At 38.3% G+C, this 210,245-nt stretch overlaps 1 protein-coding gene, 1 long non-coding RNA gene, 1 other non-coding gene and 1 pseudogene across 4 annotated transcripts; 3 read left to right on the top strand and 1 right to left on the bottom strand.

Moving 5' to 3' along the window:
• The first annotated feature begins 19,717 nt into the window (after positions 1-19,717).
• Positions 19,718-151,437, top strand: DEPDC1B (DEP domain containing 1B). Of its 2 annotated transcripts, none has more exons than XM_064376000.1 (11): positions 19,718-19,800; positions 64,287-64,552; positions 88,943-89,078; positions 93,836-93,963; positions 94,589-94,719; positions 96,607-96,654; positions 100,643-100,783; positions 142,537-142,703; positions 144,798-144,974; positions 149,282-149,467; positions 150,631-151,437. In XM_064376000.1, exons 2-11 carry the CDS (start codon positions 64,320-64,322, stop codon positions 150,790-150,792), a joined length of 1,509 nt encoding a protein of 502 aa, XP_064232070.1. In that variant the 5' UTR covers positions 19,718-19,800; positions 64,287-64,319; the 3' UTR covers positions 150,793-151,437. The 2 variants fall into 2 exon arrangements, with proteins under 2 accessions (XP_064232070.1, XP_064232069.1); XM_064375999.1 differs by lacking the exon at positions 19,718-19,800 and adding an exon at positions 53,043-53,163.
• LOC105720617 (sequestosome-1-like) lies at positions 21,786-22,836 on the top strand (annotated as a pseudogene).
• On the top strand, positions 82,944-83,050 carry LOC135274925 (U6 spliceosomal RNA). The gene has a single exon (XR_010342669.1). It is a non-coding gene; the product is annotated as a U6 spliceosomal RNA (small nuclear RNA).
• Positions 151,438-200,469: 49,032 nt separating the features above from the next.
• Positions 200,470-206,176, bottom strand: LOC105720643 (uncharacterized). The gene is made up of 2 exons (XR_010342590.1): positions 205,986-206,176; positions 200,470-204,449 (listed from the first exon to the last, which is right to left on the bottom strand). It is a non-coding gene; the product is annotated as an uncharacterized LOC105720643 (long non-coding RNA).
• Between the last annotated feature and the right edge of the window lie 4,069 nt (positions 206,177-210,245).

Below are 210,245 nucleotides of genomic sequence, written 5' to 3'. Positions count from 1 at the left end.
TCTATCAGTTAGTATACTGTTTGTGTAGCCTTTGTTATCTTTATGTAAATAGCATTGTTTCTCAAGCTGTTACAGTTTATCTATTATTGACTAATAAATCACCCCTAAATTTGATGACTTAAAGCTACATCAAAGCTACATTTCTCACCACTTTGAAGGATCAGTGATTTGAGAAGAAGAGTCGTTCTTGTTTGGGATTCCTGGTGCAGTTGCAGTCAGACTGTGGCTTAATGAGGAACCAGAAGGTTGAGGCAGTAGGGGATACCTGGAGATCTCCATGTAGTCTCAAGTCCTCTCCATGTGGTCTTTCCCCTTGGGCTACTTTGAGCTTCCTCACGGCATGGCAGTCTCAGGGGAGTCAGACTGAAGGCTTCAGGAGTAAGCATTCCAGTGAACAAAGTGGAAGCTGTATTGCCTTTTATACCTAGCCATAGAAGTCAAGGAATATCACTTACCATGTGCAAAAGCCCACCCATTTTCAAGGGGAGAGGACACAGACCATGTCCCTCAGTGGGAGGAATGTAAAAGCTACTTCGTAAGAACATGTAGAATGGGAGAAATATTGTACTTGAAAAATACAGTCTGCCACACAGAGTATTACCTAAAGTAGATAAGAATACTTATTTTTCTCTTTAGAAGAATTAAAGCCTATCTAATTCATACGGTTCTGGTTTGTAGTGACTAATTGTATAGATGAAAGTAAGTGCCGTTTTGTTTTATTTTTTCACCAAGACAGTGGCCCTTTGCACAGAGAAATAGACTCAGATTTGAGAGTGGAATTGAAGGTGGGTCCCTAGATTAAATGAGACCAAGTGTTACGGTTCTCTTCACTTCAGGCAGCATGAGGTACATGCTGATTGGGGAGGGGGTGAGGACAGAAATTTCTCTAGATGTTTCTAGCAGATACAATGACAATGTAACAGGCCATACAACATATCTTTTATAACAGGCTGCCCCAGAGAGAGGGCCAAAGGGCTCTTACTTTCCTGGGGCTGGCTGGGCATGTTCCTACCTTTTATTGACAGCCAGTATCAGGTCAGGCTGTACATGTACTTATAACCCGACAAAGTTACAAACTGTAACACTCTTCCTATCTAATATGAACATTTTTGCCTATGTTCAAACCACAGCATTATTAAAACATTGCTGCACCTTGTTTGTATTCTAGGACCTACAGGATTCAATTAGTTTGGGATACACTCTGGTTACTAAAGGGAGAAAGCTTGGTATGAGGTAGTATCTCTAAGTGCCCAGGCCACACAAAAGGACACTCTGTATATAGTCCTTACAACTTAGGCATCTGAGTATTTGAATGTGACGATGTAAACTCAGAGCTACTATCTTCTTTTTTTTTTAAACACACAGTCTTGATCTGTTGCCCCGGGTGAAGCATATTAGCACCTTCATAGCTCACAGTAGCCTTACACAGCTGGGCTCAAGTAATCTTCCTTCCTCAGCTTCCTGAGTAGCAACTTGCCTGGATAATTCTTTTAAATCTTTTGTAGAGATGAGGTCTTGTTATGTAGCCCAGACTAGTCTTGAACTCTTAGCGTCAGACAGTTCTCCCACTGCAGCCTCCCAAAGCACTGGGATTATGGACAGGAGCCACCTTGCCTGGCCTTCTATCTTAAAACTTGCACAAATTCTGGTCAGTGTGTCTTTTGCCTATTTTGGGTTATCTTGTACATGAATTTATACCTTTCTTTTTATTCTTGTGGCAACCCTCCTTGTTCAGACCTGAATTTTGCCTAGATTATAATATTATACTAGATTATAATATTATTTACCTAGATTATAATATTATATTATCTCAGTATAAAAGCCTTTTATCCTGCTAGATGCTGTCATGGGGAGGAAGCATGGCACACTGGTTGGGAGCACAGGCTCTGGAGCCAGCCTGCCTGGTCAAACCCTGACTCTTTTTCTTACTAGCTGTGTAACCTGGACAGCTTCTCTGTCTCTTAGTGTGCCAACTGAAAATGGAAGCAATACTTCTTTGTCTGGTTTTTGTGGGATATTAGATGAGTTAAAACGGAAAACTTTTAGAGCAGTGCTTTCTTTCCAGTTATTCAGGCTAAAAACCTCAGAGTCATCCTCAGGTCCTTTCTCACTCAACGTCAAATCCAACAAGAAATCCTGCTGGCTTCCCCTCAAAGTATAACCAGAATCTGACCAATCCTAGGCTGCTATAATCTCATACCTGGATTCCTGGAATAGCTTCTTATCTGACTCTCTGCTTCTGCCTTTGCTTCTATAACTTCTTGTCCAAATAGCAGCCAAAGTCATCTCTTAATATAAATCAGATCATGTAACTCTTTTGTTCTGAACCCTCCAATGCTTTCTGGCTTCATTGAGCATAAAAACTCTGTCATTGCTTTTCTGTCCTCACTGCCTGCCAATCCCCACTTTGCTCCCTTTGCTCCAACCACACTGGCCTCATTGCTCTTCACTAGACCATGGTAAGCACATTTCCATCTTAGGGTTCTTTATTTTTCTCTGCCTAAGGAGCTGTTCCCCAAATAACTGCTTGGCTAAACCCTTAAATTCCCTCCTTTGTTCAGATCTTACTCTTTCAGTACTGCATCCTGCATGCTGATCTTTCTTTCTTCCATACAGCACATATTACCTTCTAACACGCTATACATGCACTTAGTTCATATTGTTGATTGACTGTCTTCCTCATGAGAAAGTAACCTCTTCAAGGGTAGATGATTTTGTCTGTTTTGCTCACTGCAAGTGCCTAGAACAATGGCTGGCATATTATAGGAGTTCAGTAACAGTATTGAGTGAATGAATGAATGAATGAATGAATGAAGCACTGAATAAGTGTGTGCTATTGTTATAGGTTCTCTTCCTCTGCTTATTCTTTTAGTGGTTTAGTCAATCAGTCAACAATTTGTTAAACTCCTACTATATGCCAGCCACTGTGCTAAAATATATATTTTTAAAAATTCAAATAATACGTATCCTCACAGAGATTTTCACTCGGATAGAGGGCAACAAACATGCAAACAAGTCAAGTCAAATATTCTGCTGTTAAGCAGGTAGTTTTTGTTTGTTTGTTTGTCTGTTTTGAGATGGAGTATCGCTCTGTCGCCCAGGCTGGAGTGCAGAGGTGCAGTCTCAGCTCACTGCATCCTCCGCCTCCCTGGTACAAGCAATTCTCCTGCCTTAACCTCCTGAGTAGCTGGGATTATAGGCACCCACCACCACACCTGGCTAATTTTTATATTTTTAGTAGAGACAGTAGAAACTGGACCCCTTCCTTACACCACAATCGATGGATTAAATACTTAAATGTATAACCCCAAACTATAAAAACCCTAAAGGACAACCTAGGTAATACCATTCTGAACATGGGAACAAGCAAAGATTGCATGACAAAGACACCAAACACAATTGCAATCACACCAAAAATTGACAAATGGTATATAATTAAACTAAAGAGCTTCTGCACGGGAAAAGAAACTGTCAAGAGTGTAAAGAGTTTACACAATGAGAAAATTTTTGCAAACTATGCATCTAACAAAGGTCTGATACCCAGCATCTATAAGGAGCTTAAACAAATTTATAAGGAAAAAAACGTTAAAAAGTGGGCAAAGGACATGAACGCTTTTCAGAAGAAGACATACATCTGGGCAGCAAGCACATGAGAAAAAGCTTAACATCACTGATCATTAGAGAAATGCAAATCAAAATCACAATAACTTATCATGTCACACCAGTTAGAATAACTATTATTAAAAAGTCAAAAAAATAAAACAGATGCTGGCAAGGTTGCTGAGAAAAATAATGCTTATACACTGTTGGTGGGAGTGTAAATTAGTTCAACCACTGTAGAAAGCAATGTGGTGATTCCTCAAAGAGCTATAAAAACAGAAATACCATTTGACCCAGCAATTTCACTACAGGGTATATACCCAAAAGAATATAAATCATTCTATCATAAAGACATGTATGTTCACTCCAGCACTATTCACAATAGTAAAGACATGGAATCAACCTAAATGCCCACCAGTGGTAGACGGGATAAGGAAAATGTAGTACAGATACATCGTGGAATACATGCAGTCATCACAAAGAACAAGATCATGTCCTTTGCAGGAACCTGGATGGAGCTGGAGGCTATTATCCTTAGCAAACTAACACAGAAACAGAAAACCAAATACCACATGTTCTCATTTACAAGTGGAAGCTAAATGTTGAGAGCACATGGAAACATAAAGGGGAACAACAGATACCAGGGCCTGAGGGTAAACGGTGGGAGGAGGGAGAGGATCAGGAAGAATAACAAAAGGGTACTAGGCTTAATACCTGAGTGATGAAACAATCTGTGCACCACACCCCCATGCACAAGTTTACCTATATAACAAACGTGCACATATACCCCTGAATTTAAAATATAAATAAATAAATAAAAAGTGGTAGTTTTTAGCTTGTACAATGTACGGACAGAAAGGAGAAATAGTTCTATCTAGGGGGTGGGTAGGACTTAAGTAGAGACTTGAAAGGGGAGGTAGTATCAGCTGCCTCATGAAAAACAAGGGGATGTTTGCCAGACAGAAAATGAGGGAGAAGAGTATGCCCAACAGTAATTCCACGTGAGAAAAGGAAAGAAACACCCTGGCCTGAGCTTGAGGGAAATGTGAAAGGCGAGCCTAGTGTTTCGGCTTCAAGAGTGCAGGACCAGGAGCAGGATTGATTGGGATGGGGTTGGCGGGGTGAATGGTGAGTTGTTCGGGGGAATGTTGAGCTGAGAGACATCCCTCCATCAAGTCTTCTTTCTCAGGCAGTAGTGATGACTGCTTTTTCAAACAGCTGGGTTGAGAAGGATAGTAGATAGAATGGAGTGTGGGATTGAGAGGAGAAATTCTTTTCCTTTAAAGTAGCAGAAACACTCTGGGGAAGGTTTGAGGAGGAAACTGAAAACATTGTATAAATGCAGTGGAGAAGAGACATGCCTAGTGACAGACAAATTTCAAATACTTCCCAGCCTCAGGTAGGGCCCCACCGCTGAGACTGGAGACTATACATTTGTAGTGGTCCCAGTTTGCACGATTGTGATAGCAGTAGCATGGACCTGGAGGAAACCTTACAGGGATCAAGGTGGAAATCTGTAAGGAAGATGCAGCAGGCCAAGGAAGGGAAGGTCCTGAGAATGCCAGCAAAAGCAATGAAATGCTGCATCAAGGAACCCAGAGTAAGGCACTCCCAGGAGATTGGTGCTTATTAAGCTTTTTATATGTTTCATGTAGTCTAATTCTCATAATGAGGGAGACACAAATGAGGAAATTGACACTTATAGCATTTAGGTGAATTGCCTAAAATCAGGCAGTTATTAAGTGCTAGAGCTGGGTGTCAAAGCACATCTGTGTGATTCTAAAGCTCTCGCCCTTCACCATTGTACTATACTGCCAAATAGGGGTTGATGGAATAAGGATGTGAATTGAGATTTGTAAGTTCAACTAGGAAGGATAAAAACACAAAGTAACAGTTACTTAAGCAAAATAGAAGTTCTTTCTCATGTAAAGTTATAGAGACATGCCATTAACATTGGTGTGGTTGTGCTATGGTATCAGAAACCCAGGATTTTTCTATCTTCTAGTTCTACTGTGTACAGCTTCCATTCCCACAGTCATCTCATCATCCAAATAGATGTTGGAACTCCAGCCATTACATTCACATTTCACACAGCCCAAAAGAGGAAGGGATAAGTAGGATCTTATCTCTCCATTTAAGGACACATACACCAAAAAACGACACACTGACCAGAATTAGCCATTTGGGTCACAGCAGAAGGAAATCTAGAAAGTGCAGTCTTTATCCTAGGTGACTCCACATCAAGCTTAAATTAGGGATTTTTATGCCATACATACATTCCTACTATGTACCCACAAAATTTTTTTAAATAATAAATTTAAAAATATTAAGGATTCTGTGGAAGATGGAGGTGAATGGGGATGCTGGGCTGTGGTCAGAAATCCAAATTGGGGAGGTAGCATTGTGTGGCTCTGAGTATAGAAAATATGGTGGTGATTGGAGTTGACTAGATGGAGAAATTGTTAGGAATGATGTTGAATGAGTTGTCCATATGAGTATTGAAGAGCTTGAAGATTATGCTGAGCCTTGGAGTAAAGAGTAGCCTGATGACAAAGGGCTCTGAATAAGACTGACATTATGACCCACAAGACAGTAGATGACAGCAACGAGAGAAGTAAGTTACCCCAGCCTTAGAACCTGGGATTGTGCATGAATCCGATTATTAAAAATAAACTTTAGATTAATTTTAGATTTACAGAAAAATTATGAAGATAGTAGTGAAAATTCCCATATACCTAACACCTGGCTTTCCCTGTGATAAACCTATTAATATGGTACATTTGTTGCAATTAATGCACCAATAGGGATACATTATTATCAACTAAAGTTCATGCTTTATTCACATTTTCTTAGTTTTAAACTAATGTCCTTTTCTTTCTACAATTCCCATCAAGGATACCACATGACATTTAGTGTTCATGACCGTATAGGCTCCTCTTGGTTTGATACTTTCTCAGACTATCCTTATTTTTGATAACCTTGTGTGGAGACAAAAGTGATTCCATCTTGGATGCTAATCCAAAGATAAATCCTTTGCACAGTTCTCCTACCCATTATAAGAGTAGGCACGGTGGCTCACGCCTGTAATCTCAGCACTTTGGGAGACCGAGGCGGGTGTATCACAAGATCAGTATTTCAAGACCAGCCTGGCCAAGATGCCGAAACCCCATCTCTACTAAAAATACAAAAATTAGCTGGGCTTGGTGGTGGGCGCCTGTAATCCCAGCTACTTAAGAGACTGAGGCAGGGAATTTCTTGAACCCGTGAGGTGAAGGATGGAGTGAGCCAAGATCGCACCACTACACTCCAGCCTAGGAGACAGAGTGAGACTCCATCTCAAAAAAAAAAAAAAAAAAAAGAGTAATCACAGCTGCCAAGAGAGAAGGCTTATGACTGTGATTTTAAAAATACAAATCAGTTTTATACCTGTAGGCAAAGTAGCCTACCATAGCCATTCCTCATTTAAAACACATTTCCTTTATTATTATTTACTTCTTTTACTGGAGAGCAGTGTTGCATTAAACTGAGTATATATATATATATATATTTTTAATCAAGCAAAGGGTTAAGTTAAAGGAGGAGTGTCTAATTCCCTGTCCCTGGCTAGGCAGGGAAAGGGACAGTGGTTCAGCACTCAGCACTCAGCATCTGTTGCTGCTATGATGGTGATGGTGGGAGTGACATAGTATAGTTGTTTTTCATGTCCTTCTTCCCACTTCCGTGTGTCCGCTGCTTTTTTCTGCGCTACTACTGACTACTAAGGTCTGATTATGCACTCTTCTTGGTCTCCTCTCCTCAGGTGGACCTCATAAATCCTCAAACTGAATATAATTACTACTTTTAGAATCTTTTGTTATCTGTGAATCACAATCACAATGACATTTTGTATAGAAGTCTTTGTGGTCTAACCACAAAATAAGTGACAGAAAAAAAGAAGTCTTCGTTGTTATTCCTTAATAGGCAATAACGTTTTCTATTGAAACCTGCACTTTGATTAACTTTATTTTTGCCTAATTCATTATTGGATGCTTGCATGATTTTTATGCAAAATGAAAATGAATTTTCATTCATTTCAGAATGAAAAAATTGAAGGAAACAATGTTTGTTAGTAAATACAGTATCTCTTCTATTTCGTTATTATCATTGTATTTAATCCAATTTGTATTATTGAGTTCTAATTCTTTAAAAACTAACTTTTGGAAGGAAGTGGATTCCCTTTAACATCATATGATAATAGTCTATCTAATAGGGTTTTTTTTTTTTTTTTTTCCGTTGACAGGTGCAATACATGGACATCCACTTTCCTTCCACTCAAAAAGAACAAAAATATTTACATATTATGTTATTAAATAAACAATGTAACTACATTTAAATACTTCTAGTTACTTTGCTCTGAATTTTTAGTAAAAAATCATGTCTCTAACACACAGGGATTATAACACTGAAGAATAAAACTGCTGGTATAAAACAGTAACACCATACTATACAGAATGTTCCTTGATTTGTTACTTTGTATCCATATATCCTTGTAGGGGATACATTTTTTTAAATTTGTAATTTTTGAAGGTACATAGTAGGGTGTACACATTTATGGCGCATATGAGATATTGTGATACAGGCATACAGTGCGTAATAATCACATTAAATGGAGTATCCATCACCTTAAGCATTTATCCTTTGTGTTACAAGCAATCAAATTATATTCTTTTAGCTATTTTTAAATGCACAATTAGAGCACTATTGACTATAGTCACTCTGTTGTGTTATCAAATACTAGATCTTTATTCTTTGTTTTTTTGTACTCATTAATCATTTTCACTTACTCCCCCTCACCTCCCACTACACTTCCCAGCCTTTGGTAACCATCATTCTACTCTCTATCTCCTGAGTCCAGTTGTTTTAATTTTTAGTTCTCATAAATAAGTGAGAGCATGTAAAGTTTGTTTTTCAGTGCCTGGCTTATTTCACTTACCATAATGACCTCTGGTTTTATCCATGTTGTTGCAAATGATATAATTTCATTCTTTATTGTGGCTGAATGGTACTCCATTATGTATATATAACCACATTTTTTTTATCCATTCGTCTGTTAGATGGACTATTACGTTGCTTCTAAATATTAGCTATTGTAAACAGTGCTGCAATAAACATAGAAGTGCAAATACCTCTTCAATATCCTGATTCTTTTATGGTATACATCTAGCAATGAGATTTCTGGATCATGTGGTAGCTCTATTTTTAGTTTTTAAAGGAAACTCCAAACTATTCTTCATAGTGGTTCTACTAATTTACATCCTGGCCAACAATGTATGAGGGGTCCCTTTTCTCCACATCCTCACCAGCATTTGTTATTGCCTGCCTTTTAGATGTCTCATTGTCATTTTGATTTGCATTTTTCTGATGATCAGTGATGTTGAACACCTTTTCATGCTGTTTGCCATTTGTATGTCTTCTTTTGAGAAATGTCCATTCAGGTATTTTGCCTGTTTTTTTTTTTGTTTGTTTTTGTTTTTGTTTTTGTTTTGAGACAAGTCTCACTCTGTCACCCAGGCTGGAGTGCAATGGTACAATCTCGGCTCATTGCAACCCCTGCCTCCTGGGTTCAAGTGATTCTCCTGCCTCAGCCTGTCAAGTAGCTGAGATTACAGGTGCCCACCACCACACCCAGATATTTTCTGTATTTTTAGTAGAGACAGGGTTTCACCATGTTGGCCAGGCTGGTCTTGAATTGCTCACGTCAGGCAGTCTGCTCACCTCGGCCTCCCAAACTGCTGGGATTACAGGTGTGAGCCACTCCTCCTGGCTGCCTATTTTTTAAATGGGGTTATTAGTTTTTTTCCTATAGAGCTGTCTGAGCTCCTCATTCTGGTTATTAATCCTTTGTCAGATGGATAGTTTGCAAATATTTTCTCCCATTCTGTCTCTTCATTTTATTGATTGTTTCCTTTGCTATACAGAATCATTTTAACTTGATGTGATTGTATTTGTCCATTTTTGCTTTGGATGCCTGTGCTTGTATGATATTACTCAAGAAATCTTTGCCCAGTTGAATGTTCTGTGGAGTTTCGCCAATGTTTTCTTTTAGTAGTTTCATAGTTTGAGGTCTTAGATTTAAGTTATTTGATCCAATTTGATTTAATTTTTTAATACAGTGAGAGATAGGATATTAGTTTCATTCTCCTGCATATGGATTTCCAGTTTTCCCAGAAACATTTATTAAAGAGACGATTCTTTCCCACACTGTATATTTATGTTCTTGGCACCTTTGTCAAAAATGAGTTCACTGTATTCTAACAAAGAATGTAAAGGACCTCTTCAAGGAGAACTACAAACCACTGCTCAACGAAATAAGAGAGGACACAAACAGATGGAGAAACATTCTATGCTCATGGTTAGGAAGAATCAATATCATGAAAATGGCCATACTGCCCAAAGTAATTTATAGATTCAATGCTATCCCCATCAAGCTACCAATGACCTTCTTCACAGAACTGGAAAAAAACACCTTAAACTTCATATGGAACCAAAAGAGAGCCCGCATAGCCAAATCAATTCTAAGCAAAAAGAACAAAGCTGGAGGCATCACACTACCGGACTTCAAACTGTACTACAAGGTTACAGTAATCAAAACAGCATGGTACTGGTACCCAAACAGAGATATAGACCAATGGAACAACAGACCAGAGGCCTCAGAGGCAACACCACACATCTACAACCATCTGATCTGTGACAAACCTGACAAAAACAAGCAATGGGGAAAAGATTCGCTGTTTAATAAAAGGTTTTGGGAAAACTGGCTAGCCATGTGCAGAAAGCAGAAACTGGACCCCTTCCTGTCACCTTACACTAAAATTAACTCCAGATGGAGTAAAGACTTAAACGTAAGACCTAAAACCATAAAAACCCTAGAAGAAAACCTAGGCAAAACCATTCAGGATATAGGCGTAGTCAAGGACTTCATGACTAAAACACCAAAAGCAGTGGCAACAAAAGCCAAAATAGACAAATGGGACCTAATTAAACTCCAGAGCTTCTGCACAGCAAAAGAAACCATCATTAGAATGAACTGGCAACCAACAGAATGCGAAAAAATTTTTTCAATCTACCCATCTGACAAAGGGCTAACATCCAGAATCTACAAAGAACTAAAACAGATTTACAAGCAAAAAACAAGCCCATTCAAAGTTAGAGGGAATTTTGTGTTTCCTTTTGTGTTTAAAATTTGTTTTTAGTAGAGACGGGGTTTCACCATGTTGACCAGGATGGTCTCGATCTCTTGACCTCGTGATCCACCCGCCTCGGCCTCCCAAAGTCATGGGATTACAGGCGTGAGCTATTTTATTTTCTTTAGTACTCACACTGACAAGATGACTTGCCACCTCATTTTCCCAACAAATGTCAAGATTCCAATATTCAGTTAATGGTTTTTAAAAACAGTGACTATTTAACTGTATCCTTGTAGTTTCCCCAAATTCCTTATAGTTTGTCCTCATTTAGTTAGGCCTATAATATTTCTCAATTAGGATAAAAATTTCTATTCCTTTTTAATTACTGATGTATATAATATGCATCTAGTCTTTTGCTAACTATAAACAATGCTGCAGTGAACATCTTTCTCTACCTGTGTACCTACGTGGTACAAATTCTTAGAAGTAGGGATCCTGGATCAAAATGTGCATTTTAGATTTTGATAGACATGCCAAATTTCCTTCATTGGTTACAACAAAATATGAATGGCATTGTACTACCTGGACACTAGAGACATGTTCCCCCTACCCTTATAGTGCCCCACTGGGTCTTGCATCATCAGAAAGCTCCTCATGCTGCATCTTGACACAGTAGTCTCATTCTCCTGCTTCTCCTTCCCAGTCCTTTACTTCCTGAAAGAATAAAGACCGGCTTTGTCCACACTCAGTAGTTTCCCAAGACAGGAACCCATCTGACAAGGCTTTGGATGTTAAATAGTTCAGACTTGGAGTCAGAAAGACTTAGGTGAACCCACTGGGCACTGGGGAAATCTCTCGAGGCTTCAAAGACAATCAAGACCTATTCCGATTCTAGAATACAGACATTTTAGGATTCTGGAATTCAGATACCCTAATTCTAGAATTTAGATGTTTTATGATTCTAGAATTCAGACATACCAGGATTCCAGAATTCAGGCATCTTATGATACTGTAATTCAGCCATGTTTAAGATTCTAGAATTCAAGCACCTAGATTCTAGAATTCAGACATTCTATGATTCTAGAATTCAGACATTTGACGATTCTATGTTTCAGACGTACATGGATTCCAATATTCTCACTTCTTACCATTCCAGAATTCAGACATTCTAGAATTCTAGAATTCAGACGTCTACTCCCTCTCAAAAGTACTCTTTTATTTTGAATATACTCACTGTCAAACTACTCTTTTATGAAAAATATACTCACTCTCAAAGTACTCTTTTATTTTGAATATATTCAGTGTCAAAGTACTTTTTTATAAAAAATATACTTAGTCTAAAAGTACTCTTTTATAATAAATATACTCACAAAGTAGTCTTTTATTTATAATATACTCACTCTGAAATTACTCTTTCATAAAAAATATACTCACTCTAAAATTGCTCTTTTATTTAGAATATACTCACTCTTAAAGTACTCTTTTATAAAAATATACTCACTCTCAAAGTACTCTTTTAGTGAAGCTTGAATTTAATATGAAATTTCACTGATACGGTACAGCTTCTTATTCTCATGGCCAAAAAGTATTTTTTTTATTACCTTCAATATTGAAAGGGAACTAAGTTTAAAAAAGAAAGCATTTTGGGGGTCCAGTGCTAAGATACTGACCACATCATTGATGTATCAGAAAACCTAAATTTTTTTTTTTTTTTGAGGCGGAGTTTCGCTCTTGTTACCCAGGCTGGAGTGCAATGGCGCGATCTCGGCTCACCATAACCTCCGCCTCCTGGGTTCAGGCAATTCTCCTGCCTCAATCTCCTGAGTAGCTGGGATTATAGGCACGTGCCACTGTGCCCAGCTAATTTTTTTGTACAATCAGGATCGTACAAAGTTTTGTACAATCACTTCATGGTGCAAGTGCTTTCTCATGAATATGGGGATGTATAAACATCTTTTGAAACAAGTGTATTTTTGTGCATTTCTAGTGAATTTCTTTTAGGAAATTCTTGGGCATTATATTCCGTCTTTCCTGATGAAGCTGCGTTAGTGATCAAAAGAACAAACCACCAATCCTTCCCCTTGTCTTTTTTCTTTTTCCCTTTCAAAGGCTGGGAGCCACCATTTAGTTTACCAAGTCATTTGATGTTGCCCAGCCACTGTTGCCTTAAGGCAAATTTTAAAATAGTAGCTGGGATTATAGGCACGTGCCACCATGCCCAGCTAATTTTTTTGTAATTAATTAATTGCCCAAAAGTGGGCAAAGGATATGAACAGACATTTTACAAAAGAAGACAAATATGAGGCCAACAAACATATGAAAAAATGCTCATCATCACTGTTCCTTAGAGAAATGCAAATCAAAACTACATTGAGATACCATCTCATGCTAGTTAGAATGGCAATCATTAAAAAATATGGAGACAACAGATGCTGGAGAGGATGTGGAGGAATAGGAACACTTTTACATTGTTGGTGGGAGTGTAAATTAGTTCAACCATTGTGGAAGACAGTGTGGCGATTCCTCAAGGACCTAGAAATAGAAATTCCATTTGACCCATCAATGGGTATATGTCCAAAGGATTATAAATCATTCTGTTATAAGGACACATGTATGCAAATGTTCATTGTGGCACTGTTTACAAAGACTTGGAACCAACCCAAATGCCCATCAATGATAAGACTGGACAGGGAAAATGTGGCACATATACACCATGGAATACTGTGCAGTCATAAAAAGCAATGAGTTTGTGCCCTTTGTAGAGACATGGATAAACCTGGAAACCATCATTCTCAGCAAACTGACACAAAAACAGAAAATCAAACACCTCATGTTCTCACTCATAGGCGGGTGTTGAACAATGAGAACACATGGACACAGGGAGGGGTGCATCACATACTGGGGTCTGTGGGGAGCAACTAGTGGAGGGACAGGGGGGGTGGGGAGTTGGGGAGGGATAACATGGGGAGAGATGCCAGATAGAGGTGATGGGGAGGAAGGCAGCAAACCACATTGCCATGTATGTACCTATGCAACAATCTGGCATGTTCTTCACATGCACCCCAAAACCTAGAATGCAATAAAATCTATTTTTTTTTGAAAAAATGAGTTCACTCTAGATGTATGGCTTTATTTCTGGGTTCTCTGTTCTGTTCACCACTCTGTGTCTGTTTTAATGCTAGTACCATGTTGTTTTGGTTACTATGTCTTTGTAGTATAATTTGAAGTCAGGTAATGTGACTCCTCTGGTTTTGTTCTTTTTGCTTAGGATAGCTTTGGCTATTCTGGGTCTTTTGTGGTTCCATACAAATTTTAGAATTGTCTTTTCTGTTTATGTAAATAATTTGTTTTGGATATTATGGACATTTAAACTGCATTCATTCTTCCAATCCATGAGCATGGCATATCTTTTCATTTTCTTGTGTCCTCTTCAATTTCTTGCATCAATGTTTTATAGTTTTGAGGTAAAAGATCTTTTGCTTCTTTTGTTAATTCCTAGGTATTTTATTTTATTTGTGGTGATTATAAATGGGATAGTTCTTTATTTCTTTTTCAGATTGTTTGCTGTTGGCATATAGAAATGCTACTGACTTTTGTATGTTGATTTTGTATCCTGCAACTTTACTGAATTTGCTTATCAGTTCAAACAGTTTTTTGGTGCTATCTTGAGGTTTTTCCAACTATTAGATTATAACATCTGCAAACAAGTATAATTTGACTTCTTCCTAATTTGGTTGCCTTGTGTTTCTTTCTGTTTTCTGATTGCTTTAGCTAGGACTTCTAGTACTATGTTGAATTAACAGTGGTAAAAGTAGGCGTCCTTCTGTTCCAGATCATAGAAGAAGAGCTTTCAGTTTTTCCCCATTCAGTATGATACTAGCTATAGGTCTGTTGTATATGAGCTTTACTATGATAAGGTATATTCCTTCTATAACTATTTTTCTTTTGGTGAAAGTTTTTATTGTGAAGGGATGTTGAATTTTATCAAATGCTTTTTCAGCATCAATCGAAATCATCATATGGTTTTGTCTTTATTCTGTTGATATGACCTATCACATTAATTGATTTGCATATGTCAAGCTATCCTTGCATCTCTGGATCATCCCACTTGTTCATGATGAATGATCTTTTTAATATGTTGTTGATTTTGGTTTGCTAGAATTTTGTTGAGGATGTTTGTATCAATGTTAATCAGTGACATTGGCCTATAGTTTTCCTTTTTTTATGTGTCTTTGATTTTGCTAAAAGGGTAATACTGGCCTTATAGAATGAGTTTGGAAGTATTCCCTCTTCCTCTATTATTCAGAATAGTTTGAGGAGAATTGGTATTGGTCTTCTTTAAATGTTTGGTAGAATTCAGTAGTGAAGCCATTGGGTCCCAGACTTTTCTCTGCTGGGAGACATTTTTTAATGGCTTTGATCTTATTTCTTGCTATTATTCTGTTGAGGCTTTGGACTTCTTCATGGCTCAGGCTTGGTAAATTGTGTATGTCTACAAACTTACCCATTTCTTCCAGATTTTCCAATTTTTTTGGCATAGAGTTCCTCATAGTAGCCACTAATAATTCTTTGAATTTCTTCAGTGTCCATTGTAATGTCTCTTTTTAAATCTCTGATTTTATTGGTTTGGGTCATCTCTTTTTTTTTTTTTCTTACTTAGGCTAAAGGTTTGTCAATTTTGTTTATCTTTTCAAAAAACCAACTTTTTGTTTCATTGATCTTTTGTATTGTTTTCTTCATTTCAATTTCATCTATCTCTGCTTTGATATTTATGATTTTTTCTAATTTTAGATTTGGTTTGCTCTTGCTTTTCTAGTTCTTTAAGATCATCATGAGGTTGTTTATTTGAAGTTTTTCTTCTTTTTTGATGTAGGCATTCATAGCTATAAACTTCCCTGTTAGTACTACTTTCACAATATCACATAGGTTTTGATATGCCATGTTTCCATTATCATTTATTTCAAGAAATTTTTAAATTTATTTCTTAATTTCTTCATTTATCCATTTATCATTTAGGAATATATTCTTTAATAACCATGTATTTATATAGTTTCCAAATTTCCTCTTGTTATTTATTTCTAGTTTTATTTCATTGTAGTCAGAGAAGATGCTTGATGTTATTTGTTTTCCTAAATATTTTAAGATTTATTTTAGGATATAACATATGGTCTATTCTTGAGAATGATCCATGTGCTAAGGAAAATAATGTGTATTTTGCAGTCGTTGGATGAAATGTTCTGTAAATATCTGTTAGGTCCCTTTGCTCTTTAGGGCAGATTAAGTCCAACATTTATTCATTGATCTTCTGTTTGGAAGATCTGTCCAATCCTGAAAGTGGAAGTGTATTATATTGGTGTCTAAAGTGAAAGTGTATTATATTGGAGTCTATCTCTTTCTTTGGCTCTCATAATACTTGATTCATACATCTGGGTGCTCCAGTGTTGAGTGCACATATATTTACAATTGGGGTGTCCTTTTGCTGAATTGACCCCTTTATCATTCTATAATGACCTCCTTTGTATGTTCTTATAGATTTTGTCTTGAAATCTATTTTGTCTAATTATAGCGACTACTGCTCTTTTTTGGTTTTCCTTTGCATGGATTGTTATTTTCTCATCCCTTTATTTTCAATCTATATGTGTCATTACAGGCAAAATGTATTTCTTGTGGGCAGCAGATCATTGGATCTAATTTTTCTTATTCATTTAGTGACTCTAGGTCTTTTAATTGGAAAGTTTACTCCATTCACATTCAGTGTTATTACTGATAATTAAGGAGTTTCTTCTGTCATCTTGTTATTTGCTTTCTAATTGTTTTGTAGTCTTCTTTTCCTTCTTTTCTTCCTTCCTGACTTCCTATTAGTGCAAGTTATTTTCTGAGGTATCTTAATTTCTTTCATTTTATTTTTTATTATTAAATATATTGCATATTTTTATATTTGAGATTACCATGAAGCTTGCAAATACTATCTTATAACCCATTATTTTAAACTGATGATAGCACTGATTTCATAAGCAAACAAAGTAACAAGCAAAAAGAAAACTAATAAAAACTCTACTCCTAACTTCATCTACTCACTTTTTAACTTTTTGTTGTTTCCATTTATATCTTATTACACTGTCTCTGTCTTGAAAAGTTATTGTAGTTATTATTTTTGATTGGCTCATCTTTTCATCTTTCTACTTAAGATATGAGTAGTTTACATTTCACAATTACAGTGTTATAATATTCTGTGTTTTTTTCTGTAGTTACTATTACCAGTGAGTTTTGTGCCTTCAGGTGACTTATTGTTGCTCATTAACATCCTCTTCTTGAAGACTGATGAACTCCCTTTAGCATTTATTGTAGGACAGGTCTGGTATTGGTGAAATCCCATAGCTTTTGTTTTTCTGGGAAAGTCTTTGTATCTCCTTCATGCCTGAAGAATGTTTTTGCTGGATATAAAGCACTTTAAATATGTCATGTCACTGTCTCGTAGCCTGTAAGGTTTCTACTGAGGCATCGGCTGCCAGATATTTTGGAGCTCTATTGTATATTGTTTCTTTTCTTTTGTTGCTTTTAGAGTCCTTTCTTTATTCTTCACCTTTGGGAGTTTGATTATTCAATGACTTGAGGTACTCTTCTTTGGGTTCCATCTTTTTGTACTTGAATATTAGTATCTTTCTCCAGGTTTGGGAAGTTTTCTGTTATTATTCCTTTGACTAAATTTTCTACTCCTCTCTCTCTCTCTACCTCCTCTTTAATGCCAATGACTCTTAAATTTGTCCTATTGATGCTATTTTACATATCTTATAGGTGTGCTTTATTCATTTCTATCCTCTTTTCTTCTGTCTCCTGTGAATGTGTGTTTTCAAACAGCTTGTCATCAAGCTCAGTAATTATTTTTTCTGTTTGATCAGTTATATTAAGAGATTCTGATGCATTCTTCAGTGTGTCTATTATGTTTTTCAACTCCAGTATTTTTGCTTGATTCTTTTAAATTATTTCAATCTCTTTGTTAAATTTATCTGATAAGATTATGAATTCCTCTTCTGTGTTATCTTCAATTTCTTTGAGTTGCCTAAAAGAGCTATTTTGAATTATCTGTCTAAAGATCACATGTCTCTATCTCTCCAGGATTGGGCTCCAGTGTATTATTCAGTTTATTTGGTGAGGTGATGTTTTCCTGGATGGTTTTTTGATGTTTGTAGATGTTTGTCAGTGTCTGGGCATTGAAGAGTTCAGTATTTATTGTAGTCTTCACAGACTGGGCTTGTTTGTTCTCATTTTTTGGGGGGGAAGGCTTTCCAGGTATTTGAAAGGACTTGGGTGTTGTAATCTAAGTTTTTGGTCACTGCATCTGTGGTTCTTGCAGCCTCATAGAGATACTACCTTGGTGGTCTTGGATAAGATCTGGAAGAATTTTCTGAATTATGAAGCAGACACTCTTGTTTTCTTCCCTTACTTTCTCCCAAATGAATGGAGTTTCTCTTTCTGTGCTCAGCTGCCTGCAGCTGGGAAAGAGGTGACACATGCACTCCTGTGGCCACTATGGCTGGGACTGCACTAGGCCATATCTGAAAGCAACACAGCCCTAGGTCTTGCACAAGACCCACTGTAACTACTACCTGGCTACTACCTATGTTTGCTCAAGACTCTAGGGCTCTATAGTCAGAAAGGGTGAAGCCAGCCAGGCTTGTGTCCTTCCCTTCAGGGCAGCTAGTTCCCCTGGGTCCCAAGCAGGTCCTGAGATGCTATCTAAAAGCCAGGCCCTGGAGTCAGAAATCTTAGAACTTAACCTACTGCTCTATTCTACTGTGGCTAAGGTGGCACCAAAACCACAAGACAAAGTCCTTCCCACTCTTCCCTCCCCTTTCCATAAGCAGAGGCATCTCTCCCTGTGTCCCCCACCACCACAGACCCACAGGGAGTACTGCCAGGTTATCAACGATGTTCACTTAAAGCCCAAGGACTCTTCAGTTAGCTTGTGGTGAATGCTGCCAGGTCTGGGACTCATCCTTCAGGGCAATGGCCTCCCCTGTGACCCAGGGTAGGTCCAGAAATGCTGTACAAGAGCCAAGACCCGACATCAGGGACCCCACAGGCCTGCTTGATGCTCTACTTGAGGGATGCCAAGCTAGTACCTAAACTGCAAGACAAAGTCCCCTTTGCAGGAGTTTCTCCTTATGGCCATCACAGCTGGCAATATGCTGGGTCACATGTAAAGCTCACACATGTAAGTCTCATCCAAGGCCCGTTGCATGTACTACCAGGTTACTGATGCTGACTACTCAGGGCCCACCCTTCAGTCAGCAGGTTATGAATCCTGCCAGGACTGGGTTTTTTCCTTCAAGGCAGCAGGCTCTTTTCTGGCCCAGGATTTGTCTAGATATGTCATCTGGGATCTAAGGCCTGGAATAGGGTCCTTAAAACTCTGCCTGGTGCCCTACTGGACTACGGCTGAGCTGGAAGTTGCAAGACAAAATCATCTTTACTTTCCCCTCTCCTTAAGCACAAGGAAGTGTTTTTTGTTTTTGTTTTTGTTTTTGTTTTTTTTTAATTTTTTTTTAGAGTTGTAAGCTATGGTGCCTGGGTTTGTGAGAGGGATGGTACAAGCACTTCCTTAACTGCCCTGGCTGGTGTCTTACTGGGTTGCATGCTCCCCAAGTCCACTGGCCCTGAGCCCACCCAGCACAGCACTCAGAGTTGCCTGTGAGTTGCAGTCCTTGTGGCCTAGACTGCCTTTCAAGTTTATTTAGTTCCCTAGAGCACTGTAACCTGCAGTGGTGAGGCTTGCTGAAACTCATGTTCTGACTGCTGGCATGGGTGATTCCCCTCTAGCTAGGGCTGGTCTGAATGCTCCTGCTGTGGGCATTGGCTGAGTTCTGCTTGATGTTGACAGCACTGAGTTCCTATGCAAAGTTTCACAATCGCTGTGTTCTCCCTCCCTAAAGTACACAGATTCTCTGTCTGTACCACATATCTGCTGCTGGGGAATGGTGGAGGGGTGGTGTTGGTGATTCAAGACTGTCTTTTCTACCTTCTTCAGGGCCAGGTACTGTGATCACACACCTGATTTTTGGTTCTTATGAAGGTGCTTTTTTGTGTAGATAGTTGTAAAATTTGGTGTTCATGTTGGGAGGACGATGGCTTCTGTTCCACTGTCTTGCTCTGCCTCTTCAGGATATGTTTTTATGGCTGAAAAGGGCCAAGTAGCAAACATAGACACTCTTTTGTGATCAAGACAATATGAGCTAAGATGGAAAAAGAACTTAGATGCCTAGATAAATAACTTATACTGTGATACATGAAGTAAAAAAAATGGGGCAGTATTATCATGGTTTTAAAATAGGCAAATGGGTGGGATTCTTCACTATTATGAGAGCTACATTTCAATATTTTCCCTGTAGTTGATGATTGAATAATATATTGAATCTTCACAGTCTCTCTTTTTCTTATTTTTACAATTAACAAAATGTTTTTAAAATAAGAAATGTGTGGTTTGTGTGTTTAAAGAGGGTCAAGATGAGGTCTTGCTATACTGTCAAGGATGGTCTTGAACTCTTGGCCTCAAGGGTTCTCCTGCCTCACCCTCCCAGAGCATTGGGATTACAGGCATCAGCCACTGTGCCTAGCCTAGACTAGAATTTTGTGTGTGTGTGTGTGTGTGTGTGTGTGTGTGTGTGTGTGTGTTAAGGCCAAATAGTACCATATATAAATACTACTTTTTTTTTTTTTGAGACAAGGTCTTGCTCTGCCACCAAGGCTGGAGTGCAATGGCACAATCTTGGCTCACTGCAACCTTTGCCTCCCAGGTTCAAGTGATTCTCCTGCCTCAGCCTCCCGAGTAACTGGGATACAGGCACATGCCACCACACCTGGCTAATTTTTGTATTTTTAGTAGAAATGGGGTTTTGCCATGTTGGCCAGGCTGGTCTTGAACTCCTGACCTCAGGTGATCCACCCGCTTCAGCCTGTCAGAGTGCTGGGATTACAGGTGTGAGCCACCAGAGGTGGCCATAAATACTACATTTTAAAATCCATTTGACATTAGGGATCATGGCAAATGGGTGGCAGGACTAGATTACAGCTTTGACTCTGGCAGACAGAGCAGCATGTTGAGGCTCGCATTATGAATTTTTGCTCCAGAACAACTGCAGGAATAAATCAGGAAACTCAAGAGGACCCACAGACCCTATGAAGGAAGTGGATTGTTCCTGTAAGACCCAGGAGAGACCCCAAATACTGTTCTGGTATCCACAACTGAGAGACCCACAGACAATTCACATCACAGGACTCTGCACACAACCCCAGTACCAGCCCAGAGCCTGGTAGACTTGCTGGGTGGCTAGCTCCAGAAGAGAGATAAAAATGACTACAGCCACATCCATAGGAAAAGGGGGAGGGTACTACATCAAGGGAATAGTGGGACAAAAGAATTCGAACAACAGCCTTCAGCCCTAGATTTTTCCTCTGACAGAAACTATCCAAATAAGAAGGAACCAGAAAACCAACTCTGGTAATATGACAAAACGAGATTGTTTAACATCCCCCAAAAGCATACTAGCTCATCAGCAATGGATCCAAACCAAGAAGAAATCCCTGATTTACCTGAAAAAAAAAAAAAAAAAAAATCAGGAGGTTAGTTATTAACCTAATTAGGGAGGCACCCGAGAAAGGTGAAGCCCAATGTAAGGAAATTAAAAAAAAAATGATACAAGAAGTGAAGGGAGAAATATTCGATGAAATAAATAGCATTTAAAAATCAAAATTTCAGGAAATGAAAAATGCTCTGGAGTGTCTCGGCAACAGAATCAAAGAAGTAGTAGAAAAAATATTCAGAACTCGAAGACAAGATCTTCAAATTAACTCAATCCAACAAAGACAAGGAAAAAAGAATAAGAAAATATGAACAAATCCTCCAAGAAGTCTGGGATTATGTTAAATGACCAAACCTAAGAATAATCAACATTCCCGAGGAAGAAGATAAATCTAAAAGTTTGGAAAACATATTTGTTTTAACACACCGGTGTGTTTTAAATACACCGTGCCCTGTGTGCTCAGAAGGCTCCCACCAACATGGTGCACCCCATTGTGATCTGTGATGGCTGCAATGGGCCCATGATAGGAACCCGCTACAAGTGCAATGTCTGCCCAGACTACACCTATGTAACGTCTTCTAGGGAAAGGGCTTACACGGGAGCACACCAAGCTCGCCTTCCCCAGACCCTTCAGGCACCTGTCTGAGGGCTTCTTGCATAGCTGCTGGCTTTGGAAGCTTAAACACGGGCACTTTGGGTGGCCAGGCTGAGAGATGGGCTCACCAGAAAACTGGAGCCTACGTCCTCCTCGTGGAAGGGATGCCCACCCTGGCCCCACTGCAGAATCAGCTTCTGGTCCATCGGAGGATCAGAATGTGAATTTCCTGAAGAACGTAGGGGAGAGCTGCCCTCAGCCCTCTGGGCATGGAAGGAAAATAAGCCGCCTGACCCCTGTCTCTCCAGAGAGTTCCAGCACAGAGGAGAAGGGCAGCTTGCAGCCAAGCAACTGCTGCTCTGACCTGAGCAAGGTAAGTGGGAACATGGAGGGCGCCACACAGTCTCTGGTGAGGTGCTTGAGAAAGATTACCTTGGAGCCCGAGGGGCGCCCTGAGGAACAGATGGAGTCTGATAACTGTTCAGGAGGAGACGATGACTGGACCCACTGTCTTCAAAAGAAGTGGACCCGTCCACAGGTGAACTCCAGTCCCTACAAATGCCAGAATCCGAAGGGCCAAGCTCTCTGGGCCCCTCCCAGGAGGGACCCACAGGGCTGAAAGAAGCTGGCTTGTCCCCACATCTCCCACCAGAGTCTGACCTGTGGCTGATTGAGTCCGTCTCCCAGAGGCTGTCCATGGGCTTCTCTGACGAAGGTGGCTGGGGCTCATCAGGGTCCTGCAGACCAAGAATTATGACAACGGGGTGGCTCTGAACACCATCCAGTATTCAAAGCATCCGCCGCCGTTGTGACTGCTTTTGCCCACCTCTTCTGTGTCCCCCTCTTCTGTCTCATAGTTGTGTTAAGCTAGTGTAGAATTGCAGGCCTCTATATGGACCAGTTTCTCTGCCTTCTTCTTTCAGGATCAGGGGTTGGGGTGCAAGAAGCCATTTAGGGCAGCAAAACAAGTGACATGAGGGGAGAATCCCCGTGTGTGTGTGTGTGCTGATGTCTGAGAAACAAGACTGGCCTCCTGGGTGCCCTGGCTCCATGCAGCAGGGCTCGGCCTGTGAGACTGAGGTTGATTGCAGCACTCCTGACCCCTCCCTGCAGGGGCTACATTAGCAGCCCAGCACATAGCTTGCCTAATGGCCTTTTTTACTTCTCTCTTCTCTTCTCTTCTCTTTTCTCTTCCTTCTCTCTCTTCTCTCTTTCTTTTTTCTTTTCTTTTCTTATGACTCATAGGTCCCTGACATTTAGTTGATTTCCTGCTAGAGACCTGGTACACTCTGATTTTAGATAAAGTAATCCTAGGTGTTGTCAGGGGGTAAGCAGAGGAGGGGCTGTGTTGGCACAGGCAGTGGGAGGCTGGAGCGATGGGTGTTGTAGGCTTCCTGCTGAGTCTGAGAAGGCTCATGAATGGTGTCGCAATGTTGGTTTCACTGAGAGCTGCCTCTTGGTCTCTTCACTACTGTAGTTTTCTCATTTCGAAACCATCAGCTGCTTTTAAAGTAAGATCTCTTTGTAGCCATCCTGTTATAGTTGCAAACAATCTAATTAAATGATATCAGCACTTAAAACAAAGAAGGAAAGAATTCACCAACCAACCATCTGCTGCCTTCAACAGACCTAACACACAAGGACTCACATAAACTAAGGTAATGGGCTGGAAAAAGATATTTCATGCAAATGGACACCAAAAGCGAGCAGGTGTAGCTGTTCTCATATCAGACAAAACAAACTTTAAAGCAGCAGTAGTTAAAAAAAACAAAGAGGGACATTATATAATGATAAAAGGCTTTGTCCAACAGGAAAATATCACAGTCCTAAACATACATGCACCTAACACTGGAGCTCTCAAATTTATAAAACAATTACTAACAGATCTAAGAAATGAGATAAACAGCAACATTATAATGGTGGGGGACTTCGATACTCCACTGACAGCACTAGATAGCTCATTAAGACAAAGTCAACAAAGAAACAATGGATTTAAACTATACCCTGGAACAAACGGACTTAACAGATATATACAGAACATTCCATCCAACAACGACAGAACATACATTCTATTCAACAGCACATGGAACTTTCTTTGAGATAGACCATATGATAGCCCACAAAACAAGCCTCAATAAATTTAAGAAAAGTGAAATTATATCAGTCACTCTCTCAGACCACAGTGGAAAAAAACTGGAAATCGACTCCAAAAGGAACCTTCAAAACCATGCAAATACATGGAAATTAAATAACCTGCTCCTGAATGATCATTGAGTAAAAAGTGAAATCAAGCTGGAAATTAAAAAATTCTTTGATCATTGGGCAAAAAATTAAATCAAGATGGAAATTTAAAAGTTCTTGAACCTGAATGACAATAGTGACACAGCCTATCAAAACCACTGGGATACAGCAATGGCAGTGCTAAGAGGAAAGTTCATAGCCCTAAATACCTACATCAAAAAGCCTGAAAGAGCACAAACAGACAATCTAAGGTCACACCTCAAGGAACTAGAGAAACAAGAACAAACCAAACCCAAACCCAGCGGAAGAAAAGAAATAAGATCAGAGCAGAACTAAATGAAATTGAAACAAATAAACAAAAACAATACAAAAGATAAATCAAACAAAAAGCTGTTTCTTTGAAAAGATAAATAAAACTGATAGACCATTAGCAAGATTAATCAATAAAAGAAGAGAGAAAATCCAAATAAGCTCAATAAGCTCAGGACAGAGCATATGTGGCTCATCTCTACTCTTTGATATGTTGAGCCTCAGTTGGGAAGACTTGAAAGGCTGGGAGTGTTTTAAAAGACTGAGACCTGGATTCCTCTGATGGCTGCTTGATTTACATCTGGTACTTGGGCTGAGATGACCTGAAGGCTGGGCTCTGCTGAAATAGTCATTGGGGCACCAGTTGCTGGCCTTTCCACAGCTTGGCTTCTCACAGCATGATGGCTTGGTTCCAAGGGTGAGGAACTTCTGAACAGAGAGTGGTCCAAGAAAATTAGGGGAAACTGCCTGGCTTTGTAGGACTTAACTGGAAATCACATGTCATCACTTCTGTCATACATTTTTGACTGAGTCACAGGCTCATCTAGATTCACAGGAGGAGACATAGAGCCCACCTCTTAATGGGAGGTATATCAAAATGTTCTGAGGCCATGTTTTCAAACCACTGCAGTTTTAGATTTCATGTATCACTACTGCACCTTCAGAACTCCCCAGGTGATGTGCTGCATTATTAGCTTGATAAGTGACGTGTGTGCAGGGAACTTCAGTCTGAACAGAGTCCTTTAATATCCTTGTTTTTCCCCCAAATAGCCCAAGTATTCTTTCTCTGAAACAAAAATGTGTAGTTCAGCCATCTCACACATGTTGGTAGAGCTTTTTAAGGACTTGATTCTTTTCCATGTCTTCCCTGGAGCATTCCCAATATATTGTTTTTGTCATCAGCAAAGGAAATATTTCCTCTGGCTGTCTGGCCTCAATTTTCTTGTATTAAACAGATCAACCAATTGGAGTTATAGTACCTGCAGAACTGAACAAAAGTGCCCTTGACACCTCCCTGCTGCAGTAGGGGCATGAGACCTCTTCACTCTCATGAGTACCTTAGAAGCAATCAGAGAGCTAGAGAGGCTTCCAGCCCTGGCTCCCTATCACCTAATACCGGCTCTTTCATATATTTCTTAGCTTCTCCTATTTCATCCCTGGCATTCTTCCTTTGCTTGTTGTTTGCTCAATTTTCTATTAAAGTTTTTGTATTTTTTTAAATAATATCTCTTTTTATATTTACATAGCAAGTTTTGCTTTTATTATTTTAAAATATAACATTTAAAAACGTTTAAAAACACTTGTTTTTACTTTTTTATTTTATTTATTTTTTTGAGACAGAGTCTCACTTTGTCATCCAGACTGGAGTGCAGTGGCGTGATCTCAGCTCACTGCAATGTTCACCTCCCAAGTTCAAGCAATTCTCCTGCCTCAGCCTCCTGAGTAGCTGGGATTACAGGCGTGTGCCACTACCACTAGGCTAATTTTTGTATTTTTAGGTACAGATGGGGTTTCACCATGTTGGCCAGGTTGGTCTTGAACACCTGACCTCAGGTGATCCACCTGCTTCAACCTCCTAAAGTGCTGGGATTACAGGCGTGAGCCACCATGCCTGGCCTATTTTTACTATATCTTGAATTTCCACATGAACAAAATGAACATCTTTTCATAGTTAAAATTATATAGACACACATCCATTAGGATGGCTACTATTTTTTTTTTTTTTTTTGAGACAGAGTCTTACTCTGTTGCCTAGGCTGGAATGCAGTGGCATGATGTCAGCTCACTACAGTCTCTGCCTCTGGGTTCAAGTGATTCTCCTGCCTCAGCCTCCCAAGTAACTGGGACTACAGGCACGCACCACCATTCCCAGCTAATTTTTCTATTTTTAGTAGAGATAGGGTTTCGCCATGTTGTCCAGGCTAGTCTTGAACTCCTGACCTCAGGTGATCCCCTGCCTCGGCCTCCCAAAGTGCTGGGATTACAGGCGTGAACCACCACACCTGACCAGCATGCCTACTATTAAACAAACAAACGAAAAACCCCAGAAAATAACAAGTGTTGGAGAGGATGTGGAGAAACTGAAACCCTTGTGCACTGTTGGTGGGATTATAAAATGGTTCAGCTGCTATGAAAAACATATGGTTGTCCCTCAAAAAATTAAAAATAGAATTACCATTTGATCTGGCAGTTCCACTTTGGGTATATACCCAAAAGAACTGAGCAGGGTCTTGAAGAGATATTTGTACACAATAATGGTTCATAGCACTATTATTCACAATAACCAAAAGGTGGAAGCAATAAATTCAAAGATAAATGGATAAACAAAATATGGTATAGGCATACAATATCATACTATTCAGCCTCAATAAGGAACACAATTCTGGACCAGGCACAGTGGCTCATTCCTGTAATCCCATCACTTCGGGAGGCTGAAGTGGGAGGATTACCTAAGGTCAGGAGATTGAGACCAGCCTGGCCAACATGGTGAAACCCCGTCTCTACCAAAAATACAAAAAAAAAAAAAATTAGCCAGTCATTGTAGTGGGCACCTGTAATCCCAGCTATTTAGGAGGCTGAGGCAGGAGAATTGCTTGAACCCGGAAGGCAGAGGTTGTAGTGAGCCAAGATCACGCCATTGCACTCCAGCCTGGGTAACAAGAGCAAGACTGTCTAAAAAAAATAATAAAATAAAAAAATTTAAAAAAAAGTCTGACACATGCTATAATATGGATTAACCTTGAAGACATTATGCTAAATGAAATAAGCCAGTTACAAAAAGACAAATGCTATGCGATTCCACTTACATGAGGTACCTAGTATATTCAAATTCACAGAGACAGGAAGTAGAATGGTGGTTGTCAGGGGCTGGGGAAGGCGGAGTGGGGAGTTGTTCCATGGGTACAGAGTTCCAGAGTTCCAACATTGCAAATTGAAAAGAGTTCCAGAAATTGGTTGCACAATAATGTGAATGCACTTCATACTATCGAACTGTTCACTTTAAAAATAGTTAATCTCATAACTTTTATATGTTATCTCTTCCCCTTTGCATTTACTATGACTATCAGATTTGATGTCAGAGTTACGCTCGCATTGTAAAAGATGTTGGAAAACATTTGCGTTTTTAAAAATATTGTAGAACATTTTCACATAGCATAAGAATTTTACTTAATTTTGAAGAATCATTTCATTTACTCTCTGGCTCCCCTCCCAGCTATCACTCCTGAAATTCATGACCTTCCTCAATATCCTTTTGGTGGTGACCCTTAACCATTACCACTGTTCTCAATTTCAAACTATTTCCAGTGCTGGGATGAGCAGCTTTTTAATGGTGCCACAACTTATGGTGGAAAAGGAGCAGATCCTTTAGGGTAAGAGGGGAATGAAAGTAAGCCCTCTGCTAGGCACTTCCTTCCTTTACCCTCTTATCTACCCTCTCCTTCTCCCCTCCAAAGATCCAAGTAAATTGCCAGCTCCTGTTCCATTTCTGTTCCTTTCCTCAGAGACCCCCCACACTACTTTTCAAGACTTTTGGGGTCTATTTGTTTACTGGCTGTGTGTTCCTACAGTCTCATCATCAATTCAATTCCAGTCTCACTTTTGTATTTCCCTACTAGTCATAAAAGAAAAATGGGGAACAGAGAGAGTAGGGGTGGACAGAAAGTTTAGGAAGAAGCCCATTAACTAGATTTCCCATTGTCTGTAGAAATGCTTAGAGGGACCCCACTCCCCAAAAAAAGTGTATGTGGTTGTTCAGTGGCAGGAAGTGACAGTGATATTTCATGGCTACCACTCTAGAACACATCACTTGTCAGCTCTCTCTGCACTATTGCGAAAAGCCTTCCAACTGGAATGCTAAAATCCTGTCTTGCTCCAGCTAATATTTTTTGTATTAGACCATATTTGTTTTAAAATACAGATCTAGTTATGCCTCTATCTTGCTTAAGCCATTTCATAGCTTTCTATTACGCTGAGAATAAAGACTAAAACCCTTGGCTGGGTGCAGTAGAGCACCCTGTAATCCCAGCACTTTGGCAGGCCTAGGTGAGTGGATCACCTGAGGTCAGGAGTTCGAGACCAGCCTGACTAACACAGTGAAACCTTGTCTCTACTAAAAAAAAAAAAAAAATTAGCCAGGCGTGGTGGCCTGTGCCTGTAGTCCCAGCTACTTAGGAGGCTGAGGCAGGAGAATCGCTTGAACCCGGGAGGCAGAGGTTGCAGTGAGCCGAGATCGAACCATTGCACTCCAGCCTGGGCAAAAAGAGCGAAACTCCACCTCAAAAAAAAGAAAGAAAAAGATGAAAACCCTCAACTTACCCTCAAAGCTTTATGGAGTCAGCATCTGCCCAGCCTTTTAGCTATAGCTGCTGTATAAAGATCTAAATATTCTTTTGGTTTCTCCAATGTTCAAGTTTTAGTGGCTGACACCTGTAATCTCAGCAATACCCTGGCAGTCTCTAAGAAAAAAAAAAAATCCAAGTTTATTTGCCTGTGTCTGCAACCTGCTCGCTTGACTGCCTTCCTCCAGGCTCTATCTCCCCAGTAACAAATACATAAACCCTCACCCTTGGCCTTGGTAACTTCTACCCATTTTTCAGACATTAGATCTCAGTTTATATTTTTAGGGAAGCCTCTTCCTCACTACCCAGGATATATCAGATTCCTCGTTACATGCCTAGAACTCAGTTGATTTTTGGAGCACTTACCCTATTTTTAGTTAAATCAAAAATTTGATCAAAATTTGATTAAAAAAAAATCAAATTATGGTCACCTGATTCACATTTGTCCTTCCCATTAAAATTGTAAGCTCCATGAAGACCAGAATTTTCTGTGTCTCATTTACAATTCTATCTCCTTTGCTTAACATAACGCTGCGTAGTGTAAAAATTTAAAAAATATTTGTTGGATCAGTACAGAAATATAAGAGAAAAGTTGTGAATCAATTCATGCCTTATTTTAAAAGGTGTGAATCAATAATGCTTTATTTTTTCTCTGCCTGAGTTTGCAATTAACTTAGAGATAGATGCAGGACCCAGGCAGATACCGATAAGAACTTCATTGTCACTAATGAAGAGAAAGAAACACCATTTCCTGTTAAAAAGAATGAAGAGTTTCTTAGAGAAATGTTTAATTCCAAGTCTGGAGCAGGTAATATACAAGATGAGCTTGAAACATCTTGTAGCAAAAATAAAAGCACTATTCAAAGATGAATGGGGATATATCAAAATGACACAAGAGCTTGCTTGAAAAAGAAAAATGACAATAATGGATTATAATTCATTAAATAAACAGAATTCCTAAGTCTATAATTATACTCAAAACAGGCAGTGAGAGAGAAAAACTCTTTTTTTTTTTTTTCTAACTTTTAGGTTCAGGGGTACATGCACAGGTTTGTTATATAGGTAGATTGTGTGTCTCAAGGTTTGATGTACAGATTATTTCATCATCCAGGTAGTAAGTCTAGTACCTGATAGATCATTTTTCAATCCCCACCCTCCACCCACCCTCTACCCTCAAGTAGGCCCCAGTGTTTATTGTTCCCTTCATTGGGTCCACATGTACTCAATGTTTAGCTACCACTTGTAAGTGAGAACATGTGGTATTGGTTTTCTGTTTCTGTGCTAGTTCACTTAGGATAATGGCCTCAACCTCCATCTATGTTGCTGCAAGGGACGTGATCTCATTCTATTTTATGGCTGCATAGTATTCCATGGTGTATATGTATCATATTTTCTTTATCTAGTCTACCATTGATGGGCATTTATGTTCCATGTCTTTGCTATTGGGAACAGTGCTGTGATGAACATATGCATGAATGTATGTGTTTTTATGGCAGAGTGATTTATATTCCTTTGAGTATATACCCACTAATGGGATTGCTGGGTTGAATTGTAGTTCTGTTTTAAGTTCTCTGAGAAATCACCAAACTTCTTTCCACAGTGGCTGCACTAATTTACACTCCCACCAGTTGTGTTGTGTATAAGCATTCCCTTTACTCTGCAACCTCTTCACTATCTCTTACGTTTTTGACTTTTTAGTAATAGCCATTCTGACTGGTGAGATGGTGTCTCTGTGATTTTGATGTGCATTTCTCTAATGAATGGTGATGTGGAGCATTTTTTCATATGCTTGTTAGTTATGCATATGTCTTCTTTAGAAAAGTGTTCATGTCCCTTGCCCACTTTTTAATGGGGTTGTTTTTTGCTTGTTGATTTGTTTAAGTTATTTATGGATTCTGGATATTTGACCTTTGTTGGTTGTGTAGTTTGCAAATATTTTCTCCCATTCTGTAGGTTGTCTGTTTACTCTGTGGGTAGTCTTCCTTCCTTCCTTCCTTCCTTCCTCCCTCCCTCCCTTCCTCCCTCCCTGCCTCCCTCTTTCTCTCTCTCCTTCTTTCCTCCTTTTCCTTTCCTTTCCAGTGCTCTTTAGTTTAATTATATCCCACTTGTCAATTTTTCTTTTTGTTGCAATTGCTTTTGGCATCTTCGTCATAAAATCTTTGCCAGGGCCTATGTCCAGAATGGTATTTTCTAGGTTTTCTTCTAGGGTTTTTATAGTTTTAGGTTTTACATTTAAATTGTTAATCCATCTTGAGTTGATTTTTGTATATAGTGAAAGGAAGGGGTCCAGTTTCAATCTTCTGCATATGGCTGGACAGTTATCCCAGCACCATTTATTGAAGAAGTCCTTTCCCTGTGGCTTGTATTTGTTGACTTTGTCGACAAAACCATCAAAGATCACATGGTTATAGGTGTGTGGCTTTGTTTCTGGGCTCTCTATTCTGTTCCATCCGTCTGCACATCTGTTTTTGTACCAGTATCATGCTATTTTGGTTACTGTAGCCTGTTAGTAAAGTTTGAGGTTGGGAAGTGCTTTGTTCTTTTTGTTTAGGATTGCATTGGTGATTCAAGCCCTTTTTTGGTTTCATGTGGATTGTGGAATAGTTTTTCTAATTTTATGAAAATGTCATTGATAGTTTGATAAGAATAGCATTGAATCTATAAATTGCTTTGGGCAGTATGATCATTTTAACAATGTTGATTCTTCCTATCCATGAGCATGGAATGTTTTTCCATTTGTGCATCTCTGATTTTTTTCAATGATATTTCATAATTCTCATTGTAGAGATTATTCACCTCCCTGGTGAGCTATATTCTTAGATATTTTATTTTTTTTGGCTATTGTAAAATACATTGTGTTCTTAATGTGGCTCTCAGTTTGGAAGTTGTTGGTGTATAGAAATGCTACTAATTTTTTACATTGATTTTGTATCTTGAAACTTAGAAGAAGTTTATCAGATATAGGAGGTTTTGGGCAAAGACTATGGAGTTTCTATTATATTCTATGGTCTGCAAACAGATAGTTTAACATTCTATATTCCTGTTTGGATCCCTTTCATATCTTTCTCTTGCCTGATTGCTCTGGCTAGGAGTTCCAGTACTATGTTAAATAGATGCAGTGAGAGTGGGTATCCTTGTCTTGTTGTGCTTCTCAAGGAGAATGCTCCCAGCTTGTGCCCATCCAGTATAATGTTGACTGTGGGTTTGCCATAGATGGCTTTTATTATTTTGAGGTATATTCCTTCAATGTCTAGTTTGTTCATATTTTTAAGATGAAGGGGTGTTGAATTTTATTGAAAGCCTTTTCTACATCTACTGAGATGATCATGTGGTTTTGTTTTCAGTTCTGTCTATGTGATTCACATTTATTAATTTGACTATGTTAAACCAACCTTGTATCCCAGGGTTAAAGACTACTTGATCATAGTAGATTAGCTTTTTGATGTGCTGCTGGATTCAGTTTGCTAGTATTTTGTTGAAGATTTTTGTATCTATGTTTATCAAGGATATTGGCCTGAATTTTTTCTTTCTTTCTTTTTCTTTTTTTTTTTTTTTTGCTGTGTCTCTGCCAGGTTTTGGTATTAGAATGATGCTGGCCTTATAGAATGAGTCAGGGAGGAGCCCCTCCTCCTCAATTTTTTGGAATAGTTTCAGTAACAATGGTACTAGCTCTTCTCTGTACATCTGGTAGAATTTGGTTGTGAGTCTATATGGTCCAGGGATTTTTCTGATTGTAGACTTTTTATTTCTGATTCAATTTCAGAACTTATTATTGGTCTGTTCAGGGTTTCAGTTTCTTCCTGATTCAGTCTTGGGAGGCTGTATGTTTTCAGCAATCTATTTATTTCTTATAGGTTTTCTAGTTTGTGTGCATAGAGTTATTTCTAATAATCTCTGGAGGTTTTTGTTATTTCTGTGAGGTCAGTGGTAATATTCCCTTTGTCATTTCTAATCATGAGAAAAACTTTTCTTAACAGAAGAATACCAGTTAAAAATGTAGGAGGAATGGTAGAATTAGAAAATCACTATTTGAAACCACCAATGTGCTAACTTATACATGTGAGGATTGTCTTTAAAAAAAAAATTGAGTGAAAGTTTGTTGGGGAATAGGGTATTTGTATGGTCTCACAATATCACCCCACATATTACTTATTAAGTATAAAGGAAAAAGCTATCTTTACAATGGGGACATCTGGTGGGCACTATCCTATCCAAGTGATTAAATTTAGCATCAGATAATGGGACAAACTGACACCACATTGTTCCGGATGTGTGCAATTGGAAGTGCATAAAATCATCAATATACTGTCTTGCTCAATGTTCAACATGAATTGAATCATAAGGAGCAATCATTGTAGGGCATTCTGTGATACAAGTGGTCTGGACTTTTCAAATGTGTCAATGTATAGTAAAAAGGAGAGAGATTATTCTACATTATGGAGAGTAAGGAAACAAACCAAATGCAGTATGTCGTCTTTAAAATAGGTATAAAGAAATTTTTGAGGTAAATTGGAGAAATTTAAATATGAACCGTATATTAGATAATATTATTTTATCAATGTTAAACTGTAAAAGTGGTATTGTGGTTAAGTAGAAGATTCCCTTGTTCTTAGGAGATACCTGTAGAGATATATAGTTCACCCTTGAACAATATGGGGGTTAGGAGTGCTAATCCCCTGTGCAGTCAAAAATCCACATATAACATTTGACTCTCCAGAAACTCAATAATAGCTTTCTGAGTAAAAAAAATAAATAAAATATATTGAGTAAATATATTTGAGAAAAAAAAAAAAATAAAACCACTGATAGCTTTTATATTTTGTATTTTATATGTATTATATATTGTGTTCTTATGATGAATTAAGCTAGAGAAATGTTATCAAGAAAATCATAAGGAAGAGGAAATATATTTACTATTTATTAAGTAGAAATGGATCATGATAAAGGTCTTCATTATCATTGTTTTCACATTGAATAGGCTGAAGAGGAGGAGGAAGAGGATAAGTTGGTTTTGCTGTCTCTGATGGCAGAGGTGAAAGAGTTGGAGAAGGTGGAAGGGGAGGCAGGAAAGGCAGGCACAATTGGTATAACTTTTATTGAAAAATTTCACGAAAATGGACCTACATAGTTCAAACCCATGTCATTCAAGTGTCAGTTGTGTATGTTCAGAAAAAAAAAAAACACCACAGAGGGAGCATGGGAGCATGAGTAAGATAGAGAGAGTTGGCAGCTGGAACAAAATGTTAACAATTTATGAATCCAGGTGGAGAGTACATAGGTGTCATTGGATTATTTGAGCTTTTCTGTGCCTTTGAATTTTTTTTCAGATTAAAAAGTTGGGTAGGTAAGTGGTTAGATGGCTTTACATCTATGACTAAACAAACTTGCTGATATTTCCTCATGCCTAAGTTAGACATAATTATCTTGTCATAGTCACTCCTGGGCAAGAATAGACTTCTCCCACTTACTGCTCCCTCTGCCCCTTGCCTAAAGTCTTTTCTTATAAAATTGATGGCTCAGAATGTCAGTACAGAATTAGTAGACTTTACACGTAGGCAGATCCTGCAGATAACCCAGAAGTGTCTGAAACATGCTTCCCAATTTTACCTTGTAAACTCCCTGTTCAGACAAGTTACAAGGCCAGAAATGCTCCTCAAGGGCAATGGTTCTTAAGCTAGATTACACATTTGAATCGCTTGGGAATCCTATGCCCCCAACCCCAGAACCATTAAATTACAATCCATGGAGGTCTAACACAGGCATCAGTGGTTTTGAAATTCTCCAGATGATTGTAATGTGAAGACAAGTTTGCAAACCACTGCTCTAAGGAAGTCTCTCCATGTGGTAATATGACTAACAGCAGAATAGGTATTCATTCTCAACGTTAGTTAAGAAAGAAAAGAAACCCACCTGGGGCTCCCAAGTTGAGATAGAATGCAGATTTAGAAAGAAAAATGCTCCTATAGACTCTTACAATAGAGAGCCTGTGTTAGTCCATTCTCACACTGCTCTAAAGACCTACCTGAAACTGAAACTGGGTAATTTACAAACAAAAGAGGTTTAATTGACTCATGGTTCTGTGGGCTATCCAGGCTTCTGCTTCTGGGGAGGCCTCAGGAAACTTACAATCATGGCAGAAGGCAAAGGGAAAGCAGGCACATTGTCACATAGCAAGCAGGAGAGAGAGCAAAGGGGGACATGCTACACACTTTCAAACAACCAGATCTTATGCGAACTCACTCACTATCACAAGAACAACAAGGGGAAAATCTACCCCCATGATCCAGTCACCACCCACCAGGTCCCTCCCCCAACATTGAGGATTAAAATTCAACATGAGATTTTGGTGGGGACACGGAGCCAAACCATGTCAGAGCCATTACCCTACAATCATCCAGCCCTACCCTGCTATAGTTTCTATACCCACAATCATCCAGCCCTACCCTGCTATAGTTTCTATACCCACAATCATCCAGCCCTACCCTGCTATAGTTTCTATACCCCTACAATCATCCAGCCCTACCCTGCTATAGTTTCTATACCCCTACAATCATCCAGCCCTACCCTGCTATAGTTTCTATACCCCTACAATCATCCAGCCCTACCCTGCTATGGTTTCTATACCCTTACAATCATCCAGCCCTACCCTGCTATAGTTTCTATCCTTAGCTACAGGGATGATGCCAGTGGTACAAAGTGGAATTCCTCCTCCAATCTCCTAGCAGGTGGGCTTTATGAAGGAGATACAGAGCTTGCCAGTTAGACCAAGAATGGGAGAATTTGTTAACATATTTAAGTGTAGTGGTGACATTCAATGGTAATACTAGTAGAACAGTAAATTTGGGGTATTGTAAGCTCAATAGGCTTTTGTTGGGAGTGTTGGCAATCTGTCTATAATGTATAATATTTCCAGTTTATATAGCATATATGTGTTTTAAGTTCAAGGAAGTTATTTACAAATAAATGTTGGGAGTATAATACTTTGATATCTGGACTCTTTTAGTTTCCATTAGTCTATTTGTCTATCTTTATACCAGTGCCACACAGTCTCTTGATTACTGTGGTTTGAAATCAGATAGTGTTAGTCCTCCAAATTTGTTCTTCATTTTCAAGTGGCTATTCTAGGTCCTTTGCATTTCCTTACAAATTTTGATATTAGCTTGCTGTTTTGAGATTGCATGAAATCTGTAAGTCAGTTTTTGGAGACAAGACATCTTTGTTATATGAGTTTTCTGATCCATGGACATTATGTATCTCCCTATTAATTTGTGTCTTTAATGTTTCAAGTGTTTTACAGTTTCAGTGTGTGAGTCTTACGCATCTTTAATAAGGTTTATCTCTAGATATTTAACCCTATGGATTTTTGGTGCTATTATAAATAGCATTTTTAAAAATTCAAATTTTCAATTGTTCATTGATAGCATATAGAAGTGCAACTGATTTCTGTTTATTGATTTTATATTCTAAAATCTTGCAAAGCTTTCTTATTAATTCTAGTAACTATTTTGTAGACTTCATAAGATTTTCTACATAGACTATAACGTTTTCTGCAAATAAAGACAATTTGACTTATTCTTTTCAACCTGAAGAAGTGTTCTTTCTTTTCTTGTCTCACTGCACTAGCTAGAACCTCTAATACAACATTGAATAAAAATAATGAGGGCAAATAATTGGAGCAAGATGGCCAAATAGGAACAGCTCTTGTTTGCAGCTCCCGGTGAGACCAAAACAGAAGGTGGGGGATTTCTGCATTTCCAACTGAGGTGCCTGGCTCGTCTCATTAAGACTAGTTAGACAGTGGGTACAACCCACAGAGGGCGAGCAGAAGCAGGGTGGGGCATCATCTCACCCTGGAAGTGCAAGGGGTTAGGGAACTCTCTCCCCTAGCCAAGGTAAGCTGTGAGGGACTATACCATGAGGGACAGAGCTATCTGGCCAGATACTATGCTTTTCACATGGTCTTTGCAACCCACTGACCAGGAGATTCCCTCAGGTGCCTACACCACAAGGGTCCAGGGTTTCAAGTACAAAACTAGGCAGCCATTTGGTCAGACACTAAGTTAAATGTAGTAGTTTTTTTCATACCCCAGTGGTTCCTGGAATGGCAGTGAGACAGACCCATTTACTCCTCTGGAAAGGGGGCTGAAACCAGGGAGCAAAGTGGTCTTGCTCAGCAGATCCCACCCTGACAGAGCCCAGCAAGCTAAAATTCACTGGCTTGAAATTCTCCCTGCCAGTACAGCAGTCTGAAGTCAATCTGGGACACTTCAGCTTGGTAGGGGGATAGGCATCTGACTTTAATGAGGCTTGAATAGGTGGTTTTCCCCTAACAAAGCCACTAGGAAGTTCAAACTGGGTGGAGGCCACCAAAGCACCACAAAGCCGCTGTAGCCAGACTGCCTCTCTAGATTCCTTCTCTCTGGGCAGGCCATCTCTGAAAGAAAGGCAGCAGTCCCAGTAAGGGGCTGATAGATAAAAACTCTCATCTCCCTGGGACAGAGCACCTTGGGAAAGTGGCATCTGTGGGGACAGCTACAGCAGACTTAAACATTCATGCCTGCCGGCTCTGAAGAGAGCAGCGGATCTCCCAGCACAGCACTTGAGCTCTGCTAAGGGACAGACTGCCTCCTCAAGTGGGCCCCTAACTCCCATGCCTCCTGATGGGGAGACACCTCCCAGCAGGGGTTGACAAACACCTCATAGAGGAGAGCTCTGGCTGGCATCTGGCAGGTGCCCTCTGGGATGAAGCTTCCAGAGGAAGGAGCAGGCAGCAATCTTTACTGTTGTGCAGCCTCTGCTAGTGATACCCAGGCAAACAGGGGCTGGAGTAGACCCCCAGCAAACTCATGCAGACCTGTAGCAGAGGGGCCTGACTGTTAGAAGGAAAACTAACAAATGGAAAGGAATAGCATCAACATCAACAAAAAGGATGTCCACACAGAAACACCATCCGAAGGTCACCAACATCAAAGACTAAATGTAGATAAATACACAAAGATGAGGAAGAAACAACACAAAGAGGCTGAAAATTATAAAAACCAGAATGCCTCTTCTCCTCCAAAAAATCACAACTCCTCACCAGCAAGGGAACAAAACTGGATGAAGAATGAGTTTGACAATTGACAGAAGTAGGCTTCAGAAGGTGGGTAATAACAAACTCCTCCAAGCTAAAGAAGTGTGTTCTAACCCAATGCAAGGAAGCTAAGAACCTTGATAAAAGGTTAGAGGAATTGCTAACTAGAATCACCAGTTTAGAGAAGAACATAAATGACCTGATGGAGTTGAAAAACACAGCCCGAGAATTTCATGAAACATTACATAAGTATCACTAGCTGAATCAATCAAGTGGAAGAAAGGATATCAGAGACTGAAGATCAACTTAATGGAATAAAGTGTGAAGACAAGACTAGAGAAAAAAGAATGAAAAGGAATGAACAAAACCTCCATGAAATATGGAACTATGTGAAAAGAGCAAACCTATGTTTGATTAGTGTACCTGAACATGACAGGGAGAATGGAACCAAATTGGAAAACATATTTTAGGATATTATCCTGGAGAACTTCCCCAGCCTATCAGACAGGCCAACATTCAAATTCAGGAAATACAGAGAATACCACAAATATACTCCTCGAGAAGAGCAACTCCAAAACGCATAATTGTCAGATTCACCAAGGTTAAAATGAAGGAAAAAAATGTGAAGGGCAGCCAGAGAGAAAGGTTGGGTTACCCAAAAAGGGAAGCCCATTAGACTAACAGCAGATCTCTCTGCAGAAACTCTACAAGCTAGAAGAGAGTGGGAGTCAATCTACAACATTCTTAAAGAAAATAATTTTCAATCCAGAATTTAATATCCAGCCAAACTAAGCTTCATAAGTGAAAAAGAAATAAAATCCTTTATAGACAAGCAAATGCTGAGGAATTTTGTCACCACCAGGCCTGCCTTACAAGAGCATTGAAGGAAGCACTAAAAATGGAAAGGAAAAACAGGTACCAGACACTTCAAGAACAAAGCAAAATGTAAAGACCAACGACACAATGAAGCAATTGCATCAACTAATGGGGAAAATAACCAGCTAGCATCATAATGACAGGATCAGATTCACACATAGAAATATGAACCTCCAATGCACATGGGCTAAATGCCCCAATTAAAAGACACAGACTGGCAAATTGGACAAAGACCGAAGACCCATCAGTGTGCTGTATTCAGGAGACCCATCTCACATGCAGAGGCACACATAGGCTTAAAATAAAGGGATGGAGAAAGATTTACCAGGCAAATAGAAAGCAAAAAAAAAAAAAAAAAAAAAAAAAAAGCAGGGGTTGCAATCCTAGTCTCTAGTAAAACAGATTTAAACCAACAAAAGGTATTCAAATAGGAAGAGAGGAAGTCAAATTGTCTCTGTCTTCAGATGACATGATTGTATATTTTGAAAACCCCATCATCTCACCCCAAAATCTCCTTCCTTAAGCTGATAAGCAACTTCAGCAAAGTCTCAGGATACAAAATCAATGTGCAAAAATCACAAGCATTCCTATACACCAATAATAGACAAACAGAGAGCCAAATCATGAGTGAACTCCTATTCACAATTGCTACAAAGAGAATAAAATACCTAGGAATACAACTTACCAGAGATGTGAAGAGACTCTTCAAGGAGAACTACAAACTACTGCTCAATGAAATAAGAGAGGACACAAATAAATGGAAAAACATTCCATGCTCATGGATAGGAAGAATCAATATCATGAAAATGGCCATACTCCCAAAAGTAATTTATAGATTCAACGCTATCACCATCAAGCTACCATTGACTTTCTTCACAGAATTAGAAAAAACTACTTTAAATTTCATATGGATCCAAGAAACAGCCTGTATAGCCAAGACAATCCTAAGCAAAAAGAACAAATCTGGAGGCATCACGCTACCTGACTTTGAACTATACTACAAGGCTACAGTAACCAAAACAGCATGGTACTGCTACCAAAACAGATATATAGACCAATGGAACAGAACAGAGGCCTCAGAAATAACATCACACATCTACAACCATTCAATATTTGACAAACCTGACAAAAACAAGCAATGGGGATAGGATTTCCTATTTAATAAATGGTGTTGGGAAAAATGGCTAGCCATACGCAGGAAGCTGAAACTGGATCTCTTCCTTACACTTTATACAAAAATGAACTCAAGATGGATTAAAGTCTTAAACATAAGACTAAAACCATAAAAATCCTAGAAGAAAACCTAGGCAATACCAGTTAGGACATAGGCATGGGTAAAGACTTCATGACTAAGACACCAAAAGCAAGGGCAACAAAAGCCAGAATTGACAGATGGGATCTAATTAAACTAAAGAACTTCTATACAGCAAAAGAAACTCATCAGAGTGAACAGGAAATCTACAGAATGAGAGAAAACTTTTGTAATCTATCCATCTGACAAACGGCTAGTATCCAGAATCTACAAGGAACTTAAAAAAATTTGGAAGAAAAAAACAAACTACCCTATCAGAAAGTGGGCAAATGATATGAACAGACACTTCTCAAAAGAAGACGTTTATGCAGCCAACAAACATATTTTAAAAAGCTCATCATCACTAGTCATCAGAGAAACGCAAATCAAAACCACAATGAGATACCATCTCATGCCAGTTAGAATGGTGATCATTAAAATGTCAGGAAACAACAGATGCTAGAGAGGATGTGAAGAAATAGGAACACTTTTACACTGTTGGCAGGAGTGTAAATTAGTTCAACCATTGTGGAAGACAGTGTGTTGATTCCTCAAGGATCTAGAACCAGAAGACCATTTGACCCTGCAATCCCATTTCTGGGTATATACCCCCAAAATTATAAATCATTCTACTATAAAGACACATGCACAGTATGTTTACTGCAGCACTACTCACAATAGCAAAGACTTGGAACCAACCAAAATCCCCATCAATGATAGACTGGATAAAGAAAATGTGGCACATACACACTATGGAATACTATGCAGTCATAAAAAAGAATGAGTTAATGTCTTTTGCAGGGACATGGGTGAAGCTGGAAGCCATCATTCTCAGCAGACTAACACAGGAACAGAAAACCAAACACCATATGTTCTCACTCATAAATGGGAATTGAACAATGAAAACATATGTGCACAGGAAGGGGATCACCACACACCAGGGCCTCTGATTGTATCTCCTCTGTTTCCATCTCCTTGGGTTCTGTACTCCTTGGGGCTCGGGGAGGGATAGCATTAGGAGAAATACCTAATGTAGATGACGTGTTGGTAGGTGCAGTAAACCACCATGGCACTTGTATACCTATGTAACAAACCTGCATGTTCTGCACATGTATCCCAGAACTTAAAGTATAATAAAATTAAATGGAAAAAAAGACAATACGGAAAGTTACATGGATACACTAAAAAAAATATAATAATGAAGGCTGACATCCTTGCCTTGTTGCTGGTGTTAGGGAGAAAGCATTCAGTCTTTCAGTGTTAATTGTAATGTTAGCTGTAGGATTTTCATAGATTCTTTTTATCAGGTTGAGGAAGTTCCTGTCTATTCCTTAGTTTGTTGAGAGGTTTTTTTGGTACTAAGCATCCATGGTTGGTTTTTAAAATCATGAATGGATGTTGAATTTTGTCAAATGCTTTATTGATTTTTGTGTTTTTTTTCTTAATAAAACTTTTTAAAACAGAAATTTCAAACATAATAAAAGTAGACAGAATAGTAACAATAGTTTCTTATACACCCATCATCTTCCAGCTCAAGCAATGATCAATTACAAGCAATCTTGTCTGTCTCTACCCGTGCCCATTCCTCCATATGATTTTTAGGCACATCTTAGGCACATGTATCCTTTAATCATGCATATCTCAAAATATAAATCTAAAACAATTATAAAAATAATTGCTTAAAAAAAATTAAAAAGCTAAAAAGCATGTGGCCTCCAGACTTGCAACATCACAATCTACTGGAAAGTTTTTGGAAATGGAAATTCTTAGGTGCCAGCAATGTCCTACCGAATCAGAATCTCTTGGGGGTAGGGCTTAATCATCCGTGTTTTAATAAGTCCTCCTGGTGATTCTGATGCCTGCTCCAGGTCCCAAACTACTACCCTAAAAGATTAAGGAGTTTAAAATATATATATATCCACAGCACAATGATCATGCTTAAAATTTAAACTATAATTTCTGATTATCCTCAAATAGCGATTCAGTATTCCAACTTCCAATTATCTCATAATTGCATTTAAATTTTTTTGTTTTCATTATTTTTACAGTTGATTGAATAATGATCTAAATATTGTCAACATACTTTAATTAATTAATTTGTCTTAAATAGCTTATGGGTTCTCCCTCCAACAGGCACATTCCCTCTTCCTGCAATTGCAAACATCTGGTCATGTATAGAATTTCCCACATTTATAGAATTTTGCTCATTGCACCCCCACCCCCTTTTCTTCTATCCTCTGCATTCCTGTAAATTGGTAATTGGATCATAATGATGAAGTATGGGCAGCTTTAGGTTCAAATTTTGGGGTAAGAACTCTCAGTAGATGGAGTTGTGGTCCTTAACTCTTTAAAGGTTGCTGGTCAAAACTTGGCTCTGGCTATTTGCACTGCAGCTTACAGTTACTCCAGGCTCTGCATCAACATCCTCTCTGATTGTACCTCCTCTATTTCCATCTCCTTAGGTTCTTTACTTTTCCTGGCTTGAAGACTTGACTTGAATCTCCTTGTGACCTTTATCTAATATTGCTTTAAGATGCTGCTTCTGATAACTTGAGCTTCAAGCACAGAAGAACAGCAAGAGCTATTGTCTCCTAGGATTCTGCTGAGGTTCTCAAGATACTTAATAGCAAGGCCTGCAGAACCCCACCTTCAGCTCTCAGCTAACTTGCAGGAGGAGATCAGATAATAATGGCATTTCTGGCTGGAGAGAGTGGTTCATGCCTGTAATCCAAGTACTGAGGTGAGAGGATTGTCTGAGATGAAGAGATAAAGACCAGCCTGGACAACATAGCAAGACCCCATCTCTACAAAAAAGAAAACAAATTAGCCAGGCATGGTAGTCCTAACTACTCAGGAGGCTGGGGCAGGAGGATCACTTGAGCTTAGGAGTTTGAGGTTACAGTGAGCTATGATTACATCACTGCACTCCAGTGATGTTGCTGGGTGATGGTGAGACTCTGTCTTTAAAAAAAAAACAAACAAACCTGGGCATGGTGGCTCATGTCTGTAATCCCAGCACTTTGGGAGACCAAGGCGGGCAGATCTCTTGAGCCCAGTAGTCCAAGACCAGCCTGGGCAACATGGCAAAACCCCATCTCTACAAAAAAATACAAAAATTAGCTGGGCATGGTGGCATGTGCCTGTGGTCCTAGCTACTTGGGAGGCTGAGATGGGAGAATTGCTTGAGCCTGGGAAGCAAAGGTTTCAGTGAGACAAGAGCTCACACTACTGCACTCCAGTTTGGGCAACAGAGTGAGGCCCTGTCTTAAAAAAAAAAGACATTCTGTGGTAACTCTTCTGATCTCTCTCTCCTAAAAGCAGCTAGTTTCAAGAGCTCTGAAGTCAGGCCTTGGCAACTCTTTTAAAAATACTCTCCAGGGTTCTGGTTTGTTGATAGATTTGGGGACAACTTCATAGTGAATTCTGCAGAGCCACTCTCTCTACTAATCCCTCATTGGAACTGGAATAAAACCACTGCCCCGTGAATTAATTCCAGGAGCAAACCAGAGGCTTTTCAGAGAAAGCTAGAGAAGAAAATGCAGTCAAACAGGTTTCTATGTCTAGAAAGTCACTCTAGTTTTAATTGAAAGGGGAAAATTCACAAATGGTAGATCCAGTCAAGACTGAAACTGGATACTATAAGAGTTTCTATTAAATAAACTCCTTCTATCATTTTCCCAGTTTTCAAAATTGGTTTTTGGGATATAATGTAGATGGACTAAATGCCTGGCAACCTGTGACTCAGTGTCTGCTGTATAGTCTTTCTTGCTTCTCTTTCTTCTTACACAGTAAAATATCTGTGTCAGTTACCGTTAGCAAGTAGAGATTGGCAGTGGCATGAGAGGGTTTTCTCAGGTGCTGGTCATGCTTGTTTCTTGAACTTGAACAGCTGGATTCAGAATCCAGTGTTTTCACCATTACACTGTGGAATTGCTGCAGGAGGGCCAGTCTTCATACATTGTTTCTTGATCTGGGTGCTGGTTACAGGATGTGTTTAGGTTGTGAAATTCACCAAACAATATAAAGAAGATTTGTGCACTTTTCTTCATATGTGTGTATTAATTAGTCCATTTTTTGCATTGCTATAAAGAAGTACCTGGGATAATAAGTCATAAAGTAGAGGTTCAATTGGTTCACAGTTCCACAAGCTGTACAGGAAGCATGATGCTGGCCATCTGCTCAGCTTCTGGGGAGGCCTCAGGAAAGGTACATTCATGGCAGAAGGTGAAGGGGAAGCAGGCTTGTCTTTGGTGGGAGCAGGAAGACGAGAGAAAGCAGGGAGGTGCTATAAACTTTAAAATAACCAGATCTTGTGAGAAGTCGATCAGGAGAATAGCACTAGGAGGATGATGCTAAGCCATTAAAAACCACCCCCTTGATCCAGTCACCTCCAACCAGGTCCCACCTCCAACACTGGGGATTACAGTTTCACATAATATTTTGGAAGGGACTTAGATCGCTACTATATCAATGTATTGTAATCTAGTAAAAAGTTAAAACATCAGTTGCAACAAATGCACCACTGTAGTGGAGGATGTTGATAATGAGAGAAGCTATGCACATGTGAGTAAAAGGGTATATGAGAAACCTTTGTATCTTCCTCTTTATTTTGCTGTAAGCCTAAAACTACTCCAAGAGTCTTTTAATAAAATGTAGATTTTTTTCTACCACAGATGATTTATCAGATTCAAAACATTTAATATAATTAAATAAGCCTATATTTGATCTATCATTAAAACCTTTGAAAATGAAAGAAAGAAAAAAGAAAAAGGAAAAAGAAAAAATCTGTATTGCAAATAAAAGCAAAATATAAAAAATGTAATCATCGTCAGTAAGGACAAAAGTTTAAAATGATTTTGTTTTTTACATTTTTATATCCTAGCAAGTTGCAGTTGCTTGGCTCTGCAAGAAAATAAGAGCAGCAGTGTTGCAGGCGAACACAATCACCATTGTTGCCTCTGTTAGCCCTTCAAGATAGCCCAACACATACAGACACCCTGCCCCAACCCCAGCTCACAGACCTTCCTTGTTCCCCAACTGCTTTTGCTTACAGTCTCAATTTCATCCTGTTTCTGGCTTAGTGACGCCGACCACTGTCCATTTTTTAAAATTTATTCTTTATTTTTTAGAGATAGGATCTCACTCTGTTGCTCAGGCTGAAGTTCAGCCTCAAACTTCTGCACTTAATCTTCCCACCTCAGCCTCCTCAATAACTAGGACTACAGGTATGTGCCACCAAGCCTGGCTAATTAAATTTTTTTTTTTGGTAGTGACAAGGGTCTCACTATTTTGCCGTGACGGTCTCACACTCTTGGCCTCAAGCAGTTCTCCAGAGTCGCTGGGATTGCACACTTGGCTATTCTCTACTTCTGATTCTGGGTTCTTGCATGTGCGTGTGGCCCATGGGCCTAGGCTTCCAGGATGCTCTGCTGTTGATTCCAGGTGTAGGAAATTTCCTGTTAAATATCTTGCCCTGCAGGAAGCAACCTCTGCCTTGAGCACTTTACTTCTTTTAAGTGTCTGGCTGTAGGACCTGGTAGCGTTTACCAAAAGTTCTGTATATTCCCCACCCTTCCACCCTGACTTCTTTTTTAAATTTTAAATTGAGGGTTTTTTTTCCCAACTAAATTAAGTACACTTGCTATTTCAGGGACCATTTGTGATGAATCTTTAAAAAATACCAATAATTTTATCTTACTTCTTTGATTTCTTTTACGACTGAGCTTAGGTGCCATGGGCCAGAAAACTGATCTACTAATACTGGATATCAAAAAATATATTGTTTGACTATTTGTCCGCTACTCCAAAGTTCAGTAATATGTAATGATTTGTAATTCTGCTGAGGCAGAAAATTGAATCTTGTGCCTTTAAAAGTGAAATAGAGGAGAAGGTCTTTGATGAATGTCCAGAGCTTTAGCCTCCAGGAATGGAACCAAGAGTGGGACAAGCCCCTATCATAAGATCTATCATGGGCCCAGGGAAGGCTGAGAGGCTGTGGTAAGTAAAGTGCCAGATATAGGCAGACAAGTCTAGACACAAGTATGAAGTAGTAGGATGAGGGTCAGAGAAACAGGTCAGTCAAGGCATTAAACCAAATGGGACATTGGAAAGGTCCTCTGTTCCTCTCTCTAGTCTTCCTCCCTCCAACTTCTCCGACTGTACCCAACCTCTTAATCTAGTATTTTCAAGTATGGGTTATTTCTCTTTGAATGTTTCATTCTCATTCAAATACTGCATGTCCAACTCCCAGCGTCTTTTGGCCTTTGGCATGCCTAAGGTATAAGTCCAGTGACTTGTGTGAATTCTCCAATACCAGTATAACAAAATATTTTTCCTGCAACCTACATTGGCATGAAAAGTAGAGATTAACTCTACTTTTCTCTCTTAGAAAAGTAGAAAGCCATATTGAGCTGAGGATCCCAGGTGGTTGTACGGGCTTAATTACAAGCTAGATGATATTCTCTTACACTCCAGTCCCCAAGGTGAGGATTTCAAGTTTTTGAATTGTCAAGATTAGAAATTTGTGCATGTCCTGGATCTTTGGAGCTACTAGCAAATAGTGAAACAATAAATTAACTATGGAATCTAGGTACTTCTAGGTACCTCTGTGGGTGGAATCCATAAAGTTGAGTTTTAAACACTTTACCATGCATAAGAACCTTGACAATTCTTATGCACAGGAAAGTCTGAGACCCCTTCTCCATGTTCCTTCTTGTTTACGCAGCAACTCTTCTTTCTTTATGGTTAATGACACATTTTTTTTTCCCCCGGAAGATATTTGGAGCCATCATCGATGTTTTCTTCTCCCTCACCCCTTGTAGCTAATCATTCATTAAATATTGACCTTTTTTTCCCACTCCTACTCTTGCCATGTAGTAGCTAGAACAAGTATTTGAAAATTTTGTGTGTAAAATGTATATCAGGTTTCTGTTGTTACCTAAGAAATTACTACAGATGTACTGGATTTTAAACAACACCTATTTATTAGTTCACAGTTCAGTAGGTCAGAAATCTGGCACAGTGTGGCTGCTCTCTGCTTAGTGTATCAGGTATTGGGAGGCTAAAATCAAGGCATCAGCCAACTGAGTTCTCCTGTAGAGGCTTTAGGGGAAAATCTGCTTCGAAGCTCGTTCAGGTTGGTGGAATTTAGTCCTGGCTTCCCTTGTACAACTAGTTGGAGAAAATTCTCTCCTTTTAAGGAGCTAATATGATTAAGCAGGCCCACCTAGGCCAGGCGCAGTGGCTCACGCCTGTAATCCCAGCACTTTGGGAGGCCAAGGCTGATGGATCACAAGGTCAAGAGTTTGAGACCATCCTGGCCAACATGGTAAAACCTTGTCTCTACTAAAAATACAAAAATTAGCTGGGTGTGGTGGTGCGCACCTGTAGTCCTGGCTACTTGGGAGGCTGAGGCAGGAGAATTGCTTGAACCCAGGAGGCAGAGGTTGCAGTGAGCTGAGATCGGGCCACTGCCCTCTAGCCTGGTGACAGAGCGAGAATTCATCTCAAAAAAAAAGTAGGCCCACCTAGATATTTGTCCTACCTCCTCAAGATCAGCAACCTTAATTACATGTGTAAAATTCCATTATAGCAGTACCTAGATTAGTGTTTGGTTGAATAATGGGAAGAAGGTTTATGTATATCAGGGGCTGTGAGTCTCAGGGACTATAATGGTTAATTTTATGTGCAAGTTGACTGGGCCACAGGGTGCCCAGATATTTGATCAAACATTATTCTGAGTGTTTCTTGAGGGTGTTTTTGTTAGTTTAACATGTAAGTCAATAGACTAAAGTAGACTGATCTCTCTAATATAGCTAGACCTCATCCAATCAGTGGAAGACTTGAATAAAACAAAAGACTGTTTCTCTCTTGAATAAGAAGGAATTTCTTCTGCCTGACTGCCTTCAGGCTGGAACATTCTTTTTTTCTTGACTTTAAACTCAAACTGAAACATCAGTTCTTCCTGGGCTTAAGCCTACTAGACTTTAAACTGGAGCTATGCCACTGGCCCTGGTTCTCAGATCTTTGAACTTGGACTGCAAATATACCAACCACCATCTCTCCCAGGTTTTCAGCTTGCCAACTACAGATCTTAGGATTAATCAGGCTCCATAATCATGTGAACCAGTTCCTTTTAATAAATCTGTGTCTGTCTTTGTCTCTTTCTCTCTGTACATTTATGTATATGTCTTCTATTAGTTCTCTTTTGGGCCTTCTTAGAATTCTGCCTACCATACAAGGGAAACAAAGTTCTAAGAGCTTTGTATATATTTCCTCAGTTATGTCTTTCAACATGCTATGAAGCAGGTACTATTATTATTTCTATTTTACTGACGAGGAAACTGATAATCAGATAAATTGAGTCTTGCTCAAGATTATATGGGTATTTTCTCATAACACTCTATTACTCATGGAATTCCATATCCATATTCCTCCAGCTGTCTCCAAATGGCTTTCCTATCTTCAGAATCTTTCTGCTTTAATTCATCCTATATCTCATGGCCAGATCAATGTTAGTTAAAATTTTTTTCATTATGTCTCTTTCCAAGGTGTAAAGAATTATGCTTCAACATATATACTATATGGCATAGCTGTCATGTTTCAGAAATTGAGCTTATACTCAAATATGAAAATCCACTTAGCTATATTCCTTGGCACAGGTTTTATTATGCTAACTTTGTACTGTAATGTAAGTGTGAGGCAGCAGGAGGTGAACGGGTAATTATAACACAAGTCATGGAGTGTGTATAGATTGTATTTTCCCAAACTCAAAAGGGAAAAGCAAGCTCAGAGGACTTTAATGATAAAAAGTAAGAGTTTTGAAAGCAAATCTAATAGACTAAAATAAAAATATAAAAGCTAGCTATTATTTTGTTGCATATATTCATATAATAAATGGCAAACAGAATGAATGAATCAAATTGATCTTTAAGAAATGAATAATTTCTAAGGCTTAGTTTCATTTGCTCACTCATTTACTCACTCAGTAAATAGTTGTTGAATGTCACTATGTGCCAAGCACTATACCAAGCAAATAGGTTTACTTTCACCTGCTGAGGTATTGTAGCAGCTTCCTCAACTGGCTTTCCTGCCTCCTCTTTCATCCTCGATGCCTACCCCAGTCCAGTATCCACACAATGGCCAGAGTGATTTGGCCAAAATGATTGGCCAAAGATTAGCAAAATGATTGTGATCTGTTTTGATCACTCTGCTGATCAAAATTTTCTAATACATTTTCATTAATTCAGAATAAGATCCAAATCCCATGGCCCATAATCTGGCCTGAAAGCCCCACTCCACTCTGTATTCAACTCCATCTCCTCCACTGCCCCTTTTACTCCCTCACTCTAGTCAGCACCAGCCTCCTTCCCATGTCTCCTGGATATAGAAAGCATGTGCACACCTCAAGTTTCTCATGGGCTGCTCATTCTTTTGGCTTAGAAGCTCTTCCCCAGACAACTACCCTATTCAGATGTCACTTCATCAACGATGCCTTCCTTGAATGACCACCTGAACCAAAACAGCAACTTCCCCTTACCACCCTCTCTGCTTTAGTCTTTTACTTTTCTTCCCAGTACTCAACCGCCACCTGATATGTGATACATATTTGAATGTATTTTAGATGGCTTATCATCCCTTCCTCTACTTAGGAGTTAGCTCCTAGAAGCTACATTTTATCTATTGCATGATTCCAGTGACTGGAATTGTAGCTGGCACACAGTAGTGTATTCATACATACTTGCCGAATAAGTGAATGAACAAATGTAAGACCTTGATGTATTTGAGGCATTTGTTTATTTATTTAGAGATAGGGTCTCACTCTGGCTGGAGTGTAGTGGGGCTATCTTGGCCTACTGCAACTTCTACCTCCTGGGTTCAAGTGATTCTCCCACCTCAGCCTCCTGAGTAGCTGGGACTACAGGAGCATGCCACTATGGCCAGCTAATTTTTGTATTTCTAGTAGAGACAGGGTTTTGCCATGTTGCCCAGGCTGGTCTCGAAGTCCTGGGTTCAAGTGATCCACCTGCCTTGGTCTCCTAAAGTACTGGGATTATAGGTGTGAGGCATTGCTGGATGACAACATTTTATTGACCCTTTTATAGAGAAAGCATGTGCATGTTTGTGTTGTATGGGTACAGAAGTCTGGCACAATGTTGCCCAGCATTGGGGAGACACCCCTGGCCCCTGCAATGACCCTTTGTGACTTCTGATATGTAAATCTTTGGAAGTATACCTTTCTAGTAACAGCCATCTTATTTATGGCTAATAACAGGGTCTTGGGAAATGCTCAAGAAGCTGGCATGATTTTTTTTTTAAATAGTTCTTTTTATTACTGCTGTATGCTGGGCACTGTAAATATATGCTGGGTACTATATTTAGCACTTTACATACATCCTTACAACTCTGCAAGATAATCATTAATATTCCCAGTTTACCAGTGAGAAGATGGAAATTAAATAATTAAGTCACTCTGGTGGTAAGTAGTACCAGTCATTACTGAAATCCATATCTATGGAATTTCATGGTCTGTGATACTTACAGAACTAGAAAGCTGCATAATGCTGGCCAGGATGTTTTGTATCAGATTCCAGTTTCACCACCATGATAGGTGGTGGCAGGTCTCAGACAGACAAGGCTCTAAAATTCCCTTTCTCCTGTTTCTTGTGTCAAGGACACAAGTATCCTTTTGTATTCATTGCCAAGGACAAGAAGATTTCTTCCATGGAGCTTAGAGGTAAAAAAAAAAAAGTTCTTATAAGGATTCACTTACTGGAAGTAAGAAAAACAGTTTTAATTGCTTTTTCCAATTACAAAAGCTATATATATAATTTCAGGACTTTTCTTGGGCTTTCTAAATAAAAACCTACAGCAGAAAATGGGTGTTAGTAGTGGTGTGGTTTTGAGGATGACAAAAGGTGGGAATCCAATCCCTGACATAGCTCTTTCTTATTATGACATAGGGGAGCCAGAGATCACCTCCAACCTCCCTTTTACCTCTTAATGAGCTCTCCAGTTGTATCTAGAAACTACACTGACTCCAGAAAGATTACCAAGAGAAATGTATACACATTTTATTAGTTTTACATGCACATGGGGATCTTCACAAGAGAGTGAAGTCTAAAGAAATGGTCAAAGTAAGATGCTTTTAACTTATTTATTTTTAGACAAAGAAAGATAAATTTGAGAAGAAAAGCCATGACAAAGAAAATCTGGCTCCAGTAAATAGCTAATCAGGCATGAGCAGGGCAGGAGAGGGCTCCCCCTCATATACACACACACATCAGGAATGTCAGGCAACCCTCAAGTGATGGTCAGGCAGTTGTTAACTGTCTCTCTAAAATAATAGTTGGTCACAGCCCGCACCAGGGAAAGGCAGTTTCCTAATAGAGAACTCTTGGTAATCAGCGGCTTCCTGATAACATCTTAGGAGCTGGGCAAGTGGGCTCAAGCATGCGCATGTGGACAGCCTACCCCAAGGGAAGAATCAGGAGAGAAGTAATGCAAGGCCCAAAAAGGAGGACCCCAGAAGTATGCGAACGTATAAAACCCCAGGTCAAAATGTCAAACCACGCACTAGATCTCATCAAGTCACCAGCTTGGCCCTCTTTCAAGTGTACTTCCTTACATTCCTGCTCTAAAGCTTTTTAATACTTTCACTCCTGCTCTAAAACTTTTTTTGGTCTCTCCTGCCTTCTGCCCCTCCGTCAAATTCTTTCTTCTGAGGAGGCAAGAATTGAGGTTGTTGCAGATCTGTAGGGATTTGCTGCCCGTAACTTACTTTTGAGCCGGTGTCTGAGATATGGGCAACTGCTAACATATTTTGGTGCCCTATGACTCGAGTAACTTCCACGACTCACAAAGGCAGTAACATTTTCTAGGGAGTCACTAGAAGATATATATTAAAAATCTCCTATATCTCCTAGTGGAAGATAAGGTTACTTTGTTAAGAATGTTTATTCAGGTCCACCGAAGCCTTCAAATCCAAGCCTTTGGTGATAAGGGCTATTTTCTCACTGTGGTAGGGAGAGGATGCCCCTTCCAGAGAAATCTTTATGGCTTGCTGCATAGGAAGAGGCAGGTCAGCTTGCCCTTTCTGAAACTACAATTTCTCCAATGTTTTCGACTCGAAATAATCAATATACCAGTTAGGCATATTTTAGAATGGCACATCTTCACTCCTTCAGCGTCTTGTCCTGGGTACTTAACCGAGATGACCAAATTTGAACAGGCGTACAGGTTCGTAGGTATATGGAGTTACTTTATTCATCCCTCTGAAAGATTGCAAATAGGACTAGCAATTCCCAGAGGGAAATTTCTAAGCAGCCAAAGAAGGACTCACAACCCTATTGCCGAGGACTAAAAATTTTAGTCCAATACAAAACATAGAACTCAAATTGAAGGAGAAAAGACTATCAAGAGAACAAACAGAAGATGAATCGGGGCTTCCTTCCCGCTCTTTATTGCCCGTACACACTGTCTACACTCCTTTTGGCCATGTGCTCTTTATACCGTTTTTAAATGTCCCTCCACTGGTAAAAGCTGTCGCCTCGCTTCATTTCACTACCCGCTTCTCCCAGGGTTAGCAGCACCTCCAGGCTCATAGTGCACTTGGTAGGGAGGACAGGGTTTTATCCACGCGGCCTTAGAGCTGGGTCTCGGTTGCTGGATAACACCCTTTTATTGACCCTTTTGTGGAGGAAGCGTATTGAGCAGATGCAGAAATCTGCGAAGGACGCTGCACAGCGTCGTCCAGCGCGGGGGACACGCTCCCGGCACCTCACTTGCACCCACCCAGGTGCGCTAGCAGGTGGGACCAGGGTGGGCAACAGATTTCGCTCCCGACAATTTGGCACCCAGAGCTCCCTCCGCTGCGGGTCCCCGAGGAGACGCCGGTTTCCCCGCCCATATCGCGTAGTTCCGGTCACGTGCCGCCGCGCCGCCCAATCAGCGCCCGGAGCCCGAGGGCTCGCGATTCAAACTGTTGCTCCGCCGGCTGGCGGGGATCCGCGCTGGCGCGGCTGCGGCCGCTGCTGCCTACGCGCCATGGAGCACCGCATCGTGGGGCCCGGGCCTTACCGGGCTACTAGGCTGGTGAGTGAGTGTACGGGGGCCTGGGCGGGGCCGCCGGTGCCGCGAGCCCCGGGTGTGCGCGCGGACAGAGTGCTTGTCAGTCTTCGCTTCTGCAGGCCAAAGGGGCCCAGGTGTGGGGCATTTCGACTGGAACTGCTGGAGTTACCGTTTAGTGGACGAGGCTCAAAGTAGGGCTGACGAGGCTCAAAGTAGGGCTGACGGGGCCCAGAGCTCAGCCGTCCGGGAGTGAGTGCAGCTTTGTCCCCGAGATGTTGACTGGGTTCTCGGCAGTAGATGGCGCCTCTCTATTTAAAGGCCCCAAGACCAGGCAGCTCCCTGCCTTTTGTCCTCTGGAATCTAACGGACCTGGTCGGTTACCTGAGAGCCACTACGTACCCTGTAACGCTCAGCTTTCGCGGCAGTCTAGGCAGGGCGTGTCTCCTTTCTGAGTAACACCTAATGACACTGACAATGTATTCGAACGAACGGTGGTGCCCAGAACAGAGGAGCATCGCCCTGGCCACATTTCCGGCCCCTGGCGTTTCTGTTTCTGTCAGCACCGATGTAAATGAGGATCTGACCCGGACAGATTGTTTAGAAGAGTCTTTGCTGACCCTTAGGGTCCTGGGTGCTGTTTATTTTTTTATTTTTCTCTCTGGGATTCAAGCTTTGGTATTGAGGTGTATTTGGTTTGCTTTATGACCTGGAGCAAGTAACTTTAGTGATTTCTACCTCAAAGGCTTACCATAACGCAATAAAGGGTAAATTTGGTAATGCCTGTGACAAGTTTTTAGAGGACTTTCTATGGAAGTGTAATGGTAATTTAGGAGGATGGTAACTTGCTCCTTGGTCTGCCAACCTCTGGCCACATTTAACGTAGGAATTACTCTCATCGCTCCATGCATCATAATGAATACACAGGAAAAGGTGGGAACTAAGATCCAAACTCTTACTCAGCTAGACTCATGAAGAGGTGAGGATGCTGGGATACAAATAATGTAAATAGGGTTTCCTTTTCTTTCCAAAGCCAGCCACACACTGTGGCCAGTGGGTCAAGCCAGAGCTGAGAAGGCCAGCGCTGGAAGAGAAATCGTAGTTGGAACTGGTGAGCTCATAGATCAGCCCGTAGATCACTTAGGCTCATGAATCACTGAGAATCTGATGAAGATTAAGGATCCTCTTCACAGAAAACTGCACATGCCACATACTCCTTAAATTTTATATGATTTAAGGTGACTTGGAGCCAGGCACCATGGCTTATTCCTGTAATCCCAGCACTTTGGGAGGCAGAGGTGGGCAGATTACCTGAGGTCGGAAGTTTGAAACCAGCCTGGCCAACACGGTGAAACCCTGTCTCTACAAAATATACAAAAATTAGCTGGCATGGTGGTGCACATCTGTGATCTCAGCTACTCGGGAGGCTGAGGCAGGAGAATCGCTTGAACCCGGGAGGCAGAAGTTGCAGTGAGCCAACATCAGGCCATTGCACTCGAGCCTGGGCAAAAAGAGCGAAACTCTATCTAAAAAAAAAACCCTCCATATTAAAATAATAATAATAAGGAAGCTTGGGAGAGTCTGCAACATTGTTTTATTTGGCATAAAGAAAAGAATTTTATTTGCTCATCCTTTGGGTCAATTCTGGGCTAGACTCATGTCAATGGTTTTTTTTGTGGAGGTCACTCGTGCACAAGTAATGTGACTTGGATGGTCTGGATGATGGAAGATGGCTGCTTGACTTGGTTCTGGCTATTACCTGGGCCAAATATCTTTAACAGGTTATCTGAGGCATATTCGCTTAGTGGTCTCATGGTTCCAGCATAGCTAAAAGGAAGTTTGAGCTTGAGACTTTTTGTTCAAATCTCATTGGTCAAAGCAAGTTAAACAGCTAAGACCAGATTCTAGAAATTCAATCCCACTTCTTGATGGGCAGAGTGGCAAAACCACAGAGGTGCATGTGGAGATGATGGGAGGATTTATTGCACTCATCTTTGCACACAGTTTATACAGACACCAGAATGATCTGGGGTCAGGGCTATTGGTAGGTCTAACTTTAGGGATAAGGGTTGTACCTTATCGGGGACTTTCAAAAATGTTTGCTCTCTTTTAGGAATGGAAAAAAAATTCCCTCACCAATTTCTTTACAGCACTCACACAAGGAAATCATAGCGAGGCTTTGGTTCTTGGTGTGACTGGTCTTCATTCTTTCTGCCTTAGTCTAAAAAAAAAATTACTTTATAATTGGAATTGTATTTTAGTCTCATATCCACAGAATTGTATGAAGTACCTCTTTTCATGGATGCAGAGGACCCATACTGCTGGATTCTTGAGTCATATTAAAATATTATCAAAGGAATTTATTTAATTAAAAAAAGATGCTCTCTGTTCTCTAGAAGTCTTCAGTCCCTAACAAATGCTATTCAGGCTAAATTTAGGGTAAGAAGATAAATAACATGGATAATTAATGAAACAAATACCTCAGTTTTGTCAGAATTTCCCAGGTAATCAATTCAGTTTTCAACTTTATAGTGTTTGAGGAACATAATATTAAACTGAGATTTGGAAAACACAGAAAAGAGTAGCCAATTTTTTTTCCAAAAGTGAGTATTCCTGCTGTCAGTGATTGCAGCCAACATTTAAGATGCTTTTTTGCATTGTAAAATCTATAATCTGTACACTGAATCCCCAGTGTAATTCAGCTATGCCTTAATAAAGCTTTTGCTAGGTAAATCATGTATTTAATATTTGAGGCTAGTTCTCTCTTTACTTATTGGACCTAGCTGGCCTTTCCTCCCTTCATCTGCGGCATACAATTTCCCCTTTTTTTCCATCGTACTCACTCAAGTCTTTCTTCAGAGAAAGGTTTGTAAAAGTCTTTTGGGATACAAAAACTAGGTCTCTTTTCATAGTCACTTTACTTTCTCAAAGCATGTACAGCTCCATTTTCTAAAGGACCAAAGTCTTATTTGAAAATAACATTTTATGGACTAGGTAAAATGTTATGGCAAAAGTCAAGTGACAGCCCCAACTCATGATAAATATGAAGCTAATTAGCCATTTATACATTTTCGTTGAAATCACTTTCATATAAATATGAAGCTAATTAACCATTTATATTTTTTCATTGAAATCACTTTCATTTTTGTAAACCTTGTATAGTTTATTCCAGTAAAGAGAAAGAATTTTTTTTCTAGAAATTGCTAAAATCTTATCTTTGAACTTATTCTGAGTTATATATATGGTCTGATGTAACTGATAAACTTTAAAAGACATATAGCTGTCATTGAATCTGAGAGTTAGAATGGCAAGATCACATAGTGAGGATGTGGCAAGTATAGGTGGATCTAGGATTGGTTGTCACTAAACTCCCAGACCAGTCAGTCCTCTTTATAGCACTGCTATCATAATATTTTTGGTACTAAGAGGAAAGGAAATGGAATATCCTGAAAAAAAGAACAGGAAGCACAGCACTAGGTGTGTGTCTTATAGTTTGCCTCATCATGTTAAACGAAAACAATTGTATGATTTTTTTTTTTTTCCCTGAGAAACTAGGGGACTGAAATTAATAAGTAAAGCAAAACAAAAAATGTTTTAAAATCATAAAATAAATCTGCTTTGTTCCATTTGCTATAAAGATTCTCTTCAAATATAATGTCATGAAAAAAATTCAAGCTCTTCTTGTTCTTTGCTGACATAGGATATTTTGTTTCCAATGTGACTGAGAATGGTATATTGCTAGATTATTTAAAGATAATTCTTTTTCTTTCTGAGCAGAGTAGTCAGATAAGCCCTTAGTTATATTTGGAAATAAGTAGGAACAGAGACCAAGGTGACCTCAGTAGGTTTTGAAAAGTCTAAAGTATCTCATATATTAAGAAAATATAACCCAGAATGACAAATGCCATTCAAAATCAAAATAAGTGGTCAACAGTCTATTTATATCTTCTCTTTTAAAGAGGGGCAGTGAGACTTTGATAAAGATGTCTTATTAGACACTTTCTAGTATAAAATAAAAGTCAGTAGCAATAGAGCCGTTAAAAATCCATTCTGAATCCTAATGGATTTTTTTTTTCCTGTCTGGGAGAATGCAATGAATTGACAGCTCATGCTGAAGAGTAAAAGTATGAGAATTGAAAAAAGTCTTCCCTCACAAAGAGAAATGAACTTCACAGAAAAAAGTTTTCACATTTCTTCACAAAGAAGACAGGGACCTTGTCCTACCAGAGATTTATACTTGGTGTTAATTGACCGTAACGACAACTGTATAGTATTACACAGGAACAGATAGTTGCTCAATGGGATAGGAACAATGAAGAAAGGTGATAGAAAAGCATGGCATAATTGCCTCTTGATATAGTTTGGATGTTTGTCCCCTCAAAATCTCATGTTGAAATGTAATCCACAATGTTGGAGGTGGGACCTAGTGGGAGGTGTTTGGGTCATTGGGGCAGATCACTCGTGAATGTCCTGTTGCTGTCCTCATGATAATGAGTGAGTTTTCACTCTGAGTTCATGTGAAATCTGATTGTTTAAAAGTGTGGCACCTCTTTCCTTGCTTTTTTGCTCCCCTTCTTGCTGTGTCACATGCCTCCTTCTGCCTGCTTCCGCTTAACCTTTTGCCTTGAATAAAAGCTTCCTGAGTCCTCACCAGAACCTGAGCAGATGCTAGCACCATGTTTCTCGTATAGTCTGCAGAACCGTGAGCCAATTAAACCTCTATTCTTTATAAATTACCCGGTCTCAGGTATTTCTTTATAGAAATGCAAGAATGGACTAAGATAAGTACAACTCTCCATCCAGAAAAAAATAGAGATCTCCTCTCTCCCACCATAAAAAATTCAGTTAAAGCTTTAAATATTAAAACAGATACCATCTAAAATATTAAAAGAAAATTTTGATAAATATTTTAATACCTCAGGATGAGGAAGCTTTCTTAAGAGAATAAACCCTGAAGTGATAACGAGAATGGATATTTATTTCCTTATAAAAACATCAACATCTACAACAAAATCATTGTATAGCTAGAGACTTTGTAAATAAATTGATAGGCTAAGAGAAAACATTCTTAACTTTTAAGAAAAGGTTTAATATTTTATATTTAATCATCAGTACATATTAAATATGTATAGTACATGTCAGACACTTTTTTGTGAGGGTATTGAACTGAACAAACTTGATTAACTTTGCTGACTTCTGTGCCCTTAACCATTAACAGATAACCAGTACTTAAAATTGATTTTAAAAAAGAGACAACCCAGTAGAAAAATGGCAGGTTTCAGAAGAAGAAATGAATATGACTAAAGGTAAAGATACAAAAATACAAACAAAATATGAATATATCACTTCTTTTACATAGATTGGCAGAAATGAAAGGAATGATAACATTGAGGGTAGGCTAAATTGTAAGGCTTTAAGCTCCCACGTTGTTGGTGGAAGTGTGAATTGCTATAGCTGATTTAAATAGGCTGATACTTTTTAGAAATCTATCAAAAATAAATAAAAGCTTTGTTAGTTTAGGTTATATAAACAAGTATATACTTGTAACACATTTGTAAAAATTGAACTGGGCACAGCTTGGATGACGATTAGTTAGAGAATGGCAGAAGAAATTAATGAACATTCTTAAGAATGGGCTAGATGTGCAGATATGACACAGAGAGATATCTATGTTAGGTGCAAGAGCAAGTTGTAGGATACAACATGACTGATCTCATTTCTTAAAGTGGTGGCAAATAACACATATACAAAGGAAAAATTCTATGTGTCTGTATGTGATAGGTATGGAGTAAGACATGCAGACTCTTTTGTGTATACTTCTGTATTTAATTTGTTTCACTGAGTGTTATTACTTCTGTAATTAAAAGAACAAACAGAAGAACTGCTAACCAGACTGGGTCAATTAATGGATATATCTAGTGATAGTTGCAAATATTGGGTCACAGAGAGCCATGACTTCATTATGTTTGTGTAATGCATGAAGTGTTATACATTAAGTAATTTTAGTTCATGATTATGATTGTTCAACCAACATAAAATAAAAATATTTTTTATTCCCCTCCCACCAGGCCCCACATACTTGATTATGCCTTTTTGGTGCAAAAATGCCAATGATAAATGAAAGCTAGGTGTCAGAGCATTTATTTAAAAAATCAATAATCAATGATTTAAAATATGTGAAAATTGTTTAAAGGTGTGATAATGTCCGTAGGTACTTAGTATAGTGAAATGACAACTTGAAGAAAAGTTCGTAGCCCAGGAATCCAGATCTTATTTGCAGACTAAGTACCTGAATGACATTTGCCAAGTTGTGTATCCTGCTAAAGTCTTGATTTTGTCCCAAGGATTTTTTCCAGCTCTAGAATAGATTGAACCTTAAAATTTAAGATATGGCCGGGCGCGGTGGCTCACGCCTGTAATCCCAGCACTTTGGGAGGCCGAGGAGGGTGGATCACGAAGTCAAGAGATCGAGACCATCCTGGTCAACATAGTGAAACCCCGTCTCTACTAAAAATACAAAAAATTAGCTGGGCATGGTGGCGCGTGCCTGTAATCCCAGCTACTCGGGAGGCTGAGGCAGGAGAATTGCCTGAACCCAGGAGGCGGAGGTTGCGGTGAGCCGAGATCGTGCCATTGCACTCCAGCCTGGGTAACAAGAGCGAAACTCCGTCTCAAAAAAAAAAAAAAAAAATTAAGATATATCCTGGACATTTTATATATTATCCTTATATTTGAGGAACACTTTTTAAACAAAGGACTTTTATAGTCATGATCTAATTTGATCTTAGAATAATCTTGTGAAGTGGGTGGATAGGTAGAGAAGTTAAATCAGTGTTCTTGGACTCTATGGGCTCCCTTTCTACTATTCATTATTTAGCCTTTGCTCTGCTTTTCCTGTTTACGTACATTCCCTCCTTCATCCATTCACTTCGTTTCTTCACCTCCAACCTCCCTACTATCTTCCATATCATGAAGACATGATTGTGAGTTAGTGGGATTAAATTTTGTGGGTTTGAAAAGCTGGTTTAAAAAAGTAGAAAAAGTGCTGGGCATGGTGGCTCATGCCTGTAATCCCAGCACTTTTGGGAGGCTGAGGTGGGTGAATTACCTGAGATCAGGAGTTCAAGACCAGCCTGACCAACATGGTGAAACCACGTCTCTACTAAAAATATAAAAATTAGCTGCATGTGGCACATGCCTGTAATCCCAGATGCTTGGGAGGCTGAGGCAGGAGAATCGCTTGAAACCGGGAGGCGGAGGTTGCCTTGAGCCAAAATCTTGCCATTGCACTCCTGCCTGGGCGACAGAACAAGACTCCGTGTCAAAAAAAAAAAAAAAAGTAGAAAAAGTGAAAGACCGATTAAGTACTTGCTTGTTGAATACGTAGAGTGGGTTACACACTGTGCTACACATCCGGGGTGCATGCATACCCAAACCCACTTCTGCCCGTCAAGCACCTGCTGTTGTATACTCAGGAATTACTAGTGTGGCTGAGAAGGTTGGCCATCAAAGATAAAAGAGAAATAGGACAATAGTTTCTCAGGTGGTTGGGCAGCAGAGAATATGAAGAGAAATCTGAAATAAAAGGTATGATTATAAGGGAAAATATGACCCAGGTTTGGTCAAAATTAAAAAAAAACAACCTCAGATCAGAAATATAGTTTAAAGAAAAATGTGAAGTTAGAAAATCTGATTTAAATAGGAACAGAGGTGAGAAATAAAAGATTCAGAGTTTGTAAAGTGTCAGACTTGACAGAGAAGAGTAAGAGAAAATGAGACTGGCAGGGAGGACTGGCAGGAAGCCTAGGTTTCTAAAAAGATGTTGAAGTATTTATATAGGAAGAAATTAGAAATATGTTATACAATAAAAGTTGCCCTATATTGCTTTTTCAAAATAGATGACTTTTCCTTTTTTAAAACAGTTTGTTGTATATTCATTTAGCTTTTCACATGCATATACTAAAACAGATAGGATCAGATTATATGTAGTGTTTTGTACATTTTTCTTCTACTTAGTTATAATTGTGATATCTATTTCTATCTAGAACTATTGATAGTATTTTGTTTTATGGCTCTTCCATGCTTCAGTCAGTTTTATTCAAATTAGTTCTAGTTTTTGTCTGATTATAAAACAACAAATTAGTTCTAATTTTTCTCTCATTGTAAAATTTATAAATATATAAGTATATAAAAATACTTATAAATGCTTTCTCTGAAAAAACACTCAGGTTTATTAAATATGCTTCAACATGTTTAAATAAAATTTAAGTTGTAAAAACTTTTATTTTTCTTTGAGACAGGGTCTCATTCTGTCACCCAGGCTGGAGGGCAGTGGTGCAATCATGGCTCACTGCAGCCATGACCTCCCAGGCTCAAGTGATCTTCCTACTTCAGCCTCCTACCTGAGTCTCCCGAGTAGCTGCAGCTACGGGCGCACATCACTACACCTGGCTAATTTTTAAAATTTTGTAGAAATGAGGTTTTTCCATGTTGCCCAGACTGAACTCAAACTCCTGTTCAAGCAATCTGCCCATCTCATCCTCCCAAAGTGCTAGGATTAGAGGTGTGAGCCACTGCACCTGGCCTGTAAATGCTTTTTAATCTCTTGTATTTCTGCTTCTATATGGTGAATCCCTAAAAGTAAAGTGGCTGAATAAAAAGGGATCACATTTTATGTAAGCATTTATTAAACAAGTACTTATTAGAGTCTTTTCTGGAGCTAGCTTTAAAACAACATGGAGATGAGACTGTTATTTCCCTTTAGCATTTTTGTATTTTCAGCAGACTGTAGGTTGAACATAGATTTTTTAATTAAGTTATATATTTGAATATAAAGATTGGTTCTACCTCTTATGAGGTGGGTAGTTTTGAGTAAATTTCTTAATTCCTTCTGAAAGATGGTTATTATGAGGATTACATATATACAAAGACACGATAGGGAGACAAGTTTGTAATATATTATAGTCTAGCGGGAACAAAAAAGTCATTTATTTGCTTCTTGATTTCCTGCTTATTGTTGTAACTTCACAGATAAAAGGATAAAGAAGCTGAGTTGTCATGAAGTTATTTGAAAGTAACATTTAAGAGAGATACCTGGTTTTTGTCTTCAAGGTTGCTATGAGACTTAGCAGTTCACGTACCCCCTATTGGCATCTTGCAGTGGAAGGAAACTGGATTTTTTTCAGTTCTTAACCATGTGCCAGGCCCTGTGCAACCAGTATATGGCAGAACTGGGATATGAACTCAGGTCTGACTGCATACTTCATGTTTTCTCCATTCCACAGTCATTGATTCTGTTATCCTGAAGTAGTCCAGTGTTTCTTAACTTAAATGTTAGAGTTATTATGTGGTGAGCTTTGCCAGCAGTGTATTACAGTGAGTTAGTAGGCACTTGATCTGACAAAGCAAGGTTCCTGAATAAAGTGGAAGCGATGGGATATATATTCCCTGGATTTAACTGATGTGGATCCAATCAGTGTGTGGTGTGCTGTTTCTTAGCAGACCTCTCATTTTAATTTCCATGACTTTTTTACTCCCCAAATCTGAAATTTTCTGAGCTTCTGGGGCCATGTTTTTATTTAGTACAAATTTCTGGAGAAAAGTGTTAACTGCACCAAAGCCACATAGTTATTGGCAGAGGCTGGACTAACGGCTGATGGAGACTCCATTCTGGGGTCTTTCTGGTGTACTCACTCAGCTCTGACAGCCACACCCACCCTGATAATATTAATAAATACCACAGCAATGATGCTATAATGGCTAACATTTATTAAGCACTTCCTTCGTGACAGGCACTGTGATAGGCTTCACCAACATTATCTCATCAAGTCTTTGTAACAACCCTATCATGTGGGTACTGTATTATATCTGGAGAAATGGAGGCTTGACTAGCAATGAGTCAAAGGTTGCCCTGCTGGTCAGTTGTAGAACAGGCCTCCCAACCCAGCAGTGTTTGACTTCAGAGTCTGAGCTTTCTCTGCCTTATCTACTTTTCAATGTGGTATCTGAAGATGTCATGCACACTTAAACTTCTAGGTCCTTTCCAAAGAAACATGAGGTAGTTTTAAACTAATATGTATTATTTGAAGTATCTAGTAGCTATTCTTTCAAAAAGCTTTGTTTTGCCTGTAAGCAAAAACCAGATCTTCACTTTTCAAAGGTTTGTCTTTGTGGCCCTGAGCTGTTTGATATCAGGTACTGTATTATCTTTTTCATCTCTTTTCCTCTCCTGCTATAATACCTTTCACATAATAAGCAATTTAGAAATATTTGCTGAATGAAAGTGAAGTCATATTAAACAGGGGGTTCCAAAAACCCAAGTTTGCATAGTGGCCTTAGTTTTAATCATTATTTACTGTATGTTTTTCATTTATGTAAAAATCCATTAATAGGGAAACTTGATGGCAATCTCCTCAAAAAATATTTCTTGAATGAATAAATGATGAACTACCCTTGAAATGTTGCATTTTCTTTAGAGTTTTTTTTCCATCAGTAGTTTATATTTTTGAGGCCAGGTGTCATGGTTCACTCCTGTAATCCCAGTACTTTGGGAGGCTAAGGTGGGAGGATCACTTCAGCTCAACAGTTCAAGACCAGCCTGACCAACATGGAGAAACTCCATCTCTACTAAAAATACAAAAATTAGCTGGGTGTGGTGGTGAGTGTCTATAATCCCAGCTACTCAGGAGACTGAGGCAGGAGAATTGCTTGAACCTGGGAGGCAGAGATTGCAGTGAGCCGAGATTGTGCCACTGCACTCCAGCCTGGGCAACAAAGCTAGACTCCACCAAAAAAAAAAAGTTTCTATTTTTGTTTTAATTGTGGTAAAATATATGTAATATAAAACTATTTTAACTGTTTTTAAAAAATCCTTTTTCTTTCCCCCAAAATTGGATGTCATATTTTAGCTGTTTTTTAAGAGTATAGTTCTATGGCACTAAGTACTTTTACAATGTTGTACAGACATTACTATCATCCATTCTCCCAAACTTTTCTTTTGAGTTTGAAGCCTGTAAATAAAACATTTTCAAGACTCTACCTGTTATTCAAGCAGTTTAAGTGGAAATATCGCGTTCATTGCTTTATTTGGGATGTAGTAACCTTAAAAAAATCAGTTGATTACTAAATGGCATTCTCTTTCTTTCCCCTAGTGGAATGAGACCGTGGAGCTTTTTCGTGCTAAGATGCCGTTACGGAAACATCGCTGTCGTTTCAAGAGCTATGAGCATTGTTTCACAGCAGCTGAAGCTGTGGATTGGCTGCATGATCTGCTGAGGTGCAATCAAAACTTCGGCCCTGAAGTGACTCGCAAACAAACGATCCAGCTGCTAAAAAAATTCCTCAAGAATCACGTTATTGAAGACATTAAGGGAAAATGGGGTCAGGAAGATTTTGAAGACAATCGTCACTTATACAGGTAATGGCAACATTTAACCTGGAAGGTGAGGGATCATGGGGGATGAGTGAATCTGCTCCAAGTCTGTTGAAGCTTCCTGATGTGTAAGAATTTACCTTGTTCACTGAACAGTGGGTCTAGTTGTGATTTGTTGAGTGGAGAACAGAATGTGTTGCTACCATAAAACCAATTGCAATTTTTCTTGGCCTCTTAGAGCACCCCAGAGCTGTGTTTTGTTGCAGTGCTTTTTCAGTAAGGAAATTTTTTCATGCCTTTTGCTTACCTGGGAAGATGGCGACCATACTTAGTCCTTCTCCTGGAGAATCTGAAATGGGTGAAACAGTAGCTCTGGGTTCAGCTTTTCTAAGCAATGAGGTTTGGTATATTCAGGAGGTTAGTAGCAGAGTGTGTGTGATCTTTAAACAGCTCAGGGCCCATGTGAACAATTATGCTAGAATTCCCTGATGTCTCAGATTAAGCCTGCCAATGTGAGTCTGCTTTTCTGCAAATATTTTTGCCCATGTTTCAGTGCTATTTTATGATGTGGACACTTACCACCAGATAATCCAAGGGAAAATGAAGATTGCTCGTCTTGCACTTCCCTTCTCAATGCATGCTTGGCAGTTTTATTGCTAGAGGTGGAGGGGACCAACCTAAGATTCACATATGGGAGAAGACCAAAGAGGAATGAAGTTACACAGGTCTATAAAGGAATTGTTGGATTATCTACAAAGATTAAGAGAAGGAATGGAAAATATGGACCCTTAATATGTGCTTTCTTTTAGTCTAGCTAAAAAATAAGGAGTGTGATTACAGTATGTTCAGTGAGGGCATTCCACTGGGACACATGGCTTTGCACAGGGAAAACCTGGCTCTTTCATACCGGAACCATTTCTTTGTCTCCCTCTTGGCCTACCTGCTGAGAAAGGCAGAGCAGGGTGAGGGTGTCTTTCCTGAGTGCACAGGGTGAAGAACAGACATGCCGTACATTAGAATCTAACTTCCTCATGGAGTTTCATCGGCAGTCTCTTGCGCCCAGGTAATCAGTACTGTCATCTAGGCAATTAGTCATCTCTCCATTTGGCGGTTAGTTTGACTTTGCTGATCCCACTTTTAATTAGGATATGGTGTAATCTTGACCTATTCTGAGACCTTAGTACTTAATAGCATCAGACAGTGGAAATTTTAGCCTTGATTCTATATGCCACACTTTATTGAGAATTCTTAAATGATTATTTCTCTTGGGAAACTCTAATTGTTTCCCAATTAATTGTTTGTACCCCATCAAGCTAGAACGCTTCTGAAAGATTCTCCGGATGAGTAACTTCCAGTCTGTTCTATTGTGCCCTTAAATTGGGTACCTCCCATCGAGTCTTAGGAGGCTTTATGAGTCCTCAGCAGAGTAAAATAGGAGCCAACCACCCAGCACTAACTGCCAGAACGTGTTTCACTTCAATATTAAGACTTAACCATGTATTATCCCTTTTTAAAAAACAGTGTACACGACAGATTAAATTAATATATTAAATAATGATTTTTTTATCCAGTTTCTCTCCTAGAATGCTTGTAAGTCATAAATGGAACAGTATTTTTTGTTTCACCATTTACTACCTGAAAGTTCATTCTGGCTTTCCATTTTCTTGATTGGAAGTTGTGTAAGTTAACCACTGACTTTTGCCAATTACCTAGATTAATCTGGGATGAAATCTATTTAGACATGTAAATCATTTGTTAAGGTGCCCGTGCCTTGAATTGAGAGTGAGCTAATGAGTGTACAGGCAGCTGTTGCATACATGCAGGCTTCTCTTACATGCCAGTACTCCAGGAAAGAGCATTTGCTGTCCTACCTGCTGTATCTCAACTGCTTTTCTTGGGCGAAGAATACTACTGCCATTTTATGAAAACAGAGGAGGGTAGTTTGAATGAGAGGCAGGTTAGATTTGAAAATAGATGGAGAAGCCTGGGTTCAGGGGCTCACGCCTGTAACGCTAGCACTTTGGGAGGCCAAGGTGAGCTGATCACCTGAGGTCAGGAGTTTGAGAACAGCCTGACCAATGAGAGAAAACCCCTGTCTCTACTAAAAATACAAAATTAACTGGGTGTGGTGGCACATGCCTGTAATCCCAGCTACTCAGGAGACTAAGGCAGGAGAATCCCTAGAACCTGGGAGATGGAGGTTGTGGTGTGCTGAGATCACGCCATTGCACTCTAGCCTGGGCAACAAGAGCAAAACTCTGTCTCAAAAAAAAAAAAATAGATGGAGAGTCAATGAAATGTCAAAATCCAGGAACATCCTTGGGATTATCAAGCTTTGTCGAAAGGAGCTTTAAAAATTTATTTATTTAAATTAAATTTCATTAATTTTAAATTTATTTAAATTTTAGTTTAATTTATTTAACTTTTATTACCGTATAATAATGGTGCATATTTAGGGAGTACTGAGTGATATATTGATCCAAGTATCCAATGTGTAATGATCAAATCAGGGTAATCAGAATATTTATCACCTCAAACATTTTTCATTTCTTTGTGTTGGGAATATTCAAAAATTCCTTGTAGAATGAGTTAGGAAGAATTCTCTTAAATTTTTTGGAATAATTTGAGAAGAATTGAAATTAATTTTTCTTCAAAGGTGTGGTATAAATTATTAGTAGAGCTGTCCAGTCCTGGACTTTTCTTCATTAGGAGATGTTTTATTATGATTCAGTCTTGTTACTTGTTATTGATCTATTCAGATTTTCTATTTATTTCTGGTTCAATCATGGTAAGTTGTATGTGTCCATGAATATATCCATTTCCTTTAGGGTTTCCAATTTGTTACTTGTATTTATTCATGAAATAAGTTTTCTGTGCCTTTTCCCATCTCTTCACTTTCTGAAATGCTCAAGATACAGTTGTTTATTTGCTTAATGGTATCCCGTATGTTTTGTAGGCTCTATTTTCTTTATTCCTTTTTCTTTATTTTTATCAGATGGGGTTATTTCAAAAGACCTGTCTTCAAGTTAAGAAAGTTTTTCTTCTGCTTGATCTAGCCTATTGAAATGTTGGTTGCATGTTTTTTGTTTCATTCATTGAATCTTAATTTCCAGGATTTCTGTTTGATTCTTTTTAATTGTACCTATCTTTTTATTAAATTTCTCATTCAGAGCTGGGTGTGGTGGTGTGTACCTGTAGTCCCAGCTACCCAGAAGGTGAGAGTATTGCTTGCATATGGGAGTTTGAGTCCAGCTAGGGCAACATAGTGAGACCTTGTCTCTTTAAAAATATATATATTATTCAGATCACAAGTTATTTTCCTCATTTCTTTGTATTGTCTGTGTTATTTTGTATCTGACTGAGCTTCCTTGAGATCATTGTTTCAAATTCTTTTTCAGACGTTTCATTGATTTCCTTTTCTTTCAGATCTGTTAATGGAGAATGATTGTGTCCTTTTGGAGGTTTCATGTTTCCTTGCATTTTCATGTTTTTTATGTCTCAATGTCGATATCTGTGTATCTGGTGGAACAGTTGGTTATTCCAGTTTTATGGATTGGCTTTTGTAGGTAAAGACGTTTTTCCTGTAAATCTGTCTAAGTGTTGGCTGGTTAGGGTGCTTTCCCTTTGATTTTGGATATGTGCAGTAATTTAGTTTCTGTATTATTTCTTTGGCTGTAATCAATGCCAGTGGTGTCTGTGAGTTCCTCAGTGGCTTAGGTTGTTAGCAGAGGCTGTGGCAAGGCTTTTCTGGTGATGTGGATGCCAGGCAGGCTGATCCCGCAGCCCGTGGGTGGTATGTGTGTGCCCTTGGGTGGTGTTAGTGGGCAGGGTGTGATGGTCGTCAGGTCCCTGGGTAGTATATGCAGGAGCTGGCATTGATGGTGGGGTGCCTGGGTGGGTTGGTCTGAAGGGAATTGTTTTATAAGTAGTACTGAGAATACGGGAATAGACATTGAAGAGTTCTTGCTGGAAAGGAAGTAACTAATATCCTAGAGCTTCTGTGATATTCCAGCCTCATCACATAATTCATTATCTAACTCAACACCTGGAGATGGAAGTGGTAGTATCCTAGTTGTAAAGATTAGGAAATTAATAAGGCCAAAGTAACTAACTTGTCCAAAGTAATCCAAGTAGTAGTGGGAGAGTCAGGATTCAAAATGAGATCTTCATCTCTGAAGCCTATGCTCTTGTGGTATACCAGGCTGCCTCCATTTTCACAACATGAGGTTGACTTAGTTTATCAAATATATTAGTAAATGAAAGAATAACCACACAGAATAAGCAAGAAACATTTGGCCTAGTCAACAAGTTTATATTCACAGAGTTCTTGTAATGCATTATTATGTAATACATATTAAATGATGAACTGTCCTCTTCAAGAAGTTCTTCTCAAATAAAGGAGGTAAGGGAAACATAATCAACCAAAATACTTATATAAATATAGCAAAAGGGAGGTGGTTTCCTTGGTCTATGAATTAGAGAAAGCTACCTGAAATATAGGGGTTCTTTTTGTATATTTTAAAGAGAGGGAATTTGCATATGTATGTTAGAGAATTTTATTAAAAAGATGATGAATAAAACCCTTATTTTGAAATGTGTCAAAATGATTTCCAGATTTAAAAAATGCATGTCATATTTGTTTTGTGAATGCATTTAAATTTGTTAGATTTTTTTTTAAGACTCAAAATGTTCAGTATAGAAAATAGAAAGGAGGAGTGAATTTTAGTGTATAAGAAAGGAAAGCAAGTTTGTAATATCTGAATGCCTATAATAATAATGAGGTGTTGCAGAGATGTACCCCAGCACTATACTTCTTTACTATTAACCAACAGCAATTACTAGAAAGAGTTCTGGATTTGCTGCTGGTGAAAACAATTTTAGATTTCACTAAGTGGTGCTCATAGTTGAACCAGATGCTGTTGTCTGTATCTTAAAGCTTTATGACCTTAAACTTCTAATGGATAAGAAGAATGAATTACACTGCTTTATATGTTTATAAGAAATTTTGGTTTATGAAGCATTTCTACTCCTGTGATCTCATTTAATCTTTATGATTTCCTCTGATCTTTGCGATAATCCTATGAGGTGGACAGGTTACATATTTAATCCTCAGGGGATCAGACACTTTCCCCTTTAAAATGTCTAAACAAAACTCTAAGAATTTTCTGGTTAATAAATTCCATACTTACTGCTTCTGCCCATCTGTGTATGTGAACAATTATGTAATATTATTTAAACCTAATTTAATAGGTTCTATACAGATAAAAATAGATATTATGGTAATTGTTTGTTTTGGATTATTTAATGAAAAAAGTGTTTGTCCTGTTGTAGCTCTTTAGTAGGAAAGGGTTCTCTGGCATGGAGCCTGTACGTGGCCCCTGACTTGCTCTCATTACTGGTGCTAGCTCTGGTGGGTGGTTGAACTGAGAAGGTTTTCATGGCTTACAGGTAGAAATTCACTGGCTCAGATGGTAGGGGTTGAGATCTAACATGTAGGAACCATTTTCTTTTTATTCCCCTGCCTGTCTCATTTCTTTTTTTCTTTTCTCCTCTTTTTTCTTTTTTGTTTCTACCTCTATGTGTGTTATTCTCATGTTTCAACTTCTCTTTTTCTTCCTCTTTCTCTCTTTCTATTACTTTTCCCTCATACTTTCTTGTTTTTCTGGCCCATTTCCAAAATACTGATTATAATTTGAAACTAAAGTTCGTTATGTAGCTTTTGCCAGATATATTGAATAATGTTACTTTCACAGTTCTTAATGTAAAAAGCAGAGGAATCATACTACCCAGCTGGCTTAGTATATAAAGCCACAGAAGTTAACACTATGGTGTTGATGAAGTGATAGACATATAAATCAGTGGTACAGAATACAGAGTCCAGAAACGGATACATATAAATATGCCAATAGATTTTTTACAAAGATGTAAATTCAATTTAGTGGAAAATGATTAGTCTTTTCAGAAAATTATGTTGGAATAATTGGGCATCCATCCATATATATGCAAGAAAAAAAAGAAACTCACATAACCCTTATACTTCATAAAAAAATTAGTTCAAAGTGGATCACAGATTTGAATGTAAAACTATAGAACTTTTAGGAAAACAGGGGAAAAATCTTTGTTTTGGTATTAGGCAAAGAGTTTTTAGACATGACACTAAAAGCACCAAACATAAAGGAAAAAATATGATAAATTGGATTTCATCAAAATAACAATTTTTACTCTGTGAAAGACATTGGATGAGAGGATGAGAGGACAAGCTACAGATGGGGAAAATATTTGCAAACCACATATGTGACAGTCAGTGGCATCAAGAATATATAAAGAACTCATCAACTCAACAGTAAGTAAACAAGCAGCAATCCAATTAAAAAATGTGCAAGACTTGAAAAGACATATCACCAAAAGTATGCAGTTAGCAGATGAGCATTTAAAAAGATGTTTAATGTAGTATACGTTAGAGAGATGCAAATTAAAGCCCTAAGGAGATCCAACTATATATCCGTTAGTATGTTTAAAATAAAAATACTAATGATATCTAGTGCTAGTGAGGATGCAGAGTCACTGGAAATCTTATACACTGCTAGTGGACACCTAGATTGTTAGTCCCTTTAGAAAAGTTTGTTAGTTTCTTCTAAAGTTAGTAAGTACATTGACTATATGATTCAGCGTTCCTACTCCTGGGTATTTACCCTAGAGAAACAAAGACAATGTTTACACAAAAACTTGTAAGTACATGTTTATAGATTGCCAATAAGTGGAAATAACCTAAACATTCTTCCATGGGTGAATGGATAACTATTATACATCCATACAGTGTAGTATTGTTGGGTGGGAGAAGGGTGTGACTGCAAAGGGAGAGCAGGAAGGAATGCTTTTGAGAGTAATGGATTGTTCTGTGTCTTGATTTTGGTGGTAGATACACAAAAGGATACCTGTGTTAAACTTGATAGAGGATGATACACCAAAAACATTTTTTTTTAACCATATGGTAATAACTTTCTTAAGCTGGAGATTTGCAAAACCTGTATTTGTACCTCCAGTGAAAGAAACTCAAATTTAAGTTGTTTGAGGGAGGTGGCCCTTAAGTCATTTTCTGTGGCCCTGGGAAAAATTCTTTCATCACTACCCAATAGGTCTTTTGGACCAGTTTTAGATACCTCACCTTTAAATTAATGGACTACTTCCTCCCTCTAGTGGACATCTTTTGCTTTTCTAGGAAAGCACAAAATGTGTGAATGTGATTTTATTTTTCTTTTACTCATTTCATCATCATGGGTTGTTGTCCTGTGATTAGTTGGATAAGTTCTTAGCCTTACTGGGCATCAGTTTTCCCATACAGGAAATGACAGGGCAACAAAGTGATACCCTGTCTTTACAAAAAGTTGAAAAGTTAGCTAGGTGAAGTGGTGGTGTATACCATAGTCCTAGCTACTCCAGAGGCTGAGTGGGGCAGATTCCTTGAGCCCCGGAGTTCAAGGGTGCAGTGAGCCATGATGATGCCATTGTACTTCAGCCTGGGTGACAGTCAGAGACCTTGTCTCATTGAAAAAAGAAAAAAGAAAAAGAAAAAAGAAAAAAATGACAGGGAGGACTAGAACTTTAGTACTTTTTAGTACTAAACTTTCATGTTTCCAGATATGGAGTACCTATCACATGTTTTCCAATCTATGGCAGTGAAGGATCTAAAAAAGAAATATAACATGATTCTTTATCTCCCTAACTTTGTAATCTCTTTTGAGAGATTGTGTGTGTTTGTGTCTGTGTGTGTGTGTGTGTGTGTGTGTGTATGAAAAAGATAAGTAACAGAATCAAGACAGTATTTAATTACCTAAAATAACCCATAACAAACAATCAGTTACACTGGCAGTCATTGGGTTGACATATCTATTTTGTTTGACTTGCTTAGTGTGGTTTATTAAGTTTTTTTCTATCTCCTTTTTATTTTTAAATTTTGTGTATTTTGTAAAGATAATACATTTTTGTGGTTCAAAATTTACAAAGTGAGAAAGGGTATATGCAATGAAAAGCCTTCCTCACATATCTCTCCCCCAGCCACCCAGTTCTCTTCCTTATAGGTACCTGACATCATTAGCTTCTAGCACAGTATCTTAATACATTATGAACCTGAAAGTCTTTAGATGGGGCAAACTCACTTCAGTGGCCACATTCCCCACCATTTCTCTATAATATTATACCAGACTATATCACGATTATGTTTTCTACCTGGCCATTGTAGGAATTGTGTCTGTGATCCAGTTGGTGTGGACTGGAGTGTTTGGAACCTCATGGAACAGGAGGAGGAAGGGGAGGAGAAGGGGAAGGAGGGAGAGGAGGAGCAACCCTTCAGCCTGGGTCTGGAGAACAAGGTAGGATCTGGATAATAAGAAGGGATGGGAAGGAAAAGGATATTTCAGGTGTCAAAGATGGCAAGATCAAGGCTGTCAGAAACACACAAGTAAGCTTCCTGGGAGAAGAGGGAAGGAGGATGACCAGGCTGGAGCAGAAATCTTAGGTCAGGAAGTCGTGAGGGATACATTTGGTGGAATTTCTTACAGTTCTGACTATGGAGTAGGCTTTTATTTTAAAAGGAGAAGTTATTAAAGCCAGGCATAGTGGCATGTGCCTGTAGTCTTAGCTACTTAGGAGGCTGAAGCCAGAGGTTTACTTAAGCCCAGGATTTTAAGGCCAGCCTAGGCAACGTAGTGGGACCTGTCTCTTAAAAAAAAATAAAGAAAGAAAAAGAAAAAAACAGAGAAGGCAGCTACTGTAGTGTTTTGAGCAGTGATGGAGTCTTTGTTCTAGAATAGAGTTAATTGAATAATAGGAACAGAATAGATTGTAAGGCAGAGAAGCTGGTGAAGTGTTTAAGGTAACTGGTGAAAGTGATATTGCCTGGATGAGAATGCTAGCTGTGGGGCTGAAAAGGAAGGAAGGGCCTGTGTTTTATAGCCAAATTTCAGGCTAGACCCTGTAACTGCTCTGTATGTAGTAAATAAGCTTTGTTTGAAGTGTGATTTTTTTAAAACAAAATTTTAAACATATTGTTCATTAATCTGAAATTACTATTTTCATTTAGAATCTTTATTAATGTTTAGCATCTGCTTACAGAAGTTTGGAATGTAACTCTAACCCTTTTCAAGCCAATGACAATCCATAATACCTTGTAGCTCTTCAAACACACCTGCAGTGTTTAGTGGGTGTCTAAGTCTTTGTGATGGCTTTGTTCTTAGGTAATGTCTCAAGGGTTTTGGAGTCTCTGGAGCTGGGTGACTGTATCAGAGTTTCTACCCACATCCACCATAAGGTTCAAGAATGAATGTCCAGGTTGTTTTGGGGTAATGATGAAAAAAATATATAGGGGACACCTTTGTTGCTGCCAGGCATTTTTTTTCTATTTCTATTTCTTGCCAAACTCCTTTTCTATTTTGAGGGAATCCCCATTTGTGTGGGCCTTGGTGGGAGGCAGGGCCCTGTGCCCTACAGTGGAAGCTGAGGAGGGTGAGACACTCCTGCTTCCTACCCCTGGCAGTGAGGGCTCAGGCTTGTCTTCTCCTTGGCCATTGGTATGTTTCTCCTTAGGACTTTGAATCTTGGATGAGGCATGAAAAGGAGAAGGGACAGCTTAGAATCTCCTGTGACAGAAGTGGTGGCCTGCAGGAGCAAGGACAGAAGTACACAGAGGCATCCAGAGGTACTGGCAGTGGCTTTAGGACCAGATTGTTCCTGGGGTGTGAACTGACTCATGCTTTTTTTTTTTTTTTCTGTGTGTGCTGGGTGGCCTCCTGTTCCCCCTTGGTTTTGTCTCCCACCTCCACCCTGTTTCTCCAGCTCTCCAATTGATTTTGTGTCCTACTTGATATCTCCGAATTCCTTTATGGTTAAATCAGTCAGAATTGGTTTCTGTTCCATACAGCTGCAGCTAAGAACCCAGATTGATATAACAGGCAATGGCTGTAGAGTGAGCAAGACTGGGGCAGCTTTTTAGGCCAAGGAAATAGCACAATGATTATTTTGTGTATGTGACTGCAACAGATTATTACGTGTATGTGAAAGCAAAGCAACAGATCAGATTGGTCTGTAGCAATCAGAGATATGGGGGATGGATTTGAGTTCAGGAACCTTTGTAGGCACCGAGGCACAGGAGCAGAGTCTACCAAGTATCAGTAGTAGGCCAATTACATGTGAACCCAAGTTTCAAAGTAATATATTAAGCTGTTAAGTCAAACTGATTCTGGGGTTATATTATCACTGCCATCTTTGCAAAAGAGCCAGCACATGTAGGTAGGTGTGTTAAATAGAATGTTGAAATATACTGTCCTGAGTCATAAAAGATAATTCTTGGTGATTGATAGACTTTTGTTTTATAAAGTCCTTTTTTAAGGCTTTTTGGTGACTGACTCATGATAATTTCAAATCCACGGTTTATCCTTCTATCCTGATCCTTCATTTGGGGTCATAGTTCCTGCTGATTTCTTTATTCCTTCCCTTTATATTTATTTGTTTTAAACACTTGATCTTACCAACTGGCATTGATTTTTTTTTTTCCTTACCCAGGTTTCTCTGCTGAGAATTCATGATGCCTAGTTATTGTCCATGAGTGTCCTTAACCTATTTATGCCTGAGGTTGCAATTTTTTGCATTTTTGCAATCAGACCTTGGCGATGACCTTGAGCAGTAGGATATAAATAACTCCCACATGCTTAGTGTTCCAATAATGGAACACTAGGCATAATGAGTTTAAATAGGGAATGGAACAAAGGATTCTAGAAATATTAAAGGAGCATGGCTTACTGAAAGCTCCCACTTTAGACAGAAGAGGACACTCTTTTGGAGAGAACATGGATTAAACAAGAGTAATTCTCAGGTATTATTGACCTAGAAACAAAATAATAAATATCATATAGGTATTAATCAGTTCTAACTTTAACTTGCTGAGAAGAGTGGGAACTTGCCTTGAGATGTCAGTTGTAAGACTGGATTTATAAAAGTTGTTGAAAACTGGGGTATACTATTTCCAATTTGTGGAATTGACGAGCTCTCAACTAGGAATGGGAGAGGCCCAACAAATGTTTCCTGTGAACATGAGGAAGCACAGTCGGCTTAAGCATTTTATGTAGCTAGTGCCCTGTCAGCATTTCCCCAGTCACTTGATTAACACTTCTTTTCCGGCTTCTTAGCTCAGTTTTGTGTTTTTGGGTCTCTTAATTAGATCCTCACATATGCTACTTCTCTCAGTCCCCGCCTTTCCTCCTCCTTTGCTTTCTCAGGCATTATGGAGTTCCTGTTGTATGCCAGGCATGGTGCTAAACACTTTTGATGCATGTCCCTATCTATAGTTTAGTTAGAAAGACAAACAGATAAATTCGAATTTGTTTCAAATGTTCTAATAGGATGTGAATTCATTATAATAGGAGGGCTGAGGAATTTGCTTGAATCAGTCAGAGAATAGTTTGCTATAGAGGTGACACTTGAGTCTTGATGCATAAACAGGTGTTTGTCAGGGAAGGAAGGGAGAGAGGTTGATCAGGGTGATCAAGGTGGAGGGCACACAGTAAATAAGTTAAGTATTACTACACAGGCAGCTGTGGGAGATAAGGGTGTGAAAGAATTTGCGTTTTATCTCTGTGTCCTGAACACCCAGCTAATGCTTAGTATTTATTGACAAAGAAGTTCAAAGGTTAGTTAGTGAGTTCCCTTTCTTACTGTAAAGGAGTTAAACAATAATCACCCTACCTCTGTTCCTCAGTCAAGGTCGCTCAGTCCTCCCCATATCAGATGAACTGCAGTTAAGTATAATGTGAGCTCAGTATGGAAGGACTGTAACAAACACAGGTTTAGAATGAGGCAGGCCTAGGGTCTAATCCCAGCTCTCTGTTACTGCCATTCATATGATCTTATGCAAAATGTTGACACTCTTTGAATCTCTGTGACCTCATCTACAGAGTAAGACTGCTAACATTTCAGTCTTTAGGATATACTAGTCACTAAGAATAGATGTAGGCATGATGTGGTTGGGCTTGTGTCCCCACCCAAATCTCATGTTGAATTGTAATCCCCACATGTCAGGGGTGGGACCTGGCAGGAGGTGACTGGATCATAGGGGAGGATTTCCCCCTTGCTGTTCTGGTGATAGTGAGTTATCACAAGATCTGATGGTTTAAAAATGTGGCACTTTCCCCTTTGTGCTCTCTTTTTCTCTCCTGCCACTTTGTGAAGAAAGTGCTCGCTTCTCCTTTGCCTTATGCCAAGATTGTAAGTTTCCTGAGGCCTCTCCAGCCATGTGGAACTGTGAGTCAATTAAATCTCTTTTCTTTATAAATTACTCAGTCTCAAGTAGTTCTTCATAGTAGTGTGAAACCGGACTAATACAAGATATTTACCAAGTTTACTTCAACTTGTGCTCAAATTGAATGAGCCAATTGTTGGAGATACAGTGGGAACATGACAGACTGACTTCTTACCCTGGTGGAGCCTATACAACAAACAAGTAAGTATTCTTTTATCTCTGTATCCCCTGGGCCCGGGTCAGCAAACTTATTCTGAAAAGGGCCAAATAGTGAATATTTCCAGGTCATTTAACCTCTGTCAGAATTGCCTAACTGCAGTTGTAGGAAGAAAGCAGCTATACGCAGTGTGCCAACGAATGGGAATGGCTGTATTCCACCAGTAAGACTTTACATATAATAAAGCTAGTTGTGGGATTTGGCCCACAGAACCTAGCTGCTAGACTCTAAGTAAGTTTCCTGAGGGCAAAGACTGTTGTTTATTCTTATATCTCTGTTACCTAGTGGTGTCTGATATGTGGCAGGTACTTACATTGTTTGCATTGATTTGAATTCATTACACATAGATAAGTACAAACTAATAGGAGATTCAGTTATTTCAGGTCCTCTGAGAAGAGTAGCAGATGCCAACAGGGAACTAGATGTTCAAGAGATTAAATGCCAGGGGTTGGGATGGGGCACCAGGAAAGGATAGATGGGGAAGGGAACAGGAGGCGATGGAGTGAGCCTGCAGGCTGTAATGAAGGCCTGAACTTAAGGAAAGCAGAGGGGAAAGAACTGGGTAGGAAGAGCCCAAGACCACATGGCGCAGTTCTGAAAAAGTTCCCCAGGCTGATGGGGAGTTCCTAAGCAAAGGTTGCTGTTAGAGGAGTCTTAGGTCTTCTGGAAGGATTATCTTGGCTCATTGTCTTGCTGTGCTCCTTGGTGGGCTGGACGCAGCCTGGAGAAATGTGAAAGGTGTGGTAGAGCAGCTGGGGAGCTGTTAGCTTCTTGGAGGGAGATGTGAGCTGTGCACTTCTGTGGCCAGCATAGTCCATTTCTTATGCTTCACAGATCTACTTGCCTACACATGTTGGTGCTTTCTTCCTGAGTTGAAACCTAGAAGATGGAAATTACTAGGAAGACTATAGCCCCTATTGTTGCAGTTGGTCTCATGGCTGCAGCTGATACTCATTCTCTCCCTCCTTGACTCTTCATCCTCAGTCCCTTACTGTCAGTCATCACCTTGGCAGGACTTGGGTGCTTTACCTGGTAGTGTGACCCAAAATTTCATTCCAGAAGATCTGGACCCTTTGTAATCATTCACTTTTTGAGCTGATGTTTCTGTACAAACCCATACCCAGTTACAAGAGGTTGTACTATTGTAAGTGGTTGGGACAAGGAAGTACCATGCAGATGTCCTGGGTGCCACATGTATTTCTCCCTGACCCTATGGTGTAAATGCAACTTTCTTGCCTGCTGATCAGGATCCATGACCTCTGCCAAGATAGTGATTCCTCTTCTCACCTGCGGCTCCCTGGCCACAAGGAGTCCAGAGTACCCTTACTATGTCCGCTGGCAAGAATATTTCCCTTTGGGAGACAAGACTGCTAATTGCAGAGCCCAGAGTTGTGAGATGGGAAGCACAGGGAGGGATGGTAAGTAGGGTCACTCCTGCTTCCATCCTCAGGTTCCTAGTACATGTATTCTTCCTAGGGGGATACAATGCCATATAGATTCCTCTGACTTAATTCATATACCATTCCATTCTATATGTGTAGCTTGTCTCCAGTGAAATCAGGTAATATGAGTCATCCAACTTTGTTCTTTTCAAAATTGTTTGGGTTATTCTAGTTCTTTTTTATATGCATTTTAGAATCAACGTGTTTATTCCTGTAAAAATTCTTGCTGCGAGTGAAATCTTGTGGAATAAGTAATCACTTTGGGGAAAGTTAGCAGCTTAACAAAATTGAGTCTTCCAAATCATTAACACAGTACTTTTCTCTCTATATTTAGGTGCTTAATCTCTAAGCATTTTTTTTGTAGCTTTGAGTATATGGATTATGAACATATTTTGTTATATTTATACCTAAGTAGTTCATGCTGTTTGGTGCAATAATCACCCCACCTATTTATGGGGTTGTGCTATTGTAAGTGGTTGTAGTTTTTCTTGTAAATCTTGTAGATTTCTTTTATTTATTTATTTATTTATTTATTTTGAGACGAAGTTTCGCTCTTGTTACCCAGGCTGGAGTGCAATGGCACGATCTCGGCTTACTGCAACCTCCGCCTCCTGGGTTCAGGCAATTCTCCTGCCTCAGCCTCCTGAGTAGCTGGGATTACAGGAATGCGCCACCATGCCCAGCTAATTTTTTGTATTTTTAGTAGAGACGGGGTTTCACCATGTTAACCAGGATGGTCTCGATCTCTTGACCTCATGATCCAACCGCCTCGGCCTCTCAAAGTGCTGGGATTACAGGCGTGAGCCACCACGCCCGGCCCTCTTTTTTATTTTTTAAGTCATAGGTATTTTACAGATTTTTTTTTTCTGTTACAAATTGAATTTATTTTCTAAATAACTATTGTTAATCTAAGGTAGAAGTGTCTTTCAGATAAGCTCACATCTCTCCTTAAAAATGCTCACTTGATCCTTCACTTACAGTGGAATCTTTATTCATGTGGAATAAGAAAAGATTTCTGAGTTTGGATTTTAAAGCCTTCCTTAGTTTGGTTTCCAGCTCCATCTCCCATTCTCCTTGCCTCAAACATTTTATGTTCCTGACACACTTTTGGAAAGTATTGTTAAAGTAATCATTAGCAGTTTTTCAGCATTTATATACCACTAATGGGCTAAAAAAAATATCTTGAATGGGTTTACAGAGCATAGCAAAACCCTACAAGTTGCTATGGTTTTGCATAACTCATGGATTTCTGGGAAATAGTAGTCTCAGAAAGACCAGCCCATATAATAATCAATATCTGGCTGTGTTTTTTTTGTATTGTTGTTTGTTCTTTGTTTTGTGGTACAAAGTATGTAAGTTACTAAGGCAAGGAGGCAGGCTGGTCAAAACTGTTGATGTTGCAGATTTCTGTTGATGCTTCCACAATATACTGTTTAACCCTTAAAAAGGCTTTAAATCATTGAGAGATCTGTCATTTATCAGTCAAGTTTATTAAGATTTATAATTGTGTTTCTTTGTGGTTTAATTGCCTTAGAATAATTTTATTGATTTATTAGGTAATAAATCCTATTCTTTTTTCAAGTAAATTCACCAAAGGATAGTTCTGGTATGGATTATTTTAAATTGCTTTTCTCCAGCCAATATTTGTCAGTGGTGGTGGCATTAGGATACCTGGATTGTTTGGTCGGATGATTGGCTGTGGCCAGTAACTTTTCTGGCCTTAATTTCTTCAGTGTACAAATGTGCAGTTTGTTCTAGATGATTTCTAAGGGACTTTATAATTCTGAAATCCATGATCACGTTAGGATTAAATTTACAGTTTTAAAAGCAAAATGGAATATAGCCCACTAGAGGGAGCTCTGCTCTTTTTAAATGTTCTCAATTTTATTGAGAAACACATCTTTCATACAAGAGTATATGCTAATTTTTATTTCAGTAGCAGAAAATATTTGATATTGACTTAAACTTTTGCCAATTTGATGTGTGTGAAATTCTGTTTCATGATGTTATTTTGAATTTCCTTGATTATTGATGAGGTTGAGTATATTTTTATGTTTATTCACCATTCCTGATTCCACATCTGGAAATGTCTGGTTCATATGTTTTGCCTTTTTCCACAGAACTTTTTTCTTATAGATTTATTATAGTTTAAAAAAGCATATTCTGGGCCAGGCGCAGTGGCTCGCACCTGTAATCCCAGCACTTTGAGAGACTGAGACAGGCAGATTACCTGAGGATCAGGAGTTTGAGACAAGCCTGGCCAACATAGTGAAACCCCGTCTCTACTAGAAATACAAAAATTAGCCTGATGTGGTGGCATGCGCCTGTAGTCCTAGCTACTGGGGAGGCTGAGGCAGGATAATTGCTTGAACCTGGGAGGCAGATGTTGCAGTGAGCCAAGATTGTGCCACTGCACTTCAGCCTGGGCGACGGAGTAAGACTCCATCTTAAACATATATATATATATTCTATATATATTCTGGATATTAACCCTTTATCAGTTATATGGGTTACAAAGATCTTTTGCTTTTTCACTTTATTTATGGTGACTTGATGAACAGAAAAGTTCTTAATTTTAATGTAGTTGAATCTATCAGTCTTTTTCTTTATGTTGTATGGTTTTAGTATCTTTCTTAAAAGGAGTCCCTTCATTACTCAAAGTCAGAGAGATATATTTTCTTTGACCTTAGAATAAGAGATTATTGTGCCTTACATTTAACGGTTTTGCCCATGATTTTTTATTCATGGTGTGAGTTAGGAATTGTTTTGATTCTGTATTGCTGAGAAACAATGTACCCCAAACTTTAATGGCTTAAAGTAACCATTTTATTTTGCTCCTGGGTTTTGTGGGAAGCATTTAGAAAGAGCTCACCTGATAGTTTTTTTCTTCCAACAAAGGTGGCATCAGTTGAGCTAGAAAATTTACTTCTAAGGTGGCTTCTTTTTCTGCTCACAAATGTGATGTCTTTGTGCTTCTTGGCCCCTCTTTTTATATGAGGCTTCATCCTATAGGTCATTTCCATGTGGGTTGTACTTCTTGTAGCATGATGGTCTTAGGGTAGTCAGTGCCACCTCTGGGCTGCAGGCCAACCAACACAAAACCAGTGCATTAAACAAAACTGCAACCAAGAACCCTCACAGAGTCCACTTCACTCCCCTGCTACCTTCACCTGAGCACATGCTGGTATCCACGGCTAAGGGAACTGAAGACAGATCACATCACAGAAGTCTTTGCAGACACTTCCCAGTACCAGTCCAGAGCCCACTATGCACAGATTGGCCACACACAGAAGAGAAATAACAGTCACTGCAATTTGGCTCTCAGGAAGCCCATCCTTAGGGGAAAGGGGAGAGCACCACATCAAGGGATTACCCCATGGGACAAAACAATCAATCTGAACAAAGCCCTTGATCCCCAGATCTTCCCTTTGACATAATCTACCCAAATGAAAAGGAAGCAGAAAAAAATTCTGGTAATATAACAAAACAGTGTTCTTTAACACTCTCAGAAGATTACAGTAGCTCACCAGCAATGGATCCAAACCAAGAAGAAATCTCTGAAATGCCAGAAGAAGCATTGAGAAGGTTGATTATTAAGCTTCTCATGTAGGCACCAGAGAAAGGTGAAATCTAACTTAAAGAAAAAAAAATAATACAGGATATGGGTGGAATAATCTCCAGAGAACCAGATAACATAAATAAAAAACAATTACAACTTCTGGAAATAAAGGAAAAACTTAGAGAAATGCAAAATGCACTGGAAAGTCTCAGTGATAGAGTCAAACAAGTAGAAGAAAGAACTTCAGAGCTTGAAGACAAAGCTTTTGAATTATCCCAATCCAACAAAGACAAAGAAAAAAGAATTTAAAAAATGAACAAAGCCTCGAAGAAGTTTGAGATTATGCTAAATGACCAAACCTAAGAATAACTGCTGTTCCTGAGGAAGAAGAGAAATCTAAAAGTTTGGAAAACATATTTGAAAGAATAAATGAGGAAAATTCCCTGGCCTTGCTAGACATCTAGACATCCAAATACAAGAAGCTCAAAGAATACCTGGGAAATTCATCACAAAAAGATCGTCACCTAGACACATAGTCATCAGATTATCTAAAGTCAAGATGAAGGAAGGAATCTTAAGAACTGTGAGGCAAAAGCCCCAGGTAACTTATAAAGGAAAACCTATTGGATTAACAGGAGATTTCTTAGCAGAAATCCTGCAAGCTAGAAGGGATTGGGGTTCTATCTTTAGCCTCGTTAAACAAAACAATTATCTGCCAAGAATTTTGTATCCAGCCAAACTAAGCTTCATAAGTGAAGCAAAGATAGTCTTTTTAAGACAAATGCTGAGAGAATTTGCTGCTACCAAGCTACCGTAAGAACTGCTAAAAGGAACTCTAACTCCTGAAACAAATGCGTGTAACACACCAAAATAGAACCTCTTTAAAGCATGAATCTCACAGGACCTATAACACAATGAAAAAAAAAAAAGTGCTCACTTCGGCAGCACATATACTAAAATTGGAACGATACAGAGAAGATTAGCATGGCCCCTGTGCAAGGATGACATGCAAATTCGTGAAGTGTTCCATATTTTTAGCAATCAGGCAAGAAAAAGAAATAAAGGGTATTCAATTAGGAAAGGAGGAAGTCAAATTGTCTCTCTTTGCAGACGACATGATTGTATATCTAGAAGACCCCATCGTCTCAGCCCAAAATCTCCTGAAACTGATAAGCAACTTCTGCAAAGTCTCAGGATACAAAATCAATGTGCAAAAATCACAAGCATTCCTATACACCAATAACAGACTTAAAGAGAACCAAATCAAGAATGAACTGCCATTCACAATTGCTACAACGAGAATAAAATACCTAGGAATACAACTAACAAGGAACGTAAAGGACCTCTTCAAGGAGAACTACAAACTGCTGCTCAACGAAATAAGAGAGGACACAAACAGATGGAGAAACATTCCATGTTCATGGTTAGGAAGAATCAATATCATGAAAATGGCTATACTGCCCAAAGTAATTTACAGATTCAATGCCATCCCCATCAAGCTACCAATGACCTTCTTCACAGAACTGGAAAAAACCACCTTAAATTTCATATGGAACCAAAAGAGAGCCCGCATAGCCAAGTCAATTCTAAGCAAAAAGAACAAAGCGGGAGGCATCACACTACTGGACATCAAACTATAATACAAGGCTACAGTAATCAAAACAGCATGGTACTGGTACCAAAACAGAGATATAGACCAATGGAACAGAACAGAGGCCTTGGAGGCAATGCAACATATCTACAACCATCCGATCTTTAACAAACCTGACAAAAACAAGCAATGGGGAAAGGATTCCCTGTTTAATAAGTGGTGTTGGGAAAACTGGCTAGCCATATGCAGAAAGCAGAAACTGGACCCCTTCCTGACACCTTACACTAAAATTAACTCCAGATGGATTAAAGACTTAAAACATAAGACCTAACACCATAAAAACCATAGAAGAAAACCTAGGCAAAACCATTCAGGACATAGGCGTAGGCAAGGACTTCATGACCAAAACACCAAAAGCATTGGCAACAAAAGCCAAAATTGACAAATGGGACCTAATCAAACTCCACAGCTTCTGCACGGCAAAAGAAACAGTCATTAGAGTGAATTGGCAACCAACAGAATGGGAAAAAATTTTTGCAGCTTACCCATCTGACAAAGGGCTGATACCCAGAATTTACAACGAACTAAAACAGTTTTACAAGAAAACAAACAAGCCCATTCAAAAATGGGCGAGGGATATGAAGAGATACTTTACAAAAGAAGACATACATGAGGCCAACAAACATATGAAAAAATGCTCATCATCACTGGTCATTAGAGAAATGCAAATCAAAACTACATTGAGATACCATCTCACGCCAGTTAGAATGGCAATCATTAAAAAATCTGGAGACAACAGATGCTGGAGAGGATGTGGAGAAATAGGAACACTTTTACACTGTTGGTGGGAGTGTAAATTAGTTCAACCATTGTGGAAGACAGTGTGGCGATTCCTCAAGGACCTAGAAATAGAAATTCCATTTGACCCAGCAATCCCATTACTGGGTATATATCCAAAGGATTATAAATCGTTCTACTATAAGGACACATGCACTTGAATGTTCATAGCAGCACAATTTACAATAGCAAAGACCTGGAACCAACCCAAATGCCCATCGATGATAGAGTAGACAAGGAAAATGTGGCACATATACACCATAGAATATTATGCAGCCAGCAAAAACGATGAGTTCGCGTGCTTTGTAGGGACATGGATGCACCTGGAAACCATCATTCTCAGCAAACTGACACAAGAACACAAAATCAAACACCGCATGTTCTCACTCATAGGTGAGTGTTGAACAACGAGAACACATGGACACAGGGAGGGGAGCACTATACACTGGGGTCTGTTGGGGGGAAATAGGGGAGGGACAGCGGGGGGTGGGGAGTTGGGGAGAGATAGCATGGGGAGAAATACCACATATAGGTGAAGGGGAGGAAGGCAGCAAATCACACTGCCACATATGCACCTATGCCACAATCTTGCATGTTCTTCACATGTACCCCAAAACCTAAAATGCAAAAAAAAAAAAAAAAAAAAAACCACACACAACAAGGTATTCAGGCAACAATTAGCACAATGAATAGATTATTACCTTACTTCTCAATACTAAAATTGAACATAAACGGCCTGAATGCTCCACTTAAAAGATACAGAAAGTGGCAGAATGGATAAAAATTCACCAACCAAGTATCTGCTATCTTCAAGAGACTCACCTAACACATAAGGACTCACATAAACTAAAGGCAAAGGGGTGGAGAAAGGTATTCCATACAAAAGGATACCAAAAGCAAGCAGGAGTACCTGTTTTTATATCAGACAAAACAGACTTTAAAGCAACAATAGTTAAAAAAGACAAAGAGGGACATTATATAATGATAAAAGGACTGGTCCAACAGAAAAATATCACATTCCTAAATATATATATTATACATATATGTACCTAATACTGGAACTTTCAAATTTATAAAACTATTACTACTAGACCTAAGAAATGAGATAGACAGCAACACAGTGTCAACCAATAGTAGGTGACACGGTTTGGCTTGGTGTTCCCACCTAAATCTCATCTAGAGTTGACATCCCTACAATCCCCATGTGTCAAGGGAGGAACCAGGTGGGAGGTGATTGGATCCTGAGGGCAGTTTTCCTCATGCTGTTTTCGCAATAGTGAGTTCTCACGAGATCTGATGGTTTTATAAGGCAGTTTTCCCTGCTCTTGCTTGCTTTTTCTCTCCTGCCACCTTGTGAAGAAGAACTTGTTTGCTTCCCCTTCTGCCCTGATTGCAAGTTTCCTGAGACCTCTCCAGCAATGCAGAACTATGAGTCAATGAAATCTCTTTTCTTTATAAATTACCTGGTCTCTGGCAGTTTTTATAGCACTGTGAAAACAGACTAATACAGTGGGGGACTTTAGTACTCAACTGGCAGCACTAAACAAATCATCAAGACAGAAAGTCAGCAAAGAAACAATGAACTTAAACTATACTCTAGGACAAATGGACTTAACAGATATTTATAGAACTTTCTACCTAATAAGTGCACAATATACATTCTATTCATCAGCACATGGAACATTCTCCAAGATAGACCATATGATAGGCCACAAAGCAAGTCTCAATTAAGCAAATGGAAATTATATCAAGTACTGTCTTAGACCACAGGGGAATAAAATTGGAAATCAACTCCAAAAGGAACCCTCAAAGCCATGCAAAGACATGGAAATTAAATAATCTGCTTCTGGATGATTGTTGGGTCAGTAACGAAATCAAGATGGAAATTAAATTCTTTGAACTGAGCTATGATAGTGACACAACCTATCAAAACTTCTGGAATACCGCAAAAGCAGTACTAAGAGGAAAGTTCATAGCATTGAATGCCTACATAAAAACATCTGAAAGAGCACAAATAGACAACCTAAGGTGACACCTCAAGAACAAGCCCAAGCCTAGCATATGAAAAGAAATAACAAAGATCAGAGCAGAACTAAATGAAATTGAAACAAAAAAATACGAATGATAAAGGAAACAAAAAGCTGGTCCTTTGAAAAGATAAACAAAATCAATAGACCATTAGTGAGATTAACCAAGAAAAGAGAGAGGATCCACATAAGCTCAATTAGCAACAAAAGGGAAGATATTACAGCTGATGCCACAGAAATACGAAAGATCATTCAAGGCTACTAGAAACACCTTAATGTGCACAACCTAGAAACCTAGAGGAGGAGTATAAATTTCTGTTTTAATTCAAGAGACCAAACCAGGAAGAAATAGAAACTCTGAACAGACCGATAACAAGCAGTGAGATTGAAATGGTAAGAAAAAAATCGCCAGCAACAAGTCCAGGACCAGGTGGATTCACAGCTGAATTCTATCAGACATTCAAAGAAGAATTGGTACCAATCCTATTGACACTATTTCAAAATACATGGAAAGAGGAAATCTTCCTTAAATCATTCTTGTAAATCTGTTTTAGTTCTTCGTAGATTTTGGATATAAGTCCTTTGTCAGGTGGGTAGATTGCAAAAATTTTTTCCCATTCTGTTGGTTGCCAGTTCACTCTAATGATTGTTTCTTTTGCTGTGCAGAAGCTCTAGAGTTTAATTAGGTCCCGTTTGTCTATTTTGGCTTTTGTTACTAATGCTTTTGGTGTTTTAGTCATGAAGTCCTTGCCTATGCCTATGTCCTGGATGGTTTTGTCTAGGTTTTCTTCTAGGGTTTTTATGGTATTAGATCTTATGTTTAAGTCTTTAATCCAACTGGAGTTAATTTTAGTGTAAGGTGTCAAGTAGGGGTCCAGTTTCTGCTTTCTGCACATGGCTAGCGAGTTTTCTCAACACCATTTATTAAACAGGGAATCCTTTCCCCATTGACAAGCAAGTTTGTTAATGTGTGCAGTGCACATCTTGTGGGATAAAAGTAACTAGAAGCAGTGACTTAGAGTCCTGGCTTATATAAGGTCTTCAACAAAGAGCAATAAATTTTAGAGAAGCATCAGGACACATGAAAGCAGATTAAGGCTTCCAAAGTAGGGAAGGTGTGGGAAGGTAAATTTATGGGGAAACTAATAAAGTCTGCTCAGATGCCTCTGGTGCAGTCTCTAAGCTGATAAAGGTTGTAAAGGAGAATTTACATACTGTTTTGAGGCAGTAAAGAGGGAAAGATAGAAAGACCTTTTTGTCTTTGTATTAAGAATTGTCCTGCTTTTAAGAAAGCAGAGGAAAGACAGAGTACTTTTCTGTATTTGCTTCAAATGGTCTTTAGCTCCAAATAATTATGTCAAAGAGGAGTATTTTGAGGTGACACACTCTGTTTCCTTCAATACTCTTGTTTGTGATTCTCAAACTTCCCTTGAACATTATAGACATTTTAAAATTCTTTATTTTTACATTTGCTTTGAGATAACGTATTTAGTTATTTGGATAATTTTTTTTCTATGGATAACATGGACAAGATTTTTAAGCTGTTATTTTGGCTTAAGTAAATAAAAAGTCAGAATAAAAGTCAACAACCTATTGCCTTTTATATCAACATTAAAAACTAGAATTCTTACTTTTACAGTACAATGTAATGCATTGTATCCTTTTCTGACAAACCTACAGAAAAAGATGATCTGTAAAAAATATGTATTCAATTACCTTTCTGTTCTTTATCAGGTATGGTGTAGAGCATTTAAAAAAATTAAAATTTATGCAGACTTTTAGGTATTAATCCAAGGAATGATGCTGTTGATATACAGGAAGGCTAGAAACAGCAGAGAGTATAGAAGTGCAGAATAAGGACTCTGCCACTTTCTAGCTCCTTCCAGGATGGGTTTCTAGACTGAAGCTCCAATCTCAGTGTGAAGTGCTATTCAATGGAAAAAAAGATTAATCTTTATTAGAAATAGTAATAAAAGTGAATATTAGGCCAAATGATTTTGGTGTTAATATATTTCTTCCTTAGCAAGTATTACTGAGGATTTCTCTATAAATAATTTCTACATACAGCTTACCATGTATAAATTTTGGCTGGAGTTAGGAGGCAGTAAGGATTTTAGCTGAGTGAAAGAAATGGCTTAGCCTAGCATATCATTAAGAACATCTTTGATCATGGACATCACATGAAAAGAGAACAGGGTTTGTTTATTTATTTAAAAATTTATCACATATTCAGTTCCTGTTTTTCTCCATACATGTTATTTGATGGGCATAATGAATGAATATTATAAAGAAAGCCATGTTATTGTTGGGTACAATTAACCACGTGTAATAATTTGATTAAGTATGAGCTCATTTATTATCTGAATTTGTAACTGTTGTATAAATTTTCAGGGACACAAAAGTGGAGACCATCATTAAAATATCTGTGTCTCCCACTGACTGCAGTAATAGAGAATTTCTTCTTGGGTTTTAGATTTCCTCCTTCTTCACCCCTGAAGCCATATCCAAAGAAGCCCCTATACCAAAAGGATGTTATTAAATTTCCAGAATGGAATGATCCCCCACCAGGCACTTCACAAGAGAACATCCCAGTGAGGCCAGTTGTGATGGTAAGTGCCATGACTGAAAGACCCGAGGGACTGGCAGCAGGGAGATTCATACGTGTACTCCTAGGCTTTGTCTGTCTTTTTGTGGTCCTTTATGAACAATAGTTTGAAGGTAGTTTAAAACAAAATTATACCTGCGAACAGCTGAGAGACCAGTAACAAAGAAAGACTGGCTCTTGCAGTTTTTCACTCTTGCATGTAAATTGTTATTGTACTGTATTGTTTAGGGCAGCAGTCCCCAACCTTTTTGGCACCAGGGATGGGTTTCGTGGAAGACAGTTTTTCCACGGACCAGGGCTGGTGGGATGGGGTGGGAGTGGTTTCGGGATGATTCAAGTGCATTACATTTATTGTGTATTTTATTACTATTATGGTTACATTGTAACATATAATGAGATTATTATACAACTCACCATAATGTAGAATCAGTGGGAGCCCTGAGCTTGTTTTCCTGCAACTAAATGGTCCCATCTGGGGATGATGAGAGACAGTGACAGATCATCAGGCATTAGATTCTCATAAGGAGCCCACAACTTAGATTCCCTACATGCACAGTTCACAAAAGGGTTCACACTCCTATGAGAATCTAAAGCTGCAGCTGATCTGACAGGAGGTGGAACTCAGGCATTATGTAAACAACAGAGAATAGCTGTAAATACAGATGAAGCTTCACTCACTTGCCAGATGCTCACCTCCTGCTTTGCGGTCTAGTTCCTTATAAGCTATGGACCGATACCATCCGTGGACTGTGGGTTGGGGACCCTTGGTTCAGGGAATAACGACAAGAAAAAAAGTCTACATGTTCAGTAGAGATGCACCCATCCATTTTTTCCCCCTGAATTTTTTATTTTTATATATTTTTTAAATATTGTACTTTAGGTTCTGGGGTACATGTGCAGATCATGTAGGATTGTTGCAGAGGTACACACATGGCAATGTGGTTTGCTACCTCCATCCCCCTGTCACCCACATTTGGCATTTCTCCCTGTGTTATCCCTCCCCAAGCTACCCACACCCCTGCTGTCCCTCCCTTGACCCCCGACAACAGACCCCAGTGTGTGATGCTCCCCTCCCTGTGTCCATGTGTTCTCATTGTTCAACACCTACCTATGAGTAAGAACATGCGGGTTTGATTTTCTGTTCGTGGGTCAGTTTGCTGAGAATGATGGTTTCCAGATTCATCCATGTGCCTACAAAGGACACAAATTCATCATTTTCTATGGCTGCATAGTATTCCATGGTGTGTATGTGCCACATTTTCCTTGTCCAGTCTATTGTCGGTGGGCATTTGGGTTGGTTCCAGGTCTTTGCTATTGTAAACAGTGCTGCTATGAATATATGTGTGCATGTGTCTTTATAATAGAATGATTTATAATCCTTTGGATATATATCTGGTAATGGGATTGCTGGGTCAAATGAAATTTCTATTTCTGGGTCCTTGAGGAATCGCCACACTCTCTTCCACAATGGTTGAACTAATTTACACTCCCACCAACAGTGTAAAAGTGTTCCTATTTCTTCACATCCTCTCCAGCATCTGTTGTCTCCAGATTTTTTAATGATTGCCATTCTAACTGGCATAAGGTGGTATCTCAATGTGGTTTTGATTTGCATTTCTCTAATGACCAGTGATGATGAGCATTTTTTTCATATGTTTCTTGGCCCCATATGTCTTCTTTTGAAAAGTGTCTGTTCATATCCTTCACCCACTATTGGATTTATTTATTTTTTTCTTATAAATCTGTTTTAGTTCTTTGTAGATTCTTGATATTAGCCCTTTGTCAGATGGGTAGATTGCAAAAATATTTTCCCATTCTGTTGGTTGCCAGTTCACTCTAATAATTGTTTCTTTGGCTGTACAGAAGGTATAGAGTTTAATTAAGTCCCATTTGTCAATTTTGGCTTTTGTTGCCAATGCTTTTGGTGTTTTAGTCATGAAGTCCTTGCCTATGCATATGTCCTGAATGGTTTTGCCTAGGTTTTCTTCTAGGATTTTTATGGTGTTAGGGCTTCTGTTTAAGTCTTTAATCCATCTGGAGTTAATGTTATTGTAACGTGTCAGGAAGGGGTCCAGTTTCTGCTTTCTGCACACTGCTAGCCAGTCTTCCCAATACCATTTATTAAACAGGGGATCTTTTCCCCATTGCTTGTTTTCGTTGGGTTTGTCAAAGAACAGGTGGTTGTAGATGTGTGGCGTTGCCTCCAGGGCCTCTGTTCTGTTCCATTGGTCTGTATCTCTGTTTTGGTACCAGTACCATGCTGTTTTGATTACTGTAGCCTTGTAGTATAGTTTGAAATCAGGTAGCATGATGCCTCTGGCTTTGTTCTTTTTGCTTAGCATTGTCTTGGCTATGCGGGCTCTCTTTTGGTTCCATATGAAGTCTAAGGTGGTTTTTTCCAGTTCTGCAAAGAAGGTCATTGGAAGCTTAATGTGGATAGCGTTGAATCTATAAATTACTTTGGGCAGTATGGCCATTTTCACAATATTGATTCTTCCTAACCATGAGCATGGAATGTTTTTCCATCTGTTTGTGTCCTCTCTTATTTCCTTGAGCAGTGGTTTGTAGTTCTCCTTGAAGAGGTCCTTTACATCCTTTGTTAGTTGTATTCTAGATATTTTATTCTCTTTGTAGCAATTGTGAATGGGAGTTTGCTCATGATTTGGCTCTTTGTTAGTCTGTTATTGGTGTATAGAAATGCTTATGATTTCTGCATATTGATTTTGTATCATGAGACTTTGCTGAAGTTGCTTATCAGTTTAAGGAAATTTTGGGCTGAGATGATAGGGTCTTCTAAATATACAATCATGTCATCTGCAAATAGAGACAATTTGACTTCCTCTTTTCCTAATTGAATACCCTTCTTTTTTTTTTTTTTCTAATTTCTCTGGTTAGAACTTCCTATGCTATATTGAATTTGAGTGGTGAGAGAGGGCATCCTTGTCTAGTGCTGGATTTCAAAGGGAATGTTTCCAGGTTTTGCCCATTCAGTATGATATTGGCTGTAGGTTTGTCATAAATAGCTTTTATTGTTTTGAGATATGTTCCTTTGATACCTAGTTTATTGAGAGTTTTTAGCATAAAGGGCTGTTGAATTTTTGTTGAAGGCCTTCTCTGCATCTATTGAGATAATCATGTGGTTTTTGTCTTTGGTTCTGTTTATGTGGTGGATTACGTTTATAGACTTGTGTCTGTTGAACCAGCCTTGCATCCCTGGAATGAAGCCTACTTGTTCGTGATGGCTAAGCTTTTTGATGTGCTGTTGCAATTGATTTGCCAGTATTTTATTGAAGATTTTTGCATCTATGTTCATCATGGATATTGACCTGAAGTTTTCTTTTTTTGTTGAGTCTCTGCCTGGTTTTGGTGTCAGGATGATGTTGGTTTCATAAAATGATTTGGGAAGGATTCCCTCTTTTTGGATTATTTGGAAGAGTTTCAGAAGGAATGGTACCAGCTCCTCTTTGTACATCTAGTAGAATTCAGCTGTGAACCTATCTGGACCTGGACTTTTTTTGGTTGGTAGGCTAATTGCTGCCTCAACTTCAGACTTTGTTTTTCGTGTATTCAAGGTTTCAACTTCTTCCTGGTTTAGGCTTGGGAGGGTGCAAGTGTCCAGGAATTTATCCATTTCTTCCAGGTTTACTGGTTTATGTGCATAGAGTTGTTTGTAGTTATCTCTGATTGTAGTTTGTGTTTCTGTGTTATCAGTGGTGATATCCCCTTTATCATTTTTTATTGCATCTATTTGATGCTTCTCCCTTTTCTTTTTTTTTTAATCTGGCCCCTGGAAGATTTTCAGTCTGTGGTTGGTTGAATCCACAGTTGCAGAACCCACAGATATAAAGGTAAAGGGTCAATTGCGTATGGCAGCTGTTTTTGTATGTTCAGACTGAGCAGATTTCTGTCAAAATTCCCTTGTAATTCCTTTTCTCATATGTTCTATAATTTATTACCCTTCTTCTTTGTCTCTGCCTCCTAAACTTTGTTATTATTGCCAGTTGAGGGTAAGAAGGTTAGGGCATGGAATATTGTAGAATAGCTCCTGACCAAATATATGAACAAAGGTAGATTATTCTAGTTTTGGAAAACAGAAGCTCATTGTAGAATTGACTGCCTCTTTTTTTTCACATTTTTTCCTTAAAAAATATCCCCAGTAGAAGACTACCAAGATTGAGATAATGCTTAAAAAACAAACAAACAAAAAAACAACAAAACAACCTTCTCTTCTTTTTGCCATCTTCAGCTGTCCTTGTGGAGCCTCTTGCAGATGACTAAGATTTGGGGGCTGCTTTTGAACATTACACTTACTTGATATTTTCTGACAAAAAAAGACAATTTTCAAAAGTAATACTTTTTAATTTTATTTTCAACAATCACTCAATCTGTATAGTGTGTGAATTTACATATGTATTCCTTAATTTTGAATTAATAAAATTTAATTTCACTGCTATTTCGCTGATTAGTTGAAATGTCCACAGGAACAATTAGCTAGTTAATGCCATACTTATTGCCATAGCGCTTTTATAATTCATGAATATTCATTTATAATGTGACCTAGTCTTAAGAATCATTCTTTACTTCTCTGAGATCTATGCAAAGAAAGTTAATTTATATTTCTAATTATTATTTTAAATCAAATTACAAGTAACCAAATCAAAGACATTTCTCGTAAAATCACACCACTTTATATTGAAATATTTATTCTCTCTCTTTCTACCCTTTTTACCTTCCCTCCCTCTTGCATCCCCCCTCCGTTAGAATTCTGAGATGTGGTACAAGCGTCACAGTATTGCTATTGGAGAGGTACCAGCTTGTCGTCTTGTTCACCGCAGACAGCTAACGGAGGCCAATGTGGAAGAGATATGGAAGTCTATGACGTTGTCATAGTATGTACATTTGATATTGATAAATTTTAGAGATATTGTTTCCTATTTTGCTACTTCCTCACTCTCTGCATACTTTATTTTCTGAAATTATGTATAAAAATCTCAACTTTGCAGTATTTGCAGTTGTGCTTAGCAAACATAATTTACTGAATTCTGGAGATTATCTCTTTCTATTTATTTAATAGTTAAATAAGGAGTTTAAAAGTTCTTATGCTTTCTAGTAACACTAACATCTTAAGTGTAATAAAACACAAAATAGAAAATGTGGTCTCTTGGGTATTGATGTACTATATGTATAAAGTTAACAGTCATACAGCAAAATTTTGTTTCTCATGAAGATATACTAATAGTAGTTTCTTAGTGGATAAGTTAGTTTTTGTATTGTAGTATTTTTACTTACAAAATTACTTTCTTGTCATTTGGTGTGTTACTAAGTCTGTGAAGCAAAATGTTAGTAGCAAAAGGATATTTTTTTACATTTGTTTTATTTTACTATTTCTACCCTTTTTGTCCCACAAAGATTGGATGAAATTCATGAAAATAAAGCATTCTAAAGATGGATCTTTTGTAGTACCAGTTTTTTGAGTAAATGTAATCTTAATTAACATAATTACTTATCTTTTAGTTTACAGAAAATTCTTGGCCTGGATTCCTTAGAAGAAGTTTTAGACATCAAACTTGTCAATTCGAAGTTCATCATCCATAATGTATATAGTGTTAGCAAGCAGGGAGTTGTTATTCTTGATGACAAGTCAAGTAAGTGCATAAGTATCATTTTGTTTCTTATTGGCATAATATATTGGCTGCATAGGTCCGTCAGCTCGTATTTGACCTTTCCCTAAACCCTGAATAAGTTTGTTCCTTCATTATATATATTCTTTCTAATACCTTTTAACACATTGTTTGGATTAAGGGAATGTCATAGAATGAATATATAGGAATGAAAGCCTCAGCAAAATCCATCTGGAAGCTAGTGCATTGTTAGCCACCTTGGGCATTAAGTGGTTCCGGGAAAAATCCCTGAAAAGTGAGTACATTCAAGATATAACTAAGAGCTTGAGTCAGTTTTCAGGTGGGTCCTAGGGTCTGATTGCACATAGAGTTCTCACTTATGTTTTTGTTTTGTTGTCTCTGTGTTAGATTCTCTGGAATAGTCTTGGTTCTTTTTAATAAGATAGTTTTTTAAATGTTGATGTTGCTTTAATTTTTTATATTTCCTACCCTAGGCCAGTTTACAAATCAGAGAAAAAAAAAAAAAAAAAACCCAGGAAAAAAAAAGAACCATATAACAGCTACTTAACCTGGTTTTTGATTTGTAAAAATGTGGTTAGGGCATCTATAGTGGGTCACAGTCCCCACACTAATTTTAAATCTTCCTGTGGATTTAAGGATTAGACCAGATTTGGATGGGCTCATTGATTTGTTCTTCCTTTAGTGCAAACCCTTGATGCTGGGAATTGGCTTGAACTTGATGACCTTTGGATGTGGGAAGATGGCATAATACTTTTTGGATTTTTAAAAATATGATTAAATTTAGGACTAGAGGCTCTTGGGAAGCAGAGAGAATGTAGCAGAATAGCCTGAGCAGTGGTGAGAGGGGAAGAGGTTTTTCTAGGCCACGTTTCCTGACAGGAGCAGAACCTATCTTCAAACCTGAAACACTTCTCCTTTTATAGTCCCTGTATGAGGAATGGAGAACAATGAAAGACAAATAAGTTTGTGGTGACTTTATGAATTGTTAGGTTAATATCAACATATAAAATTAAGTTCCATAGAATCAGAGGGAGAGTGTAGCCTTTGAAATACATCTAAAATTCTTCCACATTCTCTGAGTGCAGCAAATTAATACTTCTAGTTATCAGTTAGGTGACCAATCATCTTTCATTTTATTAAGTAAGATCTTAAGAAAGAAGAGAACATTTAACAAGACTCTGGTTCATTAGAGCTGACACTATTCAACAAGTATCTTTGCAGTTTTAGAGAAGTAGAGAAGATGAAGTGGAAGCCTGAGTGCTGGCCCACCTCATCAGATGTCTGTGGCAGGGACTGGAGGGAAGAGATTCTGTACCAAATGGTTTAGCTGGGATTTTTTTTGTAGCAATGTTAGGTATCTATTATTTAAAGATTGTCCTAATTCTAATAACCTAACATTAATATGTCATTTGAATTTTCTTGGCCTAAAGCATTCTGTAAATGGAAACATGTAAAATAATACTTATACTGGACCTACAGAATTACCCTTTTTAGGAGGCTGGTGGTAGTTGATGAACTTGTTTCACAAATGTGTTTGATGACTAATATTTTTTCTTTCTGTAATTCTTAAAATAATTGGTTTGTCTTTTGGTTTGTTTGGAGGAAACTATACATTTTTTTCTTTTTTACTATAGCTTTAAAAGGTGCATTGTGTTCTTAGAGAAATTTGTGGGCATGATTTATGTAAGTGCATGTTGTAACACTGCTGCCAAGGAAAGATTTTCATCTTTTAAATGTCCTAATTACATAAATTGATGATTTGTGATTAGCAGATATGGTTCATATTACCTGGGCAAGTAATACATTCTAATGATACCAAGTATATATATTATTTCTTGAGCTATATAGAATTGAATTAAAATCTTCTTTTTATTTTTATTTTTCCTGCAGAAGAACTTCCTCATTGGGTGCTGTCAGCTATGAAGTGTTTGGCAAATTGTAAGTACTAATTATCTGCCAGTTTTGTGAAATTAACAGAAATTAGTTCCCTAAATTAGAAAATATTTCTGCTCAATGGCCTGAACATTGATTTGACACCTGTGAGACTGGCAGTTAATTATTTTGGGACTACTGTGCTTTTAGTGATAAATTTGTGACTTAGTGAAAGGACTGAATTCTAGAACAGTTCTGAAGGAATTTAGTACTTCTACTTTCTAGTAGATTTACTCACACTATAGATAACATCCACACTAGTTCTAATTGCTTCATCACAGGATGAAGGATGGTTTGGAAAGAGAACAACCTGCATGCAGAGAAACGAGAAAGACTGTTGCAGTAATTTGGATGTTAGATGAGAAGGCTTGGATTAGGGTGGACCCTGTGAGGATTTTTATAGGTATGTGAAATCCATTTCATAGGCACGTGATTTCCATATCATTGAATATCATAGGCACTGTGAAGGCCTATGGATATCAATGTTGTTATAATATCTCAGAAACACTGCCGTTCTTCCGGGAATTTTCAGAAGGCTTAATCCAAAGAAGGGATTCTAATGATTAATGGTTTAACCCAAACAAGTAATTTTGATGGAAAGAGTTCTAATTATTTTGGCTGACTGATAACAGTGATATTTGATCTAGAGGGCCTTTTGAGTCTCACAGATACCACAAGGTAATAGTAGTTTATTTTCTTTTCTTTTGCACAGGATTAGCATTACAGATATAGGTGTAAATTCCCTTTAAATTTGTGAATTTGTAGACCGTAAAATATGGGTTTAAATGGAATCAGTTTTGTTTGATTATAGAATGAAACTAAAATAACTATTCAGCTTAATGTGGGGAATCTTAGTGGTAATATATGGAACATGATCCTATGATTTTGAATAGCCTTTTGAAGATGAATGCTATTCATTCATTCTGTACTGTCCTTCTGTATATGAATAGTAACATTAGTTTATGTGAAGCCCAAGGTTCTCTGGATTTAATTGTTAAGATTTTCACTGGTTTTTGGTTAAAATTTTGGAACCTCTGTGATGCAGAATACTATGATCTTAGCTTGGGGAAGTGCTCTTTATTTTTCCTGCTCAGGCATTTGAAGTAAATGAAATTTGAGTTACATCTTTGTCTAGGGTTGGCAATGATGTGATAGTGTAAATGGGAAGTTAAATTTCCCGTTTCTAAACTGGTAAACCAAGGATTTAGAAGTTGATCAGCTAGGAATGAACATTAGGAAGCTAGTATAACCAATCTAGCCTGCAATATGTTGTAAAGTATATAGTAATTTGTTTATGATGTTGAAGTTTCAATGATGACTGCAATGTAGTAAAGAGCATAATTTTCCCTCAAGCAATATGTGCACCTTAAGCCAAAAACCTTCTGCAGAAAGATTAGAATAACTGGAATTTCTTATCAATGGAGAGGAAAAATGTGAGGGATAAATTACTAAAGATCTTCATGTATGTGAGGTGGCATGATACTAGGTAGCAAGTGCTGGGAAGAAGGAACGTGTCTTACGTGTATCAAGCACAATGCTTTATGAGTGGTTGGCATATCTGTAAAGATGTTTATTTATGTGTCAAACAAATAAAGTTGGCCAAAGGGCAAGATTAACCTTTTGAATAACTTATAAAGTTATTATGTTTTCTGAAATTGCTCTTGATCCTCAAAATATACTTTGAGTTCACCAAAGTCAGACCTGTTTCTTGTCCTTCCTATCCTTAATAAGTCCAGATTCCTGTTACAGTCATCTAAAAGGGAACAGAAAGGGTAGGTTGATTGTATGGTATTTTGAAGACCTATTGCCTCCTATTTTGTTCATGTGCTGCTCACCTCTTTCCTTTCAGGACCATTTGTGTTTATTGTCACACCTGTGTGCACGTGGGCCTGTTTACGTTCATTGTTGGTCAGCCTCAATGTTGGTTACATAAATGTAAAACCAGGTTAACTGTGTTTTTCTTTTTTGTGCATGTTCAGGATTCAATAAAAAATAGATTCAAAAAAGTCAAAGGATTTATTTTACAGAATCTGTCAGGAATAACATTTATTTAAAAAAATTAAAAATATTCTTAAAATATTCTTAAAGTTCAAGATGACTGAGAAAGAAAAGATCATAAAAATATGGCTTCCTCTCATAGGGTTCACTGTGCACTGTTTTTAAAAAAAATTTTTTTAAAATTTTACGTATTTTTAAGAAGGATGATGAGATGCTCACAAAAGGGTACAACTGCTTAGAATGAACCACCTACTTATCCTGGCAGGGAGTAATTCTAGGCAATGTGTATTACTTGTTGAGACATATCAACCTAATTATTTTAATTTATTAAGCTTGGGATATGTCAGAGGAGGAGGCAAGCAAAATGGCAGCTACCTTTGCTGTTGGATTTGTATGGTACCACGTGCTTTTCACAGTTTTCATTATTTTAACCAATCAACTTATTTTATAAGAAGAGACCAGAATTTTGAAAGGTAAGAGAGTCTTTAAGGAGGCCAAAAAAGCCATTTGATCATGTTGCAGTAACCTCGAAATGTAGGCCCCAAATGCTTTACTGTCCTTTTTAGCTTGATCCTCTTTCTTTAGTTACAGAGATTCTGTAAGAAAAATTTGTTTCAATTTATCTTGGCTACTGCTTTTGCTCCTCTGGGGATAGAGGTCTATTTGGGTTCAGTTTTTTAGTCTTCTGCTGGACCAGAACTAGCCAATGCAGATGTGGTCCTTTCTTCCACGCTGTAATGGAAATAGAGAAGGCTGGCTACATTGTTCCTCATGGGACCACTTGCTATTTTCCTCGAGGTGCAAGCAGCTCCAGTTCATCTCTCAACTTGGCAGGTGTAAATCTGTGGTCTGTGGATGGATTGCCGGGGCAGTCGTTGCCAACTCTGTAGAGAGCATTTCTTGTTCCTCTTTGGGCCAGACACAAGTGGATGTTTTTTTTTGCTTGTTGCTGGAGTAGGATATGGTTGGGACCAGGCTGTTTCAGGGTTTCAGTGATTGCTTCAACTTTGCAGTATGACTTTGCTTGATAAACAGTCTTTTGATGGTTGGTCAGAGATCAAATAGAGTGTTTATTATCAGAATGAATTTAGACAAAATATAAAATCCCCTTTTAAGAATTTCTTTTTTAAAGTTTAAATATTTGTTAATCTGAAGTACAGGCAGAAATTGATTATTTCACTCAACTCTATGACTGTAAGATTTTATAATATAGCAATGATGAAATAATTAAAAGCTTTAAAAATTGCTTTGTAACTTGTCTGTTACATATGTGAGCTAATTGTAATCTTAGTCAATTATATTAAGACTAGGATAATATTGAATATTTCAAAGAAAATTATCATTGTTTACATTTAATAAAAATGCCTTTCAGAAGAATGTTTTTTTTTTTTTTTTTTTTTTTTTTTTTTTTTTTTTGAGACGTAGTCTCGCTCTTGTTACCCAGGCTGGAGTGCAATGGCACGATCTCGGCTCACCGCAACCTCCACCTCCTGGGTTCAGGCAATTCTCCTGCCTCAGCCTCCTGAGTAGCTGGGATTACAGGCACGCGCCACCGTGCCCAGCTAATTTTTTTGTATTAATAGAGACGGGGTTTCACAATGTTGACCAGGATGGTCTCGATCTCTCGACCTCGTGATCCACCCGCCTCGGCCTCCCAAAGTGCTGGGATTACAGGCTTGAGCCACCGCGCCCGGCCCCAAGAATGTTTTTTATGAAAGGTTTCTTTTAAAATGGAACTTAGCCAGTGATTTTCTTCATTGTTTCATAATAGATTTCAATTTAGACACAAAGCATATTTGTGTAAGCAAAATGTAAATATCTATTTAATTAATATCAATGTGGAATGCCTATTTAATTAATGTCAATTTTCACCATAAAAACTTTTCTGTATATGTCAAATATTTGAATATCTGTACACGCCACACATATTCACAGAGAATAATACTTAGATGTAATTACTCCATTAATGTTTCTTTTTCACTCTTTTTCAAAATAGGGCCCAACAGTTGTGATTTGAAGCAGCCTATGTACTTGGGATTTGAAAAAGATGTCTTTAAAACCATAGCTGATTACTATGGTCACTTGAAAGAGCCTCTGCTAACATTTCATCTTTTTGATGCTTTTGTCAGTGTACTGGGTAAGTTGGAATATAATGAACATCTATCTGCATCACTGATATTGAATCATTTCATTTTTCACTATCTTGAGACTTCCATTAGCCAAAGCTCATACCATTTTAAAAATAAAAGCTGATAGGGTATTTGGTATAGCTAGAGTCTTGCTCTGTTGCTCTGTAAAGAAGTAAAAGAAAGTGGTTAAACTCTATTATGAAACTCAAAGCAAAGAGTTTTTGTTTCTTAAGAAAGAATATAATATGTTGCATGTCCTTTTTATTCAAAGGAGTATAACATTATTGGCCGAGGAGAATGTAAGTTTGACATTTACTTACATTATTCTATTATTCTGGCTATGACTTCATGAATAGTCAAGTATGGAAGGTGTATTTTCATTTAGAAATCGAATTTCTTTTTATAGAAGAAACAGATTTTTGTAGGACTTTATAATTTGAGACATATAAAATAAATATACTAACTTTATCATTCATTAAAACTTGTAGCTATTCCTTATATAGATTTATACTTTAGAATTTACACTGTGAAAGGAACATGGTAGAAAGGAAAAAAAATCAACATTATTTTTACAGATCTTTCTGATATTTCTTCCTGGAAATCAGACTTTCTTGCTCTTATAATTGTTCAATAAGTATTATTGTTTTCTTGTCAGAAGTTTTGCTTTAAGGACCAAATTATTGTGTGGGTGTCATACTCTGTTAGGTAAAGTTGTAGGAATTAGTATACTTTTGTTTTTGAATGTTGTTGGGTTTACCCTTTCACTTCTTTTCCGTTGCTTACTCTTCTTCCTCCTCCTTCTCTATGTCTTTCTTTCATTTTGGAAACTATAGATGCTGCCATTGTATCATAACAAAATATCAGCAATATATGAATAAGTTACTTGATCTCATGAGAAATACTTTGGATTTTAAGCTTTTGTAGATTTTCTGATAATAACAAAATCCAACAATTATCAGTCATGTAAATTAAGAGTCAGTGTTTTCAGACAGAACAATATTGGAACAAATTAAAGGATTAGGCCTATTACTGGGTTTTGAGACTACTGCATCTTTTTGGTATTTTGATTCCAATTAAGGAGAATTGGGGGCTCATGGACTTGTGAGCATCATGCATAATGATGCATATTTGCTGTTGCTTAGTATGCTTATGAACTAATTGGGTAGATTCTTATTATAGCTACTGTATTAGTCTGTTCTTGAATTACTATAAAGAAATACCTGAGACTGGATAATGTGTAAAGAAAAGAAATTTAATTGGCTCATGGTTCTGCAGGCTGTTCAAGAAGAATGACAGTATGTGCTTCTGGGGAGGCCTCAGGGAGCTTTTACTCATCGCAGAAGTCAAAATGGGAGCAGGTGTCTTACATGGCAGAAATAGGACCAAAAGGATTAGGAAGGTGCTACACACTTTAAAATAACTAGCTCTCACAATTGCAGCAATGTCACCAAGGGGGATGGTGCTAAGCCATTAGAAACTGCCCCCATGATCCAGTCACCTCCCACCAGCCCCACCTTGAACACTGGGGATTACCTTTCAACATGAGATTTGGGCGGGAAAGCAGATCCAAACCATACCAGTCACTTACTGCCTTTATGCCAACTGGTAAAATAAGAGTTCTAAAGATTGTATTAAAAATAACTTCTTAGATTTCCTTCTCATTTTCTATTTTTATAACATTCTGTAGTAAAATTATCTGTTTTGGAAACTTCTAAAAAACAAATTCCAATTCGTATCAGTTATATTTATGATGTCACTGCTCTATTCTGTCACAATTGTTCATTTTGATCTCAGCTAAGAATGGAAGCTGACTGTTGAAAGCTAACTAAATTGGGAGAGAGATCCAAGATGGCTGATCACTAGCAGCTCGGGCTCATAGTTACCAGTGAAAGCGCAGAGAACGAGAGGACGCCACACTTTCAGACGAATATTTGTTGCTCACGGTTCAGGAGATTCCCAGCAGAGGAGCCCCACGTGTCGCCAGAGCGACTCTTGTGGCCGGTGCGGCAGTTTAGCTGGCGCCTTAGCGCGCCAGTTTTTGGTGCAGAGTCCAGAGATTCCCGGGCAGAAAAGCACCATCCATCTTAACACCGCTGATTTGGCCGGCGCAGTGGATTGCTCAGACTTCGGCACTGGGAATCAACAAGTTGGACGTCTGCTCAGAGACCTAGTTAGAAAGTCGGTAATTACAAAGACAACAGACAGATAAATATATAATGAAGGGAAGAAATCAGCATAAAAAGGCAGAGAATACTCAAAATCAGAATGCCTCTCCTTCCACAGGGGATCGTAATTCCTCATCAGTAACGGAACAAGGCTTAATAGATTACGAGTGTGTTCCAATAATAGAAGCAGGTTTCAAAACGTGGGTGATAAGAAACTTCTGTGAATTAAAAGAACTTGTTCTAACCCAATGCAAAGAAACTAAGAACCTTGAAAAAAGGTTTGACGAAATGTTAACGAGAATGGACAATTTAGAGAGGAATATAAGTGAATTGATGGAGCTGAAAAACACAACACAAGAACTTCGCGAAGCATGCACAAGTTTAAACAGTCGAATTGATCAAGTAGAAGAAAGGATATCAGAAGTCGAGAACCAGCTCAGTGAAATGAAATGAGAAGACAAGATTGGAGAAAAAAGGATGAAAAGGAATGAGCAAAGTCTCCAGGAAATATGGGACTATGTGAAAAGACCTAATTTACGTTTGATAGGTGTACCTGAATGTGATGAAGAGAATGAATCCAAGTTGGAAAATACTCTTCAGGATATCATTCAGGAAAACTTTCCCAACCTGGCAAGGCAGGGTAATATTCAACTCCAGGTAATACACAGAACACCACAAAGATATTCTTCAAGAAGACCAACCCCAAGGCACATAATTGCCAGATTTATTAGGGTTGAAATGAAGGAGAAAATACTAACAGCAGCCAGAGAGAAAGGTCAGGTTACCCATAAAGGGAAACCTATCAGACTTACAGCAGATCTCTCAGCAGAAACCCTACAAGCCAGAAAAGAGTGGGGACCAATATTTAACATCCTTAAAGAAAAGAACTTTCAACCCAGAATTTCATATCCAGCCGAACTAAGCTTTATAATCGAAGGAAAAATTAAATCCTTTGCGAACAAACAAGTACTTAGAGAGTTCACCACCACCAAGCCTGCTTTACAAGAGCTGAAAGAAGCACTATACATATAAAGGAACAACCAATATCAGCCTTTCCAAAAATATATCAAAAAGAAAAGAACATTAACACAACGAAAAATTTACACTAACTAATGGGCAAAACAGCCAGCTAGCATCAAATGCCAGTATTAAAGTTATATATATTTTAATCGGATAAAAAGCCAAAACCTATTGGTATGCTGCATCCAGACCCATCTCACATGCAACGATACACAAAGACTCAAAACACAGAGAAGGAGGAAGATTTATCAACCAATCAGAGACTAAAAATAAACAAGTAAATAAAAAGCAGGAGATGCAATTCTTGCCTCTGATAAAGTAGACTTTAAAGCAACAAAGAGCAAAAGAGGCAAAGAAGGACATTACATAATGGTAAAAGGATCAATGTAACAAGAAGAGCTAATGATTTTATAGATCAACGAGACAGAAAATTAACAAAGACATCCAGGACTTGAACTCAGACCCGGAACAAGTAAACTTAATAAACATTTATAGAACTCTCCACTTCAAATACATAAAACATACATTACCACCTCACACTTATTCCATAAGTGACTACATAATTGGAAGTAAATCACTCCTCAGTAATCGCATAGCACTTCATAGGTTTAAATGAAATATTGATTGGCTGCTCGTTTGTTATTTTCTTCCCTTATTCCTTCCTGTTTACATCAAGTATAATTATTGGTATAAAAGAGGTTTTCAATACCCATTACTAAACTGCATTCTAGCCTGGGCAAGAAAGCAATACTCCCATTCTCTCTCTCTCTTTCTCTTCCTTTTTCCTCCTCTTCTTTATTCTTTTTCTTTATTCTTTCTCTTTCTTTCTTTCTTTAAAAAAAAAAAATGAAAGCTAACTAAATTGGTATCAGAGTCAACTGCCCTCTAATGTATCATCATTAGAAGCTTTAAGGTGGAATAATGATGGGCAGATTGGGGGAATTTATTGCCCTTAGGTATTAGCAGGAATAGACTAATGCATGTGGGTGGTAATACATTAACCTTGCCTCATGCAGTCCTGTTCAAGTGAATATATTTGAGATAACCTACATCAAAAACTATTTTCTTAGATCCTTAGGTAATAGAAGAAGAAAGCAGAAAGCCTTCTAGATACAGAAGACCATAGTTTGTTTATGTTTGACAAAGATTATCTAACATAGCAATCCTGTTAGAGTATGTGGGGAAAGGTAAATATCTAGATATGTAGGTTGGATCCCAGTGGGGTTGACCCATCCTCTAAACCTTTTACTTACTTTGATTGGAATAGGATGTCAGTAAAGCATTTTAAAGTAAATAATAAGTCTACTTTGTGTAGAAGCTAAAAATTCTACAGCATTTTCAATGGAAGTGATGTTCAGTTTTGTTAATGAACTTCTTTTGAGGTTTCTTCCTTTGATTGTGGCATGGTTGGGCTTGGTGACAAAGCTGTGTGAGAGCAGTTAGTCATCACTGATACATGAGACAGGACGTCTAAAGGTTTTTTAAAAAAATACTTCATAGTTTTTGGAGATGTAAGACTTGTTACTTATAATAAAAAAATTATTTAATTTGGCTCAGCTATTTGACATACCAGTTTGACTCCATTGTAATTGATCTTCATTTCCAAAATAGCAATTCCTTGTAGTAAGATCAGAGCTCGGCTGACTCTTGAATGGGGTGATTGTGATAGAGGAGCATTCTTTACTCACATTCCACACCTAACATAGAGTCCGTTGAGATGTGTAGCATGCAATAATTTGGCATATTGAGGAAAAGAGGGAAGCATATAGGAAGCAGAAAAGGCCAGAAGAGCAGGGTAGGCGGTTGTGGAAAATTGAGGGACTTGTAGGTTGTATAATCTGAGAGCCCACACTATTCATCTGTGGACCAAATATGGTCCACATAAATTCACCATGAATATATCTGATTTGACCTGTGTTTTTAAAAAGAGAATTTAATTAAATTGCCAGTTTTTAAGAAATAGGAGATTCACATAAGAATTCATATTTCTGGCTTTTTAAGAAAAATTAGAAGATCTGGCAGCCCTGGGCTTGAATTTTTGGTGGCACAAACTGCTGCAGCTGCATAGTGAGTGCTTCCGCTAGAAGCAGCAAGTGTTTAAGGGGCATGAACTTTGATTTGCCAAATCTCTAATACTCCTCATTGCTTCTCAGACTCTGAAGCCAAGTTCATTTGATTCTCTTCACTTATTTATTTCATTTGACTTTGTCCATAGGCAGCTGAGCTTGCAACTCCTGGTTTATTTGCTAGGAGGCTGGAATACTGAGATAATAGCTCTTTGTTGTTCTCTTTCTCCGAAATGTTAAATATAGAAAATGCCATAGACATTCACTAGATTGATCATGCACTAGATCATTTAACTCAGTAGGTTGAGATCTTCCCCTGTGATTTTTAACCTAGAAATATCTATAAGGTTAGGTTTTCCATTCATTGGATCTTTTGTCTAGTTTAAGGAGACCCTCTGGATCTGTGAAATCTTTGCCTTATTACCACTCTGCCCTTATGTTCTTCAAGTTATGTCAGGGTCCCTATCCCATGGTAATTCTTAAGGGAAAACAATTCTGTTTTTTTTTTCAGAGAGTGCCTAGTTTATATGCTTAGCCACATGGAGGGCTCTTGCCCATGTTAATCCAAAGTTCTTGCTGATGGTGCTCTCAGAGCCCAGGGCTTATGGCCAGAGCTTTTTGATTTTTTTGTTTGTTTGTTTTTGTTTTTGATTTTTGAGATGGAGTTTTGCTCTTGTTGCCCAGGCTGGAGTGCAATGGCATGATCTTGGCTCACTGCAACTTCTGCTTACCAGGTTCAAGCGATTCTTCTGCCTCAGCCTCCCAAGTAGCTGAGATTACAGGCATGCGCCACCATGCACGCCTGACTAATTTTGTATTGGCTGGAACTTTTAAAGAGACAGATGGGCCAAGGTAAGGATTTTGAATTACCTCAAAACATAACGATTGCTGCCTACCATGATTGTTGGAATAAAGTGGAGTTAGATACATATTAAAAGTGGAAATTTAGGGGAATACCTAGGTATTCCCTGGCTATAACTAAATTCACAAACTGTTTTTTAAGAGCATTGAGAATGATTTATTTTCAAGATTCATGACTGCAGATAATGTGTGGTCAGCAAGTGGTCACAAAGGAAATCCACTGTATATATCTGACTTGGAAGGAGAAAACACTGATAGGACAGTGAGTTTGTTCGCTTCCTCATTCAGACCATGTATGCCAGTACTTCTGTCTCCTTCTTGGCCCTTGCTTGGTCTCTAGGCAGATTAAATTCTTAGAAGGGTGCTGGTCACCCAGAGATTACAGATGTGCAAAAGTTGGCTTTTAAAGTTTACATCCCATAATTGGATTTTTCGCTGCTGCAAACTCTACTGCATGCCACTGCCTGCCATTTGCCCATGCCTGTCCTAGGTTGCCTTTTCTACATTTCCCTTTAAGTCCCTGTCTCACACACCCAACATTGGGCTTCTTCGGTTTGTGGGTGTAATTTGCCCTATACTAAAGGGGCACTATACTATTTATTTCTGAGGCATGATTTCAAATAAAATGGTATTTTATAGCCTTATTTGTGGGAAATTACTTTCAATTAGAATTCTGAGTAATTTGCACATAATGTTTATAACATGAAGGAAAAATGGCAGGCATTTTACTAACAAATAAAAGCCAAGCTCACAAGACTCTGCCAGAAATGAATTCCAAGAATACTTTCTTTATCATTTCTCCTTTCAGCTCACAAATATACAGGCTGGTGATTTAGCCTGGGCAGCTCTTCAGGTCTCAGCTGGGCTCACTCCCAGGACTGCAGGACAGCTGGCTGTTGGTTGGGGCCTCCTAGGTCTGGAGGTTGGCTGGGGTGACTCAGTTCTGCTCCACATATCTCCCTCCAGCAGGCCAGCCCTGGCATGTTCTCACTGTGAAGGCAGAGCTTCTATTGGAGTACTTGCCTCCAGCTACTTTTTTTTTCCAAGCCTCCAACATAGCCTTCCCAAGTCTACTTCACAGTTTCTCCGCAAGAATCCAGTCATTTTACATGGAGTAGAGAGACAGTCTTTCAGATCCTCTTCTTGGCCAGAGGAAGTTACCAGAGTAGGGAAGGGAATAAGAGGCAAGGAAGGCAGCAGTGCCAGCTCCTCTTGGTAAAGTGTGAACACTACTGGAAAGTACCTACCACAGAGTAGGCAGGAGAGCAATGTCAAGGGTGAGCAGTCCAGGCTCTAGAGATAAGTAGACATGGATTCCAGTCCGGGCTTCTCCACTCACTGTGGGCAAGTTATTATCCCCTAGCCTCAGATTCCTCAGAAAGGAAATGAGTTGATGCTATTAGTACTGCCTTAAGGCCATTGTAAAGGTCAGATACACACAAAGAGCTTAGCACAGCAACTGGCACACAACAGGCACTCAAGGAAATGATGATTGTGGTATACTTAGGTGACGACATAATGCAGGCTTTAAAAGGGATCCCCTGGCCCATGGCTTATACTGCTGGCATCAGGACAAGAACAGGGACAAACATTTCCCCTGACTTCTCTTCACTTTCAGAAGTCCACAGGCAACTTGCCTCAGTCTTCTGTCCCCATTATCACCACACTCACCTAAAATCCCATACCTGGGTGTTGTGTTATCCCCACAGCTGTGGAGCTCTCAGCTCCCTAGGCCAACTGGTTCCGTAGGGACCAAGCCTAGAGGTACCCCTGCTAGTTTGTCAGTGGTCCCTGGTGGCCAAATGTCCAAGGCCCTGGGCACTGAGTGCTCTGGAAGCCATGGACCCTTGAAGCAAGGCCTGTGCTGGGCACTGCAGGAGACAGAAGCCAGGTCGGGAGAGGCCACTGCTGTCCGGCTTTGGTCCTATGGGTCCAGCCGCACCCATGGCTCTTAGGCAGGAGCGGGAGGTTTCGGGCAAACTTCTTTGTGGCTGCTGGGCTTGATTTCGCAGAGGGAGCACTCTGGCCAGGTGGGTGGAAGCTCCAAGAGTTGGGGCAGAGTGGGACCAGGGCGCCTCTGCTCAGGCTCCAACTGAGGCAGGTGGCCTGGCTGGCTGCTTGCATCGCAGCAGCCTCTTTCCTCAGCATGCCTGTGGTGGTAGCATCAGTGATCCTGATACCTGGGATGATGCCTGGCAGCCAGTTAGGGGTGAGGAGTGGCTTCCAGGATGCAGGTGTGGAGCGCTCCAGCCAAATGTCACCATTGCCATGGCCCCATGTGCTCTGAGTGGCCTGGGCTGCCCCCATAGATGGCCTCTTAGTGCGCCTGGTGCCCCAGGCTCAGGCAGAGGGCGCAGTGCACAGGCACGCAATCTCATAGGGAATTAATGAAACAGCAACAAAAAAGACAAATTGTTCCACTGGTTCTTTATATAGGTTCTTTCCACAGCTTTGGAGAGTGAGGGTGTCTCCTCATCCTCATCAACACAGGACATCATTCATGTTGAATAGTTTTGACATTATGTACACCAGGAATGGGTTTAATGAATAGGGAGATTCCCAGGATAGCCAGGATGGTTACAAAAATGGCAAAGTTTAGATGGTGTGCTTCACATATTAATCTAGGACAGTCAGCAGCTACCAACCAGTTTTCTGTTTTATGGGTGAACTCTGTGATCCTATAAATAAGGCTGGTCACAAGTCCAGTGAGACCCTAGAGCCCCCTGCTGACTGACTCTTTTATAGTAGATGGCAAGGAGGAAAATAGCTATAATTGGAGGCCCAAGATAATGGGCAATTTATTCTATGTAATAGAAGAGTGACCCATTTGGCGATATCTGTGCAAATAGGACCCATATGATGCAAATGAGACTCATCTGGATGAGAAATAACCTAGAGAGTCCTCCTTATCACTATCCTTTCCAGAATCCACTTGCTGTCCCTGGCAGCTGATGATATATTGTCAGTGCCTTCTTCATTTTCAGATCTGGTTTCTGCATGGTCCTTCCAGGTAGCTGGAGAGTCCTCTCTATCACTTATACTCTCCAGAATCCACTCAGGGTCACATGAAGTCATTGACATGTGGGAACAATCTTCCTCATTTCTGTGAGAAGATCCTCAGGAGGAGCTGATGAGTCTTAGTTGTTACAGCTGCTCTCATAGATGATGTCCAGGGGCTAATCATATTCATTGATTCTTGAGGCTGCTATGGTCTTTCATGGGACCTTCTCCAATGCCCAGTAATGAGGAACCTGTTTTAATATTTCCTCAACAGGAAGGTTTTTGCTTGCTTTTGAGTCTACCAAGACCACAAATGAAGTCTCCTCCTCTGACCTGTCACCTGGAGGCTCCTCCACCAGGTCTTCAGTATGAGCTTCAGTGAATTTTTTCCCAGGGTGTATTCTGTTATGTGACTAGATGTGGATTTTTTTCACCCACTGCTTGGGGTGGGCAGCATATCTTCGGGACCACTAAAGACACATTCTCATATTCTCAAGGCAAAATGCTGAAGAAATTGTAAAACTGTTCCCACCGCAAAATGTTCTTTGTAAGTGGCTCATGTCTGATGCAGTCTTTTAACATTATCCACAATGAGGAGGTATTTCTGGAGGCTCACACCCTTTCAATAACAGAAGCACAGTATTCTGCTGGGTACAGATGTCTTCAGCAGTAGGAGTTCTTGTACTCATTTGTCTTCTGAGAGTGTTGTTGAAAATTTGAACATGCCTTTTTGGATCTCAAACTCAGTGAGCTGTGATCAGCTCCCAAATGCTCAAGAACCCATGGTTGCAGAGTTCCTGAGTAAGATGAGTGTACCTTCAGTCTGTGGCTGGTTTTTATTTGTGTCTGCAGAATTTCTTTCATGGCAACCAGAGTTTTGGAAACTTCTGTAGCCTTTTCTGCTTTTTTGTTTTGGTTTGGTTTGGTTTTTGGTTAGAAATACCTTTCATTTCCAGAACAGCAATGCTCTTCAGGGCTTGCACAGGTCATAAAAATTCATGGAATCATGTCGTTGCAGCAACATGGTGGACTATGTAAGAAAAATGCCCTGAAGAAGCAGTACAGAACCTCCCTCCTCAGCAGTCAGGGACAGGGACAGGAGCTGTTTTTTCCCAAGAACAGGTCCCCAAGTCATCCTAAAGCTGCATGGCACCCTCTCAGGCAGGTCCTGAGGAAGCCTACACAAGCTATGTATAAGTATATAGTGATCACCAAGATAATCCATAGAACTTTTGGGAAAGAAGTTTAAGACCTTTCTCCCACCATTTCAGCAGGATAAATTCCAACTGGATTAGAGAATGAAATGTTAATAATGCAAATAAATACATATTTATATCTGTATATAAAATAGAGTTGATATTTGAGTGGTAGGTAAAGGACTTTCTAAGCATAAACGTAAAAAAAGGCATAGAAATGCTATAGCAGTTTGAGAATCTTTATGCAGGAAAGGGCATCAATATGTGCATAGATGAATCTGTATTTAATTTTAAACAATTCCCAAAAGTGCCTGCGATTTTCTTTGAATTTCGCTGGAGAAATAGTTCCTCTTGTTATGTCTTTCTTTAGGCAAGATTTTTCACTAATTGATGCGTAGTCTGAATCCTGGCTAAATATAAACTTTTTCTTTTTTATACCTGTTCTTAGTGAAAATGAAACTGTGACTTTTTTTTTTTATTCCGTTGGTTGGTCAAAAACTACAATGAACTCTTCTAAGTTTCTTCTCTGGCTGAACAAACAGTGGTCCCATTGGCCTTTCTGGGAACTCTGGGCCCTCTCAAAAGCCTTTGTATTTCATTTCTTTTCAAAGCTCCCAAAAGGAATAGCTTGCTCTTGACATTGTACATGTCAGTGGAAAGATAAGGTCTACTTTGCAAAAATGAAACATTTGTGTTTCTAATGATTTGGAAATAGAAATCTGATGTAGTTATTGGATATTGGGAAAGAGGGTGACAAAAGTAAGTATCACCCAAAGCACTTAACAATTCTGATTAATTCTACTTAACCTCTAATAATGTAGTACATGATACATTTTCATTAATTTTGATTGTATTTGTGTATATCATAGGAACAGTTGGGTTTCCTTGAGTGATAAATTATTTATTCACTTATTCCACTTCAAGTCAGCTAAATAATTGTTTCCTTGGTTGAAAAATCTCACAGATTGATTGCAAAAGTTATTTGGTTGGATTGTTTATGCTCATTTATTTATTTATTCTTATTTCACCAATGAAAATATCACTAAGTTCCTTGGTTTGTTGACCTGATTATACCTACTTTGACAAATCACTCCCTTTCTGGACCCAGTTTTCTCATTAAGTGGCAGTGATACCTGTCATAATTAAAGATATGAAAACATGAAAGTTAAATTATTGGGTAATAATGTTCCTCCTATCTTTTTTTTTATCTTGAAAAAGATTTAAAAAAATTGGGATAGTGCATTAGTTAAGATGAAATAATCACATATTGATATCCAGCCAATTCTTCTCTCAAGTGATAGGAAAATTTTTATGTAAAACTACTTATGATAGACCTTAATGATCTATAATTAGAGAAAGAACTGTTATATCATTTGGATATGTGAGAAACAAGTTACCTTTGGGGCTACAGAGGCCCTTGCCCTTTTCTCAAAAGAAGGAAGAATCAGCATTTTGATGATGATGTTGAGATTGTAGAAATGATGAAGGTGAAAAAGTTATTCTAAGCTTATGTTTAGCAAAATGAAATGAACCCAAATAATAAAACAGTTACAACATTGAATCTCTTTGGTTAAAAAAAAAAAAAAGAATGCTAATATCCTTCTGAACTTCTTAAACCAGAACCTAAAAAAAAAGGAAACTTTTAAAAAATCAGTAATAGTTTATGATCTTGAAGCGCTTCAAAGTATTTGATGAAGATGTCACTTGAACTTATCTGTAGACCTTCTTGTGTATTTAAAAGCTGAGTTCTCTTGTAATAATTTTTTTCCTCCTGAATTCTGTAGTATACCTTTGTCAGTAAAAAACCTAACAGTTCAGATTTGGATAAATAAATGCAGTACTCATATCCAATTGAAAGGGAAATACAACATTATTTAATAAATATGTTACATATAAATATTAATAAATTTCTCTCTTATATGGTAGGTTAATAGAAGAGATTAAGCAGTGGCTTAGAAACATAAACAAATATAAACAAACTTTACAAAACTGAATAGATTAGCTGAGTGTTGAGGCACACACCTGTAGTTCCACCTCCTTGGAAGGCTGAAGCTGGAGGATCCCTTGAACCCAGCCCAGGCAACAAAGCAAGACCCTATCTCTTAAACAAAACAAAAATGATTGGAAGAAGACGTAGAAACTAGAAAAGAGAGCTTAAAAAAACAAAAGAAAACCTCACAGGAATTAAAGTAATTTTTTAAAAGTTGAGTTGTTCATTTATTGACTATGGGCATGACCACTCTAAAGTTAGAAATGATAAAATCAAGGCTTAGACGGAGAAACGCATGATGCTGTTTTTTAGAACCATGCTCAGAAAGATTTGGTGAGTTTGAAGAAACAAGTTCACTTCTGTTGTCCTCTTTTTTAGGAGTGAAAGAGAAAGGAAGGAAAGATTTATAAAGGCGTAAATCCCCTTTATTCCCTAGACCACAGAGGTATAGCAGAGAATTATTCCTGTAAACCTTGAAAACTGAAAGTGCAACATAGCTGCAGTTTGTGACTATGTATCACTGGTACAAAGGACTTAACTGATTAAAATACATCAATAAGTAATCTCTTGTTTGGTCATGCAGGAATGGTTAAAACCTCAGAGCCAATTAATGGCAAAACAATGACTTTACATCTGTAATATATATACATATATAACAGTCTTTTTTCATGGACTGTCTTAGTTCATCTCATTTTGAGGACATAGTTGTTGAATGATTTCTGTGTCTCTGTGACATTATATTAAGTATTCAAATACAGACTTAAAAAAGTAACTTCCTCTTGAGAGGCCAAGGTGGATGGATCACAAGGTCAAGAGATCGAGACCATCCTGGCCAACATGGTGAAACCCCATTTCTACTAAAAATACAAAAATTAGCTGGGCGTGGTGGTGCGTGCCTGTAGTCCCAGCTACTCAGGAGGCTGAGGCAGGAGAATGACTTGAACCCAGAAGGCAGAGGTTGCACACCACTGCACTCCAGCCTGATGACAGCAAGACTGCATCTCAAAAAAAAAAAAAAAAAAAAAAAAAAATTAACTTCCTCTTATGGCTATGATATTTTAATCTTCCTGGGACAGATCGTTCTCTATTATCTGTCGATCTCCTTGGTGCTTCCATGATACCCCCTTGACACACCTCTATTGTTGTCTTCATGTTGCTTTATGATGGCTTTTGTCTGTCTTCTTCACCAGACTGTGAGCTTCTTAAGAACATCTTTGTCTCGCTAAGTTTTGGATTCTCAGATCCTAACATATTCTTAGAACATTTTATGCTCTTTTCAAACATTTGTTGAATGAATACATTAATGATTCCCAAGGATATATTTCAAGTGGTGACCTGTCTCCTAAATTCCAGTACTGCTATCCTCATCTGCCTGTTGAATATTTCTACGAGCCAACTATCTATCACAAACCCAAACTGCTGCTCTGCTATAACAAATCAGCAGCCCCTTGTGGCTCCACTGTTTTTGAAGTAGGCTTCCTTAAAGCTGAAGATTCACAGTTTATTTGTTCATAATTGCTGTATTTTAGCACCCTATTTTAAAATGTGTTTTTGTTATGCAGATTTTATAAGGGTCAAATCATGGTCTTCAAACCGATTTAGAGAAATTGAAATCTCACAATGAATATCTCATGAGAAGAGAAGCATAATGAAGACTACAAAAAAGCAATGCATTTTAAAAGTAGCATATAGCTCTTGTGTGTGTATAGCGCAAGAGAGACTTAGAAGAGTGATGGTATCTCCCAGGTGTCACGCTTTTATTTTATATCCTTCAGTTATTGTGGCAATGTTGGAAACCATAGCGCTATCATTGACAGTTTTAGAGTTTTCATAGAACTATTCTTAGCCCACATTTGATCTTGCATTTCCTCAGACCTTTCACAATTTTCTTTTAAACAAATTTTTAAATTTTATAACAGTTTCCAGTTTATAAGAACAGCTGTAGTACAGTCCAAAGAAGTTTTTTTTTCTGAACCACTTGAAAGTAAATTGCTAATCAAATGTTCTACCACCTATAAATTCTTCTGTGTGTTTTTCCTACAAACTAGGTCACTCTCCTACAGGACCAACATACAAGCATAAAAATTAGGAAAGTAACACTGATTAATTACTATTAGATCCCATTCAAGTTTGCCAGTCATCCCAAGTTTCCTCAGTTTTGGTTTGTCTGATGTTTCCTCATGATTTGATTTAGATCTTGCATTTTTGGCAGGTTATAACAGACATAATGCTATGTTATTCTCTTTACCTCCCATCAGGTGGTACACAATCTTTTGTCCCATTATTGGTGATGTGCACTTTATCACTTGATAAGGTGATTGTATCTGTCAGGGTTGTCCACTATGTAGTTATACTTTTTCTTTTTATAATTAATTGTATTTTATGGGGTGATAACTTTGAAAAATGTATTAGTAACTTTTCCCACATTAAACGTTCAATTTACTTAGCAGTATGGACTCCTGACTTTGTATTTTATTCACTGGGTAATAATTCATTGCCTGATGCTCAAACTCTCTTAGATTTGGCCAACAGGAGGCCCCTCAACCTGGCTCCTATGTCCGTTTGCCACTTCCCCATCATTCTTGGACCACTTTCTTTTATTATTTTCTTACGGTCTCGCTCTATTGCCCAAGCTGGAATGCAGTGGTGCCATCATAGCCCACTGCCACCTCAAACCCTTGGGTGTAAGTGATCCTCCTGCCTCAGTTTCCTGAGTAGCTGGGATAACAGGCACTTGCCACTATAGCCGGCTAATTTTTAAATTTTTTGTAGAGAAGGCTCTTGCCACGTTGCCCTGGCTGGACTTGTATTCTTGGCTTCAAGCACTTCTCCTACCTTAACCTCTCAAATTACTGGGATTACAGGCTTAAGACACTGTGCCCAGCCATGTTTTTTTACATTTTGATACTTCAGGCTCATCTTGTACATGCTTTTTTTTTCTCTTGGAATTATTGTTTTGGGGTGTTGCTCATGGGAAGGACAAAATTCTCAAACAACACTAAAAAGTGACCCTGCAATTTGATTTTCAAACTTCCATTAATTGTAGTATTTATGGGGACAAATGTGGTTAAATTGGCAAAACAGTAATATAAGACATCTATGTGTCCACCACTCTGATTTGCATTGTTTCTGTGGCATCAGTGTGTTTACATCTAGAAGCAGAATTGTTACATTGTTTGGTATTTACTTCATTACTAGGTCTAGCAAATTGGTTTCCAGAGTAGGTGCAGCAATTTATACACCGTTAGTAGTATATTCCTATAAGTATTTATAAATTTTTGATTTCTTCAATTTTCTGGTCTGATGGATGTGAAAAAAAATCTTACTGCTGTTTATATGTAATGAGGATTTTTTCTTGGATGAAATACTTTTTCTATCCATTACTCAGTTTTTGGTGGGGAGGGCAGTTTCTTTTTTTGTCATTCTAAAAATATATTCTGGATATAATCTTTTGCACCCTAGTCTCAAAAATACTTTCTAGTCTATGGCTTATCTTTTTATATTAATGAAAATATAAAGAACTTCTGTATTTAAGTCAAATTTGTGTGTTTTATTTAAAAAAATCTGTATCATTCAGTCGCAAAGTGATTGTATACTTCCAATATTTTAGGTTTTTTTTTCTAGCTTTCTAATTTTGCTTAATTCATTTAGTTTATTTTAAAATTAACTTTATTGATACATAATTAATATATAATAATGTATAATTAATATACACTAATCTTATAATCTTAAGTACAGTTTAGTCAGTTTTAATAATATGTACTTTTGCAGTTACCATCACAATTAATATACAGACCATTTCCATCAACCCTAAAGGTTTACTTATACTCTGTCTTGGTCAGCCCTCTTCCCCATCACTGGCACCAGACAACCCAGAATTAGAAACTTTATGTTTAGTTAGGTTTTCTTTTTTTAGTTTCATACAAGTGGAATTATACAGTATGTACTTTGTATCGGGGTTTTTCTGCTCAAAATAATGGTTTTGAGATTTTTTCATGTTAGTGCACATCAGTAGTTTGTTGCAAATATCAGCAGTAGTTTTATTGCTAAATAGTCTGTTGCCTGGATATATCACAATTTGTTTATCTGTTCACCTGTTTAGGGACATGTGGATTCTTTCCAGTTTTGGGCTGTTATGAATGAAGCTCCCATGAACATCCATGTAAAAGTTTTTAGATGAATATTTATCTTTATTTCTTTTGGATAAATAGGAGTTGAATTTTTGGGTTAGATGGTGAACTTATGTTTATATTTATAGGAAGTACTTTTTTTCTGAAGTAGTCTTGCCATTTTACATTCCCAACAGTGTATGCGAGTTTCAGTAGCTCTACATCCTTATTAACACTCTGCATTGTTAGTCTTTTAAATTTTTGCTACCCTAGTGGGCGTCTAGTGGTATGGCTTTGTAAATTTGCCTTTTCCTGATGGCTGGTAACATAAGCATCTTTTCATTTGCTCATAGATCATTCATAGGTTTTCTTTTGTAAAGTGTCTATTCAAATTTTCTGCCCCCTTTTTAAAAAATACTTTAAGTTCTGGGGTACATGTGCAGAATGTGCCAGTTTGTTACATAGGTATACACATGCCATGGTGGTTTGCTGCCCATCAACCCATCACCTGCATTAGGTATTTCTCCTAATGCTATCCCTCCTCTAGTTCCCTAGCCCTGCAACCCCATGACAGGCCCCGGCATGTGATGCTTCCCTCCCTGTGTCCATGGGTTCTTATTATTCAGCTCCTACTAATGAGTGAGAACATGTAGTGCTTGGTTTTCTCTTCCTGTGTTAGTTTGCTGAGAATGATGGTTTCCAGTTTCATCCATGTCCCTGCAAAGGACATGAACGCATCCTTTTTTATGGCTGCATAGTATTCCATGGTATATATGTGCCATATTTTCTTTACCCAGTCTATTACTGATGGGTATTTGGGTTGGTTCCAAGTCTTTGCTATTGTGAACAGTGCTGCAATAAACATATGTCTGCATGTGTTTTTTTAGTAGAATGATTTATAATCCTTTGGGTATATACCCAGTAATGGGACTGGTGGGTCAAATGGTATTCTGGTTCTAGATCCTTGAGAAATCACCACACTGTCTTCCACAATGGTTGAACTAATTTACACTCGTACCAACAGTGTAAAAGCATTCCTATTTCTCCACATCCTCTCTAGCATCAGTTGTTTCCTGACTTTTCAATGATCGCCATTCAAACTGGTGTGAGATGGTATCTCATTGTGGTTTTGATTTGCATTTCTCTAATGACCCGTGATGATGAGCTTTTTTTCATATGTTTGTGGGCTGCATAAATGTCTTCTTTTGAGAAGTATCTGTTCATATTATTTGCCTACTTTTTGATAGGGGTTTTTTATTGTACATTTTTTAAAGTTCTTTGTAGATTCTGGATATTAGCCCTTTGTCAGATGGATAGATTACAAAAGTTTTCTCCCATTCTATAGTTTGCCTGTTCACTCTGATGATAGTTTCTTTTGCTGTGTAGAAGCTCTTTAGTTTAATTAGATCCCATTTGTCAATTTTGGCTTTTGTTGCCATTGTTTTGGTATTTTAGTCATGAAATCTTTGCTCACGCCTATGTCCTGAATGGTATTACTTAGGTTTTCTTCTAGGGTTTTTATGGTGTTTGGTCCTACATTTAAGTCTTTAATCCATCTGGAGTTAATTTTTGTATAAGGTGTAAGGAAGGGGTCTAGTTTCAGTTTTCTGCATATATCTAGCCAGTTATTTTCAATAGCCTTTATTAAATGGGAAATCCTATCCTCATTGCTTGTTTTTGTCAGGTTTGTCAAAGATCAGATGGTTGTAGATGTGTGGCCTTATTTCTGAGGCCTTTATTCCATTTCATTGGTTTATATATCTGTTTTGGGATTAGTACCATGCTGTTTTGGTTACTATAGCCTTATAGTATAGTTTGAAGTCAGGTAGCATGATGCCTCCAGCTGTGTTCTTTTTGCTTAGGATTGTCTTGGCTATATGGGCTCTCTTTTGGTTCCATATGAAATTTAAAGTAGTTTTTTCTAATTCTATGAAGAAAGTCAGTGGTAGTTTGATGGAAATAGCATTGAATCTGTGAATTACTTTGGGCATTATGGCCATTTTCATGATACTGATTCTTCCTATCCATGAGCATGGCATGTTTTCCTGATTGTTTGAGTCCTCTCTTATTTCCTTGAGCAGTGGTTTGTAGTTCTCCTTGAAGAGGTACTTCGCATCTCTTGTAAGTTGTATTCCTAGATATTTTATTCTCTTTGTAGCAATTGTGAATGGGAGTTCATTCATGATTTGGCTCTCTCTTTGCCTATTATTGGTGTATAGGAATGCTTGTGATTTTTACACATCAATTTTGTATCCTTAGACGTTGCTGAAGTTGTTTATCAGCTTAAGGAGGTTTTGGGCTGAGATGATGGGGTTTTCAAAATATACAATCTTGTCATCAGCATGAGACAATTTGACTTCCTGTCTTCCTATTTGAATACCCTTTTTTTCTTTCTCTTGCCTTATTGTCCTGGCCAAAACTTCTAATACTATGTTGAATAGGAGTGGTGAGAGAGGGCATCCTTATCTTGTGACAGTTTTCAAAGGGAATGCTCCCAGCTTTTGCTCATTGAGTATGATATTGGCTCTGGGTTTGTCATAAATACCTCTTATTATTTTGAGAGATGTTTCATCAATACCTAGTTTATTGAGAATTTTTAGCATGAAGGGGTGTTGAATTTTATTAAAGGCTTTTTCTGCATCTATTGAGATAATCATGTGGTTTTTGTCATTGGTTCTGTTTATGTAATGGATTACATGTATTGATTTTTGTATGTTGAATCAGCCTTGCATCCCAGGGATGAAGCTGACTTGATTGTGGTAGATAAGCTTTTTGATGTGCTGCTGCATTCGAGTTGCCAATATTTATTGAGGATTTTTGCAATGATGTTCATCAGGGATATTGCCCTGAGATTTTCTTTTTTAGTTGTGTCTCTGCCAGGTTTTGGTATCAGGATGATGCTGGCCTCGTAAAATGAGTTAGGGAGGATTCCCTCTTTTTCTGTTGTTTGGAATAGTTTCAGAAGCAGTGGTACCAGCTCCTCTTTGTACCTCTGGTAGAATTCGGCTATGAGTATGTCTGGTCCTGGGTTTTTTTTGGTTGGTAGGCTATTAATCACTGCCTCAATTTCAAAATATGTTATTGTTCTATTCAGGGATTCGACTTTTTCCTGATTTAGTCTTGGGATGGTATATGTGTCCAGGAATTTATCCGTTTCTTCTAGATTTTCTAGTTTATTTGCATCGAGCTGTTTATAGTATTCTCTGATGATAGTTTGTATTTCTGTGGGATCAGTGGTGCTTTCCTGTTTATCATTTTTTATTGTGTCTGTTTGGTTCTTCTCTCTTTTCCTCTTTATTAGTCTGACTAGCGGTGTATCTATTTTGTTAATCTTTTCAAAAAACCAGCTCCTGGATTTATTGATTTTTTGAAGGGTTTTTCATGTCTCTATCTCCTTCAATTCTGCTCTGATTCTAGTTATTTCTTGTCTTCTACTAGTTTTTGAATTTGTTTGCTCTTGCTTTTCTGGTTCTTCTAATTGTGATCTGTGGGCATTTAGTGCTATAAATTTCCCTCTAAACACTGCTTTAGCTGTGTCCCAGAGATTCTGGTGCATTGTGTCTTTGTTATTTACCTGGTAGTCATTCAGCAGCAGGTTGTTCAGTTTCCATGTATTTGTGCAGTTTTGAGTGAGTTTCTTAATCCTGAGTTCTAATTTGATTGTACTGTGGTCTGAGAGACTATTTGTTATGATTTCCATTCTTTTGCATTTGCTGAGGAGTGTTTTACTTCCAATTATGTGCTCAATTTTAGAATAAGTGTGATGTGGTGCTGAGAAGAATGTATATTCTGTTGATTTGGGTGGAGAGTTCTGTAGATATCTATTTGGTCTGCTTGGTCCTAATAGACAACTATAGAACTCCTGGTCCAGAGCTTAGTTCATGTCCTGAATATCCTTGTTAATTTTTTGTCTTGTTGATCTGTCTAATATTGACAGTGGGGTGTTAAAGTCTCCCACTATTATTATGTGGGAGTCTAAGTCTCTTTGTAGGTCTCTAAGAACTTGCTTTATGAATCTGGGTGCTCCTGTATTGGGTGCATATATATTTAAGATAGTTAGCTCCTCTTGTTGCATTGATTCCTTTAACATTATGTAATGCCTATTTTTGGTCAGTTTTGATTTTTGTAGGTTTAAAGTCTGTTTTATCAGAGCCTAGGATTGCAACCTCTGCTTTTTTTTTTTCTTTCCATTAGCTTGGTAAATCTTCCTCCATTTCTTTATTTAAGCTTGTGTGTGTCTTTGCACATGAGATTGGTCTCCTGAATACAGCACACCAATGAGTCTTGATTCTTTATCCAGTTTGCCAGTCTGTGTCTTTTAATTGGGGCATTTAGCCCATTTACATTTAAGGTTAATATTGTTATGTGTGAATTTGATCCTGTCATTATGATGCTAGCTGGTTATTTTGCCTGTTAGTTGATGCAGTTTCTTCATAGTGTCAATTCTCTTTACAATTTGATATGTTCTTGAAGTGACTAGTACTGGTTGTTGTTTTCCATATTTAGTGCTTCCTTCAGTAGTTCTTGTAAGGCAGGCCTGGTGGTGACAAAATCTCTCAGCATTTGCTTGTCCATAAATGATTTTATTTCTCCTTCACTAATGAAGCTTAGTTTGGCTGGATATGAAATTTTGGGTTGAACATTCTTTTCTTTAAGAATGTTGAGGCCAGGCGCGGTGGCTCACGCCTGTAATCCCAGCACTTTGGGAGGCCGAGGTGGGTGGATCATGAGGTCAAGAGATCGAGACCATCCTGGTCAATGTGGTGAAACCCCGTCTCTACTAAAAATACAAAAAATTAGCTGGGCATGGTGGCACGTGCCTGTAATCCCAGCTACTCGGGAGGCTGAGGCAGGAGAATTGCCTGAACCCAGGAGGTGGAGGTTGCGGTGAGCTGAGATCGCGCCATTGCACTCCAGCCTGGGTAACAAGAGCGAAACTGTCTCAAAAAAAAAAAAGAATGTTGAATATTGGCCCCTACTGTCTTCTGGCTTGTAGTGTTTCTGTAGAGAGATCTGCTGTTAGTCCCATGGGCCTCCCTTTGTGGGTAATCCGAGCTTTCTTTCTTGCTGCCCTTAACATTTTTTCCTTTATTTCAACCTTGGTGAATCTGACAATTATGTGTCTTGGGGTTGCTCTTTTCGAAGAGTATCTTTGTGGTATTCTCTGTATTTCCCGAATTTGAATATTGGCCTGGCTTGCTAGGTTGGGGAAGTTCTCCTGGATAATATCCTAAAGTGTGTTTTCAACTTGGTTCCATTCTCCCCATCACTTTCAGGTACACCAATCAAATGTAGGTTTGGTCTTTTCACATAGTCCCATATTTCTTGGAGGCTTTGCTCATTCCTTTTCATTCTTTTTCTCTAATCTTGTCTTCATGCTTTATTTTATTAAATTGATCTTCAATTTCTGATATCCTTTCTTTGCTTGATTGATTCAGCTATTGATATTTGTGTATGCTTCATGGCTTTCTTGTGCTGTGTTTTTCAGATCCATCAGGTAATTTATGTTCTTCCCTAAACTGGTTATTTTAGTTAGCAAGTCTTCTAATCTTTTTTCAGTGTTCTTAGCTTCCTTGCATTGGGTTAGAACATGCTCCTTTAGCTTGGAGGAGTTTATTACACACCTTCTGAAACCTACTTCTGTCAATTTGTCAAACTCATTCCGTGTTCAGTTTTGTTCCCTTGCTGGTGAGGAGTTGTGATCCTTTGGAGGAGAAAACATGTTCTGGTTTTTGGAATTTTTCAGCCTTTATGCACTGGTTTTTCCTCATCTTCGTGGATTTATCTATCCTTTGTTCTTTGACGTTGGTGACCTTTGGATGGTGTTTCTATGTGGACATCCTTATTGTTGATGTTGATGCTATTGCATTCTGTTTGCTAGTTTTCTTTCTGACAGGCCCCTCTGACACAGTTTTGCTGGAGTTTGCTGGAGGTCCACTCCAGACCCTGTTTGCCTGGTCATCACCAGCAGAGGCTGCAGAACAGCAAAGATTGCTGCCTGTTTCTTCCTCTGGAAGCTTCGTCCCAGAGGGGCACTGGCCACATGCCAGCCAGAGTTTTGTATGAGGTGTCTGTTGACCCTTGCTGAGAGATGTCTCCCAGTTAGGAGGAATAGGGGTCAGGGACTCACTTGAGGAGGCAGTCTGTCCCTTAGCAGAGCTTGAGCACTGTGCTGGGAGATCCACTGCTCTCTTCAGAGCCAGCAGTCAGGAACATTTAAGTCTGGTGTAGCTGCTGCCACAGCCACCCCTTCCCTCAGGTACTCTGTCCCAGGGAGACGGGAGTTTTATCTATATGTCCCTGACTGGGACTGCTGCCTTTCTTTCAGAGATGACCTGCCTAGAGAGGAGGAACCTAGAGAGGCAGTCTAGCTACAGTGGCTTTGCTGAACTGCTATGGGCTCTGCCCAGTTTGAACTTCCTGGTGACTTTGTTTACACTGTGAGGGGAAAACCACCTACTCAAGCCTCAGTAATGGTAGATGACCCTCCCCCAACCAAGCTTGAGCATCCCAAATCAACTTCAGACTACTGTGTTGGCAGTGAATTTCAAGCCAGTGAATCTTACCTTGCAGGGCTCCATAGGATTGGAATCCACTGAACTAGACCACTTGGCCTCTTGGCTTCAGCCCCCTCTCCCGGAGAGTGAATGGTTCTGACTCATTGGCATTCCAGGTGCCATTGCAGTATGAAAAAAACCTCCTGCAGCTAGCTTGGTGTCTGCCCAAATGGTGTCTCAGTTTTGTGCTTGAAACTCCGGGCCCTGGTGGCGTAGGCACCTGCGGGAATCTACTGATCTCTGGGTTGTGGAGACCATGGGAAAAGCATACTGTCTGGGCTGGAATGCGCTGTTTCTCAAGGCACAGTTCCTCACGGCTTCCCTTGGCTAGGAGAGGAAGATCCCTGACTCCTTGTGTTTCCCAGGTGAGACAACACCCCACCCTGCTTAGGTTCACCCTTTGTGGGCTACACCCACTGTCTAACCAGTCCCAATGAGATGTTCTGGGTACCTCTGATGGAAATGCAGAAATCACCTCCCTTCTGCATTGATCTTGCTGGGAGCTCCAGACTGGAGCTGTTCCTATTCCACCATCTTGCCAGCCACTCTGCCCATTTAAAAAATTTGTTTGTTTATTCTGTTATTGAGTTCTAAGAGTTATTTGTATATTCTGTCTGCATGCACATCTTTTGTTAGATATATTTGTTATGAATGCTTTCTCCCAGATTTTTGTTTTCATTTTCTTAACAGTGTCCTTTGGAAAGCAGAAATTTTTAGTTTTGATAAAGTTCACTTTTTATGATTCATGCTTTTGGTTCTCAAGAAATCTTATTGTCATACATTTGACACCTATATATGTTATAAACTCTACTATATGTTATTTTTTCTTTAAACAAAGTTCTTTTAAAGAAATTAAGAAAGAAGAAACAAGTTTTATCTACCCATATATTTGTCTTTTCTTGCATACTTCATTCCTTTTTATAGGTTGAGGTTTCCATTTGGTATTACTTTTCTTCTACTTGAAAAACATCACTTAACATTTTTTGTAGTATAGGTCTCGGCAACAAATTCTCTCAGCTTTTTCTGTTCATTTGTTTCTGGTGGTAAGTGGTGGGGATAGTCAAAGTTTTGACTAAAGTTTGAAAGGTATTTTCAATGGTTATAGAATTCTAAGTTGATAGTTTTTCTTCATTCAGCACTTTAAACATTTCAGTATCTTGTCTTCTGGCTTGAATAGTTTTTGATGAAAAGTCTGATTATTTTAATTTTTGTTCCTTTGTTCATGTGTCTTAATATCTGACTGCATTTGAGACATTCTCTATCACTAATTTTTTTATAGGAATTTAATTGTAAAATGCTCTTAGAGTTTTCTATGTTTATTGTCCTTTATTCACTAAATGTCTTTGATTAGCTGATTTATAGATTTCATTAAATTTGGAATTTTTTTGGCCATTATTTCTTCAAATATTTTTTTCGTGCCTACTTTCCCTTTTCTAATTATATATATGTTAGATCACTTGAAGATTTCCTATAAGTGGCTCTGTTTCTTTTTGCTTTTTTTTCTCTTTGCTTCTATTTTAACTAATTTATATTACTTTGTATTCAAGTTAAAAAAAATTTTTTTTTCTTGCTGTGTTTAATCTGCTTTGGTTCTCAGTCTAGTTAATGTTTTCATTTGAGACAGGGTTTTTTATCTTAAGAAATTCTATTTGGTTCTGTTTTATATCCTCCATTTATTTTACACATGTGAACATAGTTAGAAAACCTTTGTTGATATCCTTGTCTGCTAATTATTTTTAATCTCTGTTGTTTCTGGATCTTTTAAAATTGATATTCTATTGATTTTTCTTTTGTATATTGGTCACATTTTTCTGCTGCTTGGCATGTCTAGTAATTTTAATTTGACATTGAACAATGAATTCTTCATTGCCAATTGCCTAGATTTGGTTGTCTTTCTTTAAAGAGTGTTGGGCTCATTCTGTCAGTCAGTTAATTTACCTGTGTGTCTGCTTGCCCATTTGTATCTTATTTTTAAAGCTATTCTTAGGACAGAACTATATTAGCCTTTACTTAAGGGAAAATATAGTCTCGATACTGAAGCACGCCCCTTCTGGGCTTTCTGTTGAATGCCCACAGCAGTCAGCAGGGTTCTTTTATTATGAGGGCTCTGGGAATTGTTTAGCTTATAGCTCACTGGCAATTCTTTGTGTGACTTCATTGAGTTTCATTTTATACATGTATATATAATTCAGTATTCCTCAAAGTTTCAAGGGGATTCCTATGCACATTTTTGGAACCATTTTTGTGCATAGCTCCTCCACTTGGAACTCTGCTTCAGAACATCCAGCTGATTCAGCCTTGCAGAACTCCCACCTTTGTCTCTTCCATTCAGCCAGAATTCCATGCTTGAGATTCCCATCTCTCATCCATGGCTTGCAGGGTCCTTCTAGGCAGAGTCTTAGGATGATTTTAATGCTCATTTGTCTTGTTACCTTTCTCAGGGATTATGGTCCGGTACTGATGACCTTCACTTAGAAACAACTGTTTTATAAAATTCGTCCAGTTTTCTGTTGGTTTTGGGGAGGGCTCGTTGGTTCCTGTTATTCCGCTATTATTGGAAACAGAATTTCCTAGGTTTTAATAAAGTAATAAATTGTCATTTAATTTTTTTCTTACATATGGTTATCAAATTGTTCCAACACTGTGCTTTGAATACAGTATGCTTTTCTTAGTGGTTTGTAATGTCAGTTCTATCATATATCAAGTTCTCTCTCATACATACTTAGGCCAGTTTCGTTCTTTTTTTTTTTCCTTTTTTTTCTTTTGGTTTTTATTTTTATATTATTTTATTTTATTTTTTATTGCATTTTAGGTTTTGGGGTACATGTGAAGAACATGCAAGATTGTTGCATAGGTACACACATGGCAGTGTGATTTGCTGCCTTCCTCCCCATCACCTATACCTAGCATTTCTCCCCGTGTTATCTCTCCCCAACTCCCTACCCCCTGCTGTCCTTCCCCTATTTCCCCCGGACAGACACCAGTGTGTGATGCTCCCCTCCCTGTGTCCATGTGTTCTCATTGTTCAACACTCACCTATGAGTGAGAACATGTGGTGTTTGATTTTCTGTTCATGGGTCGGTTTGCTGAGAATGATTTCCAGGTTCATCCATGTCCCTACAAAGGACACAAACTCATTGTTTTTGATGGCTTCATAATATTCCATGGTGTATATGTGCCACATTTTCCCTGTCCAGTCTATCATCAACAGGCATTTGGGTTGGTTCCAGGTCTTTGCTATTGTAAACAGTGCTGCAATTGAACATTCGTGTGCATGTGTCCTTACAGTAGAATGATTTATAATCCTTTGGATATATACCCAGTAATGGGATTGCTGGGTCAAATGGAATTTCTATTTCTAGGTCCTTGAGGAATCGCCACACTGTCTTCCACAATGGTTGAACTAATTTACACTCCCACCAACAGTGTAAAAGTGTTCCTGTTTCTCCACATCCTCTCCAGCATCTGTTGTCTCCAGATTTTTTTAATGATTGCCATTCTAACTGGCGTGAGATGGTATCTCAATGTAGTTTTGATTTGCATTTCTCTAATGACCAGTGATGATGAGCATTTTTCCATATGTTTGTTGGCCTCATGTATGTCTTCTTTTGTATAGTGTCTGTTCATATCCTTCGCCCACTTTTGAATGGGCTTGTTTGCTTTTTTCTTGTAAATCTGTTTTAGCTCTTTGTAGATTCTGGATATCAGCCCTTTGTCAGATGGGTAGACTGCAAATTTTTTTTCCCATTCTATTGGTTGCTGATTCACTCTAATGACTGTTTCTTTTGCCGTGCAGAAGCTGTGGAGTTTGATTAGGTCCCATTTGTCTATTTTGGCTTTTGTTGCCAATGCTTTTGGTGTTTTGGTCATGAAGTCCTTGCCTACGCCTATGTCCTGAATGGTTTTGCCTAGGTTTTCTTCTAAGGTTTTTATCGTGTTAGGTCTTATGTTTAAGTCTTTAATCCATCTGGAGTTAATTTTAGTGTAAAGTGTCAGAAAGGGGTCCAGTTTCTGCTTTCTGCACATGGCTAGCCAGTTTTCCCAACACCATTTATTAAACAGGGACTCCTTTCCCATTGCCTCTTTTTGTCAGGTTTGTCAAAGATCGGATGGTTGTAGATGTGTTGTGTTGTCCCCCAAGGCCTCTGTTCTGTTCCATTGGTCTATATTTCTGTTTTGGTACCAGTACCATGCTGTTTTGATTACTGTAGCTTGTAGTATAGCTTGAAGTCCGGTAGTGTGATGCCACCAGCTTTGTTCTTTTTGCTTAGAATTGATTTGGCTACCCAGGCTCTCCTTTGGTCCCATATGAAGTTTAAGGTGGTTTTCTCCAGTTCTGTGAAGAAAGTCATTGGTAGCTTGATGGGAATAGTGTTGAATCTGTAAATTACTTTGGGCAGTATGGCCATTTTCATGATATTGATTCTTCCTAACCATGAACATGGAATGTTTCTCCATCTGTTTGTGTCTTCTCTTATTTTGTTGAGCAGTGGTTTGTAGTTCTGCTTGAACAAGTCCTTTACGTTCCTTGTTAGTTTTATTCCTTGGTATTTTATTCTCTTTGTAGCAATTGTGAATGGCAGTTCGTTCTTGATTTGGCTCTCTTTAAGTCTGTTATTGGTGTATAGGAATGCTTGTGATTTTTGCACATTGATTTTGTATCCTGAGATTTTGCCAAAGTTGCTTATCAGTTTCAGGAGATTTTGGGCTGTTATGATGGGGTCTTCTAGATATACAATCATGTCATCTGCAAATAGAGACAATTTGACTTCCTCCTTTCCTATTTGAATACCCTTTATTTCTTTTTCTTGCCTGATTGCTGTGGCTAGAACTTACAATACTATATTGAATAGGAGTGGTGAGAGTGGGCATCCTTGTCTAGTGCCAGATTTCAAAGGGAATGCTTCCAGTTTTTGCCCATTCAGTATGATATTGGCTGTTGGTTTGTCGTAAATAGCTTTTATTATTTTGAGATACATTCCGTCAATACCTAGCTTATTGAGGGATTTTCACATAAAAGGCTGTTGAATTTTGTCAAAGGCCTTCTCTGCATCAATTGAGATAATCATGTGATTTTTGTCTTTGGTTCTGTTTATGTGGTGAATTATGTTTATAGACTTGCATATGTTGAACCAGCCTTGCATCCCAAGGATGAAACCTACTTGATCATGGTGGATAAGCTTTTTGATATGCTGTTGCAGTCAGTTTGCCAGTATTTTATTGACGATTTTTGCCTCTATGTTCATCATGGATATTGGCCTGAAGTTTTCTTTTCTTGTTGAGTCTCTGCTGGGTTTTGGTATCAGGATGATATTGGTCTCAGAAAATGATTTGGGAAGGATTCCCTCTTTTTGGATTGTTTTAATAGTTTCAGAAGGAATGGTACCAGCTCCTCTTTGTATGTCTGGTAGAATCTGGCAGTGAACCCATCTGGACCTCGGCTTTTTTTGGGTGGTAGGCTCTTAATTGCTGCCTCAACTTCAGACCTTGTTATTGGCCTATTCAGGGTTTCAACTTCTTCCTGGTTTAGGCTTTGGAGGATGCAAGTGTCCAGGAATTTATCCATTTCTTCCAGGTTTCCTAGTTTATGTGCATAAAGTTGTTTGTAATAATCTCTGATGATGGTTTGTATTTCTGTGGAATCTGTGATGATATCCCCTTTATCATTTTTTATTGCATCTATTTGATTCTTCTCTCTTTTCTTTTTTATCAATCTGGCTAGTGGTCTGTCTCTTTTGTTGATCTTTTCAAAAAACCAACTCCTGGATTTATTAATTTTTTGAAGGGTTTTTTGTGTCTCTATCTCCTTCAGTTCTGCTCTGATCTTAGTTATTTCTTGTCTTCTGCTAGGTTTTGAGGTTTTTTGATCTTGCTCCTCTAGCTCTTTCAATTTTGACGGTAGGGTGTCGATTTTAGTTCTCTCCTTGCTTCTCATGTGGGCATTTATTGCTATATATTTTCCTCTAGAGACTGCTTTAAATGTGTCCCAGAGACTCTGGTATGTTGTATCTTCGATCTCGTTGGTTTCAAAGAACATCTTTATTTCTGCCTTCATTTCATTGTTTATCTAGTCAACATTCAAAAGCCAGTTGTTGAGTTTCCATGAAGCTGTCCAGTTCTGAGTTAGTTTCTGAATACTGAGTTCTAACTTGATTGCATTGTGATCTGAGAGACTGTTTGTTATTATTTCCATTCTTTTGCATTTGCTGAGGAGTGATTTACTTCCAATTATGTGGTCAATTTTAGTGTAGGTGTGATGTGGTGCAGAGAATGTATATTCTGTGGATTTGGGGTGGAGAGTTCTGTAAATGTTTATTAGGTTTGCTTGGTCCAGGTCTGAGTTCAAGCCCTGGATATCCTTGTTAATTTTGTGTCTCGTTGATCTGTCTAATATTGACAATGGGGTGTTAAAGTCTCCCACTATTATTGTGTGGGAGTCTGAGTCTCTTTGTAAGTCATTAAGAACTTGCCTTAAGTATCCGGGTGCTCCTGTATTGAGTGCGTATATATTTAGGATTGTTAGCTCTTCTTGTTGCATTGATCCTTTTACCATTATGTAATGTCCTTCTTTGTCTGTTTTGATCTTTGTTGCTTTAAAGTCTATTTTATCAGAAACGAGAATTGTAACTCCTGCTTTTTTTTGCTGTCCATTTGCTTGGTAAATCTTCCTCCATCCTTTTATTTGAGCCTTTGTGTATCCTTGCATGTGAGATGAGTTTCCTGGATACAGCACACCGATAGGTTTTGGATTTTTATCCAATTTGCCACTCTGTGTCTTTTGATTGGGGCATTTAGCCCATTTACATTTAGAGTTAATATTGTTATGTGTGAATTTGATCCTGCCATTTTGATGCTAGCTGGCTGTTTTGCCCATTAGTTGATGCAGTTCATTCATTGTGTTGATGCTCTTTACCATTTTGTATGTTCTCGGAGTGACTGGTACTGGTTGTTCCTTTCTATGTTTAGTGCCTCTTTCAGGAGCTCTTGTAAAGCAGGCCTGGTGGTGATGAAATCTCTGAGTACTTGCTTGTTCTCAAAGGATTTTATTTTTCCTTCACTTATGAAGCCTAATTTGGCTGGATATGAAATTCTGGGTTGAAAGTTCTTTTCTTTAAGGATGTTGAATATTGGCCCCCACTCTCTTCTGGCTTGTAGGGTTTCTGCTGAGAGATCTGCTGTGAGTCTGATGGGCTTCCCTTTGTGGGTAACCCGACCTTTGTCTCTGGCTGCCCTTAGCATTTTCTCCTTCATTTCAACCCCAGTGAATTTGACAGTTAAGTGCCTTGGGGTTGCTCTTCTTGAGGAATATCTTTGTGGTGTTTTCTGTATTTCCTGGACTTCAATATTGGCCTGCCTTGCTAGGTTGGGGAAGTTTTCCTGGATAAATCCTGAAGAGTATTTTCCAGCTTGGATTCATTCTCTCTGTCACCTTCAGGTACACCTATCAAACGTAGATTAGGTCTTTTCACATAGTTCCATATTTCTTGTTGACTTTGTTCATTCCTTTTTACCCTTTTTTCTCTAATCTTGTCTTCTCGTTTTATTTCATTGAGTTGATCTTTGACCTCTGATATCCTTTCTTCTGCTTGGTCAATTTAGCTGTCGAAAGTTGCGTATGCTTCGTGAAGTTCTCGTGTTGTGTTTTTCAGCTCCATCAATTCACTTATATTCCTAAGTTGTTTATTCTCGTTAGCATTTCATCAAATCTTTTTTCAAGGTTCTTAGTTTCTTTGCATTGGGTTAGAACATGTTCTTTTATCTCACAGAAGTTTCTTATTACCCACCTTCTGAAGCCTGGTTCTGTCAATTCATCACACTCATTCTCCATCCAGCCTTGTTCCCTTGTTGGTGAGGAGTTGTGATCCCTTGTAGGAGGAGAGGCGTTCTGGTTTCGGGTGTTTTCATCCTTTTTGCACTGGTTTCTTCCTACCTTTTTGTATTTATCCATCTGTCATCTTTGTAGTTGTTGACTTTCAGATTGGGTCTCTGAGTGGACATTCAGTTTGTTGATGATGAAGTTCTTTCTTTCTGTTTCTAAGTTTTCCTTCTAACCGTCTGGCCCCTCTGCTGTAGGACTGCTGAGGTCCACTCCAGGCCCTGTTTGCCTGGGGATCACCTGCAGCGGCGCAGAACAGTAAGGGTTGCTGCCAGTTTCTTCTTCTGCTATCTTTGTCCCAGAAGGATACCCGCCAGATGTTAGTCTGAACTCTCCTTTATGAAGTGACTCTTTGGATATATGGGGGTCAGAGAGCTGCTTGAGGAGACAGTCTGTCCTTTATAGGAGTTCAAGTGCTGAGCTGTGAGCTCTGTTGTTCATTCAGAGCTGCTGGGTAGGTCCTTTTTTTTTTTTTTTTTTGAGACCGAGTCTCACTCAGTCACCAGGCACCACGCTGGAGTGCAATGGCATGACCTCGGCTCACTGCAACCTCCGCCTCCCAGGTTCAAACAATTCTCCTGCCTCAGCCTCCTGAGTAGCTGGGACTACAGGCGCACGCCACCATGCCCAGCTAATTTTTTGGTATTTTTAGTAGAGACCGGGTTCCACCATGTTGGCCAGGATGGTCTCGATCTCTTGACCTCATGATCCACCCGCCTCGGCCTCCCAAAGTGCTGATATTACAGGCGCGAGCCACCATGCCCGGCCTGGGCAGGTACATTTAAGTCTGCTGCAGCAGAACTCATAACCCCCCCACCCACTTTTTTTCCCCAGGTGCTCTGTCCTGGGAAGTTAGGGCTTTATTTATGAGTTTTTGTTGTGCTGTTCCCTTTTTTCAGGGCTGCTCTGCCCAGCGAGGAGGCAGCCTAGTCATTGTCTGCCTGCAGAGGCTTTGCTGAGCTGCTGTGGGCTCCACCCAGCTGCCGTGTGAACTTCCCTGCAGTCCTGTTTATACGGGTGTAGTTGAACTGCCTCGGCAATGTTGGCCCACCTCTATAATGGTAGACTCTCTCTGTAGTGGCGGGCTGCCTCGGCAATGGCACGCTGCCTCAGCAATGGCAAACTACCTCCGTAGTGGCGGAGTGCCTCGGTAATGGCGGACGCCCCTCCCCCACAGAGCTGGACCATCCCAGGTTCAGCTGTGCTTGCTGTGAAACTCTCAATCCAGAGCGTTTCCGATTGTTGTTTTTTTTTGTGGGGGTGGGACCAGCCGAGCCTGATCACCTGGCTCCCTGCCTCAGAGCCTTTTTTTTTTTTTTTTTAGTTGAATAGTCAACTCTGTCTCCCAGGTGTTCCAGTCACCTGTTGAAAAGGCACTGGGATCTGTGTGATTTCCCATGCGGTGACCCACTGCACCAGCTGAAACAACCACGCTGAGATTTGTGGCGCTTTTTTGCCCGGGAATCTCCTGGCCTGGCTCCCTGTTTCAGTCCCTTTTTTAATCAGTTGAATGGGTGACTCTGTCTCCCAGGAGCTCCAATCGCCAGATGAAATGGTGCCCGGACCCATGTATTTTGTATGGAGAACAGACGCGCCGGGACGCCAGCAAAAGAGCCGTGCCGGCCAAACCAGCCAAGTCGGCTGAAACAGCTGTGCTGGTGACCCGTGGGGCTCCTCCACCTGGGAATCTCCTGGTCTGTGGGCAATAAAAATCCATCTGGAAATGCGGCGTCCACTCACCCTCCACACTTTTGCTGGGAGCTGCAATCCTGAGCTGCTCCTAATCGGCCATCTTGGATTCCTCTGTCCTTAGGCCAGTTTCTATCTAAGCTTTCTGCTTTATCCCATTGATCTTTTGTCTATTCTTGTGGTACATTATACTGCTTAATTAATACAGCTTTAGAAAGAATCTTGTTATCTTGTAGATTGAATCTCTACTCCTAATCTTTGTCATTTATAAACATTGGATAACTCCTTTTATGTTTTTTTTTTTTCTGAGTAAACTATCTATTTAATTTAATTGGAGTAAGAAGTAAATACAGGTCAGCAATTGTGTTTTGTCCTTGAAATTCTTGTGTTCGGCCATGAAGTTACAGTTAGCAGGTGACAAGTTGTTAAATGTAATGCTTTTTCCTAAAAATGAAAAATTTCAAAATAGTGCTTTTATTAGTATAACTTAAAGAACACTGATAATAACTAACTTATGTAGTATTTATTGTGTGTGTCAGACTGCTTTCACCACTGTAATGTACTACCTCATTTAATTCTACAACTCTTTTTTTTTTTTTTTTTCTTTGAGAGTCTTGCTCCATTGCCAGGCGCTAGACTGGAGTGCAGTGGCGCAATCTCAGCTTACTGCAACCTCTGCCTCCCAGGTTCGAGCAATTCTCCTGCCTCAGCCTCCTGAGTAGCTGGGACTACAGGCGCACACCACCATGCCCAGCTAATTTTTGTATTTTTAGTAGAGACGGGGTTTCACCATATTGGCCAGGATGGTCTCGATCTCTTGAATAGTGATCCACCCACCTCGGCCTCCCAAAGTGCTGGGATTACAGGCGTGAGCCACTGCACCTGGCCAATTCTACAACTCTTATTTAATTAATTTCCTCCATTTTACAGAAGCCTAAGTTAGGGCTTACAGGTCACATAGCTAGTTAGGTTGCAAAGCTTGTATAGGAACCCAGGTATTTCAGGCTCTAGATAATCTTAATTTCTATGCCAACTTGTCCAGTAGGCCCTTTGCATATTCCCAGATGACAGCAGATGTTCAAAATTCTAAATACTTACTGAACGTGGGAAAATCTTTACCACAGGGGTTTCTCAATGGGAAATATGATTTACAAAGAAAAAAGCATCTTTTCACCTGGATTTTAAGACAGTGACATTGTACATTATACAGGCATACCTCGAAGATACTGCAGGTTTGGTTCCAGACCACCATAATAAAGTAAATATTATAATAAAGTGAGCTACACAAATTTTTTGGTTTCTCGGTGGATGTAAATGATGTGTTTATACTATACTGTAGGCCATTAAGTGTGCAATAGTATTATGTCTAAAACCAGTGTAGTGTATTACTTATAAATAATTTGTTACCAAAAATGCTAATAATCATCTGAGCCTTCAGCAAGTCATAGTCTTTTTGCTGGTAGAGGGTCTTGCCTGGATGTTGGTGGATGCTAACTGATCAGGGTGGTGGTTGCTGAAGATTGGTGGGGGGCTGTGGCAGTTTCTTAAAATCAGAAAATGAAGTTTGCTGCACCGATTAATATTCCTTTTACAAAATATTTCTCAGAAGCCTGTGATGGTATTTCATAGCATTTTACCCATGGTAGAAGTTATTTCAAAATTGGAATCAATCCTTGCAAAGCCTGTAATTGCTTTATTAACTAAGTTTATGGAACATTCTAAACCCTTTGTTGTCATTTCAACAATGTTCACATCGTCACCAGGAGTACATTCCATCTCAAGAAACTACTTTCTTGTCTCATTCATAAGAAGTAACTCCTCAAGTTTTATCATCATAAGATTGCAGCAGTTCAGCCCCATCTTCAGCCTCCACTTCTAAATCTAGTTCTCTTCTTATTTCCACTATATCTGTGGTCACTTTTTTCACTGAGACTTAACCCCCACCCCCACCAAAATCATCAAGGAGTATTGGTATTACTTATTCCAGACTCCTATTAATGTTGATATTTTGAACTCCTCCTGTGAGTCATGAATGTTTTCAGTGGCATCTTGAATAGTAAGTCCTTTCCAGAAGATTTTCAATGTACTTTGCTCAGATGCATCAGAGGAATCACTATCTATGATAGACACTGCTTAATGAAATGTATAAGTAATAAGACTTGAAAGTTGAAATTACTCCTTGATTTATGAGCTACAATCGATCTTGTGGTAGCAGGCATGAAAAAACGGTGGACTTAAAATCTTCACTAAACCATGTGCTGTCATTTCTAGAGCCCAGGCAGAATAGATGTAGCATAATTCTTTTTTTTTTTTTTTTTTTTTTTTTGAGGTGGAGCCTCGCTCTGTTGCCCAGGCTGGAGTGCAGTGGCATGATGTCAGCTCATTGCAACCTCCACTTCCGGGGCTCAAGAAATTCCCCTGCCTCAGCCTCCAGAGTACTTGGGACTGTAGGCACACACTACTATGCCCAGCTAAGTTTTGTATTTTTTGCCGAGACAGGATTTTATGGTGTTGGCCAGGCTGGTCTTGAATTCGTGGCCTCAGGTGATCCTCCTGCCTCGACCTCCCAAAGTGCTGTGATTACACGTGTAAGCTACTACACCCAGCCAGATGTAGCATAATTCTTAAGGTCCCTAGGTTGTTTGGAATGGTAAATGAGCACTGGTTTCAACTTCAAGTCACCAGCTATATTAATTCCTAACAAGAGAGCCAGCCTGTCCTTTCAAGCTTTGAAGCCAAATACTGACTTCTCCCTTGTAGTAACAAATGTCCTAGATGGCATCTTTTTCCATTAAAGGCTGTTTTGTCTACACTGAAAATTTGTTGTTTAATGTAGCTGTTGTTTATGTTATGAAGACAGCCTGTTTCCTCAAACCTCCTAAACCAGCCTATGCTAGCTTCCAACTTTTCTTCTATAGTTTCCTTACCTCTCTCAGCCTTCATAGAATTGAAAAGTTAGAACTTTGTTCTAGACTAGGCTGGGGCTTAAAGAAATGTGATTGGTTGGATTTTCTGTCTAGACCACTCAGACTTTCTCCCTTGTCAGCAACGCAGCTGTTTCACTGTCTTATCATTTGTGTGCTCACTGAAGTAGTATTTTGGTCTCTTTTAAGAACTTCTCTTTGCGTTCATAACTTGGCTAACTGTTTGGCACCAGAGGCCTAGCTTGTGACTTCTCTCAGCTTTTAACCTGCTACCCTCACTAAGGGTAATCATTTTTTTTGATTTAAAGTGAGAGATGTTTGACTCTTCTTTCACTTGAACACTTAGAAGCCATTGTAGGGTTATTAATTGGCCCAATTTCAATATTGCTGTGTCTGAGGGAATGGGGAGGCCCAAGGAGAGGGAGAGAGGGGGAACCATCTGTTGGTGGAGCAGTTAGAACACACACATTGATTGATTAAGTTCACAGTCTCACGGACATGTTGTGTGGTGCCCCCAAACAGTTACAGTAGTAACATCAAAGATTACTTATTGATCATAGATCATAATAGATAAAACAATAATGAAAAAAATTAAAATACTCTGAATTACCAAAATGTGATACAGAGACATGGTGTGAGGATATGTTTTTGGAAAAATGGTGCTGACAGACTTGCTTAACACAGGATTGCCACAAAGCTTCAATTTGTAAGAAACATAGTATCTGCAAAGCACAATGAAGGGAAGTGCAATAAAATGAGATTATACCTGTGTATTAATAGGTGACTCCAATAAAGACTTCTGTAATCTTTAACAAGGAGCCAACTATTAAATGACAACTGCAAAGTTAGTTCTCTCATTGACACTAACAAAGACATCTACAAACTTTCAGCTGAAAAAAGTTTTTGAGTTGTTTAGGACCTTCTAACACTAGGGAACAAGACATATCTTTTTGCAAGTAATAATAATGCAGACCTGAAAATCTTCCAGTGTCTCACAGAGCAAAAACTGTGACAGAGGCTTTCTGAAGTATGCATGGCGAATTTTACAAAAACACGATATGTGGATGATGTTTGCATCTTTATATCTTCTTCTATATTATGTAATGTGGGTCTACAAGTGTTTCGGCAATTAGGGTTTAGGAGGGCGTAATTAAATGACTTATTATTCAATAATATGCCTGTGTTGGGACATTGTGGAATTTTACCTGCTGTTGTTGTGAGGCCCAGAGCCAAATTTGATCTTATCTATTAGTGCACGATACATTTTTAAACAAGATTTTAAAGAAAATCTGGCCAAAGCTCTATGTGATTCACGTCATATCTTCCTCCTGTTGTTAGTTTTAATGTAGTAGTAGCTATGATTGATGCTATTGAAAATTTTAGTTCACTTGAGTCCTCTGTATGGCCCATGGATACCCAGTGTAGTACATTGATTTGGTTTTATGACTATTAGCAACATTTTACTGATTTATGGAGGTTGACTTGTCCACAGTCAGGTGAGAGCTGGGATTTAATCCAGATATTCTGACTGCCATCCCAATAAGAGATGGGTCAATCTTATCATTCATTCATTCATTCTTTACACAAAACTTTATTGATACTTATGATGTACCAGGTGTTCTTCTAGCTATTGGAGGCATATCAACAAACAAAAGTGATAAGAATCTCTACTCTTGTGGAGCTTACATTCCAGTGGGGCAGAGGGGAAACAATGGTAGTTAACATAAGTAAATTCTGTAGTATATTAGGTGGTAGTAATGTATATTTGAAAAAAAGTAAGCAGGTAAAGGGAATTGGGCAAACAATTTTATACCTCTTAGGAGGGAGAAATGAATTAATTTTTCAATTTTGTCCCAGAAATTATGTCAAAATGATAGGTTTGGAAAAAGTGTTCTGCTCTTCCCCTCCCTCCCCACTACTCAGAACATTGCTTTAGAAGATGGCTACATTACAAGATCAACTTACAGAGTCCTACTTAATTCATTATGTAGCTCAACTGTGGTTCAAATCTAATAGTGTTATAGACCTAACCAGTCCTTACAGTGGGTTTTCTCCCCAGTCTGGTAAACTGTATCCCATGCTCCAGCTGCAGGTGACAGGAACGTCATCCTTTCATGCTGCTCTTTTAGCTTTGGGGGTAAGCAACTCCCTCTCCCTTCACATTATCCAATATTGTGCAGCAGACACTTCCTTCCATTAAGGATACTGATAGTGGCTTCTTCACTGCCAGAAGTAAGGGGACAATCTTGGGAAATGATTATGGATTTAAAAGAGGAAGAGATAGAGCATAGGCTGCTGTTTTCACAGGAAATAGGAAGGTTGACAGCTGGAAGGAATTGTAAAGGAGTCCCAGTTGGGATCAGGAGGGAGGAGAAGGGAGACCCTGGTCTCACAGGATGGTTGAGTTATTGGGATATTGATGAGTCAAGCCTGGTCACTCATCATGCAGTATGTAGGTTTGTGAAGATAAATTCCTGAGATGGATTTTCCTATACCTTCTTGCTTAATTTCTTTTTGCTTTTTCTTTATTTCTCTCTTTCCTTTTCTTTTTTCAGGGTCTTGCTTTTTTGCCCAGGCTGGTGCAGTGGTGCAGTCATAGCTCACTGCAGACTCAAGCTCATGGGCTTGAGTGATCCTCCTGCCTTAGTCTTCTGAGTAGCTAGGACCACAGGCATGCAACACTATGCCTATCTAATTTTTTAATTTTTTTTATAAAGATAGGATCTTGTGATGTTGTCCAGGCTGATCTTAATCTCCTGGCCTCAGGCAATCCTCCCATCTTTACCTCCCAAAATGCTGAGATTATAGGCATGAGCCACCGTGCCTAGCCTCACTTAATTTTCATAAAGCCTGAAATCATTATCTACTCTAATTTTTGCTTTATACATGCAAGCAACTGGTAGTTTAGAATTTAGTAATGATTTTTGGAAAAAATATAATAGATATACTTTTTACATATTTGTTTAACAGCATCCTCACAAAGTAATTTAAAAATAAAAAAATCTGATGTACTCTTAATTTTAAAATATATTTCTTTTTTAATACATTATTTTTCATAAAACTTTGAGGGAATGTGTTCTCTTACCAAGTCCACAAGGAGGCGTAGTTTTAAGGGCAAGAATTTCCCAGCGCCATGCCTCCCTCCCATCTCTCTCCATCCAGGATATTTAACGGTTTATGTTTGAATTTCGGGCGCGGGAAGAATCAAAAGTCAATCACTCCAGCGGAAGTTCAAAGGAACTCCTTTCATTGGCCAGAGGAACTTGGGAAGGTGGGAATTTCTCCCAGGATAAATTCCCCTACTCCTTTACCCATACCGGATTTCCGACTCTCTGGGATTCCCTCCCACATAGTGGGAGCGCTCTTTCCCCTCTTGGATTTCCCCTCTGGAATCCACTTCTACATCTTCATGGAAGTCTTTCTTTTCTTATTCTTTTCTTCTCTTTTCTCTACCTAAATAAAATAACCTTTCTGCAACACTTCTTGGGTCCAGTATTTTACTCTTACGAGTGTACAGCGCACCTGCAGTGGTCCCTTCTCTTATTCTTAAGAGGGCGGAGACCAAGAATCCACAGCATTCTCTCAGGGGAGCTGTGCCTCACCAAAACCTCAAAAAAACTCAGTTACAGGTTTTATAATCAGCATGCTTTCATTTTTTTCTTAAATATTATACTACAAATATTGTTGCATAACTTCAAAAATTATCATTTAGTAGCCATATAATGCTGGCTAATATTATAATAAAATTTGGTCTGTTGATAAATAGGTATTTGAGTGTTTATTTGTTTACCTTGTATTATACTAGGAAATATGGCTTGCCAATAGAAATGCATTATGCTTTCATTTAGCTTGTAGTCTCATTCATAAACCAATGTAGATACAATTCAGCAATGATAAGGTGAGATCTCCCTTTGCAAAGGGATTTTTAATTTGGAAAAAGAAGGGATTTGTAGGACAATGAGATAGAAGACTTTATGGAAAAACTAGATGGCTTTGTGGAGATATAATTTTTCTAGTTATTATCAGTTCAACCGCCACATCCCTATCCAGGCCATCAGCATGCTGTGTGGCTTTCTTTTTCCGTTTTCCCCTTACAATCTATTTGCTATACAGGTGCTAGAGTAAAAAGCAATTCACATCAAGTGACTCTTCTGCTCAGAACCCACTAGTGGTTTCTCAGGTCATTTATAATGAACCCCACTGTCCTTAATTATATAGCCTATGAAGTTCTGTATGATCCACCCCTTAGCTGCCTCTCTAACCTGATTTCTGACTTGTTTTCCTTACCCACACTCTTTCTTGATGCTGGCCCCATTCCTATACCTCACACAGTCCCAGCATGGGCTCACATTACAATCTTTGTTAATTGCTATTTCCTCTACCTTGAAAATTTGTCTCTGCAGTATTTCCCTGGCTTGCTCTCATTTCCTTTGGATCTCTGCTCACATGATCACCTTAGAGAAGGGCCTTCCTGAAAATGGTAGAACTATTTTTTGGAGTACATTCCCTCACTCCCCAGCTCCTTTCCAGTCTGTTTTTCTCCATAGTATCTTTTCACCTGACATTGTATTTCTATATCTTTTTGCTTTTTATCTCTGGAAAACAAGCTCCATGAGATCACACAGGGATTTTGCTTTATTCTTCACTGTATGTCCCCTCCTAATACAGTTCCTGGAATACAGGCAGGGCTTCATAAATATTTGTTGGGTAAATGAAAGAATATATTAAAATATGATTGTAAATCTTTTTTCTTTCCATGATTTAATGATGTGGAATTGAAAACAGGTCTACATAGATGATAATGATGATAATCAGCAGCATTCCTGAGTATGTCTAGGGTCTGCACTTGGTCTAGAAAAGCTCTCTCTTCTGCCCTCCTTTCCCACCCATGCACATCCATTTCCTTTGGGATGAAACCCAATCTCCTTTGTCTGGCTGTCAGGGCCTTCTACGATCTCATCTTTGTTGATCTTTCTAGCTTTACTTCTGCCAAGTCATTCCCCTCATAACCTGTGCTGCAGTCATACTGAGTGACTTATAGTTCCCCTCCTGTGGTCCTTGCAGATGTTTCTTGCATTGCTTCTCATTTGTCACTTATTTGTTAATGGGTTTCTTCTCACAGTGCATAAGCTCTTCAAAGGAAGAGGCCTGGTATATCTTTGTATTTTCAGGAAATAGCACAGTTCTTGTGTATTGTAGATGGTCAATAAATACTTATTCAATATAAAAGATGGTTTTTGCCTCCCAAAGACTAGTGGTAACTTGAAATTGTTGAATATAGAACAGATAAACTGATAGGAGCAGTTTCACCTCATTAAAGGGCTTGGATATAAGTGTGTCCAGGGACAAATATAATAAAAAAGAGAGCAATATTATGATATCCTTTTAAAAAAGAGAGAGAGAGACAGGGTCTTAATATATTACCCAGACTGGTGCAATCATGGCTCACTATAACCTTAAACTCCTGGGTTCAAACCGTTCTCCTGCCTCAGTCTCCTGAATAGCTAGGACTACTGGCGTGTGCCACCATGCCAGCTAATTAAACAATTTTTTTTGTAGAGATGAGTTCTCACTACGTTGCCCAGGCTGGTCTCAAACTCCTGGCCTCAAGTGATTCTTCTGTCTCAGCCTCTCAAAGTGCTGATATTACAAGTGTGAGCCACTGTGCCTGGCTAGAATATCCTAACTTTTAGCAAGATCATATCTGAAGTGAGGAAGGATGGCATATAACATGGTTGAATCAGCATACTTAACTATGAAAGATAGCCTAAGTGGAAGGAAGGGTTATTTGACAGATACTATTTAGAAAGAAGTGGAACCATTTGGCAGTGGACTAACTATGTGGGCATTAGTTCTTTATTTAGTCAGTGAGAGTCATGCAAGGTGGAGAGCCTGCTGATAATGAGGAAGTAATACAGAGGGGAGAATTCTGGGCAGTGATGACATGTTCATGTTCTTGCTATTTTGGACTTAATAATAACGTGAGTGATGAGGGTTAGGGTAGTGTTAGCCTGGCTGCTCCTGGTTCAGTGGGAAAGAATGCTATGAAAATTGAGACGTATCTGTCTAGTGCATGGGAGGAGAAAATGGCTGTATTTGGTTGTATATATTTGTCATCCCTGATCAATGGTTTGTATTTTCTATGGTGATTTGTGAGTGACAATGGATCTATATTCAATTTACCCAGTAAAGCTGAAACTGAAAATATTTTATGTAACTTTGCTAATATATATTTTGTTAAAATATGACCATATAGAATCAAATAGGCTATAGATGTTAAGAGATAACTTTTTTTTTTTCTAAATCAGGTTTGTTACAGAAAGAGAAAGTGGCAGTTGAAGCATTTCAGATTTGCTGCCTTCTCCTGCCTCCTGAAAATAGGAGGAAGTTACAGCTATTGATGAGGATGATGGCAAGGATTTGCTTAAACAAAGAGATGCCACCCCTGTGTGATGGCTTTGGCACCAGAACACTGGTAGGTTGATTTTTAATATAAGATACGACTTTTTGGAATGGAATTTGACTGAGTAGGGTGTGTTAGTTTGGGTGATCAGAGGGAAGTACAAAGCAGGCTTGCTTAAAAGAGCCACAGTCAGTGTCCACCCAGACTCGTAATCATGCTTTTGGTTTAAGTGTCCTGAAGAACATGAAGACTGAGTAAGGGGCAGACTCTGTAGAGAGATCTGCTACATCCTGTCCTCCCACTTAAAATTATTTTACATGTATTGTTAATTGACAAATAATAATTGCATATATTTATGGGGGTATGTGATGTTTTAATCTATGTATACATTTTAGAAAGAGTCAATCAAGCTAATTACAATATTCATCTTTTTTGTAAGGAGAACATTAAAAATCTATTCTTTTGGTAATTTTGAAATATACAATACATTGTTATAACTGTGGTCACCATGCTGTGCACTAGATCATTAAGACTTACTCCTCCTGTCTTGCTGGAGCTTTGTACCCTTTGACCAGCATCTTCCATTTCCATGTCCCTTACCCCCAGCCTCTGGTAACCACCATCTAATCTCTGCTTCTGTTAGCATATGTTTTTAAAGAGAGTTTATTTTAGAACCTACTTACTAGCAAAATCTCTTAATTTTTCTCAAAAAATGTCTTGGAGCAAAATTGGTGCTTCAGTGAAATGTATGTGCTTTCTATATCCCGCTAAACCACTGACAGAGATTCACTGGCCCAGTTTAAGAAAAATAGAGTAAGATCAGAGGAGCACTCAATGTCCAGTAGGATTCTTGATCTCTATATTTTTTTAGGGTGAGTGCATGGCTAGAGAGGCTAATGAACCTTTTTGAAAAGCTGAAGAAAACTTTATATCTATTCTGCATATAGAATATATGTGCAAAACTTTGCATGCAGTTTCAAGGCAATCACAGAGTCTCTGGGGTCCATGGTCTCCAGGCAAAAAATCTCTGCTTGAGTGTCTCTCTGTACATGTAAATGTAAGTGAAGATCATTTGCAGTGTGTTAATGAAATGAAGTCTTACTAAGCAGAATTACATGATTTTATGCTTGAAGATTTTGAAGGAAGATTGTCAGCAATAAAATTAGTAGGAAAATAAAAAAGCCAGTCCAAAGAATAGCATTAAGAATGGAGTAGTTAAGCCAGGCATGGTGGCTCATGCCTGTAATCCCAGCACTTTGGGAGGCTGAGGCAGGTGGATAACCTGAGGTTAAGAGTTCTAGACTAGCCTGACCAAAATGGTGAAATCCTGTCTGTACTAAAAATCCAAGAATTAGCTGGGTGTGGTGGTGGGCACCTGTAATCACAGCTACTCAGGGAGACTGAGGCAGGAGAATTGCTTGGAACCGAGAGGTGGAGGTTGCAGTGAGCCGAGATCACACCACTGCACTGCAGCCTGGACAACAGAGTGAGACTCCATCTAAAAAAACAAAAAAGAAAAAGAAAAAGAATGGAGTAGTTAATATGAATTCTGTAGAAATTATTATATTATATTGATGCTATATTTTGTATTTCTGCTTGCTGCAAAGAGAGTCTCATCACTTAATGTACTATAAAATCCCATGGTTTTGTTCAAAGGTGATTGTCAAATATGCATCCAAAATCCTAGAGAAAATAAGCTAACTAGGAAAAGATGTAATGGTTGAAACATATGGACTGTGTTAGTGGTTTAAAACAAATCAATAATGAAATTAGGATAAGTAATAATTGGCTATAAAGTGCTTTGAATTTAAAAGTGCTACATGATTCAAGTCATGGTGATAATGATTTTCAAAATTTGTTTTCATATATTTATATGTGTGTATGTATATGTATATGTATATTTAAAATCATGTATGAAAGGAGGTACCTTTAAAAATTGCTCAGATAAGCATCTCTCTGCAGTCTCTTAATGGGAAGATGCACATTTTGTATGTTCTGGTTGTTGAGACCTTCAGCCCATCTAAGATGACCGGGTACTCTTGGTAGGATGGGATGTGTACCCTGTGCTTAAGACCATTTCTCATATTTGCTTTTTGCAAATTAGATTGGACTCAGTTCAAAAAATACTCATCTGTGTTTACCACCCCCCACCCCTCTTTTTTTTAGATGGTTCAGACATTTTCCCGTTGCATCTTGTGTTCCAAGGATGAAGTGGACTTGGATGAGTTATTAGCTGCTAGATTGGTAACATTTCTGATGGACAATTACCAGGAAATTCTGAAAGTCCCTTTGGCCTTGCAGACCTCTATAGAAGAGCGTGTGGCTCATCTACGAAGAGTCCAGGTAAAGGAGAGGATATTATCAGTCCTATAAAATTGGCAGTAGAAAATCATGTAAGCTTGCTAGGCTTCTTGGGGCATTTTATTATGAGGATCAAGTGAATTAATGTTTATAAAGGACTTATAACAGGTCTTGGCACATAGTGAGACCCTGCATGTGTTTGTATTATCGTTGAAAAGTTTACAGAATGCAAATTTGGTTTTGTTATATCAATCCATGTGGCATATTTTTTATTGCAAATTTCTTGAATGAGTTTGTTCAGAATCTACATGTATGTACTGATGGAAATGATTTTATGTGAAATAAGTGTCTTGATTTGTAATTGCCCTGTGACCTAGTTTAATATTCTCACTTTTTGCATGAAAAACCTGAGGCATAAAGAATTTAAATAACTTTGTTTAAGACCACAGAGCTAGAATTCAGACTGAGGCAGTCAGCCTTTGGAATCAGTGCTCTAAACTATCATGCCATATTCCCTGTCTAAAAAGCATACTATGGTAGAAGAACACTGGCATTAAAGCCATGAAACCCTGGCCAAACTCCTAGCTGTATCCTTTTTGTTGTGTGACTCTGGGCAAGTCCCTTAACCTCTTCAGATTTTACTTTCTTTTCTCAGGTGTTAAAATGAGTCATTCTTACTTTATAAAGTTGTGAAGATTAGAACACTATACTGTATAATTCCTAGTATGAATTTCTGACATATGTCAGGTACTCTTTGAAAGGTAGTTGCTGCTGTTGTCATGGTGGTTATATAAAAACAATGCAAAAGAAATGTAATACATTACTATCGTGTGGGCCCCAAAGTGGGGTTTGTATGTCAGCCTGTGGGAGCAGAAACCTAGTAAGGGCAGGTAGAAGGTCCACTTGACTCCTTCTGACTGATTGGACCTCTTCTCATTTGAGCTCTTTTTGAGGCTCCACAATTAAGCACCAGTGAACTGCCTCCTTCTGAGGTATTACAAAAATAATTAACTGTCCAGCTGTTCCTAGTATGCAATTTTAAAATTAACAAATTTTTTCTATGTTTTTTTGTAATTAACCTAAAACATTGAAGAAACTTGGGAAATATAGAAAAAATACACCAAAAACTATCAGAGTTATACTAAAATGTTCATAGTCAGTATTACAGTCTTTCAGATTTTTTTCTTGTGTGTCTGCCATCTGTGTCCATGCCTGCCTTACTTTCTTCCCTCTCTCCTGCCTCCCTCTCTCTTTCCCTTCCTCCCTCTCTCTCTCCCTCCTTTCCTTCCTTCTTTCCTTCCTTCCTGCCTGCTTGCCTGCCTGCCTGCCTGCCTGCCTCCCTTCCTTCTACTTACATTCTCTTAACAAAGAAAAAATTCCTCCATTATTAAATATCCATGATTGGCATTAGAGTGGCCAAGAGTACAGACTCAGGAGCCTTTGAATTCATGACATGCCTTTTGTTAGCTGTGTGACCTTAGACAATTTATATAACATGTCTCCACTTCAATATCTATCCCAACATCTTTCTTTCCAATCTGTAAAATGGAAATAATAGTAGTTAATATTTAGCTCATAGGGTTTTTGGGGGGAATTAATACATGTGATTAATACATCTGGGCTTAATACATGCGAAATGCTAACAATAGTGTTTATCACATTGTAAAACTACAATTAGTAGCTGCCATTGTTGTTGATATCATCATTATTGTTATATCATTTTCTTATTATATTGTTGGCAACATAGTATTCCATAATATGGATATATACCTTAATATTTAAATGATACTTTTTGGTTGATATTTACATTGTTTCCATGCTTTCCCCCATTTTGGAAGCAGTATAGCAGTACGTATTTTATAACTAGATTTTTTTTTTGGCTAATTTGTGATTATTTTCTAAGAATAAACTTCTAGGAGCAGCATTGCTTGGTCAAAGGCCATGAACATATTTTAAGTATCGATAGCATATTGCCAAATTTCTCTTTAGAATGATCATTTCAATTTACTTTTTTGTCATTGATGTAAGAAAATGAATGTTTTCTTTGCACCTTTGCCTACTTTGGATATTGTCATTAACACCCATACATACCTTTACCACTTGCATGGGTGAAAGTGTAATCTTAACTGCTGTTTTAGTTCAATCTTTTTTCCTCTGGTGTTTTTATGAACCAAACCTAAAGAAAATAAAAATGAACAGAAATACTTCACCAAGTTTCTGCAAGAAAATGTTATAGCAGGCCGGGCGTGGTGGCTCACGCCTGTAATCCCAGCACTTTGGGAGGCCGAGGCGGGCGGATCACGAGGTCAAGAAATCGAGACCATCCTGGTCAACATGGTGAAACCCCGTCTCTACTAAAAATACAAAAAATTAGCTGGGCACGGTGGTGCATGCCTGTAATCCCAGCTACTCAGGAGGCTGAGGCAGGAGAATTGCCTGAACCCAGGAGGTGGAAGTTGCGGTGAGCCGAGATCGCGCCATTGCACTCCAGCCTGGGTAATAAGAGTGAAACTCCGTCTCAAAAAAAAAAAAAAGAAAAGAAAATGTTATAGCAATGTATTAGTCTGTTCTCATGCTGCTAATAAAGACAGACCCAAGACTGGGTAATTTATAAAGGAAAGAGGTCTAACTGGCTCACAGTTCAGCATGGCTGGGGAGGCCTTAGGGAACTTACAATCATGGCAGAAGGGGAAGCAAACACATTCTTCTTCACAAGGCAGCAGGAGAGAGAAGTGCCAAGCAAAAGGGAGAAAAGCCTCTCATAAAACCGTCAGATCTCATGAGAACTCACTTACTATCGCAAGAACAGCGTGGGGGTATAACTGCCTCTGTGATTCAATTACCTCCCATCTCCTACAACTTGTGGGGATTATGGGAACTACATTTCAAGATGAGATTTGAGTGAGGACACAGCCAAACCATATCAAGCAATAACTATGTTGCCCTGTATACTTGCTAGGTTTGTGTATTCACATGCATAGCACAGGCATATATTGTAGTAACTTAGCCTTGTGAGCCCTTTGTTATTACTTGAAGTTCAGAAGGCTGAACTATGGTGATTAATTTAACTGCAAGTAAACATGATCTATGAAGAGACACTGCAGTGTGCTCTGAATAAAATCAGTAGTGATTCAATTGTCCAGTTACCTTTTCTCTCTTGCAAGTACACAGTGGAATTGCCAAGCAGTTGTTCCTTTCAGCACTCAGAACCTATAGATCTTTGTTCTCTAGATTAGGCTTCTACGCCTCTACACTGTATCACATTTAGGGCAGTGCTTCTCTGAAAATGCAGTGTTGCTTGGATTATTCCTGTGATTGTTTTGGGACAGTTTCAGGGCTGACCCTGGAATACATTATGAGGTAGGCAATGTTTTTGACACAAGCTTTCTATGAGCCTTATCTGCAACCTTCTAATTGAAAAGACTCCAGGCTCTGAAATTAAATATTTTTAATGTATATTCATTTATTCACAGGTCTGGTTTCCTTTTTCCTCTTATTTCTCCCTTTCCCTTCTCCCTTCTGCAGTGTCTGCACATTTGTTGTTTTATTTGATTCTTACTGGTAAGATGTAAGGAAATGGTTGTAGTACCCCTCTCTTCCTAAAAGCTTAGCTAAATGTGGGCCACTACCATCCCCAAAGCATTGAGAATCAGACTCTTCAGATGTGGGAAGGAGCCTGGATAGTTCCAGTGGATGTCCAACATTATCAGTGTTTTGAATCATTTTAGTCACTATGTTTAATTTATACTTGAATTTCAGATCTTAAAAGACGGCACAGGCTTTTTTGTTGTTAAAATGGATCTTGGGTTTACAAAGGCAAAAATCCTATTTAAAACTGTGGCTTTAAATAATAATACTTTGAAGTTATGGAAATACTTTTACTTTTCAGTATAGAGTTTCGACCAATCAAATTTTGAGAACTAACATGGCATCCCTACAGTACAAGGAGATATCCTGTATTTGATCTAAACTAATTCTTTTTGGTTTGTTTGTTTGTTTTTGAGACAGAGTCTTGCTCTGTTGCCCAGGCTGGAGTACAGTGATGCAATCTCAGCTCGCTGCACTTCCGCCTCCTGGGTTCAAGTGAATCTCCTGCCTCAGCCTCCCGAATAGCTGGGACTACAGGCCCATAACACCATGCCTGGCTAATTTGTTGTATTTTTAGTAGAGACAGGGTTTTACCATGTTTGCCAGGATGGTCTCGATCTCCTGACCTCGTGATCCTCCCGCCTCAGCCCAAAGTGTTGGGATTACAGGTGTGAGCCACCGTGCACAGCCAATCTAAACTAATTCTTATAATTTGTTTGAAAATATGCTATATTCTTTCACTACTAATCCTTTTGCCTCAGATAAAATACCCAGGAGCCGATATGGATATCACTTTATCTGCTCCATCATTTTGCCGTCAAATTAGTCCAGAGGAATTTGAATATCAAAGATCATACGGCTCTCAAGAACCTCTGGCAGACTTGTTAGAGGAAGTCATAACAGATGCCAAACTCTCCAGCAAAGAGAAGAAGAAGAAACTGAAGCAGGTAAAAGGATATTTCTTATAAGTCATTTTTTCTCCTCCCTACTGTTTTTATTTTTTTATTTTATTTTAATAGACTTCATGTAAATCTCATCTTCTGAGACATAGCAGTTTTCTAAGTATATTAGGTCATACATTCCAGAAGTCTCATGGATTTACACAGTTGTGGTCAGTTTCCTAGATCTGTATTCTTTAGTGTAAATCTTTCACCATTGCCAAACTTCATTTACGTTGCTATTCTCTAATATTTGTCCTTTGTTTTGGTATATGACATGATGTGAATTAGCAGAACATCTACCTTAATTTCAGAGAAAGTATCAGTGAGGGCAGATTTCTTCTCATATTTTAGAAAGGCAAATCAGATGGAATTCACAGGTATAAAATGTCTAGAGTTTAAAAGCTGTTTGGTTTTAGATAACCACTATCAAATTAGTTTCTTGCCTCAGGTATCACTACAAGTATTTCATTTCTCTTATGTTAGGGAACACAGCTTAGGGTTCCAGAGAATCATTTTTAACTCACCATATGTTAATTTTGACTGTTCATAAAGATTGATCCGTGATCAGATGAGTGGGTGTTTTGTTTTTAAAGACTGAACTCTACATAGCTGGATTTCAGGTCACATGGTACATGTGGGATTACACACAGAGCAGCAGAGTTCTGGGCTTCTAATCATATTGTCCTCAGAGTCATTTTGGAGGAGAGTTTGGTGGTGAAGATCAACAGAAAGTATACTGCCTCTTTTTAAGCTTTTCACAAAGTAATATACACCAGAATATTCCCTTTTCCATTTGGGCAGAAGCTAGTGGGGCTGAGTTGGAGAAACAGAGAAATAGTGAAATGTAATTGGGCCAAAATTTTATTTAACTGTGTAGAACAGACGTTATTTTGAAGTCAGAATTCCTTGTGAATATTTAAAAAGTAAGGTCTATTTATATTTGGCAGTGGGGGAAATTTTAAGAAACATGATTAAAAGGGGAACTTTATTTGAAGCTTAGATCAAAAAGGAAAGATGAATTAGCTCTATAGAAATTGGAATCAAATGTGTTAACAAAAATAAACAAAAACAGAAAAATACAGGCTCAGGAACTCTTAAAGTTTGACTGCCTCATTTTATTGGCTTTTATGTGTCTTTTTTTACACTTCTTGGACCATTCATTTTTTTAGTTTCAGAAATCCTATCCTGAAGTCTACCAGGAACGATTTCCTACACCAGAAAGCGAAGCACTTCTGTTTCCTGAAAAACCCAAACCAAAACCACAGCTGCTAATGTGGGCACTAAAGAAGCCTTTCCAACCATTTCAAAGAACTAGAAGTTTTCGAATGTAATAATACTTCCATAGCAACAGGAGCTAGAGACCACTGTTGTTGTTTTGAGTGAATGGTGGTTAAGAGAAAGACTATGGTGGTGGAAGAAAGAAAAGCATAAAACAAAGACTACTGAAATATAGATAAAGATTGCCTTACTTTAAAAAAAAAAGTCGAACCATTAGTATTTTTATAAAACTCAATGCTATTTTTAAAGTGTACAAATCAGTTAAAATTTATGAGTCAAATATATAGTGATAATGTTAACATGTTTGTAATTGTTACAAAATTTAAGGGTATTTTTTGTCTCTTTGTTTTCTTCTTCATTGTGTTTATTAAATAATTGTTTGTATATATATCCTAGTTACTGATATCTTTATTAAAGCCTTAAGACTTAACTTTAAGTCTTAAAAATAGTGTGTATACTTGAATAAGAAAGACACTGGGTACTGTTACTGTGATGCTTTTGACTTAGTAGCCAATTGTGATTTCTCCTGTATAAATTCCAGTTTTTATTGTTGCACACAAATTTTTTAATGTCCTACATTGTGATGTCCGTGTCCTTTATTGCAGATTTATTGGATGTTATGACAGATTTTGCTAAAGCTGATGTTTGTATAACATATATATTCATTGATATTTACCTATAAATGGAGTAGATTTTCATCTGCCTGTGATGGTATAATTTCAGTCTTAGCTAAAGATGAAAGGTTGAGCTGGATCAATTCTTTGGTTACCCTTAGACCTGTGATTCTAAGTCAAACATAAATGAGTTAAATAAAATGAGACTACTTCCTTTATAAATATATTTTCGTCCTTTTGAAAGTAAGTGAAATGTAAATAAATACCTTTTTTTTTTTTAAATGCCATACCTCATGTTTCTTTTTTGGCATTTATTTAGATCAGTTAGAGAGCATCCTCAAATGCCTTTACTAGTGGTCTCACATCAGTGATTTATTTCTGTGAGAAAGTAAAAAGTAAGATTTGGGCTTTTGCACTGACTGTCCTTTAGGTGAGCACTATGTCAATTTTTTAGTGTTGCTTTGCCCTTTTATAAAATCGTGGTTCACTTGGATTATGGAGCACCTGAAAGTCTTTCTTTGAGCACAATTACCCAAAAAGCTGAGAGCGACACCCACTAATTGGCTTGCAGTACTCCTTGGACTGATTTTTCCTTGCACCTACGATTTGCTCCTGTTCTTTTGTAGCAAAATACCTCCTACAACTGATGCAGATTTTGCTTTTAAAAATATATCAAAGTATTCCTATTCATTTGGGTACCACCTTACAGTCCAAATATGTAATGTAATGGGCGATTTTTAGTGTTTGAGGATTCATTCTCAGACTTTGGTATTCTGTTTAGAGCAAAGAATAATTATTCTTTCTGCTTTATTTGAACTCCAAGGTAGAGTTTAGTTTTCAGAATCTCTTTTCCTGTTGCTGTCTTTGGAAGTTTATGTGGTTTTTTGCTCCTTTTTCTTTTTTTGTTTTTAGACTACCTAAAGAAAAAAGTATAACATACTTATGGAGAGATCATAAAACATAAGCACCACCTAAATGTGAAATTGAAAAATAGATAATAGCAATTATCCAAAGTGATTGTGCCAATTAATACTCTCATTAACAGTGTATGTGAATTCCTTTTGTTTAATATCCTCATCAAAATTTGCTATTGTCAGAGTTTGAAATGTTGTCAGTGTGGTGAGGATTAATAGTGTCTGATTATGGTTTTATTTTACATTTTCATGATTATTGATATGGCTGAACATTTTTTCCATTTTTTTTGACTTTTTCATCTTTGTACATATTTTAATATCAGATTGTCGAGCCTATACACACACAAAGACACACACACCTCTTATTTAATTTTTTAAAAATTTTGATTGTATTTAATCTATAGATCAATTTGGAGAGAATTGCTATCTGCAATATTAGGTCTTCTAGTCTATGAACATGGCTTACCCATTCATTTATTTGAAATAAGTGAGGAAAAAAAGTTGTTTTTTCTGTTAAGATTTGAAAATCTTTTGTTAGATTTGTTCCCAAGTATTTGCTACTTTAAAAAAATGTTAGTATCAAAATTTTCAGAGGATAGTACCCATCTCTTGCTTCAACAGTTATTCAGCTGATCAGTGTTGATGTTCAATTCTTTTATAAATGGTGGTGGTGTAAAATTTCCTTGTACTGTTTGTTGCTTGTATGTGATATAAAACTGATTTTTGTTTCCTGAGTTTTGTATCCAATGGAACCTTGCTAGACTTGCTTATTAATTCTAAACATTTAATGTGATTCTTTTGCATTTTCTACATACCAGGAAAAAAATAGCATTAGCTTTTCCCTTCTAAATTGTCCTCAGTAATCCTTGTTTCCTGGTATTTAGTATCTTGTGTAATCTCCTGTCCTTGAGTGTGGATTGAGCTAAAATGACACATTTCTAAAGAACAAAATACATCATCAATGATGGGCTATCACTTTTGAGATTAGATTCCAAAAAAACTCTGGCTTCCATCTTGCTTGTCTTCCTTCTTATTCTCTCTCTGGCTTGCTCTTAGGAAAGCCAGCTGTCATGTGGCTTCCATCTTGCTTGTCTTCCTTCTTATTCTCTCTCTGGCTTGCTCTTAGGAAAGCCAGCTGTCATGTTGGGAGCTGCCCTTTCAAGAAGCCCATCAGGCAAGGAACTGATGTCTCTGGCCAACAGCCAGCTTGGGCAGGAAGCCTGCCAACAGCTTTATGAGTGACCTTGGAAGTGGGTCTTTCCTTGGTTGAACCTTGAGGTGACTCTCATCCTAACTGACACCTTGATGGAGACTTGAAAAACTCTGAGCTGGAGGACTTAGTTAAGCTGTGCCTGGATTACTCCACAGAAACTGTGATATAATGTTTATTGTTTTAAGCCACTTAACTGGGAGTAATTTTTTATAAAGCTATCTAGATACAATATGCTTTCCAATCTTTATTGCCTGCCTGCCTCTCTCCCTCCTTCCTTTTCTTCTTTTTTGTCTCAGGACACTGGAGATCTTCAGTACAGAAGTTCCTGGTTCTCCTTTATGTGCTGTTTCACTTTGCACAGTTTCAGTTAGCGATGCTCAACCAGAGTCAGAAAATATTAAATGGAAATTTGCAGAAATAAGTGATTTGTAAGTTTTAAGTTGTGTGCTGTTCTTACAGCATTATGAAATCTTGGACTATCCTGCTTTGTCCATTCTGAACATGAATCATCCCTTTGTTTAGTGGATCCATGCCTGGTAGACCAGGTGCATTGTCAACGAGCAGTAATATTTTGAAAGGAATCTTTATTTATTTATTTAGCAGCACATCTCAATAGTGGGCTTAAAATGTGCTGTAAATAGATGTACTGTTATCCAGGCTTTGTTGTTCCAATTATAGAGCACAGTCAGAGTAGATATAGCATATTTCTTAGGGGCCCAAGGATTTTTTGAATGATAAATGAGCACTAGCTTCAGTTCCCAACAGAAGAGTCAGCTTGTCCTTTGAAGTTTTGAAGCCAGGCATTGGCTTCTTTCTAGCTAGAAAGTCCTAGATGACATCTTCTGCCAATAGAATGCTGTTTTATCTGCAATGAAAAGTTATTGTTTAGTGCAGCTACGTTCATCAGTGATCTTAGCTAGATCTTCTGGATTACTTGCTGCAGCTTCTCCAGCCTGTGTTGCTTCACCTTGCACTTTTCATTTATGGAAGATGGCTTCTTTCCTTAAACCTCATGAACCAAGCTCTGCTAGCTTTCAACTTTTCTTCTGCAGCTTCCTTGTCTTGCTCAGCTTTTATAGAATTGAAGAGTTAGGGCCTTACTGTCTATTAGGCTTTGGCTTAAGGGAATGTTGTGGCTGGTGTTACATTCTGTCCAGACCACTCAAACTTTATAAGGCCGCTTAGCTTTTGTATCATATGTGTGTTTACTGGAGTGGTCCTTTGAATTTTCTTCAAGAACTATTCCTTTGCACTCACAACTTGGCTAACTGGCACAAGAGGGCTAACTTTCAGCCTGTCTTGACTTTCAACATACCTTTCTCATTAAGCTCAAACATTTCTACCTTTTGATTTAAAGTGAGAGACGTGCAACTCTGTTTCACCTGAACACTTAGAGGCCATTGTAGGGTTATTAATTGGCCTGATTTCAATATTGTGTCTCAGGGAATAGGGAAGCCCAATGAGAGGGAGAGTGATGGCGGGGGGGAATGGCTGGTGGGTAGAGCAGTCAGTGTACACACATTTATCGATTAAGTTCTCAGCCTTATATAGGCATGGATTGTGATACCACCAAACAATTACAATAGTAACCAAGTTCACTGGTCACAGATCACCATAACAGATGTAATAGTAATGAAAAACCTTCAAGTATTACAAGAATTACCAAAATGTGACTCAAAGACATAAAGTGAGCATATGTTGTTGGAAAAATGGCACCAAGAGATTTTTTTCAATGCAGGGTTGCCACAGACCTTCAACTTGTGAAATATGCAGTGATTGGTATACAATATACAATATAATCTGTGAAGTGCAATAAAACCAGGTATGCCTGTGTATGTAGTGTTCAATACTATATGGTTTTAGGATTGGGCATGGTGACTCATGCCTGTAATCCCAGCAGTGGTCGAGGCCAAGATGGGAGGATTGCTTGAAGCCAGGAGTTCAAGATCAGCCTGACCAATTTTTAGTAAAAATTCAAAAATTAGCTAGGTGTGGTGGTGTGCATCTAGTCCCAGCTACTCTGAAGGCTGAGACACCAGACTCACTTGAACCTGGAAGGCAGAGATTGCAGTGAGCCTAGATCACACCACTGCACTCCAGCCTGGGTGACAGAGTGAGACCCTGTCTCAAAACAAAACAAAACAATATGGTTTCAGGAACCCATGGGGGTCTTGGCATATCCCTAGCAAATAAGGGGATGTTACTGTATAATGTGGAATAGAGTGGAAATCACAGCAGCATCACCTTGTGCCTGATTTCAAAGAGGAAGATTTTAGCATTACAATATTTGTAGATACCCTTTTATAATATTAAAAGAAGTTTTTTTCTATTTCTATTCTATTGTCATAACATTTTTGTTGCTTGTTTTAACCTAACTTGATGTCAGATCTTAATCAACTGCCTTTCCTACCTTTGTTGAGGATTTTATAGATTCTATCTTTTAGTCTATCTTTCCACTTTGCATTTTGGGAGTGGCATAAATAGTATTACGACGTATTATTTGAATATAGATAGTAGATGATAGATAGATAGATAGATAGATAGATAGATAGATAGATAGATAGATAGATTCTGTTGCTAGTATTTATAGTTCTTGATCATGAGTAAAATTGTTCATGAGTAAAATTGGCCAAAAAATTTCCTTCTCTTACTATCTTTGTTGACTTTCTGATTAAGGTTATAAATTAAGCTGAAAATTACTTCCTTTTTCTGTATATGGTTGGAATGATTTCTTTCTTGAATCTTGGGTGGAACTTAGTTAACTTAAAAAACATTTTTTTTAAATTTAAATTAAAAAAATTTTTTAAATTATACTTTAAGTTCTAGGGTACATGTGCAGATCTTGCAGGATTGTTACATAGGTATACGCATGCCATGGTGGTTTGCTGCCTCCATCTCCCTGTTACCTACATTAGGTATTTCTCCTAATGTTATCCCTCCCCAATCTCCCCACCCCCTGCTACACCTCCCCCAGCACCCCAACCCACAACAGACCCCAGTGTGTAATGTTCCCCTCCCTGTGTCCATGTGTTAATGTAGTTACACTGAAGTCAGAAAAATGGTTTGTATAATTTGAGTCTTTGAAATTTGGTGAGACTTGTTTCATAGCCTAGTATATGGTCAATTTTTTGTTAATATTCTGTGCACATGAAAAGAATATGAATTTTGCAGTGATTATAGTTTTTCTGTCTATATAAAATCTTGTTGAAAATTTCTACATTCTTACTGATTTATTTTGTCTGCATATATGCGTGTGTGTGTGTATTTTTTTTTCTTCTTTTTAGAGACAAGGTTTTGCTCTCTTGCCCAAGCTGGAGTGCAGTGGTGCAATCATAGCTCACAGCAACCTTGGCCTCCTGGCCTCAAGCGATGCTCTTGTCTCATCCTCCAAAGTAGTTAGGACTGCAGGCATGTATCATTATGCTCAATTAATTTTTTTTTTCAAATTTTTTAGAGATTTTGTCTTGCTGTGTTTGTTACCCAGACTGGTCCCAAACTCTCAGTCTTAAGTCGTCTTCCCACCTTGGCTGCATTTATATTTATTACTGAGAGAATTATTATACATCTCTGATAAAATTCATTTTGAATTTTCATATTTTTCTGGTGGACTGACCTTTTTATTTGTCATTATAAAATGTCATTCTTTATCATTGGTAATGCATTTGTCTGCAATCTTTCAGATTTATATATTAGGTGTATCTCTTATAAACAGCATGTAGATTACATTTTAAGAAGCCAACTTCATAGTCTTTACTTTTAATTGTAGCATTTAGACAGTTTTTATTTAATATGATTACTCTAATTTTGGGTATAAATCTACTCTAATTTTGGATAAAAGCCTCTTTACTGATGCTTTCTAACTGGTTATCTTCACTTTCTTGCCTTTGTTTGGATTTTAGAAATAATTTCATGGTTTCTTCTGCTAATTTGAAACCCATGCACTCTGTTTCTAATCTTCTTGTTGGATTCCCTAGGAATTATGTCGTTTATACTAACATATCAAAGTTTTTTTTTTTTTTTTTTTTTTTGAGTCAGTGTTTCGCTCCTCTGTCGCCAGGCTGGAGCACAATGACACAATCTCGGCTCACTGCAAACTCCACCTCCTGGATTCAAGCGATTATCTTGCCTCAGCCTCGTGAGTATCTGCGACTACAGGTACATGCCACCACACTCAGCTAGCTTTTTGTGTTTTTAGTAGAAACAGGGTTTCACAATGTTAGCCAGGATGGTCTTGATCTGCTGACCTCGTAATCCACCCGCCTTGGCCTCCTGAAGTACTGGGATTACAGGCATGAGCCACCGTGCCCAGTCACTAACATATCAAAGTTTAAAGTTAGTCAGTACTTTTTCCCTAGTCTCAGACTATTTAGGGTCCTTAATGTGGTAAGAACACCCTTCCAGTTAGATATCATTATAATGTATTATATTTTATTGCTTTTTAAACCTTATAACATATTGTTATTTTATATAGTCTTTGTTTACTAGACTTACCCACACATTTTACCACTTTTTTCTTCTTAAATTCTTTAAAATTTATCTGTAGTAAAGGTTTGCTTTGTTTTTATCTGTAAACTTTTGAAATTTTGCCCTCAACATCTTTATTGAGATATAATTCATATAACCATATGATTCACCCACTTAAAATGTATAACTCAGTGATTTGGGATATGTTACATGTTTTTTAAAGTTGTAGTAAAAAATATATATATATATATGTATATATATAGCAAAGAATTTGTTATTTTAGCTGTTCTGTATATAATTTAGTGTAAAGAATGCCTTCATTGTTTAAAGAGAGTTTATAAGTTATGGATGAAATGTTTGTCTCCCCAGATTTGTATGTTGAAATCCTAACCCCTGAAGTGACAGTATTAGGAGATGGGGCCTTTGGGAGGTGATTAGCCCAGGAGAGTAGACCATGAATAGAAGGAGTGACCTTATAGAAAAACCTACAGAGCTCTCTTGCCCTCTTTCTATCATATGAGGATACAATGAGAAGTCAGACCTGGCAGAGAGTCCTCACCAGAACTGGACCATGCTCTCACCTTGATCTTGGACTTCCAGCCTCTAGGACTATGAGAAATAAAGTTCTATTTATAATCCACCCAGTGTATGGAACTTGTTATAGCAGCCTGAACTGACTAATACACAGTGTACAGAATTCTAGGTTGATAGCTATTTTATTTCAGTATACTGCAGTTATCCCTTTGTTAGCTGGCTTCCATCATTGCTGTTTAAAAGTCAGCTGCCACTCTAAATAATCACTTCTTTATCAATAATATGCCCTTTTCTTGGCAGGCTGCTTTTCTCTCTGTCTTTGGTGGTCTTTCATTCATGTTGCTATATCTTGGTGTGTAGTTTTTAAATAATTATCCTGCTTGGGATTTGTTTAGCTTCTTGAGTCAGAAGATTGAGGTCTTTCATCAGTTTAAATATTGCTTTTGTCACAATCTGTCCTCTGCTTTTGAATCTTTAATTAAACATGTTAGATCTCACTCTGTCTCTGTCTCTTGATCTCAATATATGACTCTATTTTTGTCTTTCTATGCTGCCTTCTGGATAATTTCTTCAGAATGTTCTTACATTTCAGCACTTCTAGTCTCCTGTGCAATTTATATATCCACTATTATGGATTTTACATTCATTTTACTGTCCATTTTACAGCCCAGGATACTGAGGCTCAGTAAAGTTGGGTAATATCCTAAGATTACTCAGCTTGTGAGTAAAATAGTTGGGAGTCAAAATAAGCACTGTCTAACTGCAAATTCCAGACTCCTGACTAATATGTTGTTTTCCAATGAGCAGTATTTTATGGTTTTTAGCATATTTTAATTTGGATATTTAGTTATAACCTCACATGTTATTTTTCAACCTATACCTTTAAAAATTTAAGATCTTAAATTTCTTGTTGATTTGCAGCATTTTCATTGTCTTAATCAGCTTTGCCAAATTCATTTCCTTTTTTGGGGGGGGATCTCTTTCTACAAATATATGCTAAAGATTTTTCACCAGATTTTCCACAAATTCCCACAAAGGATACTGCGACAGTGATGAAAACAAAGTCTGATGCTCTACAGACATGAGCATGTATTTGTTTTATTTTTAGGTATGATTTTAAAAGTTTTTTTAATGTATAATTGCTTTTATTTTTAGGTGTGATAAATAAAAAATGTCAAAGGGAGTATCATTGCTCTAAGAGACTCTGGTAAGAAATTTTTCAAATGAGTATTCTATACAGAAAATTTTAAAAGAGTACTACAGTAAAATTTCAAAGTTGAAGACATTCTGTGTATGAACAGGGTGATGGAATTCAGCCATTTCTTATTCTTATTTCTCACACATCTTTGTGTTCCTGCATCTGCCTTCAGGGAAGTCATGTCTGGGAGTCTAGCAAATTTAATAGACATAGGGGTCACCACTTAGCACTTATGTTATCCAAGAGTTTGGTTTTGATTCCCACATATAGAAGAGAGTTTCTGCACATTGTTATAGGAAATAGAACTTTTAAAAAGCTGATGTTCGCTAGCTGCTTGTATACAGGAAGAAGAAACTAAAAATTTCTTATATTTGGAATGTCACAAAAACCTTAAATCATGATTAAAAGAGGAATCAGTTAAAATGGTCTTCCATTATATGGGTGTAGCTGTGGTAAATCATTACTTTTACCTTCAAGAACAAAAACCTACATATGTTAAAGACCTAGAGAAAAGTAAGAGTTTTATTACCTATGAAAATCAATATTTAGGAGAGATTCAGCTGTGTTTATATTTATCATCACAGTATTTTGAAGTACTAACTTCAGCATGAAACATAGGGAAATCTAATTTTACAGATTTGCAATCATTTTTGCATTTTCTTGCTTAAGACAATATAACCTACAGAGTATAATACCTTGACATCATTGGGTCTTCCAAACAAGTTGCCATAAAACATAAACCACGATTATTGAGTCTTAAAGAAATTATTTGCTCATGGGCACAAGTGATTTGAAAGTTAGGATCTATACCACATTAATAAACAGAATTTGCTACTTTGTATCAACTTGGAAATATATATATATATATATTTTTTCCTCTGTCACCCGGACTGGAGTGCAGTGGTGCGATCTTGGCTCAGTGCAACCTCCACCTCTGGGTTCAAGTGATTCTTGTGCCTCAGCCTCCTGAGTAGCTAGGATTACGTGCAACTGCCACCATGCCTGGCTAATTTTTATATTTTTAGTATAGACGGGGTTTCACCATGTTGACCAGGCTGGTCTCAAACTCCTGACCTCAGGTGATCCACCCGCCTCAGCCTCCCAAAGTGCTGATATTACAGGCGTGAGCCACCGTGCCTGGCTGGAAATATATTACTTAATTTTGTAGAACACATACTCTCTGGGATAAGTGAAGGATATATTTATTAACAGTGTAATAATTACCCTCTGATGGATTTTTTTCAGTGTCTAGTTAACTTTAAATTTTAACTTTGAGGAAATAAACTGGGAACAGTAATGGGACAGTAGGGTGCTAACCCAATTAAAAATGTCACTTTCAGTTTGTTAGTGTATATTTATGTTGCAATTTAAGTTTCACAATTAAGTAGTGAATCTAAGATTTAGTTAAAATTCTATTTACAGTTTTTGCAAATTCCACCTTGGAGAATTGTTTGCTTCATTGAAGATGTAGAATAAATTATATTTTATATAAAATGTCACCAACTGTGTATATTTCCAAACAAAAAATAATTATGTATTTGGCTAGGTCTGCTCACTTTATAATACCTCTTTTGGGGCTCTTCTTTCAGATCTGAGGATGCTTAAAGTATCTAGAGCCTTTTCTAGAGAATATAACAAAAGCTTTTCTCCCTCTTCTATTCCCCACAAATTTTACATTTTGCTGCTAGCAGATCTTTCATAGTAATAACAAAGTAGTTTTCTTGAGTAGTTTATAATAGATTTATTTCTATGTTTAATAAAACAAATAAAACTTTATTTTTTAAAAAATAAGAGGACTAAAAATTATTTTCATGAGAACCAAGTAAAATATAATTGATATTTCTATTAGTTCATTCTGATGGTGTTATGATGAAATACCTGAGACTTGGAAATTCATAAAGGAAAGATGTTTAACTGACTCACAGTTCTGCATGGCTGGGAAGGCCTTAGGAAACTTACAATCATGGCGGAAGGCAAAGCAAACACATCCCTCTTCACAAGGTGACAGGAGAGAAAAGTGCCGAGCAAAGGGGAAAAAGCCCCTTTTAAAACCATCAGATCGGAGAGAGAGATCCAAGATGGCTGATCACTAGCAGCTCGGGCTCGTAGTTCCCAGTGAAAGTGCAGAGAACGAGAGGACGCCACACTTTCAGATGAATATTTGTTGCTCACGGGCCAGGAGATTCCCAGCAGAGGAGCCCCACGGGTCACCAGGGCGACTCTTGTGGCCGGCGCAGCGGTTTTGCTGGGGCCTTAGCACGCCAGTTTGTGGTGCAGAGTCCGGAGATGCCCAGGCAGAAAAGCACCTTCAATCTTAACACCGCTGATTTGGCCGGCGCAGTGGATTGCTCAGATTTTGGCGCTGGGAATCAACAAGTTGGACATCTGCTCAGAGACCTAGTTAGAAAGTCGGTATTACAAAGACGACAGACGGATAAATATATAATGAAGGGAAGAAACCAGCGTAAAAAGGCAGAGAATACTCAAAATCAGAATGCCTCTCCCTCTACAGGGGATTGCAATTCTTCATCAGTAACGGAACAAAGCTTAATAGATTACGAGTGTGTTCCAATAACAGAAGCAGGTTTCAAAACGTGGGTGATAAGAAACTTCTGTGAATTAAAAGAACTTGTTCTAACCCAATGCAAAGAAACTAAGAACCTTGAAAAAAGGTTTGACAAAATGTTAACGAGAATGGATAATTTAGAGAGGAATATAAGTGAATTGATGGAGCCGAAAAACACAACACGAGAACTTCGCGAAGCATGCACAAGTTTAAACAGTCGAATTGATCAAGTAGAAGAAAGGATATCAGAAGTCGAGAACCAGCTCAGTGAAATGAAACGAGAAGACAAAATTGGAGAAAAAAGGATGAAAAGGAATGAGCAAAGTCTCCAGGAAATATGGGACTATGTGAAAAGACCTAATTTACGTTTGATAGGTGTACCTGAATGTGATGAAGAGAATGAATCCAAGTTGGAAAATACTCTTCAGGATATCATTCAGGAAAACTTTCCCAACCTGGCAAGGCAGGGTAATATTCAACTCCAGGTAACACACAGAACACCACAAAGATATTCTTCAAGAAGACCAACCCCAAGGCACATAATTGCCAGATTTATTAGGGTTGAAATGAAGGAGAAAATACTAACAGCAGCCAGAGAGAAAGGTCAGGTTACCCATAAAGGGAAACCTATCAGACTTACAGCAGATCTCTCAGCAGAAACCCTACAAGCCAGAAAAGAGTGGGGACCAATATTTAATATCCTTAAAGAAAAGAACTTTCAACCCAGAATTTCCTATCCAGCCAAACTAAGCTTTATAATTGAAGGAAAAATTAAATATTTTGCGAACAAACAAGTACTCAGAGACTTCACCAACACCAGGGCTGCTTTACAAGAGCTTCTGAAAGAAGCACTATACATATAAAGGAACAACCAATATCAGCCTTTCCAAAAATATATCAAAAAGACAAGAGTAGGCCGGGCGCGGTGGCTCAAGCCTGTAATCCCAGCACTTTGGGAGGCCGAGGCGGGTGGATCACGAGGTCAAGAGATCGAGACCATCCTGGTCAACATGGTGAAACCCCGTCTCTACTAATACAAAAAATTAGCTGGGCACGGTGGCGCGTGCCTGTAATCCCAGCTACTCAGGAGGCTGAGGCAGGAGAATTGCCTGAACCCAGGAGGCGGAGATTGCGGTGAGCCGAGATCGCGCCATTGCGCTCCAGCCTGGGTATCAAGAGCGAAACTCCGTCTCAAAAAAAAAAAAAAAAAAAAAGACAAGAGTATTAACACAATGAAAAATTTACACTAACTAATGGGCAAAACAGCCAGCTAGCATCAAATGCCAGTATTAAACTTATATATATTCTAATTGGATAAAAAGCCAAAACCCATCGGTATGCTGCATCCAAACCCATCTCACATGCAATGATACATGAAGATTCAAAACAAAGAGAAGGAGGAAGATTTATCAACCAATCAGAGACTAATAATAAATAAACAAAAAGCAGGAGATGCAATTCTCGCCTCTGATAAAGTAGACTTTAAAGCAACAAAGAGCAAAAGAGGCAAAGAAGGACATTATATAATGGCAAAAGGATCAATGTAACAAGAAGAGTTAACGATTTTATAGATCAACGAGACAGAAAATTAACAAGGACATTCAGGACTTGAACTCAGACCCGGAACAAGTAAACTTAATAAACATTTATAGAACTCTCCACTTCAAATACAAAAAACATACATTACCACCTCACACTTATTCCAAAAGTGACTACATAATTGGAAGTAAATCACTCCTCAGTAATTGCATAGCATTTCATAGGTTTTAAATGAAATATTGGTTGGTTGCTTGTTTGTTATTTTCTTCCCTTATTCCTTCCTGTCTACATCAAGTATAATTATTGGTATAAAAGAGGCTTTCAATACCCATTACTAAACTGCATTCTAGCCTGGGCAAGAAAGCAATACTCCCATTCTCTCTCTCTCTCTTTCTCTTCTTTTTTCTTCCTCTTCTTCATTTTTTTTCTTTCTTTCTTTCTTTCAAAGAAAAAAAAAAACCATCAGATCTTGTGAGAACCCACTATCGTTAAGAACAGCATGGGGATAACTGCCTCCATGATTTAATTACCTCCCACTGGATTCTTCCCCTGACATGTGGGGATTATGAGAACTACATATGTATGGGAACTACAACTCAATATGAGATTTGGGTGGGGACACAACCAAACCACATCAATATTTAAAATTGAAGTACTTCAGTTTTGGTCAGCGTAGACTAATTCAACAAATGGATGTAGAGGCCTTTTGCTCACTCTTGCCACTAAGAACTCATGACCTTTGAAGGGTCTTGACAATGGACATTTCAGTGATAATTTACCAAGATAGCAGAAATACCTGTTGCTAAAAATAGTTATGCAGGATAAAATGCAATCCATAATTTTATGAGAACCTGTGATTCTAGTTTACCTCCAATTACTGATATCCATATCTATGCATGTATATTTTTAAATCAGGTGTGTTTAGGACTCAGAGGTTATTAAAAATTCAGTCAAATGATGGGAGTAATGTTTTAAAGATTAGAATCATGTGGCTGAAAGCTACTTCACATGAGTTATTAGACCATGATAAGAGGCACAGAGAAAATACAACAAATCAGCCTTCTTGCCTACTGATTCTGTATAATTTTAAAAATTAAATTTTGTTTTTTGTCCAAATGCAAATTTGTTCTAATAATTTAAATCTTTTGAAAGCATTTTGACACTTAGAAAAAAAATTTAAGACTTTTCTAAATAGAATATACAAGGTGATCCAATCTGATTGGATAATAATGTGTCAGTGTTCTAAGTTAATAATTATCTAAGGCAATAATTAACATTTAAAACATACAGTGACATCATTTCTGAATTTCTACTTTCTACTTATCAAAATGCCAAATATAATTATACACAATTACTACTTAAAGGTGATGAAGGTTTTGATTTCAGAAAGTTCATCACTCTTACCTTTTCACAGAGAATTGAATTTGATGATCTATTAAGGCCCTAGCAGGTGTCTGATTTAGCATATTTGACTATTTTCATGAGTCATGATCCATCATCTAACAAGGACAGATGTTCCCAGTAGAGGTCAGCCTTGTGTTGATAATTATTACATCATAAAGGAAAAACTAGGGATTTTATGTTTAAGTCCAGTATATTTGATAGTAAGCCATTAATTGTGGAAGAAAGAAACTTAAAGAATATAACTGTGGGTAATATTTCAGCTCCTTTATTATGATATGTTTTTCTCAAAATCCCAGAGAACTTCACTGCTTGCTAATTACTCCCTAAAAGGGACTTACCACTGGTAGAAATGAACAATTATCTAAATGTAGCAACAGAAAATTCAGGATAAATGTCAGATTACTGGATTTTAAAGTGAGGATATTTCTTGCAAATAAGTTTGAGAAGAGAAAAACAGATATAGGATAATTTTATGCATCAGCCCCTCACCTTAGCTGTCTTCTCTGCAATATGAGGATAACTATGCCTATTCTCTTTCCTTCAGATAAATCTTGTTTTATTCCTCAGACTAATGTTTTGATCTCTAAACCAAGAATTTTATAATAAATACAGAGATGGCAATCTGGGATAAAGCATATGTTTACAAGTAATGCCTTTGGAGTTTTTGATGCCAAAATACAATAAGCAAGCAAACTGGCATAGCCCAGCAAACATCTTAGAAGTTGCTGAAATGGTAAGTGACTTTACTGGAGGTAGATGGTGTGATGTAAAGAGCAGTGTGTAAGCAGCAGTGGTTCTGCCATGGGATAGCTTGAGGAGGCTTTAATCTCCCACACCTTAAATAAACATAATTAAACAAACAGTGTGTTTGCTATGCAAATACAATCTGAAAGCAAAACTCCTAGTTCCTTCTTTCCAACTAAATTATTACCCAGCAGTCCTTCCCAGTAGAATTTGTAGCACCAATATTAGTTAGAAATCAGAATGTTTGGATTTTTAACTTGTGGCAGGCACTGCCAGTTGAACAGTTGGGCACGTGACCTTGAGCAAGTCACAACCTCTCTGAGATTTGTTTTTTTCTCAGTAAAGTGAAGGAACTGAATTTTGGAAGGAACAGACTCCAGTGTTTTCCAGGACAGGAAGATATTAGAAGTTGCTGAAAATGGAGGGGTCAGTGGAGAAATGGAGTGTGTGGACCTTACAGTAAGGTATCTAATAGAGACAAAATGTTGAATGCTCTATGTTGGCCAAACTTATGCTATATGCAGAGGTGGGCAGACAGATGCAGATGTGAAAACAGGTTCAGAGAGGTTCCCAGTTACAAAAGCAAAACTTCAACACTGGTTTTCTCTCCGATGATCTAGGGTTCTTTCCACTTCACCACACTGTCTTGTCGGTGATAGGTGTGTATGGGCTTGACTCAAGCAAATCTCTGAATGAGAAGGCTTATATTTGGTTTCCTTTGTCCTCCATTTATGCCCCTTCTTTATATTTTGGGTCCCTTTCTCTTTACCCACTACCTCCTCAGTTGTTCCCAGGTGTTTCCTGAGCATGAGCTTTGTAGGTGACACCTTTCAGAGCTGAAACAGCCCAGTCCTCACCTCTGTTTTCAGGATCCCCACTGTGATGTCAACATTTGCCCTCGACAGAGCTTATACCAGGCTGCATTATGTTTCTTCATGAAGACTAGTTAGCTAAGCAAGTACTTAGAACCCTTTCACTCATTCGGTTTGTTGTAGAGCCTTAATACTCCAGGTGCTAAGTTGGGCAATGAGAGGGAGAAAGACAACTTTAACTCTGAAGGAGCCTCAGCCCAGTGAGGAAAGCAAATATGTCTATGTCTACATGTAATTCTAGATGATGAAATCAGACCCAATAGAGTGCAGGGGACACAGAAGAGAGGTAATTTTTCCAGGGCAATGGAGGGATATGCAAGGAGCTATCCTTGTATTTTTTATATTTATTTATAGCTCACTGAGGAGCTAATATTCAAGCTGAGCCATGAAGAATGTATTCACCAGTGAGGAAGGCAAGGCAGAGGCATTTTCTCAGAGGAAACAGCATGAAACAAGGGTCTGGTGACAACTAGAAATGACTTACCATTCCATATAGTCCAGGTAATGCTAATACTTCAATATAAAGTCTGACATGGCTCTCTGTAAAGGACTGAGTAATAAGGGGATTTCATGAACTGTGGCCAGGCAGGCAGGGGACTTATTTTTAGGTGAGGAGTTTTTTTGGCAAATAACATCTCTGAGATGGCTTTCTCTTCTACATATTCCAGCTCAGTTGATCCAGATCCCAGTGCTCTTTGGAATTAATGTTTGGATTTTTACTAGGTTGCTGCTACACCATGGTTTCTCTTTCCACATTTTTACAGGGCATTCCTTCATTAGTCTGTACTGACGAATTTACAATGGTTTCAGTAATTGTTGGTGTTGATGAACCTTCCTTGTGCATTACGTAAAAGAGCGATCCTTTTATTGCCGGTTTCCATTTTTCCATCAATAGCCTGATATTCCATGCCTCTGGGTCTATACTGTTCCATTTCATGACAGTTAATGAATGTTAGAAGTGGCTCTGCAAATGCATTGCCTTAATCTTGTTGCCTGCAGTGAGATGCTTTTAATATTTTCTCCACATGGGAACTCAGTGTTTTCCTTTAGCTTTTCTTTAATTTCCATGTGGTTAATCTCACTACTGCAGGGAGCCTGGATATTTATAGATTTTTCCCTTTCACTCTATCTTCAGTAATTTGCTTTTAGTATTCAGTGACCACATCCATCACAATAAATGGTCCTTTTCCCATTTGTATTGACTTACATTTATATAAACCAGACTCCCTTTTTATAGTATTATTAATGTTCATGACAATTTTCAGTAGCTTGGGGAGCTGGGCATTCTAGCTGGTACAGAGCTTCAAGTTTTCCTGTTATATCAAATGACTCATGTCATGACGCCTGGTTTCAAGTTTTATCATTAAGTCAAGACTAAGGTTATATCGGTTTTTTTCTTTAACTGACTCATTATAAAATGAGAGTATTAAGCATCTCTAAATTATTCCCCATTTCGTTAAAATGTTCTTGATTTTATAGCCCCTTTTTGCACTGAAAGATGTAAAATATTCCCATTACATTGTTGACTATTTTCATAGTCAGTTCAATGTTATAAACTTATATAGCTCCTAGTTGAAATAAGTAGGGAACTGAGTTACACCCAGTTCATATTGGTCATTCTTAGATGCTGTTGCTTTCTGATAGCTCAATTTATTTTAACAAGTCTACAATTATGTAGTTTAAAAAATTTTTTTTATTTAAATACTTCATTTATATTCTTATAATATGTTATTTTTTTCTATCACTATGCATCCCATTAGTTTGCAGATTGTAGGGAATATTGGCAGGATTTGTGTTGTTGTTCTTTAGGCAAAAGTGAACTGGGTCTGGAGATCATCCAACTTTTTCTAGCTTGTGGAAGGCCCCTCAGAAAACAGCTTTCAGAATTAGCTTTGTGTGCCCAGACCCCTGGAACCAGTCATTCTGCTGCAAGAGAGGCCTGCGCTTTCCTGTTACCACCTGTTTCCAGCCCAGCAGCCTCTTTGGATATTAGTGGTGTTTTCATAATTCCAGTCATATGTGTTTTTTGTTTTTTATCTATACCAGTTGAATGTTGTGACATTTTAGGAGCACTTAAATATTTGCTTCAAAACCTTACATCTTTGTGATATTTTTCTATAGTAACTTGTGGTTGTTAGAAATGCTGAAAATAAATGGTGCTGGGGTAACTGGCTAGCCATATACAGAATATTGAAACTGGACCCCTTCCTTTCACCATATAGAAAAATCAACTCAAGATGGATTAAAGGCTTACATTTAAAGCCAAAAACTGTAAGAATCAGAAAAGAAAACCCAGGAAATACCATTATGGACATCAGACCTGGCAAAGATTTCATGATGAAGATTCTAAAAGCAATTGCACCAAAACCACAAATTGACAAGAGGGATCTAATTAAACAAGGACTTCTGCACAGCAAAAGAAACTCTCAACAGAATAAACAGAAAACCTACAGAATGGGAGAAAATATTTGCAAACTATGCATCTGACAAAGGTCAAATATCCAGAATCTATAAGTAACTTAAACAAATCAACAAGCAAAAACAACCTCATTAAAAGTAGGCAAAGGACACGAATAGACACTTCAAAAGACAATATACACGTGGCCAATAAGCATATAAAAAATGCTCCACACGACTATCATTAGAGAAATTTAGATCAAAACCACAATAAGATATCATCTCATACCAGTCAGAATGGTTATTCTTAAATAAAAATAAAAAAAAATCTGGTGAGATTGCATAGAAAAGGGAATGCTCATACAACTGCCGATGGCAAGGTAAATTAGTTCAGCCACTGCGGAAAGCAGTTTGGCTATTTCTCAAAGAACTTAAACTACCGTTCAATCCAGCAATCCCATTACTGGGTATATACCCAAAGGAATATAAATTGTTCTACCATATAGACACATGCATGCATATATTCATTGCAGTACTATTCACAGCAGCAAAGACATGGACTCAACCTAGTTGTCCATCAGTGGTGGACTGGATAAAGAAAATGTGGTTCGTATACACCATGAAATACTATGTAGCCATAAGAAAGAATGAGAGATCATGTCCTTTGCAGGAACATGGATGGAGCTGGAGGGGGGAACAATAGACACTGAGACCCAGTTGAGGGTGGAGGGTGGGAGGAGGGTGAGGACTGAAAAAATACCTATAGGGTACTATGCTCATTACCTGGGTGATGAAGTAATCTGTACACCAAACTCCTACAACATGCAATCTACCCATAAAATGAACCTGCAGATGTACCTGCTGAACGTAAAAGTTGGAAAGCAAAAACAAAACAAAACAAAACAAAAAACTGCTAAAAATATTTTTTCATTATCTCAGAAGCTCTTATTGCATTTTTTTTTTTTTTTTTTTTTTTTTTTTTTTACTTTTGTGGCTTTTCTTTGTGGAGGATATCTCCAATATAATGTAAAATAATCAGTTAATTTTTGTGTTCTGGATTCAGTCATCTTTACTACCATGTTCAATTACTTCTAAGACATATATTTTTTTCTCTACATTTTAGCATCTCTGAAACTAGAATGCATTTTTTGATTAAGGATGTATCACAGTTTAATTGGCAACATTTCTTTAGTGGTAGAAAAATTAACAAAGTCCTAGATTTTATAAAATATGGCATTTTATTTATTTATTTATTTTTTTAAGAAAAAGGAAGAAAGAAAAAATAAAATGAACAAGAGGAAGAAAAAGGAAGAGAAAGAGGGAGAGAGAACGGGAATATTGCTTTATTGCCCAGGCTAGAATGCAGTTTAAAAATGGGAATTGAAAACCTCTTTTATGCCAATAATTGTGCTTAACAATGGAGACAGGAAGGAATAAGGGAAGGAAATAACAAACAAGCAACCAACCAATATTTCATTTAAACCTATGAAATGCTATGCAATTATTGAGGAGTGATTTACTTGCAATTATGTAATCACTTTTGGAATAGGTGTGATATGGTACTGATAAGAATGTATGTTTTGTGTATTTGAAGTGGAGAGTTCTATACATGTTTATTAAGTTTACTTGTTCCGAGTCTGAGTTCAAGTCCTGGATGTCCTTGTTAATTTTCTATCTCGTTGATCAGTCTAATATTGACAATGTGATGTTACAGTCTCCCACTATTATTGTGTGGGAGGCTAAGTTTCTTTATAAGTCATTAAGAACTTGTCTTATGTATCTGGGTGCTCCTGTATTGTGTGCGTGTATATATAGAATCGTTAGCACTTCTTGTTGCATTGATCCTTTTACCATTATGTAATGTCCTTCTTTGCCTCTTTTGATCTTTTTTGCTTTAAGGTCTATTTTATCAGAGGTGAGAATTGCAACTCCTGCTTTTTATTTATTTATTTATGTTTGCTTTCCTTTTGGTTGGTAAATCTTCCTCTGTCCCTTTGAGTCTTTGTATATCATTGCATGTGAGATGGGTCTGGATACAGCGTACCGATGGGTTTTGGCTTTTTATCCAGTTAATAATATATATGAGTTTAATACTGCCATTTGATGCTAGCTGGATATATTTTTGGAAAGGCTGATACTGGTTGTTCGTTTATATGTGTGGTGCTTCTTTCAGAAGCTTCTGCAAAGCAGGCCTGGTGATGGTAAAATCTCTAAGTACTTGCTTGTTTGCAAAAGATTTTATTTTTCCTTCGCTTTTGAAGCTCAGTTTGGCTGGATATGAAATTCTGGGTTGAAAGTTCTTTAAGGCTGTTGAATATTGGCCCCCACTCTTTTCTGGCTTGTAGGGTTTCTGCTGAGAGATCTGCTGTAAATCTGGTTACCCTTTGTGGGTAACCTGCCCTTTCTCTCTGGCTGCTCTTAGTATTTTCTCCTTCATTTCAACCCTAGTGAATCTGGCAATTATGTGCCTTGGGGTTGGTCTTCTTGAGGAATATCTTTGTGGTGTTCTCTGTATTACCTGGAGTTGAATATTGTCCTGTCTTACTAGGTTGGGAAAGTTTTCCTGAATAATCTCCTGAAGAGTATTTTCCAACTTGGATTCATTCTCTTCGTCACATTCAGGTACACCTATCAAATGTAGATTAGGTCTTTTCACATAGTCCCATATTTCTTGGAGACTTTGCTCATTCTTTTTTATCCTTTTTTCTCTAATCTTGACTTCTCGTTTTATTTCATTAAGTTGGTCTTTGAACTCTGATATCCTTTTTTCTGCTTGATCAATTCGACTGTTAAAACTTGTACATTCTTCGCGAAGTTCTCGTGTTGTGTTTTTTCAGCTCCATTAATTCACATATATTCCTCTCCAAATTGTCTATTCTCGTCAGCATTTCGTCAAACCTTTTTTCAAAGTTCTTAGTTTCTTTGCATTGGATTAGAACAAGTTCTTTTAATTCACGGAAGTTTCTTATCGTCCACCTTCTGAAGTCTACTTCTGTTAATGGAACGCACTCGTTCTCCATCAGGGCTTGTTCCATTGCAGATGAGGAACTGTGATCACCTGTAGAGGGAGAGGCATTCTGATTTTGGGTATTCTCAGCCTTTTTACGCTGGTTTCTTCCCATCATTGTGAACTTATCCACCTGTTGTCTTTGTGATTTCCGTCTTTCACATTAGGTTTCTGAGTGGACGTTGAACTTGTTGATTCCCAGCGCCAAAATCTGAGCAATCCACTGCGCCGGCCAAAACAGTGGTGTTAAGATTGATGGTGCTTTTCTGCCTGGGAATCGGCCAAAAGGGGACCCAGTCCCACTCACTCTGCACCAAGAACTGCCGCGCTGAGGCACCAGCAAAACCGCCATGCGCGCCGGCCACAAGAGTCACGCTAGCGACCTGTGGGGCTCCTCTGCTGGGAATCTCCTGGTCCGTGAGCAACAAAAATTCCTCTGAAAGTGTGGCGTCCTCTTGTTCTCTGTACTTTCACTAGGAGCTACTATCCCGAGCTGCTAGTGGTCAGCCATCTTGGATCTCTCTCCCCTATTTTTATTTTCTAAGGACAGATAATGGAAGATGGTTCATGATGTCAGTGATTTTATTCTTTTACATTTTGAGTAACCATTCCTGAGTATTCTTTGAGCTTGCTTCTTTTCTGTCCCAATCTTTTCTATGAAAGTTTATCTATCTTGTTCATTTATTTATTCATTCTCTGCACTTAGGAAAAGTATTTAACAGAAGGTAAAAGCATCTGAAATTTGTTTACTTTCCTATCCTAAATTTCTATGTATATGACTTTATACATGGTCAGGCCAAGGCATTTTTCTGTAGCAGGGGATGGGGGAATGAGAAATTATGGGAACAGTGGTGAGATTAGGACTTTTATAACAAGAATGCAAAGAAGAAGAACCAGTGTTCAGCTTTTAATTACCATAGGATGTTTTTAATAGTGCTGGCAATGAGGAAAGCTTGACTTGGTTGGGAGAAGGAAGGATTTTCTAAATTTCTTTAAAGTTCAGATATGTAGTAAACAAAAAATTTCTAGAATTTCTTCCAGAGTCTCAAGGTTTTGGTTTCTCTAGAAAGAATAATTTGGATGAGAGCAAGTGGATGCCCTCTTCTTTTGGTCTCATAGAATAAGGGTCCCTGTTTTTCCCTTAAGGTCCTTGCTTTTCCCCTTCTTAGGGCTGTGCCTCAAATGGGGTTAATGTAGAAACATGAGGAAAGTCATGGAGGAGTCTGAGAACATTTGAGCTAGGGGTCTGCTTCTCTGTCAGAGCATGAGGAAGGCCACAGACATTAGTTGGCTCCACTTCAGCCTTCTCCTCTGGGACATGATCAATAGTGAGACAGCAATGACGTGAAGGTAACCTTGGAGACAGCAGAAGGATTGGGACTGAGGCAGGGCTCCTGGCTCCCCAGGGCCTGCACTTAGTGTGCAGGGGATTGTGTGTCTTTCCATGCCCGAAGGTTTTCTATTGCCTCAGGGACTTCTGAGGCCAATGGATCAGAAAAGGCTGTATCAGAGTGAAGAGAGTGTAATACAAGGAGCCTTTAAGACAGAGATCAGAATCAGTTTCTAGTAGTGGTTGTCAGTATTTTCCACCCCAAACCAAGTGTGAACAGTTTTACTCATTGTAACTGGTTCAGGGAGCTGAGCAACCTACCTACCTGCAGTAGAATATAACGGAGATTCAGAGAACATCTCTTGAATCTGAGGTCTGCCTCTCTCTGTTTCTGTCTCTCTCTCTCTCTGTCTCTCCCTCTCTCTATCTCTCTCTCCTTCCAAAGAGAATAAACATACCTAGATGTCATCTTTGGGAAAAGAAGAGGTTAGGGATAGAACTCTGAAATGCAGGAGTATCTGTTTGGGTCCAATCAGAAGATAAAAAACATACAGTAATTTGAACAGGGGAAGTTTAATATAAAGATAATTATTAATGTAAAGATAATTATTAATATAAATACAATTATTAATGATAAAAGAATAGTTATAAGATGTAAGAAAACACTTTATTGTACCCTACGATTTAATGAGAGTACTCAGGAAGGACAAACTTGGAAGGAGAGCCCTCTTCTTGAGGCTGGAGTTCAGACCTCACTGGAGAACATGAGATGCAGATCTCTGGATGTTAGAGGAGTTTCCCTGGTTTGCCCACTCCAGAGCTGGTCTATAGTCACTGGGCAAGCAGAGGCAACCCTTTGGAGAGCAGGTGGGGCACAGGTGAGCTGCAGCTGGTGGCTGGGTGGGTAGGCATGTAGAGAGAATAGGGATGCTGGTGGCAATCCTCTGGGGAGTGGCAGTTTGCAGTTAGCCATGGCTGTGTAAGAGGAGTGTGCCGAGGGTTTAGGGGTACCAGTGTAGGCAAGAGGCCTAGTGTGTGCATATCCAGATTGTGAAGGTGTGGGGAGTGATCAGGAGTCCTGGCTTAGGCTGTAAGGTGGCCAAGGGACTGCACCTTCTGGATCAATGGCTGAGGCAGAACACCACTAGAGACCTCACACCCACATCACTGACCCACTGTGCAGCAGCCAGAAACAGCAGGAGAGTCATTTCTTCCTGCAGTGCTCCTCCAGCACGTTTAACAGTGAGAGTTTAGTATCATACACATGATAAAAGAGAAATGTTTAAAGGAACTCTGTTCATTATCACAGAGCACGTATTGAATGGTGAATTTGAAGCTTAGAGGTGATAAGTTGATAACTGGCACAATAAATCTTTATTCAGAAGAGATTAGATCATCCAAAAGAGATTCTAACAGCTGGCACTTTTTTAATGGACCTCCAATGAACAGAGTTGTTGGATTAACCAATGCATTCTGTATCCTCCATAAAACTGTATACAGATACATGTTCACTGTGTGGTGTTGACTCATAGCCAGTTGGCTATGCTCTAGTATACCATTGCATCTATGCTTCCATACCATTTGGGAGCTGTGTTTATTCTCCATATATATATACTAGTTGTATTAAGTATCTATTTATTCCAAGCCTATTTATAGTAGTCATATTCGTTTTCTATTTCCTAACACATTTTTATTTCTATTTTACAACAGATAATCTGAAAACTTAGTGACTTAAAACAACAATAACATAACAACAGTGGACATGCAGTCTGCCATAGTTTCTGCAGGTCTTGAATTCTGGTTTGTATAATCTGGGTAGTTCTGACTTGGGAGTTTCTCAGAGGTTGCAGTTGAGTTACTGGCTGGGCCTACAGTCATCTAAAGACTTGACTGCGGTTGTAAGAAGGAGTTCCAAAATGGCTCATTCATGTGGTTGACAAGCTATGAGGACTGTTGCCAGGAGCCATCAGTTTGTTGCCATGGAGACATCTCTACTGAGTGCCCTCATGACATAACAATTGGCTTACTCCAAGTTGGGTGATCTTAAAGATTGTGAGTCAGAAGCCACAATGCCTTTTATAACAGTCTCAGAAGTCACAAAGTGTCATTTCTGCAATATCCTTTTGGTTACACAGCTCAACTCTATTTAATATAGAAGAGAACCAGACAAAAATGTTGATACCAGGAGGAGCCACTGGAGTCTGTCTTGGCTACTGGCTGCCACACTAATTATATCTGTTATTGTAATCATAAAATTAAATACCATAAAAACAATTGAAATATGAATATAACAGTATTTTTTATGGAAAACCAAGATAAAAACTTCTTAAAGTGTAAAAAAATCTATTACATAAAATGAGGCTAAGACAACTAAGAAATTAAAGACATTTTGTAAAAATCTGGATGGATTCTACTCCCAAGTAACTTTGAAAGTGACATAAACTTTTTATTACACTTTAAAGAAATTAATTGGTGGTGCAAAAAGTTTTGGAGTAACAGATGGCTTGAATGTTAGGGGGAAAAAAAACCCAACCCAGCATGATACCCATGTACTAAGCACCATTTGGGAGAAATTATCTTGCTGTTCTAAAGAGTGATGAAGTTAATGTCAATTCTTGAGAAAGAACGTTGGATTGAAGAACAAGCCTACAATACCATATCATAACATATTATCTACAAAAATAACAGAAGAGCATAGATATGAGGTTTTAAGTAATATATATATATTTTATAAAAATCAGTAATATTTGCAGCAATGCAACTAGAGTAAAAAATTGCTTTTTTTGTGATGGGTAAATCAACAAAAGAGATTTTAGAAATAAAAAGTATACTATTAATCTAAATACAGTACCAAAAATAAATTTGGAAGAATTCTGAAGTTTTCATCTATCATGACAGTAGAAATGAAAAAAAAAAAAAACACATGGACACAGGGAGGGGAGCATCACACACTGGGGTCTGCCGGGGGGAAATAGGGGAGGGACAGCGGGACGTGGGGAGTTGGGGAGAGATAGCATGGGGAGAAATGCCAGATATAGGTGATGGGGAGGAAGGCAGCAAATCACACTGCCATGTGTGTACTTATGCAGCAATCTTGCATGTTCTTCACATGTACCCCAAAACATAAAATGCAATAAAAAAAAGAAAAAGAAAAAAACAACCACCCACCCAAGCCATACTACCTATATCAGTTTTCAATTGTAGCTTAACCAAAATCACCCGAACACTTAGTAATTTAAATAAATGGTTTATACAACAATCATATTATTATCTCTCAAATTTTCTGTGAGTCAATATTCAGACAGAGTACAGTAGGAATGATGGATTGTTTTCCCACCTGTCCAGAGCCTCATCTAGCAAGCCTTGTAGGCTGGGAATGACTCAACAGTTGGGGGTCTGGAATCATCTGGCAGAATCTACATTCACTTGTATTGCCGTTGACCTAATTATGATTTGGATCCCCAGCTGGGCTTTCTAAAGTCACATACATGTGGCTGTCCATGTAACCTCTGTGTTTGTGCTGGTTTGGGCTTCCTTATAGCAGGGTGAGTGCCTTACAGGAATAAACATCACTGAGAAAACCAGAAGAAAGCTGCATTGCTGCTTAGGACATCGTCTTTGGAAGTCTCACAGCTTTACTTCCTCTGTAGTCTCCAGCTTGCTCAGATTCAAGTAGAGGTACCATATACCCCACTTTGTGATAGGAGGGTGGGTGTCAAAGTCACATTATAAGATGGTCATGCAGGATGAGAAATACTATTGTGGCAGTCTTGGAAAATTCAATCTGTGTGTGCATGTACACGTGTGTACACACACAGACAGAGAGAGAGAGAACAATCTTACTTCCTAACTGTATGAATCTTAAGGATAAAGATATGTAAAGGCCATAATTTTACCACCGAATATCATAAGAAAGTGCTGTAGTTTCCGTTTGAAAAGATGGAATATCTTTTCAAAGTGATTACATCATGGGAGCAGATTTCCCCCTTGCTGTTCTCATGATAGTGAGTTCTCATGAGACCTAATTTAAAAGTGTAGCACTTCCCCATTCTCTCACTCTCTGTCTCCTGCTCCACCATGGTAAGTTGTGCTTGCTTCCCCTTCACCTTCTGCCATGATTATAAGTTTCCTGAGGCCTCCCAGCCATGCTTCCTGTACAGTCTGCAGAAATGTGAGTCAATTAAAACTTTTTTCTTCATAAATTGCCCAGTTTCAAGTGGTTCTTTATAGCAGTGTGAGAACAAACTAATACAGAAAAGAAAATTGGTACCAGATAAGTGGGGCATTGCTATAAAAATACCTGAAAATGTGGAAGTTGTATTGCCATTTAGGACATTGCCTTTGAAAGTCACACAGCTTTACTTCCTCTGTAGGCTTCAGCTTGCTCAGATTCAAGTAGAGGGACCATACACCCCACTTCTTGATAGGAGGGTGGGTGTCAAAGGCACATTGTAAGACAGTCATGCAGGATGGGAAGTACTATTTTCATGGTCTTGGAAAATTCAATCTGTGTGCGCACGCACACACACACACACACACACACACACATACACACAGAGAACTGAGTAATGGGCAGAGTTTGGAAGACTCTAGAAGATGACAGGAAGATGAGGGAGAGTTTGGAACTTCCCGGGGACTTGTTGAATGGTTATGACCAAAATGATAGTAGTGATATGGACAGTTAAGTCCAGGCTGAGGTGGTTTCAGATGGAGATGAGGAACTTGTTGGGAACTAGAGTAAAAGTCACTCTTGCTATATTTTATCAAAGAGCCTGGCAGTGTTGTGCCCCTGCTCTAATGATCTGTGGAACTTTGAACTTGAGAGAGATGATTTAGGGTATCTGGTGGAAGAAATTTCTAAGCAGCAAAGTATTTAAGAGATGGTCTGTCTGCTTCTAAAAGCCTAACTCATTTGCATAAACAAAGAAATGACCTGAAACTAGAACTTATATTTAAAAGGGAAGCAGAGCATAAAAGTTTGGAAAATTTGCAGCCTGGCCATGCAGTAGAAAAGAAAAACCAATTTTCTGGGGAGGATTCAATGTTGCAGAATTTTGCATAAGTAAAGAAGAGTTGAATGTTAATAGCAAAAACAGTGGGGAAAATGCCTCCAGGAAATTTCAGAGACCATTGTGGCAGCCCCTCCCATCACAGTCCTGGAGGTCTAGGAGGGAAAAATGGTTTCATGGACCAGGCCCAAGACCTTGTTGCTCTATGCAGCCTTAGGACATGGTGCCCTGCATGCCAGCTGCTCCAGCTCCAGTTGTAACTAAAAGGGGCTAAGGAACAGTTTACGCTATTGCTTCAGAGGGTGAAAGCTCCAAGCCTTGGTGGCTTCCATGTGTGTTGGGCTTGTGAGTGCACAGGAGGCAGAAATTGAAGTTTGAGAACCTTCACCTACATTTCAGAGGATGTATGAAAACACCTGGATGTCCAGGCAGAAGTGTGCTGCAGGGGTGAAGCCATTATGGAGAACTTCTCCCAGGGAAGTGCAGAGGGGAAATGGGAAATGTGGGGTTGGAGCCTCAACACAGAGTCCCCACTGGGGCACTGCCTAGTGGAGCTGTGAGAAGGGGGCCACCATCTTCCGAACCTCAGAATGGTAGATCCACTGACAGCTTGCTCCTGTGCCTGAAAAAGCTGTAGGCACTCAACACCAGCCTGTGAAAACAGCCACGAGGGCTGTATCCTGCAGGGCCAGAGGGGAAGAGCTGCTCAAGGCTTTGGGAGCCACCCCTTGCATCAGTGTAATCTGGATGTCAGACTTGAAGTCAAAGGAGGTTATTTTGAAACTTTGAAATTTAATGATTCCCCTGCTGGTTTTTGGACTTACTTGGATTCTGTAGCCCCTTCATTTGGTCAATTTCTTTCTTTTGGAATGGGAGCATTTACCCAATGCCTGTACTCTCACTGTATCTTGAAAGCAACTAACCTGTTTTTGATTTTACAGGCTTATAGGCTGAAGAGACTTGCCTTGTCTTTTCAAAGAGTCTCATCTTTGTTGCTTATAAAAGATGAGACTTGGACTTAGACTTCTGAGTTAATGCTAGAATGAGTTAAGACTTTGGAAGACTGCTGGGAAGGTATAACTGTCTTTTGAAATATAAGAAGGACATGTGATTTGGGAGGGGCCAGGGCAGAACAACAGTTTGGCTTTGTGTCCTCACCTAAATCACATGTTGAATTATGATCCTGAGTGTTGGAGATTGGGCCTGGTGGGAGGTAATTAGATCATGAGGGCAGATTTCCTCCTTGCTGTTCTCATGAGACCTGGTTGTTTAAAAGTATGTAGCACTTGCCCTTTTGCTCTCTCTTTTGCTCTGTCATGGTAAGACATGCTTGCTTCCCCTTCACCTTCTGCCATGATTATAAGTTTCCTGAGGCCTCCCAGCCATGATTCCTGTACAGCTTGCAGAACTGTGAGTCAGTGAAAACTTTTTTCTTATACCATTTGGTCAGAAATCCCATTACTGGGTATATACCCAAAGGAATATAAATCATTCTACTATAAAGACACATGCATAGGTTTGTTTATTGCAGCACTATTTACAATAGCAAAGAAGGCAAGGAACCAACCCAAATGCCCGTCAATGATAGAATGGATAAAGAAAATGTGGTACATATATACCATGGAGTACTATGCAGCCACAAAAAGGAATGAGATTATGTCCTTTCAGGGACATGGATGAAGCTAGAAGCCATCTTCCTCAGCAAACTAACACAGGAACTGAAAACCAAATATCGCATGTTCTCACTCATAAGTGGGAATTGATCAATGAGAACACATGGACATAGCAAGGGGAGCAACACACACCAGAGCTTGTTGCGGGGGTGTGGGGTGAGGGGAGGGAACTTAGAGGATGGGTCAATAGGTGCAGCAAACCACCATGGCACATGTATACCTATGTAACAAACCTGCACGTTCTACACATGTATCTCATTTTTTTGTGAGAAGAAATCAAACAAACAAACAAAAACTCATTTCTCCATAAAAACCCAGTCTCAGGTAGTTCTTCATAGCAATGTGAGAAAAGACTGATATCAAAGGTCATTGTTCACAGTGCAGTACTATAGTGATAGCCATATTGGAGAAATGTACAACAGATCCATCATTGATTATTTAATTACTTAAGGCTATTAAATTTCATTTAACTCTATTGATTGGGATATTTACAACTCTATGCATAGATAGTGACTTACGGAAAACTGACAGTGGGTTTCTGGTAGAAATTGTTTCTGGTAGAAAAGAACACTCCAGGGGATATAGTTAATGCAGGACATTAACTAGTTTTATATCTCTTTTAGCATTCTTTATTCAGTCATCTTTTTTTCAATAACTATAAATACTTCTGCTTCTCCTGTGTTCTTTTTTCTCATCTTTTTAATTTTATTGGTTCCCATGATAATGAGTTAAATAAATCTTTGATACATGCTTACTTTATTTTTTATGAGTGTCAGGTTTTAAAAATTATACTTTGACAAATGAAAGTCCTAAGTGAACATGTACTAAAGCTTGAACAAAACGATGGCCTGGGGCTGATAATACTATAAAACATGAGTTGGCAGACTATGGTCCTATGGGTCAAATGCACTTGTAAGAATGTTTTATTGGAACATAGACACACTCATTGATTATGTCTTGTCTATGGTTTTTGTTCTGCTATAGCAGAATTGAATAGTTGTAACTACGATCATATGGCCCATAGGGCCTAAAATTTTTATTATCTGGCCTTTTACAGGAAAATGTTGACAACTTCTGCTATAGGAAATCATGAATTTTAAGACTAATCATCAACATAGTTTGTTAATCATTCTCAGAAAATTGACAGCACTAATGACTTATATCACACAATAGAATAATTTGATTTACTAGAAGATTATGAATAATACAGAATAACATATACTCTGAATTAAACTTAGTGATCTCAATTTGGAAAACAGAAAAAAATGAAGAGATATAATCAAATCTAGAATCAAAAGTAGCTGATAACTACCTACATATTACCATATATTAAACATCAGGCTAAATCAACCATCAAGAATATAATTAAAAAGGTGGAAGGGCTATGCTGTGAAAAAAATCTATCATTTTAACAACTTAAAAGAACTCATTTTATTAAATGTATGTACATGTAGTTTAAATAAAAATAATTATAGTATATGTCTTATATATTTTATTATTTCTCACTTTGACTTTTTAATTAAATATCGGTCTTGATTTCATCAGATAAGAAGGCATCTGATATATTAAGTTTTGTTAATTGGAAAATCTCAGCTTTTTTTATTGCCCAGCAGGGTAGAGGCTTGCTCGGAAGCTTAGACTAGCAACCATAACTAGCTTTTTTTTTTTGGCCTTTCTTTCTCTTTACCCTTCTGCCACCTTAATGTAGGGTGAATGAATTTGCCACCTCAAAGCTATCTACAATGCTTCAGGAAAAATAACCACAATATGGGTTTGTACATAACTTGGGAAGGAGTTCTTCTCCTGTTCCTTCTTCCTTTGGCTAATGCCTCTTAAATTACAGTTGTGTTGGTTGAACAGCTCTATGAATATATGAAAAGCCAATGAATTGTGCACTTAATTAGGTGAGTTGCATGGTATGTGAAATATATCTTAATAAAGCTGACACCAAAAAAGTAATCACAGAAGAAAAATATTCATACCCAGTTAATGGGTATAGAATGAAAAAGAAAATTCTATGTTCAGTGCCTACTGTGTGCTAAAAACCTACAAATGAACAGATATATGGATATCAAAATCAAAAGTGCACAGCAACCTAAAAAAGCTGTTACCCAGGCTGTAGTGCAGTGGCACGATCATAGCTCACTGTAGCCTTTGCCTAAGGAGCTCAGGGGATCCTCCCACCTCAGCCTTCTGAGTAGCTGGGAATAAAGGCATGCGCCACCATGCCTGGCTAATTTTTTTTTTTTTTTTGTAGAGATGGGGTTTTGCCATGTTGCCCAGGCTGGCCTCTCAGTCCTTGACTCAAGCCATCTGCCCACCTCAGCCTCTCAAAATGCTGGGATTAGAGGCATGAGCCACCATGTCTAGCTTAGAGTTGTATTATCTAGGTTTAAAATAATTAAATTATGGATCTGTAAGCCCAAATAATTTTTATGTTACAATTTTTCTTATTAATTATAAAGTGTTCTAGGGACTCTGTAAAGTCCTGTTATGTCTGGGCTCATATATGAGGCGCACAAGGCAGGCAGTAATGAGGGATTACTTTTAATCTATAAATACATAAGTAAACATTCAATTTCATTATTTTAAAGAGTGAGATTAAGAAATGTTAAAATGCACTCATTTTAACAATGTTTTCATTGTTCAAAACATTTTTGACATTATTTGTCTTTTTCAGGTAGGAAAACCAGTGTCAAAAATTCATAATCTTGTCTTGTGTGTGTATGTGTCCATATGCAGTATTAATTAGCATCAGTGCTTGTTTCCAAATGCCTTTTGTTGGTTTCAAAACTCAAATCTACCATCAAAGGGAAAAAAATTCACACTACTGAGAATATTCCAAAGAATGGGCCTAATGGGGCTCACAGAACTGACTGGAAGATTGAGACTGAAGATATAGGCTCAGAAATTTGGCATGAACCTTGGCACTGGGTGACACAGTTCAGGTCACACCACAAAGCAATCTGATTTAACGTGTCCCACTGGCATGGCCGCTATTAGACGTTTTTTGTTTTTTTTTTTTTCAGATGGAGTCTCACTCTGTCGCCTAGGCTGAAGTGCAATGGTGCAATCTTGGCTCACTGCAACCTCCACCTCCCGGGTTCAAGCAATTCTCCTGACTCAGCCTCTCAAGTAGCTGGGACTACAGGCATATATCACCTAGACTTTTATCCTCAGTGGCACCAATTGGCAATGGAGTGTTGTGCCATATCCTTTAGATGCAGTCATCCCAGGTGGGAGTGTTTGTGCAAGCCAAGCTTATGGGCCACGCATCAGATGCAGGGTGGATGGGGGTGTGAATCTGTTAGGTATCGGAGCACAGTTTGCCACCAAAATATACACAATGGAGGATTTCCCCACAATTGCCCATTACAAATTTATTTACATTAAACATTATTGACATTATAGAAGAGTCTTTGGATTCTTTTATTTTTTCTTTCTTTTTTTTTTTTTGAGACGGAATTTCGCTCTTGTTACTCAGGCTGGAGTGCAATGGTGCAATCTCGGCTCACTGAAACCTCCGCCTCCTGGGTTCAAGCAATTCTCCTGCCTCAGCCTCCCAAGTAGCTGGGACTACAGGCACGCGCCACCATGCCCAGCTAATTTTTGTATTTTTAGTAGAGACGGGGTTTCACCATGTTGACCAGATGGTCTCGATCTCTTGACTTCGTGATCCACCCACCTCGGCCCCCCAAAGTGCTGGGATTATAGGCGTGAGCCACCGCGCCCGGCCTGGATTCTTTTATTAAGATGAGCATATATTACGTCTGTAATTTTAAAAGTAGAGTACAGAATAATTATACAAAAGATATTTTTTTCTTTCAAGTTTCAAATGCAGAGTTAGCCTCTGTGCTATGGTATGCGGTACACTAGAGAGGGTTGTTACACTCTCCCAGCAGGGAACATATAATCTTGACCTTTAGAACATCCCGCTTAATGGTGCAATAACTTGTACACAGTGTAAACTGGTGGGAGAAATCAAGTAAGAAAGAGAAAGAAACGACCGTGAAATATGCACACATTCCCTCTTCACCACCCCCCTATCCCCACCACCGCCCCTCCAATCATCAGTGGTGCTCCATTTGGCACGCTTTACCTCAACTTAAGTTTCACTTTTTTTCTGGTTTGGAAAGGGAAAACTACATTTGTTTTGTTTTGTTTCGTTTTGAGACGGAGTCTTGCCCTGTTGCCCAGGCTGGAGTGTGATGGCACAATCTCGGCTCACTGCAACCACCCTTTAAGGTTCAAGTGATTCTCCTGCCTCAGCCTCCCGAGTAGCTGGGATAACAGGTGCCCACCACCATGCCTGGCTAATTTCTGTATTTTTAGTAAAGATGAGGTTTTACCATGTTGGCCAGGTTGGTCTCAAACTCCTGACCTCAGGTGATCTGCCCACCTCGGCCTCCCAAAGTTCCGGGATTACAGGAATGAACCACCGTGCCCGTCCAAACCACATTTAAAAAAAAAAAAAAAAAAAAAAGGCAAAAACAAAACAAAGTTGGGAAGGCAGGTGTTCTGCTCCATTTCATTAGGAGGCTGACGTTTCTAAACTCCCCAGGAACCTCTCCTGGTTGTTGAGCGTTGTTACACGTTTGAGAACTGTGAGTGTATGGAAACCCAGGGGAAACATTTTCCCCCATTTACTGCTCAGGATAGAGGTAGGAATAAGGCATGGAAAAATATAAATGAGTAAATATAATCCTTCTCACCGTGCAATAATTGGTGATAAAATGCAGGTGCATCTTATTTTCATTCTATCAAGTCATTTTCTAATTGGGTGTCCTTGAAACTGTGGCTCATTGCTTGTACTTGTTGACTTCTTTTTTCCTGCTAATACCCTGTTTTGGGGTCAGGGCAACTCTACCCTGGTGAATGATCAAATGTTCAGGCAAATATATCCTGGTGTTATAAGCTCATTAAATTTATTGTCATTTCTTTCAGTGTGCTAGAAAATACTGTTTGTGGCCTGTTTTTGCAATGTAGAACCTCTCTTTTGTGAGAGCCATGGAAGTTCCTTCTTTGATAATTAGTCTCTTGCTTTAGATAGTGCTGTTAAGAACTCCGTATAAGCTGCCAACACTTTATGGACTTGCAGAGGGACTTACAGAGCCCAGTGAGCTTCCTGTAGCTACTACTGCAAGTAAAATTTTCAGCTGCTTCTGAAGTCTTACCCACTTACCTTAGGGCAGAGGTTCTCAAGCTTCAGCACTGGAGAATCACCTGGAGTGCTTGTTAAAACACACATTGCTGGGATCCACCTCCAGGGTGTCAGAGTCATTAAGTCTGGGGTGAAGCCTGAGAATGTGCATGTCTAACAAGTTCCCAGGTGGTGCTGATGTTGCTGGTTTTGAGACCATACTTTGAGATCCACTGCCTTGGATTGAGAGCTGACCTGGAATTTAGAGCTCAAATGGGTAAGTAAACATCCTAAGGAAAATGGAAAAACCAGTGCAGTGAGTGATTGAATTAATATTTGTTCAATATCACAGGGAGCACAGTATTACATAAGGGTTTTGGGGAGTATTTTAGGTAAATATATGTAACTCTTGCCACCTAGGATGTTCATAGTAACTATAAGACAGTATTTTTGTTTAACAATCCTATAGATCCTTTTCCTTTTTGTATATAATATCAATCTAATAGTTTCTTATTTAATATAAAAATGGAATCTTATTTTATGCAAGCAGCAAGCAACTACTTTTTCATATTTTTCCTCCTATAATTTAAGGGAAAGTTTTAAAATAGAAAAGACGTGAGCTTCAAAAAAAAAAAATGCAAGTATGTTGCAATAATAAGAATGATTTCACTGTTGAAATCCATTTGTGAAAGTAGGCTTTGCTTATATGTGGGGTCCTGCCTTCTATAAAATGGTCAAGAGTTTATTTTAGTAAGATCATACTCTTTAGTGACCTGAGGATCAGATGGAGGTTATAAGTAGCCCTTTAAACTAAGGCTTCAGAGCTTGGCCTAGGGAGTCAAGCAGCTCTTTGAACTGGCATCTCAGCTCTATCATTTAGGCAAATTGTTTATTCTCTGTAAAGAATCAGCCTTAGGCTTTGTTGATCTACCTAAGTATATTTGTTTTTTATTTATTTGCGTTATTTCATTCGGTTTTCTTTGACTTTAATTTGCTAGTTTTCTTTGAACTTTGTGAGATAAATGCTTAGATTGTTATCAAAATTGTATGTATTCTAACATATGTATATAAGGCTATACATTTTCCCCTTAGCACAGCTTTAGTAGCCTCCAACAAATTTTGATGCACTTTATTTTTATTATAAATCAGTTTGAAATACATATTTTAATTCTATTATGACCTCTTGGGCCTATGGATTATATAGAAGTATATATCTTAATTTGTAAACATGTGGGGGTTATTTGATATCTTTAAGCCTCAGATTTTCTATTTTTAAAATGAGCTAATGCAACCAAAATATTTGGCATAATGTCTCACAAAGTCAGTGTTTAATAAATGGTAGCTGTTGCGATTATTGTTTTTCTTTGCTCCAGGGTTCCAGGTAGAAATCTTAGCTACATTCCTGTACAATAATTTGGGTTGGAAAAAACTCTAACTGCTATCTACAACATATATGAAGCACCCACAATGTTTGTACTCTACAGATTTACCCTATAAAAATGTTCTGACTCATGAATTTTAATTACTGTATTCTTTTTTAGGGCTTACTTTCCTGCTAATCTTAGGTATTGTGAAAGCCATGAGAAAGTTTGATTCTAGTCTTTAAGTGGCTTTATATCCTAGAGTCTAAAACAAAAGCATATTTTTTAACCTTTAAAAATTAAGATGAATCTGTAATCTATGTGTATATTTAATACAGTACTCTTTTAACTAACAAAACTTTTTTAAAAAATAATTTCAATTTTCATTTTAGATTCAGGTGCTATGTGTGCAGGTCTGTGCATGAATATATTTGTGTGATGCTGAGGTTTGGGATATGAAAGATATCTCAAATATCACTATAGTGATATGTTCACTATATATATATGTGTGTGTGTGTGTGTGTGTGTGTGTGTGTGTGTGTGTGTATATGTATATATATTTCATTCAACAGTGTTTAATGACATTTTTCCAAAGCATGACCCCATAATATTTACTGAGAATCAAACAGAACTTACAATGGACAAAAAAGACACTTCTTAATTAGATATTTTGGAAAAAAAAATCATTGTTGTATAACAAGATAACCAAACTTCAGCTAAAACTATAGGAATGAAGTATCTAAAAATGTGTCAGACAGCTAATTAACACAATATTTTATTTTTCTAAAGATTTTGCAGTATTTATCATCTTTATCACCTTTTAAAAGTTTGCATTTTGTTGTTACTTTTAAAAATTTTAAGTAAATGTTCACTTCGTATCTAGCATTCTGTATCATTACGTAATAGTATCTAATATTCTATAACTGTATCAAATATTCTATATGCATTTTATATTCATTTTACCTTATTTATTTATTTTTATTTTTTTGAGGCAGGGTCTTACTCTGCCTCCCAGGCTGGAGTGCAGTAGCACAATCTCTGCACACCACAACCTCCACCTCCCAGGTTCAAGCGATTATCCTGCCTTAGCCTCCTGAGTAGCTGTAGCTGGGAATACAGGCATGTGCTACCATATCTAGGTAATTTTTGTATTTTTAGTAGAATGGGGTTTTGCCATGTTGGCCAGGCTGGTCTCAAACTCCTGACCTCAAGTGATCTGCCCTTCTTGGCTTCCCAAAGTACTAGAATTACAGGTGTAAGCCACTGCACCTGATCCTATTTTACCTTAATTTATAAGAATATATATTTATATTTGTAATTTTATTCATTTTATGTTAATTTTTCTATTACTTAGATAAGGCTAAATCGCTAGTTTCCTTTTTATTTTTCAGGTAGAGGATTTTAGTGCAATGAATTCTGATCATTTTACACACCTAGTTCAAATAAATATAAAATTTGAAAAACTAAGAGTAAGTTTAAATTCTTAAGTGCTTAAGTTTAGTTAGATCCCACTTGTCTATTTTGGTTTTTGTTGTCAATGCTTTTGGTGTTTTAGTCATGAAGTCCTTGCCTATGCCTATGTTCTGAATGGTTTTGCCTAGGTTTTCTTCTAGGGTTTTTAGGGTGTTAGGTCTTATGTTTAAATCTTTAATCCATCTGGAGTTAATTTTTGTGTAAGATGTAATGAATGGATCCAGTTTCTGCTTTCTGCACATGGCTAGCCAGTTTTCCCAACACCATTTATTAAACAGGGAATCCCTTCCCTATTGCTTGTTTTTCTCAGGTTTGTCAAAGATCAGATGGTTGTAGATGTGTCGTGTTACTTCCGAGGCCTCTGTTCTGTTCCATTGGTCTATATCTCTATTTTGGTACCAGTACCATGCCTCCAGCTTTGTTCTTTTTGCTTAGGATTGTCTTGGCTATGCAGTCTCTTTTTTGGTTCCATATGAAGTTTAAGGTTGTTCTTTCCAGTTCAGTGAAGGAGGTCAATGATAGCTTGATGGGGATAGCATTAAACTAAAGAGTTTCTGCACAGTAAAAGAAACTATCATTAGAGTGAACCAGCAACCAACAGAATGGGAAAATTTTTTTGCTATCTACCCATCTGACAAAGGGCTAATATCCAGAATCTACAAAGAACTTAAACAAATTTACAAGAAAAAACCACCCTGTCAAAAAGTGGGCAAAGGATATGAATAGACACTTCTCAAAAGAAGATATTTATGCAGCCAACAAACATGAAAAAAAGCTCATCATCACTGGTCATTAGAGAAATGCAAATCAAAACCACAATGAGATACCATCTCACACCAGTTAGAATAGTGATCATTAAAAAATCTAGAGACAACAGATGCTGGAGAGGATGTGGAGAAATAGAAACGCTTTTACACTGTTGGTGGGAGTGTAAATTAGTTCAACCATTGTGGAAGACAGTGTGGTGATTCCTCAAGGATCTAGATATAGAAATGCCACTTGACCCACCAATCCCATTACTGGGTATATACCCAGAGGATTATAAATGGTTCTATTACAAAGACACATGCATACGTATGTTCATTGTGGCACTGTTTACAATAGCAAAGACTTGGAACCAACCCAAATGCCCATCAATAATAGACTGGCTAAAGAAATTGTTGCACATATACACCATGGAATACTATGCAGCCATAAAAAGGATGAGTTCATGCCCTTTGCAGGAACATGGATGAAGCCAGAAACCATCATTCTCAGCAAACTGACACAAGAATAGAAAACCAAACACTGCATGTTCTCTCTCATAAGTAGGTGTTGAACAATGAGAATACAGGGACCCAGGGAGGGGAACATCACACACGGGGGCCTGTTGGAGGGTGGAAGAGCTAGGGGAGGAATAGCAGGGCATTGGGGGATTGGAAAGGGATAACATTAGGAGAAATACCTAATGTAGATGACGGGGTTATAGATGCAGATTCAGCAAGCATGTGCATACCTATGTAACAATCCTGCATGATCTACACATGTACCCCAGAACTTAAATTATAACAATAATGAAAGGAATCTTAAGTGCTTACAATCCATTGAAGAAAACAAAATTTTTTTAAGCAGTTTTTAAAACCTTGATAAGATTTCATCAGCATGATTTAAATGTGAGATTAGCTAATGTAAGTAGCAAATGAGATGTAGCTTATTTATTTGGAGGTATAATGGAAAACTCCTGTGGGGACTCTTTTATGGCACATCAAGAGAAACAGGAGAAAGAAAAAGAAGTTGCATTTTTCTGTATTTTTCCCAAAGTGCAATGCTTTGCAACATCCTCAGAGAGAAAAAGAATAGATAGGTAATATAAAAGAAAACTATAAAAAGAATTTAATTATTTCAAAATTGCCTGTTTTTTTTTAGTGCCTTTTTTTTTAACCAGGAATAACTGTAGAAACCTTTATTTATTTATTTATTTTTAAAGGAATGATTATTATTCTTAGGAAAAGTGGCAATAAATATAGTTAATAACGGTAATAATAATTTTATAACCTCACTCAACAGTCTTGATTTTAAAGGTGATAGTAAAAATATATATGTCTATTTATCTTGTTCCATAAAGAATGGGAGCACTTCAGGAGGCTGAGGCAAGAGAATCCCTTGAACCTGGGAGGCAGAGGTTGCAGTGAGCTGAGATCGCACCACTGCACTCCAGCCTGGGCAACAGAACAAGATTCTGTCTCAAAAATAAATAAATAAAATGAAATAAAATAAAAATAATGGCAGCACTGGCGACTGCTGAGAGACTGTCCTTCTAGACATATTTGATGGCCATCAAAGCCATCATACTTTAGAATTCAATGTCAAAAATTTATTTCCAATTGCAAAATTTGCTAAGAACTCACCTATATTTACCTTTCCTCCTATAACTTACAAGACAATATTAACATCTACGTAACAGAATCTCACTCACAGAATGTTCGAGCTATGAAGCTGTTCTGAGGCCCTCTGCCTCAAGAGCCCCGTTTCACAGGTAAGAGAAGCCCAGAGAGGTGAAGGCACCTTCCAAAGCTCTAGCGCCTGTTTCTAGACATGGAACCAGGACAGCCCTTGGCATTTCCCACCACACTTTCATGCTTATTATATGCCATGAGCTTGTCTTTAACATCGATTTAGAATTACTGCACATTAAATTGCATTCGTCAAGGCCTACCCTTCAGGCAGTCTAATGTAACAGTCTATTCTAAGACATTTGAGAAAAACCATCCACTATCCTTTCAGATGATCTTCAAACAATTTTTATTAAAAGCTAATAAAATGAAACCGAAAATGCCAGATAAACTTTTTAAAATAAAGATGTTGTGATTCATTGGGTTTAATTACTGGTTTTACTTTAGCATTACTTTGATATATTTCATGAAGTATACAGACAGAATTAAAGCCACATTTAAAAGGCAATTAAAAACCCAGATTTATTAAGATACAATTTACATACATTTAAATCTATTTCAAGTGTACAGTTCATTCATTTAGTATAACCACAGAGTTGTGCAAACATCACCACCATCTAATTCTAGAACATGTTAGAACCCTGAAAGAAACCTCATATTCATTAGCAGTCATTTCCCGTTCCTGCCAGCTCCCTCTTGCCACCCTGTACCAGTCCTAGGCAACCACTAATCAACTTTCTGTCCTCATAGACTTGTCTATTCTAGACATTTCCTATAAATGACATCGTATGATATGTGGTATTTTGTGGCTGGCTCTGGTTTCTTTCACTTAGTATAATGGATTCATGTTTACCATGTTGTAGCATATATAAGTGTCTTCCCCTTTTACAGCTGAGTAATATTCCATTGTATGTGTATTCCATGTCTTTATTTGTCCATTCATCACTTGATGAATATTTGGATGGTTTTCACTTTCTGGCTACTATGAACAATGCTGCCATGAACATTTGTGAACAAGTGCTTGTGTGGCATCATGTTTTCATTTCTTTTGGGTACATATCTAGAAATAGACTAACTGGGTCATAGGGTGACTCTGTGTTTAATATTTTCAGGAATTCCCAGACTGTTTGCAAAGTGATTACATAATTTTACAATCTCACCAGTAAGTACAGCATGAGGATTCCAATTTCTTCACAGCCTTGTAAAAGGAAAATTTTACAATTATAATTATTTGGCAAAAATTCAATGAATGTTTTGAGCATCTACTTTGTGAAAGGTCTTGTTTCAGGTGCTATAATTTTTTAATACTATCAATTTTTGTGGAAAAAATTGTAACTTTCTAAAGGAGATTATTTTTAAAGTTTATTACTTATTTTTTAATTTTTATTAATACATAATGTATGTATTTATCAGGTACATGTGATAGTTTGATACATGCATACAGTATATAATGATCAAATCAGGGTATTTAGAAAATCCATTACCTTAAGCATTCATTATTACTTTGTGTTAGGAACATTTCAGATCTTCTCTTCCAGCTATTTTGAAATATGCCATATATTTTTGTTAACTATAGACACTCTGTTGTGCTATTGAACACTAGAACGTATTTCTTCCATCTAACTGTATGTTTATACCCATTAACCAATCTTTCCTCATTTCCCCCAGTCCTTTCCCAGCCTCTGGTATCTATCATTCTACTCCCTGCCTCCATGAGATCAACTTTTTAGCTCCCACATATGAGTGAGAACATGTGATATTTGTCTTTCTGTGCCTGGTTTATTTCACTAAATATAATGATCTGCAGTTCCATCCCTGTCGCTGCAAATGACAAGATTTCTTTTTTTTTTTATGGCTGAATAGTATTTTGTTGTGTCTATATACCACTTTGTCTTTATCCATTTATCTGTTGATGGCTACTTAGGTTGATTTCATACTTTGGCTATTGTGAATAGATCAGCAACAAATATGGGAGTACAGGTATCCCTTTGATATATTGATTTCCTCTCCTTTGGATAGATGGACAGTGGTGGGATTGCTGGGTTAGATGGTAGTTCCATTTTCAGTTTTTAAAGACACTTTCATACTGTTTTCCATAATGGTTGTACTAATTTACATTCCCACTAACAATGCATAAAGAGTTCCCTTTTCTCCATATAATCACCAGCATCTGTTATTTTTTGACTTTGATAATAACCATTCTAATTGGTGTGAGATAGTATCTCATTATGGTGTTGATTTGTGTTTTCCTAATGATTAGTGATATTGAGTAGTTTTTCCTATACCTGTTAACCATTTGTTTGTTTGTTTTAGAAATGTCTATTCATGTCTTTTGCTCACTTTTTAGTGAGATTATTTGATTCTTTGCTGTTGAGTTGTTTGAGTCCCTTGTTGGATGAATAGTTAGCAAGCATTTTTTTCCCCATAGTACATGTTATCTCTTCATTCTGCCGATTGTTTCCTTTTCTGTGCAGAAGCTTTTTAGTTTAATGCAGTTCCTTTTGTCTGTTTTTGTTTTGGTTGCCTCTGCTTTTGAGGTCTTAGCCATAAAATATTTGCCTAGATCAATATCGTGAAGCATTTTCCATATATTTTCTTTTAGTAGTTTTATAATTTCAGATCTTGTATTTAATGCTTTAATCCATTTTGAGTTGATTTTTGTACATGGTGAGAGATAGAGGTCTAGTTTCATTCTTCTCTGTAGGAATATCCACTTTTCTTAGCGCAATTTATTGAAAAAAAAAAGTCCTTTTCCCAATGTATGTTCTTGGCAACTTTGTCAAAAATTGGTTGGCTGTAAATATGTGAATTTACTTCTGGGTTCTCTGTCCTGTTTCATTGGTCAATGTGTCTGTTTTTATACCAATAGAATAGCATTTTGGTTACTGTAACTTTGTAGTATATTCTGAAATGTCTTAGTGTGATGCCTTCAGCTTTGTTCTTTTCACTGAGTATCACTGCTATTTGGGCTCTTTTATGGTCCTATATGAATTCTAGGATTGTTTTTTCTATTGCTTTGAAGAATGTCATTGGTATCTTGGTAGAAATTGCATTAAATATGTAGATTGCTTTGGGTAGTTTAGTCATTTTTAACAATATTAATTGATTAAATTAATGAACATGATATGTCTTTCCATTTTTTGGTAACTTCTTCCATTTCTTTCATCAGAGTATAGAGTTTTTTGTTTTGTTTTTGGTAGAAATCTTTCGATTCTGTGGCTAAATTTATCCCTGAGGATTGTTTGAAGTTATAAATGAGATTGCTTTCTTGATTTCCTTTTCAGTTAGTTGGGTATTGGTTATAAAAACACAACTGATTTTATTATATTGATTTTGTGTCTTGTAACATTACTGAATTAATTCGTTTACCAGTTCTAAGAGGGTTTTTGGTGGAGTTTTTAGGTTTCTCTATGTATAAAATCATGTCACCTGAAGGTGAGACAATTTGGCTTAATCTCTCTCTGTCACCCAGGCTGGAGTGCTCTGGTGTGATCTTGGCTCACTGCAACCTCTGTTTTTCAGGCTCAAGTGATCCTCCCACCTCAGCCTCCCTGGTAGTTGGGACTCTAGTTGTGTACCACCACATCTGGCCAATTTTTGTATTTTTTGTAAAGACAGGGTTTCACCATGTTGTCTATTCTGGACTCGAACTCCTGAGTTCAAGCAGTCTGCCCACCTCAACCTATCAAAGTGCTGGGATTACAGGTTTGAGCCACCACGCCTGGCTAGCATCCTGTTTTCCAATTTGGATGGCTTTTATTTCTTTCTAATTACTTTGGCTAGAACTTCCAGTATAATGCTGAATAAGAGTGGTGAGAGTGGCATCCTTGTCTTATTCTAGTTCTTAGAGGAAAGGCTTTCAGCTATTCCCCATTCAGTATGATGTTAGTTGTGGGCTCATCATATATGGCCTTTATTATGTTAAGGTATGTTCCTGCTATACCTTATTTGTTGAGGGTTTTCATCATGAAGGGCAGGGTGAAAGGGATTCTTTTCTGAAGGGACTTGTGTCACTCAATGTCTGATGAGGATACAGAAATCAGTGTCTGGTAACAGACAGTAATTTGAAGAAGGAAAATGTACTATAAAGATTTATTAACTGGTAAAATGTGATTAACTGCAAAAGGGGTAAATTGCATGCTAAATAACACAGAAATAGCAAACATAGGGAGGAGCTTCTACTTCTAGGACTGAGGGAGAATACCCAAGAAAGAAAGGAACAAACATGGAAAGGTCTTTCTCCCCTCAAGGCTGAGATTCAGCCCTTGTTGGAGAGGGTGGGGCTGTCACCCACAAGATAAAAGAGAAGTTCCTTGAGGTGCCACAGGCCAGGCTGGGTGAGTAGGGTGCTGGCTGTTGGGTGCCAGTGGATCAGCACTGTGGTCAGGAAAGTGCCTTCTAGGGTGCTGGCAAAACCCACTGGAAGGTGGTCACCACTGGGTCTCATGCATACTGCTGGAAAGGAAATTGCCTGCTCAGGTGACAATAAAACTCAATAGGAAGCCTTCACTAGGTGCCGGTGAAACTAACTGTACGGTGGCTCTCCTGTACGCCACTGATGGTGGCCATAGGTAAGAAGAATCAAGAAGGAATGTTCCTTCCTTTGCTATACCTTGTTTTATTTTATTTATTTACCTTTTTATTTGTTTGAGACTGAGTTTTGCTCTTTTTTTCCCCCTGGCTGAAGTGCAATGGCTTTATCTTGACTCACTGCAACTTCCACCTCCAGGATTCAAGTGATTCTCCTGCCTCAGCCTCCCGGGTAGCTGGGATTACAGGTGCATGCCAGCACGCCAAGTTAATTTTGTATTTTTAGTAGAGATGAGGTTTCACAATGTTGGGCAGGCTGGTCTTGAACTCCTGGCCTCAGCTGATCTGCCTGCCTCGGCCTCCCAGAGTGCTGGGATTATAGGCGTGACCCACCGTGCCTGGCCCCTTTACTATGCTTTGAAATGTCTCTCCTACATTCTACCAACAAGACATGACATTGCATTGGCTGACTGAGAAGCCTGATTAGTGTCACATAACAGGGCAAAGAAATGGATTTGGAGCTGAGAGGCAAAATATTGATAACTGTCTTAGTCAACTCCTTTGGCTTTTTAGCTTCCACATGCATCATTTAATGTATATTTGAACTCTGTATAACGCAAAGTCAACTCTGTTCTTAAGTGCAGAGTTTCACCCATTTCCCCAAATGGGAAACACACAGTTCCAACAGTCATCGTAGCCTCAGCTGGCTGTCTTAATGACTCCTCAAATCAAAGTCCCACGGAATGTTCTCTTACTTAAAGGCTAAATTATAGAGTTTATATTCAACAACACTCATAAAATAATGAAGAAAGAGAAAAAATGAAATGGTTAATATATGCAAACACACTAGCATATATCACATGCAAAGAGAAAATACACAAAACAATCACAATTCTCATTTTTGTAACTGATTGAGAGGCCATAGTTGGTATCTGTGGGCTTCCTCCTTCTATGGCCTATTCTATATTTCCATTGACCTTAGATGGTCAGAGTTCTTTATCTGGTGGAGTGATCCAAACTTCCATTTCTAGAGGGCCCGAATCCTCGATAAGCCTGTCTCCTCCTTTTGACTCCTGCAGTTTCCCATTAACCTTTCTTTCACACCTTGAGTCCAGGTTCTAGGGAGGTAGCTTATGTTGGAGATGACCCATCTGGTCCTAGGCAGGTGTCTGGTGAGATGACTGTTTCCCCATTTGGTCCTGGTCCTTGGGCCTCATACATTGCTGTTAAGCCATTCCTTGTTTTTGTCTGAATGGTATATTTACTTCATAAAGCTCTTTCCACTATGTTAATGTGACACTTGAGGGAGCTGCCTCATTACGGTTTCTTGCTTCTTCAAAGTGCTGGGGTGGATGGGGAAGGGCAGTGGGGCAGAGGAGGGGAGAACCAGAGTCCCTTCACAGACTCCTCTGGCTGGATGCCAGATGCTGCCACTCTCTCCCCCATCTCTGTGCCCCTCTTCTGGTGGTGGCAGGGTGAGGTAGGATATTACTCTCCTTTCTTGTTGGTCTTGGATACTTTGCAAAGACATCAGTACATTTTCTCAGCTTTACAGGTTTAGTTCTTAGCACTTTGCCACCCTGGGAAATCAATGCCAGCAAATCCCATAGAGCTTGTCTGCTTTTTGCCTCAATTTACCCGTCCCTTAAGACAATAAACAAAGAGCTGGTATTCTGCTTATAAAAGGGGAGAATAGTAAAAAACGAAGAAAATATATCTCACAACTTATTTCCCATCTTTTAATAAATAGTGACAGGTTTAAAATAGCTAAAATTGAAAATAGATGCCTATTTGGAAATTCACTAAGTGGTTACATTCTAGCAGTTATACATGAGATATTTATTATATATCACATATATTATATATCTAATTATCTGTAGTATAAATATATCTTCCTAACGACTTCCTTTTAAGCATTTCTCTTGAACTTTCAACATTTGAATTGGATTCAGAACACAGAACAAGCAAAACTCTTAAAAGTGTCAGACATGCTAGATTTATTTCTCGCTCCCATGGAAAAAGTAAACACGGCATAAAACACCCATCAAATTTTGGAAGTGAAGAATGTGCTTTATGTAATTTATCCTAGAAAAGTCCTCAAGTTATATACACTTTTAGATTATGAATGAGTTATGGTCATTTGGACATGGCAACAAAGCAATTGGCAGGTTCAAGAATTTATACACAAGGTGAAAGGCTTTTTGAGACATCCAGAGTTTCAAGTCTAACTTCCTGAGTAATATATCTGAAAAATTGTGAGATGTCATGGAGGAAGACTTTCAGAGTATGTAAAACCATCCCAATGACCCTCAATCAATCTGGTTTGAATATGTGGAATTGGAGGACAGGTGAAGAAAGCAGATGCTGAAACAGGAGGAAATAAGTTGGTTTATTGTGAACTTGACTTTTTCCCGTCTAAAAAAGGATGATAGTTTACATCATTTTGAGAATTGTGGAGTGGGAGAAGCAGATCAACCTTTCATACTACTGAAATATAATTTTCCTGGTCACACATCTTCCTCATTGATTGTCTCCAATTCTTTACAAAAGAAAAAAAACACCTTTATACATGTTCTTCTATTATAAAATAATGTCATAGTTGTATTTACCATGTCTTTAAGCATGACTGTGGTAACCAGTGAAAACAACTTATTCAGTGGTGGCATGAAATGATGAAAAAATAACTATCTTTTCTCTTTTTTTTCTTGATCTTTATTCTCCATCCCCATTAACTGAAGGGTAGCTAGAGGGTTTTGTGCAGAAGTCTAAGTGTCCCTTACCCCAAGAGAGAGTTGAGACACTTTTGTTACCTAGGTCTGTGCTTCTGGAGCTACTGCACTGGATTGATGTTTACGGAGGACTAGAAAGTTGAAGGGGAGAAGTTGAACCATGGAGGATGTTGGAGTGCTAAGAACCCTGTTTGTGGTACCTGTAGATAAATACTGTGGCTTTGAGAGGCAGAGCAAAGACTCCAGTGGAGTCTGTTATTCAGTGAGCAATAGCATCACCCACCATGGAATAAATCACTTGGGGATAGATAATATATTTCAAGGTTCTGTGATTAAAGGTTATGGGACAGACCAGAGGCCCTTCCACAAGTAGATTTCACAAGCCATAGTCTTCTTATGTTGGTGGGTGGGGTAGATGGTGGCCAGAGAATGGCTGAGATTAGGTTTTCTGTCAACCTGAATGGGAGTGGCTCATTCAGTTGGAATTAGATTTGTAAAAATTAATGTGGTATTTCATGTACCTGTGGATTGTGAAACAAATTCATATTCATTACATTTGTTTCAAAAGCATAAATAGGTCCTGCCTTCTGCCTTTAGCTACTCTACACATACAGTATGGAACAGTATGATCAGGTCAATGTAAGACCATTTCAGGTTCCTTTTTGAGCCAGAAGATTAAGTTCCATAAAAAGTGAAGAAAAGTCAACAAGTTAACACAAGAAATGTTTACCAACTAACTATTCTATGCTAGGTCTGTAAGTATGAGGAAATCAACGTGATATATCCCTTGAGAAAGCAGGAATAGTCCAAATAATATATAAATATGCAAATTATTAATTACATCAATAAAAAGTCTTTATGATGGGCGTGGCCAGCTCTGGGGCTGGAAGGCCCACCTCTGCATTGCAAAAGAATTAGTCTTCAGTCATGTTTCATGGAGTAAAAGAGATATGTTTAGGCCAAAAAAATTGGAGGAAATGGTTAGAAATCTCATTTTTGTTCATCTGCAGTATTGGTTTCCCCATAACAAAACATGTTCATGTAAAAAGCAGTTTAATAGCCAAGAAATCACCAAAATTGCTCATTATGAAAATCTGGAGACTTAGGTACAGATAAAGTTGATGTTTTGAAGCTCACAGAATATGCTAAACTATTACTTAGGGAGAAAATATCTCTGAAGATCATTACTTGAAGAAAAAATGCACAATTCCTTTGGAAGAAAGTAAAATCAGAAATCTTGAGGGTTCTCTTGAAGAAACTAAGACCTGTAATTCTAACCAATCAACTGATCTTAGTTGAGAATGTTAATGTGCTTTGTGCCAGAGAAAGAAATGAATGTAAACTTTTCCAAGGAAGATGGTAGAAAATAACCCACTTGACTGTTTTTTTTTTCCCAAGACAAGAGTTTCACTCTTTTTGCCCAGTGTGGAGTACAATGGCACAATCTTGGCTCACTGCAACCACTACCTCCTGGGTTCAGGCGATTCTCCTGCCTCAGCCTCCCGAGTAGCTGGGATTACAGCCATGTACCACCATGCCCAGCTAATTTTTGCATTTTTAATAGAGAAGGGGTTTCATCATGTTGGCCAGGCTGGTCTTGAACTCCTTACCTCAGGTGATCCACCCACCCCAGCCTCCCAAAGTGCTGGGATTACAGACATGAGCCACCAGGCCTGGCCGAAAAAAGAACTCTTTAATCCACTATGCATAATTTTTTCCTCTCTCCTTTAGATTTAAATGATTAACTTCCGATAATGCCACAGACATCACAGACATTTTTTTCTGAAAGATTTGTTAATGAATGGATTCCTTTTGAAAAGACGTCCAGGCAGGAGCACAGATACACAGAGAGCTCCAACGATGATGAAATGTGAAACATACTATGGTATATAAGAATCCTCTAGAGATGTAATTATAACATCAAAAGAAAAGGACAGGGGACTCTATCAATGCATTTCCCTGCAGAAGATAGGTCTCTGTAAAATGAAGGGCAAGTAGCATGCAGGGGAGGAAGGACACTGGGACGCGCCCTGACTGCTGACGGGAGAGCCTAGTCTAGCTCTGGTCCTTCACCGGTCACGGTGAGATCTTAGGCAAATTGCTTACTTTTCTGGGCCTTCATTTTCTTATCTGGAACTGAGGTATTGAATGAGGCCCTTCTTTAAAAACTAAGATTCTAAAACTCCAATGCAGGCACATATTAATATGGTACCAGGTAGCCTTTGTCCTACATTGAATTGTAGGTATAGTTTGTATTTGTCTCCCATCCAAAAGTTTGCAGATTCACCAAGGAAGAGTCAGTTAAGGGCCAATAGGAGGATTTGAAGGATTTAGAACTACAGGAGCTATTCTTTATTCCTGGTTAACTCTTAGTCAGAAGATGGAGAAGTTCACCTAAAAGCTCTGCCATCAGGTGTGGGCTATTGTTGTACTAGGGTGTGGAGAGAGGAGAAAGCCTCAGGAGATAAGGTAAGGGTTCCTGTGATTGCAGAACCAACCGAAGAGCCTTGGAGGCACCAATGGCGACTCCTTCCTTCACGTGGCCATGATTTTCTCTAGTTCTTCAAAAGCCAGGAACTCTTTGAAGGAGGCTTGTGGATCATTTATTGTTATACCAAGGGAATTGCAAAGGGGATTTTATGATCAGGTAAGGGTTCCTATGATTGCAGAACCAAACAAAAAGCCTTGGAGGCACCAGTGATGACTCCTTCCTTCACTCAGCCATGCTTTTCTCTAGTTCTTCAAAAGCCAGGTACTGGGCCGTATTATTTTCTGTGAAAGAAAAAGAAAAATAAGCTAAAATGCTTCACAGAATATTTTATAGTAACAAACATCTCAGGACTAATTAATAGGTTTAGAAAATGGAGGGAAAGAGCTCATATATATAAAGGTTTAAAGATGCACATATCATCTTGGGAGAAAAGAGGCTATTATTCCGTCATTTCCACATGCACGGTTTTGTTACAAATGTAATTGAAAATTTAAGTCTTTCAAAAATAGAATCCATGGGCACTAGAGATTAGGTCACACATCATCAAATTCTAAATTTCTGTTCCAGCAAAGTCATCCCTACTGAGGTCAGAGTACAACGAAGAGGGAATGGTGGGCTAAATGCCAAATGAATGAAAAGTGAAGATTTTCAGGCAGGGAGTCATCAGCCTTGTCACATGCTGCTGATATGACAGGACTGACCACTGGATTGAGCAACATGAAGGCATGTGACCTCAATACAAGCTTTTCCTGTGATTGGAGTGAGATAAAAGAGAACAGGGAGAGAAGTCACCACGTGAGGACAACTCTTTGAAGGAGGTTTGTGGACCATTTGTTGTTATACCAAGGGAATTGCAAGGGGGATTTTATGATGACGGAACAGCTCTGTTTGAGAACTGGGTATAATTGCTTTTGAGGCCACAGAGAGTCAAACTTCTCTGTGATTTAATTATTTAGGAAAGAGGCTTCCTAGAAAGTTAACACGTTCTTCAAAGAAAGTCAGTTTCTCTCATTTGCATGTCTCTCATTTCTAAGCTACTTAATAAAAATTCCTTTCCCCACTAACTTGAGTTTTATATATCTTGTATTGAGTAGACATAAGAAGTGCTGGTTGGCCTGATTTGGTGCAGGACAGGATCCCACAAAGAGAATGGTTTCAGCCTTATAAGCTTTCTTCCTTTGACTTTTCTGTGATTAGTTTCCTGAGTGTCTGGTAACAGCTTTGGTTCCTTTCCTGTAGTGTGGTGAACCTTACCTCTTAGAACAAATTGGTTCACAGGCTGGGGGTTGATGGGCAGGAGGGATGAAATCATTGTTTTGCTTCAATGTAGGCTTCTCCCCTGAGAGATCTTTCACAGGAAGGGAGTCTATATTTTTAGAATTAGCATGTTCTGGTTCAATGTTGTGAACATTCATTTTAAACCTACTATATTTAGTAGAGGTTTAATTACCCAAATTGGGAAACTAGTTTCAAACCATCTCCCCCCTGCCCCTGGCACCCACCAGCAGGGGAGAATGGCAATTTCAGCCATACAACCACACCTGGTGAATGCAACTGACAAGAGCAATTCCATTGCCTGAGTTTAGCATCTTCAGCACCCATCCAGCCCTATTGTAGCCCCTCTTTCTTTCAGTAAGACCTTCTTGCAATATACCCTCTATGGGCTGGGGAAATATGTCTGCTCTGATGTCTGTGGGGAGTGTATTTTCTTCCCACACAAAAATCATGATTATATTTTCCAAAATAGCACTCAGGAAACAGAATCTCTCTGTGGCATTTACAGATATATGAGATGTTGAGGAACTGCGGTCTGAATAATGAAATATCTTGGATTTTCAGCAATGTCATTTATTCCTTAATTTACTCACTCACTTCTGATAGGGCCAGTCTGAGAGCTGGGCTGAGAAGTCCAAGGCTGATGCAGTCACAGATGAGTCTGAGGCAGGGAGACCATTGGTGGGAGAATGGGCAGTGCCAGCTGGCTTTAAAAATGCTCAGATACAAATATGAATTTTGCACATTCATCCAGTCATTCACCAAATACTTATTGATTGGTTGGGGGATAAGCCGTAGAGCCTGGCACTAGTTTAGTGAGAGAGATACATAGGAATAGAAAAGAAAATTATCCTAATAAATGCAGTTGCAGAGCAAGAGCTCTGAAGGATGGGTTTATGGGTATGTGTAAAAAGAACCTGATGTGATTGATCAGTGAAGAAAACTGGTGCTTGAACTGAGATCCATAGTGATGCTTCCCAAACTTTATGTGCATATACCTATCTGGGGATCTTGTTAAAATGCAGATTCCTATGCTGCTTCTGGGGCTTGAGGAGGGGCCTAAAATTCTGCACCTCTAATAAGCTGCCATGGGATGCTGATGCTGCTGGTACCAAGGATTCTAAAGGACAAACATAAGGGAAAGCAGGGGTTGGGGAAACAAGTTTCACAGGGAGGGAACAGTTATACACAGATAGAACATAGTCTGCATGGTGCTCTTCTGACCTCCAACCACTGAGGCAAAGGTCAAGTAATTGTTCTACCCTCTTCCATGAGTAACTGGCAGGATGTATGTTCCCCTAACAGGACATTTCCCAACTTTAAGGCTGCTCTTTTTGTTAACTTCAAAATTCCTTTTACCTCTTGTAAATATTGGGATTTCCATTTAAAAGGTCAGACTAAAGATACAGCTTACACCTTGCTCCTTAGAATTTGCCAGAAAACAAGGACAGAAATATGAATTTCACATTTGATAAACTTGAAGACTAACTCCCAAAAGATAACATATGGAGAGGGCTCTCGATTCAGTGAAGATCAAATATGGATGCAGAAAGACTTCCGGAGGGAGTGCTTAAGAATACAGATCTCAGATAAAGCTGGCAGAAAACTGTTTTCTTAAGTAGATGACACTTTGAGGGCAAAACCAACCACCCCCTCTTTGGAATTACAGGAATGGCAGGTACTTGGAAGAGGGTAGGGATGGAGCATCCCTTTACCCCATTTGACCTCACAGGAAAGTGGAGCAAGCAGGACTGTAGAAAACATGCTGAAATACTACATTCAGTCTGTGCCCTGGTAAGGCAGGGTGGAGGAGAGAGGCTGAATTGCAACCTGCTCTGTAGCTGCCAGTGCCTGTTGGCTGGAGAGAGGTAAAAATAACATATACATATAGTCTTGTTATCATGAGTTTGTCCCTGAACTAGGGAGAATTCTTGCTAGCCTGGAACTGCTCATCCCCTCCTCAACAAGACCCTGGACCACTTCCAAGGTCAGGAAGAACATACTTCATCTAAAGATGAGTAACAATGCTGGAGAGGATGTGGAGAAATAGGAACACTTTTACACTGTTGGTGGGAGTGTAAATTAGTTCAACCATTGTGGAAGACAGTGTGGCAATTCCTCAAGGACCTAGAGATAGAAATTCCATTTGACCCAGCAATCCCATTACTGGGTATATATCCAAAGGATTATAAATAGTTCTATCATAAAGACACATGCACACGTATGTTCATTGTGGCACTGTTTACAATAGCAAAGACCTGGAACCAACCCAAATGCCCATTGACAAGGAAAATGTGGCAGCCATAAAAAAACTCCTCAGGAATACTATGCAGCCATAAAAAACGACGAATTCATGTCCTTTGCAGGGACATGGATGAATCTGGAAACCATCATTCTCAGCAAACTGACACAAGAACAGAAAATCAAACACCACATGCTCTCACTCATAGGTGGGTGTTGAACAATGAGAACACATGGACACAAGGAGGGGAGCATCACACACTGGGGTCCGTTGGCGGGGACTAGCAGGGAGACAGTCGGGGGTAGGGAGGTTGGGGAGGGATAACATGGGGAGAAATGCCAGTTATAGGTGACGGGGGATGGAGGCAGCAAACCACCTTGCCATGTATGTACCTATGCAACAATGCTGCATGATCTGCACATGTACCCCAGAATCTAAAGTGCAACAACAACAAATATATATATATATAAAACATTTTTTCAGAATTTATAATTATTACCTGAGGTTCAATACAGTATAAGTTATTGAGCCACCCAGAAGCTGAGTTGACAGTTCATTCCTATAAAATATAATTATCTTAGAGGATTTATTACCCATATGCCTACATAATGATTATGTAGGTAATATTCTGACAAAAGCAGTATGGTCTCCTGAAAAAAGCAAAACAAAACAAAAAACAACAACAACAAAAACGAGTAACAAAAATGCAACCAACACAGGATTTACACAAATAAGTTACAAGACAAAAGGAGGAAGAGGACGGGGGTACATAAGGAATCCTTGCCAATAACAAGTTGCCATTAAGAAGTAGAAAATTATGACTAAATAAATGTCTATGAACCCATAGAACTTAATGAAACTATGAAGAGGCTCAAAGCAGAGCAACTGAGAGAGCGGGGAAATAATAGTGCCACCACAGAAGGAAATGAAACAAGAACTTCTGAAGGTCAGGAAGGCAGCAGTAGAGAAAAATAAAGCTACCATGGAAATGCAAGCATGTTGTAATAACCACTAAGAATAGACACTGCTGACATCACAGTGAGGAGTAGGAGGGCAAGATTAAGAGACATAAGCAAAAGATATAAAAGATGTAAGCAAAATAACCAGAAATGGACAAAGTTAGAGTGAACTAGAGAGAACATGAAAGATATGGAAAACAAAAGAATTACAACATATGCATTATTTGTATCTTTTAAGAAGTCTGGAGACATTACTCAGTAAAACTCTTAGAAATAAAGTAAGACTTGAATCTACAAATGGAAAGGCCACACTGTAGCCCAGAAAAAATTGATACAGAATGATCAACATTGAGATGTATCCAAGTAAACATGCTGGCCCTCAAGACAATGAAAAGTTCTAGAATCTAGGCAAAAATAAAAAGTAAGGGTGAAAAATTAAGTTGGCATAATAAAAAAATAGACTATGTAGTAGACTATCAAAAGCAAGAGAAAGGAATCCTAACATAAATGAAAGTACAACATTTTGATATATCACCATAATGATAAATTTAAATTACCTAATTCACCTATTGACTCAAATTTACTAAAAAGGGAAATCAAATTATTTGTAATATGTGAGATGCATCTAAAACAATGAAACTCAGAAAGGATTAAGATAAAAATTAGGCAAAGACATACAAAGTAAATGCAGAAAAAAAAAAGAAGCTGTCATAACTATGGTTGCACTCAAAACAAAACACATGAAAAAAAGGCAAAAAGGGAACTTGATAATTCACAATGCAATTTATATGATAAATAAATTGGCATGGAAAACATGGTGTCAAAGCTACAGAAAATAGGAATAGGCAGAAATCCTTTAGCAGTAGAAAACTTTAATTCTTATCTTTTAACTACCAAGAAACCATATGAAAAAAAAGTAAGGATAGTTTTAATTGCTTTACAACAAACTATATACTATGAAGACAGATTACATTTTCCTTTCAAGTATTAATGGAGCAGTTACAAAAATTAACTACATATTAAGCCACAAAGAAAACTGTGATGCAGTCCATCAAGTAGAAATAGTACAGACATTATCTCATGCCAATGCAAAACTTCAAAAGTTAAAAATCAAGATAGAAAAAAAATCACCTTACCTCCTGGAAATTAAAGAACACTCTTTAAATAATTTTTCAGTCTCAAAGAGAAAAATCATCAGTAAAAATGCAGACTATTTGGAAAGCAACATGAATTGAAACACTGTGTATTAGAGACTATGAGATCTTGTTTCAGCAGTACTTACAAGGAAGTTCATAGATTCAAATACTTGTAACAAACAGGAACTGAATTAAATGAATGAAGCAACCAATACCAGAATGTATTAAGTAAAATAAAGATAAAGCAGAATAAAAAATTAGTAAAGTTAAAAGCAGACATTAATTAATTTGGAAAATTTAAAAAGCACCAAAATAAACTCTGAGTTGTGTTTGAAAAATCCTTAAATAAAACTGTTTGCTATGCTCTTTCTTGGAAATATTTTTTAAATTGTAGTTAAAAAATATAAACCTAAATTTTCCATTTTAGCTATTTAAAAATATACAAATATGTGGCATTAATTATATGCAAATGTTGTACTATCATCAACAGTATTGATTTCTGAACTTTTTCATTGCCCCAGAAACTGTCGTTTAAGCAGTAACTCCCCATTCTCCCTCCCTCCTAGCCCCTGGTAATGTTCAGTCTACCTTTTGTGTCTATGAAGCCTATTCTAGATATTTCATGTAAGTGGAATAACATAATATTTGTCCTTTTTTGTCTGGTTTATTTCACTTAGCATGTATCAGAACTCCCTTTTTATGCCTGAATAATATTCTGTTGTATGTAACATACCACATTCTGTTTATACAATTGATTCTGTTATGTGCTTTTGGATGGTTCTACCTTTTGACTATTGTGAATAATGGTGCAACATTCATTATTTTTTTAAGGGAAAAAGCAGAAAATAGATGATACAAGAAAATAAGAATAGAGAAAGAGTTACAGATAGAGAAAATTAAAGGAGATTATAGGACTTACATGTGCCATAAACAAATAAATGTCAAAATCTGGATAAAAATATGTAATTTCTTCTTCTTCTTTTTTTTTTTTTTTGAAATGGAGTCTTACTCTGTCACCCAGGCTGGAATGCAGTGGTGAGATTTCAGCTCACTGCAACCTCTGCTTCCCGGGTTCAAGCAATTCTCCTGCCTCAGCTTCCCAAATAGCTGAGACTACAGGCACCCACGACCACACCCAGCTAATTTTTGCATTTTTAGTAAAGACAGGGTTTCACCATATTGGCCAGGCTGGTCTCGAACTCCTGACCTTGTGATCCACCCTCCTCGGCCTCCCAAAGTGCTGGGATTACACGTGTGAGCCACTGCACCCAACCTAAAATATGTAATTTCTACAAAAGATAAAGTTCTAAGGCTGGCCCCAGAAGACTTTGAAAATCTGAAGAGACCAATTACAATAGAAAAAACATGAAAGTCAGGCTACCCCTCTTCCAAACTACCAGGCACAGATATTTTTACAGGTAAGCTCTTCATAACCCTAATGACTCAATCCTTCCAATGCTTTTAAAACTCTTCTAGAAGAAAAGACTCTAGTTACTTTTTATCAAGTGGAGATTACATCGGTGCCAGTCTGCCACAGAACAACAAAAATAATAGAGAGAAAACCAGTCTAATGACTCTTGTGGACTATCAATGCAAAAATCTTCAATACAGTATTAGCAAACATATTCCAGGAGGACAGTGGAATAATAATATAACAAGACCAGGTAACATTTATTTCAGGAAAGAAAGGATAGTTTAGATTGGGAAATCTATTGATATTGTTTAACATCCTAACATATATCAAAACAGCAAAAACATATGCCCACACTCATAGTTGCTGAAAATGTTTGCTATAAAATTAAAATCCATTATTGATTGTGAAAAACACCTCACAAAATACAACTAACTTGATATTATATCACGTTAATAATATATATTTGTCTTACCTCAAAAGTCATGTCATGTTTAATGAACAAACCATACACTGACATTAAATTGGGACAAAGATGCCACTACCACAACATTGTTGAACATCGGTTTTGAGGTACTAACCAACTTTTAGATAAGAGAAAAAAGTATGGTATGTACAAGTTGGAAAGGGGGAGGTAAAATATCCATATTTGCAAATAATATAACTCTGTGTCTTGAAAACCCAAGAAAATTAACTGAAAGATCACTGCCAACAATAGTAAAAATAAGAGAATTTAGTGTGACTAGATAAAACAAATCAATAGCCTTTACACACATAAACAACAATTGGTGCTAAGATATGCAAGAAAGGACTGTATGCCCAGGGAAGCTAATCCTATAGTTTGTATGGAAAAATAAAAAAGCAAGAATAGCTAGGAAACATCTTGAATCAGAATAGTAATGAGAAGCATGAATGCTCTGATGAACACATTATTATAGAGTTATAATTATTACAGCACTATGGTAGTGGTGCGCAGATAGCTACATCAATGCAACAGAAGAGAAAGTTCATTCCTTTTTGTAGATCACAGCAAAAAAAAGCTTAAAAATCACTTTCCTATGTATGTCATATGTAAATTTTACATAAAAATACATGCATATATATACTTGCATATACAAAGAACAGCTTTGGAATTATATTCAAGAAACTAACAGTTGTTGGGTGATAGGGATAGGAAGCAGTGTTGTATTTCACTATATTTGTTGTGTACTTTTTGAATTTTTCACTATTTGTGGCATTATTCTCTAAAAAAGCAATTTATTTTATTATTCTTTTCAAACCCAACATAGAATATGAACAAAGTCGATAATACATAGGATAGATATGGAATGATTTGCTTGGATCACTCCAAGCAAGGCATCTTAACTATTTATATGGTTGTGTTTGGAAGGTCCCAGGATCTAAATACCATAAGATTTCAGAGATTTATACCAGAGCAGACTTATAGACATTTGCTTTTCCTCATTTTTCAAGTTTTTTTCCCCTCTGGCATTTCATTTATTCATTTAGTCTTCAGTAAAGAGGCCAGGGAATGGCATAGATTTAGGGGCTTAACCACCTCCATCTTCATCAGCTCCATTCAGCTAAAGCTGATGCTGTTTTCTCACAAATCCAAGGAGCTTCCCATTAAATATGCAATCCATGTAAAAGCAGTGTTTGCAAACACAGCTGTAAGAAAAGTCTCCTACAGCAAGTATATAAAAAGGTGCTCAATATCACTAATCAGGAAAATTCAAACCAAAACCACGGTATTACCTCATACCCATGAGAATGGCTATTATAAAAAACACAAGAGATAACAAGCATTGGCCAGGATATGCAGAAAAAGGAATCCTTGTATATTGTTGGTGGGAATACGGAGTGGTGCTGCCATTGTGGAAAATAATATGGAAGTTCTACAAAACATTAAAGATAAAATTCCTATATATGCCAGCAATCCTGTTTCTTAGTGTATATGCAAAGGAAATGAAATCACCTCATAGAGATACCTGTGCCCCCATGTTTCACAGCATTATTCACAATAGCCAAGATATGGAAACAACCTTTGGCTGTCAATAGATGAATAGATAAAGAAATTGTGTGTGTGTGTGTATGTGTGCACACATACACAACGAAATATTATTCAGTCTTAAAAAAAGATATCCTGCCATTTGTGCCAACATGGATGGACCAAGAAGACATTATGCTATGTGAAATAAGCCAGACACAGAAAGAAAAATATTACATGGTCTCACTTATATGTGAAATTAAAAAAAATTCAAATAAGTAGAAACAGAGTAAAAAGGTGGTTACCAGGGGTAGGAAGAGTGGGGGAGTGGGGAGATGGAGGTCAAAGGGTACAAAGTTTCATTTATGTAGAATAAATAAGCCTAGAGATCTAATGTATGGCATGAAGACTAGTTAATAATATTTTATTTCATAAGGGAATTTGCTAAGAGAGTGGATGTTAGATATGATAAATCTATGATAGATATGTTAATTTGCTTGAGGTGGCAATCATGTTGTTATGCATATTGTTAAATAAAATTTATGGGAGCTCTCATTTTAGCTCCCAACAAACCAAAGCAAATGGAGTCATACACGCTAGGTGCCACATCATTAAACTGAAATTTTAAGAAAATTAAGAAAGCAGGTAAAGTTCCAAACAGATCAGATCTTTTGAAACCCGAAGATTCACAAAAGCCAATTGGAAAGGGCCCAGTCAACCTGAGTCAGTACAATAAGGAAGTCTCCACTGTTTTAACCCTTATAAGAAAAGTAACCTGATGTTAACCGATCTGCTTTTCTCTATTATTCTGTTTCCTTGTTCCCACCTTACAAAAACCAACTGTTCTGCCATGCCCAGTGGA

Source organism: Aotus nancymaae, unplaced genomic scaffold (assembly GCF_030222135.1).
Source record: "Aotus nancymaae isolate 86718 unplaced genomic scaffold, 86718_ANA_hifiasm-v0.15.2.pri h1tg000014l, whole genome shotgun sequence".
NCBI classification, from domain to species: domain Eukaryota; kingdom Metazoa; phylum Chordata; class Mammalia; order Primates; family Aotidae; genus Aotus; species Aotus nancymaae.
The sequence above is the reverse complement of the archived record's forward strand: the minus strand, read 5'-3'. Positions and strand labels throughout refer to the sequence as shown.

Bases quoted from the DNA above. Each gene is read 5' to 3' on its own strand.
- DEPDC1B (XM_064375999.1), top strand. From the start codon at position 53,116: ATGGAGCACCGCATCGTGGGGCCCGGGCCTTACCGGGCTACTAGGCTG. The intron at 89,079-93,835 runs GTAAGTGCCATG...CCCCTCCGTTAG, and splicing joins CAGTGAGGCCAGTTGTGATG to AATTCTGAGATGTGGTACAA. The intron at 142,704-144,797 runs GTAGGTTGATTT...TCTTTTTTTTAG, and splicing joins GCTTTGGCACCAGAACACTG to ATGGTTCAGACATTTTCCCG.